The sequence below is a fragment of the Chelonia mydas genome, chromosome 9 (assembly GCF_015237465.2).
Source record: "Chelonia mydas isolate rCheMyd1 chromosome 9, rCheMyd1.pri.v2, whole genome shotgun sequence".
In the NCBI taxonomy this organism is placed as follows: Eukaryota; Metazoa; Chordata; order Testudines; family Cheloniidae; genus Chelonia; species Chelonia mydas.
Genome location: NC_057855.1, coordinates 48906478 through 49192778, shown reverse-complemented (window position 1 = coordinate 49192778; position 286301 = coordinate 48906478). Strand labels below are relative to the sequence as shown.

Sequence of the window (286301 nt, the reverse complement as noted above, 5' to 3'; positions counted from 1 at the left end):
AAATTTCAGCCACAAAGCCTAACCAAGAAACCCAAAGACAATGCTGCCACACAGCACCTCTGCAGACCAGGAAGTATCCAGTCTCAATCTTAAATAATACATTTATTTTAACCTTTAAGGTGAGTGTCCTCAGTTCCCAGAGCAGGCAGAGAGTCCTGACACCGTAATCAGGTGTGCAGCTGACCGGGCTCACGAGAGCAGCGCAGCACAGACAGAACTAGTGGGGACTGAGGCTGGTAGTACACAATTTATTCCTCAATTTAGAGTTCTCTGCTGGGGAAACTGTGCTCTGGAAAGCAGACACCTTCACTTTACAAAGCATCGCAGTCTTGACCAGTAGCCCCTACTACTTACAGGGCTCAACAGCCCTGCATCGCAGCCACTGATTCTGGAAAATGCGCTTTATTCCCAAACTGCAGGCTCACTCCTATGCCACAATCCTGACTTCCACCCCCTTCTCCTGACGATGCACTCCAGTCAATACACCATAATCCTGACCTGCAGCCCCTTCTCCTCGATAGGCACCTGTGACAGGTTTATCTGGCCTGTATGGCTCCCTAGAGAAGGCCCTGTGGTCCTACAACATCCCACCCCAGAACAGGAGCAATGAAGGTGGGTCCTCCAAGCCTGCCTAGAGAGGCCTCATAGAAGCAGCCAATCAGAGACCAGCAGGCTCAGATTAAAGGAGCCGCAGGGTGGTAGCCACAGGTCAGTTCCTGGCTGGGACCAGAGGTGGCAGGTTTGTATAATTTTGGTGGTGCCCAGAACGGGTCCAAATCCCATCTCCCCCCACCTCTCTCTCTGCCTAAGGCTCTGGGAGGGAGTTTGGGTGCAGGAGGGGTGTGGACTCTGGGAGGGAGTTTGGGTGCAGGAGGAGGTTTGGGATGCAGGCTGTGGGCTGGGGCATGGGGTTGGGGTGCAGGAGAGGGTGAGGGGTGCACGCTCTGGGAGAGAGTTTGGGTGCGGCAGGGGGTTCAGGCTCTGGGAGGGAGTTTGGGTGTGGGAAGGGGTTTGGAGTGTGGGCTCTGGGCTGGGGCAGGAGGTTTGGGTGAGGGAGGGGTAAGAAGTTGGGCTCTGGGAAGGATCTGGGGTGTGGGCTCTGGGCTGGGGCAGAGGGTTGGGATGTGGGAGAGGGTGAGGGGTGCGGTGCTTATGTTGGGGGGCTCCTGAAAGCAACCTGCACACCCCTCTAGCAGCAGCTTCTAGGCAGGGGGTCTCTGCATGCTGCTGCCCTCAGGCACCATCCCACAGCTCCCATTGACTGTAATTCCCAGCCAACAGGAGCTGCGTAGTTGGTGCTTGGGGCGGGGGCAGCACGGAAACACTCCCCCCCCCAGGGCCGCAGGGATATGCCGGCGCTTCCAGGAGTGGCATGGAACGAGCGCAGGCAGGACACTGCCTTAGCCCCGCTTTGCTGCCGGGGTGGCGGCAGCAGTCGGGGACCTCTGGGCCCTTTGAAATCACATGGAGGCGGCAGGCAGGGCCGAGAGACGCTCCGGGGGAGGCACACGGGGGCAGCAGGCGGGGCTGGGGGAATGACCCTGCCCTGACTATTGGTGGAGCTGGGGTCCCGGACCCTGAATATTCCTGGAGTACAGGCACCACGGGCCCATATAACTCGCCGCCCCTGGCTGGAACCAGCAGGACATAGTAGGGCGGAGCACCTGGCTGGGATCAGAGAGGTAAGGTGGGACAAGGCAGCCCAGCACCTGCCTGGGACCAAAGGGATGGGGCAAGGCAGGGCAGGGCAGTGCCTGGCTGGGACCAGAGGGGCAGGGGGCTCCTCTGTGGCCATAGGAGCTTGAAGGGCAGCCAGGGTTTGATCCTGGCTGCACTTGCTTAAGCTAGGAGAGAGAGGCCCTGAGAATTTCAACCAAGAGCTAAGCGGGGACGCTAAAGAGGCCAGGTGGGATGAGGCCCAGGGAAGCAGCAGCAACGAATTGCAGGGAGCTGTGTGTGGCTGCTGGCTCCCAGAGCAGTGGGGGGCCATGCTCCTCTCCACCCTCCACCCTGCATCCGGCGAAGTGGTGTCAACCCTGAGATGGGGACAAGGCTCGTTTGGCAGCCCAAACAAAGGGCTGAGTTTAAAGGGCCCAGAGCCGGGGCTGAAGAACCAGGTGAGGGCAGACAGACAGTTTTGCTGGACGATTGCTACCCCAGAAGGGTTCATTTTGATTGTGTGACCCGGCCAGAGGCTGAGGCACTTAAGACCTGCCAGGTGAGGTTGACAACCTACAGGGGGCTCTGGGAGCAGGAAAAGGACTGCAGTACTGCACACAGCAGCAAGAGGTGCTCAAGAGGTGAGTGCCCACAACACAATTCCACAATCCTGACCCACAGCTCCCCTGCTCCTGATGATGCACCACCATCCAGACCTGCAGCCCCCCTACTCCTGATGATGCACCACCATCCAGACCTGCACCCCCAACTCCCAGCAATGTACCACAATCCAGACCTGCACCCCCAATGTAGACGATGCAGCACAGACCTGACCCACAGCCCCCTGCTCCTGAGGTTGCACCACAATCCTGACCCCAAGCCCCCTACTGATGGTGAAGCACTAGGATCCCAATCCCCTGCCCCTGTACGCCTCAAAATGCACCCAATGGTCCCAGCCCATAGACCCTGCTACTCCTGACAATACACCACAGTCCCCCTACTCCCAAGATGCAGCACAATCCAGATTTTCAGCCCCCAATGCAGATGATGCCTGACAATCCTGAGCCATAGCCCCTCTGCTTCTAACAAAGAACCTCAATCCTGACCCAAGGAGCTCCTCCTCATGATGATGCACCACAATACTGACCCACAGCCTCCCCCTACTCTTCTGAGAACAGAAGACAAGAAGACTTGCAGCCAGAAAGAACAGAAGGGGGAAGTCAGAGACTCGCACCAATGCCAGGAAGAGGCAGGTCCCTGTGGCTGGGGATTCCCCACTCAGAAGAACAGACAAACTTATTACCAGAGCTGATCCAGAGCACAGAAGGGTGTGCTGTCTGCCGGGAGCTAAGATACGGGATGTGGACATGAGGCTGAAGAGGATCTTAATGGGAACAAAAAGAATCCACTGCTTGTCACATGGGAACAAAGGATATTGCTGGATTCTCATTGGGATGCATCAAGGAATATATGCCACGCCGGGGAAAAAGCTTAAAGAACTGGAAGCTCGTGTGATCTTCAGCAGGATTCTACCTGTCACTAAAGGAGAAGAATGAAGATGAGATAAGATTATGATGATGAACAGATGGGTCAGGTAGTGGTGCTATGGGATGTTTGACCACTGAGAGGCAGTCCCGGGCAGAGGACTGTCCTCATGGGATGGACTCCCCCTGAGTAGGGAAGGAAATAGACTTCTTGGATGGAGGTGGGCACAACTGATTAAAAGAGCTTTAAACTAGGAACTCAGGGGACATGGTTGGGAGATGCGCACATAATTTCCCCCCTGAGTCTAAGATTGAATGGGAGGAAAATCGAGTAAGAAAGGATACAGCAATGGAGAAAGGAACAGCAGTGGGTAGCAGAATGGACAAAAAGAGGAAAGACAGTGCCAACACCACTGACAGTAACAGGCAGGTAGGCGATACTGGCAGTAGAATGACTGTACACAATCAGGCGAGGAATGTGGGCCAAGCCCAGCAGCAACAACTATGATGTTTGTACTCCAATGCAAGAAGCCTGGGTAACAAAATGGAGGAACTAGAATGATGGGTGCAGGAGGTGAAACCAGATATTAGAAGGATAACAGAAATATGGTGGAATAGTAGTCATGACTGGAGTACAGGTATTGCAGGGTATGTGCTACTCAGGAAAGACTGAAATAAACGTGAAGGTGGTGGTGTAGCATTGTATGTTAATGATGAGGTAGACTGCAAAGAAATAAGTGATGAAAGACCCCAGAGTCTTTTGGGGTCAAAATCACTTTGGGGAAGAAAGGTAACAGAGGCTCCACTGGAATAGTGCTTGGGGTCTGCTACAGACCTCCAAGATCCAATTTGGATATGCATAGAGACTTATTTATTTCTTTAGAATATTACAGATTATTAGAAATTGTGTGATTATGGGAGACTTTAACTTCCCAGATATAGATTGGAGGACAAGTGGCTGCTAATACTAGTAGACCCAGATATTCCTGGATGTGATAGCTGACAGATTTCTTCATCAGCTAGTCACTGACCCAACAAGGGTGATGCCCTTTTAAATTTGGTATTGGTGAGTAGTGAGGACTTCATGGAAGAAGTGGTTGTAGAGGGCAACCTTGGTTTGAGTGATCAGGAGCTAATTTAGTTTAAATTAAATGGGAAGTTAGTGTCCTTGATTTCAAAAGGGCAAGCTTTGAAAAAATAAGGACATTAGTTAGGGAAGTGGTCTGGATTGAAGAACTCAAGGTTGTGAATATGGAGGAGGCTTGGAATTACTTTAAGTCAAAGTTGCAGAAGCTATCTGAAGCCTGCATCCCAAGCAAGGGGAAAAATTCGTAGAGAAGGGTTGCAGACCAAGCTGGATTCACAAACATCTCCGGTGATTAAGAGAAAGCAGAAAGCCAACAGGGAATGAAAGATGGGATGGATCAGCAAGGAAAGCTACCTTTTACATAGGTGCTGACTCGTGGGTGCTCCCCTGATGGGGAAAAAATGGTGGGTGCTGAGCACCCACTGGCAGCCCCCCATCAGCTCCCCCCTCCCTCCCAGCGCCTCCTGCCCACTGGCGGGCCCCACAGATCAGCTCCTCCCCATCCCTCCCAGCCCGCTGCGATCAGCTGTTTCGTGGCGTTCAGGAGGCTCGGGGCGGGGAGGAGTGAGGATACGACTAGCTCAGGGGAGGAGGCGGAACGGAGAGGGAAGAGGCAGGGCAGGGGTGGGGCCTTGAGGGAAGGGGTGGAGTGGGGAGGGGCCTAGGGCAGAGCCGGGGATCGAGCTCTTCGGAAAGTCAGCGCCTGTGACCTCTTGGAGATCAGAAAGTGGGATAAAGTAAGAACAGCCAAAAGCCAAGCAGAGCTGGACCTTGCAAAGGAAATTAAAACCAAAGGTTCTTTAGCCATATAAATTAAAAAAAAAAAAAAGGAAAGAAGAAGTGGGACCACTAACCACGGAGGATGGGGTGGAGATTAAAGATAAGCAAATACTTTGCCTCAGTTTTTAATGAGGAGCTTAATTGGTAGAACAGCTTAATAGAACCAAATTGGAGGGCCCGGATAATCTCCATCCAAGAATACTTGAATATTAAATTGCAAGACCAATAAGAAGGATTTTTAATGAATCCATAAACTCAAGAGTCGTAACGTATGAATATAGTATAGAATATATAAAATATAGTACCTATATTTAAGAAAAGAAAAAAGTTATCCAGGAAACTACAAGCCCGTTAGTCTGACCTTCATTGTATGCAAGGTCTTAGAACAAATTTTGAAAGAGAGAGTAATTAAAGACTTGGAGATGAACAGTAACTGGGATAAAATACAACATGGTTTTACAAAAGATAGATTGGACCAAACCATCCTGATCTCCTTCTTTGAGAAGAGAACTGGTTTTCTAGACAAAGGAAATGCGGTAGATCTCATCTACCTGGATTTCAGTAAGGCATTTGATACAGTTCCACATGGGAAATGATTAGTTAAATTGGAGACGATGAGGAATTAATACAAGAATTGAAAGGTGGGTAAGAAACTGGTTAAAAGGGAGACTACAATGCTCCATACTGAAAAGTGAACTGTCAGGCTGGAGGGAGGTTACTAGTGAAGCTTCTCAAGGATCCGTCTTGGGACCAATCTTATTTAACATTTTCATTACTGACCTTGGCACAAAAGTGGGAGTGTGCTAATAAAATTTGCAGATAACACAAAGTTGTGATTCAGAGTAGCATCTGTGTTAGTCTGTATTCGCAAAAAGAAAAGGAGGACTTGTGGCACCTTAGAGACTAACAAATTTATTTGAGCATAAGCTTTCGTGAGCTACAGCTCACTTCATCGGATGCATTCAGTGGGGGGAAAAAAAAAGTTGGGAGGTATTGCCAATACAGAGGAGGACCAGAATATCATACAAGAAGAGCTGTATCAGCTTGTAAACTGGAGTACCAGAAATGGGATGAAATTTAATAGTGTAAAGTGCAAGCTCGTGCACTCAGGGATTAACAACAAGAGTTGCTGCTATAAACTGGGGCCGTATCAGTTGGAAGCAACAGAGGAGGAGAAAGACCTGGGTCTATTGGTCGATCACAGGATGACTATGAGCTACCATTCTGATGCAGCTATGAAAAAAGACTAATGCAGTCCTAGGATGCATCAGGCGAGGTGTTTCCAGTAGAGACAGGGAAGTGTTATTGCTGTTATACAAGGCACTGGTGAGACCTCTTCTGGAATACTGTGTGCAGTTCTGGTCTTCCTATGCTTAAGAAACATGAATTCAAATTGGAATAGGTGCAGAGAAGGGCTGCTAGGATGATCCGAGGAATGGAAAACCTACCTTACGAGAGGAGACTCAAAGAGCTTGGCTTGTTAGCCTAACAAAACAAAAGCTATGGGGAGATATGATTGCTCTGTATAAATACATCAGAGGGACAAACACCGGTAGGGAGAGGAATTGTTTAAGGTAAGGGCTAACATTGGCACAAATGGATATAAACTGGCCAGCAACAAGTTTAGGTTTGAAATTACACAAAATTTTTCGACCATCAAAGGAGTGAAGTTCTGGAATAGCCTCCCAAAGGGAGCAGTGGGGACAAAAAACTTTGTTTCAAGACTGAGCTTCATAAGTTTATGGGTGATGGTATGGTGCGACTGCCTGCAATGACATATGTCCCATCTGTACTTTTATTAGCAACTATCTCCAACAGCCGGTGATGGGACACTAGATGGGGAGAGCTCTGAATTACTACAAAGAATTCTTTCCCAGGTGTCTGGCTGATAGGATCTTTCCCAGGTTTCTCGCTATATTTAGGATCTGGAAGAAATTTTCCTCTGGGTCAGATTAGCAGAGACTCTAGGGGTGGTGGGGGGCGGGGGTGTTTGCCTTTCTCTGCAGCATGGGACACGGGTCACTTGCAGGTTTAAACTAGAGTAAATGGTGGATTCTCTGTAACTTGGAGTCTTTAAACCAGGAGCTGAGGACGTCAGTAACTCAGCCAGAGGTTAGGGTCTATTACAGGAGTGGGGTGGGTGTGGTTCCATGGCCTGCGACGTGCAGGAGATTAGACTAGGTGGTCACGATGGTCCCTTCTGACCTTAATGTTTCTGAGACTACTATGGCCTGGTCTACACTAAAGTTAGGTTGAAGGAAGCCACCTTACGTCAACCTGTTAATGTATGTGTCTACACTATCGGGTTCTTTACGCTGATCTAAGTCACCTCTAATGTCAACTTCTGTAGTCCACCTCTGTGAGGGGCATAGCACTTAATTTGATTTTCATGGGTCAACTGCAAGGTAGTGCAGATGCAGCCCTGTGTAATTTGACTTAGTTGGCCTCCAGGTGGTGTCCCACAATGCTCATCTGTGACCGCTCTAGAGATCATTCTCAACTCTGTTGCACTGCAGCCAGCTACACAGCACTGCAACCAGCTACACAGCCTGCTAAAGCCCCAGGAATTTTTGATTTCCCATTTCCTGTTTGATCAGCATTGGGAGAATGCCAGCTTGAGCACAGGTTTCAGAGTAATGCCAGCTTGAGCACAGCTGATCATGGAGACTACACGCCCCACACGCGCTCCAGCCTGGTCTGCACAGGAGGTGGTGGATCTCATCGCTGTGTGGGGAGAAGAGTGTGCAGGCAGAGCTCCGATCCAGCAGAAGAAATGCTGACATCTATGCAAAGATCATTCGTGGAATAGGGGAGAAGGGCTACACAAAGGACACTCAGCAGTGCTGTGTGAAAATAAAATAACTTCGCCAAACATACCAGAAGGCAAGGGAGGCAAACAGTCCTTCTCATGCTGAACCCCACACATGCCGGTTCTACAGTGAGCTGCATGCGATTCTCAGGGGTGATCATACCAGCACCCCCCCAAGCAACATGGACACCTCACAGGTGTGTGAGTCTAGGGACAAGAAGGAGGATGATATGGTGGATGAGGAAGAGGTGGAGGAGGAGAATGGGAGATAGGTGGATCCATTCTCCCCAAGAGCCAGGAAATATTTTTAACTCTGGAGCCCTGTGGGTCGCAGGACAACACAGTGGCCAACCATGATACCGGGGAAGGCACCTCTGGTGAGTATACAGTTACAATCAAAGTCCAGTTGAACTTTAGCGGGCACACACATTCGGTGGTATTGCATGTTTACTGTGAAGAAAAAGCGAGGTGCTGTGGTTCTCTGTTTAGAAGAGGCGGCTCCAGCTACAGAGAGGGTGGCTCCTGGAAAAGACTGTTTAGGTGGATTGGGGTAGCCCGGGAATCCCGCATGGAGATCTCTAGGAAACTTTCATGGAGGTACTCTGCAATCCTTTGCAGGTTTCTGGGCAGGGCAGTCTTATTTCTTCCACAATGGTAGGACACTTTCCCACACAATTCCTGAATTAATTCGGCTGGCATCATTGCGGTACACAGCATAGCAGCATAAGGACCAGGTCTATACCCATCTTCTTCCTTTCTGCCTCTGTTGCCCTCAGGAGACTGATATCACATAGGGTCGCCTAGAGGAAATGGGGGAAGTTCTCATTAAAAGTGCTCTTACAAGAAAAAAAAGGGCATGTAGACAGTGCCGAACCACAACATTTTGGCACCTGAGGCGGGCACCTCAAATTATTCCCCCATGCCCCCTCGCTTGGGCCCAAACTTTGAAAGGTCTCAATTCTGCCTTCTTCCTGTTCTACTCCTCTTATGGTACTGCTCTGCTACCAACCCCAATAAAGGAGAACTAACAACTTAAAATGCCTTGTTCAAAAATTTTAAGTAACACAACTTTCAAATGCCTGAACATCAAATGTAACTTTTCTTGTCTGCATAGTAAACACTGGCATTTTTATCAGTTTGAATAATCAAAGTGGTGCTTTCCGTGCCTTTTTGGTTGCAAAGATTTGAACTGCTTCCTGAAAGTCCACAGTCTGGGCCAGCTCATGCTCTATTGAGACGGTTGCAAGGCCAACCAACCTCTTCTGTGTCGTGTTTTTATTAACTTCAGCTTGGAGAAGCTGCGTTCTCCACTGGCAACTGTTACAGGAAGTGTCAGAAGTATGTGCAGTGCAACAAAAGCAGTTGGAAAGAGGGTGGTCATCTTGTTTGTGCACATATATTCCAGAACAGCCTTTGGAGTTGATCCTGCTGAAATGTATCTTGAAAAGGCTTTCAGTTCATCACCTAAATCACTCGCATCAATATCGCGCATGGCATCATGTGTCAACACTGTCTCTAGTGCCTTGCATTGCTGGTGTAGGTCTTCTTCAGGTATAGTGAGGAATTTTGGAATATCATACAACATCCCAAATACACTGCTGTGTTCCTTGAGCTGCATGAAACGTTCTTCAACTGACTGTATTGCACAATCTAGCACCTGGTTAAAGAATTCAACTTTGAATTGTTGTTTGGGGTCTCTTACGGGATTATCCCATGCCTCGTAATCAAAATGTCTTCTTCTTCGGTGACTCTTGTATTCTTGAATGGGTGGAAAAATAGCTTCAGTGTGAAGTTCCTCTGCCAACTTCTGTGCACTCTTCAGAACGTTTTGAAATCCCTCATCTGACCGGTAAGACTGTAGGTATGACTTTGCTTTGTCCAGTTGTTCCATTGCTCCAGATATATCAAGGTCAACACCTTGGAGTCTCTTGCTTACAACATTTATTTCAAACAGTGTGTCATGCCACAACACTAAGCCACACAGAAATTTGAAGTTATGAATGTTTCTGGTGATTCCATTTCCCTCTGCCACTGTTCTCCCACGAACCATTCCTGTCATAGCACTATCCTCCATAATGGCAACTATGGCATCATCTATCTTCCCGATTTGGTGTGTGTTAGGCTTTATTGCCTCCACTCGAGTTTCCCATCGTGTGGCACTCAGTGGTTTCAGTGTCAGAGAGGATGTTCCCAGATGTTGTTCAAAATTTGCCATTGATGAGCTGATGCAGAGAAAAATACATAGATGCTTTGAATTACATAAAAAAATTCAGCAGCCTCACTAGAAGCTGATGCTGCATCACTGACCACCAAGTTCAATGAATGAGAACTGCATGGGACAAAAAAAGCTAGAGGGTTTAACTCTCGGATCTGTGTCTGCACTCCTCTGTTCTTTTCTCTCCTTTTGGCACTATTATCGTAGCCCTGACCTCTCACGTCAGCTATCGCAATTCCCGTATCTTCCAGCTTTTTAAGAAGCACATTTGTCATACCAGCTCCTGTAGTATCATCTATGTCAATAAATTCTAGAAAATGCTCTCTGACAGTCACCACTGCAGGGATATTTTCACTAGGTTCTGTTGTTGTTACAAAACGCACCATGTTCCATATGGCTGATGTCAGGTGTGCAATCCAGAATAACAGAGTAATATCTTGCTGACTTCAGATCTGCCACAATCTTCTGTCTGACTTTTGTTGCCAGTAACTGTATGATCTCATTTTGAATTGTTTTTCCAAGGTAGTGGTGTGTGTACATTTCTTGGGTGGTGACTCTTCTTAGATGCTCCTGGAGTACAGCATCAAACTCAGCCATCAGCTCCACAATTTTAAGGAAGTTTCCATTGTTTGGCACATACAGCTGATCTGAAGTGCCACACAGTGCTAGGTTTTGGGAAGCAAGCATTTTCACAATGGCAATGAGCCTTTTCAGAACATTTTGCCAGTAAAGAGACTTTGATGCAATCTTCTCTTGATGCTGATCATCTATGGTGGCCTTTAACCTTAGTCTCATCTCAAGCTCTTTCCACCTATGGAATGCTCTCTGGTGATTTGCTGCCTTCTCATGGCATGCCAGTTTTCTAGCCAGATTTTTCCAGTCCTTTGTTCCTGTAGAACCCAATGTGGCTGGAACATTAGACTGGAAGAGTTTGCAACAAAAACAGTATGCAGCAGTCTGGGTTTTTGAGTACATAAGCCATGGCCTCTCCACTTTGTCACCATTGGGGATTTCACGCCAGTAATGTGTTAGATGGAAATTTCTATTTTCATTGTCTTTGGGGAACATGAAGTTTTTCACTTGCTGTGGCCCATGCAGTACAAGGAAATCCCTCAGGCTACTGCTGAAGTGGGTCCACAGTCCTGGATCATCTAGACTTAAGGAACTAAACTCAGCAGCACCTGTTTCTTGCGCCTCCACCACACTCTTCTCTGATCTACACTTTTCTTCAGGAATGTGCATGGTTACATCCATTTGAGATGGAGACAGGGATGCTGCAGTAGCTGCCAGGTCACCTGCACTCTGACTAACTGGAAGATCAAGCATCTCCTCACCACTCACATCCTCACTGGGGCCGGAACATATGAACATTTGTGAACATCTGTGTCTGTGTATCTCAGAAAGACTCCTTCCTGTTTAGATAGAAAAGCTTCCTTTGCTTTCTTTCTTTTTCTGAATGCTGCTGCAGAGGGGTGTTTTCTTCTTTCAGTGATGACTGCTGTTCTGTGCCAGCTATAGTGGGTCTCAGCACCCAGTTGAAGGGGACAAATAAGCAGGCTGGTAGCAGGGCCTGAATGAGGGAAGATATCAGTTGACTGCCTGTTCTCCTCACATGGGTTCAGGGAAGCAGCAGGAAACAGGAAGCTCCCTGAGAAGCTGGTGTTAATCAGTCCAGGCTCCTGGGGGTGCTAGAGAGGTACATAAAGGCACCTCCTCCTCTCTCTCCCTGCAGCTCCTGCTGCTTTCTGTTATTCCCTCTCACCTTTTCTCCTGCCTGCCTGTTATGTCTCTTGTGCCCTCTTTCCTCCAGCACAGCACTCCACCATCTCTGTGCATCTAGAGCAGAGAGAATACATATGCACCAGCAGCAGACACAATTTTCTACACTCTGGGTCCAAGTGGCGCCCCCCCCCCCCCACAGTCTTGCACCTGAGGCGGCTGCCTCAGTTCACCTCATGGTAGACCCACCCACCCCTCACATTCCAGATCGACAAATCACACAGCCGTTAATGTGCCTTTACTGTGCTCGGCATAGGTCGGCAAGTAGTTTGAAGTGGCTGATAGGGGACTGGGGACCCACATGGGAGATTCCGCAATTTGGGAGTGAAAACGTTCCCCCCCCCACCACCACCACCCCCAGCCCTGTTCATAAACAGCTTCCTGTGGTACTATGGGGAAGGGCCATTGTTCAACTAGCTACCTCTGCTCCCGACATGAGCCTGCCATAAACTTCATTAAAAGTCCAGTCACCCATGACCCGGGGGGCCTACTCACCATGGCTGGAGCAGCAAAATGGCACAGTGAACAGTTACGGATTCTGATTATGTTATGGCTTGCACCTAGTGCAATAAGGGTTTTTTTTATGAAAACAGCCTTGCTATGGAAACATTTTATTCATGTACAATGGCTCCTTTATTTTTTCCCATGACTGACAGCTGGAAATGTCTCTTTTGCATGTCATCAACACCTGAAAGCAGACTTTTGCTGCTTAGAAGGAGGAGAAAGAGAACACGAGAGGACATGTTCACTGAGATAATGAACGCCTCCGGGACAGCTGACACAGAGCTGAGAGCGTGGTGGATTTCACTGTCTGAGAAGTTAGACATGGATATGGAGAGTAGGAAAGCTTCCAGTGAGCAAGAGTGTGTGGCACAGGATGAGATGCTTCGGATTATGAGGGACCAAGCAGACATGTTGAGGTGTCTGGTTGAACGGCAGGAACAGAAGCAGGAGGGTAGAGTCCCTCTGCAGACCCTGGTGGACAGCCAGCCAGCATCGCCTGGTGCAGAATCACCCTCCCCAAAGTGTTCCATGAGGCATGAGCAAAAAGTCCATTATCCCTTTCACTTAACGCAGGGGGCGGGTACAAGGAACAGAAGGTGCCCATTTACAGACCGTTGATGTTGACTAGAATGCGGTGCTATGTTACACAGCTGAAAATGTTTCTCCCGTTCCAACTTTACAAGCCCTTTTCCCCAAGGTTCCCTTTTTTTTTCTGTTCTCCCTCTTTACTTATGTTTGTTAAATAAAGTAAATGGATTAGAGAAATAAATGTTCTTTATTGAGTAGAAGCAGTGGGCTTGGGTGTGGGGGTTGGTTTTACAGGGACAGTGATACAAGGCTGGTGAAGGTTTGGGAAAGAACACTGCAGACAAGTAGCTCACATTACTGAGACTCATTACTGAAACGGCTTTTCAAAGCCTCGCGGATAAGCAGCCGCCCCTTGCTGTGCTCTTCTTATTGCCCTGGTGTCTGGCTGCTCAAAAATGGCAGCCATTTTTGATCTGTCTCAACTGCCCACCTCTGCAGAAAAATTTCCCCCCTTTTTTCACAGATATTGTGGAGCACACAACAGGCAGCTATAACCATGGGGATGTTCTCTTCACTAACTTGTTAGTAAACTTCTCCAGCGCCCTTTTAAATGACTAAAGGCACACTCAACCACAGTTCTGCACTTGCTGAGCCTATAATTGAACTGTTCCTAACTACTGTCCAGACGGCAGGTGTATGGCTTCATGAGCCATGGGAGCAAGGGGTAGGCTGGGTTTCTCAGGTTAACTATAGGCATCTCAATGTCATCAATGTTCATTTTGTGGTCTGGAAAGAAAGTGCCAGATTGCATCTTTTTGAACAGACCCGAGTTCCTGAAAAATGTGCGCATCATGAACCTTTCCCAACCATCCTACGCTGGTGTAAGTGAAATGCCCCCTGTGGTCCACCAGCACTTCCAACACCATTGAGAAGTACCCCTTTTGGTTTATGTACTCTTTGGCAAGATGATCTGGTGCCAAGATGGGGAGATGCATGCCATCTATCACTCCACCGCAATTAGGAAACCCCCTCTTGGCAAAACCATCCATTATGTCCTGCACATTTCCCAGACTCACTACCCTTCATAGCAGAAGTCAATTAATGGCCCTGCGCACTTGGAGCACAGCAGCTCCCACAGTTGATTTACCTACTGTAAATTGATTCCCTACTGACCGGTAACTGACTGGTGTTGCAAGCTTCCAAATAACGATCGCCACTTGCTTCTCCACTGTCAGAGCAGCTCTTATTTTGTGTTGCTGAATTACTGGGCAGGGGAAAGCTCTGCACAAAGTTCCTGGAAGGTGGCCTTCCGCATTCAAAAGCTCTGCAGCCGCTGCTCATCATCCCATACCTGCAAAACGCTGCAGTTCCACCAGTCAGTGCTTGTTTCATGGGACCAGAAACGGCACTCAGCACAGTGCAGCTGCTCTGTGACTGCCAGCACCAATTGTGAATTGTTTTTTCCAATGGCTTGCAGCAGGGCTGCTTGCAGGACATCACTATGCGCCGCGTGGCGGACCCTACTTCGGATCTGGAAATACTACAGGGGAAGGTGCGAGGTGTCTGAGATGCTCACAGCAAGAGTGCACAACTGAGCAGGCTCCATGCTTCTCGGGTTATGGCATACGTGTGGCAGTTTTAAGGTGCGAAAACCACTGGGTTGTTTGCCATTGAGCACAGTGCATCATGGGATGCCAACACAATGTTCCCATTCTCCTCTGCAACAATGTTTTAGTCTCATGAGGCATTGCACAAACTTCCCAAAACACACTGCGGCAAGTTGCACTTTGGTATAGCTACCCATGATGCACTGCTTTGTGCATTGATGCAGGCACTGCTAGTGAGGAGGCACTCCATCGAGACAATGAGCATGGTGAGGCCATGCACAATCGACGTAATTAATTCGGAGGCTCAAGGACGAATTAGATAAAGTCGACTTAATTTTATAGTGTAGACAAGCTGCCCCCTATGATAAAGCACAATCCTGACCTGCAGCCCCCAGCACCTGCAATCCTGAGGTTCAGACCCCTGCTCCTGAGAATGCACAACTGTCCTGACCCACAGCCTGCTACTCCTCACCATGCCCCAAAATCCTGACCAGCAGCCTGCAATTCCTACTGATCATCACATTCTCACCTGCAGCCCTAATCTCGACAATGCACCAAAATCCCAACGTCGGAGCCCCTACTCCTCATGATACACCACAGTCACAACCCTGAGCCCTTACTCCTCATGATACACCACAATCACAACCCTGAGCCCTTACTCCTCATGGAACAGCACAATCGCCACCATCACCCCTACTCCTCGCAGTACAGCACAATCGCCACCCTCAGCCTCTGCTACTCACGATGCACCACAGTCTCCACCCTCAGCCACTATCCCTAATGACACACCACAATTGCTACCCTCAGCCCCTACTTCTCATGACACACCACAATTGCCACCCTCAGTCCCTACTCCTGGCGATTTACCACAATTGCCACCCTCAGTCCCTACTCCTGGCGATTTACCACAATTGCCACCCTCAGCCCCTACTCTTCACAATGCGCTACAATTGCCATCTGCACCTCATACTCCTTGCAGTACCCAACAATCGCTACCCTCAGCCCCTACTCCTGGCAAATCACAAAAATTGCCACCATGAGCCCCTGCTTCTCATGATGCAACATAATCACCACCCTCAGCCCCTACTCCTCACAATGCACTACAATTGCCACCCACACCCCATACTCCTTGCAGTACACAACAATCAGCCCTTATTCCTGCTGACGCACCACAATTGCCATCCTCAGCCCATAATCCTCACAATACACCACAGCCACCACCCTCAGCCCCTACTCCTCACAACACACCACAGTTGAAACCCTCAGCCCCTACACCTCGTGACGCACCACAGTTGCCACCCTCAGCCTCTACTCCTGGTGATACAATACAATCACCAACCTCAGCCCCTACTTCTCACGACACACCACAGTCACCACACTCAGCCCCTACTCCTGGCGATGCACCACAATCACCACCACCAGCCCCTACTCCTGGCGACAAACCACAATCGTCACCCTCAGCCCCTACTCCTCGCGGTGTATCACAGTCGCCACCCTTAGCCCCTACTCCTGGCGATGCACCCAACCTGCCAGCCTCTGCCATGCACACCTTGTACAGGGGGGTTGCTGGGTTGCTACCAGCAGGACAGGCTTTGTTACCAGATACAGACTGGCCACAGAGTAACTGTCTCAGACACACGGGCGTTGTGGGAGGGGATGGAGATGGGGGGGAAGTTCCCCCACACACACACTGCAAGCCTCGGGCAGGCATGGAATTTGCCCCTCCCACACGTGGCCCCATTGGCCTGACTGGACCTGTCCTCCTACCCCAGATATAGAAGTCAAACTCCACCTATGCCCAGATGGGTTCGCTGGAACAATTTTTGTTGTGGGGATGCTGAGAGCTATTGAGCCAAACTGTAAACCCTGTATATCATGGAAACCTCTTCAAACCAGGGGGTGCTGGTGCACCCCCAGCACACCTAGTTCCATCACCGATGTGGGTTCAGTATAAGAACCTGTAATGCTCTGCCAGGGACAGCTGAAGTTCGCTTAAATAAGAAGTGATACACACTGCCATCTAGTGGCTGAAGAGTATAATACAGTGTAGCGTTCTGTTACACCCCCGCTCCTGAGGATGCTTCACAGTTGCGACCCTCAGCCCCCCACCTCTGAGGTTGCACCCCCACAGTTCTAACCTTCAGCCTCCGCAACTCCTAAGGCACAATCCCAGCCTGTAGCCCCCTACTTCTGACAAAGCACCACACTCCTGATTATACATTACATTCCTGACCCACAGCCTGGCCTATTCTTAACTACCACACCACAACCCTGACCCGCAGTCCTCTATACCTGACAACGCACCACAATCCTGAACCGCAGCCTCCTACTCCTGATGATACACCCCCAGTCCCAACCCACAGCCCCCTCAGCTCTGAATGATGCACCACACTCCCAACCCACAGCCCCCATTCTTAACGATGCACCGCAGTCTTGCCCTGCATCCTCCCTGCTCCTGACGATGCAGCAGCATCCAAACCCACAGCCCCCTTCTCTTGATGAAGCACCACAATGCTGACCTGCAGAGCCCCTACTTCTCACAAAGCACCACACTCCCACCCCTCAGCCCCCTCGTCTCTGAACGATGCACCACACTCCCAACTCGAGGCCCCCTACCCCTGACTACACACTACAGACCTGACCCCACAGCCCTGCCTATTCCTACCAATGTCCCACAACTCTGACCCTCTGCCCCCTCCGCCTGATGATGCACCAGAATTGTGACTCACAGAGCCTCTACTTCTTCGAGTGTTTGCTCATATCGATTCCCATTAGGTGTGTGCGTGCCATGTCGGAGTTTTTCCCATGGTGGCACCTGTTGGGCTGGCTGTGGAGCCCCCTGGAGTGGCACCTCCATGACGCTCAATATATGACTGCTGACCCGGCACCTCCTCAGTTCCTTCTTACCGCCCATTGGAACTGCGGTGGCTTCCAGGGCTTTCACAAGTGGTCCCCTAGTTCTTCCATACTCATTCTATATAGTTTAGAGTCTCGTAGTCTGAATCGTTTAGCTATAGTTACTTAGTTATTAGGAGCGGCGTGGGGGAGGGGGGGTTCCCCACTCCAACTTTCCTACTTCCCCTTGGGACTCAGGTTATGCCTTGATCCCAAGGATTCACACCGTGCCTATCCTGCCACAAGCCCATGCCAACAGGTGACCCCCCAAGACTCTTGCCTCAAGTGTTGGGGGGAGGCGCACCAGACCGACCAGTGCAAGATTTGCAGAGGGTTTTGCCCCAGAACTAAAAGGGGGCAGGACTTTTGTTTAAAACAGCTCCTTATGCACGTGGCTCTGATACCCCAGCCAGCCTCATCACGGCAGCATCCAGCGCTGAGTTCCTCTGTGCAGAGCGCTCTGGCCTCCATAAGAGAAGTGGTGCCAAGGAAGGACTCTGAGCTCAGAGACCCTCGGCACTGGTGCTCCCCGGCACCAAAGCCGGCGGAGACAGCATGGCACCCGTCCCAGTCCCCTGTGCCACAGAAGCAGCACTGGAAGCAGGACAGGGCCAACCCCCTACACCAAGGTCTATCGCCCTGGAAGCCCCCACTGGGGGAAATGCCACAGGGGAGCTCCTGGTGCTGAAGACTCGGGAGCTGACACTGTCAACTTCAGGCCGTGGGGGAACCAAGCCCGGTGCTCTTAGACTCTCCGAGCCAGGTGGTGGAGGATGTGGAGTTGCCGTTCACCCCAGACACCTTTGAGGCCGAGAGGGACCTAATAGCCGTGACAGCGCCACAGTCCCCAGACGCTCGAGAGAAGCCTCCAGCGCCACAGCACGGACTTCGGACTTGAGGCAAGCCCGCAATGTTGATGCGCCCATCTGCATCGCCAGAGCACTGGTCCCTGGCACTGACAAGAAGACCCACTCAGAGTCCCGGTACCACTCAGAATCACGACACTGGATTGATTCGCAGCAGCAGTCCCGGTCTCGGCACCGTTCCCCGTTGGGACACCACTCTCCGCTGAGGCACCGGTCCCTGACATAGCGGAGGTCCTGCTCCTGGCACCACTTGTCACGGCACCACTCAATGTCTCGATGCCAGTCCACTCCATGGCACCGCTCCAGATCGTGGCATCGCTCCCCAGCCTTGCAGCACCTCTCCTCTGCCCAGCTCTGCTCGGCACTGCCCTGGCCTTCATCTTAGGGCCTGGATGCAGAGTCCCGATATTCCAGACAAAGCTGGCACAGGTCAGGCCACAGGTGGCCAGACGTGAGTGCAGGGCATTCACCTGTGCAGTGGCAGGGACCAGCACAGTGGCCGTTCTGGACCCTTTGGGCTTACAAACAGGCCCAGGGCCCCCATCCAAGGGCTCCCAATCAGTGGTGTCCGAGCCACAGGCACTGGCAACATCAGCCAGTTGCCCCGTCCCTAGCGGTGCTGAGGTGACACCAGCCACCATACCTCCCCCAGAGCCAACCCCCATCCCTGCCATGGACACAGGGGTAGTTGGTCCAGAACTGGAGGCGGGGCAGGAGATCCCAGGGGACCAGGAGGGACATCAGGACCCTGTACCCCCATCGGCATCCTCATCATTCTCCACGGATGAGGCGGTCATAGGAATTGTCAACTCAGGGCCACCTCCCATAGACAACCACATTCATCAGGACCTGCTGCACGGGGTGGTGTGAAACAAAGGTCTGCAGGCCGAGGAGGTGGTAGAGCTGGAGGACCCTATGGTTGACATCTTGACACCAGAAGGCCCATCAAGGGTGGCTCTACCCTCATTAAAACCATCCAGGCCAACACAAAGACCCTATGGCAGACCCCGGTCTCCATACCTCCCACAGCGAAGAGCGTGGAGAGGAAGTATTTCATCCTACCTCAGGGGTACGAATACCTCTACACCCACCCACGGCCCTGCTCATTGGTGGTGGCTGCGGTGAATGAACGGCAGAGGAAGCAGGGTCCTACCCCCAAGACAAAAGGAGTCCAAGTGGTTGGACCTTTTCGGGCACAAGGTCTACTTGACCGGGGGTTTGCAACTCAGGATTGCCAACCAGCAAGCAATCCTGAGCAGGTACAGCTTCAACTCCTGGAACTCCATGTTAAAATTCAGGGAGATGGTACCCGCAGAGTCCAGGGAGGAGTTTGGGGCTATAGTTGAGGAGGGCAAGGCAGTGGCACGGACCCCCTTACAGGCCTCACTGTATGCTGCAGACTCAGCAGTGCAAACCTTGTCCTCAGGCATCACTATGAGAAGAAGCTCATGGCTTCTGGCATCCGTGCTTCCCCTGGAGGTGCAGCAAACACTACAGGACCTGCCCTTTGACAGTGCAGGCCTTTTCGTGGAGAAAATGGACTCCAGGCTGCACATGTTCAAAGACTGCCAGGCTACTATGAAGTCATTGGGCATGCACACTCCAGCAACCCAATGGAAATATTTTAGGCCCCAGCCGCAACAGCACTCCTATCCTCCTCGGCCGAGGCAGGATTTTTACATAAAACTGGGCAGGAATGGCAGGCACAAGCCACCCCATCCACCACCTGGGCAGGGCCAGGGCCCAACCAAACCATCATTGGGCTCAAAGCAGGCCTTTTAAAGGTGCACCCGAGGACGGTGTACCAGCCACAGCACCGGATCCTTCCCCATGTTTTCTCAAACATCTGTCCCACTTTTACCATGCTTCATCCCAAATAACATTGGACCGCTGGGTTCTCCACACAGTAGAAGTGGAATATTCCCTCCAGTTCTGCTCTACCCCTCCCTCCCACCCCCTTTCCCCATTCGTCTTCAGGGACCCTTCTCACAAGCAACTCCTTATCCAGGAGGTGCGGGCACACCTCGCCATAGGGCAGTGGAGGAGGTTCCTTGGGAGCTAAGGGGCAAGGGATTCTATTCCCGTTATTTCCTAATCCCCAAGGCCAGGAGGGGGGGGGGCGAGTCTCAGACCCATTCTAGACCTGCAAGGCCTTAACAGATTCATTAAAAAGTTGAAGTTCCACATGATCTCCCTGTGCTCTATTATCCCTTCTCTGGATCCGGGAGACTGCTAAGCCGCCTTCAACCTCAAGGATGCGTACTTCCACATATCCATATGTCCTGGTCACAGGCAGTTCCTCAGGTTTGTGGTCAACCACAACCATTACCAATTCCCGGTCCTCCCCTTCGGCCTGTCGACAGCCCTCTGGGTATTCACCAAGTTTATATCGGTTGTCGTGGCCTTCCTCTGTCGAAGGCAAGTGCAGGTATACCCCTACCTCGACGACTGGCTTCTTCAGGGGCACTCCAAGGATCAGGTAGATGCACAGATCCACTTCATGAGATCCACCTTTGACTGGCTGGGCCTTCTTCTCAATGAGAGCAAGTTGACCCTGGTACCAACTCAAAGGATACAGTTCATCAGGGCTGTGATAAATGAAAGCGGGGAGTAGCTCCCTTTTTTGGACCCAGCCAGCCAGTTAGCTATAAAATCCCTCTCAATACCTGTTCTCTACTTGCTTTACCTGTAAAGGGTTAAAAAGTATCACAAGGGCACAAGGAAGACTGGCAATCCTCAGAGACAGTTGGTAGTTCCAACTAAGTATAGGAAAAAGCTCTTGAGCTTAGCCCGTGATCACTCTAGTGGCCATCCTGGGGTGAATTGGACCACAGACCATTTGGGAAAGTCATTCCACTGAGAGGGAATGGGCAAGGATGTTTCTATCTATGTCCAGTCTTGTAAGGTGTGCCACAGGGTGGGAAAGCCCCAAGACCAGATCAAGGCCCCAGTTCCCGTAATTGAGGTTCCATTTCAGCATGTGGCTGTGGATATTCTGGGTCCTTTCCCTAAGAAACCCAGAGAAAAGCTGTACATACTGACCTTCATGGATTTTGCCACACAATGGTCGAAAGCAGTAGCTCTAAGCAACACCAGGGCTAAAAGCGTGAGCCAGGCTTGGCAGACATTTTTGCCAGGGTAGGTTGGCCCTCCCACATCCTTACAGATTATGGAATTAACTTCCTGGCAGGGACCATGGAACGTCTTTGGGAAGCTCAAGGGGTGAACCACTTGGTTTGCCACCCTTTACCACCATCAAATGAATGGCCTAGTGGAGAAGTTTAATGAGACTTTGGGGGCCATGATACGTAATTTTGTGAATGAACACTCCAATGATTGGGACCTAGTTGCTCTTTGCCTACAGGGCTGTACCACATCCCAGTTTGGGGTTTTCACCCTTTGAACTCATTTATAGCCACAAAGTTAAGGGGCCATTACAGTTGGTGAAGCAGCAATGGTAGGGGGGTTACATCGTCTCCAGGAACTAACATTTTGGACTTTGTAACCAACCTGTAAAACACCCTCAAAGACTCTCTAGTCCTTGCTCGAGAAAACCTACAGGTTGCTCAGCAAGAGCAAAAGGCCTGGTACGGTAAACATGCCAGAGAGCGTTCCTTCAGAGTAGGTGACCAAGTCATGGTCCTGAAGGGGCTCCAGGCAAATAAGATGGAAGCATTGTGGGTGGGGCCATTTATGGTCCGAGAGTGCCTGGGAGATGTTAGCGTTCCCTCATAGCGTTCCCAGAGCCTACCCTAAAACCTAAAGTGTGCCATGTTAATTCTCTAAAGCCCTTTTATTTCTGAGAAATCAAGGTTCTCCTGTTTACATCCCAGGAGAGAGACAATGCTGAGTGGCCTAAAGACAATACTATGAAGGAAAAAGGAAGCAATGGTGACATGGAAGAGGTGAGCCTTTCCATAACCCTTGGGTGTAAGCAGCGACAGCAAATCCAGGAGCTCTGCACCACCTTCCTGCCAATGTTTTCAGCCACCCCAGGATGGACAGAACAGGCCTACCGCTCCATTAACACAGGTGATGCTTGCCCAGTTAGAGCCCAAACCTACCAAATGGCTCCTCAAGCCAAAACCACAATAGAAAGGGAGATCAAGGACATGTTACAGAAGGGTGTAATCCGCCCCTCTGAAAGTTCATGGGCCTCTCCAATAGTTCTGGTTCCCAAAACCAATGGGAAAATCTGCTTTTGCATGACTACCATAAGCTAAATGCTTTAACTCTCCCAGAAAACTATCCAATGCCACACACAGATGAGCTATTGGAAAAACTGGGACGTGCCCAGTTCATCTCCACCTTAGACTTAACTAAGGGGTACTGGCAAGTGCCGCTAGATGACCCAGCCAAGGAAAGGTCAGTCTTCATCACCCATGTAGGTCTGTATGAATTCAATGTGCTCCCTTTCAGCCTGTGAAATGCACCCACCACCTTCCCAGAGACTGGTAGATAACCTTCTGGCTGGATTTGGGGAATTTACAGTCACCTACCTTGATAATGTGGCCATATTCTCAGATTCACGGGCAGAACACCTGGAACACCTCCAAGCTGTCTTCCTGCGCATAAGGGAGGCAGGTTTAACCATTAATGCCAAAAAATGTCAAATAGGCCTGAACAGCGTAACGTACCTTGGACACCAGGTGGGTCAAGGAACTATCAATCCCCTACAGGCTAAAGTAAATGCTATCCAAAATTGGCCTGTCCCTAAGTCAAAGAAGCAGGTCCAATCCTTCTTGGGCTTGGTCAGGTATTACTGACAATTTGTACCACACTACAGCCAAATTGCTACCCCACTGACAGACCTGACCAGGAAAAAACAGCCAAATACAGTTCAGTGGACTAAGAAGTGTCAAAAAGCCTTTAATCAGTTTAAGGCAGCCCCTACGTCTGACCCTATACTAAGAGCCCTGGACTTCGACCAACCTTTCGTTGTAACCACAAATGGATCTGAGCGTGGTGTAGGAGCAGTTTTAATGCAGGAAGGACCAGATCAACAATTCCATCCTGTTGTGTTTCTCAGAAAAAAACTTTCTGAGTGGAAAAGCCACTGGTCAGTCTCAAAAAAAGAATGTTACGCTATTGTGTATGCTCTGGAGAAGCTACACCCATACATTTGGGGACGGTGTTTCCACCTGCAGACTGACCATGCTGCACTCAAGTGGCTTCCACCCTCAGACTGACCATGCTGCACTGAAGTCAAAAATACAGTTTAGTTCTTCATGTAATTAGTAGTAAAATGAAAGGTGCATGTATCTTATTAACTCTGTTTCCTAAACCTCCAGAAAGAAATCCTAGCTGGTGTGGACCTGACCTGAACCAGGCTGGCCAGTACCAGCTGTGATTTGGGGGGCATGTGATAAATCAAGGGGAGGTGTAGCTCCCTTTTATGGACCCAGGCAGCCAGTTAGCTATAAAATCCCTGTCAGAAGCTGTTCTCTACTTGCTTTACCTGTACAGGGTTAAAAAGTATCACTGCGATGCATAGATAAAAGGAAGTGAGTGGGCACCTGGCCAAAAGAGCCAATGGGACGGCTAGAACTTTTTAAAATTGAAACAAGACTCCCCTTTTGTCTGTCTGTGTTGTTCTCCCAGAGAGCAGAGGCAGGGCTGGAACTATGCTGTAAAAACTTGCCTCCAGTATAGAAAATCATCAAATCATACCTAGAAACTACTCATTTGAAACCCCAGTTATGTAAGTAGATCAGGAAATGTCTAGGAAAACGCGATTAGGTTTATCTCTTTTATTTCTTTATGGCTTGTGGACTCCCCTGTGCTAACCCCAGGTGCTTTTGTTTTGCTTGTCACCTTTAAGCTGGACCTCAAGAGAGCTACCATGATGATTAATTCTTTACAGTAAATCCTCATTTAAAATTGTCCCGGTTAACGTTGTTTTGTTGTTACGTTGCTGATCAATTAGAGAACATGCTCATTTAAAGTTGTGCAATGCTCCCTTATAACATCATTTGGCAGCCGCCTGCTTTGTCCACTGCTTGCAGGAAGAGCAGCCCATTGGAGCTAGCTGGTGGGGGCTTGGAACCAGGGTGGACTGGCAGCCCACCATCCGCTCCCCGCTTCCCTAAGTTCGCTGTGCAGCAGCCGCCCAGGAGGCTACCAATTGCCAGCAGTTCAGCTGTCCCTCCCCACACTGCCATGTGCTGCTCCTGCCCTCTGCCTTGGAGCTGCTCCCCAAGCCTCCTGCTTGCTGGGGGTGGGGAGAAAGAGGGGGACTAATGTCAGGGTGTCCCCCTCCCCCCGCTCCTGCACCCCGTTTACCTCATCTCCACAGAGCAGGGGGACACACGACAGGGCTCAGGATGGAGGGAGCTTCCTGGCAGCAGTTGCTGTCTCAACTTGCTGATTACCTTAATAAGGCAGTGTACTTAAGAGTGGGGTCAGCGTACTTAAAGGGGAAATGCGCATCTCTCTCTCTCTCTCACACACACACACACACACACACACACACACACACACACACACACACGGTGTGTGTCTCTGTCTGCCATGCTGTCTCCCCTCCCTCCGCTCCTGCTGCCTTGTAGAGCATGAGGCTACATTAGCAACAATAAGTTAACCCTTGAGGGCTCAGCCAATTGCTAGTTCATCATTCAGCAGTAAGGCATTCCCTGGGAAATATCCCACCCTCCTCCACCCTCTGACTTCACCACCTCAACCAAGCTTCACAATCATCATCGCTGTGTACAGTATTAAATTGTTTGTTTCAAACTTATTGTGTGTGTGTGTGTGTGTATATATATATATATATATAGTCTTTTGTCTGGCAAAAAAAAAAAATTTCCCTGGAACCTAACCCCTCTATTTACATTAATTCTTATGGGGAAATTGGATTCGCTTAACATCGTTTTGCTTAAAGTCGCATTTTTCCGGAACATAACTACGTTAAGTGAGGAGTTACTGTAATTGTTTTTTTCCAAATCTAGAAAAAAGCCTAAGTTCCACATGTATTTTCTTTCTTTTGTTATTAATAAAATTTACCATTTTTAAGAACAGGATTGGATTTTTGTGTTCTAAGAGGTTTGTGCTTATGTTGTTTAATTAGCTGGTGGCAACAGCTGATTTCCTTTGTTTTCTTTCTCAACTCTTCCCCGGAGGGGGGATGAAAGAGCTTGAGGGTACCCCACAGGAAGGAATTCCAAAGTGCGCCTTCCTGGGTTCTCAAAGGGGTTTTTTTGCACTTGGGTGGTAGCAGCATCTACCCATCCAAGGTCAGAGAGAAGCTGTAACTTCGGGAGTTTAATACAAGCCTGGAGTGGTCAGTATTAATTTTTAAAATCCTTGTGGGCCCCCACCTTCTGCACTCAAAGTGCCAGAGTGGGGAATCAGTCTTGACAGGGGCAGTGCTGGACTCGGGTTGAGCCAGTGCATTCTTACCGGAGGCCCACTTCCAGGTAATGTCAGACATCATACATGGCCTCAGACAGGACCCCACCACCACAGCATGGACTGCCTGAGGCTTCTCGGTCATATGGCGTCTTGCACATATGTGGTTCAGCACTCCAGGATGCGCTTCAGACTTCTCCAGGCTTGGCTCACGTCAGCCTATCACCCATGGTGCAACAGCCTGAACCTAGTGGTCACCCTTCTGTTGCAGATCCTCCAGTCCCTTGGCTGGTGGCTCAACCTGCAAGATGTGTGCAAGGGAGTCCCCTTCCACAGGCCCCAGCCCTCCCTGTCCCTGGTAACAGACGCATCAGCGCTGGGGTGGGTGCACACCTGGGGGATGTTCAGACACACAGCATTTGGTCCCAGGACGAGCTCTCGCTCCACATCAACATCAAGGAGCTGTATAGCCCACTCCATTCACCTGGAGGCAACGTACCTCCCAGAATCACAGAACTAGGTGGCAGATCACCTCAACAGTTCCTTCTGCAACCACAAATGATCCATCCAGCCGGACATCATTCTCACCATCTTCCAGAGGTGGGGAACTTCCCACGTCAACCTCTTCGCCACTCAGGACAACAGGAAATGCCCATGATTTTGCTCCTTTTGGAACCACAGCCGGGGCTCCCTCACAGATGCACTTCTCCTCCCCTGCTTGGATCATCTGCTGTACGCGTTTCCGCCATTTCCGCTTGTGCACAAGGTCCTGCTCAAAATCCGCAGGGACAAGGTGACGGTCATAATGTGACACTGGTGTGGCCCCCCCAGCATTTGTACACCACGCTCCTGGAACTTTCGGTGGATGCCCCGATCACATTGCTGCTACTTCCGGACCTGATCATCCAGGACCACAGTTGCCTCCGTCACCCAGACCTGCAGTCTCTCCACCTCACGGCCTGGAAGCTTCATGGTTAAACCTCACAGAGCTCATGTGCTTGGAGTTGGTTAGGGAAGTCCTGCTTGGTAGCAGGAAGCACTCCACTAGGGCCACCTATCTGGCAAAGTGGAAGCGGTTTGCAATCTGGTGCTCCCAGGGCCATACTCCACCACTGCAGGCCCCCATTCCTCTCATCCTGGAGTATCTGTTACACCTTAAGCAGCAGGGTCTGGCAGCTTCTTCCATCAAGGTGCATCTGGCATCTATCTCTGCATTCCATCCAGGAGTGGCCAGGCTCTCCATTTTGCCTCCACTCCTGACAATGCACCCCACTCCTACTTGTGAGGGTGACCCACCGTCCCGACTCGCAGCCCCTTTTTGCTGAGGATGTTCCACATACCTGATAACATCATCTACCCCAAGGCCTTTATCGACATAAAGACACTCTCCAGTAATCACACTGCTAACATATGGATTTGTACCAGAAAAGCTTTTTAAACATCTCCCCCAGCCCATTTTGTGGATACCAATTTTCATTACAATTTCCCTAGCCATGTGTATTTTACAACCATTTGAATATTAAAATTAGGTCAGGGGGAGGGGCTGTATCTGAGAAATCCCTTCACCAGATGACCCAGACTTGCCCCACTATCTCTCCCCCTGGCCCTGGTGAGGTACAGCAACTTGCCAACCAATCTACAGATGTGCATGGATTTTAGAGCATTTTGAAATAGTGGGTCTCAAAGAGAAAGGGGTCCTCTCCAGGGAACGCCCACCAAGTCCCTCTGCAGAAAGCCATCACCATCTGTCATGGATGGTTATAAACTGTTCAGGAAGGACAGGCAGGGCAGAAAAGGTGATGGAGTAGCATTGTATGTAAGGGAGCTGTATGACTGCTTAGAGCTCCGGTATGAAACTGCAGAAAAACCTGAGTGTCTCTGGATTAAGCTTAGAAGCGTGAGCAACAAGAGTGATGTAGAGGTGGGAGTCTGCTATAGACCACCGGACCAGGGGGATGAGGTGGATGAGGCTTTCTTCCGGCAACTCGCAGAAGCTACTAGATCGCACGCCCTGGTTCTCATGGGTGACTTTAATTTTCCTGATATTTGCTGGGAGAGCAATACAGTGGTGCATAGACAATCCAGGAAGTTTTTGGAAAGCGTAGGGGACAATTTCCTGGTGCAAGTGCTAGACGAGCCAACTAGGGGGGGAGCTTTTCTTGACCTGCTGCTCACAAACAGGGAAGAATTAGTGGGGGAAGCAAAAGTGGACGGGAATCTGGGAGGCAGTGACCATGAGTTGATTGAGTTCAGGATCCTGATGCAGGGAAGAAAGGTAAGCAGCAGGATACGGACCCTGGACTTTAGGAAAGCAGACTTCAACTCCCTCAGGGAGCGGATGGGTAGGATCCCCTGGGGGACTAACATGAAGGGGAAAGGAGTCCAGGAGAGCTGGCTGTATTTCAAGGAATCCCTGTTGAGGTTACAGGGACAAACCATCCCAATGAGTCGAAAGAATAGTAAATATGGCAGGCGACCAGCTTGGCTTAACGGTGAAATCCTAGCGGATCTTAAACATAAAAAAGAAGCTTACAAGAAGTGGAAGGTTGGACATATGACCAGAGAAGAGTATAAAAATATTGCTCGGGCATGTAGGAATGAAATCAGGAGGGCCAAATCGCACCTGGAGCTGCAGCTAGCAAGAGATGTCAAGAGTAACAAGAAGGGTTTCTTCAGGTATGTTGGCAACAAGAAGAAAGCCAAGGAAAGTGTGGGCTCCCTACTGAATGAGGGAGGCAACCTAGTGACAGAGGATGTGGAAAAAGCTAATGTACTCAATGCTTTTTTTGCCTCTGTCTTCACTAACAAGGACAGCTCCCAGACTGCTGCGCTGGGCATCACAACATGGGGAGTAGATGGCCAGCCCTCTGTGGAGAAAGAGGTGGTTAGGGACTATTTAGAAAAGCTGAACGTGCACAAGTCCATGGGGCCGGAGGAGTTGCATCCGAGAGTGCTAAAGGAATTGGCGGATGTGATTGCAGAGCCATTGGCCATTATCTTTGAAAACTCATGGCGAACGGGGGAAGTCCCAGATGACTGGAAAAAGGCTAATGTAGTGCCCATCTTTAAAAAAGGGAAGAAGGAGGATCCTGGGAACTACAGGCCAGTCAGCCTCACCTCAGTCCCCGGAAAAATCATGGAGCAGGTCCTCAAGGAATCAATCCTGAAGCACTTACATGAGAGGAAAGTGATCAGGAACAGTCAGCATGGATTCACCAAGGGTAGGTCATGCCTGACTAATCTAATAGCCTTCTATGATGAGATTACTGATTCTGTGGATGAAGGGAAAGCAGTGGACGTATTGTTTCTTGACTTTAGCAAAGCTTTTGACATGGTCTCCCACAGTATTCTTTTCAGCAAGTTAAAGAAGTATGGGCTGGATGAATGCACTATAAGGTGGGTAGAAAGTTGGCTAGATTGTCGGGCTCAACGGATAGTGATCAATGGCTCCATGTCTAGTTGGCAGCCGGTGTCAAGTGGAGTGCCCCAGGGGTCGGTCCTGGGGCCGGTTTTGTTCAATATCTTCATAAATGATCTGGAGGATGGTGTGGATTGCACTCTCAGCAAATTTGCAGATGATACTAAACTGGGAGGAGTGGTGGATACGCCGGAGGGCAGGGATAGGATACAGAGGGACCTAGACAAATTGGAGGATTGGGCCAAAAGAAACCTGATGCGGTTCAATAAGGATAAGGGCAGGGTCCTGCACTTAGGACCGAAGAACCCAATGCACAGCTACAGACTAGGGACCGAATGGCTAGGCAGCAGTTCTGCAGAAAAGGACCTAGGGGTTACAGTGGACGAGAAGCTGGATATGAGTCAGCAGTGTGCCCTTGTTGCCAAGAAGGCCAATGGCATTTTGGGATGTATAAGTAGGGGCATAGTGAGCAGATCAAGGGACGTGATTGTTCCCCTCTATTCGACATTGGTGAGGCCTCATCTGGAGTACTGTGTCCAGTTTTGGGCCCCACACTACAAGAAGGACGTGGATAAATTGGAGAGAGTCCAGCGAAGAGCAACAAAAATGATTAGGGGTCTGGAACACATGACTTATGAGGAGAGGCTGAGGGAACTGGGATTGTTTAGTCTGCAGAACAGAAGAATGAGGGGGGATTTGATAGCTGCTTTCAACTACCTGAGAGGTGGTTCCAGAGAGGATGGTTCTAGACTATTCTCAGTGGTAGAAGAGGACAGGACAAGGAGTAATGGTCTCAAGTTGCAGTGGGGGAGGTTTAGGTTGGATATTAGGAAAAACTTTTTCACTAAGAGGGTGGTGAAACACTGGAATGCGTTACCTAGGGAGGTGGTAGAATCTCCTTCCTTGGACGTTTTTAAGGTCAGGCTTGACAAAGCCTTGGCTGGGATGATTTGATTGGGGATTGGTCCTGCTTTGAGCAGGGGGTTGGACTAGATGACCTCCTGAGGTCCCTTCCAACCCTGATATTCTATGATTCTATGATTCTATGATCTTGCACACAGGAGATAGTCTCAGAAACCTTCCTATGGCTCAGATTTGATGGGTGAAACATGTTGCTACTTAGTAACTCTGAGGGCAGGTGTGCCTCTATGCGCTTGTATCCACCCTGGAGCAGCGTCCTTCCGTGCAGGCCCAAATCACTCTTTGGAGTGTCGCCCAGACTGTATTACAGGAATCTCTTGCTCAGGTGACCCCAGATTTGGCCCACTAACCCCACCCTGGAGCCCAAGAGGCATAACGATTGGCAAGGGAAGCTGAATTTGTGGTGGATTTTAGAGTATTTACGGATAAAAGGTTAACTTGTCGCAACCTTACCTGGAGTGGAGCGATGGTCCTGAGTGTGTATTTATTTGCTGCTTATTGTAATAAACTCTATATTTCAGCTACTTCATGGTCTGACTTTGTTCAAAAATACCCAGTGTGACAGGATCCCTGGATGCAGCCTGGGACTGTGGGACTGCTGTGCCCCCTTAAGCCTCCAGCCTGGGCTGTCTCTCACAATGCTTTGCTAGTGACAAGCAGCAAGCCCCTCCAGGCTCTGTGATCACTCAGCACAACAGCATGTGGAGCCCCACATCTAGCTAGATTGCATGAATGCTCCCAGAGCCATTCATGAATCACACAGAGAAAGGCACCAGCCAAATCCACCCAGCTCCCAGCCTTGCACCTCAGGAACATACTGTCTTGCACTGCTCAAGCAGTGCAAATTTATTAATTGGTTCACCACACATCGATGGAAAGTGGATATACACCAGCCTTTGTAAACCTGAGCAGATTTACCAAACACTTCGGACAAACTCACTGTTAAAGATAGACAGTTAAACGAATGTATTGACTACAAAAGATAGATATTAAGTGACAGGCAAAAAGTCAGAGTTAGTTACCAAAATAAAATAAAATAAAATATAAGCAAGCAGTCTAAACTCTCAACCCTATTAGACCGGGCAACATCTAGATTAAACAGTTTTTCTCATCCCACTGGATATTGCAGTTCATAGTACACAGGTTTCACCTTGAAACCTGGGCCAGTCTCCTACGTTGGAGTCTTCAGTCTTCTGAGTGTCCTTGTTGCTTGCAGGGTAGGTGGGGGAAGGAGAAAAGGCGAAGCATGGGGCCACTGTGTTCTCTTTTATACTCTTAGTCCATGTGCTTGGAGAACACAGGTCCAGGCATGTCTGGTGGCGTTGCTGAGTTCCCCAGGCAAGGTTGAGCAATTCCCCTGGTGTGGCCTTATGCAGGTGAGTCACTGAATTCTATAAGTCTATAATATATAACTAAACTATTGCTGTAAGTAAAGTAAATAAGGTTTTTAAAATGTTTAAGAAGCTTCATTTAAAATTAAATTAAAATGCAGATCTTAATCAGTTTAGTGTGATCCTTGCCCTTGCTTTTCCTTGCTGAGTTTTCCAATGTCTGGCACATATTTGGATACTTTAAGCTGCACACAGGCTTCTGAGTGATCAGTTGTTAACCGGCTCTGAGAGGGACAGAGGACAGATTTCAAGTGTGAAAATACCTATTCACACAGGTATGTGGATCCAAATGCTGAAAGCATTGAAAACGCAATTTTCTTCAAACAGTTAAATTTCACTGGCAGAGACGTCCAGCAGGTCAGAATAGAGGCCCCATGATCTCTCTTGGTAGATTCAAGTGCTCTCCACAGATCTCCAAACTTTGATGCCCACAATTCTGAGCTTTTTAACTGAATGAGCTGCATTTCGAAATCTCCAACACCCATCCACTGGAATACAGACAAATCCAAGTCACTTTCATTGAACTTTTCAGGTTTAATTAGAAAAGAAAGCATTGGGCCAAATCACTGGAAATCTTGAAATCTGTCAGAAAATTCCGATTCCAGTTCTTGCATGCACATTCTAATCTCAACATCAAACACAGTGCGCTGTTCCATATGGCATGATAGTGATGTAAGCAGCAAATCAGGACTTAAAAATATCCCAGTACAGTGGCGCTGGAACAATTTTTAAGGTGGGGGTGCTGAGTTGCGCCCCTCTTGCCCCTGTTTGCACCCCTCACTGCCCCAGGCTGGGGCCAGTGGGCCACAGCTGGGGGCGGCTGCAGAGCCCCGGGCTGGTGGCTGGGACTGCAGGCCGGCAGCAGAGCCCCCCAGACCGGTGGCCAGGACCCAGGGCTGTCAGCAGGCTGAGCGGGACCGGCGGACGGAACTCTGACTGGCAAGGGGCTGGCAGCCAGTACCCCAGGCCAGCTACAGAGCCCCCAGGACCAGTGGCCAGGACCCAGGCAGCGTGAGTGCCACTGAAAATCAGCTTGCATGCCACCTTTGGCATGCATGCCATAGGTGCCTACCCCTGATTTAGTCTATATTCTAGTGGTCCCCAAACTTTTTATGCCATGCCCCCCCCTTACCCATAATGTAATCTGTCTGCACACACCCCTGGGGGCTGGGAGCAGGGCCAGGAGCCAGGGACTGAGGCTGGGAGCTAAAGTGGAGCTGGGGGTAGAGCAGGGCTGGATGGCGCTCATTCCCTCCCTGCCCCTATGGTGTCCTGCTGCACACCCCTCCCCCAATGTTCCTCCATTTCCCCGAAGGGCGGGGGCACCCCACAGTTTGGGGCCACTGCTATATTCAGACAGAATATTCTTGTGTGCAAAAAAGGCTACATTTGGCAAATATCTTTGGATTCTAATAAGTATAACTAACTTGCTGTGGGGTGTACTAGTGAGTCAAGGCAGTATTGCCTCTCAGTTTAGGGCCATGCCAAGAAACAACATGTCCTGGGTTATATAGGAAGGATCATGTTGTACCTTTGGTTCCCTTACACACTGAAAACCTTGGTGATTCTGCTGTTGTGGGAGGTATCTCTAAAGGAAAAGTGGGAAGTTCACTGGCTGAGCTTGAATTCCTGGAGGAGACAGTTTCCATCAGCTGTTTGGAAGCTCAGTTCCCCACAGCCCTGACAAGACCTGTCATGCTTCATTCAGTGCCAAAGGTGCTCAGTGAAAGGGGAAACATTATTAATGAGTGCCATGGATCCAGGGGGCCACTTTCAGCTGCTGCAGCATCCAAGCAGAATAGTTGGCTTGGACTGTGGAAGATCGAGCTTACTACCACCGCTGCTGAATGGTAGCATGGCCCAAAGTGCACTGAATGCAAAGAACAAGAGACTGAAGATAGACAAATTCTTCCTGCTTTGCGTCATCGTGGTTCAACCCCATCTATTTCTGCTATGTGCGTGGTAGCACACAACAGTCACTGCTATTCCTACACCATTCAGTGCATAACCACCTTCACCAAGCGCTGACTCTGAGATGGGGGAAGTCACCACATTACTAGGGAAATATTAGATTTTTTTTTAATCGCTCAGCAGCACAGTTTACAAGCTGGGAAGTGGGAGATGGCTCTGAATCATCAGCTGACTCCCATGTAGCAGATCTTGGCTCATCGAGCACATTAGAATGTGATATTCCATTCCAAGAAGAAATGTCTTCTCCAGCATTGCTGTGCCTGTTAGTTCAGCCTCCTGTGATGTCAGCCCAGCACTCCTCCCAGAAAGCCTGTCATAAGAGGAAAGGCAGGCCCAGCCATTAAAATAAATCAGTCAATCTCATGCTCCATTTTTATATAGCGCATAGGAGAAGAAAGAAATGTTACCAGATTTGTCCGTTATTTTGGGGTACTTTCATTTATTAGGGTTACCCTTTGGGGGGGGAGGGGTTCTGTAATTCTATCAATGTACTGCTTGTGTCACTTGTGTTCTTATACGGAGCTCTTCTTCTCCCTGCTGCAAGTTCCATCCCAATGGAGCTATCCTGCAGGACCTAGGTTCCCCAGTTCTTGGTTCTTCCAGCCCCAGAATCAGGCGAACCCACACACACATTAACAGAGCCCGTCTGAGAGGACCGTGTTAATCGGCACTGCCAAGCTGACCCCTTATATGTCCCTGCACTCAGTAGGCATGATCGAGCAGCACTTCCATCCTGTCACCCTCATATGTCCCAGGTTCAGCATGTCTCTATCCCCACTTTTTTACAATTGTCCTGGTAGTAACCCTTTTGATGAGCAAACCCCTCAGGATTTTTGGGCACTGCAGGGATCTTTAGCTTAGGTATGAGAAGTGGTGCTGCAGAGCGAATGGGGAAGCTAAAAATCACCCACGAGGGGAGAGAGAGAGAGAGAGAGAGAGAGAGAGAGGCAACCAGCTTAACCATAAAAGTTATTTATTGCTAGGTAATAACCATACAAGAGGAGCCAAACAAACAAAACAGTGATAAAATTAAATCTAACTTAAATTTGATTATAAAAGTCTGGTTTAGAAAACTATAACTGATCACACAAGTCAGGGTCAGAAGGCTATTCCTAGAGAGAGAGCTGGGTTCTCACCACTCCTTGAAGCTTGAATTGATCGAGGTTCCGAGGTGGTGGTGGTAGCTGAGGGTCCGAGCGCTGGAGACAGGCAGAGCCATCAGCATGATCAGTCAGGAGAAGTTGAAGTCCCAAAGGAACTGTTGCAGATTTTGGATCCAGACATCAGAACACTTACTTGAGGTTGGGGTTTTTGTAGGGAAAGAACAATGGTCCAAGGGAGAACACTAGATTTGTTTGTGGGTAAACTGATGGCTCAAGGAAGTATACCAAAGTTGTTTTGTTCAGGCTAGACAATGGGAGCTGATCATTCCTGGCTATGGGCGGTGTTCCTTCCAGGGAGCTCGCAATGTAACTAGGCAGCTTCCGTATTTTGAATACCAATAAAGGATTTATTGCTAGAATTGGTCTGATAACTACTGAGTTGAGTGTGTGCACGTGTGGGTTCATTAACATCTGGAACAGAGATTCCCCATCATGCAGTTCTTCCCTGCTTTTCTGGTCCCAGAGTTCAGTGTGGTTCTTGCCTTGGAATCTCTGCGCTCCATTCTGTATGCTAATGGAGATGCCTCCCTTTCCCATCTTTGATGCAAATGAGGCTAGGGGAGTTTCCTTAATCCTGTCACTCTTGTCCGGAGGGGTTTAGGTGTGTCTTCCACTACCTTTTCATTGCTTTTTGTAAGTCTTTGTTCTGATTGGCTCTGGTTCAAGCAAAAGCTGGGGGGGGGGAGGTCTTTCGTGAGTCAGAGAGGCTGGGTACTGTGCCCTGGTTCCCCAAGAACACAGAGTTAGAATCATAGAATATCAGGGTTGGAAGGGACCTCAGGAGGTCATCTAGTCCAACCCCCTGCTCAAAGCAGGACCAGTCCCCAATCAAATCATCCCAGCCAGGGCTTTGTCAAGCCTGACCTTAAAAACTTCCAAGGAAGGAGATTCTACTTGTTGATAGGTAACAAGTCCTCACGTTGATGGGGTGCTTGCGATGAGTGGGTATCCCCCTCACATCCTTACTCCCTGGTACCAGGTCTGATCTTCAATCCATTGCAGCCGCCACATCAGTCGCTGGATCCCAAAAGAACCAGACCAATTGCTAGTATATTTTTGAAACCAATGATCACCACAGTGGAGTGAAGCATGATATTCAAAAGACCTGTTGCACTGGGGCTCCACCCAAACAAAGTCTCCCACCAGGAGTGATGGCCTGTGTTTTTAACTGTAGCTGCTAGCCTAGAGATCTCCTGGTTGTGGTGCTGAATCTCGAGTCTGCCACTCTCCCACAAAGTTTGGAGCTTCTGCAGCTCAGTTTGTAAGGAGAGATGAGTTAATAATCCCTTAATGGCAGTGAGACCCATTCCCAGTGAAATGGGGGAAACCTCCTTGTAGAGCTCAGAATAGGCTTTCAAATGTTGCACAGTCCATATAGGCACAGTAAACTTACTAACAATAGTGGTTACATTATAGAAACACTGATTAACATAAGGCACCATGGGTTGAATCCAATGTCCATTAATCAATATAATATTACATCTCATTCTTACACACACACATGCTTTACCAACATAGACAATAACAGATCCCTCTTCGTGGATAACATCGAAGGAACAGTGAGACTTATTCCCAGGTTGTGGGAAGAAGCATTCATCATGTTCCTCCAATGCTTGGTCTTCACAGATATAGCCCAAACTTTCTTTTCTCCTACACCCCTTTACATTTAGTGTGTTCCACACATTATCTCTCTGCCAGGCCCAAGTGTTAGGATCTCTGGAGTACATTACTGAGTTATCATTAATCTGTAATCCCAGTGGGACTACTGGGTGGATTACTCTAATTTCTTTGCCTGCCACAGTTATCAGGAATAGCTTCAAGCTTCACTGGTGTTGATTGTACGAAGCGTTAACTAGTTTCCACCAGTCCAGAGGACTAATTCTTCCTCCATTACATGGGGCTGAATCAAGTTGATTGCCTCCATGGGAATTTGTCCTGCTATGGCTTCCCGAATCATTCCCATGATTACATTCTGGGTGAGAGTCTGAGTTTGTTCACACATTGAGGTCAATGAGACATTATTCTGGAGGGACTCTACACCAGACATCATTAACTCTTCATCTTTTTCTATGAGTCTTTCCCACCCAGGAAATACCTTACTTATTAACTGCTGTTCTTTCAAAGATGCTGTCAATGGGTTTCCCATCTTTCCTATATTTTTGGTGGCATGTGATAGTTTATTAGCCAGAACTTCTATGTTTGTGGCATCAGCTAAAGAGATTTCTGTTCCTGCAGGTGCAATCCAATCACTTAATTCCCTTTCTACTCTATTTACATGGTTGGCCCTTTGCCACATTCTTACCCATTCATCCCAACTTTATGGCTAGTTCCAATCAAGGGAGCACATACAGGTGCAATGTGAAAGATATTCATGCCTTCTAAGTAGATTTGAACCTCCTTTAGAGAAGTCTGAGGTTGAAGAACCAAATGTTTTTGTTGATCCAATTTCAACACATGGGGTCCTGAAATTGGGGCTCTTAAACGTCGGAGGGGAGTGAGGTTTGTGATCGGAGGGTCAAAATTTAAAACTGTTTTTTGTTGTTGGTCCAATTCCATTCTGTACAATCCGGGCTCATGGAATCCCTCTACAATGGTAATGTGCCCACAGAATTTAAACCAAATTGTTGGCATGAGCTTGTCACAATGTGTACCCTTTAATGGAACTACCCAGTCTGGGGGACCTTGCTGAATCAGAACATGTCCAGCTAAAGTCCAGTTCAGGGGTTCCCAGTTTACGAGGAACTGTGTGATATTTTTGCCTGCTGGTGTGATCAGAGACAGCTGCAGTTCGTCTCCGGGTAACGGAGGCATCTGGGTTCTGACGACAATGATGACATGTAGGGGCATGGTTGCTCCCCAAACAGCGGAGGAAACCAGGACTATCCTGCACCGTCCACCACCTGGGAGGCTGTCACTGGTTGCGTCTGATGGTGTACGTCCTTTTTGAGACCACAACGGCTTACAGAAGAATGGTACAGAGTCTGGTGTGGTCTTAGTTTCTTAACAAAATGTGAGTGACTTTCTGGTGGCACTCTGCATGAAACTGGCAATGCTTTCCCAGGGGCAACCCGCGGAGTTGCCAACAGTGTAGAACTGGTAGCGACACTGCAGGGCCAGGGGTTGCTCCCATTCCCGTAGAATTCATGCATATGGCACAGCAATTTTACTTCCTGGGCTCCAGCTGGCAAAAACCTCCAGAGGTTCAGAGGGATCACAGGTACAGCATAGAGCCTGGAGAGCATCAGACTCCAGGCACTTATGAACAGCAGGGTGCTGGTGCAATGGTGGGATGTCATGGCTCATGTTCGGGACCTGTTAGGGGGCAGAGAAGAACAAACTCCCACACTTCCCCCACATATACTGGGAGAATCTGGGACCAATATTGCAGGGTGAACATGAAGCAGTGACCTACATGAGGGTGGCCATAATAAGTCGAGGACTTCTCTGGCCTTTTCCTGCCTCAACATCGGGGTAGGCACTGACAAGCCCACACAATGTGTATTTTCCAACAGCCCCAAACCATTCCTTCTTGCTAGCCAAAAAGGGTGGTTGGCAGAATGCAGAAGATAGTTATAATATTCCTTGAGGGGCAGGTGGTTTACCCTTCCACTCTTTGAGCTGTGAGGAATGAAACCATTTCCACAGGGTTTCTCATTTTTCCCATTCAGGATTTCTACCTGATAAACACTGGGGCTGGCCCGATTCACAGTAAAGCAGCGGCCATCCCAGGTGTGTGTCAAAGAGTGCTCCTTCGCTGAAAACTTTCTGAACATTACTGGTTGGCCTAATTCCCATATCAAAGGCGGTTTTCCCCAGCCTAGTTTTTTGTCCATGTTTTACTGTACTATGCCTAGCTGTGCTGCCACTTCCTTGTGTAAAACAGCTATCGCCTCTACTAAGGTATGTACCCATTCATCTGTTACCACCTTCCCTTCCAAAGCACTAGGCAGTTCCACTCCCAGCCACCAACTTTCATTTGCCTTCCAGTCATAACTTCAAAGGGAGTGTTCCCATGTATCGCCTTAGAGCTTCTTCGAGCCATTAAGATGATTGGTAGTTTTTCATCCCAACCCTCCCCTGAGCTCCTTACTTTTTTTTTTCAAAGCTTCCTTTAGTATGCGATTGGTTCATTCAACTTGTCCAGAGGAGTCAGGGTGCCCAGCTATGTGGAAACATTGCTTAATGCCTAAAGCCTTACATAGCTCTTGCATAACATCCCCCACAAAATGGGATCCCAAATCTGAACCAATTACTCTGGGAATTCCCATTCTTGAGGAAATTGTTAAAGATCTGCTTATCAGTGACCGAGGCAGTGTTGGTTTTAGTAGGGGTGGCTTCCACCCATTTGGAGAAGGGATCTACTATTACCAGGCAGTATTTATTCCCTCTACTGGTGGTGGGTGTGACTTTGCACTCCATAATGTTTTATGGAAATATGCTTATGAGTGTAAATATGATGTAACTGGAATATGCTTTATGCAAAAGGTCTCTTGTAAGGTATCATTACAAAGCTTATAATCTACTGAGTGTGTTCATCCTATTTGTATGTATGTATCATTCTTGTATCTGAAGTTAGAAATATAAAGTATAACTCTGAGGTCCTATTGTAATTATGCAAACTGTGGGCCATTGATGGTGGTTTAGAATCTTGATGGTTCCCATCGGACAATTGGTTGTAAATGGCTTTGTTTACTTGCAAGCCTTTCTGTGTTCGTGTAAGCCAGCCCAGGAAGAATGGTGAAATCCACCTTAAACCTGGTGCTTTTCCATTTAGAAGGAGGGGTGGGGATCCAGAGAAACAAAAGATTCCCGCCTTGTGCCAAAGCTATAAAAGGGGGTGGAAGAGAACAAAGACAGCTGCCAGTCATGAGAAAACCCCTAGTTACCACCTGAGCTGGAACTAACAAGGATTGTACCAGGGGAAAGGATTGAGCCCAGAGTAGGAAGGAGTCTAGTCTGTGAAGGAAGCTTACTTGAGCATCTCTGAAGGTGATGTTTTACCTGTAAACAGCTTCTTAATGTATTAAGTTTAGAGTTGCATGTTTTTGCTTTATTTTGCTTAGTAACTTACTTTGTTCTGTCTGTTATTACTTGAAACCACTTAAATCCTACTTTTTATACTTAATAACATCACTTTTGTTTATTAATTAACCCAGAGTAAGTGATTAATACCTGGGGGAGCAAACAGCTGTGAATATCTCTATCAGTGTTATAGAGGGCGGACAATTTATGAGTTTACCCTGTACAAGCTTTATACAGAGTAAAACGGATTTATTTGGGGTTTGGATCCCATTGGGAACTGGATGTCTGGGTGCTGGAGATAGGTGACCTGCTGAGCAGTTTTTGTGTAAGCAGTGTCAGGATGAGCTCCACCCTGACATCTGGTGGTGAGGTGTGGCAAGTTGTGGAAAAAAAACTTCAGGGGCCGATCTCATTTGCATAGGCACACCCACCCCGCCTAGACTGAGGCCATAGCTGCCCAAATGGTCACTTCGGCTGCTGTGGGATCCCCAGTGTCTCTGTTATTGGGGCAGGAAGAATAAATTGTTATTACCCTGATTATGGGAACTGTGCTTGGAACTGTACTTGGCCTTTTGCTATGATGGAGGGACTCACCATCAACTAAGTAGCACTCGCTAGGCAAGGGTCATGGGTTCCAAAACTGTGTGAATTGAGAGAGACTTGAGACAGGTATTAGTACCTGGTGGTGTGGGCCCCTTTGTGAGGGCCTGAAGAACCAATTGCACCTCTGTCTCTCTCCACTGTGGAATGTCAGAGCTAATTTTGGGTCTATTAAGAGTCTTGCTACAGGTACTGTGCTGCATTCACTTTGGCCTTATGGTGCACCAGCACTAAGGCTCCCACTACTATGAGCTGAAATCACTGAGAGCTGAAATCGCTGAGCACTGTGTCAAGTAGTGGGAAGCCGGAAGATCTAGAGTGCAGTGGTGCTGTTCGTGAGACGGCGAGCTGAGCAGAGCTGTTCGTGAGACGGCGAGCTGTGCAGAGCGGAGCCGTTCGTGAGACAGCGAGCTGAGCAGAGCTGTTTGTGAGACAGCGAGCTGAGCAGAGCCGGTCGTGGTGGAGCGGAGCCATTCGTGAGACAGCAGCGTGTTCGTGAGACGGCGAGCTGTGCAGAGTGGAGCCGGTCGTGGTGGAGCGGAGCCGTCCGTGAGACAGCGGTGTGTTCGTGAGACGGCGAGCTGAGCAGAGCTGTTCGTGAGACGGCGAGCTGTGCAGAGCTGTTCGTGAGACAGCGAGCTGTGCAGAGCAGAGCCGGTCGTGGTGGAGCAGAGCCGTTTGTGAGACAGCGGTGTGTTCGTGAGACGGCGAGCTGAGCAGAGCTGTTCGTGAGACGGCGAGCTGTGCAGAGCGGAGCCGGTCGTGGTGGAGCAGAGCTGTTCGTGAGACAGCGTAGCAGAGCAGAGCCCTGTGGGGCAGTCAGCTTCAGGACACGTAAGGTGCCCCTTACCCCTTTCCCCCACACACAGGCACATTTTAGCCAGACTGGGGAGTAACACTATGCAGATGAACTTTTGAACTCTGGGGCTGGACTTTTTGGACTTTGGGTGATTTGTGGATTGCCGGACTCAAGAGACGTTTGGGTGCTGGGACTCAAGAACCCGAGGGAAAGGGGCATGCCCCAATTTGCTTGGGGTGGTTTTTTTTGCTCACGGGTTGTGTTATGAATCCTGTTGGTGGTGTTTCCCCAACATAATGCCACATTGTTTCTCTCTGTTATTAAAAGGCTTTTTGCTACACTCAGACTATGTGCTTGCGAGAGGGGAAGTATTGCCTCTTGGAGGCGCCCAGCAGGGGTGGTATATATTTGTCCCAGGTCACTGGGTGGGGGCTCGAGCCAGTTTGCATTGTGTTATTGGAATGGATCCCCTAGATATTGAACCCAGCCCTTGTTGCTGCCAACTCTGATGGGCAGAAGGGTTACATTTGGTTAAAGTCTGCAGCTTTGGGGGCGTGGACCAGACCTGGGTTTGTGTTTGCAGCAGGCTAGTATGTCTGGCTCAACAACTCAGTGTTCTGGAGTCCCAAGCTGGCAGGGAAAATGGGCTCAGAGGTAGCTTCAGCATGTCATGTGACAGTCCCAAGGGGGTCTCTGTGACCGAACCCGTCACATGGGTAAAGGGCCTATGTAATCTATCTGAATCTGGGACCAGGGACCCTCTATTCTTTGGTGCCCCAATGCATTTTTTTTAACCTGTAGATCAGCATTAACCATGGCACATGGCAGACAATTATCACACCACCAATCCATATCCGCTTTCATGCCTGGCCACAACGCTGTATATTTAACCCTATTTAAAGTATCTTGTTTTCCTCTATGCCCTTGCTCATGCACAAACTGAATCAGGTCCCCCCATACCTGGGTGGGGACTATCCAATGCCTTTGTTACCCACACAAAATTCTCTGTTACTCACACATTCTATGGCAGTGGTGGGCAACCTGCAGCCCACGGGCCAAACGCAGCCTGTCTGGGTAATCCACTGGCAGGCTGTAAGACAGTTTGTTTACATTGACCGTCCCGCAGCTCCCATTGGCCAGGAATGGTGAACCGTGGCCACCGGGAGCTGTGGGCAGCCGTGCTTGCAGACAGTCAATGTAAACAAATTGTCTCGCGGCCCTGCCAGTGGATTACCCTGATGGGCTGCATGTTGCCTGTGGGCCTCAGGTTGCCTACCACTGCTCTAGGGGTACCCACCTTTACCCAGTTCATAGGGCTCCGGGTGAAAGGCACCTAACTTTACCCCTCCGTGAGCTCCAAGCTCTACACCTCTGTGGGCTCCAGGATCTACTCCTGTGTGGGCTGTGGGCAAACCCCCTTTCCCTGTGGACTCAGGGCTTAATCTTTTGTGGGTTTATGGGGTCTCCAACCAGTGAAAGAGCCCTACACAGCAATACCCCACTCAATCTCCACCTATCAACCATCACCAAAACAGAATGCACACGCCATACCTACAACATTCACCACTCCCAACAAAACAGATGAACCCTTCCTGATGGCCAGCCAGGATCAGGTCCATCTGGGGGACTCCAGACTCCACACGGTGCCACCAGCAGAGTGCTGAGGTCTGGCAGCTCTGATCCTGGGGCTGTTTCCTGGAGTTGGTTCCCTTAGAGCACCGCCTTTCCCAGGGACATTTCCCCTTCTTCATTATTTATCTCTGTAACCTGTTGATTTTCTCCTGTCTCAAGCGAGCAGCCGAGGGTGGTTTTTTTTCAGCCATCTCTACTTCCCTTATCTCACTAATGATCCCTACCAAAAGCCTTTTCACTCAGTCACAGTATTGCTCTAAAATCTTTACTTTTAAGGCACAACTCTTTAACTCCTTATTGCACAGGCCTACAGTTATTGTAAGCACGATTCTTAACTTAAAAATTTATAGGACATTACCAACTATTCTATGAGAGCAGGATCTCACTAAAGGAACTTAGTCTGAAAAAGGAAGAGACAGTTTGCGCAGATCCGTGCCTCAGTTTCCCCACTCTGCAGCAACTACTCATCAAGTAACACGTGATTAAGGTCACATGCTGCCTGCATTCTCCACCAATATGTTACCAGATTTTCACGTTACTTTGGGGTATGCTCATTTATTAGGGTTACTCTTCAGGGGGGAGGGTTCTGTAATTCTATCAATGTACTGCTTTTGTCACTTGTGTTCTCACATGGAGCTCTATTTCTCCCTTCTGCCAGTTCCCTCCCAATGGAGCTATCCTGCAGGTTCCCCAGGGTTGGGTTCTTCCAGCCCCAGAAACAGACAACCACACACAAACACACATTAACAGAGCCCATCTGAGAGGACCGGGTTAATCAGCACTCCCAAGCTGACCCCCTTATATGTCCCTGGACCCAGTAGGCATGATCGAGCAGCACTTCCAAGCTGTCCCCTTCATATGTCATGATATTCAGCACGTCCCTATCCCCACTTTCACGTTACAATTGTTCTGGTAGTAACCCATTTGACGAGCAAACCCCACAGGACTTTTGGGTGCTGCAGGGATCTTAAGCTTAGGTAAGAGGAGCATTGCTGCAGAGAGAATGGGGAAGCCAAAAAGCACCCAAGGAGGGCAGGGGAAGAGAGAAAGAGAAAGAGTGTGAGAGAAAGAGTGAGAGAGAGAGAGGGAGGGGCAACCAGCTTAACCATAAAAGATATTTATAGCCAGGTAATAACCATACAAGGGGAGCCAAACAAACAAAACAGTTATAATATTAAATCTAACTTAAATTTGATTATAAAAGTCTGGTTTAGAAAACTATAACTGATCACACAAGTCAGGGCCAGAAGGCTATTCCTAGAGAGAGAGCTGGGTTCTCACCACTCCGTGAAGCTTGAATCAATCGAGGTTCCCAGGTGGTGGTGGTAGCTGAGGGTCCGGAGCGCTGGAGACAGGCAGAGCCACCAGCATGATCATTCAGGAGCAGATGAAGTCCCAATGGAACTGATGTGGATTTTGGATGCAGGCATCAGAGCACTTACTTAAGCATGAGTAGGGGGTTTTGCAGGGAAAGAACAATGGTTCAAGGGAGAACACTAGATTTGTTTGTGGGTAAACTGATGGCTCAAGGAAGTATACCAAAGTTGTTTTGTTCAGGCTAGACAATGGGAGCTGATCATTCCTGGCTATGGGCGGTGTTCCTTCGAGGGAGCTTGCAATGTAACTAGGCAGCTTCCGTATTTTGAATACCAATAAAGGATTTATTGCTAGAATTGGTCTGATAACTACTGAGCTGAGTGTGTGCAGGCATGGGTTCATTAACATCTGGAGCAGAGATTCCCCATCATGCAGTTCTTCCCTGCTTTTCTGGTCCCAGAGTTCAGTGTGGTTCTTGCCTTGGAATCTCTGCTCTCCATTCTGTATACTTATTGCCTCCCTTTCCCATCTTTGATACAAATGAGGCTAGGGGAGTTTCCTTAATCCTGTCACTCTTGTCCAGAGGGGTTTAGGTGTGTCTTCCACTGCCTTTTCATTGCTTTTTGTAAGTCTTTCTTCTGATTGGCTTTGGTTCAAGGAGAGGCTGGGGGTGGGAGTCTTTCGTGAGTCAGAGAGGTTGGGTACTGCACCCTGGTTTCCCAAGAACACAGAGCTGATAGGTAACAGAAAAGAGGGGATAACAGAAGCTGAACAACCAGCAATTCCAAATGAAAAGGACTGAACCTAGAAGTGGTGAACAGCAAGTTCAGAGACTTACTATTAAGAACATAAGAATGGCCATATTGAGTCAGACTAAAGGTCCATCAAGCCCAGTATCCTGTCCTCTGACAGTGGCCAATGCCAGGTCCCCCAAAGGGAATGAACAGACAGATCATCGTCAAGTGATCCATGCCCTGTCACCCAATCCCAGCTTCTGGCAAACAGAGGCTAGGGACACCATCCCTGCCCACCCTGGCCAATATCTTCCATGAATCTATCTAGCTCCCTTTTGAACCCCGTTATAGTATTGACCTTGACAACACCCTCTGGCAAGGAGTTCCAGAGATTGACAGTGTGTTGCGTGAAAAAATACTTTCTTGTGTTTGTTTTAAACCTGCTACCTATTAATTTCATTTGGTGGCCCCTTGTTCTTGTATTATGAGAAGGAGTAAATAACACTTCCTTATTTACTTTCCCTATACCACTCATGATTTTATAGACCTCTATCATATCCCCCCTTAGTCATCTCTTTTCCAAGCTGAAAAGTACCAGTCTTATTAATCTCTCCTCATACGGAAGCTGTTCTATACCCCTAATCATTTTTGTTGCCCTTTTCTGAACCTTTTCCAATTCCAATATATCTTTTTTGAGATGGAGCAACCACATCTGCACACAGTATTCAAGGTGTGGGTGTACCATGGATTTATATAGAGGCAATATGATATTTTCTGTCTTATTATCTACCCCTTTCTTGATGATTCCCAACATTCTGTTTGCTTTTTTGACTGCCGCTGCACATTGAGTGGATGATTTCAGAGCACTATCCACAATGACTCCAAGATCTCTCTCTTGAGTGGTAACAGCTAATTTAGACCCCATAATTGTATATGTATAGTTAGGATTATGTTTTCCAATGTGCATTACTTTGCATTTATCAACATTAAATTTCATCTGCCATTTCGTTACCCAGTCACCCAGTTTTGTGAGATCCTTTTGTAGCTCTTCGCAGTCTGCCTGGGATTTAACTATCTTGAGTAGTTTTGTATCATCTGCAAATTTTGCCACCTCAGTGTTTACCCCTTTTTCCAGATTGTTTACGAATATGTTAAATAGGACTGGGCCCAGTACAGATCCCTGGGGGACACCACTATTTACCTCTATCCATTCTGAAAACTGACCATTTATTCCTACCCTTTGTTTCCTATCTTTTAACCAGTTACCAATCCATGAGAGAACCTTCCCTCTTAGCCCATGACTGCTTATTTTGCTTAAGAGCCTTTGGTGAGGGACTTTGTCAAAGGCTTTCTGAAAATCTAAATACACTATATCCACTGGATCTCCTTTGTTCACATGCTTGTTGACCCCCTCAAAGAATTCTAGGAGATTGGTGAGGCATGATTTCCCTTTACAAAAACCATGTTGACTATTTCCCAACAAATTATGTTCATCTATGTGTCTGACAATTTTGTCCTTTACAATAGTTTCAACCAATTTGCCCGGTACTAAAGTGAGGCTTACTGGCCTGTAATTGCCAGGGTCTCCTCTGGAGCCCTTTTTAAAAATTGGCATCACATTAGCTATCCTCCAGTCATTTTGGTACAGAAGCTGATTTAAACGATAGGTTACAGATGACAGTTAGTAGTCCTGCAGTTTCACATTTGAGTTTCTTCAGAACTCTTGGGTGAATCCTATCAAGGTCCTGGAGACTTATTACTGTTTAGTTTATCAATTTGTTCCAAAACCTCCTCTAATGACACCTCAATTTGGGACAGTTCTTCAGACCTGCCACCCAAAAAGAATGGCTCAGGTCTGGGAATCTCCCTCACATCCTCAACAGTGAAAACCAATGCAAAGAATTCATTTAGTTTCTCCACAATGGCCTTATCATCTTTCACTGCTCCTTTAGCATCTCCATCATCCAGGGACCCCACTGGCTGTTTAGCGGCTTCCTGCTTCTGATGTATTTAAAAAAATGTTGCTATTGCTTTTGGAGTCTTTGGCTAGTGTGACAAAGTTCCTGCTCTATCTTGGTGGGTCTTGAGCTTATTGGCGGATTTGCTCGCCTCGGAGCTTCACGGCAGCCCTCAGCTTGGCCGTTTCTCTGAACTCACAGTCCAGGTCGACTCCTCCTGTGTCTGACCAGGAGTTGGGAGGATCTGGGGGGAACCCGGGCCCGCCCTCTACTCCGGGTTCCAGCCCAGGGCCTTGTGGAATGCAGCTGTCTAGAGTGCCTCCTGGAACAGCTGTGCGACGCTACAACTCCCTGGGCTACTTGCCCATGGCCTCCTCCCAACACCTTCTTTATCCTCACCACAGGACCTTCCTACTGGTGTCTGATAATGCTTGTACTCCTCAGTCCGCAGTCTTACTCTCAGCTCCTAGTGCCTCTTGCTCCCAGCTCCTCACACGCACACCACAAACTGAAGTGAGCTCCTTTTTAAAACCCAGGTGCCCTGATTAGCCTGCCTTAATTGATTTTAGCAGCTTCTTGATTGGCTGCAGGTGTTCTAATCAGCCTGTCTTAATTGTCTCCAGAAGGTTCCTGATTGTTCTGGAACCTTCCCTGTTACCTTACAAAAAAGGGACCTACTTAGCCTGATCCCCTGCTGCTGCCCTCTGGCCTGGGCTTTCCTTGCTTTTTGCCCCTGCTTTCGGCTTCCCCCCCGACCAGGCCAGACGCTTTCCCCCCTTTCTTTTCTTTTTGTTGCTTTTTTTTTCTTTCTCTGCTGTTGCTAGAGTGCTGGCCGGCTGCCGGCTGGCTGCTAGCCCTCCCGCCGCCCGCCCTCGGACGCTGCTGCCGCTCCAGCTGAAACACACACCCCCCAAAAGAGGGGGGGCCTGCTGGCCCACTTCCCCAGAGGGGAGGAGTGGAAGGACCCAGCCCCCAGACCCAGCCGCTTGCTGTTTGTCTGCGGACCCATCTCCAGTCGAGAGGACTCTTATCACTTGCTCCGGCATTTCTGGAATGCAAAAAAGGAAACCCGGAACAGACAGAGAAAAAGCCGTCCACCAGAGGAACAGCACCCAGGGAACCTACAAATCGCCGTGGAGGGGGCCTAAGACTGAGTAACTTTCGAACTGTGCTCTCGTGTGGGGGGAGGCCTTGACTGTGTCTTAACTGTGTTTGTAGGGACACAGGGGGTGTGGCACGGAGCTGCCCTCCGATCCATCTGTGTCCTCCCAACCGCCACACTATGATCTTCACCCCCCTCACTCCACCATCTTTCCTGGCTGTCCAACATCTGCCTCTGGACTCAGCTGCTCGCCCTGATTCCATTGCATGGGCCAGAAGCCAACCAAACAGGACTCTTTGGACAAGCGTACAGTGGTTCATGTGCCCCCCCCCCCCCGAATTGTCCACCGCACAGCTTGTCCCTTTCTACCTGACCCCAACTCCTGTTAATCACCTGCCACCGCCCCCGCTGGGGCATCGGCAATGGAGGGCACCGGGGTGACCTCCTCCGCTGCCATGCCCATCGCCTCCCCAGACTCTAGGGAAGCCGCCCCAGCCGGCGGAAAAGGCCAGGGCAAGAAGAAGGGGAAGGGCCCCGCTAAGACCACCGGGCCCTCCATGGCAGGGGCCACCCCCACTGTTGCAGCCCCCCCACCAACCACGGCGTCCTCCCCCGCTGCCCCCTCCCTCCCTCAGCCCCCAGGACGTATGCCCGAGCGGCAGCAGCCCCCCCGCCTGCCGCCTCGTCATCTCTCCCGCCCACCGCCTCCGCCACCATCAATAGCGGCCGGGGCCCCTTCCCCACCATGACAAGGAAGCACGGTGTCCGATGTCTCCTGGTGCCCGCCTCGACCCACATGGAGACCTACGTGCGGATGTTGGCGAGGGTGGTGGGGCCCTCAGCCATTGTGGCGGCCTCCAAAATGTACGGGAAGGTCGTTTTCTTCTTAGCATTGGAGGCTGCCGCCCAGGAAGCGGTGGAGAGGGGCCTGGCGGTGGGGGGGGTGTTTGTCCCCCTAGAACCGCTAGAGGACCTGGGCGTCTGCCTGGTCCTGGTCCTTGGTGTCCGCCTGGTCCTGTCCCTCCTTTTCTCCCCAATGCTGCCCTGCTACCCGCCCTTTCCACCCTGGAGAAACCTGTTTCTGTTATCAGCCCTCTCCCGTTGGGCTGCAAGGACCCCACCCTCTGTCACATTTTTTCCTTCCGCCGGCAAGTGCAACTTTTACTGCCGTTGGCGGCGTGTGATGGATTGGCGCTTGAAGGGTCCTTCCTAGTCCCCCACCAGGGGGCCCGTTACCGGGTGTACTTTTCCACGGGGGAAGCCTGGTGCTACCTCTGCTGGGCGTCGGGGCATGTCCGGAGGGACTGCCCCTTAGCCCAGCAAGGAGGGGCACCTGGGATCCCCGAGACCCGGCAGGACTTCGGCCCCGTCATTGCCGACACCCCTGGCGGCCCGGTACCCGAACTCACCCCCCTCCTCTTCGGACCACCACTACTCCCGCTCAGGCCCAAGGGGCACCTCCCCTACAACACCCAGAAGAGTGGGAGAGCCCCACCCTCGCTGCTGACAATCTAGCAGGGCCTATGGAGGAGGGTGTGGCAGAGATACCACCAGGCATGGGAGAGAGCCTGCCCCAGGGAGAATCTTCCCTCCCTTTTGCTGCCCCACCGTTCCCCGCCCAAGTCCCTGAGCCATCGCCTCTACCCCCTGACACGGCCCCTGCTAACCAGCCCCCAGATGATGCCATGGAGGGCTGGGCCCTAGTCCAGGGAAAGCGAGGCAAGCAGAAGGCTCGAGCTCCGCCTCATCTACCCAAGGCGGAGGCCCCCCGGAAGACCAGGAAGGGGAAGCGGGATGCCGCGGCCTACTGGCGGATCCACGTCTTCCGTGAACAATTACTCACCTACGGGATGGGTCATGGACTGCTGCGTGGCCCGCTGGGAGATGCAAGCGTCCCTGCCAGTGAGGACCCCCCCGGGCCTCCCCCTGACACCTCTCACCATCGCAACGTTGAACACCCGGGGCTGTAGGATGGCTCTCCGCAGGTCCCAGGTGCTCTCCTTCCTTCGGGAGAGAGGGTACTCTGTGGTTTTCCTGCAGGAGACCCATACGGACTCGACCGCCGAAGACAGTTGGCAGCTGGAGTGGGGGGACAGAGTCTACTTTAGCCATGCCATGGTTCGGCAGGCTGGAGTGGCGACCCTGTTCTCCCCCGACCTGCGGCCCGAGGTGCTAGGGGTCGCCGAGGCCGTGCCGGGTCACCTGCTGCATCTCTGGGTCCGTATGGAGGGGCTTGTGGTTAACCTCGTTAACGTCTATGCCCCGACATCGGGACCAGAGCTGCTGCAATTCTAACAGCGGGCATCCGCCTTCCTCAGCACCTTAGATTCTCACGAGTGCCTGGTCCTGGGAGGGGACTTTAATACCACCCGCGAGGAACAGGACCGCTCGGGGGCCGAGCTGAGCCTGGCCGCCACGGACACCCTCCGGGAGATAGTCGAACATCACTCCCTAGTGGACATCTGGCATGACCACCACACGGATGACACTTCCACGTTCACCTTTGTCCGGGTGGAAGCCCATCGGTCGCGCCATTTCCGGTTGGACCGCATTTATTTATCACGCTTCCATCTCTCATGAGCCCACTCCTCCAGCATTTGGCTGGCCCCATTTTCTGACCATCATCTAGCCACCGTGACAGCCTCCCTCTGTGCGGAGAGGCCGGGGCCGGCTTACTGGCATTTTAACAACAACCTGTTGGAGGATGAGGGCTTTGTGACTTCCTTCCGGGAATTCTGGCTGGCCTGGCGAGGGCAGTGGCGTGCCTTTCCCTCGGCGCGGCAATGGTGGGACCTGGGGAAGACGCGCGCCAGGCTTTTCTGCCGCGACTACACCCGGGGCACCAGCCTACGGAGAAATGCGACGATAGAGCAGTTGGAACGGGAGGTCTTAGAGTTGGAGAGGCATCTGGCCGCCAGCATCTGCGGAGCGTGCCGGGAGAAGCAGGAGGAGTTCCGGGCCCTCGAGGACCATCAGGCCCGGGGCGCCTTTGTTTGATCCCGCATCCACCTCCTTCGGGAGATGGATCATGGCTCCCGCTTCTTCTATGCCCGGGAGAAAATGAGGGGGGCCAAGAAACACATCACCTGCCTCCTGGCAGAAGACGGCACCCCCCCCCCCACGGAAACAGTGGAGATGTGCGGGAGGGCCCGAGCCTTCTATGCTAGTCTTTTCTCCCCGGATCTGACCGACCCTGGCGCTTGTAGAGTGCTCTCGGAGGAGCTCCCTACGGTCAGTGCGAGCGACCGAGACCGGCTAGAGTTGCCTCTCACTCTGGCCGAGTTCTCGGAAGCCCTCCCTCGTATGCCCACTAATAAGTCTCCAGGCATGGACGGCTGACCGTGGAGTTCTACCGCTTGTTTTGGGACGTCCTCGGCCCAGACCTAGTCACCGTCTGGGCCGAGTCTCTGCAGAGCGGGGTCCTCCCTCTTTCGTGCAGGCGAGCTGTGCTCGCCTTACTGCCGAAGAAGGGGGACCTCTGTGATTTACGAAATTGGCGTCCCATCTCGCTCCTCAGCATGGATTACAAAATCATAGTGAAAGCAATCTCGCTGCGGCTAGGGTCTGTGCTGGCGGATGTGATCCACCCAGACCAGACCTACACCGTCCCGGACCGCAGTATCTTTGATAACCTATTTCTGGTTCAGGACCTTTTGGAACTCGGGCGTAGAGACAGTCTGTCGTTCGCCCTCCTGTTCCTAGATCAGGAGAAGGCGTTCGATAGGGTGGACCACGGGTACCTCCTGAACACTATGCGAGCGTTTGGCTTCGGACCCCAGTTTGTGGGTTTTCTCCGGGTGCTGTACACCTCCGCAGAGTGTCTGTTTAAGCTCAACTGGACCCTGACCGAACCGGTCAGCTTCGGGTGAGGAGTACGGCAGGGGCGCCCCCTCTCGAGCCAGCTGTACGCTCTGGCGATGGAGCCCTTCCTCTGCCTCCTCCGCAGGAGGTTGACAGGGTTGGTGCTGCGGGAGCCGGAGCTGCGGCTGGTCCTGTTGGCGTACGCTGATGACGTGCTCCTCGTGGTCCAGGACTCGGGGGACTTGGCGCGGGTGGAGGCTTGCGAGGCCATCTATTCGGCAGCCTCCTCTGCCCGGGTCAACTGGGTCAAGAGCTCTGGCTTGGCGGTAGGAGACTGGCGGTAGGCGAGCTCCCTCCCACCCACACTTCCGACCATCCGGTGGAGTGCAGGTCCGCTGCTCTACCTCAGCGTTTACCTTTCTGCCACGCATCCCTCTCCGCCGGAGAACTGGGAAAATTTAGAGGGTGGGGTGATAGAGCGGCTCCGGAAATGGACGGGACTACTCTGATGTCTCTCCCTCCGAGGGAGAGCGCTGGTGCTTAATCAACTAGTCCTGTCCAAGCTCTGGTACCGGCTCAACACCCTGGTCCCGGCCCCGGGTTTCCTGGCCAACCTCTGGACATCAGTTCTGGGGTTCTTTTGGTCAGGAACGCACTGGGCCCCTGTAGGGGTTCTTCATCTACCCCTGAAGGAAGGAGGGCAGGGCCTGAAGTGTCTGCACACTCAGGTCTGCGTCTTCCGCCTCCAGGCCCTACAGAGGCTCCTTTATAGTGCAGGCAGTTCAGCGTGGAGCATACTGGCGCACACCATCCTGCACCGCATCCGAGAGCTCTGGTATGACCGGCAGCTCTTTTATCTCTGTCCGGGAGGTCTTCTGCGACACCTCTCTGGGCTGCCGGTCTTCTACCAGGACCTCCTCCGGACTTGGAAACGATTTTTAACGAGCAGGTCTGTGGCGGCCACCGAGGGGGCAGATCTGCTCACGGAGCCCCTGCTACACAACCCCCAGCTCCGTGTGCAGGTGGCGGAGTCCCGCTCGGTGCGCCAGAGCTTGGTCCTGGCAGAAGTCACGAGAGTTGGAGACCTCCTGGACTACGACCGGGGAGACTGGCTGGATCCCCTGATGCTCGCTCGGCGCATGGGGCTCTCCAGACCTTGTACCCCCCGGGCGCGTACTTCAGGAGGTGAAGGACGCTTTGCCACCCGCTGCTAGAGCTTACCTCGATCGGGTCCTGCTCGAGGGCACGTCCCGCCCACCCTCTACCCCAGGCCCTCCGGCCTTTTAATTGGACCCCTGCCCTGTAGACCCAATCGGCCCCCTCACCCCTTTACGGTGAGCCGGCTGCATGAACTGCAGCCGGTATGCTTCCAAACCTCGCCAAGGAAACATCTATACACGCTCGTGCTCCACACCCTTACCCTAGTGTCCCGCCCCGACACAAAGTGGCGAGACCTTCTGCCAGCTTTGGAGGGTGAGCAGCCCCGGTGGGCCAGCCTATATTCCACCTTGGTTCCAAGGCCCATCGGGGACATCAGTTGATGGCTCCTTCATGGAGCTGTGAGCACGGGCACGTACTTGGCGCGGTTCAACCCCATCCCAGATACCTGTCCCTTTTGTGGTGTGAAGGAAACCCTGGCGCACGTATATTTGGAGTGTGCCAGGCTGCAGCCCCTGTTCCGGCTCCTCACAAATCTTTTATTATGTTTTTGGTTGCATTTTTCCCCTCACCTTTTTATTTATGCACTCCCCATCTGTGGCCTCACAAAGTCGCGGGATCTCCTAGTTAACCTCATCCTGGCCCTGGCTAAAACGGCCATCTATAAAACCAGAGAGGAGGTTGGCCAATGGAGTTTCCTGTGACTGTGGGGCCATTTTCCGATCCTTGGTCCGTTCACGTATCTGGGCGGAGTTTCTCTGGGCGGCGTCCACCGACTCCCTTGATGCTTTTGAGGAGCGGTGGGTGCTGTCTGAGGCTCTCTGCTCGGTGTCCCCGGCTGGCTCCCTTTGTTTTGACCCTTTGACTGGGGGAAAGAGTAAGGGACCCCAGCCCCAGCCATTGCTGCTGCAGACACCACCACCTTAGAGGGGTCCTTTCACACGTGGGTGCACGTGCCCCCCCCAGGTTGTCCACCCCACAGCCTGCCCCTTTTGTTGGGTGCTTTCAGAGGAGGGAATTGTTGGTGACACTTGGGCGTGGTGCCAGGTAACTCGAGGGGGTGGCAGACGAGAGTCGATGAAGCCCCCTCGCTCTGGACCACCAGGTAACTCAGAAGGGTGGAAAACCATGAGAGTCGAGGAAGCCCCCCGCTCTGGGCCCAGGCAAGCTTGAACACTTCCCTCCCCTGAAGCTAATGAGAAAACAATTGTGATTGGTTGCCGTGTTACACATTGCATATGCTGTTGTTTTGTTTTGTAAGTGTGTTATGCAAATAAAAAAAACCACCTTTTTTGCTTCAAAAAAAAAATTACTCTCTTATAGCCATCTGGCCCGGCCCTGTCACACTAGCTGTTCTTCCAATTCTTTTTTGGCCTTTCTAATTATATTTTTACACTTCATTTGCCAGAGTTTATGCTCTTTTCTATTTTCCTCATTAGGATTTATCTTCCGCTTTTTAAAGGATGCCTTTTTGCCTCTCATTGCTTCTTTTACTTTGTTGTTTAACCACGGTGGCTCTTTTTTGGTTCTCTTACTATGTTTTTTGAATTGGGGTATACATTTAAGTTGAGCCTCTATTATGGTGTCTTTAAAAAGCTTCCACGCAGCTTGCAGGGATTTTACTTTTGGTACTGTACCTTTTAATTTCTGTTTCACTAACCTCCTCATTTTTGTGTAATTCCTCTTTCTGAAATTAAATGCTACAGTGCTGGGCCGCTGTGGAGTTTTCCCCGCCACAGGGATGTTAAATTTAATTATATTATGGTCACTATTACCAAGTGGTCCAGCTATATTCACCACTAGAATCTGATCCTATGCTCCAGTTAGGACTAAATCAAGAATTGCCTCTCCTCTTGTGGGTTCCAGGACCAGCTTCTCCAAGAAGCAGTCATTTAAGGTGTCAAGAAACTTTAACTCAGCATCCCTTCCTGAGGCGAAATGTACCCAGTCAATATGGCGATAGTTGAAATCCCCCATTATTATTATTGAGTTTTTTATTTTAATAGCCTCTCTAATCTCCCTGAGAAGTTCAGAGTCACTAACAATAGCCTGGTCAGGTGGTCTGTAATATAGCCCTACTGCTATAGCCTTATTTTTCAAGCATGGAATTACTATCCATAGAGATTCTATAGTACAATTTAGTTCATTTAAGATTTTTGCTTCATTTGATTCAACACTTTCTTTCACATATAGTGCCACTCCCCCACTAGCACGACCCGTTCTGTCCTTCTGAAATATTTTGTACCCTGGTATTACTGTGTCCCATTGCTCATTCCACCAGGTTTCTGTGATGCCTATTATATCAATATCCTCATTTAATACTAGGCACTCTAGTTCACCCATCTTATTATTTAGGCTTCTAGCATTGGTATATAAGTATTTTAAAAACTTGTCATTTTTTGGCTGTCCCCTGTTGCATGACGTAATTGAATGGGACTTTTTTCATTTGACTGTTTCTCATCAAATCCTCCCTGGATTATATCATTCTCCATCCTCTCCTCCTTATTAGGACATAGGGAATCTCCATTTATAGATCCTCCCCTAAGGGATGTCCGAACTACATGCTCCTCCGCACCTGTCGGCTTTCCCCCAACCCTTAGTTTAAAAACTGTTCTACGACCTTTTTAATTTTAAGCACCAGCAATCTGGTTCCGTTTTGGTTTAGGTGGAGCTCATCCTTCCTATATAGGCTCCCCCTCTCCCAAAAGCTTCCCCAATTCCTAATAAATCTAAACCCCTCCTCCCTACCCCATCATCTCATCCACGCATTGAGACCCTGCAGTTCTGCCTGTCTAACTGGCCCTGCACGTGGAACTGGAAGCATTTCAGAGAATGCTACCATGGAGGTCCAAGACTTCAATCTCTTACCTAGCAGCCTAAATTTGGCCTCCAGGTCCTCTCTCCTATCCTTCCCCATGTCATTGGTACCTACATGTACCACAACAACCGTCTCCTCCCCAGCACTACACATAGGCCTATCTAGATGTCTCGAGAGATCCGCAACCTTTGCGCCAAGCAGGCAAGTCACCATGCGGTTCTCCTGATCATCGCAAACCCAGCTATCTATGTTTCTAATGAACAAATTGCCCATTACTAATACCTATCTCTTCCTTAGCACATAGGTACAGGACCTCATACAAATGCCATGGAGGAGATCATTGCAGTGGTGTTGTAGCCATGTTGGTCCCAGGATATAGAAAGATAAGGTGGTGAGGTAATAACTTTTATTGGACCAACTTCTGGTGGGGAGAGAGACAAGCTCTTGAAGTTACACAGAGCTCTTCTTCAGGTCTGGGAAAGGTACTCAGTGTGTCATAGCTAAATACAAGCTGGAAGAGATTGTTTAGCATAAGGAGTTCACAAGTTGTAAGAGACTATTCGTGGAGAAGTAGCCTGTTAACACCTCTCCAGTCATAGGACAAAATAGGGGGGTTAGTGGGTTAAAGATTCTTGTAATGAGCTGTAAATCCAGTGTCTTCATTGAGTCCCTGATCTTTAATATCTAGCAAAGTTATGCATTTAAGCTTTCAGGCTCCTCTTTTGGAAGTGTTGTGCAGGTTTCCTTTGAGGATGAGGACTGGCAGGTCAGATATGAAGTGATCACTTTGTGAGACGTGATCGCCCGCAGATGATGGGTGTTTTTGTCTTTTATCATTTTCCTGTGCAAGTTTATTTGAGAGCGAAGTGATTGTCTGGTTACACACAGAGTTGTTATTGGGGCATTTAGTGCACTGGATGGGGTACACCACTTGTTGTGATAGGCATGCATAGGACCCATGGATCTTGAAACGGGTGTTGTGTGGGGTATTAATCATTGTAGCAGTGGAGATATGTCTGCACGTTTTGCATCTGGGACCTTTGAGTTGGTGTGTCCTGGTCTGTGGGGAGCTTGTATCTGATGATGAGGTTGGGGGTTGTTTGAAGGCCTGAGAGGAGATTCAGGAAAGATTTATTTCAGGATGGGATCCACATCAAGTATGGGTTGTAATTGTTTGATGATACCCCATATGGGTTCCAGTGTGTGGTGGCAGGTCACAGTTAAGAGCTGCACCGCCAGAGGGTGGGTTTTTTCCCCCTGTATTGAAGCAGGTTCTCTTGGGGTATTTGGGTGGCCCATTCCATAATGTGATCTACTTCTGTGGTGGAGTGTACTTGTTTGGTGCAGGTGGTTTTAAGTGTGTTAAGTTGTATATCCCAGACTTTCTCCTCAGACCATATTCTGTGGTTTCTGAGTACCTGGCTGTAGATAACAGATTTCTTGGTGTGTTTGGAGTGGTTGCTGGATCTGTGAAGCTAAGTGTGGTGATCCATGGGTTCCTTGTGTATAGTTGTCGGTAGGGTTCCATTGTTGAAGCTGATCATATTGTCCAGGAAGATGACACTGGTATGGAAGTGTTCTAGAGAGAGTTTAATGGATAGGTGTTGGTTGTTGAAGTTGTAATGGAAATCTATGAGGAGTTTGTCATCTGTCCAGAGGATGAAAATATCATCAATGTATCTCACCATTGGTTCCATGGTGTACTTGTCCAGAAATTCTCCCTCAAGGTGGTTCAGGAACAGGCTGGTATTTGGGGAGCCATCCTAGTTCCCATGGTTTGGACAAACTGTCACTGAATATAAAGTTGTGACAGGTGAGGATGAAATGGATGAGTCTGGAGATGCTTGCGGTGGATAACCAAGTGTTGTGTACTGCCTTGTAGATAATTGAGGTAGGCAGCGATGCCATCATGGTGAGGGATGTTGGTGTACAGGGAGGTGACTTCCATGGTGGCAAGGATGGTATTCTAGGGCAGGTTGTTCAGTTGCAGAGTTTCTGGAGGAAGTCAGTTGTGTCCTGGGGGAAGCTGGCTCTCTGTGTTGTGAGTGGTTTGAAGATGGTTTCTATGAGTCCCGACATTCCTTCAGTAAACCTGCCGTGGCCAGATATGATGGGTCAGCCTGAGTTCCCTTGTTTGTAGATCTTGGGAAGCATGTAGAAGGTCCCTGGGGTGGGTTTGTGGGGGATGCGGTTGTAGACTTTCTCTTGGAGTTGTTAGGGGAAGGATTTGATGATATCCTTAAATTCCTGAATAAACAGCCCAAACTTGCTGTTTTGTTTGCTTTCTTTCAGTTCACTTTTAGACAGAGACTTTAGCAGCAGCACGCTCCACAGAACATAGCTATCCTCCCCACAGCACACTGCCCACAAACACACACAGCTGAAAACATTTCAAGGTAGAAACTGGCATGACTGGCTTGTGTTTGGATCAAAGCCTTGCATGTGACTTCTTTGTGGCAGACAATTACAGCAGTCTAACAAAGCCCGAGGATTATGAACTCACTCACATCTGTTGCTTAATTTGATTGTGCCCATTTTCCTGAACAGTGAATGGCTGGCAATGAGAGTGGGGACAGTCCACAAGGCCAGCAGCACCCATTGTAGTAAATCCATGAAAGCTCATGAGACTCTTTCCTGAATCCAGCTAAGGAAAAAGCCTTCAATTCAAAACCTCATTCAAGCTATTCAAACCGAATGGGTTTCTCTCTCCTGCCCGATGGACCATAGTCTGCATGAGAGAGCCAGTCACTGAATACACCATGTACAGCAACACTGGGAGGGACTGTGCTTTCATCTGTCCATGCTCAAAGCAACATCTCTTTCAGAATATAGCACCAGACCCATAGCTCACTGAAGTCGATGGGAATCTTTCTATTGACTCCAATGGAGTCTGGATCAGGCCCCAAAAGTAGGAGCAAATACACCAAATGAATACAAATCCAGACCTGCTCAAACATTTGTCCTTTAAGAAGACGCAGATTCCATATAAGTTAATTTTTTTACCCTGGGTTCCAGGTCAGATCACTGCCAACTTTTAGGTGGGGGCTCATTAATCTGGCAGATAAATGCATAGCAAGATCCAGTGTTTGGAAGCTGAAGCAAGTCAAATTCAGGCTGGAAATGAGGTGCAGTATTGAACTATTGAAACAAGTTACCTAGAAAGGGGGTGGATTCCCCATCACTTGACTTATTTAAATCAGGACGGAACATCCTTCTACGAGAGATCTTGTAGCTCAACAAGAAGGCCTGGCCTTGATGCAGGAACTATGTGGGTACGTTCTCGGCCCTGTGTTATACAGGAGGTTAGACTCAAATGATCATCATGGGACCTTCTGGCCTTCACCACCATGTATCTGATAGTTCAAATCCTACAGAAATGTCAAAACGAGCAAACGTGTGTTACTGTTTTGCAGACACTGAAATGGGAAGGGGTGATGGTTCTTGGGGTGATCTGGGTCAGTCACCTCGTTACCCCTTGCCTCCAGCAAGAGGGACTCTCTCTGGTGGTGGCTAGATGTAGGCTCCTTGGCGGTCCAGCCACTCAAGCACTCTCCTTTGGGCTATGCCAGCCCTGTCTTCACATTGCAGATTAACAATAGTTGCATCACCTGAGTCCCTTTGAATTGTTCCCCTGGGATATCCAGCCCCTAACAGTGGCTACTCACAGAAATAGCACATCCTCTCCCCCCAAAGGTGCAGCATACCCCAATATACCTGTTTTACCTTAAATCACCACTCCTGTACAAGACACAGCATTTGTGAGCACTTATAATACAACAAAGGTAGGTTTATTTAAGCGGGAATAAAGTTGTAACTAGAAGTGAGAGAAAGTGATGGAAACAAAAGGTTACAACATAAAACAAAATGAAAAAATGTGACCCTGGATCTACATGTCTCAATAGTTCCCTTTCCTAGCTAATAACATAGGCTTCTTCCCACCCCCCAAAGTTCAGTCTGTTGCAGAGCTGCCTGGTTTCAGAAGAACCAGGATCAAAACATTCATGAAACCCCCTGCTCCTCAAGGGGTTTCTCAGTGAATGGATCCAGAGTGCCTCTCCCTACATTCTGTTATATTGAAAAAGCCTTTTGTCTTTAGTCTTGGCCAGGGCACTCTGCTGTAATGGTCTGGTTCACCTCCCAATGATTAAGACTGTTTGCACTTGGTTTTCCATTGACTGTTCTGAGATGGGGCAAGGGTAGACAATAGAATCGTGCATCACCTCACTGGCTGACTACAGAGTGGTGATGACTCCCTCTTGCTTGAAGGGGTCATCACCTAGACACACTACTCCTGTGACAAATTTCTACTCCAAGTCCATACAGCAGACTTACATTATAAATACAGTATTCCATAAACATTACCCGTACACACATCTCACAATGATTATGGGTCTTGACAAGTTACAAGCTTTCTGTAGATACCAACACATTCCTCTTTACGGATAAATCTCCTGAAAGACATTTTTGGTGTCGTGAGCTTATCAGGTCCAAGGTGAGAGCTATTTGCAAAAAACAGAAGACCCTTTGCCAAGGAGCCTCTGTGTCACAACAGATGCTTAGCAAAATAAATCATTGGCATGAAATAAAATCCTTTCCAGGTTCTTCAAAGAAACCTATTTGGTCATCTGCTGTGGATTTGACAGGTATGTACGGTGGCTGCCCATTCTCCTTAGTCTACTCTGACAGCCTGGGTCTCTTCTCTGGAGGCCAGCAACTAAAAAAAGACTGAAATCAAAATAGACAGAAAAATCACATTTCTTCAGACAGGTTATTATCAAATGTTTAGCTAAAATTATGACTGGAACTGTTCAGAAATTAATCAAAAATTTCTTCACTTTCCTTCCTTGCTCAATGCCAATGGCTCCTTAGTGGAAAATAATAATTTACACCTTAGACCGGACAGGATTTTACATCTATTTAAAATGAGAGTTGGGCTCAGCGAACTTTGGTGGCTGGAAGAGAGCATGCTGAGAGCCCCCTGTGAGAAAGGCGGGGACTGGCAAACCTCAATAGATTGAGGAGGGAGTGATAAAATAAAGAGCCTTTGCCCATTACAAACTTTTATACATTTAGATTTAAACTCTTTGGGATGGGTACTGTCTTACTGTTGTCTATACAGGCCTAGCACAATGGGGCCTTGATGTCAACAGGGGCCTCTCGATGTTATAATAGTGGCAGTAGAAGAAGAAGAAATCAAGAGCACCAAGTGATGCACGAATAATTTGTGCCAAGTCATCAGACCAGACCTTCTCCAAGGAGGGAGAGCGAAGATCTATGCACCCACTGCCGAGCACTACAACCAAAGCAAGGGCACTGTGAAAGCGATGGGAAATTGCTGCGATCATCCCAGGTGTTTTAAATGGCATCTAAATGCCAGCTGTGGGGAGAGATCCGGAAAACGAAGCTTGTTGTGTCCAACGGAGGAGATCCAACCCTACCTCGAATAGCCCGGCTGCCTGCCCCGGTCCCTCCGCCAGTGAGCCAGGTGCTCTCCCAGCTCCGCAGGGGCCCGGCCCCACACCGGAGTCGCCAGCACCTCCGAGGGGCGCAGGGCGGCCGTTGCGCTCTCACAGCCCTGGGCCCCCGGCGCCTCCAGCGCTCACCGCGCCCAGAGCTGGGCGGGAAGGGGCTTTCCTGAAACCCGCCCCGCCCGTGGCTAGCCCCGAGGGGACTCCCCACGGCCCAGCCCGCGGGGCCCGGAGCTAGTCCCGCACAGTGCCCCCGGGCTCCCCCTCTCCCCAGCTCCTGGGCGCGGAGCAGCTGCTACCCCGCGGAAGCTGGGCTCGGCCAGCGGGCGCTGCGCTCCCGGGCACCACGCGAGCCCAGCCCGACCCGCACATGGTGCCCGCCCAGGCGGCGGGGAGGGCGCTGGATCCCGGCGCCGGTCGGGGAGAGCCCCGCTGCGCCCCCGGCGGGCTCGCGGCTGCGGGAGGAGCCGGCGCGGCTGCCCTCTGCGCGGAGTCCCCGGGGAGGGCGGGGGGAGGCGGCACACGCGGGCTGGGCTCGGCTCGGCTCCGCCCGCTGCCCGGCTGCGGGGCGCTGTTGCAGGCTCCGGCGGGCGGGCGGGTGGCGCAGCGCGGTGCCCGGGTCTGTGCCGGCGGCGGGCAGGAGGGGCCGCGGGCTCCCCGCGAAGAGGCGGATGATGAACAAGCTCTACATCGGGAACCTGAGCCCCGCCGCCACCGCCGACGAGCTCCGGCAGCTCTTCGGGGACAGGAAGCTGCCCCTGGCCGGCCAGGTCCTGCTCAAGTCCGGCTACGCCTTCGTGGATTACCCGGACCAGAACTGGGCCATCCGGGCCATCGAGACCCTCTCGGGTAAGCGCCCGGGCGCACCGAGGCCAGGGGACCCGCGGCGCCCCGCTCCCCCGCGCCTCGCTGGGGAGCGCCCCCGAGCCCTGCCCGGACCCTCCCAGCCCTGCCCCGGGGCACCCCCTCTCCCCGGGGAGCCCCGGCGCGCCCCTCTCCCGCTCGCCCCCCGGCTCCAGCGCCCCCTCCCCAGGGACCCTCCCCGCCCCTCCCGGGATCCCTCTCTGGCCCCCCTCCGCGACCCCCGGGGGTCCGCCGCAGGAATCCACTCGGTGCCCCCCGCCCTGCTGGCCCCCAGCCCCTCGGGGGTCCTCTCCCTCGCCCCGCCCGCGGCACCCGGGTTCCCCCCTCGCCCCGGCCCTGCGGGACGAGCCGCTCCCGCCCCGCTCCCTCGCTTCCCTCCAGCCGGGCTATTTTTCCCTGATTTTTTTCTCCGATTTTATTGAGAGGAGCCGGGGCTCGGGGTCCGCCGCCCGGCCGCCCCCTCACCACCCTCCCGGCCTCGGGCACCTTTTTACGAGGTGCCCTGCCCCAACTCGCCGGGGGCGCGGAGCAAAGAGCGGCCGAGAGGCAGCTGGGGGGCCCCGAGCGAACTGCAGCCCAGCCAGGGAGTAGGAGCCACACGGCAGCGCCAGGCCAACGCAGCCCCAAACACAGGGGGCCCTCTGGCAGCCCCGGCGGGCCCCTCCGGCCGAGCTGGCGCCCAGTGCAGGGTAGGGGAAAAGGAGAGGCAGGAGGAGAGCAGGAGAGGAGGCCCGTGGGGCTGGGCTGCCGGGAGATTGCCATGGTGTTCCGCGAGCAAGCGAGCGCAGCCCCGCGAAGTCCTGCTAGCTCTGGTTAGCGGAGTGGGCGGCAGGAGCCCTGGGAGTGGAAGCATGGCTGCCCCAGTCCTTCATTTTGAGGGCTACGGACTCCAGCCTCTCCATTTGGTGCTGCTTGGGAAAATGACTGTGCTGTTGTCCCGGGCGGGGACCCCGGGCGCCCTCCCGCCCCCGGGCAGCACCCCGTGTCCCCCCCGCCCCCTCCCCCAGCAGGCTGGCCCCCTGCCCCAGGGTTCTCCACGCAGTTCGGGCTGCAGGGCAGTCGCCGACTTTTGGGTAGATTTCCTGCCCTAGCTCCCAGACCGTGCTTCGGACGATGCTGAGTCTCTGTTGTTGTTGTGTTTTAAAGGTAAAGTGGAGCTGCATGGCAAAGTCATGGAGGTCGATTACTCGGTCCCTAAAAAGCTAAGGTAAATCCCTGTCCGTGTGTTCTCTGTCTCGAGTCCGTGTGAGGGGTGGCGAGTCCCAGGACGGCTCTGGCTCCTTGGCAGCGGGGTTGTTTGCAAGGGTGCTGAAAGTAGTTGCGATAGTTGCATTTTTACTTTCATTATGGCTAGCTGCGTGCCCTAGTCATTGATTTACTTTTTGAAGTCTGATGGGCTTTCCTCTCTCCATGCGGGTTGGGATGGAAAGCATTTCTTCCCAGTGCAGTAACTTGTTTACCAAATGCAAAAAGTTTCCCCCCCCCCCCCCCTTTTAAAAGATCACAATGGTAACAAAGGCTTTGTGGAAGACTTCCTGTGGCAAGTAAGTAGTAAATATTTACTGTGTCAGCTGAAATTCCCTAGCTAAAATTACAATTCGTTAGTTTTTGCTTTTCTTGCCTCTAAAGTGCTTTCTGCTGAGGGTAACAAAATGTCCTTTGGATAAGTTAGTCAATATCTCGCAAGGCTTTGGAGCAACATCTTGATTTGTTTTGAGAGTTAAAGAAGTTAAAAACCCTTTTTGGCGTGGCAGCTGCTTATGAGCCAAAGTTCTGAAATGTTTGTAACCAAAACGCACTAGTGTGGGACGTGTGTAAACAGAACTTTCTGGGGATGGCATAGAATCTGATGCATGTCATTTAGATGCTGCAGAGTGGTCTGTTTGTGCGTGGGCAGATGGGGTCTCTTCTGTTACTGACTTACTATTTGCATTTTCCTTGAATTAGTTTTTATTCTGATTGCGCCGCATGACACTTCTTCGCTTGGTCACTGTTGTTCCCCCAGGACGCAGCATATTCAAAAAAATCTTTGTGGTCATTTCGGTTATAAGTGTGAAGCCCTTGATCCAGATAAATCCGATGTACTGTCTAATTTGTTATAATGCCAGGTAAACAACTTGTAGTATTTTACTAGGGCAGCTGTTTAACACAAACTTTCATAAATGTACAAGTCTGCAGCAGTCTCTTTCTAAATTTCTAACATAGTGGCGGGCATTTTTTTTTTACCTTGAGAAATATAATTGCAAGCACTGACACAAATCTGCAGTGGTATAGAAAGGCAGTAGTGATTTTTCTGAGAGGCCTGCCTTCTTCCTTTAGCTGTTGCAGGGATGGTACAGTTGAACTGTTATTATAAGGGGAAAAGGTGTTTTAGAGAGTTTGTTATATACAGTGCTGCTTCTCGTGTTGATATTCAAAATGCAAAACCTTTTGAGCAGTGGAGGATTTGCAGTATTATCTGGTGTATTTTATTTTTAAAAGTTCCACAAGACGTGAACTTCACAATGCTCAGAGAGCGTGGGGCAGGGCATCTTTTAATGTGCAGCTTGTTGGTTCTGTTCCTGCTCTGAGTCCCCTCCCCCAGCAGTGGGTAAAGGGAAAGCTTTAAAGCAAATTTCACGTTGAAAATGGTTTGGTTGCCTAACGGAGAACACAGTAGGCTGCAAAATGCAGCTTGCATTAAATGCCAGCTTTGTAAAGAGGTCTTAGCAAAAGAAAAATAATTCAGGCTTTTGTTTCTGCAAGCTGAAGTTTCTCCTTCCTTGTTCTCTTTTAGAATAATAAACACGAAATATATTTGTGTTGTTGATTTGAAGTGTCTTTGAATCTTTTAACCAGGTGTGTAAAATGTGTAATTTAAAAAAAAAAAAAGTTTAGAATTTATTCTATAGCTCAGCAGTCAGAGTGTTCTTTGAACATGTACTCCTGTGAAATGTCTGAAGTGGAACTCAGTGGAACCGCAGGCTCACTATACAAATTGTATGCAAAGGCTCTTCTTGAATGTGTTAATTTGCTGATGCTGCTTCTTTAGCTTCATGCTGGGTATTTTTTTCATGCTGGGTGTGATTGATTGTCAAGTATTATTTTTAAAACACAGTACATGGAAAATTAACTGAGGCAGCTTGGTGAAGTTTGGTGAGAAATGGCTAATGTCTGGCACGGGGTATGATATTGTTGGTTGTTGCTAATGCACACATGTGAAAGATGTGACAATGTTCTGGTTTCCTATGCAATGAGCATGCAGAGTTTTACCTGGAAATAAAAAAGAATAACTCTCTAATATTTCAAAGCAGTTAAATCTTTGCAGTAACTTTTTCTTAGTGTTCTTGCACTCTTAGGACTTCTTTAAGAATGATCGAGCTAGAACCCAGTTAGTTAGAAGGGCAGTTCTCTGGGGACGTATTAGCTTCCAGGTCTGTTACATAAAGCAAAAAGATGTGAACAGTGAATTCCTCTTTACCTGCAGTAAAAGCTTGGGGATCTCTGGGGGAAAAAAATTGAGCCGTCGAGAGTATCTAATATTTCTTTTGCCTTTTTCTGCTATCTGTACAGCTGTCCCTGAGGGTTCTATTTCAGTTTGGTTACTTGGTTTCCTCAGATTGCTGAGCTCCAATGTTTGGATTTGATCATGTCATTTTTTGATCTCTGAAAAAGCTGTGGCTTTGTTTTAGACATACAGTTAATATAAAGGTGTCTTTGGCCTAATATTAGTTAGCTTGGACATTTAATCCTGTTTTTTTATAACATGGTTTTATCATGGAATAAAGGCTTACACAGGCTTACATTTAGTTTTTCTTTGTAGAAAACCCACAAACTATTCTAATGCTTGTAAGAATTAGAATTTGTGCAGTGAGGCAAAACTTCCATTGAAGTCAATGGCACCAATATTTGGGGACCCTTAACCTGCACGCACAGGACACTGCCCAACACCCCTTGCTCTGGCAAAATTGCCAGTGACTTTGTAGGGAGTTTTGTCTGAGTTAGCTGTGTAGGATCTGAAAACTTTCCATGTTACACACAAGCTGTTACTGTCCTACAGTTCTGATGCTGTGTGAATGTAAAAACTATGGAATAAAACTGCAGAGAACTTCCCCTAAACGCTAGCTTTGTCCCAGGTTAATTATATATATTATTTTTAAATCTTTTGATCCAAGTTTGTTTTGTGTTTTATGGTTTTGTTTGGTACTTTTTGTGTTGTGATATGTTTGGACTGAAAGTGTAGCATTGTAGTGTTTGTATTTAATGAAGAGGGAAAACCTCTGTTATGCCTGTTATTGAAATGTATCTGAAATCTCTCTTGATGTGTAAATAGTAAGTTCTGTTCTCGCTGCTGAGTTTAGTTAAAATTTCCTTGAACCTTTTCAGGAATTAGATTTCAAAAACACAAACAAAAATAACCCCCATTCTCATCTGTATGTCTTTATGTAGCTAAGAAATAGTGTAAAATAGTCAGAAGTAGCACTGCAAACTCCACTTTCTATACACCTCCTCATGGTAATGTAGAAGGGCTGGAGGTAGTGAAAAATAGCATGAAGTAGTGAATTTGTCTTTCATGAGTTAAAAATCCGTAATTGTGTTCTCTCTAATGCAAGTGATTTTTGTCTCCTATAAGAATGTTAAAGAAAACAGTATCTCAATTGTTTTTTGTTTGTATGTACTACATTGTGTATAGACAAACTAATTTAAAAAAAAACCGCTTTTTGTCCTGTAAACTTTAAATTCTCTGGTAACAGGGAATGCTTCATTTGCTTAAAATCATATTGTTTCAAGAATTTGCTGAATGAGAAGCTTAGTGTTTAAAAAAAAAAAAAAAGTCCTGTAATTATGCTTTTTATGCAAACATGAAATACATTGAAAACTTTGATTCTTAACTGCAGATCCTGAATACATAGTTAATAATAATAAACATTAGAAAACTGTGAATTGTGAAATACGGACAAAACAAAAATCTGTTCATGTTAACTTTCATGTAATGTGTATTTGGCAGAAATAAAACAGATTAGTTTTAATAAGTCAATTGAATGTTTGCAGTGTTTTAAATTTCCAATTCCTTTATTTGAAAAATCGTCTTTTGTGTTTTCAATGCTATTTTTAAAAATCAAAATGTATAACATTAATATAATCTAGAACAATGCACTGGGTGAGCTAATTAGAGAAGTCTTCAAATCTAATTTAGTAGAACATTTAAAGAATATTTTACTATTCTACTTTATGGCAAAACTTCAGTAGTATATTACTTTTCTGATTTACTTTAACAAATACAAATGTCTAATATATGCAGACCTAGATGTTTGCAATTGAATCAAAGCAATGCAATTTTTTTTTTTAAAAGACCCTGTTTCTAATAATCTGGAAACCTGCTGCACTTTTATGAAACTTTTCTTCATTTAAAATCCTTCTTTGCCCATGGCATGTCCTGATCCTCTTTTAGTGTTTTCTGTGAATATGGAGCAGTTGTTCAAGAGATAGGGGCAAGGAACATCTGCCAGAATTACACTTGTGGATCTAATCTTAGAATGACTAGGGGAACAGTGATCTTTCTCAGTTTTCAAAAGGAAATCCTAGATCTTAGCTACTTTTAAAATATCAAATTAGAAAATTCAAGGCTGAAAGCTAGTGTGTCTCTGTAGTGCTGGAATCCCCCATTAAACAGTTTCCTTTTCCTCTTAAAAAGAGGAGCAGCATTAATAGGGTGTACAGATGAATTCTGAAATGGAAAACTGTGCAAATGGTTTAAATATATCTAGGTATTTGCTTTAGTTGTTGAAATAATTTATCAAAACACAGAGGTTTTTACAAAGAAAAATGTTCATTTTAGGGGTAGATTTTATTTTTGAAACCAAACTATTTGATGTTTAAGTGTGAATCACCATTCCAGTCTGAAACTGAATGTTCACAACTGTCCCAAGTAGTTAGAGACTCTGGTCTGAGCTTTGTATGTAATTTTCATGATTCATTTTGGTGGTAGTTGTTTGAAATAAAGCAATATATATTTTTTACCAAAAAAAAAAAAAAAAAGAAGAAGAAGGGCAGAGTGTTGGGATGGCAGTGGTTGCTAAATGTTTTAGTACACCGGACCCTCGCTAGAACGCGGGGTTCAGGATCCATTCACAGTATCACGGGCCATGTTACCATGGATCCTAATTTAAATATTTAAATTTGGGATCCATCGCCGCGCGAATCTGCGCTCTAGCAATGCACGCTCTAGCGACGGTCCGCTGTACTTCCATATCAAGGGGGAGGTTCACATGGCACAAAGTGTGGACTGCCAGAGGGCTAATATCATGACCATCCGGGGGTTGTTTTGTTTGTCCCTGACATGCGTAATTGTGACAGAAATTATTTACATGTAAAATGATCCTGTTTAGTGCTTTAGCTAAGGAACCTCACCCTTGATCAAGAGAAGTCTGACACTTTTACATCTTTTAGTTTCTCCCGCTTGCCGCCTCCTTGCACGTATACACACACAAGTAATTCTATGTGGGATGCAATGAAAGAAACATGACTTTGCTGATCCGGGAATGTTTGACTTTTTCCAAAGCCTATTCATGTCACATTTTTCAAATATTACTAAAAGATTGAAATGTCAGCTGCCCTTCTGGATTTCTAGAAAGGGGCAAGATGGTTCTGAGTCATTTAGTGTTTAAAAAATGTACCCGCGAATTTTACAAAATGGAATCAAAGGATTCACATAGACGCTGAGAGGATCTTCTGGCTGCTGTGTGAACTGAGTCTCAAACCAATGTGCGGTCTGTCTCCAGAGCACAGCTAACTGTATATGGAGTATCATTTATATCTTCTTAAACAGCCATGATTTAGTCACAGGTAGACCTGAGTTAACTGGTTTATTGAAGAATGATGACATTGAATGCATTTTAAAAATAATACTTACCTCCCCTATAGCAGTGTAGGGAATTGTAATTAGTTGGCATTTGAACTGTGTTTTGAATATGTGAATTGCTACATGTGCCGAGTATTCTTAGTTTAGCAAAACAGAATGACACTTAGCGGAACCCAGCACTGAAAATATTCATTGTCCCCCCAAGCTCACTGTCATTAAAACACTTTTTAAAAAGCTCTTTTACTTTATAATTCCACTGGTTGCTTTTGCAAACTTATAATTTGCATTTGGTGGCATGTATGTGTTCTATTTTGGGCAGCCAAATTGCAATGTTCTTTCAGCATTATTTTTAAGGTTTTCTTTTTCCTCTTCTGATCGTGAACTTCATTCTGGTTTTCCACATATTGTACCAGTGAGAGGGAATAGTTGCAATTTTTGTGTACAATGCTGTGGGAGAGAACTGCAGAGCCTATTACATGGGATTCCCAACTGGAGGAAAAAAGCTTGAGTGTTTGCTCCATTATCTTGCTTCAGACCTGGCTTGTAGTAAATGCCATTTCATCAGGCAGAATAGTCCATTTTAAACTAGTGAAATGTACTTTTTCAAGAGATTTTCTTCATTTCAAATTGTGCTTTACATGATACTTATCAGTGTCATACTCTAATATGCTGGGGTTTGTTTCTTGATGACAAGATGTTCTCTTTTTTTATAAGCATTCCACATGCTGCTGAAGAAGGCTAAATGTCTAGAATGGAATTAAGTTACAAGCCTCCATGTCACTGTGTATAGGCAGCTATTCTCCTTCTACTCTGTGTGTGTGTGTAACTTCTCTGAGTGTCAGGTACACATGTTTATGGAGAGGAGATTACATCTCTGTGTAAACCATACCAATCTTTATATTTATCAGCTTGCTGGAAAACCCATGAACACCTATCTGCACAGACAGAATATTGTAAATACACCACCTGAATCTGTAGTTTAGAGTTCTCTCGCTGCTTGTTTAAAGCAAAAAGTAAACTCTTGAAGAATCTCTCAGAAATAAATCTTTACAAATATTGTAGCTCATCTGTTGTGTATATGTGTTCCTCCTGTCTTCCTATCACTAGCATGTGGAAGGTTATGTCTTGATAGGGCTCTGATTTGTGCGAATGGCTGTATTATCCTGTCATGATCAGGAAAGGTGTCTACTGGGAATAGGAGTAGAGTAGTACAATTCCTAAAGCGCAACACATGGTTTTTTCCAAATGCCTTGCTTGGGGGTGTCTGGGGCTGAAGGGTCTGTGAAGTGTGACGGGGGAGATTTCAGCAAAGTAAATTGTCTGTGGTGGCAACAGAGAGACAAGGTGGGTGAGAACATGTATTTTATTGGATCAGCTTCTGTTGGGGAAAGAGACCAGTTTACCCAGAGCTCTTCTTCAGGTCAGTGAAAGATACTGATAGTGGTGACATGTTTTCACATGTCACTTCTCCATTAGCCTGTTTTTTTCCCCCATTTTCCTCTTTGTGTTGCTGTTGAGGTGTGAGAATTGGAAGTAAAATTGAGAGAACAAGCCATTTATATTGTACTCCCATCCATCTCCTCATCCCTTTTCCTTCAGATAGCATAAGAAGATCACTTATTTTTATAAAGTCAGTAGTGAATAGTTTATTCAAGAAGCTGTGGTTAATGCCAATCCTAAATTAAGAAGAGCAGCTGGATGAAGTTCATTAAGTCACTTAAGCACAGGGTTGCTAGAAATTTCATACATCATATTGATCTAATCTGGATGCAAAATACAGATTAGAGAGCTACAAGGAAACGTCCACCCAGGCCACCTTAGTTCCTATCTCCGATATCTAGTTTAAATGATCCCAAACCAGCTGTCAGTGTACAAAGTGACCTGCTTTGGTTGGTCGCATGCAGTGATGCTGTGGTACTATCGCTCTGAAATGGCAAGCTTTTCCATAGGTGGGGGGGAGGAGGGGTAAAGCACCTATATTTAGTAATGGTTAAAAACTAACATTACAGAGAACCTTTGCCCAAGCCAGCAAAAGCTGGCATCTGTAATTTGGAGGAACTTGATTCCTTCCTTGAAGGAATCTCTCTGATATGTTATAGCTATGTGCACTGATGCAATTCATTTGATATAGATTGATCTCTATTTCATATACTTCCGCAGCTGTACAATAGGGATAACAATACTATTTTCTCTCTCTCCCCTCCCCAGTCTGTCCTGTTTGTTCAGCCTGAGAGCTGTTTAGGGAGGGACTCTCTCTTATTTTGTATGTGTACAGCACCAAGCACAGTGCTTGGCACTACTGTCAGACAATCGGAATACCTAGTCCCAGTGGCTGTAAGCCTGATGTTTGGGGGGTGTATTGCTGGAGAGGGATACAGCCAGCGACATCCTTTTGGGGAGACGTGCCGCTTGCTGCAGTGAAGTCTGCAGACATGCAAGGTTTGCTCAGATGAGAAATGCCCAAGTACGACGCAAATGTTTTCATTCCACATTGAGGGAACTGTTGCATGCAGCTGGCATACCCGTTTCCCCACCCAAATTCTCAGGGGCCAGCGAGGCAATGACAGCAGCAGTTTAATGCTGAAGTGGATGGCCAGGATTGAGGACACAGCTGGTCTCCCACAGAGATGCTTGTCACTGCTGTCCGATTCTCTAGGTCCGGGTTACGGTGTGGAGACGGTGGCAGGGTGACCAGCAGGTAGCTAGCAGGCTGCTAGAGGAACCTCTGCTATGGTTTTTACAAGGTGGCACGCAGCCGGGCTCTCTGCTGCCGGCTGCGCCTGTAGGGCAGGTTGCGGAGGCTGCTCACTGCCCTGGTCAGAGGAGAAGTGTTATGGGAATCCTTGCTTGATGAGCTCCTGCTCTGATTAGAGTGGAAGCTGTTTAGCCTGGAATGACTTGTGCCCTTGCAATGCCTCTTCTCCAGATCCACAGCACACTTGGCACCTGTCCTCCTCTCCTTCTTCCTTCGCCTCTCCTGCCTCGGGATGCCTGCTCTGGCTCCAGCAAATTAACCCCCACTCACAGTGTCAGTATCCCATTCTCCTGCTGCCTCCTCGCTCCCACACTGGCCCCTGGGGGCCTCTCCTGTGCCTTCTACGGCCAGGCTGCTCACACGCCTTCCAGCCTCTCTGTCTGCACAAGCCTTTCGCTCCTGTCTGTCTTCTTCCCCCTCCCTCCCCCAGCCTCAGATCTCTCTGCCTCCATCCCAGTAATCTGCCCTTAACCTGGGCAAGGTCAGCTCCCACCCTCCAGATTTTGCTGGTTCTTCCTGCCTCTCCCTGGCTTTCTTATTGGCCTCCGAGGCCTGGCTTCAGCCACTCATTGCCCTGCTTGCTCTTTAGACCTGGCTTTACCAGCTGCTGCTCTGAGTTCCCTCTTCCTGGCCTCATCTTTCTTCTCTTTGCTCTGCTCTTTCCCCCTTCTCCCGGGACTGCCATGGCAGGGATAGTCTGTGTGCTCAGCCCTTGTGAGCACCAGCCCTCTCCTCCTTCCTCCGGTCGCCACTGGGAACTCCTCCCTAACTGCCCTGCTCCCACTGCCCTCCAGTCCTGGCATGGCTGCCTCCTGTACCCCCACTCGAGCGTGCTGAAGAAAACATAGGGTCCTCGCTCACGTCCTCTTCTGTCAGCTTGTTCCCCTTTTTTAGAACAACCACCCCCCTTGAGCCAGCTCTGTCACCCCCAGCAAGTCCTGCATGCCCAGCCCCAACCCCTTCTGCTCTCCCTGCCCCTCTGCTTTGTTCATAACCTCACCAGCATCTGTGGAGAGAAGTAGCTCGCACCAGATCCAGTCACTTCCTGCCACCCTTCTCCACCCTCTCCTCCTTCATTCTGCTTCCTGACACTGAGGTTTCTCTCTGACCCCCGGACCCTATCTCCTCCACCTGCAGGCTCTTCTTGCTCCCCCGTTCACTACTTCCCCCTTCTCTTCCAACTACCTTCCTTCCACATTCCTGGATGTGCTCCTGTGCCTTAAACACTGACGCTTGTTTCCACCTCCCTCTCCAAACATCATCCCATTTCCCTCCTCCCCTCTTGTCCCCAAATGGGCCATCTATAGCCCCAGCCTTGACCTTCTCCCCTCTCATTTCCTTTTGGGCCTCTCTGCCCTGTTACTCTTCCCAAATGACTTGCCAGTGGGTGAGTCAGGTTCTGGCCACGTGCCCTGCTTGGGGGAGCCATCATGCTAGCTCTGTGCCACCTGGGGTTTCCCCCTATACAGGAGCAGTTCCCAGCTGGCCAGAAGCACAGGGTTCCTGTCCCCTGTGTGCCGGCAGAGCCACTCTAACGGGCTATAGTGGAGCAGAGACTGGGGCCCCTTGTGCCTGCAGCTCCCTCCCATCTCCGTGGCACCAGGTGAGCCCCCTGCATTCAGAATCCCCCTTAGAACTCACTCCTCTGACGTCAGTAATTGCCTACCACGGTAAGGCACTGCCATACCCCTCGTCGTCTGAGACTGGCTCCTTTGAGGGATAGAGCCCTCGCCTGCCGGCCTTCCTGGGCATGGTGTCTCCACGTGGTTTTTCCTGGTTCTCTTTGGCTGGCCCCCAGATGGGTGTGTGGGGGTGAGGGAGGACAGGGAGTGGAGGAAGCACGTTTCCCCCCAAGATATTGGTGCCAGGGGTCAGCAAGCAGAGAGGCCACCCCAGACTGTGGGCACCGCTGTAGCTCAGCCACCTGAAAGTGTCAGGGAGGGTTGAGGTGGCTTTGCACCCGTTAGCACAGCTGGGAGTGGGGGAGATCATGCAGTGCATGATGCCATAAAACACTTCCCCCTAGGAATTCCAGGGGAAACACGGCCTCCTGTATCACTGCCTACTCAGGGCTATGCCTTAATGGCACAAGCCAGCTCCTAGATTGCAAGCTCCCTGGGGCAGGAACTAAATCTTGTTTGTGAGCCTGTGTCTATAGTCTCCAGAGCAGTGGCCCTTTATTGTGTAACATGAGGAATCCTGCAAGGTACTTGTCGATTAATATCTATTCGTCAGCCCTTAATTATGGAATCCTGAATTCCCAGCTGTACATTCTATGAGTGTAATTTTATGAATGGACTTATCTTGAGAATGAAATAGTGCAATGTGGCCTTTGTGCCATTGTAAGCTACTGAATGAATGTGTGTTGGGGGGGGGCAGGGAGGAGCTGGCATTGTTATGCAAACAGCGGAGTTCAAAAATTCTGTTTCCTCAAAGGCTTGACATTAGCAAGGCCTGTGAAAGTCAGGCAAAGAACAAACTCAGCCGGATGGTTTGATGTGGATATGATCAAGAAAATACATATTACCAAATTAACCTCTCGCCCCACCCCCCAAAAAAAGAAAGAAAAGAGAAAACAGTTTGAGAAGGGAAATTGGCATCCTGAATCCTAAGTGAATGACAAGGACGTCCGGGTTACTCCAGAGCTATTCTTACACTGAAATACTTGACACACAATTTTGGCAGGAATCTCACGTGAGCAGAGAATATTGAATTCCTGATGACACTAGAAGATACATTCCCTGTTTTCCAAGTGGAATGTACAAAGAGGGACTCTAACCACGTGCTTCCTGAAAGTGCAGACTTCTCTGTGTATTGACATGTAGCAGATTACTGAAGGAGTCCTGCTTCTGTCTCTGGACTCTTCAGTGTCCGTGGGACTGACCACTACAGTGCTTTTACATCCAAGCAGCTCAAAGTACAGCACATAATTGGTGTTGCAGCGTGTAGTGTTTTCTGATACCACTGAAAATCTTAAATCTGGTGTAAGATACAGGGAAGATGCCTAAGTGAAAACAGAGTATATACTTTAGTATATATTCACCATTAATGAACTATTAAAGAGTAAATCAGAAACACCATTATTCACATGTGCAGCAATCTCAAAATTTTGTAACAATGGGAGTTGTCACAAGTCAGTTACAAAGTCCAAATCAGTTTTTATATATCTATATGCGCACACACGTGGTGCTTTAAAAGCACCAGTTTCACAAAGCTGAAAACAATTATGATCCAAATCAGCTGGGAGGAAGAATTTAATCAGAAAAATGTGTATGATAAGTGGGAATTGTTTAAGAACACTTATTAGATGCCCCAAAAGCCACAAGCAAGGAAGAAGGTCATATTGGTTTAAAAATGACCTGGTTTAGAGGGGAAGTGAAGGCAGCTGTACAAAACTCTGTGTGTATGTGTATGTGTGCATATATACAAATGGAAGAAAGGGGAAGTTGACAGTAATAAGTGTAAATCAGAAGCTAGGAATTGTAGAAATTTGATAAGGGAACCAAAGGGAGACAAGGAGAAAGCCATGGCCAACAGTGTTAAGAACAATAAGGAGATTTTAAAGTATATTCAGAACAAAAAGAATCCTGACGATGGTACTGGTCTGTTACTAGATGGAAATGATAGAATTATCAATAATAATGCAGAAAAGGCAGAAGTGTTCAATAAATATTTCTGTTCTGTATCTGGAGAAAAAACAGATGATGGAATCTCATCATATGATAGTGATAACACTTTCTATTCCACTAGTCTCTTTGGAGGATGTTAAACATCAGCTACTAAAATTAGACATTTTTAAATAAGCAGGTCCAAAAACACTTGCATCCAAGAGTTTTAAAAGAGCTGCCTGAGGAGCTTGCTGGATCATTAATGTTGATTTTCAATAAGTCTTGGAACTTCCAGAAGACTGGAAGAAAGCTTATGTTGTGTCAATATTTTAAAAGGGTTAATATGATCACCCATGGAATTATAGGCCTATTAGTTTGGCATTAATCCCGGGCAAGATAAAGGATGTGATTAATAAAGCATTAAAGGAGGATAATATAACTGTCAGTGTGAGTTTATGGCAATAGATCCAGTCAAACTCACTTGATATCTTTTTTGATGAAATTACAAGTTTGTTGATAAAGGTAATCGTGTTGATGAATAGACTTCTGTAATATGTTTGACTAGTATTGCATTACATTTTGATTAAAAAAACTGGAAAGATATCAAATTCGCATGGCCCACATTAAATGGATTAAAAGCAGGCTGATGACTCTCAAAAATGTAACTGTAAACTGTAAATTGCATTGAACAGGTGTGTTTCCAGTGGGGTCCTGCAAGGATCAGTTCTTGGTCCTATGCTCTTTTTGCATTTTTATTAAAAACTGGTAAGAAAACATAAAATCATCACTGATGAAGTTTGCAGACAACACACCAATTGGGGGAGTGGTAAATAATGAAGAGGGCAGGTCACTGGTACAGAGCAATCTGAATTGCTTGGCAAACTGGGCACAGGCAAACAATGTGCATTTTAATAGGGCTAAATGTAAATGTATACATCTAGGAACAAAGCATGTAGGCCATACTTACAGGATGGGGGACTCTATCCTGGGAAGCAGTGACTCTGAAAAAGATTTGGGGTTGTGATAGATATTCAGCTGAACATGAGCTCCCAGTGCGATGCTGTGGCCAAAAGGGCTAATGCGATCCTGGGATGCATAAACAGGGGAATCTCGAGTAGGAGTAGAGAGGTTATTTTATCTCTGTATTTGGCACTGGTGCGACCACTGCAGGAATCCTATGTCCAGGTCTGGTGTCTACAATTCAAGAAGGATTTTGATAAATTGGAGAGGGTCAGAGAAGAGCCACAAGCATGATTAAAGGATCAGAAGATGATTAAAGGATTAGAAGATATCTATAGTGATAGACTCAAGGAGCTTAGTCTATTTAGTTTAACAAAGAGCATGTTAAGGGTTGACTTGATCACAGTCAACAAGTACCTATCTGTGGAACAAATATTTACTAATGGGCTCTTCAGTCTAGCAGAGAAAGGTCTAACACAATCCAGTGGCTGGAAGTTGAAGCGAGACAAATTCAGACTGGAAATAAGATGCAAATTTTTAAGAGTGCGAGTAATTAACCATTGGAACAATTTACCAAAGGTCGTGGTGGATTCTCCATCGCTGACAACTTTGAAATGAAGAGTGGCTGGCTGTTTTTTCTAAAAGCTCTGCTCTAAGAATGATTCTGGGGAAGTTCTCTAGCCTGTGTTACACAGGAGATCAGACTAGATGATCACAGTGGTCCCTTCTGGCCTTGGAGTCTAGGGGAGTTTGAGTGGGAGTTTGTCTTGTAGTGTTTGTTTTTTGCTGTGGGTGGTGGCGTTTTGGTGTGGTTTGTGTTTCCCAGATTAACAGGATTTAGGTGGGAAGGCAATGACAGATACAGAGGTAGCAGTGGGAGTGACCCATGTAGCGGAAGACACAATGAAGATGACTGGATGTGGAAGCTGTGGTATGTACATGATCCTGGAGGGGGCACCTGGTAAGAGTTTTGTCTGTATGAAGTGCCGCCTGATAGAGCTGATGGAGGAAAAGATCCGAGGTTTGGAGATGCAGGTGGAAAATCTGGTAGAGTTTAGGAAGGGGTTTGAGCAGATTATGGAGCAAAGACATGAGGTATCTGAAGGGAAAAGCTCAGACTTGCAGATGGAAGCAGGACTGGGGAATTCTGAGGGGAGACTGGGTGAGGAAGTGGTCAGTGGAAGCCTGTGACTAAAAGAACCAGGCAGAGGAAAAGACAGGCTAGTGAAGGAGAAATAGAGCTTAAGAATAGGTATGCAGAGTTGGAAAAAGAAGGGGCTCAGCAGATAGTCACTGAAGGTGGAAGGGCAAGGAAGAAGAGAAGAGCAGCTAGTCCTATAAGAAAAGGGGAAAAGTTAATGGAGATTACACCAAATATGAGCCCCAGGAGGATACAGGATGGGTTAAAGAGGATTACAAGGGAGAATAGGAATGGAAAGAACTTGCAGCCAGAGGGAACAAGGGATAGACTGGAGAATAGCACCGTCACTAGGAAAAGATAGGTCTATGTGATTGGGGACTCTTTACTGAGAAGAATAGATAGACCTGTAACCAGAGCTGATCCAGAGAATAGAAGGGTATGCTGTCTTCCAGGTGCTAAGATACGGGATGTAGACCTGAGGTTGAAAAGGATTCTAAAGGGAGTGGGAAAGAATCCCCTAATTATCCTTCATGTGGGAACAAATGATATGGCTAGATTCTCGCAGGAAAGTATTAAGGGAGACTATGCTAGGCTGGGGAAGATGCTTAAGGAAATTGAGGCTCAGGTGATCTTTAGTGGGATTCTGCCTGTTCCTAAAGAAAGGCAACAAAGGTGTGACAAGATTATGACTATCAACAGATGGCTTAGGCAGTGGTTCTATAAGGAAGGCTTTGGGATGTATGGCCGCTGGTAGGCATTCATGGACAGAGGACAGTTCTCTCGGGATGGACTTCATCTGAGTAGGGAAGGAAATAGACTTCTAGGATGGAGGCTGGCACAACTGATTAAGAGAGCTTTAAACTAAGAATTAGGGGGAGATGGTTGGGAGATGTCCAGGTAATCTCCATGCCAGAATTTAGCATTGAGAGGAAAGAAAATGGAGTAAGAGTGGATACAGCCCTGAGTAGGAGGAAGGGCAGTGTAGATACAAGTCTAATAGGTTATACTGGTAGTAAAATGACCGTGCCTAATCGGGTACAGAATGTGAGTGGGGCCAAACAGCAAAAATTAAGATGTTTGTACACTAATGCAAGGAGCCTAGGTAACAAAATGGAGGAACTAGAGCTACTGGTGCAGGAAGTGAAACCAGATATTATAGGGATAACAGAAACATGGTGGAATAGTAGTCATGACTGGACTACAGGTATTGAAGCGTATGTGCTGTTTAGGAAAGACCGAAATAAAGGTAAAGGTGGTGGAGTAGCATTGTATATCAATGATGAGATAGAATGTAAAGAAATAAGAAGCGATGAAATGGATATGACTGAGTCCATCTGGGCAAAAATTAAATTGGGGAAGAAAACTATTAGAGCCTCTCCTGGGATAGTGCTTGGGGTGTGCTATAGACCGCCGGGATCTAATTTGGATATGGATAGAGCCCTTTTTAATGTTTTTAATAAAGTAAATACTAATGGAAACTGTGTGATCATGGGAGACTTTAACTTCCCAGATATAGACTGGAGGACAGAGTGCTAGTAATAATAGTAGGGCTCAGATTTTCCTAGATGCGCTAGCTGATGGATTCCTTCAGCAAGTAGTTGCTGAACCGACTAGAGGGGATGCCATTTTAGATTTGGTTTTGGTGAGTAGTGAGGACCTCATAGAAGAAATGGTTGTAGGGGATAATCTTGGCTCAAGTGATCATGAGCTAATTCAGTTCAAACTGAACGGAAGGAGTAATAAAAATAAATCTGCAGCTAGGGTTTTTGATTTCAAAAGGGCTGACTTTCAAAAATTAAGGAAATTAGTTAGGGAAGTGGATTGGACTGAAGAATTTATGGATGTAAAGGTAGAGGAGGCCTGGGATTATTTTAAATCAAAGCTGCAGAAGCTATCGGAAGCCTGCATCCCAAGTAAGGGGAAAAAATTCATAGGCAGGAGTTGTAGACCAAGCTGGATGAGCAAGCATCTCAGAGAGGTGATTAAGAAAAAGCAGAAAGCATATAGGGAGTGGAAGAAGGGAGGGATCAGCAAGGAAAGCTACCTTATTGAGGTCAGAACATGTAGAGATAAAGTGAGACAGGCTAAAAGTCAAGTAGAGTTGGACCTTGCAAAGGGAATTAAAACCAATAATAAAAGGTTCTATAGTCATATAAATAAGAAGAAAACAAAGAAAGAAGTGGGACCGCTAAACATTGAGAATGGAGTGGAGGTCAAGGATAATCTAGGCATGGCCCAATATCTAAACAAATACTTTGCCTCAGTCTTTGATAAGACTAAAGAGGATCTTAGGGATAATGGTAGCATGACAAATGGGAATGAGGATATGGAGGTAGACATTACCATATTTGAGGTAGAAGCGAAACTCAAACAGCTTAATGGGACTAAATCAGGGGGCCCAGATAATCATCCAAGAATATTAAAGGAATTGGCACAAGAAATTGCAAGCCCATTAGCAAGAATTTTTAATGAATCTGTAAAATCAGGGGTTGTACCGTATGATTGGAGAATTGCTAACATAGTTCCTATTTTTAAGAAAGGGAAAAAAAGTGATCCGGGTAGTTATAGGCCTGTTAGTTTGACATTTGTAGTATGCAAGGTCTTGGAAAAAATTTTGAAGGAGAAGGTAGTTAAGGACATTGAAGTCAGTGGTAAATGGGACAAAATACAACATGGTTTTACAAAAGGTTGATCGTGCCAAACCAATCTGATCTCCTTCTTTGAGAAAGTAACAGATTTTTTAGACAAAGGAAACGCAGTGGATCTAATTTACCTAGATTTTAGTAAGGCATTTGATACCGTGCCACATGGGGAATTATTAGTTAAATTGGATAAGATGGGCATCAATAGGAAAATTGAAAGGTGGATAAGGAATTGGTTAAAGGGGAGACTACAACGGGTCCTACTGAAAGGTGAACTGTCAGGCTGGAGGGAGGTTACCAGTGGAGTTCCTCAAGGATCGGTTGTGGGACCAATCTTATTTAATCTTTTTATTACTGATCTTGGCACAAAAAGTGGGAACGTGCTAATAAATTTTGTGGATGATACAAAGCTGGGCGGTATTGCCAATTTAGAGAAGGACAGGGATACCCTACAGGAGGATCTGGATAACCTTGTAAACTGGAGTAATAGTAATAGGATGAAATTTAATAGTGAGAAGTGTAAGGTCATGCATTTAGGGATTAATAACAAGAATTTTAGTTATAACCTAGGGACGCATCAAGTAGAAGTAATGGAGGAGGAAAAGGACCTTGGAGTATTGGTTGATCATAGGATGACTATGAGCCGCCAATTTGATATGGCTGTGAAAAAAGCTAATGTCGTCTTAGGATGCATCAGGAGAGGTATTTCCAGTAGGGATAAGGAGGTTTTAGTACTGTTATACAAGGCACTGGTGAGACCTCACCTGGAATACTGTGTGCAGTTCTGGTCTCCCATGTTTAAGAAGGATGAATTCAAACGGGAACAGGTACAGAGAAGGGCTACTAGGATGATCCGAGGAATGGAAAACTTGTCTTATGAAAGGAGACTCAAGGAGCTTGGCTTGTTTAGCCTAACTAAAAGAAGGTTGAGAGGAGATATGATTGCTCTCTATAAATATATCAGAAGGATAAATACCAGAGAGGGAGAAGAATTATTTAAGCTCAGTACCAATGTGGACACAAGAACAAATGGATATAAACTGGCCACTAGGATATTTAGACTAGAAATTAGACAAAGGTTTTTAACCCTCAGAGGATTGAAGTTTTGGAATAGCCTTCCAAGGGAAGCAGTGGGGGCAAAAGATCTATCTGGCTTTAAGATTAAACTCGATAAGTTTATGGAGGAGATGGTATGATGGGATAACATGATTTTGGTAATTAAATATTCATGGTAAATAGGCCCAATGGCCTGTGATGGGCTATTAGATGGGGTGAGATCCCAGTTACCCAGGAAAGAATTTTCTGTAGTATCTGGCTGATGAATCTTGCCCATATGCTCAGGGTTTAGCTGATCACCATATTTGGGGTCAGGAAGGAATTTTCCTCCAGGGCAGATTGGAAGAGGCCCTGGAGGTTTTTCACCTTCCTCTGTAGCATGGGGCACGGGTCACTTGCCGGAGGATTCTCTGCTCCTTGAAGTCTTTAAACTACGATTTGAGGACTTCAGTAGCACAGATATAGGTGTGAGGGTTTTTTTTTGTAGGAATGGTGGGTGAAATTCTGTGGCCTGCGTTGTGCAGGAGGTCAGACTAGAGGATCATAATGGTCCCTTCTGACCTAAATATCTATGAATCTATGAATCTATTTCTTACATCAGGGCTGTAGCTGAAGAGTGCTGTGCAATGTACTCCTTCCTTTCTGGATTATGGAGCCGTAAGAATAAGACTAGTAGAATTGACAGACGCTTTCTGTGAGGCACATGACCACCGTTCTTACTGTGATGTTTCTTTGTTAAATTTATCTGATAGAAAAACAGCTTTTCTGATAAATGTGTATCGGGGTCTCTCTGGGTCCAATCTGCCCTTCCTGGCTGCTCTTCATATTCCTTGATTGCAAACTGCAGTGGGCGTCTAGAGTGTGAAGGGAATCAGTACCGAGCACATCTGTGTACGTGCATTATATTTATCCGTAGCTCAGTTTGAGACTTCCACTGCTATATTTCAGCCTAATTTTTATAGTCAAATTAATACCTCTAAATAAAGGTTTATGAAAGAAATGTTACAAAATTCTTCCTGATAGTTGCACTTGAATGAAAGGAAGGTGTAGCAGGAGAGATGCCATGATAGCATCTAGTCCTAATTTTAATAAATTCTGTATGTAAATAGCCTTATTTTCATACTGTTTTAAAAATCCATACAAATCTTTAAAAAAACCAACCTCACATGTTAGATGAAATCAATAAGATGGTTGGTGAGTACAGACATTTAGGTGACTCTATTGTTTGTACCTGTTTGCGGTTCCTGGATGTTCTGATAGCATTTGTGGTTTTTCCACAGAGAAGTGGCTTGTTTCTGTTCCAGAGTACATCGAACTGCCTTTGCACTGGCCAGCTTGTGGTTACTTCATTTGTTTTTATTGTCTACAGATCTAGCCAGTTATCATATGTCAGATGCATGGAGATTATCTCTTGCTTGTTTTATATTTTTGTTTGCCCAATAACCAAAGATCGCTCCCTTCCCTCTAATGAAGATTAAGACTTTACACACAAAATTCCTCTACCTGCTGCCAGAGTTGTTTTGCCATCCAGTTCTGCTCTGTTGTGGAAAATGTATGTATCTATCTTTTTTTTTTTTTTTTTTAATCACAGATTTTCCATGAAAGGTGCCACCTACTGTCCTGTACTGGTGGCCAGATTCCTTTTACGGTCAAATACAATGTGAAAGGGTCCATTGGGTTCAGCATTCTACCACTGAAAAAGAAGACCAAGCCTTGACTTTGCAGCAGTTCTCTGAGAGAGAGAGTGTGAGTGTGAGTGTGTGTGTGTGCGTGTGCGCGCGCACAGTTTTAAGATGACAGAAAATTTATCTGATCTCACCTAAATTAGCCCTGGGAGCGCAGCAGAAAGAGAATGCGGCTTTCATTCCTTCAACTATTTCAGCTCCATTGTTGATTTGATTGCTCAAAACGTTAGGCCTTGTCTTTACTTCAAAGGTGTACTTCTACCAGCAAACCCTCCCAGCGTAGATGATGATCTACTAGCAATAAATGCTTTGTCTGGTGTGAGTTATTCCGATTCCCTGAGCATATCAGCTATACCAGCACAGGAGTGTGTTGCTGGCATAGCTGTGTCTACACTAGGGCTTTTGCCGGCACAGCCAGGTCAGCAAACAGTCACACTCCTAACCAACATAAGCAAAATGTTGCCAGCAAACCTTTGATATGTAGACTGGGCCTGAGACAGTTTGGCACAGCCTCTCTCTCCCCCCTGAAGCAGAATTGTCCTGTTGATCGCACAGAAAAGTGAGGGAGCAGCAGGGATTGAGCAAGGGAGGCTAATGGAGAGAAGAGGCCAGGAGGGTCGCTGAGCAGGTCTGGGGAAGGAAAATGCCCCAGAGTGCAGTTTAACACAAAACACCCTAGGAACTTTCAATCCCAAGTAATAACCTTGAGCTGTCAGTACATGACATGCACTAGGTTGCAACAGGGCAAGATATTGCATTGCAGAATAAGTAAGGGCAAGTGTCATCCCCTAGGCCTGCCCCACACCCTGTTCCAGGGGACGGAAGTAAAAGCACTGAGTGAGTATGTCTGCCCTGCAATTAGACACCTGTGGCTGGCCCATGTCAGCTGACTTGGGCTTGGGCTAAGGAGCTGCTTAATTGCAGTGTGGAAGTTCAGGCTCAGGCCAGAGCCCCTGCTCTGGGACCCTCCCACCTTGCAGGGTAGCATTGCCAGTGTAAGCAGAGCCTCAGAGGAGTTGTAGATTCACTGGTCTGAGCTTAACCCCTCCTCTGCCTGGCCTCTGTGTCAGCAGGACCTCGCCCAAGAGCAGGGCTGCCAGATGAATGGAGAGCAAACGGGGGGCTCCTGCCTATGCCCCTGAGTGCCTGGGTACAGCATCTGATCTGCTGTGGGTACTCCTGGGGCTGCGGTCAGCTGTGGGCCCTGCATACACAAGGGGCAGAGGCTCATACTGCCCGCAAGAGCCCCACCCTGCTCAGATCCTCTCTGGAGCCCCCACGGGATAGGGCTGAGGATTAACCTCTGCCAAGGGCCTGTCGGCGAGGCAGCATTCCTCCTGTGTTTCCATTAGGGAAGAGTCTGCATCTCCTGTTCCCCAATGGGGCCACTGGCATTGGCTTTAGTCTGTTCCTGATAGAACCCCAGAGCTTCGGCCTGGTCCTGTAGCTTCGCATGTCCCCCAGAGTGTCCCCTGGGGCCCTGAGCGGGGATCACCTAACTCGAAGCTACCATGCCGGCCTCATGTTGGTAAACTGCCGTGTTTGGCTGCTTGGAATAAGGTCAGCTGCCATGTGCTTCTCTGCACTGTCCTCTGCTGGATAGACCTGCCACCTGCCTCTTGGCGTAGGCCCTCAGCCTCCATGAGCTGCCCAGTGATCTCCTTTGCTCGTAGTCCTGGCCTACATTTGTGGAGATGAAGATCTTGCTCTCTGTTCCATGGTGTCACCTGTTTGGATTAGCGGGTGACTGTGCAATGTGTTATTTGTAGTCCAAGTGATCTCCCTGGGCACTGCCTAGGAAATATGTTGCTGTCATTCTATGAATGGGGGTGGGAGTCTGGGCGGTGCTCTGAGTAGGGATGGGTGTACAGGTCGTGTATCTGGACCATCCTCTGAATGGCTGCAGGTGTACAGTGTCACGGTTTCAGCAGATATCTCGTTTGATCTAATTAACAACAAAGAACCGAACCACACAAAGACCAAATCAGAAAAGAATTCAGAGAAGCTATGAAATCTTTCCATGCTGAAGCCAGCATGGTGGAACTCTAATACAGAGGCCACAGACTAAGCCTAGAACAGTAAAAAGAGGCTGATACATACTTGACGGGAGGTAAACCTAATTTCCTAGAATGTTGTTAGGAAATTTGCATTAGTTGGCTCAAAGTTTCATAATAGGCTGGGAGCTGAAAAAGCCAATAATCTGTTAAAAGTGTATCAGGAGCTAAAGGCAGATACAGAAAAATGGCAGGGGCCCTACCTGATTAGCGGACAGGAAACTCCAAGGCACTATAGCGGGTCAGTCACTCTGCCCCGGCTCAGAAGGGGTTAAAAGGTGCGTAGAAAGGGGGAAAACAATTTGCCCTTTCACAATTGCCAGTTGCCCTTTCACAGAGATCCAATGTAGGGTGTACAGATGGAGGGTCCAAGAAATTCAGGTGACTCCACAGTAGCTGTGCACTGCAGGGGCTCCTGGGGGCTATTTCAGAAACTCACAACTGGCAGTCTGCAGGACATGGAGCCAAAGATGCTCTGTGAGATCACCCTGGGGCTGGGGCAGCTGGGGAGAACCACAATATCCTGTGATTCTGGAATGGAGGCAGGGTGCGATGGGGCAGAAGCAAAGAGGGATAAGGGAAGGCAGCGAAATAAAAAGAGGTTGGAAATAAAAGTAAGGAAGAAACTTGGAGATGGAAGGAGAGAAAGTGAATGAATAGAATAAATGGAAAAATGTTGAACCCCACAATTTCTGTTCCTACACTGTTAGTGTTCCTACACTGAGGTTGGCTAACTATTGCAGTGCTAATTGCAACGTATATTTAAGTATTTTTCCGTAAACTGTAGCCTCCTGCTGTATGCCTGCAGTTACTGGTTTTATTCTGCTACAAAACAGGTCAGATGTAATGCGACTGTTGGTTTATCATTATGGTTATTCTTTGATTTTGCATTTGGCTTTCTCTGAATACTAAAATTAGACAGCTGATGCACTCCTAGCTGGGGGCTCTATGTAACGTTCGCTGTTGGCATGGCTTGGAGAAAGACTGGGCGGAGAGGGAAAGAGGAGAAGAAGAGACGAGGAATATAAGTTCCTTTTCTGCTCCACAATCCTCACTGTCGCACTCTGGAAATCACAGGAATTCTACATTTTGAGGAGCTGGCCTCGGACTTTGCCCTTAACTTTTAACCCCGCCAGCATTAGGCTGATCGCCAGGAGCACGTATCTCCTGCGTCCAGCTGCTGACGGGGTCCCCAGCAAGAGAGGCATCTGGCCCACAATGGACATCTTATGTCCAACACTTAAAGGCAAATGATCCCTCTGAGAGTTTCTGCAGAGCCCGTTGTATCACTGCAGGGCCTTCATGCTGCACAGAGAGATGAGATCTGCATAGCCAGGGCCCTGGACATTAGACAGTCATAGTTTGGGGGGCCAGGAAGGGCATTATGATAGACTTGCTTGACCCCTGCACACCGAGTTTGTCCAAGCAAAGGTTAAGGGGAGTAACTCTGTCAACAGCCTTAAGGGACCCAGGAGCCCAAACCCCATTTTCAGAAGTGATGTAGGGATTTAGACTCTTAAGGATGCAGATGGGTGCCTTGGAGGATTGACAACAGCACTGAAGCAGGTCAGGTGCCCAACTCCCAGTGGGGAGATCCACCCCACTCTGTTCCCGATGGGAGTTAGGCACCTAACCTGCTTCGGTGCTTTTGTCAAACTCCCATCGGGAACAGAGTGGGGTGGATCTCCCCACTGGGCGTTGGGCACCTGACCTGCTTCGGTGCTGTTGTCAATCCTACGTGATGTCCTTGTAACTCTGGCCTGTTAAAGCCCGAGTCCAGTTGCCTTTCAGTGGGACATGGGCTGCTCAGGGCTGTCTCCCTTCTGAAAATGGGACTTAAGCTACAGGCTGGTCTGCACTGGAAATATACATCTGCGTGGTAGACAGCACGGGGCGACGGAAGAGTCTTTCCATCAACTTAGCTACTGCCTCTCGGGGAGATGGATGGGCTGACTACAGCAACAGGAGAATGCCTATCGCTGGCGTAGGTGTCTCCGCTGAAGTTGCAGCATCTGAAGTGTGGACATAGCCAACATCTACAGTGCACACCTCTTGCGGCAGCATGTTTAAAGTGTGTCCCTACATGCCACAGTGAAAAGCAGGCTGAGTCCACACTGCGGTGTGTAGCTACACGTGTCAGTGCAAGGCTCTGGCAGGGGAGAGCTGGGCCTTTCCCTGCTGTCTGGCCTCTGCCAGAGCTTTCTGTACTGCTGAAGCCTTTCCCTGTGACGTTCCGTTGCCAAGAATAGCACTGCTTGGGCCCTGTAGGGTGCACCTGGTACCTACCCACAGGGTTCAGGCCTCGCTGTCCACACTGCTGTCTGTACCAGTACAAGAGGGCGTGATGTGTATGTGCTCTGCACACCAGGTAGACGTACGCTGAAGCATTTTTGAGCATTTTACCCAAGTTCACTTACTTGCTCTCAGGACCTACATGGGGGAGTGATTTCTGTTAGCAGAGAGCTCCTCACTCTAGCAGAGAAAGATCCCATGGCTGGAAGCTGAAGCTAGACACATTCAGACCAGAAATACGGTGCAAATTTTTAACACTGAGGGGAATTAACCATTGGAACAACTGACCGAGGGATGTGGTGGATTCTCTGTCACACCCGGTCTTGATGTAAAGACTTCGGGTCTTTCTAGAAGAACTGCGCTGGTTCACTCACAAGTCCTGGGTGTGATACAGAAGTTCCTGGGGGAGGTTTTCTGGCCTGGGCTATGCAGGAGGTGTCAGGCAAGATGATCCAATGCTCCCTTCTGGCCTGGGGAATCCATGGCTTCATGGAACAAGCATGGAAGGTTGCAGGCATTGTGTAGATTTCGAGGAAGGACTTTTAAAGGCTGGGATGAAACCCAGCATATTTTAGTGGAGGAAAGTGGAACCATGTCTAGCTGAAATGCAGTGTTTGTCGATGAGCAGCCTTTGTTCTCGGCTAGCCTGTGGCACATGCCTGCAAACATCATCATGGGGATTTGGGGGAGTGGAAATCATAACATGCATCCCAATGCTCCTTCCCAGACAGGTTCTGGTTTCAGTGGCCTAGCGCCATCCTTCAGACACCAACGAACCGCTGGGATCGACTTGCATTCTGCTGGGTTTTCTTAGTCTCTTCCTAGGAACTGATCCTTCTGGAGCCGGCTTGTTCTTTCAGTCACGGTAGCCCTCCACAAGCACCCTGGGCCAGGGTGTGATCCAACCTGCCTGTGGAGTGGCACTGCAGCACTAGCTGTGTTTCCCCTTGCTGCGTGTACCCCTCGGCCCTGACGGCTGGCACTGGGTACCAACGGCTTTTGGACTTGCCTCCTCTGCTCAGAGCAGAGCAAGAGCCCTTTGTGCTTGGGGGTGGGGAGGATGGGCACCGGTATTTGTGATTTGTGTTACTGGAGCGCCAACAAGTCCTAGTCACAGATCAGGACCATGGACAAAGGCAGAACAAAGAGATGGTCCCTGCCCCAGAGATCTTCCAGTCTAAGCCCCCTGCTAGCATTCATGCCTCTGCATGGAGTGCTTCCCCCTGCACTGGGGGGCGCACTGGGCCGGGGGACGTGCGGTGCTCTGGGAAGGGTGCACACGATGCTCCCATCAGCGCAGCTCTGTTCACAGGGACTCAGTCTCCACTGTGGGTTCCCCCCCAGGTTAGGGCTCCCCGTGTAGGGCGGGCTGTGGCCTTCCTCTTTCACACACAGGTGCACTGGGCCAGCCCTGCTGTGACCCCTGAGTGCAGGTAGATGCATGGGTAGGGCAGCGTTGGGGGCTGGGGTGGGGAAGCGGCCAGGTGCAGACAGTTGCAACTGAGTGTGTGCGACACTACCTAACCTGGAGTTAGAGGAGGGATGGGCAAACTTTTTGGCCCAAGGGCCACATCTGGGTGGGGAAATTGCATGCAGGGCCATGAATGTAGGGCTGGGGCAGGGGGTTGGGGTGTGGGAGGGAGTGTGGGATGTGTGAGGGTGTGCAGTGTGCAAGAAGGGGCTCAGGGCGGAGGGGTGGAGCAGGGGGTTGGAGTTTGAGGTGCAGGAGGGATTTGGGGTGTGACAAGGGTTTGGAGTGCTGGAGGGGTTCAGGTTGTGAGCTCCACCCTGGCGCCGCTTACCTGGAGCGGCTCCGGGGTGGCAGCAGCACGCAGCAGGGCTAAGGTGGGCTCCCTGCCTACCCTCGTCCTGCGCTGCTCCTGGAAGCAGCCGGCACCATGTCTCTGCGGCCTCTGCAGGGGGGAGGGAGGAGCAGAGGGCTCCATGCGCTGCCCTTGCCTGCGGGTGCCTCCCCCGAAGCTCCCATGGGCCAGGAATGGAGAACCGTGGCCAACGGGAGCTGCAGCGGGTGGTGCCTGCAGGCAAGGGCAGTGCGCAGAGCCCTCTCCCCCCCCTCCTCCAGGGGCCGCAGGGACCTGGTGCTGGCCGCCTCCCGGAGCGGTGTGGTCTGCGACGCCACGGGGGTGGCAATCCCGCGGGCTGGATCCAAATCCCTGATGGGTTGGATCTGGCCCGTGGGCCGTAGTTTGCCCACCCCTGAGTTAGTCATACACTTTGAGGCCAGAAGGGACCACAAGATCTGATCTGCTTGTGGGTACCAATGTTGACGGAGCGCGAGCCAGGATGCTGCTGCCCATGACCAGGCAGGAGGCACCATAAATGTTCAACTATTGGGTTTCTCCATCAAAAACAACGGGAGACTGGTGGCACCTTAAAGAAACCTGAAGGCTGTGCTGCGGTGGCTCGCGTGCTGCCCCAGTTCCTCGCACCCCCACACCCCTGGGCTCGAGGAGGGGGCTTGCACTGAGAGAGAGAGAGCCCGAAGTGCTGAGCGCAGGATCCAGGCCGACGAGATTGTCTTTTCCCTCTGCCTGCCACCCGCAATGGGCTTCTGTGTCCCAGCCCCTGTGCACAGCTTCCAGCACAAGCATGGGCCTCCGCGCCGTTCATGTCATCAGAGCAAGTGCGTGGCCCGATGATGTGCAGCTCCGGGTACACAGCTCTGGGGCCTGGGTGGGTCTTAGCCGGGTTATTTCATTGGGTACGTGGATGCTGCCCTTTCCGTTATTGCTGCCAGGTTGTCGCTCACACTGACCGCTCCCCTGGCACGCAGCCTGTTCCAGTGACAGTAGCAGACCGGTAATGCTCATTCCCACCTCGTTCCTTCCCTTCTGAGTGACGCAGGAACCCTGAGGCCCAGGCAGCGGTGGGAGCTGCCAGCTGTTGCCGCTGTGCCAGTAGAGGCAGTGTGTGTGCCAGCTGCATGCCAGGCACGGGATCAGGGCTTCACCCGAAACTCTACTCCAACCAAGGGGTGGGGGCAGGGAAAGGTTGGAGCGAATTGGAAAGAGACAGTGTCACTTGTTTCTGTTTAGCCATTGACTGACGTTTTCCCTTCTTCATCAGCTTTGGGCACGCGCGCGCGCTCTCTCTCTCCCCTCTGAGACTCTGTGACATCCGCTTGCAAACTAATCCTGGCCCATCACTCCTCATTCCTTTATTGATTATTGACTGATCATTTACTGCAGTAACCCTGGCGGTTTGATTACTCTGTGCCCACAGCTGGAGACTTGGAAAGTCATTGCTGGGAATGGAAGAAAATCACCATGTTCTTATTGAGGGCTATCAAGAGCGCAGTACACCCTGGAAATACTCCACCATTCCTACTCCCCAATCACACCCCTGTGCTGAGAAGCAGCTGTAATGAATGGATTTGGCTGTGGGTAGCTCTGGCCCTTTTTCTTGGCAGCTGCAGAACTGAAAGCAAGGCTGCACACTGGGAGCCTCCTCTTGTGTCTCTTAGGGCAGGAAGTTTAGTATAATAAGTTACCTTGCAATGCAGGAGGGCCACAGGCCACCCTGGTCACACGGTCTCAGCAGACAGCCAAGCCCCGCTTCCCAGGCAAGGGGAGGCTATTGTGACCACCCCAAGAGTCACCAGGGAGAGCCTGGGGTGCTGATCAGGGATGGTCAAAACTCACCATTTCTATTTGGCCAGAAATTTTTACATTTAAAAATTTCTTTTCATTTGGAACTGGAATGAAATCCCTGTTGCTGCCTCAAAGCAGAACTCACCCCCCCCCACCCCACCCCCCCGCAATTTTGTTTAGCAAATTGCATTCTGAAAAAATTGCAAAATGTTTATTTAGAAAATTATTTTCTCCACTTTTATATGATTTTATCATGTTTGCATTATTTTATGCTGTCAGTACTAATAGTGCATAATATGACGTGACATGTTCTCCTACAACATCATACAGTAAAAGTATTCTGTTTTGTTTTGTTTTTTTAAATCATTAAGGGCAGTGCTACTTAATACCAATGAAGACATCTTATTTTCTAGATCAAACTGTCTCCTGTTTGCATGGCAATGAAACAGTTTGGCACTTTGATGTTTTGAACACACACAAAAAAGAAGACCATGTACTAATTAGAGAAGCAGCTGTTTTCAGTATCTTTGTGTTAGTCTGGAAGCATTTTCCAAGGATATTCTAGAAAATAAGATACTTCACTCTAAGTACTAAAATTAAATAAAATAACAGGCAATTAAATGATTATTCAAATTAATTAAACCAAATACAATTCCTTTTTAAAATGAAAACATAAAATCACTTTTGAATAAAATATCATATGGAGATGAAATGTTTAAATTTTTTCCAAAATGAAAAAAATGTTTCTTCCAATGTTTAGTTCCATAGGAAGTTTCATCAATATCTACAGCCCATCACACAAAAATGTTACTTCCCTGAAATTGCATTTTGCAACAGAACCTAGCCAGCTCTGGTGCTGACCCACTGCAGATGGCCATGGGTTCATCATTTCCCTTCCGTGTAGTGCCTTCTGACATTGGCATTCAGACCCTGAATACCCCCTCTCAAGGCCTGCTGAGAGAGCAGGCAGAGCTAGAAGTGGTGGCGTTATACCAAGAAAGGTGATGGGCAGCTGCATCCCTATCCTATGTACCCCAGGGTCGGGAAGAGCAGCTCGGGCCACATGCAGCCTAGTGCCTTGGGCGTTGGCTTCCACTGTCCCCAGTGATCTGACTGCATCAAGGAGCTCAATTGCTGCTTCTGTTTGGCTGGAAGGAAGGGTGGCCAGCATATACTCATCAGCTTTAGCAGGATCTGTGACTACCTATCGAACGCATGCTTGATGGCAGCCATTAACCTTTCCAGCACCACAGCCCCAAGCTGCTGTTTCACATAGTCTGCAGACTGACAACAAGGACGGGGCAAAATTCACTAAAACCCGTTCTTTGATCTTTCATTGTGAGTGAGGGGTTGCAAAGGGGAAAGACAGTGGATTCAACCCCTTCCCACCCACGCTGACTGCTTCGACCTGCCGTCTTAGCACTTTAAGTACTTCCTCTTTGGGTCCGATCCAGCTCTCCTTGGCAATGGCAAAATTCCTGGTGACTTCAAGTCAGAGGAGTCAGGATCAGACCTGGTAAACTCAAATCTGTTGTCTTCCTCCAGCTTCCACACCCTTTCTGTCCAAATATTGTAAATTACACTGGGGATTTCAGTTACCAATCGCTTGTGAATTTAATAATAGACAGAGGTCACTAGTCTGGACTGAGCCGGGGATTGGTGGGCCAAGTGAGCCTAGTATGCAACCAACCCCAGGATAAGTTAAGATGATAACGATTGTATGGCAACGATGCGACACCCTGGACAAGCCCGGGTTGGAATAGAAACTGTTTCCTTCAGTGACGTTACTCCTGTTATACGCCAGTGAAGGGAGAGCAGGTGCAAGTTTCCTCTTCCACCTGCACGCTGCCGAAGAGCTACAATGAACACCCCCCCCCCCCCCAGGTAAAATGCCCTGTGCAGAGCTATTACAGGTTTGTGGGTGTCAGCTGTTCCCCTGAGCATCACTGCAGTTCACCACGTGCCAGGTTAATATCTCTGCTCCCTTTTGTCTCCTCTTTCTGTGTTAATCTTTCTACTCTTTTCATCCTCTCCTTGTTCTTCCTTTCTTTAGGTTCAGTGCAGCAGCTGCAGAGAAAAAGAAAGTGTCCATTGCAAAGAGATATTTACCAGTGACATCTGCTGCATGAAATTAACAAGGATGGTACAACCTGTGCCTCTCTACATGCCTGTGTGCATGTGCGTGTGTGTTGGGGGCGTGGATAGTTTGTTTTTGCAGGCTCTGTAGGTACTGGATGAATTGTTTCCACTGCTGACGTATGCTTTGATGGCCAGATTTTCAAACTGGCTGAGCACTTCCATCTCCCGCTAACGTCCATAGGAGCTGGAGGTTATCAACTCTGTTGAAAAACCAAGTTACTGGTGTTTCGATCTCACTGACTCAAGCTATTTAGCTGTCTTGTGCCCATGACCTTGCTTGTCTTTTGGGTTTTCCCTCCTGAGCTTTGTGGAGAGCCGCGGGAGGAACTGGGCTCTGTGTCAGAAGCTGACCCACTGTTGAGCGGCACTGTCAGAGATGACGCTTGGCACAAAGAAAGCAGGGGACCCTTTTCTGAAGATGGAGTGAGATGGGTTGTATTTATACTCCCTAAAGGTCAGGAAGGACAATGATTTCCTTGCAATGAAGTTGTCATGACGGTAACTGCAGAGCAATCAGCTCCTGGCGGCCTGAAAATAGCCACATGGCTGCTAGTTCAGGGACCACATAAGCCTTTGCAATTCTGTCTAATGCAGCTTTCTTCAGCAAGGCCAGAGCATTGGATGGGCTGGGTAAATTCAGCCTCACTCCCCCTGCAAAGTTGGGAGGGGCTGTAACCCCATTGTACCAAGTGCCCAATTTCCATGAATTCCCAAGTGGCCAAAGCAGCTTTGAAAGCCCCACAGGTCACCGAGGGAGGCTGGGAGAGCAGGGGATTGAGCCCAGCACCTGATCTACAAGTCCACTCTCCATGGTAGGACAGCTGGGGTTGAGTCAAGTCTATTGTGCTGAGGAGGGTCTGATGCCATGGTCTGAGCACCATCCACACCAGCTGCTGAAGCTCTGTGGAGGGCAGTTTTCAGATCTCTCTCGATCTCTCTCTCTGCTCACCTGCCCCCAAGCACATTTCCACTCCAGGCACTCTTAGTGCCTACTTCAAGCTCCGTATCATCCACCTGAGCTGATGCCTGGAGGAACTGCCTTGGGCAGGGCACCCCCCTGCCGGAGCCGGGCTAGCACCCAGACACCAGCCATCCAGTGTCGCGAGTTAGGGGGATCAGATAGTCCAAAACGTGTGAAACTGAATCTTTCCCATGAAAACTTTAGCCGTCCTTAGCAAAGGCTGAGCTCCAGACTATGCCCTGTTCATCGTGGGAGCGGTGTGAGTGATCCTGCAATCCACTGACGTAGGCATGAGAGAACTGGCAGCTGGGGCCTTGCCTGGAGCCAGCTGCCTTGCTCTTGGGGTCTGGGGCCAAGCTGCCAGCCAGGCCTGTGAGCAGGAGGGAGCGCTGTGCCCTCTGAGGAGCGGGTGGCTATTTGCTGCTTTCTAGCTTCTGTCCTTTGCCTGCTGCTTTCCTAGTTCTGCCGCTTTCCTACAGTCACCAGGGAATGGCCTAATGCGGAGCTGCAAAGCACATCAGGGCTGCTTGAACCCAGACCCGGTGTGACAACTCCCCAGAGCACAACTGCAGGGTATGTGAGAGAGAGGTACAGAATGGGATCAGGATGGGGGTGGGGGCGGTGGTCAGCCAGCTGAACGGTTCTTTAAGGCAGGTTGAGTTTTCACCCTCCAAGGCTGCTGCCCTGGCTGGTACAGGTGATCAATCAGCTGTGTTCCAGCACACCAGCTTCTGAGGAGGACCGTACACCTAGCAAAGAACTAGTCAGGATCTGTGGCTGAGGTTTCCAATGCTGCCTAAGGGGTTTGGAGACACAATTCTCTTAAGTGTCCTGGGAACCAGGTATCCAAATCTCTTAAGCTGAGATGTCTGAAGCTGCCAATTTGGGGGAAATCCAAGAAACCAGCCTAGATGGAGGGAACAAGCAGAACAAGATCCCTGAGCTGGGACAGATGCTGCAGTGAGTTGTCCATAGTGCAAGCGATGAAAGAGCATTTCCCCTTTGTATTGCACCGCTAACTGATAAATCTAGGCACACACTGTCTTGGATTTTGCTTGTGGTTCAGCGTGCTCACCACTCACATACAAGCCTTCTTGCAGTAGAAGGTCCAGCATGTTGATCTTGTTGACCTTCATTACGTTTTTGAACTAATCACCCACCCGTTACTGACTGGCTGGTTCTGGTTGTTTTTCAGAGAAAAGCCCCAACAAGCTAACAAATGAATGGGAGTTCTGTGTCTGTCTCTGCAGGTGTTTGAGCACGTCCCAAAGCATTACCGTGGTTGCTCCTGGCCCTTCAAATGGGTTTGGGAGATGTTCATGTTACCCCATGAAATATGCCATTTTCCTGCAACAGTCTGCCCCACTGTTCCATGGCACAGACCCACCCATCCCTGGGAGACGGGAGACTCATCTGGAGGACCGGGAAAGCAAGGGACGTGGTGTCTGATGGGAAATGGGCACACATGATTATGTGTCTGCTGGGATCCCATTCACCTGTCCTTCCGGGCTGATGGGAACCAGGCTAGCTGGGTCCACTGACTTGTGAGCCTCTTTGCCCCCAAGCAAAATCTGGTTTTGTACCAGTAATGATCAGACTTCCAGCCCTGGCGCTGTTTCTGTCACCTGATTGGAATGTTGTTTCGTGTTCCCTCTTCTGCATCTCCTCCAGCAGCAGGACCAGGGGCCTCTCTTGGTTGTCTCTGCCTGTAGAAAACAATGGGATATTTTACAGTGCCTGAGGCAGGGCTCAGCTGAGCTATTGGATTTGGTTGGTTGGGAGGCTCTGATTGTAGCCAGCTGGGGCTTCACTTCTGTGCCGTCAGGTGTACTCTGCCATCAGCCCTCCCTGCTGCTGTGCTTTCTGTGTGGGGGTTCGCCAGCTCAAAGCAGGGCCCTTTGGCTCAGCTGTTACCCCAGGACACATCCTGACGGCGCTACTCAAAAAGGAAGAATTCATCCCACGAGTGCCTTATTACATGTTGCCTCCCATCGGCCTCCGGCCGGAATGCAAGTGGGCCCATGTAGAAAGAGCAAGGGTCGGTAGAGCCACTTGGGGCCTGTGCTCCCAGCCCAGGAGGGAGGACGCTGGTGAGCCCTGCTCACACAGATGAGGTGCGCTACAGCCCAAATCTGGATTCTGCAGCTCAGAACCCTGAACAAATGCGTGTTTCGTCTGGGCTCTGAAAGAGATGTAACGAGACACTGCTCATTGGTGTGTCTGTCCGGGGGACAGCAGGAAGTATTAGATGCTAGCAGCCAATGCTTGGGAGATTCCAGAGCATATCTATGCGAATAAGGATCCAGCTCTGAGATGCTGTTCCAGGCAGAACATTTGGAGCTTTGCCAGTCTCTTAATTTGAACACAAACGGCAGGATCTTTGAGTGACCTCTTGTGCTGCGTTTGCAGCTGCTCGCCAGGGACAGGTCAGTTTAAAACACTGACTCCGCTTTGATTTCAGTGCGAGCTCTGAAAACCAGGACACCTATTTCAGTGCCCAGTAGTAGGGATTTAGAGGGCAAACTTTCAGTGCGCACATTTGAAAGTATCAGCTCTGTTGTAATCCAGGCACGCTCTGTTAGTGGGTTTTCACCTCCGAAGGAAGAGGATAATTTTAACTAGCCAGCCTGCAGAATTATGAAGGTATCATGCAGCAATATTGTATCAATATTAGACTTACCTAGGGTGAGCGCTGTTCAACAGCAGCTCCTAGAGCGCAGATAAGTGAGTGCGTCTTGGGCCAAGGAGATGGAAGGTGTCATCATAACTAGGGCCCTACCAGATGCATGGTCCATTCTGGTCAAATTTTTTTTTAGCCATCGGATTTGAAAATTAGTCAATTTCACGTTTTCGGATGTTTACATCTGAAATTTCAGGGTGTTGTAATGGTGGAGATCCCGACCCAAAACGGGGTTGTGGGGGGGATAGCAACCCTGTTGTAGGGGGGTCACGGGATTTCCACCCTTACTTCGGGGCTGCTGTGGGTCCCATCTCCCAGGTAGTGGTGGGTCTGATCTCCCCCATGCTGCTGGGAGCGCCCCAGCCTGGGGCTCCTAGTTGCTAGTCCTGACAGGCCTGGGGAGGGACAGGACTTGCTCTTCCCCCGCACAGCCACTTTAAGGGGGAGATCAAACCCACCTCCACCTCTGGCAACCTCTTGCGGCTGCCCATCCCAGAATCTTCCTGCAGCCGGGAGAGGTACCTGGAGGTGGGTCTGATCTCCCTCTGAGAGCGGCTGTGCAGGGGAAGAGCAAGCCCTGTCCCGCCCCAGCCTGGAGGGGACTAGCAGCTGAAGCCGTGGGCACGGTAGGAGTCCCGGGCTGGGGTGCCCCCAGTCCTGACTCTCCTCTCCAATAGCTAGATTTCCCGGCAGAGGTCTGATTTCATGGTCTCTGACGTGTTTTTCATGGCCATTAATTTGTTGGGGCCCTAATCATAACATATATTTCCAACAGCAGCTGCATACATCAAACCAGATCAAAGGCGTAGGGCAGACCCTCAGCTGATGTGGATTGTTGCTGGCATTACTGGCCCTGTAACTGCTCACACCAGGTGAGGATCAGACCCTTTGACCTGCTCAGATTTTCAGAGCTGAAGCATGTTTACCCCATGTCACTTCTTCGCTGGAGGACAGTCTCGAAGTTCTGCCGTTCTAGGGTTTGTATCTGTCTGCGATCTATAGCTCACAATGTGCAGCTGGGATTTTTGTCAGCCCCTCTAAGCTCAACAGCATTTGACCTGGTGAGTACATGAATGTGAAGCCTTGAAACGAGCACGTCTGGTGACCACAGGGACTGGCTTCTTACATGTATATGCCGCACCCAGCATGATGGATCCAGATCCTGACGGGTCTAGGCACTACTGCAGTGTGTGTGTATGTGTGTGTGTAATTGTTGTATTTATTACTGGGGTTAGTGTAGAGACCAGGCCCCTTTCGCGCTAGGTGCTGTGCAGACCCAGGACAAGGTGACAGTCCCTCTCCCACAGAGCCTGCGATCATGCGGTTTCTGTGTCCTAGACTGTAACTATCCCTGTAGTTTTCTAGAGCCCCTGCACTGTGCATGCTGATAAATTACCCCAGTAATAAGGATTGTAGGCTCTGACCTGCATACTGTATAAGATGCTCATGTGTCAGTGACCCCACAGAGCAGGGGCCCTTTGCCTGAGGTACCGGGGTTGCAGTGTGGCCAGCTCTCACGATGTCCTCTCTAGCAGTGTGATTCAGCCAGGCTGGAGCCAGTCTCACAATGATTGAGAAGCTCCAGCCCTCTTGCCAATTTCAACCTTGTGCTGATGGGGCAAGGGACAGATGTGGAGCTCAGAGTGAATTGTGGGCCTGGGAGAGGAACAGCTGCGGGGCTGGGGGAAAGGGCAGATGGGCAGGGTCAGCACTGATGTGAGGGCAGGGGGTGTGTAGTTATTGGGCTGGGGGGCAGATGTGGTCTGGGGGGTGGGACACAGAATTAATGAGTTAGAATGTCAGGGTTTGGGGAGAAGCTGGATGCTGCGCGCCATGGGCGGGGGCGCACACACACACGCGTTTGTCAAAGTCCCCAAAAAAACATTAAATCTTTGGCCCCAAAATCATGATGTTTTGTTTGTTTGTTTTTAATCTTGTGATTTTGGGGGATCTGACTCGTGATGTTTGATGTGGTGGGAGAGCAGGAGAGGGGCGGCGTGGATAAAGAATGCCTGGTCCCCAGAGTGGGGGTGAAGCATGATCCTCACTCCATAACCTCAGCCTAGCTCCGTGCTTTTCATAGATAGGTGTTTTTTCCCCAATTTTTAACCCAGGTGAAAAACAACTGCAAGGAAGGCAGTTAGACATCTGCCTGGGTGCTACTGAGGGCACAATAATAGCGAGTGAAGTGTGTAGATACACAATGTCTGTATGCTCCTTCTGGGAAGTTGGCTTGTAGAGTTTTACCATGTCATGTTGCTTTTGGAAAGCATTTTACTTTCTCTAAATATAATCCAGATAGCCACCTCTATTGTCAATGAAACCACCCGCTTGGAGAAAAAACTCATGACCTTGAGCTCCCCAAACAAACCCCTGGTGGCTTGTGCTAAAAAGTTGCTCATGCCCTCTTGCCTTGAGTAGGGAATGTGTATTTAAGGTAATTAAGCCAACTTGGAGAGCATCCAAGAATAGAGATCTCCCTGCCTAACCTGGCCTCACTCTGCCCTCTACAAGTGCCACTCACTCAAGTGCCATCGTCTGCATTTCCAGGAAATGGGATGACAAAACTGCCCATTACAGAGGTCAGGCGAAGGTAGGGGTGTATGTTCTTAGATTCTGCCAGAGGAGATGCCCTAGGCAGCTCTGTGCTGCCTGCCGTTGCATCCCGTCCACAGTGCCCAGGTGGAATTTAAAAATCCACCAGTTGGAAATTGCTCTTAGTGCAGAGGGGAGTCTCCAGGCCCGGCACACCATGGACCAGCCCTCCCCAGGTTGGCCTGATTGGTGGGGAGGGCCCTGTGCCAGGTGCCATGCTGTCAGGGTGAATTTCAGCCCTGCTGAGTATTCAGGTACCACAGGTGAGCCCGTGAGCTTTCTATGCCAACAGGGAGAGGAGAAGACAGCCCCCAAGCCAGGACGTTGCCAGGCCAAATTCAGCTCTGCTCCGTCTAGCCCAGCCTGCTGCCCCACTGCTGCAGAGGAAGGCCCAAGGAGCCCCCCAGTGGCTGAGGATGGAATGACCTGCTGGGGGGTGGCTCCCTGACAGCGTGATAGAGGGTGCCCTAATGCACACAGGTTTATATCCCTCATTTCTGTCGACGTTTGGAGCCAGGGCACTGAAGCGTCCCAGCTCCAGGAACACCCTCCATCCAACGCTCTGCGAGAGTGGCAAACAGGCTCTCCGTGCCCCAAACGTGGCTGTGGGTGATGATTTGCCTCTGCTCCGGCATGGTTGTTGCGTGAGGTGCTGAGCTAAAACTATTGGTAGCATTCCCCCCATTGCTGTGGTAGCTGGGTTGAGAACCGGATTGTAAGATGCAATCGGATCAGAGCAATAACAACAACATATCGACATGGTGGAGATGATCACAATGGGGCACGAGAAACCTGTACAGCAGCGGAGAAGAAGCTTCCCTCTGTTGTTGTAATTGCTAACCTTCCTGGAAGTGAAACAGGGGCTACCTCTAGGGACATCTCTTAGGGGAAACAAAGGTCACAAAGGGAGATGCATTAGGTGGTGTCAGCCTAGGTCTTGGCAGGTGTTTGTCCCTTTAGGCCAGTGTCTGAATAAGTTCTCCCCTGCCCTCTAGTGAGAAACTGGGGGGAAAGGCTTCAGGAGCAGACTGTATTTGCATAGACACACCTACTGTGCCTAGTTGATCAGCTGACAGATCTGCCTTGCCAAAGCATTCAATTTTGGCTGTTTGGGTTAAAATTCACTTTAGTCTTGGAATGCACAGGTAATAAAACATTGTTATCTTTATTGTATGTATAAAGGGCAGCAGAACTGCACTTAATATGGCCTAATTGAGGGGGTCACCCTAAATGTAACCACACTTGCAAAGCAGGGAGTAGCAAAACTCAAGTGAAAGAGTGCGTACTGATGGGTGTTTTTATTTGGGGGGTGTGGAGTTTTGTTTAATGAATCTTAGATTCCATTTGATCATCTTCAGAGTAATCAGACTCTGTTGAGAGTCTTGTTTCTACTCAGTGATCAGTATTGCTGAACTCATTCATGCGCAGGTCTAGGGGTCAGAACCAGAGTCATCCAGGTGGAGTAAACGCTGCTCCCTTCTTGTCTGAGCATCATCAAGGATGGCAGCAGTACAGCTCTGGAGGGATGCCCTTTGGGGGCTTTGCAGCAGTATTTTAAGTCCTCCATGAGACACGTTGTAGGTCCTACGTACACAACATTGATTTGATTTTTCTGGTGACAAGGTGATAGGTTTTAAAACAGCAAGCCTGGGTATTTAGGGTAATGTATAGCCTCTGATATTGCAGACTGTTTTCTGCCTGAAATGAAATGCAGGTGTGAAATGTGGGTGGCTATCTGCCTCTGCAGTTGCAGCTATAACTGAGCCTCGCTTCTGGACTGCAGTCACAAATCAGGCAGTTTTCTGTCTAGAGAGGTAATTTTGTGGGTACATAGGGGCTTGCAGTGTTGTGCTTGCACGTTAAAAACCTCTCCTGACCATGGGGAGATGCGAGAAATGACACTGCATGATTAGTTTCCAGCGACGACATTCTATCAGTATTTAGAAAGGGGCATAAAAATCTCCACCTTCTTAGGTCTGAGTTTGCCCCCTGGTTTTATCAGGCCCATGTCACAGTGGCTTGGTGAGCCCATGCTTTCTCCTGGAGGCAGCTCTCTGTGGGTCCAGAATCTGTGTTTGGGGTTTTGGGGTTTTTTTTGTTTTTTGTTTTTTTTAAATTAGCCTCTCACCTTCATGGTTATGAATAAATCTTCAAAATGTGAACCAGTGTGTCACTGACGCCCGAGTCTGCGGACAGCTAGAAAGAAAAGCCCAGAGAGTTACAAAATGTCCCATTTATCTTGTTGATGTGTTCACTCAGAAGCCTAATGATGATGACTTAAATGTCAACACTGTTAACTATTTCACTGCTGATCAAGGCACATCCTAAACATGGCACATTTTGATACCTATCTTACTAATAACGCTGTAGAGCGTGAGAAGTGGAAGAGCTTTTAACATCCAGCTTGCGTGTTTTCCCTGCAATGGTGCTTGCCTTTCTCCCAGCAGGAAGTCACTTTCACTTTCTCTTGGAGTTGGTTTCGCTCTCAGGTGCTCAGTGCTGCAGTGATTGGGGTTTTAGACACAGGGGTGGGACGGTTTGTTGGTTTAGAGTGACTGCTTTCACTGGAGTTAAGCCAAAACGTGGTGGCAGTCTCTCTACCAAGCTGCCTGTTTATCACAAGCTGGTTTTTGTGTCCATTATCAGTTATCACTGTCCCTTGAGCTGCATTTGATCAGCAGCAGTGTCCTGGCCAGCTGAGTGGGGCAAGGTGTGTATAACACAGCTTGCTCTAGGGTGCCCAGGCCAATGCTGGTGCTCCAGCATGTTCACACTCCATAGTAAGTGCTGCCTCTCCTCACTGCCCAGGGATGAGGGAGCTGCACCAGCCACGTCTCGGCATTTCCCCCGGGATTGGGGAGCAATATCAGCCTCCTCTTTGGTTTCCTGCCGTAAGCTGGGGTGGGGGTGAAGAAGCCCCTCAGTGGACGTTGGCACAAAACTTCTTCCTACAGTCCTGCAGTCAGCTTCTGTTCTGTTGCATGGGTGCAAATCCGGAGCCACTCCCATGACCAGGCTCCAAGGCCCTGCTCGGTGTATAAGCAGGGAAGCCCCTGATGGCATCGGCAGCCATTTTGCTGAACAGGGGCTTGTGGGTTCATCTCGCCACGCCAGGTTTCAGTGCATCTGCATTCACTGCGAGCGGCTTCCCGCCCTGTCCCTTTAACTGGGTGTGAAGCCAGTCGTCGTGGTGCTTTCAGAACGGAGCTCGAAGGGAATGGAAGAGACAAAAACGCTTCCGAAGCCAGTACGGTTCCGACATTCGGAGCGCTGCGTGAGCCATTGTAGCCGTGACTTTGCCAGCAAGTATTAGATAGAGGCTGGTCTGCAAACAGAGCAGTGGGGAGCTCACAGCCACACGCAGCCCAGAATTGACTTGACTTATGTATTTGACCAGTGTAGCCCAGGGTTAATTGTTTAGGAGAATGTTTCATCATCTGTGTGCACCCCTTTCACTACCCTGGCCCAGTTACCAGTGTAAAGGTGCTTTGTATCAGGATAGCTGCTCCTGGACAGGACAGGGGAATAAGCTATACTGGGATAATTGCAGCCACATGAGGGGTTGAACTGTTTGGTAGAAAATCACACCCCAGGGAATTTGGGACAAATGCTGTCCCGGAGTCATCCAGACCGGGACTTGAACTCTGCATTTCAGGACTGTCCTGCCCAGTTTAGGACGGGTGGTCACCCTACCCTGCACATCCCCGCCACTCTGGATGCACCAGCCACCCCCTGCATGGGACACAAGCACTGTCATGGCTGTGCTACTTCTAGGGTGACCATATGTCCTGATTTTATGGAGACAGTCCCGATATTCGGGGCTTTGTGTTATATAGGCACCTATTGCCCCCCGTCCTGATTTTTCACACTTGCGATCTGGTCACCCTAGCTACTGCTCCATGGCAGGGGGAGGCCGCTTCTGCTGCTACCTGTGAGGCGCTGCCAGCTCCCAGCCACTTTTCTCACGCTGTGCCTGGCCTAGGGTCCCACATCAGAAGCTCCTAGCTGACATGCAGAGCCAGTCCACGCTGGGATGTTCAGTACAGGGACAGAGTGACCACCGGAGCCTTGCTCCCCTGCAGACACCTCCCCTCCTCTGCGTACAACCTGGCTGCTGCCCTAGCGGTCCTAGCAGGACATGAAATGTAGAAGCAGCTCATCTCCCCTCAGCACTGACCCACCCGGAGCCCTGCTCCCAAGTTCCAGCAGGCAGGGATTGGGACATCTGGAACAAGGCAGACTGACTGTGTACGCCCTGCTGATGGCCGCCCTTAACTGCCAGTGAGGGGGGAAGCTGGGAGAAGACACATCTTGGCTGGCGTGGGGCACACACCCATGTCACGGGAGCAAACCACCAGCAGACAGCACAGGCTGGGGGCAGTCAGAGCCAGGCTGTGAAGGACACTGGCTTGTGTGGCCCTGTGCCCCACCCCTGGCCGATTTGCTCAGGCTCTGCTGGCCTCTCCCCTTGGTGACCTGGTTTTGTTTGTGAGCGTTTCTGGCTGATGGTTTCCTGCCCTAGGGGAGGGAATGAAGGTTGGTTGACTCATTTCCTGCACTGTCCTCGACATTGCTGCTGACTGGTGGTTGCATCTCAGCTTGGCTGTGCTTCCCACCCACTAGGCCTGGAGCGGAGGTCACCCCTTGCTCTATGCTGTCGAGCTCCCAGGCAGAGCTTCTGTTTTGCAGCAGCCTTTCCATCAAGTCCACAGGGAGATGAGGGGGCTTTTCTTCACAGGCCAGGTCAGCTGGGCAGTCACGGCTTAAGCCCTGCTGTGCTGCCCCAGGAACGGCCGCCAGCCAGTCCAAGTGGACCCTCTACCCCTCGGCCCTGGAGGGGCCAGCCCCAGGCTGTGGAAAGTCATTCTATTTGTTCGCAGTGAGTCCCATTTCCCTGCTCCCCTTCTGCTCCATCCTGCTGGGGAAGGAGGAACCCCCAGCTCCTTTACAATGGGCCTTCAGTCAGGTGGCCAGAACCAAACCTGTTAGTGGCTGGGGACAGGGTCCTAGTCCTGGCATAGTTCCCCTGAGTTGCTGTGCTCCCACCCAGCGTGGCTGGCACAGTGCGCTCGGGTCCTAGCCTGTGTCCCCGTCTTCTCGACCAGCCCCAGGCAGTGAGTGTCCTTGCAGAGATGGGATTCCCCAGCCAGCTGGGTGCTGGGCTACTGGGACTTGTGGAGAGAACCTGCCCCGTTGGCACTCCCAGGCTGACACCTCCTTGCGGTGACCCCAGGGTTACCTTCCTGCCACCAGCAGGAGTTGGGAAGCAGTTTCCCTGGGATTGATGGCTCCTGTCTGCTGTGGTGCTGAGCCAGGCCCGGTGCTGCTCTGGGTGCTGAGCCAGGCCTGGTGTTGCCAGCCACCCAGCGCTGAAGTCTCTTCCTCACTGAACCGTGAGTGGCCAGTGGCTCTTTTGCTCCCACTCGATCAGGACCCTGGAGATGAGGTTGCCTCCAGAACTGTCCTGGCTCTGTGCGTTTCCCAACCTGGGGCGCAGAGCCGGTCTGCACGGCTTCACCAGGAGGGAGCTGTTCCATTAGCAGTGTCAGGCTGGCTGATGTGAGCTCAATCCTGTTGCTAGGCTCAGATGCTCTGGGGAACATCAGCCCCTCCAAATGGGGTTAAGGTTGAATTGGCTTCCTGGGTACTTTGAGGGGCTCTGAGTGAATAGGCACCCGTGTGTTCCCTGAAGTCATGGGACCTTCCTGGCTTCTCACAGAGTCATAGATTCCCAGACCATGAACATCTAATCTGACCCCTTGCACAACACAGGCCCTAGGACTGCCCTGAATTAAAGCCTGTTAGAACTTCAGCCGAGCTTTTAGCTAAACATTGTCCATGATGGAGGAGCCCCCAAGACCCTGGGTAAAATCTTCCAGTGGTTAATTACCTTCCCTGTTAAAAACGTGTTACCATGTGGTGGGTTTGGCACATTTCGTGTCAGGCGTAGTTGCTGAGCTGCGGGAATCCTAATCCCTGCAAGCAAGGGTTAATCGGTAGAGTGCATTTGAGTGATACAATTCTATAAATAAACTGAAATATGAAACACCCCTGAAGATCTAAGCTGCTGTTTATTTCTTGTCTTTGAAACACCATGGGCTGAGAAATTTCAGGTGAACATCTGAAAAATTAGTCTTAAAAAAATCCAAGTCCAAACTCCGTAGCTGTTCGTTTTTCTCTCTTGCTTCCTCTCAATATAAAAACGACTGGATTGTTTTTAAATTGCCCAACCCCCAGTTTCCGCTTTCAGCCCCAGCTGAGGTTGACATCCCAGGCAGTGCAGACCAGTGGTGGACTAGGACTAGGAGAAGCGGGTCCATTCAGGAGCGTTGTTTCCAGCCAGGAGCTCACCTGTGCTTTCCATCAGCCTTTTTTCACCAGCATGTCCATGCAGAAGCGTCTCTTGCCGTACTGGGTGCTGCCGGCCATGGCCATGACTTTTGAGCTGAGATTAGGAAGGTGGTGGTTCCCAGTGGGCATGAGCATAAATCCAAAAGCCATTGCTTAACGTCTTCAACTTCTGTTTTTGGTGGAATTTCTTTATATCAGGCCTGGTTTGCAATTTAGGAATGTCTGGCCAAATGGCTCTGGCATGTTGCACGATCCTGGTGCTGGGACAAGGAAGGGCCTGTTACACGCTTTCTTGTGCTGATTCTGGCCGATCTTTTGCAGGTAAAATACACTTGTGATTAGTAAAGAGAAGGGTGGTATTTAGCCTGTGGATTCCTGCCAGGAGCTGAATGAGGTCTGGCCTAGATCAGTGTAACTGTGTCACGCTAGGATGTGAAAAATCCACACCGTTAGAGACAGTTACACCGACCTTACCCCCCGCATAGACAGCACTATGTCAACAGGAGAGCTGTTCCTGTTGACGTAGCTACTGCCTCTCGCAGAGGTGGATTAACCACGCTGATGGGAGAGCTCTCTCTGGTCAGCTTAAAGCATCTCCATTAAAGCGCTACAGCCAATGCAGCATTTTAAATGTAGACTTGCCCTAAGTGTTAGAGCTCACACCTGTCCCACCCAGCCTCTGGAGGCAGCTGCTCTGGGGAGACACCGCTCTTCTGGCTTGAACCACAGCTGGCTGCACAGAGTGCTGGACGATGCCGGAGAATGTTTCAGGAGGGCGTGGGAAGGCAGCACCCCTATAGCGAGGGGCCGTGAATACACCCTGTGGTTGTGGATGGGGAGTTCAATACTCAGCTGCTAAAATGTGCGAATTGCAGTTGATTTAAAATGAGACCAGTGCTGGCCTCGCTGATTTCCCAGCCTGCATCTCCTGCTGGAATCAAAGAAGCAGCTCTGAGATCCTCCTTGGAAAGTGGTATTGATGTGCCAGGGGTGATACATGACAAGTTGGTGCTTGTACCAGATTCCCAAGTGTCCCCAGTGTGTTCACCTGGGACCAAAGTGTCTGCAACCACCCAAGAAATGTGTGCATCCAGTACTCACACACACACTGCTCCAGGGAAAATACACATGCACCATAGAGGTTTGCCCACAGGTCCGCACTCTCCTGCGCTGATGTTGTGGAGCATGTGCCCTCTTGTGGCCAAATGGAGAGATGTCAGGATGCTGGTGATGGAGACGCAAACTGCTGGAGCTCACACACCTGGGTTCCTCTTGTCTCTAGAAACCTTCCCTAGAAAGAGGTAATATTGCTGGCACTTATAACAGATCATTCACTGTGTGTAAATAGGCCTTTCTCACACTGCACTGACTGCCTGGGCCGGGTTGCTTTGGGCTTTCTCCCATTCTCCGGTCTCTTTTCCCTTGTCTTGCTCCCAATCCAGTTGGCAGTACAGCTCCCATTGACCCCAGCGGGGCAGAACCAGCCCCAACTTTTTGCTCTCCACCCCCCTCACTTGTTCCTCTCTTCTGTATGTTCCATGTTGGTTCCCCCCGTTGCCTTCTCTTCCCCGCCACCCCTGTTATTTCAGCAGTCCTTCCTCATTCTTGTCTGGCTTCCATTCCTCTTTTGTGTTGACTTTCAGAGGCAGGTTCTGCTCTCACTTTACCTGCCTCTGCCTCCCATTGAGATCAGTGGGCAAGAGCAGACCTTGGCCCCAGGTGTACCCCTCTGTCTCTGGAGTTAGCTGTGGCATTTGTCCTTCAGTCTGTTTCTCTATTTTTGTTACTCTTGGTTTGTCCCCTGGGATCAGGTGATTGTGGATTTCTGCTCCAGGGAAGCCCCTGCATTTTTCTCTCCAATGTTTCCGTTTCTCTAGCACATTGCTGTCCTTTCCCAGTTGCGTGCATGTCACGCAGGCGGCTCATGTCTCCCGATACTGGAGGGGTACAATCAAAGGGGAAGACACATGACCGCCCCATGTGTCTCCTCTGCCCAGTGACGCCTGCATCCAGCCTGGGGCCACCGCGCTCTCCCTGCCCCACGTTACCTGCAGGGGGGGGGCTCTGTCCTTCTCCCATTGCACCTCCACCCCAGCATGTTCGTCTGCTCTCCCTGGCGCCTGGGCAGGGAGCCACTTCTCCCAGGACTGGCCACTCAGGGTGGCTGCTCTGTGCAGCCAGCAGCTGCCTGAGAGAGCCCGGCTGGGGAGGCAACGGCAGCAGGTCACCCCCGACACGGGCCAGTTGCTGGGGACAGGGGCCAAGTGAGCCGGAAACGTGCCGGGGGGGTGAGGGGACTCCGACTCACTCGACCCTGGTCCCTGAGACTGGGGAGCGACCTGCTGCCACCGCCGCCACCCCAACTAGGCTCTCTCAGGCAGCCATCGCACTGCACAGAGCAGTGACCCGGGGCGCCTGGCATGAAAAGTGGCTGGTCCTGCCCCTTCTGCTTCCCGCCTGGGCCCAGCTGCCAGGGACAGGGGCCAAGCGTGCAGGGGGGCAGGTGCAGCGGGAGAAGGACAGAGCCCCTCTCCCTCCTCCCACGGCAGGCCAAGCAGAAATCCGGGGGGAGGGGGCACACTTGGCCCTGCATGCCCCCCTTACGCGTCACCTATGCACAGTCCCCAGCCTCTTTCCTGACTGATACCACAGTTTGAATTTGTCAAGACTCTGCCTGTCCTTTAGCTCAGCGCAGCTACGCTGTCACCGCCACAGTGGCCAAGCTACTATGTTGACACTTTCTAGGATGATGGAAGGGGTTTTTCTGTTCATTGTAGTTAATCCATCTCTCCTAACTGCACCTACGCTAGAGGTTAGGTTGACCTAACTACGGTTCTCAGGGTGTGAAATTTTTCACAGCCCTGAGTGAGATAGCTACATCAGCCTAACTTTTAAGCGTAGACCAGGCCTCAGAGTGGCAGAAGCAGACAGGTTTAATTTCCAGTTGCTTGACTATAGTGCTATGCGAACTGGAGAGGGCTGCTCTGACTAACCATTTTCTATGGTGTCTGTTTTTATACTAATCACAACTTTCTATGGCGGAAGTGTTTTTGTTCAGACTTAGCATGTTTTACTTGCAGGAGGTTTTGGATCAGAGATTGTTGTTCTTTAAAGGAGTTATAGGAATGAATCCTCAGTTGTGCTGAGAGAATTTTTGATAGAAATTTAATGGACGCAAACTTCAACAGGGCTTCAATACAGCTCTCCTCTGTTGCCAAATCCGAACGGCATCTGCCGTGCTACGCATTCGTTGCTTAGCCTGTATGGAGAGGTCTAATAGAATTTCCTTGAGAAAAATAAACCTTCCTGAGTATGACGAGGAAAAAAATTGAGCTAGGTTGGTGAATTGGGCAGAGCTTGCAAGTTCATTCTCTCTCACGCACATGCATGCTTGCAGGCATAGACAAGTCCTGAACTTGCACTGGGACAACTTCTCTGACCTATTCAAGTCTGTCATTTTGTGACATCTCGATGGGTTCGCCATCCCAATGGCAAACTTGTTTATGTCAGTCGGAAGCTGCATAATGAGTAGCACGTTACTCGGTGAGTGGTCCCACCGAAGAGAGTGTAAGACACTACCGGGTGTGCGTAACGGGGGCAGTCTGTGTGAACTCGGACCTCTGCCACCGGTTTGCTGGAAATTGATGGAGAATTCCTGTACCTTCCAGCTGTGCATTTTCAGGTTGGGCTTGGGAGGAAACTTGGAGACAACTGTAGCTATGAGCTACCCTTTGCTACTCACTCTGAGCAGTACCTTACATTGTGAGTAGACTGGGCCACATGCAGATTAAGATTCGGCTGGCCGTGAGTAAAGGTGGCAGAGTTTAGCTCTTCATGAAGAGCAGGAGTTCAGACACAGCCTGTAATCTCTGTAGCTACAGTTTTGCAGGCTTTATAATCTCTGCAGGAGTCCTTGTGGGCCTTCCAGCTTTGCAGAGCATGCAAAGGGGGACACATCTTTATGGGGGACATATATACATGGGGAAAGCCTGTCGGACCTTGGGCAAATGGTCTAAAGTTCACCAAAGGCGGACAGAGAATTCATGTGGGCTGGTTTTGGAAGTGAACGGCTCTCAGAATAAGGGCCCTGGCTTTCAGAACTAGCCCTGTGTGTTCAATCTAGCAAAAGGCTCCTGAAGGAAACTGATGGGAAGTTTGTAGGCCAGGGTTCTTCCCAGCGGTGAAAGTTGCCCAACTCTTTTGGTCACCTCTCCAGAGCGAGCAGCTTTGTTTTCTAAGCCTCATCTCTCCGGAGCCACCTCTGATTCCCCCCAAAGGCCATCCGACATTCTCCTCAGCTCGCAGTTCACGTGCAAAAGTTGAGAGGTTCAAGGGGCTTTTCCAAGAGTTTGGTAGGGGGAAGAATTTACCCTGTTCCCAAGGGGTGGGAAGGCCTGACCTCGAGCTGTGCCATCCCTCCACGCCAGAGCATCGCTCAAGCTGCCACTATAAGCTCTTTCCGCTCTGGTTTCTTTTCCTTGCCCTTCCCCTCCTTGTGTTGCCGCCTGAGACCACGTGGCTGGTTCCTCTGAGGGATTTCAGCAGATTAAGAGCCCAGTTCTGATTGTTATAACCAGCATCTCCAGGCTCGTCTCAGGCCGTGTCCTTTGGAGCCCGCAGAGTGATGCTGGCAGGCCAGCGCCAGAACTCAGCACCCCACCAGGCCGCATCTGTGTACACGCTGGGACTGCAGCCCCTGCCCTCTTTTGGCAGCAGCGCTGAGAAGAGTGTGGGGCAGGAGAGATGGCTTCATGTGGGGTGGCCTGCTCCCCTTGCCCCTGTGTGTGTGAAGGCAGAGATGGAGACGCTCATGAGTGATCTGGGCAGATCTAGTCGGCTATTGCTCCCATGGGGAATGGTCTAGCCGGCTTGGGGTAATTCTTAGTAAAATAAAATACTGGCTCTGAACAACGTGGCCTGCCAAGGGCTCTGGTGCTGGGAGGGGGCTGGGGGAACCAGAGACCAGACCTGCTGCTCCATCTGTAACGCTCTCAGGATTCTCATGGTCAAGGTTAGGTAGAAACTTGTCACCTTGGTAACTCAATTCCAGAGACTCCGCTGCTCTCGGGAACACGCTCCCGTCTTACCGCTCAAGTTCCTGGCACATTCTCTGTTCCTCTAGCTGTCTCCTAATGTTCCCCACGCTGGTTTTTGTGATGCCGCCATTGAGGGAGGGAGGGGTGGGACGAAGGGACCTAGATGAAGGTTGCCAGAAGGGCAGATGAAGAGGAGGGAGCCTGTGAGTCCAGTGTGGGTCGGATCAGTAACAAGGAAAAGACTCTCCTGGCAGAGTTAGTGGAATAGGCAGAAGGCTCATGCCAGTCTAGAATGCAGGAAAAGGGCTGTCTGTGTCCCCGGGAACAGCGACCTGCCCCCCAGTAACTCATTGGCTTCACCCATGACTAGCTAGCCAGAGAGAGATGGGGTGGAAAGTCCCACCAGCGAGGGCCAGAGACAATGCCCCAGTAAGAGGCTCAGCCCAACCCCCATATCACTAGCTGCTGGGCACTAGGAGACCCTGGGATTTCTGCCAGGGCACTGTCCAGGGAGCCTTCCCATCTGCCTCTGGCTAGGAGACATCAGGGAACTTCCCTGCTCCTGGCCCTGTCTGTCTCTCAGCCCCCCTTTGCTGCGCTGTGCGTCATGCACATTGGCATCCGTGCTGTGGGAGAGGAGGGGCACAAAGCAGGTGCGCATCTCAGGGTGGGGTCACTTCACAAGTCACTCCTGGCCAGTTCCCTGGGTAGACGACCTGCACTATGCCCCGTGCACAGCACCCAGAGACAGGGGTCTGATGTGCAGAATGGCTGCCCCCATTCTCCTATCCCTGCGCCCTCTGGCTGGAATCCAGAGAAAGGGACGCTGGCCCGGATCCTCAAAGCCTACATCAGTGGAATGCCTTGGAGTACGGACTGCAGGATCTGGCCCTCTTTAATAACCAGTGTTTGGATTCTTCTGGTGCCAGGCTGGTTTTACTCAATGCAGGTACAAACTCAATGGAGAGGGGAAATCCTGCTGTCCAGGAAACTCCGTGGGAATGCAGGAAGAGTGCAGCCTTGGGATTCCCAGCTCCTCAGATACCAGCCCAACTGCTCTCATTTCTATGACTGAACCATTCCTAAGCAGACTGGTACCAGCTGCCAGGTTTCAGCCAGTGCCTGTAGCATGCAGAGAACTGACAGCTGATGTTGCACTGTGGAGTGCAATCCAATTGACTGCATGTGGATTCATTTTAGGCTAAGCATGTACTTAATTTGCCTGGTAGCTTCATGCATAGAGAGGTCCCGACAGTTCCAGCTCAAAGATGAGCGAGGAATGACCATCCCGTGGTTGTACATTGCAAATAGAGCCCCACTGGATGGCATCTAAGGCGGGACGCTGCCTGGAAAGCTGAAGTTAGGGTTTCATTTAAACAGCCCAGATGGGATGTTTCAGGTCTTACGAATAATTACTATGCATGCTGGAGCTGCTGGGTTTCTTCTTGCACTCTTGGGCCCATGGTTCTAAACTGGCCTTTCCCATCCTTTTGTAAGCCTGATCTTGTAACCTGTTGGTCCCTTATCCCTCTCACTCCTTTCCCTGTGCTCCTTACTGACAATAACCTGTGGGAAAGGTCTGGCCCCCCTTTAATGCCACACCATGGGTAGAGGGTGCTAGGCAGGTACTGCTGCCTCACCTCAGGAGTCCGAAGGTAATTTTCCTTGACTTGGAGAGTGGTGTGTGGTGGATAATCCTGCACAGCTTAATGCTCAGTGAATGGAGTGATATTAATTAGAACGTTGAGCGTATATGCAAAGCAGCATTGACACTCTAGCGGAGGTCTGAGCTAACCAGTGCAGGCTGGGTAGTGGTATGAGCAGGTCTGGGTGGGTAGGCATTCAGCTCCTTTGCAACGGTGTCAAACCTGGCTCCCCAGAGTTGACACTAAACTCTTCCAGCGCAGAATAGCTGCAGTTATTCCTCTGCCTGCGCATCTCACCCACCTCAGGCTCCTGGGGGCACTGCAGCCTTTGGGCGCTAATGCGGCTCATCTCACATTGTGAGAGCATGTCAGGACACTAGTAAGTCAAAGTGGGTGGAGCCCCGACAAGCCCAGGAATTGTGCCTGTGAAGGCAAAAGGGCAAATGAATTTCAGTCCGTGGAGCATTGTGCTCCAGCCACTTCGCTGGACAGTTCTGTCAGTGTGAACGAACGGATTCCCCGGAACCAAGGATTTCTAGACCAATCAGCCTGTTCTCTGCTCTTCTCTGCATTGCCAGTGTGGTCCAGGAGACATTGACCAGCAGTACCAGGGCCAGTCCAGAAGCACCGCTAGCCCCTGGCTTCAGGGAAATGTGCTTATGGGGAATCCTTGGCAGGTTGGAACCGCTAGCTGCTCCCCTCTGACTGCGCTGGCTGCAGGAGTGAGCGGAACTGTTCTAGGGCTCGAGATGGGAGAAGAAATCCTGAAAGCACCTGGGAGCAGATGGAAGGGACCCTGGGACCTTGGTTTTAAGGGCAGGGGATGTGAACATACGACTTGCCAGACTGGATCTGACATACCTTCTGAAGTAGGGAGGGGGATGCTAATGAACTCGTGAATGAACTCGTAATGAACTGGCTCCTTGTTCTGAGCTGAAGCTCTGATGAACTAGTGACCACAAAGATGTCCCCAGGGGGATGGGAGGGGCTGGTGCCTGGTGAGCTGTTAGCAGGGGTGCAGGTTGTTGTATTGTTTTGGATACCTCTTCTCTGTAAGGTGTTTTACCTGAAGAATAGAGTGGGCTGGCTTAGAAAGAGCTGGGTGGTAACATACCTGGAGAAATCATGGTTACAAGTCTCTGAGGAGAAAGCAAGCATGGCTGTCTGTGCTGGGGATAACACTTTGAAGGTAGGCAACTTTGCAGCCTGGGAATACCCCAGTCAGAAGGGAGAGAGGCACTGGACTCCACCCAGGAAAGGCAATAGCTCAGGAGCTGGAAGTCTGAGATTGGGTGCCCTTAGTGGACCTCTGAGGGGAAATGCAGGTCCCTGAACTGGGATACCCCCCAGGAGCAGATGTGGGGCAGTCAGTGCCAATTGCGTCTCTCAGATGTGAGGTCTGTGTGGTGCTGCTGCTCAGGAGTACCGTGCCTCTCCCAAACTCCTGCTGGTAAAACTATTATAGCACCTCCCAAGGCCGAGTCTTTTCCGTGCCTGGTATCTGTTCTGCAGTAGAGCGGGTCTGATCACATGTGGCACCTCTGCTTAGCGGTGGATCTCTTGGTCGTCCTTGTGCCTTGGGAAGGGGAGTGAGGGATAAATACCGCTCTCCAAGCCCCAGGCGTGAGTCCCCCAGCCAGGGGAGGTGTGCAAAGCAGCCAGTTTTCCTTGCAGCACAACTGATTTCCCACCTCTGAGCAACGCTTTGGGGGTTGGGAAAATAGTTGAGGGGAGAACAGAAAATGCTTCTCCCTTCCCCCACAGCCCACTAACCGGCAGGAGGTGTGCATTTCCATTGGCTTGGCTGGCAGGGGCGTTGGAATCACTTCCAAGGCAGTTTTCCAGCTCCCTGTTGTGTGCCCTGGGATGGCGGGGCACTGGCAAAGCCAGGCCATGTTTCCTTAGCGTGCTGCGCTCTCCATGCTCTGACTGAACAGTTGCTGCCCCCCACTGCTGGAGGAGGCCAGAGGAGTTGCCCTAAGTGCCCTGCTCCTGGAGGAGGTGTAGGCGATGCTGGTTCTCTCAGCTAGCAGCAGGAACCAGCAGCCTTGCTGCAGAGACCAGAGGTGCTTTCAGAAGCTGCGGTGATGCTAGTTCCCCTTTCAGAGCAGGGGAGATGAGTACCTGGAGAGGGCTTCCTGGTGGCCAGTGGTGTGGTGGCACTATGCCTAAAGCAGGCACTTCTGGGGCACTGCGCCAGATTGACAGAGGGAGTTAGGCACCTAACCTGTTTAGGCGCTTATGTAAATCCCATTAGGCACCGAAATCCCTTCTTAAATCTGGCCCGTTGCACCTAGCACAGGCGGCTTAGGGCCCCCCAGACTCCATAGGATTGCAGGAACCGAGAGGGGGAAGTGTCCTCTGCCCCCGTCTGGGTGCAGCTCTGCTGGCCAATGGAGTAGTGGGGATGGGCCATGGCTGCGTGCTCTCTGGGACAGCTGGCATTGCTGGAGGCGCTCACCTGGCGCGCTACCATCTTGCTCGGCCTCTGCACTGACGCGCAGCGGAGAGGAGAGCTCTGCTTACCCCGGCACACCCGTGCAGGGCTGGGCGCAGTCAGGCCGTAGCAAACACCTACTAAGTATCCAGGGCACGGCAGATACACTTTATAAAATGCAAACACCACCAGGCTTCCTACTGCCACCGGCTGAGATCATCTGCTTTTCATTCCATCCTGCAATGCCCCTGAGTGATCCCAGGCACCTGTGTCATCCCGGCTTCTCTCCCACGACGACGTTTCCAGGCAGTGTGTTGTCCTAATGTCATGATGCACCCAATGAGCTTGTTCCGGAGGGCTGATTAGTAATGATGGTGTCACTGCATGTCTGTCATCAGCACTGGCCTTTCATGGCTGGAATCTGAACTTCGATGACAGTGGGGCTCTCACCCAGGACAGAAAGCCCAGGGAGAGGTGCTGGTAGAGACACCCTGAAATTCATGGCTGGCTCTGACATCTTGGGGTTTCCTATCTGCCCTCTTCCATCGCCATGGTATATGAATAGTGTGTCTAGGAAGTCAGATTTGCAGTGTTGTCTACAGTGGACTTCAGTGAACACTGCTCTGTGCCTGTTGCAAGTGCAGCAGCTTGTCCTGCCTGGGGGTCTGGAGGGGTCATCCTTCCCTGGTTTGGTTGTTGCACAGAGGTGAACCCTGCAGCGTTTTTTGAAACTGGTTCAGCTCCGATCCAGTCACGGTTCCTCCAACAGGCCGTGCAGAGGTCGGGTCCCCTCAGTGGAGAATGCCTTACCTCTGTTGTGTGAGAGCTGCACCCGAGGCACTGCCGTGGCGTTGTCTCCGGCTACATCGTCGGTGGAGGTGGGGTTTACAGCAGGATAACCAATGTGCATGAGCAGTCCCACCGTGGTGGCAAGGCACTGGTAGGTTTTACCAAGAGGTCAACGCTATACCTCCTGCCCACCAGGATATGACCTCGCCTAGCCACATCGCAGTAAACAGTCCCATGTCTGGTCTCTGCCGGGGTCTCACAGTGGGCTTGCTAACGCCCATGGCAGTCTGGACAACGTTTGCTCACCCCCACCCCCCCATTCTTTCTGGGTACAGCTGCACGGGAGCTGGTGACGTAATTCCCAGGTCAGGTGGATGTGCCCACCACAGTGTGCTAAAAACAGCGGCATGGCTTGGTCGCCCCGAGAGTATGATCCTGTGTGAATCCCTGTGTATGTGGGGCGGCCAGCCCCTCCTGCCGTCCACACTGCTGGATCAGCGCTAACATGGGTATGTCTGCCTGAGCTGCGAATTATACCTCCAGGTCCAGTGTAGACACACCCTCTGCTAAGTGCCTGATGACTGCCCTGCGCTGGCTGGCATTAAATTAGCCAGTCCCCTTTCCTTCAACTGCAGCCTGTCTCCTCTAACAATGTGGTGTTCCCAAATCACGCCTGCCGGTGGCTCCAGGAGGTAGAGGCCTCTGCCTCCTCGGCCCTGGGTGCAGCCGCAGCACCGTGGGCCGGATTTGCTCTCACTGCAGTTGTGTCTAAGGAAATGCTGCCATGGTTTTCCTGGCCCAGCGTTCTTACTGCCTCCTGGGTGTCCTCCCCTTTGCTGTGCCCCACATTGTTGGTTCCAATGCAAAAGACTCTCACGTGGCTCCAAAGGAAGGGGCAAATTGTTGGTAAAATTTTGACTCCTCCAGGGAGCAACCTACTCACCAAACCCCAGAGCACAGGTGCGTGTGTAAATGCAGGTACATGCCTGTGTTTCCTTGCCAGCCTTCCATCGGCTTTCCTGGGTTTCGGGAGAACGCAGGAGACTGAAACAGACAAGGCTCCTGCTCTCAGACAACTGTCTGGGAGCACTGGAGCTCTCTTTTTACTCCTTCACAACACCCAGGCAGCGTTTTACCCTGCCACTGGGTTTGCTTTGTGCTCTGTAAAATGGAATCGTACCTGTCCCCTTAGCACACGGGGGTTACTGCTGCGCAGCTGGGGGAGGGGCAGGGTTGGGATTTTTTCCTCCCTGTTAATTGTGAGACAAGTGAGTAAGTGAGGGGAATCATGGGGGTGGCGCATTTCACAGGGTACATCCTGGCTGGAGAGTTAGTGAGGGGAATTGGCCTCCGGCTCTGAGCACCTGGTTGTAAGCCCAGTGCTGTCCTCACTTGTGCTGCGTTTCCCCCAGGTGTGTTGCTAGAGTTTCAGGGGGCATATCCCACAGTTCTTTGTGTTCCATTAAGTTGAGTCACTCTAAGTCTTTCCCAGTGCATTGTGGGAGAACGTGTCTGCCCTTCTGGGCATGCAGCAGGGATTGTGGGAAGGTGCTGTTGGACTGGCAGCATGCTGGTGATTTAGCCTGAGTTTGACAGCAAAGCGGGTTGGTTACCAGCCTGAGTGAACCCAGCACCCAGGTTCTAGCCAATATCCCAGCCGGGGCAGCTAGCACCACTAAACTCGGGTCAGAGGGTTCTGCGTGTGGATGGGAGTGGGGTTAGGAGCAACATCTGGGTAAGAGCCAGCTGACTCTGCAGGGAGACATCCACACAGGGGCTGATGGACAGACATGCCGGAGTTCCCAGGCTAACAGGCTGCTCAGCCTGGCCTGCAAAGGCCCAGGGTGGTTGTACTCGGCAGCTGGGGCTACAGAGAGCAGAGAGGTAGGGCCGGGCTGGCCCTGTTTGAACTTGAGCCAGTTGATGACCAGCATGACTCTAGATGCTAGTCTGGACACAGGGCCCCCAAGTCTCATCTAGACACACCCTTCATGGGACAAAGAGGCCCACCCTCGGTGCTTGTTCCCAGAGCATGGGAACCCCAGATCCCATCCGCACACGAAAGGAGACTGCAGGAAGGAGCCTTGGGGGAGCTGCAGGCAACAATCTGCAGTGTGGACCTACCCATCCTGGCTGGCGAAAGCCAGCAACGGGAGCCGTGTCTGCTATCGATGGAGATCTCTACCCTCCCCCTTAGACTGCCCTCTTGCAAGCCCTCGTGCCGGGGAATGAGACCCGGGAGGGTGTGGTGAAACGGCTCAGGTAGCAGCACTAATTTCCTTGTCCCCTGTCCGTCTGGGTCTGAGACAGTCGATGGTTTCCGTCTGGCAGTAGGAAGCAATCAGTGCTTTGCGCTCTGAGATCTCCCAGCTGCCTGCAGTAGCAGTGAGCAGCAGGGAGCAGCCAGGGCGGACAGGGCTGCTGTTTGGTGGCTCTATTTCTCCCTGGCCTTGGGGTCAGTGGTCCAGCACCCCACAGGGTCTCTCTGGAGGATCCCCCAGGGCTCCATGCCATGAGGTTGCCATGCTGGCAGTGCGCAGGGAACAGTCACCTTGGCTTCTCTCTCTGCTGTCCCTGTGCCTCACCAGTGGGAGGCGTGGGTGAGTAGGCCGTTCCATAGCTGTAGGCAGTTCTGTCCAAACAAGGCGGAGCTGGGAGCGTCTGGAGGAGTTGACCTGGGCTGCCTATCCAGGAGCAGGTGTCTAAGAGATTCCCAATTTGGGGGCTGGGTCCACTGCAGACTCTGCATTCCCAGAAAGCAGCGATGGCCGAGCACCACTAAACTCGGGTCAGAGGATTCTGCGTGTGGAGGTTGATGGAGGTTGTGCACTTTCCCCCGAGAGAGTCCCTGGCCCGCTCAGTGACTGTGATACCTCCAGGCTGCACTGCTGCCATGCTTGGGACCACATAGCCAGCGGTTCAGAAAGCAACAGCTCGCTTGGCTAGCTCAGCACCCTGTGCTCCGCGGCCTGTCCTGCCTCCCCCTCTCTTCCCACACTTCATAGAATCATAGAAGGTTAGGGTTGGAAGTGACTTCAGGAGGTCATCTAGTCCAACCCATTGCTCAAAGCAGGACCAATCCCAACTAAATCATCCCAGCCAGGGCTTTGTCAAGCCGGGTCTTAAAAACCTCTAAGGATGGAGATTCCACCACCTCCCTAGGTAACCCATTCCAGTGCTTCACCACCCTCCTAGTGAAAGAGTGTTTCCTAATATCCAACCTAGACCTCCCCCACTGCAACTTGAGACCATTGCTTCTTGTTCTGTCATCTGCCACCATTGAGAACAGCCGAGCTCCATCCTCTTTGGAATCCCCCTTCAGGTAGTTGAAGGCTGCTGTCAAATCCCCCCTCACTCTTCTCTTCTGTAGACTAAATAAGCCCAGTTCCCTCAGCCTCTCCTCATAAGTCATGTGCCCCAGCCCCCTGATCATTTTCGTTGCCCTCCACTGGACTCTTTCCAATTTGTCCACATCCTTTCTGTAGTGGGGGGCCCAAAACTGGATGCAATACTCCAGATGTGGCCTCACCAGTACCGAATAGAGGGGAATAATCACTTCCCTCGATCTGCTGGCAATGCTCCTACTAATGCAGTTCAATATGCCGTTAGCCTTCTTGGCAACAAGGGCACACTGTTGACTCATATCCAGTTTCTCATTCACTGTAATCCCCAGGTCCTTTTCTGCAGAACTTCCACTTAGCCAGTTGGTCCCCAGCCTGCATGGGATTCTTCTGTCCAAAGTGCAGGACTCTGCACTTGTCCTTGTTGAACCTCATCAGATTTCTTTTGGCCCAATCCTCCAATTTGTCTAGGTCACTCTGAACCCTATCCCTACCCTCCAGCCTATCTACCTCTCTCCCCAGCTTAGTGTCATCCACGAACTTGCTGAGGGTGCAAGCCATCCCATCATCCAGATTATTAATGAAGATGTTGAACAAAACCAGCCCCAAGACCGACCCCTGGGGCGCTCTGCTTATTACCGGCTGCCAACTAGACATCAAGCCATTGATCTCTACCCGTTGAGCCTGAAGATCTAGCCAGCTTTCTATCCACCTTATAGTAGTCCATTCATCCAATCGATACTTTTTTAACTTGCTGGCAAGAATACTGTGGAGACACTTGGCTTTGAGCTGCCACGCCCTGTGTGGCCTTGTACCTCCGTACCCCAGGGTTCTCAGGGGCTCCCTTTGCTGGTCCCCATGCCTCTTAGACCTCATACCGCAGGGCAAGGCTCAGCCCTTCGCTCCAGGTGTGGTTGGAAGTCTGGGGTTGTTTTTCTTAGCTACGTTAAGGGTAGGCCCCAGCGCCGTGGTTCATGTGGCTGCAGCCAAAGATTCTCCAGGATGGGAACTTACTAGAAATACATATTGATGTGAAAAGCAGTATCATGCACCGACCCGACCCGACCTAGCAGGAGCTGAGCCTTCAGAATAGGAATGAGTGCAAATACCCCATTTCAAAGCAGGTCATATCAGACGCCTAAATTACTGGACTGTCCCTTCAAATTGTCCTAGCCGCGTGCAAGATGGGAAAACAGGATGTGTGAGTGAAAGGATTCTCATCACTGCACGGCCTGGGACTGCCTGGCGGGGCAGGGAGTCCGGCTGCAGGGGCCGGGGTGGTGGGGAGGAACGGCTGCAGGGCTGGGGGGGTATGGCTGCAATTGCCTGGGCCTGCTGGGGATGGAGGTTAGGACTGTATCAGAGCATCATGGAATATTCCCTTGTGGTCACACCAGGGCCATGCCTCTTCCAGCTGTGTCTGGGGCCTCTGGCGAGAATGGGTGGATGTATCTGCCACTGGACCCGTGCTGGGTGACCAGGTGTCCAGTTTTCGAACGGAACTCCTGGTCAGAAAGGGACCCTGTGGTTGGCGGTGCTGTGAAGCTAAGGCAGGCTCCCTACCTGTCCTGACTCCGCGCTGCACCCCGGAAGCAGCCTGCAGATCCAGCTCCTAGGCAGGGGTGTCTCTGGGACTCAGCGCGCTGCCCCTGCCCCGAGCACCAGTTCTGCGCTCCCATTGGCTGGAGGCAGTTTGCTCTACTGGGTATTCTGGCTCATCTGTAGAGCTGTCTGGGAAGCCCTGTGCAGCAGCAGCAAAGGGAGTGACTCCTCTGAGAGGCAGGTTGGGGCCCAGCCGCTGTGGCCAGAGGGCAGTGAGCAGGGCCAGAGTGGGTGTGGAGTGATTCTTTTCCCCCGAACGCTTCAGCAGCGTTTCCTAAAGGTCTCCCCCCCAGGCACGAGGTACCGCGCACCCCGGACCGGGATAGCTACTTGGCTGGGCAGCCCAGGAGCTGGAGTGGTATCTGTGCTAATCTGTGCTGGTTTCTTTACAGGAGCAGGAAGATTCAGATCCGGAACATCCCCCCTCACCTACAGTGGGAGGTAAGTAGGTTCCCTCTTCCTACAAAGTCCCCCTGTCGTTGCATCTGAACAAATGTTGGAGGCTGGGCAGGAGCTGCAAGCATAGTCTGACCTTTGTCCTGTGGCATCTTCCCAGGGTCTTGAGGAGGGAAGCAGAAAGCAGCCTTTGCAGAAGGCTGTTCCGGTGACACTGTGTTTCCTAGCCCGAGGTGCACGGTGTGGGTGTGGCTTGGCTATAGCTCAAGATGGCCCATCTCCTCAAGGTGGTGACAGCATTGCAGTCCCGGGAGAGGAGCTGCCCTGTGGAAATAATCCACCTGCTGCTTCTGCCTGGTACCAGGTGCCAGGCTGGGGAGTGGCTCATGTTGGGGAGCACCCTGGGTTCCTTGCCATCACCTTGCTAAAGCCAGACTCCACATGGAGCTGACATGATGGGCTTTGGGGAAGCACCTCCAGCATCTTCCGGGGTTTCTTTGGAGGTGGCGTTTCCCCTCTGTTCCTGCCTTGGCGATGGTTGCTGGGGTGACCCAGAAGGTCTGGAAGCGGCCGAGTCAAATTCTGATGCCAGCAATAGCTGCCATAGGGGCAGTGTGCTCGAGAGACTCAACTGCAGGTTCATTTGGGCTTCAGTGTATATTGACACTAGGAAAAGGACGTCTTTCCCCACTCAGAAGGCCAGGCCCAGCCATTGTCAGCACTTCCTCCGAGAAAGTGGTTTGATCCATCCAGCCCAGCAGCCGGGCGTGCTGAACCTCAGGCGACAAGGGCTGAGGAGACACAGTCCGCAGCCAGTCACTTGTCTTGTGTAAAAACAATGAGGAGTCCAGTGGCAACTTAAAGACTAACAGATTTATTTGGGCATAAGCTTTTGTGGGTAAAAAACCCACTTCTTCAGATTCATGGATACAGACTAACATGGCTACCCCTCTGATACTTGTCTTGTGTCGGTAGAGCTGGAGCTCTGCTCTGCTCCCCAGGACAGCCAGATGCACAGGGGAGGGTCCCTATCGCTAAGTCTTTAACCCTGGGAGCCCTTCCAGACTGACTCACCCTGCATTGCTTGATGCTTTCTCTTTCAGGTGCTAGATGGACTTTTAGCTCAGTATGGGACTGTAGAGAATGTGGAACAAGGTAAGAAATGGGTAGGTGGCATCGTCCGTTACCCCCCCCCCCCCCCCCCCGGCTTAGGAGGACACGCAGGGTGGGGCTGGGATGGTGGCACACCGCCTTGCAGGACACGGGCCTGCTCAGTGTCGCAGCCGTGAGCCCCGTTATCTGGGATTCTGGCTGTCATGCAGACCAGAGCTGACTGGCCAGCAGCCCTTTGACTCGGGAACAGTGCAGGTCACAGTAAAGAGGCCATTAGAATCCAGAAGCCATCTAGTCAGCACCTGGAGTGCCAAGGGATCCCCCAAACCTATCCTCACCCGGCCAGCCCCTCTTTCCATGCATCCACATTGCCAGGCACGGGGCTGCCAACACAGGGCAGGCCCCAGGCCCGCCTGAGACCAGGCAGTGGTTCGGCTTTTGCTGATAACGCTTGGGCTCATCTGATAAAGCCATGTCCACTGGTTGCTTGGGGCCTGATCCTGCCATCAGCACTAGCTGCTGTTGAGTAGGAGTGCCTCATTTCTCTGGCAGTCCTGCTGGGTCTGTTTGCGGAATAAAGTCCTACTCCCCCCTGCATGAGGCTGCCGGAATCTGGTCCTGGGGGCACAACAAAGTCCTGCACTCATCAGAGCTGCGCCCCATTGAGCTCAAGCAAGTGACGGAGATTTGCAAAGCGTTCTCCAAGGCAGTAGATACGCGTGTGCGCACAAGCATACATGATCTTGCAAGACTGCACCACAGGGATGCAGGGCTTAGCAGCTACCCAGAGCATGTCCCAAAAGCCCCGTTAGCATACTAAAAGGGTGCCTTAGCTTTCTCCTAGGCCGTTCCCGGGGCAGTTGCACACGGTGGACAGGAGCAGTATTTTTATGGCTGATTTTTAATGAGACTTTTCTGTACGCTGTACTCAGAGTACAAGGTGTTTACCAGAGCTTTCCTGGAGCCCCTCTCTGTGTCATCAGTGATGCATCGGGTGTGAGCTCTTGGCAGCACCTGAGAGATCTGTGCAGGAGAAATCCCCCAGGCTCCCTGTTGAGATGAGTCTAGAACAGGATCAGATTCATGCCACAGGATAAATGGCCCGATTAAGTCAGTGGGATTTTTGCCTGAGAGAGGATTTCAGGACTGGGCATTCTGGCTGAGTATCTCAAACCACTCAAGGGCATCTAGGTCCCCTGGGCAGCTTTGGGAATCAGCCTCTGAGTATAAACCACCCTTTAAAGCAGGGATGGGCAAATTAGGGCCCGCGAGCCTTTTTAAGCCGGCCCACGAGCTCCCGCTGGGGAGCAGGGTCTTGTGCTTGCCCTGCTCCATGCTCCAGCCAGGGTGTAAGGTCAGGGGCTGCACCACACAGCTCCCGGAAGCTGCAACGTGGCCCCGCTCCAGCCGGGGCACAGGGTCGGGGGCCGCACCCCGTGGCTCCCGGAAGCCGCAACGTGGCCCTGCTCCGGCCCCTACACGCTCCCAATGGCCCCCTTGGGCACTCCAATGGGAGCTGCACAGGCGGTGCTTGCGGATGGGGCAGCATGCAGAGCCGCATCTCCGCATAGGAGCCAGAGCGGGGACATGCCGCTGCTTCCAGCAGCCACTTGAGGTAAGCGCTGCTTGGAGCCTGCACCCCTGAGCCTTTCCCCACAACCCAACCCTCTGCCCCAGCCCTGATTCCCCCTCCCACTCTTCAAACCGCTCGATCCCAGCCTCCTGCCCCCCAAACCTCTCATCTCCAGCCCCACCCCAGAGCCTGCACCCCTGCCCCAACCCAGAACCCCCTCCCGCACCCTGAACTCCTCATTTCTGGCCACACCCCAGAGCCCGCGCCCCCAACCCGAGCCGCAACCCCAATTTTGTGAGCATTCATGGCCAGCCAAACCATTTCTATTCCCAGATGTGGCCCTCGAGACAAAAAGTTTGCCCACCCCTGCCACCAGGGGGTGCTGTAACTGCATAACAGTAACAGTGCTTGGCCTTTGTCTATTGCCTTTTCTCTGAGATACATTGAGCCTCTGTTAGCCATTGCAATAGTTCTGCGAATTAGGGAAGTGTGATGCTCAGGCGGAGAAACCCAGGCACGGATCATCTAAGTGACTTGCCTAAGATCCCACAGCAGATCAGTGGCCTAGGCTGGATTAGAACCCAAGACTCCCATCTCTCCAGCCGTTGCAGGGTGCTGCTCCCACGAGGCTGTGAAACCGTAGGGTAAAGGGTGATGGCAGTGACTAGGCTAGCACAGACTGACCTTCCTGACTGATCCCGCCCGGACAGGGGAGAGGGCTGGGGAAAGCCCTGGGATGTTTCATGAGGTGTGGGGGCAGAGGGGCAGGTCCCAGACAGCACAGGACATGAAGGGAAGGGGCACAGGCAGCCACACAGCAGAGAAGCTTGGCCAAGCACCCTCCCCAGCGCCCCAGCAGGTCCATGCCAGGCAGCGCCCAGGAGAGGCCCTTCCTAGCTCCCAGCAACTGCTGTTGATTCAGATAAGAGCTTCGCTTCTCTCCCAAAGGGTAGAGATGGCCCTCTAGCATCACTGCACTCCGCTAGGAATCCCAGGCTGAGCCCCCGCACTCCCAAGAATGTGAATCTTCCCCTGGGTGCATGAGAGAGAGCCTTAAGCAGCCATTCACCAGTTGCTCAGAGCCAGCATGGGGGGCACTTGGGCTCCTGGTAATGCCACCGGACACCAACCAGGGGCATCTTGTTTTTCTGTTGTTCTCTGGGCCACTTCACTTAGCTATGCTCAGCTCTTCTCAGCTGTGTCACGCAGCACAGAGCCAGCACCTGCCAGCCTGGACAGCAGTGATCAAAGAGCTGGACTGCCTGGCTCACCCATGGTAGGAAATAAAAAAGGTCCCTTTAGCAATTTAGTGTCTATACAAAACGTCCTGGCCATGGGGCGAAGCTGGGCTAGAGAGATGTCTCCAAGAACTCCTGGAGAGAGGCAGTCCCTTCTGTTAGCCTGCAGCAGTAGGCAGAGCCCTGCATTAACCATGCATGGATGCTCATCCTCCCCTGGACGCAGGTGTTCTTCAGCCCCATCAAAGAGCAGAAGTATTTACTAGTGTAACGGGCTGAGGACATTAAATCATTGGTGCGGCACCTAGAGATGATGGTTAAAAACTGCTGACCAGGTCACAAAGAAAATGAGTTTGGAGCTCTCATCACAGTTAACAGTGGGCACTCATTCACCTCTGCCCACAGCCAGACAGAGCGACACGCACCCCAGTGTGACCTGGCTGGTACGCAGGCCAGGCCCACACCCAGCTACTCCTGAACTTAGTATCCACAGATCAGCCAGTGAGCAAAGATTAGCCAAGCCCACCATCATAGGCATCCGGCCCAGGGGAATAGCATCCCTCCCAGCCTCTCACTGTAAAGAGCAATCAAGCCCACCCCTGGCCAGGAACAGGTGACAGGCTTAGCAACTGTCACCCAGGAAAAGGTGATGAGGACCTTCTCCATCCACAAGCTAACGCCAGCGTGTGTTGCTTTTCCCTTAGTCAACACAGACACAGAAACGGCCGTTGTCAACGTAACGTATGCAACAAAAGAAGAAGCAAAAGTGTAAGTGACTCTTGCTCTCTTTCATCCTTCCTTTCACCCTCTCTCTTTCTTCATCCCTCCAAGCAGTGAGTCAGCTGCCTTTCCTTGCATGCCCCTTTCTCGCTCCATCTCACTGGGGTGGGGCTCATTTATTTCCCTGTAACGAATAGTAGGTTTGCCTGCGACTCACCTAGTGTTCTGACATGCCAGCGGTGAGCTGCCCCTCGCCTCGGGGGAGGGGCAAGACTTAGGTCTTGAAGGTCCTGTTTGGGATGTGCCCCGCGAGGAGGGTGTCGCTGATCCCGTTGTGGTTACTGATCTTGCTCTCAGGAAGATTTTCCTTGAAATTCAGCCTCATTTTTCCCAAATTATTTCTCCTAGATGTTCAGATTTGCATTTTTCCAGATTCTGTTCATGCTGTTCCCGCTCTGTCAATTCGTCCTGTCTCGTTAGGCCTCCTGATTTTATTTTTCTTTTCTCATAATTTTGTATAAACTGAGTTTGCTCCTTCCTCTAGATCATTAATGAAGCTGTCGGCTAAAACCCAGTTTTCTTTAGGACCCTTTCACTAGTTTTCATTACTGCTGACAGTCCAAGGTGATTTGAATGAATCGGAGAGGGTGATTTTTGTTGGGCCCCGTATCAGATGCTTTATAAATCAGCCGTATGGCAGTGTGCAGATCTTTTCACGCACGCTAGCAGGATACACATGGTCAGTTAATGTGCAGCAGGCTGGCATGCTGTTCATTCACGCCCTGGCTGGCCACACACTAAGTCTCCGTGTGGACAAGCCCTGAGTCCATCCCAGGGCTCCTGGTGCAGAACAGCTGGCACTGCCCCTTGCTCAGCAAGGGGGTTGTCAGTCGCAAGGTGGGGGTCATCCAGGGGTGAAATCCTGGCCCCGCCAAAACTGACAAAACATGACAAAACTCCCTTTGGCTTCTGTAGGGCCAGAACTTTGGCCAAATATACAGCAAACTAAGCCACCTGATTGGCTCAATTTGGAAGGGAGCCCGGCAGGAGGTGCTGGCAGTGTTTCGAAATGTCCCTCCATATCTAGGAGCTCTGGGGGTCACTGAAATCAATGGGCTCCCTCCCCCCCCCCAGGAAAGTACTGCTCAGCATGCAGAATCTGGCCCTAACTGGTTCCCTCCTGTGCTATGCTGCATGGGGCACTGTGCCCACCCAGTGGCTGCATGCCTGGTTGCTTGGTGGCCAGTCCCTCGGCACTGGCGTTGTTTTTCACTTGCCCTGGGCGAATGGTTCAGCTGGCCCCATCCGGGAGCCACCCTGCTGGTGAGATCACATTGCCTTATAATTTCAGTCACACACAAGTGGTCACTGCAGGCCAGGGCCTGATTCAGTCCCCTCCCCACCACTCCATGAAACCCACAGGATGATCTGTGGCATTGTGATCTGCTCATTGTGGGAAAGGGAGCAGGGCTGGACCCTTAATGAGCTGAGACTCCGAAGCCATCACATGCTGGAGATCCCAGAAACTCACTGTGTCCTGAAGAACAAGGACTTTCTGGAAGGGTCAGACATCTCCCATCCGGCTTGCACTCCCCCTGAGCAGGCTGCTCTGTTGCAGCTCGCGCTGGTCTGTTACCTAGCGTTCCCGGAGCGAATCATTCAGCTCCTCCCTGGTAGCGAGCTCTCGGTGCACAGTGGGGGCAATAAATAGCTCCCAACTCCATTCCCATTGGCATCGCTGTGGACAAGCCCCCAGCACCTCCTATTGCTCTGCAAATGCAACGCGGTTCTGTTTGCTTGTCTGCTTTCAACAAGCATCCCCCTGTGCTTCCCGGCATTGGCATTGCACCTGAGCAGTTGCTTCAGCCTCGCTATTGTAAGAGGACCGGAAAAAACCCCCTCTCCCCCACCCCGGGTTTTCTCTGGCACGAAAGAGTGAGCTGTTTCTGGGTCAGAGTTCAGTAACCGACTGGGAAACCCCCCGTCCATTTGCCCTGGACCTGGGGGAATTGCCAGCATTATTGTCAGTGGGTCAGAGTGGGCTAGAGAGTTCTTTGGCCCAGAGATCCATGTCCCCATCAGCTAGTCTGAGACACCCTCACCCCCGGAGCTCTCCTACTTCTGTGCCGCTGGTCACAGAACCTGCCCCAGCTCCAGGAGCAGGAACTGCAGGCAGCCCACAAAGAGCTGGGTGGGGACTGGATTTTCAGAGGGGCTCAGCATTGGTCTCGCTCTGCCTCACTGCAGTCAGCGGGGTGGGGGCTGGCCCCAGAGAGCGGTCTGAGTGGAGCACCCCATAAAATCCCACCTGTCCCTTGAACCGGGGTCCGGTTTGGGATGTGGACTGTTCTCTACAGTGCCTTATGGCGTACATGCGAAGTGGAGCTTGGGCACCTTTCCAGCCCCATGGCTCCTGGCCCTGCCTGTGCTGGTTAGGGAGAGCAGCCCCTGTCCTGGACGCTGTCCCACAGGCTATGCCCCCTCTGTGCAGAGGGCCAGGAATGCAGAGCCGATCAGCTCCTCTGGCCGGGCTGGCTTTAGTATGTAAAAGGAAGATTAAACCCAGTGCCCTCCATGTATGCTGATGGCTGTTGTGCTCAGGGTGGCTCCAGCCACTGGCGACACTTGATTTGCTGCTAGGCTCCCAGTGTCCCGTCTCCGCAGTCCGGCAGAGCTCCACGGGGAAGGTGCATGCTGGCAGAGCACAGCTAGCTAGATGGTGGGCTTAGGAAAGCGCAGTTGCCAGGTGGCTGTTGCCTGGGGAGTCTCCAGAGGTGTTTGGGGGTTACAAAGCTGGAGTGGAAGGCGTGCCTGTAGCCGCGGAGAGGGAGAATTGGGCCAGGATTCCTACTTGTGTGAGTTCCGTCTGGCCTGCCTGTCTCCTGCCAGGCTGGGATGGAGCTGGAGTGGGCCCTTGCTGAGGAGTGGAGAAGGGGAGGCTGCATCTCTACTCCGGGGTGGGACTCAGGCAGCCCTGGCAGGGACTGGGAGAGAGCTACTGAGTCAATGTCACACTAATGCCTCTGCGGTGCAGCTCCATCAGCTGTGCTGGGATCACACCAGCCATCAGTTAGCCAACGGTGCAGTAGGCTCATCCCCCCGCAGTGTTCCAGGGGCTCAGAGCGCCACAGGGGCGGGGGACGTGCCCTCAAGGTGCACAGAGCAGGGGTGGGATAGAGCGCTGTGCAGAGGACATGCCCTCGAGGGGCACAGAGCCCTGCCAAGTGGCAGTGGGTTACACACACCCCTTTGGACACATTGTGATTGTGTTAGGCATTTGGATGTCTCTGACAGGGGCGAAGACCCAGGCTTGGGGAGCCATGAGATCTCTGCTCTAGGGATGCCCATGCTCCTAGGAGGGACCTCGGACCATGTCCAGACAGCGTGGACACTTACCCAGTCCATAGGGACAGGGACAGTCTCCTGCACCCGGTCGGGTCGGTGGCTCGCCTCCTGGCAAAGGTGCCTCAGGCCTGGCACCCACAGCTGGTGCAAGGCCTAACCAGCGGCTTCTTTTCTCTGCCTTTCAGAGCAATTGAGAAGCTCAGCGGCCACCAGTTTGAGAACTATTCCTTCAAGATTTCCTACATCCCGGATGAAGAGGTGAGCTCCCCTCCGCCCCCTCAGCGGTCCCGCCGGGGGGGCCGTGCCTCCAGGGAGCGGGGCCCCTCCCCGGGGGGCTCCTCACAGCCCAAACAGCTCGATTTCCCACTGCGGATCCTGGTCCCCACGCAGTTTGTTGGTGCGATCATAGGAAAGGAGGGCTTGACCATAAAGAACCTCACTAAGCAAACCCAGTCCAAGTAAGTACCGCGAACGGTCGTGTTTCCTTCCCCAGGACTCCGCGGTGGCCTGTAGCTGCCCAGATCAGATTAGGCGCACTAGAGCGCTCTCGCCTGTATGCCAGGAATGTGTCGTTGCCCGTGCCATTAATGCAATGCTGTCTTGCCTCAGTCTGATGTCCAGGAGGGGTTAGTAGATGGTAGCAATCAGGGCAGCAGGGCGCGCACAGCACAGCAGTGCTGGCCATCACGCCATTATAGTATGTTGGCCAGAACGGTCCAACCCAGGAGCCTGAAATTAGGCACAGGAATAAGTGGCCCAGTTCTCGGAGCTGGTGCCTCATGCATTCACCCTGCTGCTAGGGGAGGGGCCGTGCCTCTCTGCTACGCTGTCCATTCCCATGCTCCCTCTGGGGCAGGCCGGCTCGGTACCACAGGCAGTGCTAGCCAGTGGCTAAACACCCTAGTTTGAATTAAATTGGCGTCTGGTCACAAGATCGTCTCCTGCCTGGAGTCACAGTTCCCAAACCATTCACACTGGGCCATGAGAGGGGGAGTCTCTTCTCGGATGAGGTCAGTAACAGGACCCCCTACTTCTGATCAGAGCGTGTGTTGTATCTGAAAAGATAGTAACGGCCAGACACCTGAGCGCTGCCGGCAGCTGGAACCAGAAGCCGGCTCTTCCCAGGCTGTGCGCATTCAAAGACCACGCCCTGCTGCTGCAGTGCGATGCTGGCACACATCACAGCACAAGAGCAGGGCCCAAAGGCATAGACAGGCCAAGAGTCAGGTCATCTCAGTCCAGTGCTCTAGCAAGGAACACACAAATCAGGAAGAAAATCCGAGTGGCATGAGGCTGATCCCAGGACTCGTGAGCAAGGCCCTCATGAGCAGTGCCTTTAGGGTGCTTTATAAAATCCCTGATGTGAGAAGTAGAGGCTTCAGAGGAGAGCTCTGTGTCAGGGGTACGTTACCTGGAAATAGGAGAATTGCTAGTAGATTGCTGCACCCATGTTGTGCATCCGACTTTAACCCTTTCCCCCTGCTCTAATCTTGTGTTGTTTAAAGAAGGAGTCTGCTGCTGGTGAGGGTTTTCAGATCTGCCTCCCTAACGCTGAACATGTATGTAACATTCTGATTTTCTTCACAGTTTTCCCTCTCCAGTTTGTTATTGCCCCAAGCTATTTGTGTTTAACACAAAGTTCATCAGTCAGCATCTGCCGCCTGTCCCTGTACACGAAGACATAGCAGGACACAGGAATTATCATCCCAGAACTGATCCACAATCCATTTAGTTCCTCTAGGTGTCCTACTTCTGACAGCAGCATCAGAGGAAAATGTGCAAATCCTGACAATACACCTACTTGGGCAAACCAATGTCTTGACCCCAGCTGGTATTCAGCTCACTCTGAAACACACTGAGGATTGCTAACCTTTGTAGCTTCATCCTGGCAGTCATAAGAGAAGATGCTGCGACCAGATCCATCACGATACTCAGCATAAATGTGAAATACAATTATCTGGGTAACCTGTGGGACTCACTGCTGATGGGTATCATTACATTATTGATCTTCTCAAGAGCCAGAACAGGATTAGACTTGTTTTGAGGGAGACTAATGTCCTGGGTTATACAGAGTAACTGAACGCCTTGTAGCGTCTGTCATAAATTGTGATCAGCCCTGTGTGGGTGGAGAGGGTGCGTGGCACTTTCCCCATCCCGCCCCCTGAGCAGGACTCAGCCGCAGCTCTCCTGCCCCCCCGAGTGCAGCGCAAGAGCTGCTCCAGGCTAGTGTTCTCAACAGCAGCAGCCACACCAGAGAGGACAGCATGAGGACCAGTCTATAGCCATGCACTGGCCAGCAGAGCAGAGCCAACATGGGGGTGGGGAGCGGGGGCAATGCATGCTGCACCCTGGCTAGCAGCCCAGATGCTTCCCAGGCTCCCTCTGCAGCACAGCCCTCCCTGGTCCATTCCTGGAGCCCCGAAATGCAGGCTGTGGAGTGAAGCCCCAGTCCAGTCTGCTGGTGTGAGCTGATCTCCGGCCAGGGTCCAAGAGAACAAGAGTTGCACATATGGCCAGGTGCATTAGGGGGATATCTGGTCTCCTTCGAAAGCATCCAGTACAAGCTGCTGTTGGGGAAGGATAGCTGGGCTAAATGGACCCCGGTCTGTTCCTGTCATGTCACAATCAGCTGTGGGAAGGTGAAAGCCCTAATTAAGATACAGCTATCTTCAAGAGTACCAAAACTGATTGGAAAGTGCAGGCCAAATCCCTCTCTTGGTGTAATTGTTTTCTTGTGTGATGCTGCCGAAGTGTGACTATTCCTCTGTAATATACAAGACCTTTCCTAACAAAGAGACCAGCATGCACACAGCGCAGGGTCATCCTCTCCAGCTGGGACGGACACACGCGCACACGTGCAGAGAAATGCACTCACTTTACTCTTCTGGTTTTTAACATGCCACTTGTGCTGTGCAGCGGCTGTGACGTCTCTCCCTGCCCTCAGGCCCATAGTGCCGCAGCAGAGCTCCATTGCCCTGCCATGTTCTGGTGGATCCCGAAGAAGCTGAGGAGAAGAATGTGTAGCAGTACTGGCAGCTCCTGGAACCGGGGAAACTCTGCCCTGCGTCTGAGGGACCGGCTCTTTTCTGATCTGTGTTGGCTCAGCTCCCCCCACCCACTCATTCTCCTTGATTTTCACTTGCAAATGAACCCCAAATCGTACAGCCAAACAAAGTCAAAATCTGAGTTGAACCTGGTTTAATGCCAGCATTGTTTGAAACCCCATGTTTAGTAGAAGTCAGTCTGGGTTCATGCAAATCTGGGCCGTCAGTCATTCAAAACTTAGACCTGGATTCCTGCAAAAAGTTTAACAGACCTTGAAACAAACCTGTCCTGAATGGTGAGTGTATCTAGTGAGTTTTCCACGATTCTGCAGCCACTTGCTGAATTTTGGTCCCTTCAGGAGAAGTTGGTTCAGAGCTGGTTTCAGCAGCGTGAGCGTGACTCCTGGTTCAGGGGTACTGTCTGTAGACAGCAGTGTAGATGCACTTTCTTTGATGCTTCACTGAAGTGCCTTGTTATGACGTCAGTCTGATCTCAGGGGTTTCTCTGTGCTGATTCTCTTGGTGCAGGGTAGACATCCATCGGAAGGAGAATGCCGGTGCTGCTGAGAAGCCAATCACCATCCACGCCAGCCCCGAAGGGTGCTCCGAAGCGTGCCGCATGATCCTCGATATCATGCAGAAAGAAGCTGATGAGACTAAATCGTAAGTGTTCCGCGCAGAGCACTCCGCAGGAGGAGGATTCCTGCAGCCGTACGCACCAGGCAGGGGGAGACAGTGATGGAGAGTAACGAGCTGATTTGAAGAATAAATCCCCAGAGGTCCAGAGAAAATGTGGTAGTTGCCCATGTAAAAGAATGGGGATTTGGTTTAATATGTTCGTGTGTTTAAAAGGCTTAGTCAGCACAACTAATTGATGTACAGTTTTGGTTACTAGAACACGCCTGGTCTGACAGTAAAGGAAACCAGCCCACCTGTAAAGCCTCAGGCTTTAAGTAATGCCTTAGGACCCATGCTTTCAATGCTTTGCTTTTTCTCCCCCCTTCTCCCTGCTGGAATGGGAGTCCATTTCCTGTGTTCTGGAGATTTGAGTCGATATTTCCTTTTTTCCAAACAGCCATTTGAAACAAATATTAGCAATTCAGCTTGTTTCATTGAAAAAATTTAAAAGTCGCCTAAAGTTTGAACCAAATGAAAAATTGTTTTTGTTTAGTTTGAATTTTTTCATGGGAAAATACCAACCCATTTTCGACCAGCCCCAGTTGCAATCAGTTTTTCTTGAACAGGGTTATTTTGATTCCCCTCCTGCCCCAAACGGTTAGCTGCAGGAGGAGCTATTTGTCTGGATTTTCTGTAAGTGCAGAGAGGACTCATTTCAGATTCTTTACATGACAAGGACTCTACAAACGTATGGGTTTTGCAATGAAAAAAAGTCTATGTGATGTTTTTGTCCTACTTTTCTTTTCTTTTTGTGTGTGTTCCTGGCCAGGAGAACTCCACGGTTTGGAGCAAACTGGTGATAGGAGAACAGGAAAAAGGAACTTACAAAAACCACCAAAACGCCTTTTGTTTCTTTTAGCGCCGAAGAAGTTCCCTTGAAAATCTTAGCACACAACAGTCTAGTTGGGAGACTGATTGGCAAAGAAGGACGAAACCTGAAGAAAATTGAGCAAGACACAGGGACCAAGATCACCATCTCTCCGTAAGTTGTGATATCCTGGCAGAGGAGAACGACCCACCTCCAGCCCAGAGAGCTACTGCATGGCCCAAAACCGGGCTCCTTGCTCTCTGGCTGTGGGAGGTGAGCGTCAGGGGAGCTGCTGAGGCCAGCCCTCAGGGTACGTGCTGTGAACGTGACCATGTGGAGCCAGCGTAGGACTCCTCCAAAGGTGCACAGACACAGGCAGGGGTGCTCCACCCAGCCCGGCACTGGTGAAGGCATGGGTGCCAGTAAAGCGAGCCGTGTTCGGAAGGTCTGGAATGGAAACAGGACATTCAGGCTATGCTCCCCTGCACAATGGCCCGTGGAAGTGGCTGGCTGGTGGGGGATAATCTGCAGCCCTGGGTTTTCCTGGCTGCTCCAAGGAGAAGGTTCCCTGCTCTGAGCTGGAGGGCGATGGCGGCTTGCTTTTCTGTTGCCTTGATGACAGCAAGTTCACCTGTCCGTAACTGCTTAGTTTACAGGATTTAACCATTTATAACCCTGAACGGACCATCACGGTGAAGGGCAACATCGAGGCCTGCTCCAATGCCGAAGTGGAGATCATGAAGAAGTTGCGAGAGGCCTATGAGAATGACATTGTCGCTGTCAACGTAAGCGCCCCCTTCCTGCTGCTCCCATTCTCCCAGTAGAGACCTCAAAGTGTCAGGGCCGGAGCCAGAGTTAGCCCAGTGGGAGCAGGCGAAGTTGGCTCTGGGGTGTTTGCAGGTCGTTCTGCCCGTCATGGGGGCTGATGCGGAATGGGACCCACTGGATCGAGCTCTCTGGGCGGACGTGTAGGAGTCATTGGGCACTTGGGCACATGTGGTCGTCCCCCCGTCCCCGCCCCGGCGTTTGTTCCGTGTTTCCCACCTCTCTCTGTTTTGCATTTCTAGCAACAAGCCAACTTGATCCCAGGGCTGAACCTCAGCGCACTGGGGATCTTCTCCACTGGGCTGTCCATGCTGCCCTCTGCAGCGGGGGCCCGCGGAGCTGCGGCTGCCTCCTACAACCCCTTTGCGGTGAGTACCTGGCAGGCCACGCCTGTGTGTGTGTGTGCATGTGTGTGCGCGCACACGCGGGGTGTGTCCCCCTAGCTCAGTGGGGTTAGGAGGAAACACTCTCATGCTAACCCTCTACTGAGGACAGACGTGGCTTTGGCAGGAGGTGTCCCGTATACACTCTTGTATAAGAGCACTGCTTTTTCTTGATGGTTTTGGGGGGATTTGTTTATACCCCAGCACCAGGGAGATCCTGCGTCTTGCTGGAGTATGAGCTCTTCAGGCGCCTGCACCTTTCCTCAGCCTGTGGAGATTTGGTGCTCCCATCAGGATGGGGCCTCACGTGCTATTTTTGGGGCTGGGTATGCAGAAAGGAGAAGCAGCGCCCCAGCACTGTATAGACTTGTGTATAATCACTCCCAGTTAGGCCTAGGTCAGTACTTTTGTAAGTATTTTTTTCCTTTAAGGGCTTGCTGTGGTTTTAAATCTCTGCACTGCGCCAGCAGGAGCAATGCACCTTGTGCTTCCTCACTTCAGGGGTGCAGAGCATGCTCCCCTACCCAGCTGGCCTATTGACTGGGGCTGGGGTCTGCACACCTGCATGTCTGCGGGTGACAAGCTTGTAGAACAGCACGTATTGTTGGTGGGTGATCCCAGGCTCTGCACACACCCCTGCAAACCCTGGAATAAGCACACTTTGCGTTCACATCAAACACTTCTACATAATGCCCAGACCTGGTGTCCATACTCAGCAGCTGCTTAGGCAGAAGTCAGTGGGAATTACAAACTGTAACAAGGCCAGGATTTGGGCTATGGAACAGTTAAAGGAGGTAGTGATGAGCCAAATCCAGCACCCTCTGGATTCCCTCATCTCTACCCATCTCACTGTTGACTGAGACCTGGCCAGCTAGTGATTCTCAGCTCCGTGTGAAGCCAGGTTCTGGGGCCAGCTTGCTTTCCTAGTGCCTGAGTGAGCAAGGTTCCTGGGTGAAAGCTCATCCCAGACAGAGATGGTGCAGCTGGGTAGGAGCAGAGCAGGTTTACTGGCTGAGTGCATGGGCAGGAGCAGTAGCCATGAGAGAGCTTGATTTTTAGTAAGGCTTTGACACAGTCCCACATAACGTTCCTTTAAGCCAACTGGGGAAATGGGGTCTAGATGGAATTCCTATAAAGGTGGGTGCACAACTGGTTGAAAGACCTACTCAAAGAGTAGTTATTAATGGTGTGCTGTCAGACTGGGAGGGCGTATTTAGTGAGACGCGTACGGCTCAGTCCTGGGTCTAGTGCTATTCAATATTTTCATTAATGACTTGGATAATGAAGTGGAGAGAGTGCTTATAAAATTTGGGGGTGACACCACGGAGGGAGGGGCTGCCAGCACTTTGGAGGACAGGATTAGAATTCAAAACGACTTTGCCAAATTGGAGAATTGGTCTGAATTCAAACAGATGGAATTCAATAAAGACAAGTACAGAGTATGACACTTAGGAGGGAAAAATCAAACGCACAAGTACAAAATGGGGACTAACTGGCTAGATGTCAGTGCTGCTGAAAAGGATCTGGGGTTCTAGTCAACAGTGTGATGCAGCTGCGAAAGAAGCTACTATCAATCTGAGGTGTATGGACAGGCATCTCCTATGTAAAACAGAGGACGAGATAATACTGCTCTTCTCGGCACTGGTGAGGCCCCAGCTGCAGTAGCGTATCCAATTCTGGACGCTACGCTTCAGGAAAGACATGGACAAATTGGAGAAAGTCTGGAGGGGAGCAACAAAAATGATCAAAGATTTAGAAAACCTGACCTATGAGGAAAGGTTAAAAACACTGGGCATATTTAGTCTTGAGAAAAGAAGACTGAGGGGGGACCTGATAGTCTTCAAATACGTTAAGGGCTGTTATAAAGCGATCAGTTGATCTCCATGTCCACTGAAGGTAGGACAAGAAGTTCATCTGCAGCAATGGAGATTTAGGTTAGATATGAAGAAAAACTTTCTGCCTATAAGGGTAGTTGAGCTCCGGAACAGGCTTCCAAGGGAGGTTGTGGAATTCCCATCACTGGAGGTGTTTAAGAACCGGTTGCACAAACATCTGTCAGGGATGATCTAGGTTTACTTGGTCCCGTCTCAGCGCAGGGGGCTGGAATTAATGACCTCTCGAGGTCCCTTCCAGCCCTGCATTTCGGTGGTTCTATGAAGAAGATTGTGAATCTTTCCTCCTCTTTGTGAGGGGTCTTCACAGTCTTTGTCGGTGTGTGTCCATCGCTGCTCCGGAACTCCCACTGGGCATGCTACCCGTGGGGGTGGGGGGGGGGGGGGTCCTTTATCTGGGATGGCCTGTTAGGGGCAGGCTTCAGCTGTGACTTTGGCTCTTCCATGCTCTCCTGGTGTAACACACTCTACAGCTGACGGTCAGTCAGAAGCTTCATGTGCTGCTGCCAGCTCGCAAGTGGGTTGGGCTGACAGACACAGGACTTCTGCACTCTTCACTCTGCACTGCCTCCCAACCCATTTCTGGTGCAACTCCAAGTGCGCTGTCCTCTGTAAAAGCCTGAATTACTTGGGGTGGGTTACCTCAGACACAGCCTGCCTGGCCATGCCCATCCTAGCTCTGGCTAAGCAGGGATCTGAGTACCCCAATAGAGCCCATGCAGGGTGATTCTCAGAAAGCAGGGTGAGACTCTTTGAAGGGGCAGCGAGAGAGACCTGGGAAAGGCTCCTGCAGGCATGCAGAGGAGCCCTTGGCTTGGAAGTGGATGAAATGTCATAAAACAGACATAGCTAGTGTGAGTAATGCTGAGTAATAGTTTCATCCTGGAGGAGGGCTGTGCGTTTGTCGGGTGTCAGACAACTTTGATGTCAGTTCATGGGAACTGTATTTATTACTTGATCGTTTCAAAACGAGTGGGATCATTTTTTAACCAGCCATGCTGGCGTTGCCCCATTAACGGTGCAGCAGTGCCTTTCAGAGGTGGGATTGTGACGACACGCACCGCCGCTGCACTCTCTGGAGGCACGAGGCAAAACCAACCCAATTGGACCAGTTTTCAAAACCAGCCCCTGGCTGTGCCACTGCTGGGACTGCCTGGGCCCAGGCAGACAGGTGCCAGCCACGCCTTGGAGTGGACACTTCACTCTCTGCGCCTGTGTCTCCAGAGTTGGGACAACTACCTTGGCATCCATTTGTGAAAGTGGATAGAGAGCCCAGAGCCATATATGATATGTGACTGTGTTCTGAGCTGTGTTCTTCCTAGTCTGCCTGCACAATAGGTGGACAGAGATGCATAGATAGCACATGTTGAGAGGACAAAGCCCTGGCTGGGATGATTTGATTGGGGATTGGTCCTGCTTTGAGCAGGGGGTTGGACTAGATGACCTCCTGAGGTCCCTTCCAACCCTGATATTCTATGATTCTATGATTGTACAATCAGCTTGATTTGCTGATATGGAGTGATTATTTCATACCTTCTTGATTTTTGGATAGCACCACAGGAAATCACAGAGCTGGCTTTTAACTCCTGCAGATAAACCCCTGATTGACAGCGTATCTAACACTCCATGTCACCATTTCAGTTCAGCTGCTGTAACTATTTGGAGCTGAGAACAAGTCTATTTACTTCTTTAGTTTTTCTAAAAACTGTAGTAGCCAAGTGATCGGAGCGGGATGGTGAGTTTTACACCATTCAGAGTTGAAATATTTAGGTGATGGTGCAGAAAAGACACAAAATGTTGACTGCAAAAACAGCGTGTGTGTATATCTGTTCATGCTTTTCTGCGTGGTGTATTTGTGAGTGTGTGTTTTCCTCATGAACACTGCATGTCGATGTTCACATGTTCTTAGGTCTGGTGCATTACTTTGGGAACGTGCACATGGTATAAGGGAGGAGCGTACATTCCCAGCAAACTCCTGTGACCCCCCCAAAACCCCAGCAAGGCTACTTGGCAGTTTATTTTTAGAGGAAAAATTAAATAATTTATTATGCCAAATATAAAAAGTGCTCCAGGCCAAGTGTTGGCTCCCTGCCCTCTCCTTGTCAGCCTAACCACGAGTGGAGAGGTCTCACACTAAGCTACTTCCTTCCCTTCTGTTTCTTGGGCAAAGGGGGAGGAAGGGTAGATAGCCCTGTTCCCATTCTGATACCTATAGGTTACACGACCTATAGATGTATATGCACAAACAGGTGGGGAATGGAGTGAAATTAGAGACAGGGCATAGTATTGAAAGAATGTACCACTCAGGAGAGCTCTCCTGGGAAGCAGAGGGTGCATGTGTGTGCATGGGTGATGTGTGCGGGGGGGGGGGGGGGGCATGGGGAGATGCAGACTTGTATGTTAGTGCTATGCATGTGCATTCCTATCTGAGGGGTACAGTTCTGCCTCCATCCGCCCAGAGAAATGGGCCCATTGCCCTACAAGCAGCTAGCGTCGTTAGTCACTATGCATTTTGAGTCTGTCACTTGTGTCACTCTGTACAGTCATAGCAGACGTGAAAGAGCTACAAACGCCTGGCTGTATCCCGCAGATCTCCTGCGATGAGCGAGGTGACAGCTGCTCATGATCAGCCCCCCGAAGATCTGATGCACGCTGTTTTAGAAAAAGGGCTAAAACATGCAAAATTCACCCTGCTGCCCAACGAACTGGGCTCTATTTGTTTTTTTTTTATCAAAACCTTTGTAAGGTGATTTGCAAACATCTATTGTATAAAGTTCAGTCAACCGAAAGGGAGAGGGTCCTCTGTGGAAATCCTATTGCAAATTAAGGCCAAATAATACATCCATGTGCACTTTGATATCAAATATGCCTGCTTGGAGATGCCTGGGTGACTGAAAAGTTGAAGGGAATTAATGCACATGGAATCAAGGTTTAGATGTTTCACTTGGTGGCTTTAAATCCTTTCTAATAAGCCAGGACATGGAGAAGCCATTTTTGTTTGCAGTCTTTGCTCCTGGAGGACCAGGCGCTCCTGGTGTTCCGGCAGAGACTTCTTGCACTAGCCAGTGGTACGGCAGGCAGCACAGACACCTGTGTCAGTCGCACACAGTAATATCAGGTGACGCTGTCTGAGGCTGCTGCAGATCAGCCAAGGCCCCACCGAGCTGTGCAATGTTTCTGTTGAGGGTATTGCAAAAATGGACTTAATGAAATATATAATGCGAGGATGTCTCAGCAGAGCTGTGCGGGTCTCCCACAAAAGCACTGTTCGGTGGGGCATACACGTCTTGTGTTCATCAGTACATGCACACATCAAGTCATCTGTTTCTTGTGCCTCCAAACTATTCAAGCTCTAACGGCTTCCCCCGGGAAGGTGAATGCACTGAGAATGGCTATGGGCTTTGTTCGGATACTGTTTGTCTGTTGAATGTTTGGAGACAGACCCTTGGTGGACAGCAGGCCCCTCTGCTATTTTTGTTCTGTGTATGTGTTTATGGGTGTGAGTGCGGAGGATGTGTGGAGGCCAGCCATGTGGCCTGGTGGGTAGGACAGTGGCTTGGAAATCAGGAGACCTGGTTCTGGTCCTGGCTCTGCCACTCACCTGCTTGGTGACCGTAGGCAAGTCGCTTCACCTCTGTACCTCAGTTTCCCCTCTGTAGAGCATGTTTTGTGGCTTGCAGTAGTGCCTCATGGTCCCAGGCCCTTTGTACCTGGCACTGGATGGACAGTCCCTCTCCGGAAAAGGCTGCAGCCTACACAGACCAGACCGGGTAGGGGCAGGGGTGAAACATACCAGCTGAGGGACCAGACTGACCGCCCATGAGTGCACGCCCAACACCCAGCCCGCACAGGAGGCCCACGCGGAGCTGAGGGCTGGGCCTGAGGCCCAGGGGAGCTGAGTGTGACAGGAACAGACAGGATAGGAGCCAGTGCTGAGCACAGCATGGTTGCCTTGCTGCCTTCACACGCAAAGCTCTGTAATCCCAGCCAGCCTGCTACACCCCAGCTCTGCTGCATCAATTGGAGATTCACACTCAGAACTTGTCTACACTACAAAATTAAGTCGACCTATGTTAGTTCAATTTACAGCCCCCACAGTGATTACTGCTGTTTTTCATATCCATGCTACCCTGCTGTTGGTGGTGCATGTCCTCACCGGGCAGGCTTCCACCAACTTAAGAGGGGTAGCATGGGGGCTCAGAGCCTGAGCTCACAGCTCCACACGGAGCTCCTTGCCGAGACCCAGCTTCCCCCCACCCGCGGCTCTCAGCTCCCCACCAGGAGTCCAGCAGCTGCCCAGGATCCAAGCGTGGAGCTCCGTGCCTGGAGCCCAGGTGTCTGCCTGGCTCCCAGCAGGGAGTGGGGAGCCAGGAGCCCCAGGGGTCAGCTGGGCTCCCAGTGGGGAGCTCTGCGCCCAGAGCGTGGGTGGCTGCCAGGCAGCTAGCGGGTAACTAGGAGCCCGGGCCAGGTTCCAGCTGGTTAGCTCTGCGGGGAGCTGAGAGCCCGGGTGGTAGCAGGTTCACAGCTGGAGCCCCCACGCACCCTGGGGCGACAGCCCCAGGTGTGAGCCCAGCACGGGGTTTGCAACAGGGAACCTACCAGCCTTTCTTGTCAGTTTCACAGCTTCCTTGTGGACCTGTGACATTGACAAACAACAGCTGATGTAAGTAAGGCAACATCTACAGAGACACTGCGTCGCCCTAACTACACCACATAAACCCTACGCCCCTCGTGGAGGTGGAGTTATCATGTCGGTGTAGTAGGGCACTTACTTCGGCGGGAGCAAGGCTGTGGTGTAGACACTGACTAGGTTGATGTAAGGCAGCTGTAATGTAGCGCAGGCCTTAGTTTCTCACACACCTTAACCCTGATCCCTTCTCTGGTTCCACTGCCTTTCCTCATGTCACCCAAGGTGTAACTGTGCCTAGGGTAAGACCTACCTGCATGACTCTCTTCCTCCTAGGAGGGATTGCTACAGGTGTTGGAGATCACGCTGTTTTCACCCTGTCCTAATTGCAGTCATGCCCAACTTCCTCCTCTCTGCAGGACCGGGTGGCTAGTGCAGCCTGCTCCCTCCTCAGGGCCATCTGTCAAAGTCTAAGGTTCCTCCTGCCTTTTGCTGCCTCCTTTGGACCAGTTGGTGACACGTTTTATTACAGTCCTGATCCCATCAGCAGCCAGGCCATCACTCCACCTCATGGCTCAGCTGTGCACTCCAGGTCAGCTGCAAGGTCTGAGCTTGAGCTGTCCTATGCCACTGAGCTGAGTGGGAGCAGGGTCAGGCCCTTGTCAGTTACCCCCACGTACATCCCTCGTTCAGAAAGTGCTGTCATGATATGTTCATGGGGCAGCACCTTGCAGACTCTGGGTGCCAGCCCCTGCACAACCCTGGCTGTTCTCTCTCCTTGTCTCTTGTCTCGTTCTCCACTTCGCCACAAGGCTCCAGCCTTGGGACCCCTCCTGTGATGCCTGGCTCTCCCCAGGGGGACGCTGTCATATGCCAGGTGTGGGTGACTCGTGTATTTCCGTGGAAATATTGTGCTAGCAGGAAAGCGAGAGAGCTCCCTGTAGAGCAATGTCCAGAGATTCTAGCGTCACTGGGGAGCACCCTCCCCAGCGTACCACTGGGTGAGCCACTGAGGCTAAAAAGCTGCAGAAACCAGACACAGCCGTGCTCTGAATGGGGGTCATCCAGGAGGTTGTCAGGATAAGCTCCAGATTTGCATGGGCCTTCATCAGTTTCAGTGGAGCTGGGCTCATTTACATCAGCGCTGGAGTTGTGATTTGCCTGCAGGAGGGGGCCAACATTTCTCCTGGGGCCTCAGCAGGGTTTTTGGTTGTTCCTCAGGCCTGGTTCTCGGTCTGTCTCGGGACCCCCGTGTTAGAAAGTACGGCAGGCGCAATGGCAGGGGACGCAGGGAAGCCGGTGTATGTGCACACTGAGGTGCTGGGGGTAGATCCCCAGCAGCCAGCCCCCAGATGTAGCACAGGCGTGGTGTGTACGGACCGTGCTGTCTGGGAACCCGCACTGACTGTGTTTTCTTTCCTGCCATAGAGCCCCTCGGCATACCTCTCGGGTCTGTATGGAGCCTCCCCCATTGGCGCCTTCCCACAGCAGCACTCTGTAAGTGCCCGCTCTGCCCGTGCTGGCACCGCTCGCCCTGCTTGGCCCCCGCGTTCCTCTCTTGGCTGTGATTCTGTCCGGTGCTGCTCTGCCATTGCAGTGAGCGTGCCAGGTCAGTGCCCTCCTGGCAGCCGGCGGCAGTGATGTGGTCACTGGAAATGAGGCTGTGGAATCCAGACGCCCGCAGGGAAACGTTGAGTCCTTTTCCGAGTCCGTTCCCACTTTCCTCAGCAAAAGCCAGCACATCGGCGCCCACGCAGGGCTCCCCCCGCAGCACGGCATGGCCTGGGCAACTCTTCTGTGTCTCCGCAGGCCTTGGTGCCAGAGCTGTTCCAGTCCCCGGCACCCAGAGGCTTGGCAGCACACTCTCACTGCACATGACGTGACAAAGCCGAGCCCCCAGGATTTAAACCCAACCGCCAGGAGGAAGCAGCAGGGGCTGTGGTTTTCCTTTAGCCCCCGAGAATTCCCCTCTGTCCCACTCCCACCAGGTGGCCCATGGTGCATTTACTGTCTCCCCATGTGTGCTCAGCGAGGAAGGGGGATGATGAACTGAGCCTTTTAAAGGGCAGGTCAAGGACACTTGGCAGCACCTTCCCTGTACCGGGGTGCAGAGTGGTGGGGGCCTTTCCCCTGCAAGGGGCACACCGGTACGGCTGCTGTGAGGGAGGGATGGCTGATGCAGCGTGGCGCAAGGTGCTCCTGATGAGCATGCAGAGAGCCACAAGGAGAGCAGTGGGTCCCTTGTGTTGCTGCTCTGCATGTGTGGGCAGCAAGGCAATTCCAGCCCAGCTCCTCCACAGGAGGCTCATGGGTGGGGAGCCCTGGCGGCCCCTCCCCCCCACCCCACTGTGCAGCCCTGGGGTCCCCTCCGGAGCAGGGTCTGTAGTGCTGGCCTCCCCGAGAGTCGGCCCCAGCAGGAGCATGGCTTTGTGCTTACGCTCCTGGGCTTTGTCCCTGAGAGTGGTTCATCGCCAGACTCTCTCTGACCCTGAGCCCCTTCCCCCAGTGCTAGCCCGGTCCCGGGATGAGTACGGAGCTAGCAGTTTGGAGATCTGGTTGGCCAGGGCTGGAACTCAGACTGGGGGCTGAAGCCACCTCTGCCTGCGTATCAGGTTGCAGGACAAAGCCTCAGGAGGAAGCACCATCTGCCTCAAGCCGAGAGATCCCCGGGAAGAGCCTCAGCCATAGGCTAAGGCAGCGTGTGTTCTCCTCATGGGAACCACTGGCCTAGGGCTCCGTGCTCCGTGAAGGCCTTGCAGCCTTTACAGACAAGAGCCAGAGATGAGTGACTCCCCGAAAACGCCCTGCTGCCACCACACCTGCCATTGCCTCACGATTTACCCTGGTTGGACTGTCAGCCTAGAGACGCCACTGCCCCTTCATCTACTGCCCTGGCACAGTGCCAGCCTCTCCACACAGCGCCCTGAACACCTCAACCCCACCTGCTAGCACTGGCCCTTTCGCTGCTTGGCTCCAGGCTGGGACACTGAGCCACACGCCTCGCAGTGAGAGGCGGACAGAATCCCACCCACTCCGTTTATGTAGGCCCCTAATGCTACCAGCCTGGGCTGGAATCAGGCATGGCCCTGAGAGAGCAGGCTAGGTACCTCCATCTCCTGAGCCAGCTGATGCCTGGGGAGGTTGTAAAGCTGTCACATTTGCACATGGCTCCGAGCAGGCATTTACACATGGCTGTGGCCACAGGTTGTTTCTCCATTCCACCGCTGCACATGGGAGCTGCTACAGCAGCTTTCCTGGGCAGCTTGTTGCTGCTGCCGTCTTCGTGCCTGTGCCCTTTTCGGGGGGCAGAACCCCAGGCTGGGAGCTGCCCCAGGTGAGGTGTTAGATAATGGACACACCCCTCTGGGCCAGGCTGTTCACCTGAGGGAGAAGTTGTGGGTGTTTGTGCCCATTGGGGGCAGAGCCACATGCAGATCCTGGGAGGAAAGGAGTGTGACCTGGGGTCCTGTGCTGAGCCCTGGCGGAGGCGGTAAAAGAGCAAGAGCCAGCATTTCCCCAGAGCGGAGCCTGACGCTTTGCTCCTACAGCCCCACTCGGCCCTCTGAAAAAGGGCCAGTGTCCATTGCTGCTGGGTTTGGAATGGGCCTTGGAATGAATGGTGGGTGCAGCCCCTTGGATGAGGAGACCGGGACTGGCACCTACTCGGTGCCTTCCTGTAGCACCCACCAATGGCTGCTCTGCATGCCGGTTCTGTGCCAGTACAACTGCGTCTGTATTAGGTGTCCTGGCGCTTTCACTAGACCGGTATAAACTCGCAGCCCTACCCAAAATAGCTAAACCAGAATCAAAACTGTGTGTAGAGCAACCTCAAATAGTACTTGCTTTTACCAGGAGCCTCTGAGCTCCCAGAAATGGCCTTTAAATCTTCTGTAAGCCCTACCTGGGGGCCTTCTTTTCCCTCTCCCTTTCACCACACTGGCAGTGTTTAGTGAGAATTATGGTCTTTTAGCCAGTCAGAGGCACACACAGTGGCACATGCTCTTCTTTCTAGCGCTCAGGGGAGGAGGCTTTGAGAAACGCTCAGCGGTGGGTTGGATTGTTGAACCTTTTAAACGTGACACAATTGGATTGTTGGTTTTACCAAATCAAAACATTGCACGAAGCAGCCGAGATGAGAAATGCAGGTGGTAAAAGCCAAGAAGCCACCAGGAGAGAATGTTCACAGGCCCAGGGTGGCCGCGTAGTACTAGATGGATCTCAAGGATCCTAGGGAAGTTTGGATTAAGAACTGGCAGGTCTGTTAGGTGTGCTCCAGATTCTGTGCTGAACATGGTGTGTCAGCACTAACTAGGGACTTCCGAAAAGGGGCCAGTTGCCTGGCCTTGGTGGATGTGGAGTGGCACCCGAATAAGGTCATAAAACCATTGGCTGGTAGGAGCAGCAGCAATGTGGAGGCCACATTGCTATGTGTGCATAGGAACCACAGCCAAAGCTGGGGGTGTGGCTTCTGCTTCAGAGAAGTGACTTTTGCTTTTTGAAACATAGAAATTGCCAGCTCTGGAGATCAACGCCCTTCATCACCCGGGCAGGGGTTGCTGTGGTTGTGGTAGGCTAAGATTTCCCTCACCACCATGCCAAAATCACAGGAGTCGGTAACACTGCCTTTCCCCAGCCCTTCCTCCAGCCTGTCCTTCTCTGAGTGCCGGGGTGCACATGTACTTGAGGACCCTGCATCTTTGAGGGTCTTCTAAGCCAGAACGGCAGAGGGGGCGCTGGTAAAGCCTGCTGAGCAAGGTGGTGTGTCCCCCTCCAGACCCAGCTGGCGAGCAGCAGGAGAGCAGGTCTGTGGAGCGTGCATCCGTGCTCACCTGCTGTGTGTGAGTGTGGCCCCCCGGCTGCCTTGGGAATGAGTGTGGTGTGACATGGAGTTGGGGGGGGGGGGGCAGGTCCCCACGGTCTCTGTATTCATGTCGCTTGGGTCAGCTAGTCTGAGAAGGCAGGTGTCTCACGGGGCTTTCAGAAGGGGGAAGGGCCGCGCGTCCGGAGATGCACATTTCCATGACCAGTCGTAGCAGCACCGCAGCATTTCCTGCACGACCGTGTCCGGGAGTCGGCCTAGGTTTCTAGCCATCGCACTGCGTTCTGGAGCCATTCGCATTGCTCGGAGGTGTGCTCAGGGCAGTCAGCCTCAGCCTCCCAAACAGGCCCTGCTTCGGTCAGCCTATCTGAAAAGTAAGGAAGGGGGTTCGTTTAAGCGATGCTCAGAATATGCTTGGCTGCCATCAGCTAGTTCTGCCGTCAGGCTCAGCAGAGCTTCAGATGATTTCTTAGGGAAATTGCTCTCCTAGACCTACCACCAGCACTTCCTGTCACATTCTCCCGTGGGGCCCGAGCCAGCAGCTGGGCTGAGTAGACCCATTGTGACTGGTGCGATTGCCTGGGTACAAGCTGCAAGAGCAGGCCTGACGGTAGTAAGGGAAGATTCTTTTTTATGCAGGCTCTTGACCTGTGTATCACTTTGTGTCTGAGCCACATTATCTGGGTGACTTCTGTCTGCCGCTGTGGTTATGACCTGGGCCTGCTCCAGTTGCAGTTCTCAGGGAGAGTTGGAAGAGGAGTGGGCTGGGCCCTCTGTCTCCCCCAGATCTCGCCTCGCTGACTGTGTATCAGCCTGAGAGGCTGTGTGGAGACCCGCTCTTAGGAGACTGTGCTGTGTGCGCCTACGTGGCAAGCGGTGGACCTGTCGTGTAAGCGTTACAGCCCCTGTCGCCTTGGAAAGGGCTCGGAGCCCTTTGCCAACGCTCACTGAGCAAGCTTCGCTCGCCGCGCAAGACGGATAGGGATCTTCAGTTGAAGTCTCCGGTCTGTTCTATGTAGGCCCTCACACTGGGCCCTTCCAGGCCAGGAATCTCATTTCTCTGGGCTGTGGGGGTCAGAGCACACAGAAGCTGTCCACATACGTGTGCGTGAAGATTTCGTTTGCGTCGCAGTTGCTTCCGTGCTTCTCTCTCCTTCCCTGTCTCTCGCTGCACTGTGCCACACGCAGATCGCATTCCTTGCATGCTGCCCTGTGTGCCCGCTTGTTTACGCATCATCTGAAAACTCAAATGCCCATTCAGATATTTAGATGCCTTCCTGGGGTGTGACATTTCAAATATCTAGGTCTTCATAAGCAGTGAAATGCATAATAATAAGAGAAACCTGCCCACCCCCGTCGTAAGAGAAGAGCATGATTTCATGGGCATTTTAGAAATGCTCAGCTTTGCAGATTTCATTTCTCCCGCAGGGGGCAAATCAGCTGTACCCCGATTGCATGTGTCTGAGAGCCACAAAATGGTGCCCTGCCCTGCCTGCCGAGCGGCTGCGAAAGCAGCAGGCAGGCCGGGTTCCATCTGAGATCTCTATATTTGTCTCTCTCTCCTCTCAGTTGCCGGCACAGGAGGTTGTGAATTTATTCATCCCGACGCAGGCAGTGGGTGCCATCATTGGGAAGAAAGGCCAACACATTAAACAGCTGGCGAGATTCGCTGGCGCCTCTATCAAGGTAAGCAAAGAGCCTTGCTGGCTGCCTTCATCCCCACCGTTGTCCTCCTCTCGGGTGTCTGTCAGCCAACTGCCCAGCCGACACGGAGAAAAGAATCGGTACCTTGAGACACCAGGGCTCAGAACCCCAGCTGCACCTAACCAGGCTCTGGTGCCAAATGCTTCTTTTCTTCATCTCTGTCCCCCTGTGGACTCTGATCTCTCCCCTCACGCATCATGTCTGTTGATGGCGACATCCTCTCATGAGCCAGCGAGGGGATGTCACTCCAGAGCGTCTGCCATCCCCAAATCTGTCAGCTTCTGTGAGCTACAGGGGGTGCTGCTGAAACCTGTACAGCTCTTCCGGTGTGGAGAATACCGCAGCAATGGTGATTAGGTGACTCCTCAGAGGGAGGCATTGTACCAATGCTGCTGGCCTCCAGGTGGGTGAATGGGATGGTCCCCACCACACCGCTAGGGAAATGGAGGGGCAGAAATGCAGTATTCAAACCTGACCGCTTCAAAATGAGACATTTGTCGGAATGGCTCCATTTTCAGCCGGTCCGCACTGAAAGTGACGGGAGCGGCAGGTGCTGAGCCGCTCTGACAGGCAGGTGCCTCAATATGGACCTACCCGCCTAATTTGATTCCCCCCTGTTTGAAATTGTTGGCCATAAGTTTGAAGTGATTTGAGTAAGGCGGTGGTGGCGAGGCTAGAATCTCCTGCCTCCCAGTCCTACTCTAACCACTAGACTACTAACCCACACCAGAGGTGACACACACCTGCTACCAGTGATGCCTGTCTCTTCGGTGCGGCTTCCTTCCCCATCGACCCAGTCCTTGTTTTACTGGAGCTACTTGGGGAGAAATCCGAGTTCAATCTGACCAGTGTCGGGGTGCTAAGGAGCTTTGGAGAAAAGCATGCCAGTGTGAAACCCTCAGAGCTGCGTCCTGTGTGCAGAGTGTGTTTCTGGTTGAACAAGAAGGCTGCAAACACAAATACTTCTTTAATGGAATAGCCCCCATGTGCTTTCTAGTGCACAATTATCAAACCATCAGGGAAGCTGATTGGACGGGGATATTTAACGCTGGACACAGACCAAGACCTCTCACAGGTCAAGTCCCCCTAAGATCCTTTAGAAAAAGTATGGTCACTTGGTAGATAAAATAGTTTGCTGTGGTTGAATCACTGTAACAAGAGACAGGGAGTCCCCTTTCCTGGTACGAAGGACTCACTCCACTCTCTCACCAGGAACAGTTTATTTTTGCCAATCACAAGGCAGCAGCAGAAGGATAGGGTACAACCCAGTACATTTTTCATGGTGAAAGTGCACCTGTGGAAGAGCTGGTAGGACACTCCCACAAATAAAACGGGGGGCAGCACAGCACCCTTACTCCCTACATTTGGAGGACATCTCTCCATCTCTTTTTTTTCTTAGTTTTTCTTATCTCAGAAAAGATATATTGGAATTGAAAAAGGTAGAAAAAAGGGCAACAAAAATTATTAGGGGTATGGAATGGCTTCCGTATGAGGAGCGATTAATAAGAATGGGACTTTTCAGCTTGGAAAAGAGACGACTAAGGGGGGATATGATAGAGGTCAAAAATCATGACTGATGTGGAGAAAGTAAATAAGGAAGTGTTATTTACTCCTTCTCATAACACACAAACTAGAGGTCACCAAACAAAATGAATAGGCAGCAGGTTTAAAACAAACAAGAAGTATTTCTTCACACAAAGCACAGTCAGCCTGTGGAACTCCTTGCCAGAGGATGTTGTGAAGGCCAAGAGGATGACAGAGTTAAAAAAAAGAACTAGGTAAGTTCATGAGGATAGGTCCATCAGTGGCTATTAGCCAGGATGGGCAGGGATGATGTCCCTAGCCTCTGTTTGCCAGAAGCTGGGAATGGGCGACAGGGGATGGATCACTTCATGGTTACCTGCTCTGTTCATTCCCTCTGGGGCACCGGGCATAGGCCACTGTCAGTAGACAGGATACCGGGCTAGATGGCCTTTGGTCTGACCCAGTATGGCCGTTCTTATGTTCTTAGTTACTTCTCATCCACTTCCCATGCTCCCACTGAACCCGATGTTGGGGGAGTGACCTGTGGAGCGCCCCCATCCGTGCTCTCAGAGCAGTGTTCTCTGCCCACTATGCAGTGCTGCTTGGGGTGGCATGGAATACACATGGCAGCTATCTAGAAGGTGCTGAGCACCAGTTTACTACCTGAGGGTCTGTCTTCACTGCACAGTTAATCCAGGTGTGATTCAGGTTTTAGCCCAAACCTCCCTACCACACAGAATACCCTCTGACCTGGGTCTGGAGGTGCTTTAAGCCCTGACTGTCTGACCCAGGGGGTAGGTAGAGCCCAGTCTCCACTTGAGCTCAGGCTGGAACCTTCCCTTTGAAGTGAGGACAGGCTAAATCACTCAAGTGCTGATAGGCCTCCAGTCCCTTCCCACAATCCCACCTCTCTACTCCTCTCCCCCCTCCCCCCCAAAAAAAAGGAACAGAAAAGTTTGTCTGCATTCAACTCAACTGCCTGAGAATGAATCCGAGGGTCTCAGCACAGAGACCCATGGGGTGTGCCTCCAGACACACTGGAGTCAGAGCGCCCCTGCTCCCTGGAGGGACTGTTAGTGACAGGACACCAGCAGAACAGGGAGTGCGGGCAGCTGGGCTGGACGCAAGGCGGCTGCATGGACAGAGCCGTGCGCAGGGTTTAATAAAGTTCCACTTGTTCAGCTTACCCGCCTCCAGCCTCACTCTTTGCAAATGAAACGCATTGGCAGCACCGAGGCGGTGAGTTCTCTGCAGGACAGCAGCTGGCGGCGTGAGCCGTGGCACTCGGTCTGACACACCCCAGCCTTGGATTGTGCAGGCGCAAACCTAGCCCAGCAATGGACCCGGGGGGAGGAGGAGGAGCTGAGCTTTGTAGAGACCTGGCCATGTAGGAGGACGACAACAGGAAAGTGAAATTGCTACTTTACCATACTAAGGAACAGAGCAGAGCAGTCGGCACCACTCTGAAGCTCACCATGGCCTCAAGCCTCACAGCAGTGACCTATTGCTTCCCAAAGCAGAACAAAAGTGCAGAGTGACTAGAGACCGATCCTAAGGGAAGGGGATGGACCCCTATGCTACAGCCTTACGCTCCCTGGCTTTCACATGCAATTCTGGGGACTTGTCAGACTCCCTGATTCAGGACAGGATGCTCTGCAGCACTTCGGATCCCGCCTGCAGGAGCAGCTACTCTGGGAAGGTGATCTCAGACTAGACAGATGCTTAGATATGGGACATGCAGCGAAAATTTCAAGAGAAAGGATGACAGCCCTAGCAGGCACAACAGCCCCAGAAGTACGTGCACTGAGAAAACAGCAACGACGAGAAGGTGGCCAGGGCTCCATGAGATGAATTTACCTAGGGAGACAGCAACAGTAGGTAGAGATGGGCCCTGTACTAGGATAGCATTGCAAGGAACAAGACCAGCTGAACCAGTGTGGGCAAAGCAGACAAAGATACCCAGAGATTCAGTCAGACTTGTGCAAGATGGGCATATCGGGCTCAGGCTGTTGGGACAGGAAAGCAGGAGGAGACAGTACCAACCTTCGTTCATGCAGCAGTGTTAACAAGGAAACACCCTGTGTAATTTAAGCTGGAGAGCGGGGTCTCCTCAAATGTGATTCCTCGGGGTGAATTGGACTCTCACACCCATTACAAAGAGCAGGTGCAATCTAATAACATAATAATAATGAGAGCACAATGCAGCCCATACTAAAAAATGTCACCTCATAGAAACTAGCCTGGAAAAAAACAACCGGTGCCAGCTGAAGTTTGTGTTGGCCGATGGTAAGCACCACAGACCCATCTTGGGGCATACAGCCGTACAAGCCCTGGATGTGACCGAGGGCAGCATCAGAATTTCACAGCTGCAGAGCAAGAAGATTCATAGATACTAAAGTCAGAAGGGACCATTATGATCATCTAGTCTGACCTCCTGCACAACGCAGGCCACAGAATTTCACCCACCTACTCCTGCGAAAAACCTCTCACCTATGTCTGAGCTACTGAAGTCCTCAAATCGTGGTTTAAAGACTTCAAGGAGCAGAGAATCCTCCAGCAAGTGACCCGTGCCCTATACTACAGAGGAAGACAAAAAACCTCCAGGGCCTCTTCCAATCTGCCCTGGAGGAAAATTCCTTCCCGACCCCAAATATGGCGATCAGCTAAACCCTGAGCATATGGGCAAGATTCACCTGCCAAATACTACAGAAAATTCTTTCCTGGGTAACTCAGATCCCACCGCATCTAACATCCCATCACAGGCCATTAGGCCTATTTACCATGAATATTTAATTACCAAAATCATGTTATCCCATCATACCATCTCCTCCATAAACTTATCGAGTTTAATCTTAAAGCCAGATAGATCTTTTGCCCCCACTGCTTCCCTTGGAAGGCTATTCCAAAACTTCACTCTTCCGATGGTTAGAAACCTTCGTCTAATTTCAAGTCTAAACTTCCTGGTGGCCAGTTTATATCCATTTGTTCTTGTGTCCACATTGGTACTGAGCTTAATTAATTCCTCTCCCTCTCTGGTATTTATCCCTCTGATATATTTATAGAGAGCAATCATATCTCCCCTCAACCTTCTTTTAGTTAGGCTAAACAAGCCAAGCTCCTTGAGTCTCCTTTCATAAGACAAGTTTTCCATTCCTCGGATCATCCTAGTAGCCCTTCTCTGTACCTGTTCCAGTTTGAATTCATCCTTCTTAAACATGGGAGACCAGAACTGCACACAGTATTCCAGGTGAGGTCTCACCAGTGCCTTGTACTAAAACCTCCTTATCCCTACTGGAAATACCTCTCCTGATGCATCCCAAGGCCGCATTAGCTTTTTTCACGGCCATATCGCATTGGCAGCTCATAGTCCTCCTATGATCAACCAATACTCCAAGGTCCTTCTCCTCCTCTGTTACTTCTAATTGATGCGTCCCCAGCTTATAACTAAAATTCTTGTTATTAATCCGTAAATGCATAACCTTACACTTCTCACTATTAAATTTCATCCTATTACTATTACTCCAGTTTACAAGGTTATCCAGATCCTCCTGTATGATATCCTGGTCCTTCTCTAAATTGGCAGTACCTCCCAGCTTTGTATCATCCGCAAACTGTTAGCACACTCCCACTTTTTGTGCCGAGGTCAGTAATAAAAAGATTAAATAAAATTGGTCCCAAAACTGATCCCTGAGGCGTCCCATGGTCGATGGAGGCAATGGCAAAAGCATATGGGGATGTTTTCCAAGGCAACAGGGGCCTAGCAGGAAAGCTGTGCCTGGAAATAGACCCCACAATGAAACCTGTGCACTTACCACAAAGGACAGCTCTGGTAGCACTGTGTAATCCAGGGCACAAGGAACTCAATAGTCTGCAGAGTGGGGGTATCATAGCACACGCAGAGGCCAGTATAGCCTCAGTAAGTGGCGTGGAGGTGTATAGAAGCCAGTTACACATCTGCATAGACCCAAAGGCACTGAACCAGAGGCTGAAAAGATGACCCTATCCACTGACCACCATTGATGCCATCTTGCAAGAACTCTCCAAAGGTGAATCTTTATGGTGTCTGATGTAAGGAATCGGTTTTGGCAAATAAGCTGGCTGACAACCTTTGCAACATCATTTGGTCACTACAGGTGGCTGTGCTAGGGTGACCAGATGTCCTGATTTTATAGGGACAGTCCCAATATTTGGGGCTTTTTCTCATATAGGCTCCTATTACCACCACCACCACCCTCTATCCCGATTTTTCACACTCGCTGTGTGGTCACTCTGGGCTGTGCGTGCTGATGGACATAAGCCCAGCACCAGATGTGTTCCAAAGAAGATTCACCCAAGTGCTGGAAGGACTGCCTGGGGTGAAAATAATTGCAGATATCCTCCTTGTAGGTGAAGAGAGCAACGATACAGAAGCTGAACAAGACAATGACAGAAAACAACAGACTTTTCTACAATGATGCTGGGGCAAAAACATAAAACTCAACTCGGGGGGGAAAAAAGCAACTCAAACAGCATGAGGTGCTGGACACTGGACACCAGCTCACAGCAAGGGGACTGAAAGCAGATCCCGACAAGCTCCAGGGGTGTGAAAGGGGTACAGCGGTTTGTAGGAATGGCAAAATGTTCTGTCCAAGGTCTGTCCACACCTGGCTGCAGTAGCGGAACCCATACAGCAGCTCCTGAGGCTGGATCTTGAGTGAGGCTGGGCAAGTCCCCAGCAGCAAGCATTGGACGCACTGAAACAAATTATAATGGATGCCCCCACCCTGAAGTACTACCAGGCAGGAGAGCTGTCTCCCAAAGAGGCTGCAGAAAAAGACATCCAACCACGGAGGCCAGAAGACAAAAACCAACTTCTGGTAGGAGCAGAACCATATTTTCAAATGAAAGATGAACTGAGAGTGTAGGTCGGAGACCTATTTTGAGGACAGAAAACTGTCGTCCTTGCCACAGTAAGAAAGGATGTCAGGCAATTGACAGCTGCCTGAGCCTAGCTTGAGAGTGTATTTACTGGCTGTGAATGGATACACAACTCTGCCCATGGATAGAAGGGAGGGATAACTCAGTGGTTTGAGCATTGGCCTGCTAAACCCAGGGTTGTGAGTTCAATCCTTGAGGGGGCCATTTAGGGATCTGGGGCAAAAATGGGGGATTGGTCCTGCTTTGAGCAGGGGGTTGGACTAGATGACTTCCTGAGGTCCCTTCCAACCCTGTGATTCTATGACACTTGCCTGTCATGTGATAGCCGCCAGCAGAAGGAGACACTCTTACCACGTGAGCTGCCCGCCCACCCGTGGGAAAAGGTGTGAGCAGACATATTTACCTTCAAGGAAAAGCAGTGCTATTCATATTTTGGGAGATTGATTCTCTGCCTGATACAAGAAGCAAGTCAGTTATGGGCAGGCTGAAGGCCCACTCTGCAAGTTATGTCCTTGCAGGCACTGTGTTCAGCAACAACAAACCCCAGCTTGCCTCAGAAGAATTCCAGGAGTTTGCATGCTACGGGGAGTTTGACCAGCCCGTTTCTTCCCCAGCATACCCCCAGATAATAGAAAGATGGAATCAGCCATGAAAACAGCTAAGAGACTGTTACACAAGGCTGTTTCCTTTTCCTCCTCCTCCTCCTCTTCTTCTTTGTTAGTGTTTTTGGCACACAGGGGAGCCAAACAGTCCATACCAAGGAAATAGTGGGGTGAAGGACCAAAACCCTCTACCAGTAAGGGGAGATCTGTTGCAGCCAGAAGAAGGGAGATGCTGTGAAGGAGATGGCCAAGAAGCAGAGAAAGGAGGTACTAGAAAGAAGAGGTGTGGGGTGCAGTGGCGCACAGATCACACAAGGTGACTGCACAGGAGGGACAAATGACCAGAAGGACGAGGAGACACTTGGGAGCCAGCAGACACAGAACCTAGAGAGAGCCCGGAGGGACAGAACCATGCAGAGGCCAACCTTTCAGGGACAGAGGAGACTCCAGAGACAGTTTGCTGGGCTTGGAGGGAGGTGATAGGAAGATGGAGCTAGGTCGCTCCTGGTGCAGTCGCCTGCTGAGGAGACCAAAGTGTGTCCCAGAGCCTGTGACCAGTTGAGTCTGGGTAAAGACAAGCCCAGCTCTGCTCTGGCCGAGGGACCTGGGGTGGGAGCTGAGTGTCAGGCTGTCACAGTGTCTATAAAACTGGGAAGATGGACCATGACCAGTGGGACTGGAGTCATTGGGCCCATGCTTCCTGGAGGGACTGTCACTGAGGGGACACTAGCAGGCCAGGCAGTGCATGGAGCTGGGCTGGACGCAATGCAGCCACGTGGACAGAGCAGTGCTTAGGATTTAATACAGTTCCATTTGTTCAGCTTACCTGCCTCCAGCATCACTCCTGGCTGCTGCGGGGAATACAGGAGGAGGGAGACAGAGTGCTGGGGGCAGGGCTTTGCCGTGGGGCTGCCCACATCCGGGCTGGGCTCACTCAGGTGCTCAGACCCAGGTGCCAATCACCAGGCTGACCTGTGCAGTGAAGACAGCCATGACCTGCCACTCTTCATTCATTGCCCTAGGAGAAATGAACTCTCCCTCTTGTGGGCTGAGCCAGAGTATACTGAATACAGACACCGTCAGCAGCTCCCATTCCACTGTAACCAGGGACACAGCTCCTCCCCTTGAGACCGGGGGAGCCCATAGCGAGGGGCAGGCTGAGCCCCCAGCTGCTGAGCCATGTCTGCTCACATGGCTTTTGACATGCAAAGACCGAATACCTCCCCACAACAGTGCCCCCTCCCCACACAGCCCAGCCCCTCAGGGGAATGTGGCTGGGTCCCGGGAAGGCAGCTTGCCATAGGGAGCAGCTGATACTCATGGGCAGTGACTCAGTGATGCAGACAGACACACAACCACTTCAGGGCTGGGTTCCAGGCCACCGCAGCATGGGTCATCCAGCGTGTCATTCCTGAGTCAGGGTGAACTTAACGCCCATCTCCAGGCATGAATCAGTGGTTAACTCTTCCCATGTGGAGGCAGTGTGAGTGTCATGGCAAATGCTGCTGGACTCTTGTGTTGAGCTTGTCTCGAGACAGAGGGCCTGTCTGATCCCATTTCCACAGAACAGACCCCACAGTGCCACTCCCCTGAAGTCGGTGGGGGCTAAATAAAGGCATGCTGCCCGCTAGCATCTGCTATCACACCTTGTAACTGACCCCCTCAAGCCTCCAGGTGCCTCTGCCACCATGGGCACTGTGACCGCACACTTCCCTGTTTGTGCTGGACTTGGCACAGGCTGGGCCCAGTCCAGTGCAGCCAATTGCATGTTCAGAGCTGCGTTATTTTTTCAGCAACGTGCAGGCAGAGATCTAGCGAGCTGTGCAAGTCTGCAAGCCCTTCTGCACGGCATCCAAATGCTCAGCTCTCGGCAGAGTTTGTCAGGCCATCTGGGCCTTTCAGCACAACAGAAATGTTTGCAAGCAACATCCCCTTTTGCTGAAAACCCTCAGAAATTCAAAGGGAAATGCCGATGAAAAGGAGAGGGAATTCATTTTTGTCTAAACTTTTCCTGGGGAAAATCCTTGTATCCCAACCAGCTCCAGTTCTGAACTACTCTAGTGTGAAATCAGGCTCTTTGTAGACAGAGCAAATTCCACTCTATATCCATTAAAGAACATGAAATACCCTAAACACGCTGACACCTGCAAGAGATCTGGCTGAGCCCCACACAACACACTGAGTCCGAGTGCTCCGATGCGGGGGCCTGGGGAGAGAGCTCCAGGCTCATGTTGCTGCTAATCACTTGCCTCTCTGTGGCTCGTAGATCGCACCAGCAGAGGGTCCAGATGCCAGCGAAAGGATGGTCATCATCACCGGGCCCCCGGAAGCCCAGTTTAAGGTGAGTGGGGAGTGGGCAGGGTGGAACAAAGCAGGGGCTCTGTGACACCGTACAGATTCGAACCCCCCAATGCTCGGCCCTGGAGAAGCCAGAGCAAACACATGCTTTAAAGGGTAGCTCTGAGAACTCTGGGTTAGCGGGGGAGGGGAGAGAGCGGTCTGATGGGCCCGATCCTGTGCGAAGGGAGCTGAGGCTCAGCAGAAGCATCTCTTTCCCCCTCTGCCAGCAGGAGGGCCGTGCTGCTTGGGGGCCCTGCTGCTGCGGGCCCTCAGGCCTATCCGAGGGGATGTCTGTGCCCCAGAGGAGTGTGGGGAGGGCTGGCAAGGAGCCACAGGCACAATGCCTTGCCTGGCTTTGCTAATGAGGTAGCCTGCTCTGTCCCATCCATGAAGGCTCCATGCGTGAAGAGAGCTAACTGCCCAGCTGTGCTCCCAGCCTGGGGTGAAGGCCCCCTGCCTGCAGATGGCCACCCAGAAGGTGGGGCTGCACGACCCTTTTATAGCCAGGAAAGGGCGCTGCCGCCCAGCAGGCAGCCAAAGCTCAGCATGATAAGGACAGATTGGCAGAGCTCAGCTCCCGTTCAGCCTGCAGTCTCAGGCTCCCCCTGCAATTCCAGAGCAGCTGGGCGTCACTGCAAAAGCAATCAGCCCTCAGATAGTTAACAGTGTTCATGGGTGTCGTGTCATCATTATGCTTCCGTGTCAACACCTCCTTGAAAGGAACAGGGGCAGAGCACACCTCAGAGCCATGTCCTCTGCACTCACAAGGGCTATGGAGCTACGTGGCTAGTAACATTTGCATTCTGACAGAAGGCAGTGGGGCTGTGAGCCGGGGGCAGCACAGCCTCGATCACTCCGCTTCCACTCTGCACTTACCGGAAGGAGACTGCCCACAGTCCTGTCTCGGGATCCCAGAGTCCTCCTCTGGCCCTCACGATTCCCTCTGGGCCCGTGGTACAGAAATGGCCACGTAGAATTTCAGGAGCGCAGGGCCCTGGAGCGCGAAGTGCCACCGGGACTCACGGTCGGGGCCCCGGCGCACAAGGTGCCACACAGACAAGGCAGCCCCAGGGAGTGGTGTTATTCCCACTGTGCAGGCAAGGAGCTGAAAGGCCAGATGTCCCAGCGTACTCAGTACCCAGGATAGGGGCCTATCCAGAATCACTGGATGCTAAGAGCATTTGAAAATCTGGCCACTTCAGCAAGGTGCCTAACTGGGAGCTGCTGCGTGCAAGGCATCTCTGAACCCTGGCCTTGGCCCCTAAGGGGTCTGATGGAGCAGAGACGTCACCTTGCCTCCCAGTCCAGTGGTTTAGCCCATAGACCACTCTTCTCCCTTGCTGCGGCCCAGTCCAGTTCTCCCTTCCGTGCCCCATGTGCACAGAAATACAGAGCTTGAGCCTGGAATTCATCATGGGATCTTCTTCCTCCCCAGGCCCAGGGCCGGATATTTGGCAAACTGAAGGAAGAAAACTTCTTTAACCCCAAAGAAGAAGTGAAGCTTGAAGCCCACATTAAGGTGCCTTCCTCTGCAGCTGGACGTGTGATAGGCAAAGGTGGCAAAACGGTACGTCAGCCAGCAGCACGGCAGTCTGCCACAGCCAGACCCAGGGGAGTGGGGAGCTGCGGAGCTGAAATTCCTTTGGCTTTGTTTGCCGATGGTTCTGTAGCTCTTATAGCCGCCCAGCATGGAGAGAAAACCACATGGGACAGGACCCCCCTGCGCACACACCTAGCAAAGCAGCTGGGGTCACTTCAGGGCCTTCAGTAATAGAATCATAGACTTTAAGGTCAGAAGGGACCATTATGATCATCTAGTCTGACCTCCTGCACAATGCAGGCCACAGACTCTCATCCACCCACTCCTGTAACAAACCTCTAGCCTATATCTGAGCTATTGAAGTTCAGCTATACAAACAGCTCTGATCCTGCAGCAGACACGGCCCACGGTCCTGTGCTGTTGAGTCTTTCCCAGTGAACTGCACCAACAGCCTGGCAGGAAAGTCTCTGCTGGGTTCAACTGGCATCACCCACTCTGGCACCAGTCCTGCTGATGCCTGAGCCAAAACTGTGTCTCACTGAGTCCTTCCCTATACTTATTGGCCAGCTGGAGGCACTGCAGAACCATTAGTTACCCATCCTTCAGCCACTTTGGGGGATGTCCTGACTCCTTAAGGGGAGGCTATTGGAATTGCTGGGCACTGGCACAGCTGGATAAGCAGAGCTCAGCTCATACCACTGCAGATCTGAGAAGCCCAGGAAGGTACAAAGGTATGTGGGAAGAGGAGAGAAATCCCTCCAGTCGGCTGGTTGGACTCTGCCTATGGGTGACAGTCTAGAGTCGTCTCCAGTGAGCAAAGCCCCAGTAAACATGCTTTTCCTGGAGGTGCTAAGGAGGGAGACACCAAGAGAGCTCCCAGTTTGTCCTCGTGCAGCCCGTCCAGGATCCATAGAGTCCTGGATCCACTGACCACAGCCCTAGACCATCTTTTCCACACCCCGAGCAGCCTGCTGGAGCAGACACACAGAAGGAGCAGAACACCCCTGCTGGCTGTCCTGCTGCTGTCTGGGCTTTGAGGAAGACCCAGGAACAGCTTGGGGGTAGGTACAGTAGCTGGAGCGGTTAACAGTGCCCACAGACTGTTGTTAAAACTTCTCTTCCTGCAGGTGAACGAACTGCAGAACTTAACCAGTGCAGAAGTCATTGTCCCCCGTGACCAAACTCCTGATGAGAATGAGGAAGTTGTCGTTAAAATCATCGGGCATTTTTTTGCCAGTCAGGTACAGGGCATGAATATTTTTCATTTCCAAAGTCTTTTGTGGCAGAAGGGAAATCCGTCCGCCCCTTCACATCAGGGACAAAATCTGTATTATCTATACAAATCCTGCCGCCTTGGTTCCGATGCAAGGGGGTGAGGCCTGATGTCCCATAAATACAAAACCATTTCAGTACGTGCATTCGGGTGTGTTGTCCCTAGATTTAAAGTGTAGATACCACACATCAGAGACAGTTCATTTCCTGTACATGTAAGCAGGTCTATTAATGTGATATGGAAGCAGTTCATTTGTAAATGATTGTTACCATTCTAATATTGTTAACTTTCCCACATTGCACACATCGGCTCTCATCCTGTTCACACTGGAGTCAATAGGGACTTGGGCATTGATGTCAAGGCAAACTGGATCAGTCCCACTGTGGATATCAGGGTACACACATTTCACAATCTAACCCGTGAGCAAAGAGGTCAGAGTTGTAATCCCCTGAACCTTTCCGTTGCCTGACCATTAGTTTGTTTAAATTTGCCTCAGTCACATTGCATCGGGGTAGGATTTTGCATTTAATTCCCCTCCCTCTGCCCCCCCCCCCAAAAGTCTACCCCTCACACCATCCCCAGGTGATAGCTGGGGTCTTGCAGGTCCAACCGCTGACTGGAGCCATTCTGTCAGTGTTAGGCTGATACAGACCTGTGTCTGTATCTGTCTCCCTGGAAAGCTCAGGGCTACAGGTGGCTATTTCCCTGATCCTTCTAGAATGTTCCAGCCCCGTGGCTGGCGAGGGCCTGTCCCGTAGCACCACAGTGAGCGCGCCCGAGCTGATAAGGGTGGAACGTGCTAGTGTATGATTTTGTTGGTTATAAACTAGGGACTAAAACCGAGATTTTCAAACATAAGGGGCCTCATGAGCACCCACAAGCGCCTGCCGATGCCCAGTTTGTGAACTATTTGTGCTGCAAGAGCAAAAGGGGAGAGAATCTACCCGGTCATCGCAACGGGCAGCATCCAGCCTCTACTGACTGTCTCTATGCTAATGGCAGCCACTAGAGTCTTCCCTAAAGGCTAAATAGAAAGAGCATCCCCTGAGTCCTGCTCACCTGGCCATACATCACGGCACACCCTGGGATAGAAGAGTGGGGGTATTTATTACCCAGGGTTTCAGAACTCAGTGCAGTGCTGACTTAACTGCTTCTCTCTAGGTGGTGTCAGGAATTCATCAGTGGGGACACAGCTCCTCTGTCTGAAAAATGATTGGTACAAACAAAAGAACTTTTACCTAAAACTACTTTTTTATTAGCTCTTAAGCGCACACACGCGCACACACATACGCTGTAGTGTAGCAGCAGGGTTAGCGCATCCCAAACATCTGTATTTACTCAAAGTGTGGACTGGTTTTGAGGAATCGGCTACCAGCCTTTCGGGTGCCCTCCTTCCGCCCAGCTGCTGGGGAATTTAGGTGCCAGCTCCTTGCCCAAAGGAAAGCTTCCTCGGGCTGCTCCAAAGCGTATCCTTTTGCCTAATCTTTTATAGCTAACTTAAACAAAGCACATTACTCATAGTGACTCCTGGTGGGTCACCATAGTAACCCCTAATTTCAGCAAACTATTCATTATTTCTCATCATCAAAACATTTCTAGTATTTCCAGTCATAACAATAAAACGTACGTGTCAGGGGCAGTGAACCAAGGTCAATTCTCTAAACATGCCTCCCGTTCTCATGGTGCATTGACTCTCTGCCCCTTCCTCCTATTCTGATTAGCAAACCACAAACATGCAGCTGCACAGCCTTGCCCTTCAGGGCCTAAGATTATTCCTAGCTCTGGGGCATTTGGTTTTCAGCTAGTGGTGGCTGGACACACAAGATGGCTGACTGCAGTACTGTCAAGTTCTGGGGTTACAGACTGGAATTTCAAACTATGGGGTCACAGGGAGTCAGGATTTAGCAGCCATTTGGTGGCAGACATGCTAGGCCCAGTAGAACCCTGCTCGGCTGTAGGCGCTGCCGTGCCAGGCTTTATCACTGCAAGAGCCGTGACATACAGGGCATGGGTAGGCCGCATGAGGGGCAGGCAGCACAGTCACAGCGCGGAAGTGACGGCACGGCTGGCACGCAAGGGTTTGCTTCGTACAGCTGAGCCAGGGCACCGAGGGAGGGAAATTCAGCCCCAGCCAGCCCAGCACTGAGCGCATTTGAAAACCCCATGCCCTGGGCAGCATTGCAGGCCAAGGCGGTTTGCAAACTCGCTGTGCATACCCCAACACAACCCCAGGCCTGACTCTCTCCTGCCCCAAGAGACACAGGCCTCTCTGTACCAGGTGGGGGCGCTGCACTGGGCCACTGGGTCCCACCCTGCCTGGCCCATCTCTGCAGCTGTTTTTCTCTCTCTCGCTTTGCCCGCAGACTGCACAGCGCAAGATCAGGGAAATCGTACAGCAGGTGAAGCAGCAGGAGCAGAAACATGTTCAGGGAGCCCCTTCCCTACAGCGCAGCAAGTGAGGCTCCGACACGCCAGCCAACAACAACTGATTGAATGTAGCCCTTCCAACGCCTGCCAGAGCACCAGATCGGGGAGCCAACCAAAGACCCTCCTGAGGCATAAACGTCTGCCCACGGCTGGGCTGTGCAGAGGACTCACAGTGGGGAGGGGGAGGGTTCCAACCCACTCACACTGACGATGCCACACAGCAGGGGCTCTGCAGACTCTTCCAGGCCACAGCCTCCATGTTCCTCTATTTACTAGCGCGACGCTATCCCTTTAGTTGGACTAACATAGGCGGAGATGGGGCAAACATCCCACTGACAGCTCTTTAGGACCCACTCTTTGTGCATGTGTGCACACACTAGATGAGAAGATTTTTACAGTGCATGGGCTGCAGTGCATGAGGTGGTACTCGCAGCATTAATATATTTTAGAATTAATATATCAGTAACTAAACTAACCGATTTCTTTTCTTTTTTTTAAAAAAAGGTAATTGTTTTATTTTTTACTTGTTTTTTGAGGCTTTTTGTTTTACGAAAAAGCAGGCTTTTTAAGACATCTAAAGAAAGAAACGAGTCCACTTGGATATCTAATATACAATAGACTGAAGATACTGCCAGCAGCAAAATTAAAAGAGGGTAAAAAGTGGCAATTTCCGTAAAGGCTTTAGGAAGAGCAGCGTTTGGATTCTCTGTCTGTGCCAACACAAGGGATACCGTCTCTTAGAAGAGGAATCTCTCTATATATTTCTGTCCAGCTCACATACCAGTTTCTCTTTGCTTCACAGATTCCACACTGGTTTTTGCATCCTGTCCTATTCCCTCCCTCTCACTTTCTCTCTCTCTCTCTCTCTCTCTCTCCACCACCACATCAGCCGTGCTCTAAGTAACACACCACCGAAAATAAACACAAGAAACACCCAGCCACAACTTCCACTTTGGTTTTCACCCAACCCAACCACCATGGTACTTATATGAGCATTTTTGCAAAAAAAGAAAGAAAGAAAAACAAGAAACTTCAGCGCCCCCAGCCTCGCAGAAGCTTCAGCCCCTGTGGGGGGAGGATACTGCATCAGGATTGGAGGAAGGGGCTTCTTTCTTTCTTTTTATTTTTTAAATGGGGGGAGGGGAAGCAAAAATAACTTACAAGATGTTGTTGGCCCAGGGCATGGAAATTGCAATTTTTTTTTCTTTTTAAAGAAGAGGAAAAAAAAAAAAACTACCTCAGGTGTTTTCGTACCTCAGCACCTTGCCCTCGTGTTTCCCTTTTAGAGATTTTGTATGCCTTGTAAAACTGATAGTTGGAGCATTTTTTTATTTTTTTAATAAAAATGAGTTGGAAAAAAATCTAGACCAAGTCAGCTGCCCAGCTGGAGAAGGTGCCGGCCCGCGTGTGCAACGACAGCTCTGTATTATCTTTCTGCTAGCTGAGAGCCGATGGCCTTTCCTTTGGAGAAGCCTTGAAAATGTTCTTAGAAACAAACTTGACAAAAAGACAACCCGAGAGAGAAAGGATTGAAGAAGAAGAACTGAGTTTTGATAGGGCACACGCTATTAGAGTTTTCTACGCTAAAGGATGACCATGTACTGGTTTACGTGAACATACCATTGTACCAACAGACTGCAATGCCAGTTTCCTCTACTGCAAACAGTGTTCTGTGAAAAAAAGAAATATATCCAGCTAACAAGAGCCTCACCTTGGTATTTATTTTCATTTAATGTCACAGAATTGACTAGGGCTGTAAGGGCTGAGAAGCCTTGGCTGCAGCCTGGCTGAAGGGTGGGCAGTGGGTGGGCTATAAAAGGCCCTAGTCGTGCCCTAGAGCCACAGCCAGACCACCATTGGGTCCACTGGGAGCTGTGTAAAGCAGTGAATAGCCCTAAAAGAGGGGACATGGCAACATTACTCGGAGGACATATAAGAGTGGGAGAAATTGGCAGCTGTCCAAAGCAATTTGATCATCGGGGAGGCTTCAAATCAAGAGCAAAACTAGCAACAAGCAGTAAAGGCCATCGGGCCAATCCTTAGGGGATCATGCATGTGTGATTCAGGACAGCGGCATGGACATGAAGGTGTCCTTCAGCAGGCAGGTGCAAACACCAGGCCACTTGCACTAGACCAGCCATCTCCTTACTACGCTGCTGCGGCCAGGCTGGTTATGGGCACCTCTCCAAGGCTGTGCTGTGCCATTTCTCGCTCCACCTTCTGTCCCAGTCCCAGCTCCATTTAAATCCTGCCAGAATAGGCAATGGAGCAATGCCCCGGCACATACCTCGCTACAGATCGGATGTCTCAGGCTCATTCCCATGCCTTTGCTGCTATCCATGGGACCAGGAGATAATGGTCCATTTCCCAGGGGTAGCACGGACCCTAAGCCACCTCCCTACTTTCCGCTCTGCAGCTGGATCCCAGGGGCATCCTCTCTACCCTCCCCATCCCCACACTGTGGAGGCCCTGTGCTGCAGCCACCACTCTGGGGCTGACAGCTGGCTCAGACTCTTTGGAGGCTATTGGGGCCCCTGAGTTGGCTAGGTGAGATGCTGTTTAGTGATGTGAGGCAGTTTCTCCTCCTGACGGGCTGAGCATGCTGCTTTCAGGCCCAACCAATGCAGGGCCCAAGATCTAGGGCCCCAAACCTCTCGGCTGTGGCTCTCCTTGGGATGGCTATGGTGGAGCTGGGGTGTAAAGTCCAGCTTGGGCACCCATACTCTGTTCGAGGGAGGGCACCTAGAATAGCAGTGTAACCACAGCCGCATGAGCAGCAGGCCGGGTTAGCCACCACAACTCAAGTGCGCCCCCTCCCCATGCAGAACCCTGCGTAGGGCGTGGCTAGCCCTGCCTATGCCACAGCTGCGACACTGCTGGTGTGGGTATGTCTACCTGAGCTAGCTCCATACATCCCCAGCTCCAGTGCAGCCACAGTCTATGGAAAGACGCATGCGGCCAGAGCAATAGGTGGCATAGACACAGCAAGTACAAAGTACTTTACACTGGCTGGTAAGAAGCAGCCCCATTTTGTGGCTGGGGACGCTGTTGCAGAGATGGAGTGACTGGCTCAAGTCAGCAGTGGCTGATGTGGGAATAGAACGCAGGTTTCCTACTCGACTACTCCTCCCCAATGGCTGCCCAAGGAACAGGCTAGCACCAAAAAACATCAAGTAGGTGTAACCAAATACTGATTTCTAAAGCCAATGAGCTTAGTTCAATGGCTTTTTAAGACACTTCGCTCACGGTTTTGCTGGGTTTACAGTTACCAGCGCTAGTGCCGAGTGAAATGCTGCTGGGACAAAGCCGTGTTCAGTGTGCGTATAAGAGCAAGACAAACAGGTGAGGTGTTGCCCTGTGTCACGGTGCAGCTGTGAGCACTGGCTGCCCAAGGCCAAGCGCTAGCATCGCTCTTTAGCCATCACATTTGTGCCCCTACCCTGGTGCTTCCGTGCTGCTAGTCAGCACTGGGGCAGGTCATGCTGTGCAGACCATAGGGTGGGCGTGACAGGGAGGGCTGGCCTTAGGGAAAATAGCACCCCGGGTGAACTTGTATTTTGGTGCCCTCCTGGTCCCTGTGGGTGCACTCTCCACATTGCCCCTGGCCCCTGTGGGGTCCCTACCCCCCTTTTCCCCCGCCCCTTGCATTGTACCCCTGCACACCCCTCCTGTGTCCTAAGCCCTGCCCCCACCCCACATCCCCTAACCCCTCAGCCTCTCCCTGCCACCCATGTGGGGAAACTGACCTGGATGCAGGGAGCAGCTGGCATTGCTGCTCAATCCCCCCATCCCTACCACTGCTCTGCGCACCCCCTAAGGTGTGGGGAGGGGTGAACGAGGAGCAACGTCAGGGTTCCCTGCATCAAGGTCACTTTCCCTGGGCCCATAAGGGGAGGGCAGAGCACAGCAGCACATCCCAAGTGGGGAAAGTATTCTGGAGGCACAGGGCACTTGATGGTGCTCCTTGCAGCTCCTATGAGGGCATGGGGGGAACAGCAGTACCTGTGCGGCGCTGCTTGCCCCCTCCATTCCTCTGCCAGGAGGAAGCAGGGAGAGATCTGCCCCCAAGGTGCTTCCCTGCCAGCTGGGAGCAGTTTCTAACACTACACCAGCAGCGCGCACCTCTGCACTGCCACATGGCACCCCCCCACACACCCCCACCCCCGGGCAGTCATCCATGTGGCCCACCTCCTAAGGCCAGCCCAACCCACAGGCTAGTCCGCAGTCGGGCAGGTCAGACCCTGGGGTGGAGGGATGACACACTGAGCTGTGCTGTGCTAATGTAAGGCACGGTTTCAATTGAGACTTGGTGAATGTCGCTTAGGAACAGGTTTAATTAAGCCTCGCTTAACAAGAGCTAAGCATGACTATGCAGGGGCCTGCCCAGTTCAATTACACCAAAGCCAACTGGGGTGCAGATAGGGTTGCCAGGCATCCAGTTTTTCGATCAGACCACCAGGTCAAAAAGGGACACTGGTGGCTACTGTCAGCCCTGCTGCCCGGGCTACTAAAAGCCCACCCGTTGGTGCAGCGGCAGCAAGGCAGGCTGCCTGCCTGCCCTGGCGCTGTGCGGCTCCCAGAAGCAGCTCGCATGTCTGGCTCCTAGGTGCAGGGGTTCCACGTGCTGCCCCCGCCCGGAGCGCTGGCTCCTCAGCTCCCGCTGGCCAGGAATCACAGCCAATGGGAGCTGCAGGGGGCAGCGCCTACGAGCATGGGCAGCACACAGAGCCCCCTGCTCCCTCCACCTAGGAGCCAGACATGCTGGCCACTTCCGGGAGCTGCCGACGGTAAGCGCTGCCCAGCTGGAGCCCGCACCCTCGCCTGCTACCCAACGCCCTGCCCCAGCCCCCTCTGGCACCCAAACTCCCTCCCACACCCTGCACTCTGAACCCCCCCCCCCATCCCAGCCCTGAGCCCCCCCTCGTGCACCCCAAAACCCTCATCCCCACACCAGAGTCTGCACCCCCATCCCCTCCCGCACCCCAGCCCTGAGCCCCCTCCCACATGCCGAACTGCTTGGCTCCAGCCCTGAGCTGCTTCCTGCACCCCCAACCCTTCATCCCTGGCCCCAGAGCCCATGCCCCAACCCCCTGCTCTAGTTCTTAATCCCCTCCTGCATTCTGAACCCCTTGGCCCCAGCCCTGAGTCCCCTCCTGTACCCCAAACCCCTACCCCAACCCCCCCTGCTCCTGCCCTGAGCTCCCTCCTGCACCTCAAACCTCTCATCCCTGGCCCCACCCCAACTCCCTGCCCAGCCCAGAGCCCCCTCTGCACCCTGAACCCCTCATTTTTCTCCAAGTGCTTGCTCATGTCACTTCCATTCTAGGTGTGTGCATGCCCCCGTCCACTCAGAGATTTTTGCCTAGCAGACTCAGCTGTGGTGCCCTCTGCAGTGACGCGCTCATGCGGTGCTCCATTAGGCGCTGCTGGCCCTACACCCTCTCGCTTCCTTCTTACCACCATGACAGTTGGTCAGAGCACTTTGTCTTGCATCCCAAAAGTGTTAGCAGCTCTTAACAGTCCATCATTATTCCATTTGTATATAGTTCTTAGGTACTTAGTGAGCCAATTTAATTAAGGGCATGTCTACACTATGAAATTAGGTTGATTTTATAGAAGTCAATTTTTAGAAATCAATTTTATACAGTCGATTCTGTGTGTCCCCATTAAGCGCATTAAGTCGGTGGAGTGCATCCTCACTACCATGGCTAGCATCGACTTACAGAGCGGTGCCCTGTGGGTAGCTATGCCTCAGTTCCCACAACCTCTGCTGCCCATTGGAATTCTGAGTTTAAGCTCCCAATGCCTGATGGGGCAAAAACATTGTTGGGGGTGGTTTTGGGTACATGTTGTCAGGCCCCCCTCCCTCCGTGAAAGCAACGGCAGACAATCCTTTGACACCTTTTTTCCTGGGTTACCCCTGCAGACGCCATACTACAGCAAGCATGGAACCCGCTCAGCTCACTGTCACCGTACGTCTCCTGGGTGCTGCTGGCAAACACGGTACTGCAGTGCTACACAGCAGCATCTCCTTGCCTTTGCAACAGACAGTGCAGTAGGACTGATAGCCATTGTACGTCTCCTGGTAGACCTCGGTGAGATCAATCGGGGCGCCTGGACATTCTCCTCTTAGAGCACCGAATGGGAGTGACTCCAGGTCATTCTCTTCTTTCAGTTTCATCTCATGGAGATTCAGTCCTTCCTGGACTATCATGTGAACTGGAGGCTTCTGCCTCAGGCTGCTCTCCTAGCTCGCAGCACCACACGATTGCACCTACCCCAGCCTACCCCTTGCTCCCATGGCTCATGAAGCCTGGACAGTAGTAAGGAGCAGTTCAACTATAGGCTGAGCAAGTGCAGAATGGTGGTAGAATGTGCCTTTGGACGTTTAAAAGCTCACTGGTGCTGTTTGCTGACTAGGTCAGACCTCAGCGCAACCAACATTCCCATTGTTATTGCTGCTTGCTGTGTGCTCCATAATATCTGTGAGAGTAAGGGGGAGATATTTATGGCAGGGTGGGAGGTCGAGGCAAATCACCTGGTGTCCGATTTTGAGCAGCCAGACACCAGGGTGATTAGAAGAGCACAGTAAGGTATGCTGCACATCAGAGAGGCTTTGAAAACCAGTTTCATGACTGGCCAGGCTTCAGTGTGACAACTGTGTGTGTTTCTCCTTGATGCAAAACCGCCCCCTTTGTTGATTTTAATTCCCTGTAAGCCAGCCACCCTCCCCCTTTGAAATAAGGTAACTATTGTTTTGAAACCATGCATTCTTTCTCTATTAATTAAAAAAAAAAAAGAGAGAGAGAGAGAGATAATGGACAAGGTAGCCCATGTGGGGTGCAGGAGGAGGGAAGGACAAGGCCACATTGATTTTTAGTGTGGCTACAATAAGCAAACTGTTTGAATGACAGCCTTCTGTTGCTTGGTTGCATCCTCTGCAGTGGAGTGGCTGCGTGCCCAGAGCCTCCCCCGCCCCACGTTCTTGGGCATCTGGGTGAGGAGGATCTGGAACATGGCGAGGAGGGCAGGCGGTTATACAATGGATGCTGCGGGGGTCTGTGCTCTTGTTGGATTTCCTGCAGCTCCAGCAGACTATTCTTCATGTCCGTTTGCTCCCCCATTAGCCTCAGCATTGTGTCCTGCCTCCGCTCTTCACGCTTACTTAATTCTTTCCTGGCCTCTGCCACTGAATGCCTCCATGCATTAAGCTGTGCCCTATCAGTGCACGAGGACTGCATGAGCTCAGAAAACGTATCACAAGTGCGTTTTTTTCACCTTCTAATCTGCGACAACCTCAGGGACGGAGGTGATGGGTGAGCGTAGCAACATTCTACGCTTTACGATTCTGGGGTGACTGCATGGTCACCTGTGCTGCTGAGCTCGCCAGGCTGCCTAAACAGAGAATGAAATTCAGAAGTTCCCAGGGCTTTTCCTGTGTACCTGGCTAGTGCATCAGAGTTCAAAGTGCTGTCCAGAGTGGTCACAATGGCACTCTAGGATAGCTCCTGGAGGCCAATAGCGTTGATTTACATCCCCACTACTCCCAATTCGACCCAAGGAAGAGTACAGAATAGATTTTAAGAGTCCTTTAGGTCAACGGAACAGGGTTGTATGGACGTAGTCATTTTTATATCGACCTAACCCTGTAGCATAGACCAGGGCTAAGTGTTAGTTTAGTGGTTAGAGTCCTGGCTGGGGCTTTGCCCTGGAGCAGGGCTTCAAGCTGTGTTCCTTATGCAACAGGCCATTGCCTATCAGTGACCCCCACAGCAGCTGTTTGAAGAGCTTGAGACAATCCTATATAAAGGACAAGTGCAGATTTGCAAAAACTTTCATCCCAGAACCCAAAAGGAGAGGGACATGTACCTGACAGCCCTCCTGATGGAGGCTGCGCTGTGCCCAGTATCGAAGCCCTCTGCTCCTAGTGCCTCGGCATCAGTGCCGAGTGCCCTCACCAGTGCCCAAGAATCAACTGAAGAAAAGGGTTTCCTGGCACCATCCAAGGAGGAGAAGGGGGTGCTAAGCAAAGGACCTAGTTCAGGCCACCCGCCTGCCCCAGAGATAGAGGGGAATACTGCTACAAATAGACCCCCTACTCCAGCCAGGGATCTTCCTCTGACTCCTGGGGGGGGGTGGAGGATTCCAGCTCCTATGGGGACCTTCATCGCCCAAGCCAGTCCACGTGACCAAAAACCTGATAGGCCTGCCAGCACCACAAGGTCCAAGGGCAAGTCAGTCAGAGGACCTCCCCAAAGGGCAGGGGAATACCCTTGGTCTCCGGATAACAGGCGTTCTTCCCCCTCCCCACAGCCTAGGACACCGGTTCTGCAACCTTAGTCACTGGCTAGAAGGCCCAGGTCCCTGGCACTGCACTCTCCTTCCGCCAGGCATGGATTGCTGGAATCAAGGCATCGGACCCCACACTCCCGCTACCAGCCAGTCTCCCACCTAAGATCACCTTAGCACAGATCCCTATCACCCAGGCGGTCTCTTAGGCACCGGTGCCCAACGATACAGGACCACCCACCGTCACAGCACCGATCTCTGCGGGCCCAGTACTGCTTGAGGGACAGCTGGCAATCACTAGCCTGTAGACATCGGTCTCTGACAAGGCTTAGTTCCATGCACCCCAGTTCCATTTCCCCCATACCAGGGTCCCCCATTCTCCACCCACGCCCATCTCAGTCTAAACCCTCTCCCCACCATGCAAGTGGGCTCTGTGTGCCCCTCTGTCCCTCTCCCTTGCCCCCCTATACTAGGGTCCCCTGTCTCCCCTCCCCCGCTTTGTTTGTCTCAACCCCCTCTTGCCCCCCCCCCAAGCCCATTCTCTTCTTTCAGGCACCTGCTGGTGTTCTGGTCTCTGAAGCTGCACCCATTCCCAGCCTGTTTGGAAGTGAGCTGCTGCAGCATTCAAAACATACAGTGGTTGAGCCAGCCAGAGAATTGAGGTGTGTGTCTGACCAAAACCAGGGTAGCCGAGATTCACTCACACAGCCTGGTGGCTTCAAGACATAAGCAACTCCTGGACAGCTGTGTCTGCCACCAACCTGCATCCTAAATTCTGTACAGCCTGAAAGTACCCCAGTCAGAAGGGGGAAGAGAGGTGTATCTCCACCCAAGAGAGTTGAGAGCCAGAAACCCTAGTGGGTGCCCTTGCTGAACCACTGAGGGGCAATACATATACAGGTGTCCTCCCTGTGACTCGTGTTATAAATGGGAACTGGTTCACCTCTTTCCCATCACTCTTTGCCCTTGACATCTGGAAGTGCAGATAATGTACTGCTCTTCCCTTCATTTTTTCTGTAGCTGAGCAGAAAGGGGGCTCAGAAAAGAACACAGATGAGACAAAAAATAAACCAGCAGCCCAGGCTCCAACATAGAGAAGAACAACTCATGGCAAAGTCAAACTCTTCCAACAGCAGCAAGACACGCTCCTGCTCCCACATATCAGCCACCTCTGTCTCTGGAGATCCTCGGCCTTTCCTGGCCTGGTTTGAATCAAGGCTGACATTTCAGGTGGCAACAGCACTGAGCAGTTTTCGGGACATTGAATGAGATAACAGCATAGCTTCCCTCTGTCAGTCTTCACCATGTGCATGAGGCTGTGGCGACACCAGTGTCTGGGCTGATTAAAAGGATTAGGATTATATTGTTCAGAGAGGGAAGAAAATGGCAGCATCTAAGATTCATGGGAGGGGAGGTCACGGAGAACAATTACAAGCTAGAGACAGCAAGTAGGAACAGGCTTTTCACAGACCTCTGCAGCATAAGGCTCTGAGAGGTATCAACTCACTGCAGCGTCCCCACACAAATAGCTGCAGGCTGGAGATGAATACAGCCATACAATAGCGCAGAGGTGGGAACCGACCTATTCACCTCACTGGCTGTTCTTCTCACAAAGCTCATGGGTACAGGGAGAAATTTACTGGTACAGTTACACAGCTAGAACATCCCCTGGGCCAGAATTCTTTTGTCCAATGTAGCTTATCCCACACTCTGAGCCAGGAGTGTCCACACAAGAGTTGGAGCTGTGAAGTGCCACATGTAAGTAAGTCAACTCTAGCCCATCTCTGGTGGGGAATAGCAATTTTCAAGAAAATCTCACAGCACCTATGGGTTTTAGAGCCCTTTGAATATTAACACTGAGGGGAGCTTTATCTGCCGAATCATTGGACCACATAACCCCAAACTTGCACCCAGGGCTCAGCTGGAGATAGGATTTTATCAGAGGTCACAGAAATCATGAAGTTGAATAAAGCAATTAAGGGCTTGTCTACACTGCCCCATCTGGACTACGTGGGGTGTGATGTGTGGAACGCACCACTGTGTTGTGCTCCGACTTCTCCAGGTGGGCCCTGCTGGCATGCACTCAAATGTTCTTTATTGCACACTGATGTAGTCCTGTTTGAAGGAGGCTGTGGCAAGTGAGGAACTGAACCCAGCCTCCCAAGTCTCAGGTTAATACACTAACCACTGGGCCATTCTTCCTCTCATCCCTCATCTCTTCCTCCCTGCTTATAACATTCAACCCCTGCTGAATAATGTAAAGACCACTGCTGACACAGGGTATTCAGCCGCCTCAATTCTTATATTCTTCACCTTAAACTCTTCCAGACCTCTTAACGGAACATCACATTCATGTTTTAGTTTCCAGCTCACTTTCTTTCCTATGCGAAAATATTTTTAAAAAGATAAACTGAAAATTTACTCTGGTTCTCTTCCGGCAGGTTTTAGTTCAGAAAAGAACCCTTCCATAAGTTACAGCACACTTTCATTTTAATAAAGAAAAATAAATATTCATTTTCACATGGGACAATCTCCTGAAACAAATACTGAACCCCACTACAGGGGCTTCACTATGGATTTGTTACAAATCAAAACGTAAATGCCTTGCTCCTAGGGTCTTTACAAATCCAGTTTTAGGAATCAAGTGGAGTCTTCTATAGTCCAGAAGCAGAGCAAACCTCTCCTGGAACCAGTAGCTAAACACGTCGTCCCTGTGAAGGTGATTTCAGACAGTGACTGTTCTTCAGTTGCACAGGATACCTCCGTGCGCCAGCCAGAGTTTGCGCCACAGTTCCAATGGCTGCAGTGAAGCACTAGAAGTTGCCAGTCTTCAGCAACATGAACTGATGCAGTTTGTTTGGGATCTGCTCTTAACCCTCCACTCCAGTCCCTTAGGAGTCACAGCTCAGAGGCTGCAGAGATCTCTTTGCTTTGCAGTTAGGATGCATTAGCATATTCCAAACAAATGTAATTCTCTGGAGTGGACAAAACCACAGCTTTACAGCCTACTCCTATGAAAGGAAGCCGTTAGCCCACGTACCTTTTGAAATAAGGCATTCAAACAAATTAGTTAAGCTAAGAACTAATTGTTACTACGTGGTAGATCATAGTATCACTGAGTATCTCTCAGTCTGGGGTCACAGCAGCTGTTGATGAAGTATCTCCCATACCATCTTTTTGCGGAAATGAGGCATGTGGTGCTAAAAGAAAAAAGAACCCTCTATTAAACACTAAACCAGAGTAAAGGGTGTCAGAATAAGCATATTTGCCCACATTCTGTAGGCACTGACCAGAACAGTCAGAGTTCAACATTTGCCACAGTTCCCATGCAATGGTTATTTGATACCACAACTTTGCCCTACACTAAGGCACAGAAAATGCAATGCTCTGGCAAATGCTGACTTTAATGAAAAATGTGAATGTCATGACAGAATTTGCACGTCCTTTAAGAAAAGCCCAATGCAGCTGAAAACAGCCAGTATTTTAACCTGTGAAAAAGCTATTTGGAAAGGAGCCTTGAAGACGCCATCACTAAGGTCAAGCCTACTATTACAAACAGCTCCAGCCCCTTGGACCGGAGGACTGAGACATGATGCTTGGCAAATGGACATAAGCAAAGGCAGGGAACGCAGCTCACAGGGCTGGGAGGGCTCACTTGTCAGTACGACAGTAGCACTTGGAGGCACTAGCCAAGATCAGGGCCCATGGGGGTAGGTGTTGTGTAACTAGTGAGGGGTGAGCTTACAATTTAACTAGAGGAGTCAGGTTACAGGGAAAACATGCACAAAGACTGGATGCGCCACAGGTCAGTTTTGAGAGCTTTGCTCACCTGAGTGAAAGTGATTGGTTTGTCTCTGGAGATATAGTCTGCATATTTACAGGTAAACATCCCGCAGTCACTTCCATTCAGCTGCTGTGGAATTTCCTACAAGTGAGCAGTGGGAGAAGGTTGCATGTTAGTCCCTTCACCTTGCTTTAAAGATGCCTTTCTTCTTATGAGATATGCAATGCATTATCTTCAGTACTGTGTATCAGCATTTTAATGAGCCACTTGTATCCTCCACTCCAGGAAATAAGCTTTAACACCTCCTCCCAAACCACACAACTACAGCTGCACCATGTTCCATTTGCTAGTAGAGAACATCCCTGTCCTTCACCTGTCAAATCTTTAGAATGCACACTTTCCAGGTCCAGGATGTCTTTACCTACGTGTGTACAATGGGCCAGTGGGGCTTTTAACACTGCTTACTAGAAAGAATATAGATTCCCTCACTCCTGAGTTAGTGCTTTCTGCAAGTGATGGAGGGGAGGAGGGAATTCCCATTCTGTACAATGAGAACTACTAAAAGGACAAGTTTTGCCTTTGATGATACATGAACAGCTCTCATTGATCCTAGTGGAAGTTGCATGCAAGAGAATTTAGCTCTGACCTTTAATTCCCTCCCCACAAGGTACTGGCTAAAAATCAGAACTGTCAATGTCAGCTTGTTCTCCAGTGACCCAGGGCAAGACAACTCCAACTATCCAGGAAAGGACTAACGCGTGGGATCTATTACATGAATTACTACTGCCTGAGCACAAAGCAACAGGAGCTATTCACCTGCAGCTGGAGTTCACAGCTCCACAGGCATCCGAAGAGTTCCTCTTAACGGAATGTGACAAAGCCCCTGCAAAGCTCTGAGAACTGGGGAAGAGCAATTCCCGCTCACAACAGGCAGGGCATGTTCTATGTGAGGCTGTGGCCCCCTCCCCCCTCAGCACCTTCAATTTTTTGTTTCTTCTTCCAAACCCAATCTAGATGGTGACACAGTGAGGGGTGGAAGAACTCTACAGACAAAGCTATTTGGAGACCATGACAGAACAGACTTTGAGAAGACTCTAGGTTGAGCGTGGACAAGAGCAGTAATTTGAAACAATCTTTGTAGGAGGAAAGAGGAGTCTCTCAAACAGCACATAAAAAGCTACCTACCATAATTTTTTTTTTTTTTTTTTTTAATTTGCACTACTATCCTAACACTAATAATCACCAAAAGTTCAAAGCCAGATTCACAGCTGCAGTCCAAGAAATAGAATTAGTGCATGTACAAAAGATCAACCACTGTACATAGTTCCTGTACAGGAATCGTTGACATCTTTCACGCATCAGCATGCGCCTTAAAAGAATGAAGGTAAAGGCCATGTCTACACTTACAAGCTTACAGTGGCACCGCTCTACTGATACAGCTGTGCTGCAGTCAGAGTGCTCGTGTAGCTGCTTAATGCCGAAGGAAGAGAGCTCTCCCGGCGACGACATAAAACCAGCTCAACGAGAGGCGGGAGCTATGTCAGCAGGAGAGCATCTCCCACTGACAGCGCTGTGCACACTAGTACTTATGCCAGCAAAACTAATGTCACTCTAGGAAGGGTTCTTCCCCCCGCAACCCACACACCATTGAGCAATAAAAGTTTTGCTGACATAAGTGCTAGTCTCGACATGGCCTTTGTCCTAGTAAGGAATAATGGAGTTTGAGAGACACATTAGATATTTTTCTTGGACACAGCACCAGCTTGTTGGACCAAAGGAAGAAAGCTGGATGGATGTTCCAAGGACTCCAGTCCACTCCAGATTGCTAGCATTTTTTTCACATCTAAACAGAGTCAGGAAAGAAGCAGAGACAAGGCCAGTCAAGTAAAGAAGACACTGCTAAAGAGTCCATCACAACATTGTTTCCGGTATCCAGTTTGGGATGCTGTATAATGGGCATTAGAGAAAGCCCACAAACAGCCATTCAAAACTTAGAATTGTTTCTCTTGAAGGCTTTTATGGTTTTGGGCTACAGTACATGGATCAGACTCAAAACACTCTGTTCACATACATGTGATTTCATGCTGTAAAGTGTCCACTCTGAAGGATCAATATCTAGGTTCCTCTTCGTTTTGCTTTCTTCCTGAAGATATTGACTGTTTAACAAAAACAAAACAAAAAAGAGGTATCAGACTTTTCTAATCAAATGTCTTCATATTTTAGGCCAATAGTCTGTAAAGTTGCCTGACAAGGTCTTCACTAATTATGCACCAATGACCCGAAGTACCAGGAAGGAGGATTATAGGATATAATCCTACCTTGCTGAAGGTAAACCACATTTGTTTAAGAACTATTCACATTACTTAAGAGATTTTAGATCAGAAGTTAGAGACTTTACAGGTAATGCTGCAGCCATGGCACTGCCAGAAAAAGCGAGGCCCATGAGAGACTGGTAGTGATTCACAGTCACACGGACCCTTACCTCAGAAGTCAATCTCCAACAGAGGTGGGGAAGGGAAGAAGGGGAAGTACAGGGTGATTTATTGTAACATGAAACTTGAGTATTGGTGTAATAGAAGAGTCAGTGCCAGACAAACTACAGCATTCACTCAACATACTGAAAGGAGGATTATTATTTATATAAAAATTAACTCAAATGTCTCCAATAGAGCATACAAGAGAATTATGTGTGCAATGTAATTTGGTGGGTTACTTAAGAGCTGCAAAAAAACGGTAGAAGAGCTAGAAAGTAGAAGGATCTCTCACTGGTAATAGAGGATGTCAATATCCCCTAGGAAGGAGTTCAGGTCCTATGAAGTGTGTTGAGGTTAATGTTCTTAAAGAGGAATGGACTTTGTCTTTCTATTGGCATGAGAGCTTTAACGGGTCACTCAATGATGGTTCATTCATAAGACGTACTCAAATGTCTCTGGAAGGACAGAATATAATTAACAGCTGGATGATGTTACAATTTGCACATTACTGGCAGTGACTAGTTTGGGAAGAGATTCTTGTCCATTACGGGGTAAGTCTTTGCTATGTAAACCACATTTTCCAGTGAGTGATTGTGGAAAATCCTTCCAGTGTGTGTGAAATGCAGTAATATATTCACTAAGCATCTACTTACAGCAAAATCTCACAGATACTGTGGCCTCTTTGTCCCATCGAGTCAAAGTATTTGATGGTCTTTCTTCTGACATCTATTACCTGTTATTGAAAGACAGGCATTGGTGCAACAGCCATAGCCAAAGACTCCCTGCTGCCTACAGAGCAAGCCTTTTCTAGGTTTTTCCTTTCCCTTCCAACTCCAAAGATGGGCCAATTTGACTCACCACTAATCCCCAGTGTACCCTCAGATGAATGGGCACAAAGATGAGGTCTTGCTTGAAGAGATCCACACCTTTGGTCCATCTTTTTACTGCCTGGTAACTCCCAGAAATTAGTTTGGGGTAGAAGAAAGTACTGAAAGCATGAAGCACTGGAAATCCCTGCTGCTTATTTCTCTCCACCAGAAGATTCATGTAGAAATTAATTACCTATATAATAGAGAGTAGAGTTCAGAGAATGAAGGAGACACACTCATATTTGTCTGTTAAAGTTAAAGCTTTATCTGCTGGACTCTTCAGAATTTTCAGTCTAAAAGACCTCACTGACTTCAACTCAAGTTCTAAGACTCCTGTACTAACTTCCTTCCTTCGAGTCCTGTGTTAAAAAACACTTGTTATTTCACCCACTCCCCAAAGTCAAATCTGATCTTAAGTTACTGCTAACTCTTGAAAGCAGCATAATATAGGGATAGAGATATTTTCAGGAGTATTGTTCCCTCTTAAAGGCCCAGCTTTCAGAACCCTATGGATATTCCTGTAGGAACTGAGGTGTGGATCAGAAAATTAGGCCTGTCAGCAGCTAAATGTCAGAAAGTTGGGGGCACATTTTAATACATATGCATGCAGAACACAAAAAACAAACAAACATTCCTACTGGATTTTACCTCATCGTTGAGCCAGTGATGGTTCCTCAGCGTCTGGATATCCCCACGGGTGACCTTTAATTTAAAGGCGCTGCTCAAGATCTCATCCTCCTGGCCATGGCCTAATGCATTAGTGATTTCTCTTTCCATGTCCTGAAATGAGCAATTCACAATGTGACTAGCGAGAAAGTCCTGAATTAGAGTGTATGCTGAGCATGCCAACTGGTGCATCATACTAAGTTGAAAAAAGTATTTAAGTGAAATCCAGTAGAGGATTAAGCCTGCTAAAGGAGGAAGAGCTTGACCATACAGTGCCACCGGGGGGCCAAGAATACCAGTGTTAGTTTTAGAGCAGAGGATTGTTAGCTTTGGTAGCTTTTTCTGTTAAGTTTGTACATTAAGGTACTACACACAGATGCCTGCACTTCATGATATTTACTTGGATGGTTACATTTTGAAGCGCCATTTAAAATAGCTTAAGTCATTTTGATTTATCAGATTACCCCAGCTCAGAACCATGGATATGTTTACACTGGCTCTTGTTTGGAAGTTCAGTCATTTTCTTAAGGATTAAAAGGGATAATGGGAGTTTAAGAGGCTTGAGATAATTCAATAAACACTAAAACCAGTACTGCAAGTGTTTCACTGTCAATCAATGCAGTTAAGTCAGAATAAGAAATAGGTAGCATGCAGAAACAGAAAAACGCAAAACATGCACATCAGCAGACAACAGAGCACAGCGGAAGAAAGGACAATAAAAAGATAGTTTCAAAGAGAAAACCACCTGTCCCCCATGCAATATTGTAGCCCTTGTGATCACCAGAAGTCAGCCAACCACCACTTGGTTTAATTGGATTGGGGCTGATAGCAGGGCATTCTCAGCTCAAACTCATTTCTCACCTTTAGTTTACAAGAGTCTAGATTTGGTGACCTTTGGAGCCCAAACACAAGACTAACCTAATTCCCCCAGACATATCTGAGTGGGAATGAAAGGGAACGTTATAGTGGCTGTATTGGAGGCCATGTTGACAGTTAGGAAGTCTGTATATGATCTTACACACTGTTAGAACGGTCATGGATGCAGAGAGAAGTCTAAGTAATGTTTAGTTTCACTGCTGGTAGAAAAGGGATTTTGATCTGTGGACCAAAAATAAATAAATTCTATTTTTGATTGAGCTGAGCTAACAAGTAAGGAAAATGCCCTTGTCTCCTCTATTGTAGCATCTACCAAGGTATGCACAGAAAGTAAGTAATCAGGTAGTTTATAAAGGAACGAGCAAAAGCAGCCATTTGTTTTGCTAGCTCCCTGCAAATCAGATGTTAGTGGATTGGCAAGAATGGCCTGATTCCAAGTGATTAGAAGGTACAACTAGCAGACAAAATTCACTTAAGAAGGGGCACCTAGAATCCCTGATCCCTTTTGAACATGGTTAGTACATTAGCTAATGTCAGATGGGCTTTTCTGTAGGTTTTTTGTGCCCAAATGATTCCCTCCATTAGTTCACCTCTCCAAACCAGAAAGCCAAAAAAGGCATGGTACCTCTGTGAGCTCAGGAAGACGCTCTGTGCTTTTCTCTGGGCCTGGGCACTTCTGTTCTTTCACAACTGCAGTTGGCCTTCTGGCTACAGCAGAGCTCCTACTGCCCAGGCATAACCGAACTGACACCTCCTTTGACAGGTCAGCCTCCAGCCATCTCTGTGCACAAAAGGAAGCTCAATAGCATGTAACCAGGAAGTTATGATTTGTTGCAGTGCATAATGTGACAGTCTTGTTCAAATATCAAGTGAAAGCACTCAGCAAATACTCACGACCATCAGATTCCACCACACTGATCGAATTAAACACTCCGTCTAGCTCTCATTAGGAGTCAGGTGAGGTATTGCTAGGACTGAGCACACTTCCATTAAATGTGCCAATTTTCAAATGCTTTAGACCAGGGGTTCTCAAACTTCATTGCACCACAATCTCCTTCTGACAAGAAAAAGTACTATACAACCCCAGGAGGGGGAGGACTGGGGACTGACGCCTGAGCCTGCTTGATCCCTGCCACCCTGGGGCAGGGGGAGAAGCCAAAGCCCAAGGGCTTCAACCCCAGACAGGGGGCCTGCCATCTCAGCCCCACTGCCCAAGGCTGAAGCCCCAGACCGTGGGGCTCGGGCTTTGGCCCCAGGCACCAGCAAGTCTAAGCCAGCCCCGGCTACCACATTAAAACAGGATTGCGACCCACTTTGGGATCCTGATGCACAGTTTGAGAACTGCTGCTTTAGACTGAAGTTGTTAGGATTTAGCGCTAATAGCCCACTGCAGTTAAGTGGGTGAGAGGAAAGTGTTTCAGGCCATTTTCAGACTCAGGAAGACAATCACAGAAATGTATGAGTGGAAGGGACCTCAATAGGTCATTCTAGTCCAGTCCCCTCCTCTGAGGCAGGATTAAGTATCCATTTGACAGGTGTTTGTCTAACCTGTTCTTTAAAACCTCCAATGATGGATATTACATATCCTCCATAGGTACATTTGTTCTGGTGCTTAACTACCATTACCTTAAATTTTGGAAGTTTTTCCTAATGTCTAACAAATCTATCTTGCTGCAATTTAAGACCATTACTCTTGTCCTGTCCTCAGTGGATACGGAGGATCATTTATCACCCTCCTCTTTGTAACAACCTTCTACATACTTGAAGAATATGTCCCTGTTATGTCTGCTTTTCTGCAGACTAAACATATCCAATTTTTCCAATCTTTCCTTGTAGGTCATGTTTTCTAGACCTTTAATCATTTTTGTTGCTCTCCTCTGGAGTTTCCACATTTCTCAAAGTGTGGTGCCAGAACTGGACACAGTACTCCAACTGAGGCCTTATCAGTGCTGAGTACAGCAGAATTACTTATGTGTTGCTTACAACACTCCACCCAGTTATTCTGAGATACACTAGCAGTTTTTTTTTCTGCAAAAGTATTATGTAGTGGACTCTTAGTTTGTGATCCCCCATAACCCTCAAAGCCTTTTCTGCAGTACTTCCTCCTAGGAAGTCATTTTCCATTTTGTATTTGTGCAATTGATTATTCCTTCCTAAGCACAGTACTGTGCATTTGTCCTAATTCAATTTCATCCTATTTCAGACCATTTCTCTAGTTTGCCAAGATCATTCTGAATTCTAATCCTGTCCTTCAAAGCACTTCCAACCCCTCCCAACTTGGTATTGTCTGCAAATTATATAGAAGTGTACTCTCTCTGCCATTATCCAGATCATTTATGAAGATATTGAACAGAACTGGAAGCAGGATACATCCCTGCAAGACCCCAATCAATATGTCCTTCCAGCTTGACTGTGAGCCACTGGTAACTACTTGAGTACAGTTTTCCAACCAGTTGCGCACCCACCTTTAGAAGATTCATCTAGACTATATTTCTCTAGTTTGTTTATGAGACTATCAAAAGTCTACTAGGGTGGAGATCTATAGCATCAGTTTATGTTTGGGAGGTTCTTTGCCACTGTAAAGGGCTACAAAGGTGATTTAGTTTTTGTGTGGTTTTTTTTGTTTTAAAAAAACAAAGTCTGAGTATCCCACATAGGCTGGATATTGGACAATAAAGACAGTTTTGTATCCAAGCTTGGTACTTCTCTAAGTTTTAGACAGTGTAAGTTTTTCTGATATCCCATCTTAGCCTATTTAAAAAATAGATTTTAGACACACCCATCTTCCCACCCATGCAGCAAGCGAAATACAGGTGAACACAAACAACTGTATATAAAGCAGAGTGGGTGTTGTATTTCTAGTTTAGAAAAATGAAAATTAAAATGTAGTTTAAAATGCAGCAACCCTGAAAGAATCTTAGTAGTTAGAAAAAAGTTTACCTGGTTTACAAACTGGATATTTAACTGTGGCACCAAGCCAAATCTCAGAGACAAGAGTCGGGGGGGGGGGGGGGGGGGGGGGGGGGGGGGGGGGGGAGGAAGAACCCACGCAAGCAAAGCAAAATCTATTTAGAAAGGACTGATGATGCAATAGTGTACCCTAGTGTGATGTGGATAAACTCCAATAAATGCTGCATGTTTGAGGGTTTGCCCATCAGCTTCCAAGATGGACAGAAGAGAAATTGAGCAGATGCAGCATACTGACCACAGCCAAGAATCACAAGGGGTCTTCCACCATCACTATCTTCTGTAAGTCTCAGAAAGACCACACTACCACAAAAGCCATATGCCACTGGATTAAGCACATTGTTCAATGATATGCTCAAATATGGAAATGCACAGTTAGGGTTGAATGCACAGTTTAGTTATAGGATATCATATTTTTCAAAAGAGGAAAAAAGCTGGAGCTTCCAAACTTACCCTTTCATTTTTCTGCCCAAGTGTCATTTCAGGCTCTTGTGAGTTTTCCGCTGAAATCTGAGATCTTAGAGACAAAAACAGGCAGAGTTTCACAACTTATATTTACTTAGTAAGTTACCTTTGGGGTAAGGAGTCAGGGCTGTTTGGGGAGGGTTGGGAAATGCTCTCTGTGGGGTTAGAATCTGGCTAATGTGCAAAAAAAAAAAAAAAAACAAGAGTTTAACTTGACGCATTCTCTAGCATCAATACTTTGAGGGGATGCAGCTGAGGAAGAAGGGAAAGACGAAGGGAAGGAAATCTGGAAATACCCATCAAAAGTAGGGGACTGAGGCTAGTACCAAAGCATGGCTAAAATAAGGATACAAGATGCAGCTTAAAGTTAAGGTATAATGCACGACAATCATGAATTGAAAAGTCTTTTACAATATAAATGAAAAATTCCCCATGAAAAGAAAGCACTAGTTTACCTGAAGGGTATGCATCCAGATAGTTAGGCCAACCTAGTTACAAGTCTGAAAAAAATTTCACTCCCTGTATGAGAGTTAGGTCAATCTTAACCTCACTGTAGATCCAACTGGGTTGATGGAAGAATGCTTCTGTTGACCTAGCACTGTCTCTTGGAGAGGTGGATTACCTACATTGACAGAAGAGGTTTTTCTGTCAAAGTAGGAAGCATCTAACAGCACAGCGCTAAAGCAGCACAGCCACAGCATCAGACTTGTGCCACTGTAGTGCAGACATGGCCTTAAAGTGGGTGGATAGAATAAGTTTACTTGAGACTCTTATAAGATTGCAAGGGGAGCTGCTATCCCTACCAGAAGACGCTTACCCTTGAAAACCATACAGCATCCGAAGTGCAGCATGTTACTGTGCAAGGAATTATAGACGGACAGGTTTTACCTCTATCAATATAAATGCTCCAAAATGAAAAAGTTCTCGTGTTTCTTTTTGATCCAAGTCTCTTTTTTTTTTTTTTTTTTTTTTTTTCCCCTCAAAAGGGAACCATAGATAATAAGACTTGTACTGGATCCTAAACCCACTGTACATTAGAAGACAAATTCAATCTAGTGTGATAAGACCGTCAATATCCAGGTTAGGTACCCCAGATGTTTTATAGAAAGTACAGCTTTGTACTTTTATAGCACAAGGTGTACAAACAGAAGACTTCTATTTAAATAGCCACTCAGATTCATAGACTAAGGCCAGAAGGGACCATCTTGATCTAGTCTGACCTCCTGCATATTGCAGGCCACAGAACCTCACCCATCTACTCCTGAAATATGCTCATAGCCTCTTGCTGAATTACTGAAGTCCTCAAATCATGATTTAAAGACTGCAAGTTACAGAGAATCCACCATTTACTCAAGTTCAAACCAGCAGGTCAACCCTCACTCTAGAAGAAGGCACCTCGCCCCTCCCCAAGGTTTCTGCCAATCTGACCTGGAGAAAAATTCCTTTCTGACCTCAGATACGGCAATCAGTTAGACCCCAAGCATGTGGGTGAGACCCACCAATCAGACAGCTGGGCAAGAATTCTCTGTAGTAATTCAGAGCCATTCCCATCTAGTTTCTCATCCCTGGCCATTGAAGATATGTACTACTAGCAGTCGCAGATGGTCCACATGCCATTGTAGGCAGTCCCATCATACCATTCCCTGCATAAGCTTATCAAGCTCAGTCTTGAAACCAGTTGGGATTTCCCCCCCCACTACTCTCCTTTGAAGGCTGTTCCAGAACTTCACTCCTCTGATGGTCAAAAACTGGTCTCATTTCAAGCATAACCTTTTTTGGATAGTCAGTTTATATCCATTTGTTCCTGTACCGACATTGGCCCTTAACTTAAATAACTCCTCCCCTTCCCTGGTATTTATCCCTCTGATGTATTTTTAGAGAGCAATCATATCTCCACTCAGTTTTCTTTTGATTAGATTAAACAAGCCAAGCTCCTTATGTCTCCTCTAATAAGGTAAGTTCTGCATTCTTCTGATCCTCATAGCCCTTCTCTGCACCTGCTCCAGTTTGAATTAATCTTTTTTTAAACAAGGGAGACCAAAGTTGCACACAGTATTCCAGATGAGGTCTCAGTGTCTTGTATAATGGTAATAATACTTCCCTCTCTCTCTGCTGGAAATACCTTACCTTGTGAAATTGCAGAACTACTAACTGTGATACGTAATCAGTCACTTAAATCTCATTCTGCACCAAATGACTGGAGTCTAGCTATTATGATGCCAATTTTTTTTTAAACAGCTCCAGAGGCGATCCCTGGCAATTACCGGCTGGTAAGCCTAACTTCTGTACCAGGCAAATTCGTTGAAACTATAGTAAAACAGAATTATCAGACACGTAGATGAACACAATGCGTTGGGGAAGAGTCAATATGGCTTTGTAAAGGGAAATCATGCCTCACCAATCTACTAGAATTCTTTGAGGGGGTCAAACATATGGAAAAGAGTGATCCAGTGTATACAGTGAATTGGACTTTCAGAAGGCCTTTGACAAGGTCCCTCACCAAAGCTCTTAAGCAAAGTAAGCAGTCATAGGAAAAGGGGGAAGATCCTCTCATAGCCCTGGTCTACACTAGGACTTTAGGTCGAATTTAGCAGCGTTAAATCGATGTAAACCTGCACCCGTCCACACGATGAAGCCCTTTATTTCGACTTAAAGGGCTCTTAAAATCGATTTCCGTACTCCACCCCGACAAGTGGATTAGCGCTTAAATCGGCCTTGCCGGGTTGAATTTGGGGTACTGTGGACACAATTTGACGGTATTGGCCTCCGGGAGCTATCCCAGAGTGCTCCATTGTGACCGCTCTGGACAGCACTCTCAACTCAGATGCACTGGCCAGGTAGACAGGAAAAGAACTGCGAACTTTTGAATCTCATTTCCTGTTTGGCCAGCGTGGCAAGCTGCAGGTGACCATGATGGAGTCCCAGAATCGCAAAAGAGCTCCAGCATGGACTGAAGGGAGGTACGGGATCTGATCGCTGTATGGGGAGAGGAATCCGTGCTATCAGAACTCCGTTCCAGTTTTCAAAATGCCAAAACCTTTGTCAAAATCTCCCAGGGCATGAAGGACAGAGGCCATAACAGGGATCCGAAGCAGTGCCGCGTGAAACTTAAGGAGCTGAGGCAAGCCTACCAGAAAACCAGAGGGGCGAATGGCCGCTCCAGGTCAGAGCCCCAAACATGCCGCTTCTATGATGAGCTGCATGCCATTTTAGGGGGTTCAGCCACCACTACCCCAGCCGTGTTGTTTGACTCCTTCAATGGAGATGGAGGCAACATGGAAGCAGGTTTTGGGGACGAAGAAGATGATGATGAGGTTGTAGATAGCTCACAGCAAGCAAGCGGAGAACCGGTTTTCCCGACAGCCAGGAACTGTTTCTCACCCTGGACCTGGAGCCAGTACCCCCCGAACCCACCAAGGCTGCCTCCTGGACCTGGCAGGCGGAGAAGGGAGCTCCGGTGAGTGTACCTTTTAAAATACTATACATGGTTTAAAAGCAAGCATGTGAAAGGATTAATTTGCCCTGGCATTCGCGGCTCTCCTGGATGTACTCCCAAAGCCTTTGCAAAAGGTTTCTGGGGAGGGCAGCCTTATTCCATCCACCATGGTAGGACACTTTACCACTCCAGGCCAGTAACACGTACTCGGGAATCATTGTACAACAAAGCATTGCAGTGTATGTTTGCTGGCGTTCAAACAACATCCGTTCTTTATCTCTCTGTTATCCTCAGGAGAGTGAGATATCATTCATGGTCACCTGGTTGAAATAGGGTGCTTTTCTTCAGGGGACACTCAGAGGAGCCCGTTCCTGCTGGGCTGTTTGCCTGTGGCTGAACAGAAATGTTCCCCGCTGTTAGCCACGGGGAGGGAGGAGGGTTGAGGGGGTAGCCACGCGGTGGGGGGAGGCAAAACGCGACCTTGTAACAAAAGCACATGTGCTATGTATGTAAACAGCAAGGTTTACCCTGAAAGAGTGTAGCCACTGTTTTATAAAATGTGTCTTTTTAAATACTGCTGTCCCTTTTTTTTTCCTCCACCAGCTGCATGTGTATCAATGATCACAGGATCTTCTCCTTCCCAGAGGCTAGTGAAGATTAGAAAGAAAAAAAAAAAACGCACTCGTGATGAAATGTTCTCTGAGCTCATGCTGTCCTCCCACACTGACAGAGCACAGACGAATGCGTGGAGGCAAATAATGTCAGAGTGCAGGAAAGCACAAAATGACCAGGAGGAGAGGTGGCGGGCTGAAGCTCAAATGTGGCGGCAGCGTGATGAGAGGAGGCAGGATTCAATGCTGAGGCTGCTGGAGGATCAAACCAGTATGCTCCAGTGTATGGTTGAGCTGCAGCAAAGGCAGCTGGAGCACAGACTGCCACTACAGCCCCTCTGTAACCAACCGCCCTCCTCCCCAAGTTCCATAGCCTCCACACCCAGACGCCCAAGAACGCGGTGGGGGGGGCCTCCGGCCAACCAGCCACTCCGCCACAGAGGATTGCCCAAAAAAAAAAAAAAAAAAAAAAGAAGGCTGGCATTCAATAAATTTTAAAGTTGTAAACTTTTAAAGTGCTGTGTGGTATTTTCCTTCCCTCCTCCACCACCCCTCCTGGGCTACCTTGGTAGTCATCCCCCTATTTGTGTGATGAATGAATGTGAAGCAACAACGACTTTATTGCCTCTGCAAGCGGTGATCGAAGGGAAGAGGGGAGGGTGGTTAGCTTACAGGGAAGTAGAGTGAACCAAGGGGCGGGGCATTTCATCAAGGAGAAACAAAGAGAACTTTCACACCGTAGCCTGGCCAGTCATGAAACTGGTTTTCAAAGCTTCTCTGATGCGTACCGCGCCCTCTTGTGCTCTTCTAACCGCCCTGGTGTCTGGCTGCGTGTAACCAGCAGCCAGGCGATTTGCCTCAACCTCCCACCCCGCCATAAACGTCTCCCCCTTACTCTCTCAGATATTGTGGAGCACACAGCAAGCAGTAATAACAGTGGGAATATTGGTTTCGCTGAGATCTAAGCGAGTCAGTAAACTGCGCCAGCGCGCCTTTAAACGTCCAAATACACATTCTACCACCATTCTGCACTTGCTCAGCCTGTAGTTGAACGGCTCCTGACTACTGTCCAGGCTGCCTGTGTACGGCTTCATGAGCCATGGCATTAAGGGGTAGGCTGGGTCCCCAAGGATAACTATAGGCATTTCAACATCCCCAACAGTTATTTTCTGGTCTGGGAATAAAGTCCCTTCCTGCAGCTTTTGAAACAGTCCAGAGTTCCTGAAGATGCGAGCGTCATGTACTTTTCCCGGCCATCCCACGTTGATGTTGGTGAAACGTTCCTTGTGATCCACCAGAGCTTGCAGCACTATTGAAAAGTACCGCTTGCAGTTTATGTACTTGCCGGCTTGGTGCTCCGGTGCCAAGATAGGGATATGGGTTCCGTCTATGGCCCCACCACAGTTAGGGAATCCCATTGCAGCAAAGCCATCCACTATGACCTGCACATTTCCCAGGGTCACTACCTGGGATATATCAGCAGATCTTTGATTGCGTGGGCTACTTGCATCACAGCAGCCCCAACAGTAGATTTGCCCACTCCAAATTGATTCCCAACTGACCGGTAGCTGTCTGGCGTTGCAAGCTTCCACAGGACTATCGCCACTCGCTTCTCAACTGTGAGGGCTGCTCTCATCTTGGTATTCATGCGCTTCAGGGCAGGGGAAAGCAAGTCACAAAGTTTCATGAAAGTGCCCTTACGCATGCGAAAGTTTCGCAGCCACTGGGAATCGTCCCAGACCTGCAACACTATGCGGTCCCACCAGTCTGTGCTTGTTTCCCGAGCCCAGAATCAGCGTTCCACAGCATGAACCTGCCCCATTAGCACCATGATGCATGCATTGGCAGGGCCCATACTTTCAGAGAAATCTGTGTCCATGTCCTGATCACTCACGCGACCGCGCTGACGTCGCCTACTCGCCCGGTATTGCTCTGCCAGGTTCTGGTGCTGCATATACTGCTGGATAATGCGTGTGGTGTTTAATGTGCTCCTAATTGCCAAAGTGAGCTGAGCGGCCTCCATGCTTGCCTTGGTATGGTGTCCGCTCAGAAAAAAGGCGCGGAACGATTGTCTGCCGTTGCTTTGACAGAGGGAGGGGCGACTGACGACACGGCTTATAGGGTTGGCTTCAGGGAACTAAAATCAAAGGGGGTGGCTTTACATCAAGGAGTATTTCAGGCAGGACTTCACGGAGGGTTCCAATAAGAAATGGTGCACCTAAGTTATTGTTCTTATTGGAACAAGGAGGTTAGTCTGGCCTCTGATTGATACATGGCTAGATTTACCTCGCTGCACCTTCCCTATGAGTGACTGCAGTGTGACCCAGAGGAATGAGTCCCCTAGACAGGGGAGGTGGGGAAGCAAATGAGTACAAAACAAATCTGGTCTATTTCTTGTTTTGATACACTTCATCTATCTTTTACACCTTTGGCTGGCAGCAGACGGTGCAGAAGGACTGCATGCCATCCACATCTCATGGCTGCCTGGCAGAAGATGATGTAATAGGACTGCTAGCAATCCGTATCGCCTGCCTGCTCACCATAAGATGGTTCAATAGGACTGACTGCAGGACTAAAGAGAATGACTTGATCAAGTCACTCCAAATTTAGTCCCTGCGCCCATGTCTGTCCAGGCGCTCCCGGCCAACGCGGCCAGGAGCACCTCGGACATGACGATGACGGCTACCAGTCCTATTGCACCATCTGCTGCCACAAGGCAATGGGTTGCTGCTACTGTGTAGCAATGCAGTACCGCGTCTGCCAGCACCCAGGAGACATACGGTGACGGTTACCTGAGCGGGCTCCATACTTGCCGTGGTACGGCGTCTGCACAGGTAACTCAGGAAAAAAGGCGCGAAACGATTGTCTGCCCTTGCTTTCACGGAGGGAGGGAGGGAACGGGGGCCTGACTATATGTACCCAGAACCACCCGTGGCAATGTTTTAGCCCCATCAGGCATTGGGATCTCAACCCAGAATTCCAATGGGCAGCGAAGACTGCGAGAACTGTGGGATAGCTACCCACAGTGCAACACTCCGGAAGTCGACTTTAGCCTCGGTACTGTGGAAGCGCTCCGCCGAGTTAATTCACTTAATGCACTTAGAGCATTTTCTGTGGGGACACACACACTCGAATATATAAAACCGATTTCTAAAAAACCGACTTCTATAAATTCGACCTAATTTCGTAGTGTAGACATACCCTTAGATCGTTAACTGGATAAAAGACAGAAAACAAAGGGCAGGAATAAATGGTCAATTTTCAGAATGGAAAGTGAATAGTGGTGCCCCCCCAGTGATCTGTACTGGGACCAGTGCTGTTCAACATATTTATAAGTGATCTCGAAAAGGGGGTAAACAGCAAAGTGGCAAAAATTGTAGACAACTATCTGGACTTTATACAATATTACTCAAAAGCAGACTGCGAAGTATTACAAAAGGATCGCACAAAACTGGGTGAGTTGGAAACAAAATGGCAGGTGACATTCAAATGTCAATAAATGCCAATACACAACGGAAAATCCCAACTATATGTACAAAATGGTCTAACTTAGCTGTTACCACTCAAAAAGGCTCTTGGAGTCATTGTGGATAGTTCTCTAAAAACATCTGTTTAATGTGCAGTAGCAGTCAAAAAAGCTAACAATGTTAGGAACCATTAGAAAAAAAGATAGATAAAACAGAAAATATCAATGCCTTTATAAAAATCCATGGCACGCCCACATCTTGAATACTGCGTGCAGATCTGGCTGCCCCATCTCAGAGAGAGAGAAAAAAAAGATCTATATTAGAACTGGAAAAGATTCCGAAAAGGGCTACAAAAATGATTAGGGATATGGAACACCTTCCATATGAGGAGAGATGAAAAGTCCCAGTTTTTTAAACTTGGAAAGGTGATCACTAAGAGGGAATATGATGGAGGTCTATAAAATCTCAACTGGTATGAAGAAAGTGAATAAGGAAATGTTATTTACCCCTTTACATAACAAGAACTAGGGGGTCACCCAGTGAAATTAATAGGCAGCAGGTTTAAAACAAACTGAAGTACTTCTTTACACAACACAGAGTCAACCTGTGGAACCTGTTGCCAGTGAATGTTACAAAGGCCAAAACTGTAACAGGGTTGAAAAAGAACTAGATAAGTTCCTGGAGGATAGGTCCATCAACAACTATTAGCCAGGACTGTCAGGGATGCAACACCATGCTCTGAATGTTCCCAGCCTTTCTCTGCCAGGAGCTGGGAGTGGATGCGACAGAGTATGGATCACTCAAATGATTGCCTGTTCTATTCATTCCTTCTGACAGTGGCCAATGCCACATGCTTCAGAAGACAGGATACTGGGCTAGATGGACCACTGGTTTGATCCTGTATGGCGGTTATCTTCAGCCACAGGTGATAGGATGTTTTTGTCTTTTATAAAATTTCCTGCATGAGTTCATTCAAGAGCATAGTGATTTGTCTGCTTTCATCCACATTGTTATTGGGGCATTTAATGCATTAGATTAGGTATACCACATTATGATAGGCCTGTGTAGGATCCAAGGTATGCTGTGGGAGGTGTTCTTCATTGTAGCGGTGGAGATGTCCGCAGGTTTTGCATCTGTTGTTTCTGTCAAGGTCTGGTGTTACCCTGGTGGGTCGGGGTGTGTTGGTCTGTGGGGAGCTTGCTTCAGATTATGAGCCTGGAGAAGCTCGGGGGTTGTTTGAAGGCCAGAAGTGGGGATTCAGAAAAGATCTTTCAGGATGTGGTTCCCATTGAGTCTGGGTTGTATTTTGAGGATATCGCATACTCGTTCCAATGGGGGACAGTAGGTGACAACTAGGGATCTGCAGTCAGAGGAGGTTTTATATCTGTGTTGAAGCAGGTTCTCTCAGAATAAACTGGTGTCCAGTTCCATGATGCAATCTACTTCTCTGCTGGAGTGTCCTTGTTTGGTGAAGGCGGTTTTGACTGAGTTAAGGTGTATATTCCAGACTTTCTCCTCAGAGCATATTCTGTGGTACTTAAGTGTCTGGCTGTAGGTAACAGATTTCTGGCTGTGTTTGGGGTGGTTACTGGATCTACGAAGGTAGAGGTGGCGATCCATGCATATCGTGGTCTGTAAGGTTCCGTTGTTGAAGCTTATTGTGGTGTCCAAGAAGTTGCTATTAGTGTGGAATCACTCCAGAAAGAGTTTAAAGAGCAGGTGGTGGATGTTGAAGTTGTGGCGGAAGTCACACATGAAAATTATAAAAAAAGACAAAAATAACCGATCACCTGTGGGTGAACACTTTTCATAAAGTGATCACTCTATATCTGACCTAGCAGTCCTCATCCTCAAAGGAAGCCCACGCACAACACTTTCAAAAAACGAGCCTGAGAGCTTAAATTCATAATTCTGCTAGACACTAAAAATCATGGCCCGAACACTGGATTTACGGCTTATTATGACAACAACCTGTAACCTGCTAGCCCCAACCCTTTGTCCAATGACTGCAGAGGTGTTAACAGGCCACTCTACCTTATGCTAAGCAATCTGTTCGATCTTGCATTTAGCTGTAATGCAAGTACCACCTTTCCCAGAACTCCGTGTGTCTCGAATGCTTGTGTCTCTCACTAGCAGAAGTTGGTCCAATAAAAGATATTACCTCACCCACCTTGTCTTTCTAATACCATGCAATAGGATTTCTGTAGATCAGAGTGGGAACCAGTGAGAGTTTACGCTTCCTCCTCCCAAACAGCTATTTACATACGTCTCTAACCCTACTCATACAAGGGAAAAAAAAAGAGGAGAGACATTCCTTCCCTAGCACTAAAAGCCTTGACTGCTAGCTGGGCACTGCTTTCCTCACTTTCTAGAACTACAACTGTCCCTTACCCTGCTATCCAAATGTCCCGCCTTAAATTCCCCTCCCTCCAAGACTATGATGCAGTTGTGTGTCATCAGTATGATAGTGTGGCCCATCCTGCACAAGATGCCCATTACATGGCTATGTTCCATAATTTACTAAGTCCCTCCAAAGAGGTTTCTCCTCAGTATCTGCAGGTGATGCACATGAACTTTTATTTCCCCCCTCCCCCCCACAGATATTAACATAAAAATACCAGGAAGTTGGAAGGCAAACAACACAGGAAGCTGAACATGGATGAATGTAATTAGGAGAGATTTTGTACCTGCTCACATCACTTCTCCGAGACCAGAGCGGGCCCCAAGTTTCAGCACCTCTGATACCTGCATGGAAGGAGGAGGAGAAAGTATGAATTGAAAACAAAAATCAACTAATTAGGTTCAAAACTAGATTTGCCAGTTATACTGTAAATGACTTTCTGATTAGCCAATCACCAACATAAAGTTGCAGAGCTAACAGATAAGCTTGTTGAAGATCATACCCAGAGAAATGGAGGTTACTCACTGTAACTGAAGGTTTTTTGAGATGCGGAATGCAGATAGAGACCACATGTGGGTATGCATGCACCAGAGTCCAAAAATTCTTCAAACTGGTGTCTGTAGCTCCCCTCGTGCTCCCGACTGAGGGCATAAAAGGCAGTGTGGGTCAACACCTCTCCAGTTTCTCTTCTTACCGAAATCGAACCAGATCCATAGCTAAGAGGATGGAGGGTAGGTGGTAGAATACGGATAGAGACCACACATCTTAAAGAGCCTCCAGTTACAGTAAGTAACCTCCATTTCTTCTTAGAGTGCTGGTCCCTATGTATATTCCACACATGGGTGACTGGTAAACAGTGTTCAGACTAGAAAAGGGTGCAAGGAAGGTGGCAGCAGAGATGCCTGTAGAACTGCCATTCCTACAGCTGCATCTGCAGTTACTGCTTGGACTAGAGAGTAGCGTGTCATGAACATGTGGACAGAACTCTAAGTTGGTGCCCTGCAAGGGACCTGCAGCGGAACATCTGATAGGGACGCTGGGGAGGCAGCTTGTGCTCATGTGGAGGGAGCTGTAATGCCCCCCGAACAGAAATTTTTTTTTCCCCCCATATTTTGTACCATTCTAAGATGCATCTCAAAACCCACTTTAGAAATCCTCTGGGAGGATATGGCTTACCCACACGATCTCTCTGCTATGGCAATAAAGAGTCAGATTTTCTAATGGGTTTGGTTCTTTGCAGGTAGAATGCCAGAGCACACCTGATATCAAGGGAGTGAAGTCTCTTGTCTTCAGAATAAGCGAGGGGTTTCAAGAAAAATACAAGTAAACATTGTCTGATTTATGTGGAACTCAGAAACAATCTTGATATGGGAGGGCTGAAAAAGTCCTCACCAGGAGAGGGAGGTGAGAACTCTGGCAGGAACAGTCATTTGGAGTCGATGCAGTCCCAGTTTGGCTGCTAATCTAGTGGAGACAAGTTTGCAGACACAAGCAGAGTCTAGTGAATGGCATCACATAGGTACACGCACCCACATGACCTAACAGTGAGAGACATTGGTGCCCCATACTTCATGGATGATGTGGGAAATCAGGTTGCACATCACACAAAATCCATCTGCAGGGAGAAATGCTCTTGCAGAGACTAAGTTCAGCTGTACTCCTATAAATCTCATTGTCCTTGTGGGTGACAAAACGGACTTTTCTTCATTTATACAAAATGCCTAAGATAGCAAGAAGTTACTGAAGAGATCCAGCCACTGACATGACTTCCTGACAAGATCAGCCTACCAGGTATGGGAACACCATGTAGCCCTGGTGCCTCACCTGGGCTGCCACCTCAAAGAAAACTTTTCTGAATACTTTGAGTGCTGTAGTGAGTCCAATGGGGAGGATCCAAAACTGGTAGTGTTCCTCTCCCACCATGAAACACAGGAACTTCTTGTGGGATGGGTGAACATCCACATGTAAATATATGTCCTTCATGACGAGAGCCGCGAACCACATCCCTTGCAAAATAATCATCCTGAATTTCAGCTTTCTGATAAAGATGTTGAGTTGTTGAAAGTCCAGGATGAGTCTCCACCTTCCATCTTTTTGGAGAATTAGGAAATATGGGGAGTAGAACCCCGCTCTTAGTACTGAGGTGGGATGCACTCTGTCACCTCCTGATGAAGAATCAATTAGTGACTGATCCCAGGACGACGACTGGAAACAGGGTTTGTGAGAAAAGGAGGAAAGAAACTGTATGGAGTATCCCTGATGGATAATCTTCAGGACCCAACTGCCAGTACTAATCTTGTTCCATCAGGTTGAGGAGTTTCTCAAAGTGCTCCTTCCATCTCTCGACGATCTCCTCACTGGAGGTCAGCGTTTCACCACCCTTACTGAGTACAGCCTGGGCAACATCCCACCGACCCCTCCTAAGGCGACAATTTTAATTGGCCAACCCCCGCATAGTACAAGGGCCTTAAAGTTAAGTATTATGTCTTTCAACTTGTTAGACAAGCTGTTCTGTACAGAAAGACAGATAAACAGAAGTAACAGCTTTTATAGTAATAGCAAACAGAATTGTAACAACTTTCTGACATGGATGCTTCCATATTTTTACATGCATTTATATATGACATGATGGGACTATTAAAGGCTAATGTATTGCATATATACAAGTCTGGTGTAATTAGACTTAATACATGCAGAAAGGCACAATTAAGGTATCAGTCTCAACCTTTGCAACTTCACTATTGCAAACTTAACTCTCATTCATTTAAAAGACTCACTGAGTAGAATACGCCCAACTTGATGATGTCTATCCGCACTTACCATTCCTTGGTGTCACAAATGGAGGCACTCTCACTCCATATCTTTCTTCCACGTGGCCACCAGTCTTCATTGGCTCCTTGAGGCAACCTTGAGAACTTTGGTAGGGCAAGATTTAGAAAAAAAAAGTAGAAAAGTGTCAGAATTTCTTTCAAAGGAGCTCATACATATCCTATCTATCACCATCGTATGCAAATCCACTAAAGTAATGGATTTAGCTCCTACACAACCATGTGGTACCGAATGCTAGAAGTGATCACTGTTAAAGCAACAGAATTTGGTAAACCAGAATTGGCCTACTGATGCATTAATGGAAATATTCCTGCTCCAGCAATGCTTACACACACACACAAAGTAGAAAAGCAACTAGTCAATTGTGCAACTTTTACATCCCGATGCATAATTACCTTTCACTATGCCAAAATGAATGTCTACTTTTTTTTTTCTTTTTTGGGGTGGGGGGAGGGGGACATGTGCGCACAGAATTTGATTTTGTTAGACAGCAAATTCTACAGGCTATTTACATAGTACATGAAATAGTATCTCTTTTAAACAGGCTTAGTATTAATTTTATTGAGTAGCCATTCTGTTTCATTTTGTATGACAAGATGTTTTCGTTATGCCCTGCATAAACCTTGACTGGGTCTTTAACTCTTCTTTCTAAGGGCTGATCGACATTGGGAACTTAAATCAGCACAAATACATCTCTCGGAGCGTGAAAAAAAATCCACCCCCACCCCGAGAGAGATTGCTATGCTGACCTAACCCCAGTGTAGACAGTGGTAGGTCAACAGGGAGGTGACTTGCCTACACTGATGGGAGGACTTCTCCCAACAGTGTAGATAGAGTCTGTGCTGCAAGCACTGCGGATGTGCTGTTGTAGTGGTTTAAGTGTAGACATACCCTAAGCTAATGGTCTCATTTGGAAAAAAAAAAAAAAAAAGACGACTTCTGACCATCTTCAATGGCCTGCTCATTTGATGAAGTTAAAAAAGGTCCAGAGAACAAGAATTAAGTACTCCACTATATCATTTGAAATACTGTTTTCTGTATCATTTAAATACATCAGAAGTAATCAAACAATTATTTTCTTTTAATCTGCAGCTGTCTGTACAATATACATATTCATTTTTCCCGGCAGCGAAAGAAGGAAGTTTGGACTTGTTATTGTGATCTTAGAGTAGCCTGAGTTCTAGAGCATTAAGGTACTCCTTGATTTTTTACTAATCCAGTTAAAATTGTACCATGCCCTAGGGTGGATGCAGTTTGAGGATATAAAGTGTACTTAGACTGGTATAGCTTATTTCCCCTCTCATAAGGGAAAGCAGCTATACTTGTCTAAGCTCATTTATATCTTTATAAAACATGTCCACACTAGGAGATGTGCCACTTAAGCTGTACCACTTAACTATACTAGTATAGTTAAGTGGTACAGCTTGTGTTTAGACAAGCCCTTAGCTCCTAGACAGCCTCAGCATTCCAGAAAAGCAGGCACACAAAACCTGAGTTTCTGTTCAGAAAAGGAACCTCTTTATAAACCTCTCAAGGTCTTCATACAACACAGAGGCACAAACAAGTTTTCCTTCCTTTGCAGGTCACCTTCAAGAATTTCAGCTCTGTATGTATGCATGCATGATTGCCATGGTCTTTTGGCCTTACCACAGATTGACAATTTCCTATGAAGTCGGAAGAGATCACGTATTCATTAAACTATAGTTAGGCCTCAGAACAGGCTGTGTTAAGACAAAACATTAGCTCCTTCACAGCATATGTCTATTCCACATCAGCAGCATAAGAGTCATAAAAAGCATTCAGTGGAAGGGAAAATAAGTCCCCAAATCCAACTACACTGTCATATAGCACTTAATATAGGATTTCATTGTAGAAATTACATCACTGGAGGCACTTGTGCTCAGAAAGGGGCAGGAAGTTTCCTAGTGCAGATACAACATAGGAAGCAGAAAAGAGGTAGGAGGAGAAGAAAGACACCCACAGCAACTTGTGATTCTTCATCTTTTGTACACTTCTGCTAAATATTGGGGGGAGGGGGGGGTTGTGTTTTTTTTTTTTAAATAAAAGGCCACAGATAACTTTAGTATACACAACTGGATGCATTTCAAAAGGTTTAAAGGTCTGTTCCAAAGCATCTGTCCTGGATCATATCAACAGAGTTCTGTGGATCGCAACAAATTGATCCAATGTTGCCAACAACCACCACCAGAGTGCCCATTAAAAGAGTGACTTGATGTCCCTCCTTGCCTCTCAAGAGAAGTCACTATTACTAGTAAAAAGGCTGGAATATAACGTGAAATTACTTGCAATGGTTTACAGCTTTGGGAGTGGAGCAGTTTCTAGGATATTTTTCCTTTACTAGTTCCAATAGTAGTTTGTACTTTTCTCTCTCTTCTCTTTGTACACCCTAAGAGGGAAAATCAAGAAAAAGTGAAGTTTGTAATTAAATTTAATGCATACTACACAGTTGTTACAGTGTGTGAAGTTTATCTTTAGTCCTATTTAAGCAGGAATCACATGACCAAAGCTGCTAAGCTGAAAATGGGCTCATGCTCATTATAGCATGGAGTATAATTTTCATCCTTATCCAGGTTTTCAGCAGCTTTCTACTGTCTATCACATTCAGATGAAGGTAAGTCAATGATAAACAAATATCTACACCCTTATTACCATTTCCAGTTGTGGAACTGCCACGTTCACTAGAGTTGAGAGAAAGTGGAATCCACTTTTGGTGAGCTCCCACCCCACCAAAAACACCACTTTTCATAGAATATCAGGGTTGGAAGGGACCTCAGGAGGTCATCTAGTCCAACCCCCTGCTCAAAGCAGGACCAATCCCCAATTAAATCATCCCAGCCAGGGCTTTGTCAAGCCTGACCTTAAAAACTTCTAAGGAAGGAGATTCTACCACCTCCCTAGGTAACGCATTCCAGTGTTTCACCACCCTCCTAGTGAAAAAGTTTTTCCTAATATCCAACCTAAACCTCCCCCACTGCAACTTGAGACCATTACTCCTTGTCCTGTCATCTTCTACCACTGAGAATAGTCTAGAACCATCCTCTTTGGAACCACCTCTCAGGTAGTTGAAAGCAGCTATCAAATCCCCCCTCATTCTTCTTTTCTGCAGACTAAACAATCCCAGTTCCCTCAGCCTCTCCTCATAAGTCATGTGTTCCAGACCCCTAATCCCCTTCGCTGGACTCTCTCCAATTTTTCCACATCCTTCTTGTAGTGTGGGGCCCAAAACTGGACATAGTACTCCAGATGAGGCCTCACCAATGTCGAATAGAGGGGAACGTTCACGTCCCTCGACACTTTTCATAGTGTCTAATGCCAGAAGGGACCATCAGATCTAGTCTGATCTCCCATACATCACAGCCCATTAAGTTTTACCCAGTTACCCCTGCATTAAGCCCAATAACTTGTTTGGCAAAAGCATCTTCCAAAAAGGCATCCAGACTGGATCTGAAGACATTAAGAGATAGAGAATCCTCAACTTTCCATGGTAGTTTGTTCCCATAGTTAATCACCCTTACTTAAAATATTTCTGAATTAGTTCTAATTTGACTTTGGCTTCGTTTTCCAGCCATTGGTTCCTGTTATGCTTTTCTCCACTGAAGAACCTTTTAGTAGTTAGCGTTTTCCCCCATAAAGATACTTCTACTCTGAAATCACCTCTCTATCATGTTTTTTGATCATCCAAATAGATTGAGCTTTAAGTCTCACTGCAAGGCACTTTCTCAGCTCAAGACTATCATGCTGCTTCAAAAAACCAATTTTCACTGTATCCAATTTCACATCTTGCCACCTCAATACTCAGAGGTCTCCCCATTATATAAACTCAGAAATGACAACAAAAATGAGTGGACCCTATTTCAAAAGCTGACTGTATCTGGACTCACCTCTTCCACAGTACAGTGAGGCCTCCTCACCAGCTTGCCAGCATCTGAAGTGGTGGCTCCTGACATGTTCTCCTGACCAGGCAATCCCCGTGGCAAAGAGCCTTCTGGAATGGATTTGGTATGGTGTTTGCTACTCATCCTTGTGTTGCAGAGGTTTCTGTTAAAAGGAGCTATTACACTATTAACCACTAAAACCTAAACCTTCTTGAGTCAAATTACATCTCAGAACGTTTTTGAAAATACATGCACTGTGGAGGGCAGAGACTTAAGCTTCATAAAGATATATGGATGTTCTGAATGCCTTTCAGTCAGGTGGAAAAATCAGGTCAAACCACTACTTGATAGAGAGATCCAAGAAATCTCTCTTACGATGATTAAGATGTGCACACTGACTAAACAGACTGTTTACAACATACCATTTTAAGCTCAATTACATGCACACGCTGCAGGCTAAACCAGATGCTCCAGGAACTGTGAGCTCTGCCAGATCATGTTTTCTCCTTTGCCATGCCTCCCCCCTCCCCTCCCAAAATAGTGTTTCCTACTTCTTCAGATAGCCCTGTACCTTTAATTTTCTCATATGTTTCTTTCATTAAACCCTATTATAGCGTAGCTGAACATCAATTACCCAAAGCCATGTTCCAATATGCCACTGAGGTATTTTGGGGGATATAGTTACAAGTATGCCATACAGCTGACACCTCACAGAAGAGAGCTCTTTTCACATAATTGGTGGAGTCTCCACCCACACCCCACATTCACAATAGCCGCCTTAGGAATTTTCCTCTTTACCATTAAAGGTTTTCATGCTGATTGTAGCGGGGTGGTCACCGCGGTCCAGCCCTGAAGGGGTTAAAACAACCCTGGGAGAGGGCTGCCTGGAGGAGCCAATAGTAAAAGCAGCCCTGGAGAGGGCTGCGGCTGGGAAAAGCTAGGCTGATTGGGGGAAGCAGCCACAGCTGTGGCCACGCCCCAAGCAGGCCACAGCTGGCCTGATAAGAGGGCTGAGGGCCAGGAGCTGTAGGAGTCTCACTCTAGCCCTGGAGTGGGAAGGGCTAGCTGCCTGGAAACAAGGTACCTAGAGCAGAGCAGTGCTGGGGAATAGCGCTGGGGACTCCAGCCTGGCAAACACCAAGGCTGCAGGCCTTGAGGAAGGCCTATGAAAAGGTACTGGGGCTGGAGAGGGGCAGCCTGAGGACAGGCAAAGGCAGCAGGTTCTAACCCCTTCCCAATGATGAGTGGCCATGACAGACTGCAGTCTGCCCAGTGAGTGGGGGCTAGATGACTGGCAGTAGCCACTGAGACAAGGTGGGGATAGAGGGTTGGGGGTTCCCCTTGGAGAGGAGACCTAGAGTGTGGGGGCACTGCCAGGGGGCAGGACCCCAAGGTAAAGGGGCACCGGGGTCCAGGAGGGACACGGGGGCCAGCGGCAGGCGAGACACCGGCCAGGAGGAGGCGCTCCATACTCTGGAGAGCTAATTCCCAGACAACCAGCAGAAGGTGCCATGCCGGTGAGTCATCACCTTGCAATACTGATATTCTGCTCCCCTCTGCTTTCTGAGGAACATTTCGGTTTAAAAGCTAGGAGCGCTAAGCCAGCTCAGTTTAAACTTCCTATTGTAAACCATCTTAAAAGCAGCACAATTTCCTTTTTAGCACTAAATACCATGACCAGGATGCAGGTCATGCAGCTGAAAGAGTTGAGCACCACTAGCTGAGAGAAGCCCATCGTAATCAAAATCCTAAGCCAATTCAGAAAACTCTCAATCCATTTGAGCATAGATATCATCGGCTTCGGTACTGGCTTGGGGCCTACTCCCACAGTAAGAACAACTCACAGGGACACTATAGTGTAACAGGGGGATCAATACCATAGAACGAGCATCATCTTATATAGGAGTACAGCGAGGACACTATTCAATCTGGTTTTGGGGTGGGAGGCAAACAGCAGTATTACACAGTATCCTGGCCCATTTCCTTCCAATTATTGCCGTCTCTAACACCTTGGAGAAAACTGCATCAAGACTGTTCCAGGAGCGTCATCTAAACAGAACACCTCATGCAAAACCAGGGGACCCCCATCCTTTATTATATCTTGGATAATTTATATCAAGGAAGTGAGCTGTAGCTCACGAAAGCTTATGCTCAAATAAATTTGTTAGTCTCTAAGGTGCCACAAGTACTCCTTTTCTTTTTGTGAATACAGACTAACACAGCTGCTACTCTGAAACAAGTTTTTTGTAATTAAAACCTCTCTCAAACAAGATACTATTCCACACCCCTGCAAATTCTTCCTATCGCTATCCCTGCAAATTTCATACTCTTCTCCCAAAACTCCTACATTTTTGTTCCTTGAAAGCCTCCAATCTTTTGTCCCCAGACAACCCCCTTTTATTTGCCCCTTCAAAGTTCCCCATTCCTTTGTCCCCACAAGCTCAAGAACAGACACACTTCTGTTCCCCCTCTCTTCACACTTCCAGATCCCACTTCTCCACCCAATCACCCCAAACACATCCTCTGGCCTTCGCAAGGTTCCCCCATACATCTTTGCTCTGCCTCCCCAGCTCTTCCCCAGGCTCTGTCTCACCCTCCCTAGGTCTATTTTGTGTGTGCAATTTCCCTCCCACCCAAAGTTTTTGATGTGCATTTTTCCTCCTAAAGATGAACTCACTGCTGGCAAGCCAGCTTCACAGATTTCTTTACATACTTATTACCCAAATCTTTCCTTTTGGACTAGTTTCGTTACTACTTAGCGTTGAGATGTACAAATTTAAGAGTTTAATACACTGATGAGAAACAGTACTGCAGTTCAGCGGAGTGCCTGGTAATACTTTGCATTTGGAAAGAGCCAAGCACTACTATATATAAATGGATATTTTAAAAAAAGAAGGTATTAGGCAACAAATGTGGGCAGACACCTACATTCTGGAGGAGTGCAGAGGATGCTGATTTGGGGGGGGGTATAAGACAACCACAAGAATTTTACCTCAGGCAAGGCACAGTCCTGCAAGTAGTAGGTACAGTCTCTTTACTGGGACCAACTCTAGCGCCACAAGATATTTTCTTATCTATGAAAAAAGTACCAGCCATTAGTAGTTGCGAGAGGGGAGTGAATCTCAGAAGTTCATATTTATAAAACCCTCAAAAAAAAGGAATGCATTTTAGTTTAGATACGTTAAGCCAACATGTAAACTTACTTAAAAGATTTCAGGTATTACACTAGAGCACTGTTTGTCTTTTTCAGCCGCCACTTCAACAAAGGAAGTGACTTGTCTGAATAGAAACTGCTCCATTAGACTATTGCTTTTCTATTTCAAGTCCATCATATATTACATAATACTGTTTAGGAAGTTTTCCAGGAACACTTTACACTAATGGCACAGCCATCAGGAATGATGCACATCATAAGAGAAGGCTGTAACACTTAATTCTGAAATGGCTGCAACAAAAATATCTGGCAGTGGCAATGGAAGGAAGCAGGAACGAAAGCAAGAGTTCGTCATGTGGTGTTCTAGATTTTATAGAGGTATTCCTCTTACCAAATTCAGAATTATAAAGCACTTTAAAAGTCTTACACAAGAGGCATTATACAAGTGGAAAGTATTAATGCTGCTGTATACCACCTGCTGGGCATTTGAGTATATAGGGGAAAAGAGGAAGGAAGAAAAAGTGGTGGCTTCATGTCAATCTTACCCAGTTGTAGCATTTCTATTCCAGGTGCAGAGTCTGTCAGTCTGTCAGTCGAAGAATCAGAAGAATTTGAAAAAGTCTTAAAAAGAACAAGGAACCATTTAAATGTAATTTGGATGTGGATCAAAGCAACCTCACACCCTACTCACTTAAATTAGAGAGTTAAACCATGCTATTCATCCAGTGACCCAGACTGACTGGTTTGGATCTGGGCAGAACGTAGGTCTCTGCAGTTTCTACAAGGTGTCTTTTATTTAAGAAAACTAAAAACACTTTAGATCCTAGAAAGTCCACATGTGCACCTTTTAAAAACCCCACTTAAATGAATTCTGAGCACAAACTCCATTGACTTTACACTCATCCTCTGAGGAGCTACCACTGTGACGGTGCACCCCATAAGGCTTTATGAAAATATGCTTATGAATGTATATATGACGTTACTGGAATATATTTTATGCCACATATGCCATGTAACATATCTCTGTAAAGGTTATGATCTACTGAATTTATTCATCCTATTTGTATACGTGTGTCATTATTGTATTCCAAGTTATGAATATTGGCTGTATACTTGTTTGATTTTAAATAACCTTAGTAAGGCATTTGGTCAGCTTCTTTAGAAAGGAATTTGCAAGCTAAGTGCCTAATCAAGAAGCACTTAATGCACAATGGATCTTGGAAGGCTCCAATCCACATAAGAAGTCTTCCTGGAGACATTCAAGATAGCATGTGGGCGATGGCTGCTGCCTGTAAAAACAGTCATGCATGGACATGTGACTTGCCCATGTGACTCCAAAACTCCATTTTGTAGCTAGATTCTACACAGGGGGAGGGAGGGGTGTCCACAACAGAAAGTTTATTTAAGCCTGTGGGAGACCCCTCCATTTTGTCTTCAGCTGGCTCAAGAGAGCCTCTCCGCCCCAAGGATACCTGAAAGAAACTGGAACAAAGGTCAGTAACTACGGGGGGCGGTGAGTGACTGCCGGACCCAGACTAGAAGGAGACTAGTCTGTAAAAGGAAGCTTACTGGAATTCCTCCGAGGGTGAGGTTTTATCTGTATTCAGTTTTTTTAGATATAGACTTGCATGTTCTATTTTATTTTGCTTGGTAATTCACTTTGTTCTGTTACCACTTGGAACCACTTAAATCCTATTTTCTGTATTTAATAAAATCACTTTTTACTTGTTAACCCAGTGTATGTATTAATACCTGGGGGGGCAAACAGCTGTGCATCTCTCTATTAGTGTCAGAGAGAGTGAACAATTTATAAGCTTTATACAGGGTAAAATGGATTTATTTGGGGTTTGGACCCCATTGGGAGTTGGGCATCTGAGCGTTAAAGACAGGAACACTTCTTAAGCTGCTTTCAGTTTAAACCTACAGCTGTTCAGGTTCAGACCTGGGTCTGGATTTGCAGCAGGCCTGGCTCAAACCAGGCAGGCTGGCTGGGAGGGCAGGGAAAGCATGGGCAGAAGTAGTCTTGGCACATCAGTTGGCAGTTCCCAAGGGGGTTTCTGTAATCCAACCCGTCACAACCACATAATAAATAATCTTGAATAAGGTTTTCTGATCCTAGAAAGACTTTTTTAGAATTACAGCAGGTGAACAATCTAGAGCAGACTTCACATAAATTAAAGAACTGAGTTCTATCCTTGAATTCCTCTCAATCATCTCCAAGACAATGTCTTCCTAAAACCAGCAGCTTGTTCCTTGAAAACAAAACTGTTTGTATAAACTAGCAATTTACATGCTATTTAGAATCCAGACCAGAACATCCCAAATCTCTTTGGATTGCCCTACTGGCTCTCATAAAGCAGAAGACAATACACCAGATTATCCAACCTAGCAAATTGAAGAGTCTGGCTCACAGACATGCAAGTTAAGTAGAGGGGAGCTTTTGTACACTTTGCACCTAAATACCAGTTGCGTACACTAGATACAGGCATGCAAGTGTATCTAGTAGAGCCATTTATTCAGGAAATACTTATTCATATTAGTTACCAGGACAGGAGGCACGTGGGCTCTTCAAATACAACAAGCTTGAGAGCAAAATCACAACACAATTTGTAGGAGAATGTACCAGATAGTATAATATGTACATTTAAAATACTTTAAAGATGTCCAGGAGTAAAACAACAAGTGCTCTAATGGAGGATTCAAACTTGAACCAGGCAATACCTATGATCTTAAAAGTAACACACCACCACCCCTTATGACCTTTGACCAAACCCAACTCTAAACAGTCACCAAGGAGACTGGTCCCATTCATTTATTTTGTGTTGCATGTATTCAAACATTACGGTTACAAACAATCTTATGCCCAGAATCTCCACTAACCTCATCCATAGATTCTGCAGTTTGAGCTCCATTACAAACGGATGTCTTCAGGTACCTACTTGTCAGCTGGGATGGCAATTTAATTAGATTGGCAACTCCTTGTACAGTCTTCGTCAATTTAGAGATAACATAATCTTTAAAAAAAAACCCACAATAAAAAAAAACAGAAAGACCATAAAACGTTTGGTCTACATAAGGATTTTTTCCCTGTTTAAATGTAAGCACTCTCAGCTAGAGTATCATTGCATGCAATAGTTCACACTTCAGGTTATTCACAACATTATCAACCTTTTCAGGCTTTATTTACAGGTATCCTTGACTGGTTGGGAAAACAGTAATCCCTTAAACTATAGAAGACAAGCTTTTCAAAGACTATTTTTAATATTGAAAATACAAAAGCAACAAAAGCCAGCCTGATGGTAGTCCTCAAGGTTAGTTATTTTTGGCTCTGCATCCTCTAGTGGAACAGGGTGTTTTTTTTTAAAGTCAGAAATTAAGTTATACTCTGGAGGTCAGCATTTTTCTGAAAATAGGAGTATGATATTTAAGCGTAAAAGTTTCATCCAATGTATTGTTCAAAAATATTAGTTAAAATTGTTAGATACCAATTTGCTCTGTTTACGGAGACTTGTACACTGTTCAAAGTGAGGGGTAGTAGGGGTGGAACAAAAGACACCTCTTTTTTTATAATTTTGGTTTCCCCCGGAGCTTTCTCTAACCCTCAAAAATGCATTAAATTATGGTGATACCACTAAGTGACAGCCAGTATTCTCAGGGAGAACAGCAACGTCCTTTGTCAGGCAAAATAACTAAAGACAGATCTTACTTTTCCTTCAGTACTTGTGCTGTGAAGTAGACCGTAAGCAGAAAGGACTTCAGTGTCCACATCTCCATCTTTTCAGTCAAGAGATGGACCAAACTAGTCAGCAATCTCAAGTCATTTCAGATAGCAACAGTATCTGCTCTGTTTTAACTATCTAGCGGCAGCTGGTGCCTAAAAAGTGGTGGAGCTGCAGATTGCATGGGGGCTGGGGGTGCAGACTAAGTGAAAAATGGGTCAGTATTAAGGGCACCACAGGAAGTATTTTGGTGAGAGCTAATGGAGGTTAATGGGAAAGTGCAAGGCAAAAATAGGAGTGCCCTCTTCTTTCTCCCTATTCCTTCCCCTTTTCAGGAAGAAATGGAACACTTCATTGTCAAGGACAGAGTGTATCCATCCATGACAGCTTTGCTACACCCTCCTAGTCCCAATCTCTCCCCTTGTAATCTAGCTCTACTCTACCTTCTCCTCCTCCTCTCCAACTAATGTATAACGTTTTCCCCGGGAACTCAACCTAGCCTTTCCAGCTCCCAACTCAGAACCTTCCCAACCCCATCAGCTCCTTGCAACCAGCTCCAGAACACCCAAGCAACTATCCCCTAGAAAGAAAACCTGCTTCTCCTTGCTTAGGCTCTCAAAAGCTCAGAATCCCTTCCCAAATCCCGCTTAGGCTCAGACACCCCTCACCACATGCAGCTCAGAATTCTTTTCCACCCAGTTAAAAACAAATGCTATTTGTTTCAGAGTCAGGAAGTGAACAACAGAGGCAGCAAGGAGCATATGATTGGGATCTGAAATGTTCCAAAGAAGTGTTATGCCCTGCTCTAGCCTCCTCCCTGCGCTTCCTGAAGTTTGTGCGCTCAGGCCATAAGTCCAGTGGCACTTCGTGTACTGCAGCACCACAGACTTCTCTCCCCTCCACAGTGGCAGCGTGCAGTACAGCACCCTGCAGTAAATCAGCCACTTCCATATGTAACATGGGTGGGACTTGGCCACAAGAGGGGATCATCAGGAACTAATGGGGATAACTATACAACTAGAGTGCCTTTCTAGAAGAAGCAGATGAGAAGGAGGGGGGTTTGGAGAACGACGCAGGTTATTTCCATGTTCATAAATATATAAACAAAAGCTCTGGTCTCTTGGGTACATGAGAAAGATCTAGTGTCTTAAAAAAAAAAAAAAAAACGAACAACAACCACCACCAACCACCGCACATTACACAAGTAGTGAGAAGCGCTAATGCAATACCTAATCTTTGTCTTTTTGCTTGCCTCTGGTTAGGGTCCTCCACAGATGACTGAATGCTGAGGAAAGAACAGACCAAAAAGAGTTATTTTGTAGCAACAGACAAGTGTTCTAAATAAGTTCCCTCCCTTAGTCTCCAAAAACAACCCAAATTAGTTTACCTGCCCCCAGGGCATCTCTTTACAGCCAGCCCTCAAGACTGTACAGATTTCCATACAGGAATCTATTAAAGTCCCATAAGGCTGTAGCCACTGCAGAACTGACTAACACATAATCTGTGCACATACTAGGAAGGGTCCCAAGGAGTGCCCCATGAACTCACAGACATTACTTCATCTAGGCACCTTAAGTCACGTGCCCCATATGCATCCAGCAACATAAAGGCAAAAGCAGGCAGATGCTCACATTTAGGTAATGTAATTGTATGGAGTTCATTTAAGTTTGTTACTAGCTGCAGAGCACAATGCACATGTGGGTAAAGTTTGTCTCCTCCCTCAAAAAAAGGAAATAGTTGTGTCAGCCTTAATACAATTAGGGCTCAATAGAGATGACTATACACAGGATTAAGACCCTAAAAATCATTACATAATCTATATTAAAATGAGTTACAAATAGAATCTTGACTGGAATACAAGAAGAGAGATAGGAAAAAGCCACTACACTCGAATTCATAAACATTTAAGTTACACTTGTTGCTATGCCAGTGAAGTGACTGCACCAGTTTCCTAAAGTCAGTCTCAGATACATAAGATGCTCGGTTTCAAAATGACAAAACTGGTTCATTAAGAGCGTAACCTTTTGCAAGACTTCAAGAACGCAAAGTTAGATCTTAAAGTTTGTCCAATAGCTCCCTCCCTGGTTTTAGGGAAGCTGGACTTCATATTTCCCCTTTTCTGGGAAGTGAGTGATTTATTTCAAATGGTTTTAGTCCGCCTCAGGTCAAGTCTATACCAGGCATTCTCAGCCTTTTTCTTTGAGGCCCCCCCAACATGCTATAAAAACCTCCATGGCCCACCTGTGCCACAACTGTTTTCTGCATTTAAAACCAGAGCTGGCATTAAGGGGTAACAAGCAGGGATATTGCCTGGGGCCCCCAGTGAAGCTAAGTTGCTCAGGCTTCTGCTTCAGCCCCAGGCAGCGGGGCTCAGGGCCCCAGTCTTCAGCCCTGTGTGGCAGGGCTTAGGCTTTCTCCTCTGGGCCCCAGTGAGTCTAACACTGGTCCTGCTTGGCGGACCCCCTGAAACCTGCTTGTGGCCCTGCAGGGGGCCCCAGACTCCTGGTTGAGAACCACTGGTCTATACTACAACCTTTTGCCAGCTGGCTGTGTCTGTCATGGATGTGATAAGGTGTGATTTGTGATCAACATAGCTATGGTTGCAAAAGTCTTGTGCAAAGCTGTACTATTGCTGATCTAGCTTATCTCAGTCGCAGTGTGAGATCCTGATATCACTTCTTGTCTCATTAGTTCCATTCTGGGTAAAACATCTCTGGTCTGTTTCCTATTCCTTTCTTATGCAGTGTTAATTTGCTATGTGCTTTACAGATAAGTTCAAAGATAATACGGTGAGCCAGGAGTTAACAGTCAATAAACACGCAGTCAAGGATGCAACAAGAAGCGATGATTAAACCACATCATTCAATTGCCATCTTTAATCAATCCATTGTTTGAGAGAGAGAGTTTAATAAACTATTTCCAAGCCCTTATTTAGAAAGTTTGATAATATCTTTAATAATGCTTACTTTTTTCACTTTTTAATTCTCATTGTTCTACTGTTCCTCCTGTTTTAGTCTTCAATAGGGCTACTGATGCAAATACCAACACAGGGTTGAAAGACTCATGTCAAGGTTCCTTCCCCACTCTGAACTCTAGGGTAGAGATGTGGGGACCTGCATGAAAACCCCCTAAGCTTATTTTTACCAGCTTAGGTTAAAACTTCTCCAAGGTATAATCTATTTTACCTTTTGCCCTTGGACTTTATTGCTGCCACCACCAAGCGTCTAACAAATATATAACAGGGAAAGAGCCCGCTTGGAAACGTCCTTCCCCTCAAAATCCTCCAAAACCCTACACCCCTTTTCCTGGGGAAGGCTTGATAAAAATCCTCACCAATTTGCATAGGTGAACACAGACCCAAACCCTTGGATCTTAAGAACAATGAAAAAGCAATCCGGTTCTTAAAAGAAGAATTTTAATAGCAGAAAAAGTAAAAGAATCACCTCTGTATAATCAGGATGGTAAATACCTTACAGGGTAATCAGATTCAAAACAGAGAATCCCTCTAGGCAAAACCTTAAGTTACAAAAAGACACAAAAACAGGAATCTACATTCCATTCAGGACAGCTTATTTTCTCAGCCATTTAACCAAAACAGAATCTAACGCATATCTAGCTAGATTACTTACTAAGTTCTAAAACTCCATTCCTTTTCTGTTCCTGGCAAAAGCATCACACAGACAGACAGACCCTTTGTTTCTCCCCCCCTCCAGCTTTGAAAGCATCTTGTCTCCTCATTGGTCATTTTGGTCAGCTGCCAGCGAGGTTATCCTAGTTTCTTAACCCTTTACAGGTGAAAGGGTTTTTCCTCTGGCCAGGAGGGATTTTAAAGGTGTTTACCCTTCCCTTTATATTTATGACAACTCAACATTTGCAAACATAATATTTGCATTTGGTTTCTTTGCAGTGTTGTAGCCATGTTGGTCCCAGGATATGAGACCAGATAGGTGAGGTAATATCTTATTGGACCAACTTCTGTTGGTGGAAGGGACAAGCGTTTGAGCTTCACAGACTTGCTTTTCAGGTCTGGAGAAGGTAAACCAGGGTGTCTAAACCCAATACAAGTTGGGACAGATTATTAAGCATATAGGGTTCATACATGCTGTAGAAGACCACTTAAAGTGGGCAATAAGGGTTAACATGCAGCAAAGTGTATTACAACTTCTTGTAATGAGCCATAAGACCAGTTTCTCTGTTAATTCCATGGTTTTTAGTGTCTAACATGTACGAATTTAAGTTCCCAGACTTGTCTTTTGAAGGTGTTGTGCAGGTTTCCTTTGACTATGAGGACTGAGATGTCAGATATAGAGGAGTCAGTTTCTGAAAAGTGCTCACCCCTAGGTGATATAGTGTTTTTTGCCTTTTATTATTTTTCCGAGAATGTTCATTCGAGAGCACAGGAATTGTCTGGTTTCACCCACATTGTTGTTGGGGCATTTGATGCCTGGATGAGGTATGGATTGCAACTGTCTGATACCTTGTACAGGTTTCAAGTGTGGGGTGATTGGTGACGAGGATGTGCGGTCAGTGGGTTTCTTTTTCTGTATTAAAGCATATTCTCAGGGCATTTGGGTGTCCCTTTTCCATGATGCGATCTACTTCTCTGTTGGAGCATCCTCGTTCAGTGAAAGTAGTTTTAAGGACGGCTGGGATATACACCTCTCTTCAGAGAAGAATTCTGTAGTGCCTGGCTGTAGATAACAGATTTGTTGGTGTGCTGGGGGGAGGGGGGGAGGTTGCTGGATCTGTGAAGGTAATGGTGGTGATCCATGGGTTTCTTGTAACTAGTCTTTGTAGAGTTCCATTGTTGAAGCTCACCATAGTGTCCAGGAAGTTGATGCTGGTGTGGGACTGTTCTGGAGAGTTTGATGGATGGGTGGTGGTTGAAGTTATAGACGAAATCTATGAGTGAGTTTAGATCATCTGTTCAGAGAATGAAAATATCATTGATGTATCTCAGCGTATATCATTGGTTTCATGGTGCATTCTTCCAGAAATTCTTCGAGGTGGCCCATGAAGAGGCTGGGATATTGGGGGAACCATCTTAGTCCAAACCTTAGGAAAAGCCATGAGTACTAAGTATTCATTGTTAAATGCGAAGTTGTTGTGAGAGAATGAAATGGATGAGTCTAGTGAGGAGTTTAGGGTAGATTTCCAAGTGTTGTACATTATCCTGTAGGTATAAGAGACAGATAGCAATGCCATCATGGGGAAGGATGGTGGTGTACAGGGAGGTGACAAATAGTAGTCTGTGGGAGGCTGCTAATTTTGCAAAGTTTCTGGAAGGAGATGGTACTGTTTTCAAGGAAGATGAGATAAGCAATCTGAGGTGGTGAGTGGTTTCTGTAAATCCTGATATTCCTTCAGTAGGAGTGCCGTGGCCAAATACGATGGATCTGCCAGGGTTCCCTGGGGAGGCATGTAGAAGGTTCTGGTGAGTGGGTTTGCAGGGAATGATGTAGAGTTTTTCTTGGAGTTGCTTGGGGAAGGATTTGATGGTGTCTTTACATTCCAGTGTGAACTAGTTTCTTTAGCTTTCAACTGAAGTTTTAAATCACTGTTTGCGTACACTCTTAGAATTAGCCTCAGCATTTTAAAGTGAAAACTTCAGAATACAACGGCCAAGATTTTCAAGAGTGATTAGTAATCCTGGGTGCTGCAATTTTTTGACACCCTACTTGAGACACTCTGAAGGAGTCTGATTCTCAGAGGGTGGGCACTCAGCGCTTTCTGAAAATCAGACACCTCCCCCGCTTGAAGTAAGTATGTTAGAGTTCCAAAGCCACAAGAAAAGGGGAAGATAAGCTGAAGCCATACTTTGAACTTGGTCAGGTTGTTTGTCCTTATAATTTTTTATCCTTTATCATAAATGCTGCCATCATACTTGACAGGTTAATTTCAGAAGTTTAGGTCAAGTAAGGGGATCAAATCAAAAGTAGGCAAAGGAATCAACTGGGGAAAAAAAAAAAAAACACCCAAAAACACTTAATACACTGCTGTCCCCTCTTCACGTCTCCCAAGCTCCCACTAGGGATACTAATGCACCTCCACTACCTATTTTTCCTAGTTACTTCTAAGGACCTGTGACCGGATATGACGGCTCTGTAGCACGCCCTGCTATCCGAATGTGGCACCTCTCCAGTGTTTTCTGGCTCTCCCAGGGTTCAAGTGGCTCAGCCTCCAAGTGGTTCACTAAGTTCAATCCTTTTTATCCTTGTTATCTTTTTGGGCTAACAAATCCTGACAAAAAGCCCCAAACAGAAGGCGGTTCTGGCATTCAGGGTTTCTCTGAAACCTACCTTCCGGTCCCTCTTCCTCATACCTTCTGGGTTACCTTTCACCTCTGTTTCCTTAAAAAGGAGCCCCAGCCCTCCTCCTGGAGCGGAGTAGTTCAGGCAGTTTCTATCTCTTCTCATTAAGCCAGGAGCCCCAGCTCTCCTCCTTTGAGCTGGGGTGGAAGTTAGCCAGCTATAGGGCCTTAGCCAGCTTCTCCTTCAGCTGAACCCTTCCACCTCCCCAATTAGTCCTCAGGCTCAGAGGGTTCTGTGGGCCAGTCTTCTCCTGCTGGTGTCTGCCCTGCTATGAAGGAAGAGGCATTTATTCCTGGTCCTCTTCTCCCAGCTCATCCCCAACTGGCTGGGTGAGAAGGGAGCCTTGACTTGTCCTCTCTGCAAGGCTCCCAAGCCCTATGCCTTTAAAAACACAGTAACAGATTTCCTTCCAAGTACCTGGGCTTAACCACATTTTTCACAGCCTCAACCAATGTAATTAAGTCAACCTAACTTTGTAGCATAGACCAGGCCTGAAGAAAGTCAGAAATTCTCAAGAACAGACTCCGACTTTAAGGCCAGAAGAGACCATCATGAGTCTAGTCTGACTTCCTGCACATCATAGGCTGCAGAACCTCACCCACCCACTCTAGTAACTCAGCCAGAGATTATGGGTCTATTACCGAAGTCCTCAAATCTTGATTTAAAAAGTTTAAGTTAGAGAATCCACCATTTACTCAAGTTCAGCGGTTCTCAAACTGTGGGTTGGGACCCCAAAGTGAAGCCCGAGGCCAGAACCAAAGCCAAAGCTCGAGCCCCACACCACCCAAGGTCGAAGCCCAAGGGTTTCAGCCCTGGGTGGTGGGGCTCAGGTTACAGAAGCCCTTGGGTTTTGGCTTTGGCTTCCCAAACCTAGGGCGGTGGGGCTTGGGCTTTGGCCCTCCTGCCTGGGGCAGTGGGGGCTCGGGTAGGCTCAGGCTTCGGTCCTCCCTCCTGGGGTCATGTAGTAATTTGTGTTGTCAGAAGGGGGTCGCGGTGCAATGAAGTTTGAGAACCCCTGCTCTAGTTCAAGCCAGCAAGTGACTCGTGCCCCATGCTGCAGAGGAAGGTTAAAGAAACCCGGGGTCTCTGCCTAAAATGACAGATGGCCCAGCCATCTCTGCCTGCTCTTGGCAAATAACTTCAACAGCCAGAGATAGGATATTAGATGGGTAGGTCTCTGAGTTACTATAGAGAATTCTTTTCCAGGTGTCTGGCTGGTGGGTCTCACCTATATGCTCAGGGTCTGATTATCAATCTGAACTGGGCAAAAAGTCCTTCCTGACCCCATATATGGCAATCATACCATTCCCTCCAGTTTCGAAACCAGTTAGGTTTTGTGTCCCCAATGCCTCCGCTTGGAAGGCTGTTTCAGAACTTCACTCCTCTAACCATCAGAGGAGTAACAGTAGCCAGTGAGCAAAGACCATCAGGAACCCTGAGTTTACCTCCCCCTCCGTACCCCCCAAAAAAAGATACCTAGATATCACCTAACCTTTAATCACTGGCTTGGTGGAGGGAAGAGTAAGGGCCACATGTCAGGTAGCCTTTGAAACGCAAGCTAAAAAACTGGATCAGGATTTTAAACTTAGATGAACCAGATGTCGGAGCCAGCACTCCCAGTAAGCCAATGTTAGTGTCCCTCCTGCTTTGACAGGATAGTGCCCATCAATGTTCATCACTGTAACATGTATTCTACTTTCTTTAGTAACTGCACAAAAGAGCCAGGCTTTATATTCATGGAACAACCCTTACATATACGTACGTAAGATCAGGCCCTGTCCTTTTCATACCCTTTTTTCCAAATCAGTGTGGAGGGCAGTTGGTTGGGACATACAACTTAAGGCTGTAAAAAAAGTCAAATTTTCATTTGTTAATTGCAAAGAGATTAATACTGCACTCTGGATGTACAGTACAATAATGGTGAAGTGTTTCTCCCTCCCTCATTTAATCACCCTTGCCCAACCCTAATCCATAGTTTTTCACCCTTCTTCCATTGTAGCAGCACTGCCTATGCTATGAACACTACAGTCTGCTCCGATGTGCACATGTAACAGGTAAAACAGGAAGTGAAGCACTGATCAAGAACAAAAACCAGCTATAGAACTAAGGGGCTCCATGCAGGGTTTCTCTCCAGAGGAAAAGAAAAAGATAGACTTTTGGTAAAGCACCCTCCACTCCAGCAATCTGACATTTCCTGATTTTTGAATGCTTGACTTTGCAACCTAAACAGATTTCTTGTCACAGTTTACCAAAAGAGAGGGACTTTTTAAAAAAGCAACATAGAAAAACAAAATTATGTGCAGCTAATCCCTTCCTTACTTCCTCTTTCAAACCTCGGAGTTTAAACCCATCAGCACAGATTTCTGCCACTTAAGCCAGAGGACTAACTACACTGGCTGACAGCAGAAGAAAAAAAAAACAAAAAAAAAAACAACACTTTTCTGTGGACTGCCCCACTAGACAAGGACACATAACCAAGTCCTTTGACATTACATATGCATGAGCAGTCCTTGTTTCAGCATTACATATGCACAACTAGAACTATCTTACAAATATAGCCCACAACAAATATTTGTCACACAAACAGCTAGCAGCTTACAGTGGAATTTGTGGGAGGATAAGAAAAACAGTGGCTCCCAAACTAACAACCTGTGAACCCCTTTCACTAAAATGTCAAGTCTTGTGAACCCCCTCCTAAAAAAATGAATATTTCCAGGGATTTTCTCCTTTACCCGAGTGTAAGTTATAAAAGCATTGATCTTGGAAATATAAAATTTGTTTTTATGACATGCTTATTACATACTATTTATTAATCATCATTTCATAATGTAATAAAAATACTGTAAACAGCAACACTCTTCCAAGATCTCACTTTCATAGCTTGTATCACTTTGAATTAGCCTGTTAGAAGACAAGGCTCCTATGTTTCATCAAGGACTATCAGACGTGAAACAGCATAAAGGTATTTAAGAAGCCAACTCAAAGAGTTCCTCCTACACAAGTATTCAGGTCTTAAGCAGTCCAGGCAAACAACGCACATTACAACAACGCTTACACTTGTTCATAATTTTTAAAATACTAGCTGCCTATTTAATTTTAAAAACAGCAAAATATATTCACCTCCCTTTCCATTTCTTACAAGGAGTCTTGAAGTTTAAATCTCCTCAGTGTGATAGATATGCTTGCTTTGATCTGCTTAGCTCATGAAGTCCAGGGGCTCCGGGCTGCTGGCCCCATGCTATCCCTAGGGACAGCTCTTTCCGCCATTAGGGAATTTTTTCCTGAGAACCCCCTGTAACTTTTTGCGAACCCCAGTTTAGGAACCACTGTTCTAGAAACACAGTCTACGACTAGAAGACAACAATGGCTACTGAGGCAGCATTAGAAGTGACCCAAGGAGGAGAGGAGACTAAAAAGATGTAGAAGCTGAAGTATGTACATCATCCTTGAGTAGTTATCTGATAGAAGCTACTTATGTATGAAACATTACCTGATACAGCTCATGGAAGAGAAGATCCAAGGATTAGAAATGCAGCTGAGATGACGATAGAATTCAGACAGATTTCAAGGCATAATGCAGGAGAGGAGAGAGGAAGTGGCACAAAACAACTCAAGAGCTGCAGACACCTGCTGAACAAAGAGACCTGGAGGGCAAGCTGCCAGAAGAGAATGGTGATCCATGGAAGACCATGACCACTAGGACAAGGCAGAGGAAGAAACCAGCTAGTGGTAGTGAAATTGAGTTGGGTAACACCTTTGTTGCACTGGGGAACGACAGAGTGGCAAGGAAGAAAATGGAAGCTAGTCCCTGCAGGAGAGAACAAAATGATGGAAAGACGCGCTGATCCCTCTTAAGGGCAAATGAGGATGATGTACACTGGACTGGGAGAAAACATAGGACAGATTCATACTAACACCAGGAAGAGACAGCTGTGTGTGACTGATGACTCCATTCTCAGAAGAGAGCCTACTTGGAATGCAAAAAAAAGGGTTGCAAAGGAAGCGACAATCTGGAGATTAGAAAAGGTAGGAATAAAAGTCAAGGTGAATTAGCTCTTGGCAAGGAAATTAAAATAAGATTTTTTAATTGCATAAATAAAGAGAAGGAGGATGGATTAAGTTAGACTGTTATACAGTGTAGATGGCAAGGAGATTAAATAGGATCTAGCTATGGCCCAAAAATTAAATGAATATTTTGCGTCTGTTTTCCATAAGGATAATCTGGAACATGGGCTCAAGGCAGGACAGCTGATGGAAGTGAATGCACAAAAATGGAAATGACCACATCTGAGGTGGAAGAAAAACTTAAAGAGCTTAATGCACTCAAACAGAGGGGGGGGGGGGGGGAAGAGAGGGGAGGAGAACCAGACTATTTCCATCCTAGAACTCTGAAAGAACTGGCACATGAGATTGCTAGTCCAGTAGCAAAGATTTTTTTTTTTACCCCTTAAATCTATTTGGGGATAGCTATTTAGTTATATGGTACTAACGTCCTACCTATGTTTAAGAAAGGGGAGGAAATTACCCAAGCAATTAGACCTGTTTGTTCCTTGCATTCTACTGAGGTGAGACTAACTGTGAAAGAAAAAATAATTCAATTCATGGCAGTAAACAGTAAAGGGGTTGAAATACAACATGGGTTTACCAAAGTAGTGTGTAAATTAAGTTTGCTGATGAAACAAAGTCAGGAGGCATCGTCAAAACAGAGGAGGATTGGAATACTGTATAGGAAGATTTGGATGACCTTGAAGGCTAAAGTGACAGAAATGGGATGAAATTCAATAGTCCACAGTGCAAGATCATGCACTTAGGATCTAATAAAAAATTTCTACTACAAGCTGAGGGCTCATCAGTTGGAAACAGAGGAGAAAGACCTAGGTGTGTGGGTTGATCACAGGATGACTATGAGCCACCAAGTACCATGTGGCTGTGAAAAAGGCAAATGCAATCCTAGGATGCATCAGGTAAGGCATTTCCAGTAGAGATAGAGAAGTATTAATGCAATTGTATGAGGCAGTGGATAAGACCTCATTTGGAATACAGTGTACAATTCCAGTCACCCACATTCAGGAACAATGAATTCAAACTGAAGAAGATGCAGAGAAGAGCCTCTGCAAAGGGCTCACCTTATGAGAGGAGACTTGAAGATCCTGGCTTGTTTAACCTAACAAGAAGGCTGAATGGATCGGATTGCTCTCAAAAAATACAGAGGGGTAAACACCCAAGAGGGCAAAGACTATGGCACAAGAAGAAAAATCAGCAGAAACTGGCCATGAACTAATTCAGCCTGGAAATTAGAACGTTTCTAACCAACAGAAGAGTGAGGCTCTGGAACAGCCTCCCTGTACAAGTTGTAGGGGCAAACCAACTTACTTAGTCTTAAGAGAACTGGACAAATTTAGGAGTGTGATTGTATAACAGAGTTGCTTCTAATAGTAGGGGGCAGAGCTCAGCAGCCCTGGTGCTCACTTCTGGTTACATGTTCCTAAAAGCTCATGATTCAGGGCTTCAGCCAGCCAGTGTGGGCGTCCGGAAGGATTCCCCCCTGACACCACCTCCTCCTCCCCCCAACACAGAGTGTTTGGCCTCCTTCCTCTGAAGGAAGGATCAGGGATAGCCACAACTAAACATGAGACATTGGATGGGGCACTGACCATGTTATCTGAGGTGCTTGGATGGCTCTTTCGTGCTCCCATGCTCAGGGTCCAACTGATCTCCATATCTGGTGTTGGGAAGGAATTTTCCCCCAGGCTAGATTGGCAGTGAACATGGGGATTTTTAGTCTTCCTCTGCAGTGTATGGATGCAGGTCATTTGCCAGGATTATCGGTTTCTCTCTCTCAATCATTTCCCTGCCATTCCAAGTGCCTCAGGTGTTGGTGTGCATCAGTCCATCCTATTCTCTCCCTGGAACACAACAGTTTAGTCTCCCGAGAACTGTAATACTTTGGTCTAATTCTGGCTGTTGCATTTGGTGAATAGGTGCTGGTGGTCTGATATACAGGAGGTCAAACTAGATGATCTGATGGTCCCTTCTAGCCTTGAACTCAATGACTTTGACAGAGGGGCTAAGTAGCCTAGAGTTGGATCTTCCACAGTAGAGTTCTGGATTATATTCCCAGAGCGCGTAACCTGTGAGGCCATGCTTGCTCCACATATGAAGCCTTTGTAACTCTTAATACGTTTTAGTGGGGGGAGCAAGTTTAAGTTTCAGTGCAATTGGTCCCCTAAGCCAAACGGTATTTTGATGAGAATATTTCTGTTTTCAGCCTCTGGCACCAGAAGTGAATTCCCTGCTCTACGACATGCTTTAGCAATTATTCTGTTTTTGGATGCCAATAGAGCAATGACATTCTAAATTTGTCATGAAGGACTTTATTTTTTGCCTCTCAGTAACCATGCAGTGAGATTAATAGTCAAGGTATTATAAATGCTTCTCAAAACAGCAAGCAAACTGCCTTCTTACTGGCAATTTAATAAAACTTTGGAATTTGTCACATTTCTACATTTGGGATTAGGACTTCATCCACTAACTTCCTCAACTTTTGTAGAATCTTCTGGTGGAGCAAACTGGAAAAATATACAGCAGCTGCTTAGGCCATCTCTATGGGAGTGCATGCACCTGCTCTTCATTACCCACAGGGATGGAGGTTCTTCCCTCATGTAAGGAGGAAAAGTTGAAGCTTACTCCAAAAACTTCAGGGCCTTAACTACACGAAAAAGCTACAGTTTAAACTGTGATCTTTAACCTGATTTGGTTAGATTAGTGCAGACCTCTGTATGGGCATGTTTCATTTGGTTTAAAGTGGCTTTATTTCAATTTAACCTAAACCAATTCCTACACAACCTAAGATATATCAAAATAAGATTGATTTGAATAATGGATTGCCCCCTCAGCCTTTTGCACTGGTTTAAGTTTACATTACGTTAAACTAGTGCAATTTTCTCCCATAGACTAGGCCTCACTGTATAGGTGTTCAGCTGTCTGTTCAAGCTCCCTCTCCCTGATGTACAATCTCCACACTGATTTTCCTTTGATATGCAATGCCCTCTCCAGCACGAGGATTCTCTGCTCAGTCTAGGTCAGGATAACACCACATCCCGACAGAAAAGCCACTGATCCCTGTAATACCTTCATGGCCAATCTATTCTGCTGCTGCATTGAATACTAGAAACTAGTGAAGTCTGGAAGCACTACCAGGTGCTTGCCCTTTTGACAGCTGATAAGCAAACAATTCTAACCATCAGCCCTATACTGATGTCTGATAAGCTCATGCCACAGCTGGCTAGGCTCTTTTCTTGTTAAACACACTCTGGGACAGACAGACATAAAATGGTGAGCTCTTTAAGGTGCTTTGCACATCCTGCCGGAGATAAAGGGCATCTCAACTACTAATACTGAAAGCATGTTTTCTAATATGACCAATCATGGGACAAACTTTGGAAGAGGCCGCAGGTTATTTTCATCTTGACGCCATGACCACCATTGATAACCATCAGATTGCTAGTTTATCTAGGATATGTCAATCAATATCACTGGAACCCTGTGTGGATACAAAATTTGTATCCACATCCAATCCACAAAAATGGTCCGTGGATATCCACATCCACGGATATAAAGCAGATACCCACAAATTTGCTGGGCTCTAACAATCACATCTTCAGGCTTTAACACTTTTTGAAAACAGTATCCTTTGACCATATCAAGCAGTACTTCCAAATGTGTTAAGCCTGTAGAGCGTAAGAATTCAAATTCTGAACTTGTCAAAAGCCACATCTCTGCACAAGTCCTGTTGCTTACTTGATAAGCTGCTGAGGACACTAGAAAATGCTGGACTCAAGAATGCATGTGGATCCTTTTTCTTAACCAGCATACTAATCAGAGCTACAACTAGCACTACCAAATGTCTGAATATTCTGGGAAATGTCCTACTCACAATGGACCTAAATACGAATTACCATAGTACAATCTGAGAAAACTTGAGTCTTCCTAATCTGCAGAGCCTATGAAAGCCAAGTTCCTGAGTGAGTATAAACAGTGAACATTGAAACCAGTATTCCAGTTCCTGTTCATGCACCAGTTGGTTCTCTGAAGTCAAGTACAGTGTTAATATCACTTATTTCAAAGTAAATAGGAAAGTTAGGTTCTTGGAGTTACTTTTCTTAAGAACCTTCTCCATAGCTACTGTTTCTAACACAAATCAGATGCTTCTTCCATACTACTACTACTTTTGGAAGAAGGAACGTGACTCAGAACCCCCAGTGATAGGTGAAGTATAAAAGCTTAGTTCAAAATTGGAGGTGCTGTAACCTTGAGCCTGGACAGCCTTGTGAACTCAAAAGTCAGAAGTTTAAAATCCAGCACTGGGTTGTGGATATGCAGGATTTTCTTCTCCTATTACACACACCAGTCTTGTTACTTCCCCAGAGCAAAACTGAAAGTGACAGAATATTGCATTCTGATACTGAGGTAAATGCCAAAAGGACAAACTGAAGGAAATTCTGAGAAAAGCAGTAAGAGTTATTGGGGGTAGAGGGGGGCACTCATGGAGAGAAAAACATTTTTAATCTTTCCTCCTAAAGAAGTAATGTTGCAAAGGACTCCCAAGTAGACAGATATGATCAAACCTTTCAGACACCGGGAAACTTAACACAAAGGGAGGAAAATGAGCAGTACAAGGGGACAGAACTGCAATTAATAGGATGAAATTAAAAATCAAGTTCAGGCTGAATATCAGGAAAAAAAAAAAAAAAAAAAACTTTGTGACAGTGATATTTCAAACCCCCCACTGCCCCTTTGGAGATATTTTAAAAAAACAGAATAAAGCACTAGATAGTATCCTACGGACCACAGTTTTTTGCTTCAATGGTTCAATTTCTCATATTGCCCATCAGTCACCTTTTACAGAGTTATCCTCTGCAGGAACCTAAACACTATGCACATAAGGCTTTCTTCATGGTTCGCTGCAGGAGTGGGAGTAGAGCGAACAAGACTGTTAGTTTAAACAACTATGATTTTGACAGGTAAAGGTGATCAAGGAGCAAATATACACAAGATAAAAGACGACAACCAAAAATTCTTTGCAGGGGAGAAAAAAAAATTATGTAGTTCTCAGTAAACACTTTGAAGATAGCAGTCTAACACTTCTAGTTAAAGGGACACCATCAATTTCAAAGTCACAACTTTCAGATGATTTACCACCTAACATCCAAGATTACTATAACTGAAGTACAAAAAACCCAAAAAACTCTTTCACAGTTGTATCACTTGTGTTTTTGACAGTAATGTTGTTGGATCATATTAAAGAAGTTCTGTATTAAAATCACAAATGAGTTTGATTCCCCACAGTTTAAATTCCAGGGTATTACTAATTAATCTTGGTTTTCGGTACTGTTTCGCTCCCTCTGTGTGTGAAACTTGCAAGCTGCTAATTGTGTTAGTACATTCTAAGACAGAGTCTGTTCTCAAAACAATTCTTTGCAACAACTACTCCTCACACAGAGAGAGACTCAAAGCAATACTCTAACAACAGAAACAGCACCCAGAGACTCCCCGCCCTTCTGTTGTATTCATCTCGCTTTGTTAACAATTGTGATTAAAATAGAGATAGAGGATCTATGTGGATGGATGCTTGGTGTGGATAATAACTGAATGATCAGGGTGGTGCCAGCCTAAGAATCAAGTGTCCAGTGGCCGAAGAAGGCGTAAAGTGGAAATAACCAGAGGACCCCCGGAGGGCAGACTGGAATCCACCCAACAGCCTCAAGAACGGGAGAACCAAAGAACAAGATAACATCTGGCAGCACGGAGCCGTCAGGAATGTGCCATCTGCTGATTGATGAAGCAATTCCCATAGACTGGCATAGGAAAAAATTCCTATAAAAATGGATCTAGAAAGTGAGAACTTTGGGGTCTGATTCTGCAAACCAACTTCCAGGAGCATCAGATGAGCATCTGACCTGACAAGGCCCTGATCCCTCCTCATGTCCAGGCCACCTGGCCAGTGGCTTGGCATGAACAACTCTAAGGCTGGTAACTATGATAACAACCTTGCAGAACGTGCGTGTGTGTAATATTAAATTGAATGGAATGTTATAGCTATAACTGCTTACTATGATTCTTTCTGTATTCACAATAAATGTGGCATTTTGCCTTTTCCCCTTTAATAAGATCCTGCTGGTTTTTATTTTATTGGTATAATAGCGTGTCCAGTCAGTATCATTGTTTCCTCTATACAGTTAGTTCCTACTTTTATTTGTTGGGTCTCACACACAGCAATAAAGGATTGAAAACATTTTTCAAAATAAGAAAGAATAAAACCATAAGAGCAACAGGGGACTCCTGTTCAAGTTCTTAAATGTAGGAACACTGTACTCAGTTTAAGACTATTTAGATTTCGAGTTGAATATCCAGTTAATTGATTTAATTGCTAAACATTCCAAAATAACCTTGTGCCATAAAGTTTTTGAAACAAACATGAATCAAACCTTATAGAGCATATCTGGCCTACCACTTCTACTCAGAGTCATCTATCGGTCCATTAGGCTAGTTTTCTACAGGAAACAGCACCCAAAATTAGCTGACCTAGCTAAATCAAACATTATGATGCCTGAAGTGAGCAGAAGTCAGAACAAAATTTCAGTAAATCTCTGGTGGCTTTGATCTCTTAAAACATACTCTTTACAATGTATTCTCCAACTCTGGGAATTCACAAAATAATAGCTTTCACCTACAGAGCAACTAGACAATCTGACATACTCAATATGCTCGGCATATACCTACTGCCCCAAAATTCAAAAGCCATGGATGGTTGCCTTCATGAAAGACCGTCGGACAGTTCTCCCCATATCAATGACACTCAGTAAAATCAACTATTCAGGACCTTATTTACGTCATCATTAGGTCACCTATATTAGCTCAACATGAGGTAGTTCAAATGCCTGTTAGACAACATTTTCAAATACATTCCATGAATCAGTGCTCGTGGGAAGCAAATTACATGCAACCACAAAAAGTTGGGCGGTTTGCTGGTTTTGGTGAAGTCGATGGGAAGCGGCTGTGGGATGTCTGGGCAGGGCCACCCTTATGTTACAGCCCTAGAGAACCTGGAGTAAGTGCATCCCGAGCCCGGCAGAAGCAAGTGGCTTTGCTATTTCGATCAGCAGGGTCTGGGTTTGAGGCCGAAGGCGCATAGGCTCCAGACGCGGGGGTGCGAGGCTGCAGCGCGGCGCGCCAGGGCGCAACAAACCCGCTCCAGCACTGTCCCGTGGCGATGGGGAGCAGACGCGGCCGGGCGCAGGCGGCAGCTCCAGGGTACTGCAGCAGAAGAGGCTGGCGTCCGACTCTCGATACAACAGCAGCCTCCGCGTCCGTTCCCATGCCGACGGCTCAGGCTAGGGCTCGAGCACGGAACAGGCCCCAGCCGGACCAAGCCCCCAACCCCTCCCCCGCCAGGGTCCAGTACACGGCGTTGGGCGCGCGGGGCCCCGGCCGTTGGGCGGACGGGGGAGGGGAGGCTGCAGAACCGCCCGCCAAGCAGCAGGACTCACTGACCTGTGGTACCGTCTCTTCCGCGGGCTGGGGGGTGGCGTGTCCCGGCGGGGGGCGCTGGGGAAGCCCAGGGAGCGCAGCGCTTCCACCAGCCATTTGTACATAGGCCTCAGCCAATGGAGGCGGAATTGCGTCTAATCCACGCGACAGCGTGACGTCACGGACGGAGCCCGGCCCCCAGCAGGCGCGCGCTCCTAGCCAGCTGTCTGAATCTCCTCTACCAGCGCGAGGTCGCCCCGCCCCGGGCGCGTGGAGACCCGCCCAACAACGCACTCCACAGTGGCCTGGTCGGCTGTGATTGGGGGAGACAAGTGAGAGGCGGGGCAGAGCGTCGCCAGCCTCTGCTGTGGGAGCGCGCGCCTCAGGCCAAGGCCAGGGGCCCTGGCGAGCCGTGCTCAGCGCCCAGTACGTCACCGACCCCGGTGTCCAGCCACTGGCCGAGTCAGATCACCTCTCGCTCTTGCTGCCGCTCTCAGCCCTGCCACCCTCCGTCCACCACAAACACGCTCCTTCCTCTGCACAGGCCCCCCCACTGAACAGCTGTTGGATCAGATTAAAGAAGTCCTGTATTAAAATCACAAATGAGTTTGATTCCCCATAGTTTAAATTCCAGGGTATTACTAATTAAGAGGTCTCTTGGTTTTCGGTACTGTTTCGCTCCCTCTGTGCGTGAAACTTGCAAGCTGCTAATTGTGTTAGTACATTCTAAGACAGTCTGTTCTCAAAGCAATTCTTTGTAACAACTACGACTCACACAGAGAGAGAGACTCAAAGCAATACTCTGTAACAACAGAAACAGCACCCAGAGACGCCCCGCCCTTTTGTTGTATTCATCTTGCTTTGTTAACAATTGTGATTAAAATAGAGATAGAGGATCTATGTGGATGGATGCTTGGTGTGGATAATAACTGAATGATCAGGGAGGTGCGAGCCTAAGAATCCAGTGTCCAGCGGCTGAAGAAGGTGTTGGGGACACTGAGGCATGGCCACTAGGTAACTCGAGGGGATGGAAGACCACGAGTGTTGATGAAGCCCCCTCACACTAGGCCCAAGTGTCCTTGCCCCCCCGCCCCCGCCTGGAGGCACTCGCAGCAGTTATGCTGAGGATCTGCAACAATATGTTGCAGAGTCAGACTGCCTGAAACTAAGCAAGGCCAAACAGGGCAGATATGGAAGAACAATGCTGAATAAAGAAGCTTTATGTATGGTTTAAGAAATGATACAGAGCACAAGGGCACTAGCTGGGAACTGGATTGGCTGGCTATATGGATACTTAGAGCAGCTTGCTATTGGATAAGTATGCTGGGAAAAAGGATGTATAAAAGCCTGTGTAACTTCCTGCTCTGCATGCAGGATTTGAGATTCTATTCTCCCTCTACCTTTTTGCAGCTGCAAATAAACTTTTCTGCTTCTCCACCCTGTTGTGATTATTGGGTGTAGCACACCGGGTAGCAAACCAACTCCAGCTGTTGTTTAGCCTCTCGGCACTGGCTGCCAGCAACAAAGGCATCAAGTGGAAATAACCAGAGGACCCCCGGAGGGCAGACTGGAATCCACCCAACAGCCTCAAGAACGGGAGAACCAAAGAACAAGATAACATCTGGCAGCACAGAGCTGTCAGGAATGTGCCATCTGCTGATTGATTCAGCAACAGCATGATGAAGCAATTCCCATAGACTGGCATAGGAAAAAATTCCTATAAAAATGGACTCTAGAAAGTGAGAACTTTGGGGTCTGATTCTGCAAACCAACTTCCAGGAGCATCAGATGAGCATCTGACAATTCCCTGCTCCCTCCTCATGTCCAGGCCACCTGGCCAGTGGCTTGGCATGAGCAACTCTAAGGCTGGTAACTATGATAACAACCTTGCAGAACATACGTGTATGCGCGCGTGTGTGTGTGTGTGTGTGTGTGTGTGTGTATAAATATTAAATTGAATGGAATGTTATAGCTATAACTGCTTACTATGAGTCTTTCTGTATTCACAATAAATGTGGCATTTTGCCTTTTCTCCTTTAATAAGATCCTGCTGGTTTTTATTTTATTGGTATAACACAGCACCCCCACATCCCACCACAAACACACCCCTGCCTCCCCACTACTCCCCCCTGAACAGCACCCCCACACCCTTCCCCCCACAGTACCTCCCACCAACACCCCACCCTCACTTCCCCCACATGCACACCCTCCCCCCACCATGCACACACTTGTCTTCTCCACCAGCTCTCTTTGCTCCATCAATTTTAATGGCAAAGATTCATACCTAGTTTCAGATACCGGTCAGCTTAAACATTTTACTTTTTGGTCCTTGAACATTGCCTGTTGCTTGGGTTAGTTTCAAGAGTCCTTCTAGTGTATCTATTGTTATTTACAAAGCTCTCATCACGGTGGTTCCACACCTGAGCAGCATAAACGAGCATCATACCAAAGGGGAGTCAGTAAAGTCTTCAATTTTGTGACTGATTTAATGGGGTCTTAAGAAGGGTGAAAGAGTTAAATACTTCAAAAATGACCTGCAGAAGAGCTCTGTGTAAGCTCTTAAGCAGGTCTCTCGCCCCAACAGACATTGGTCCAATAAAAGATGTTATCTCACCCACCTCATTGCTTCAAAAATGAGCCTTTTAAAGTCAATCTCAAAAGCTACTTAAAATTTGACAATTTTCAGATAAATTTCTACTATTCAGTTAGGAATAACCCTATAAATCTCAAAGCGCGAGTTCTTTTCATTATACTTCTGTGGGGAGGGTCAAAGGTAAACATAAAATAGTCTTTTCTGAACATCTGGTTGCAATCTTACCTTTGGAGCAGCTGTTGCTTTTGTCATTTTTTCCCTGTAACTTAGAGAGGTGCTCAAGTAAGGGGCTTTTCTACTGCACAACTGGCATGATGAACAAGAGCTGCAGCAAGAGGTTCTGTGGAGCCCATGTGCATCATATGTCTACTTTGCAAAATGTAATGCCTCTAATCTAGCGGTACTCCACTACTGAGTAGCGCATACCAGTGATGTGTACAGTCATGTCTCCTGCTCATGGTTGAGCCATGGAACATACTAAACTAAAAGAGGTGATCCTTCAGCTTAATCTCATAAGTGCTTGCGACTTTTGGTGATCAGGGTCCCCCACTGGCAACCTGTGTTGGGTGCATTACAGAGAGGTGGCCTGTACAGCCTCTAATCATTTGAACTGACCTTCTCTATTCTGCTACATTCTTGCTAAGAGCTGGCCAGAACTTATTGTAATATTTCAGATGAGGTCATAACACTCATATAATAAAGGGTGTCATACTTCCGGTATTAGCCCTTTCTTAATTCATACTCTCTTTATAGCCGACTTCCCTCAAACTGGCCACAATGACTCCAGAGTTTGTTTGTTTTTTTAAAAACAGGGGAGAGCGCGAACGCAGTCCTCCACTACCACAAATTATGCAGTTGAGTTTCCCGCATTTGGGGAAATCGCAGGGGTCAGCACACCTGCAGTGCAATGGATGAGCCTCACCCTGGGAAAACCACCTTCATGATCATAGTATCTCCCCTGCCAGGTAAGTTGTTACAGCTCATTTAGAGCCCATTATAAGTTGTTAACATTGTACATAACAAAAATAAAATAGAGTACTGGCTGCACATGCACAGTTAAACTTCCCACAGCCATTGCACACAATGTGGCACAATAAGCATTGCTGTGGGAACCTTAATGTTTGAGTTTCATATTTATTTAAAGTCGCATCAGTAGTAGTAATACAGGTTTGCCACTCTACACACACACACACTGAGCAGTATATTCTCTTGTTTTCATAGCCGGGACATTCATTTTTCTTGGGATGTTTTGTCTTTGTGAGTAGGCATCACTTCCTCCAGCCCACCCCACGCAAGGCTGCAGGCACTTGAAATCTTAACCACTATCACCCCTTAGTTTCAAAGAACACCATGGTCTCGAACAGTCACCCAGAGCTGCTCAGTGTCATGTATTTGACAGCTCCGGCACTCCTGCCCCCATCTCAGGGGAATGGTGTTACATCTTAGCAGGGCCGTCCTTAGGCATGCAGCTGCGGAGGGCACCATGATATTTGGGGCACCAAACTGCCCCAAATGTCGTGGTGCCCTAGGCAGCTGCGTGCTGCATACGCGACAGCACCAGCCGCGCCGCCCCACGGGCTGCCCCCACTGCAAGGGGCAGGGCCATCCCTGGGGGGCGGACAACTCCCTCCGCCCCACCTCTTACCCTTCCCCCCTGCTCCGCCCCCGGCCCGCCCCCATTTCACCTCTTCCCCCAGCGACCCCGCACTCACCGCAAGCGCAGCAGCCTGCCCAAGCCTGCTGCACTCCGCCGGCTCCCAGCCGCGGTGCTCCGCTTCCCGCCGCCGGTGAGTGGGGGAAAGAATCGCCCCCTGCACTCACCGGCGGCGGGAAGCGGAGCGAGGCGGCCCCAGCCCGCTCCGCTTCCCTTGCCCCGGTCGCAGCCATGTCGCTTCGGTTGGGGAAAGGAGCGCCCCCGGCTCTCACCGGCGGCGGGAAGCGGAGCGCCGGGGCTGGTGGAGTAGAGGGGGCTGGGGCCGGGCTGCTCCGCTTCCCGCTACTGCCGGTGAGTGCGGGGTCGGGGGGGGGAAGAAATCCCTCCCCCCAAGCCCCCTCCCCCTAGGGACACGGCTGGGGCCAGGGAAGCGGAGCGGCTGCTCCCGGCCCCCCGCTAATCACCCGGGCCACTCTGGGCCTGGGGGGCCCGCAAAAGTGCCCCCCCAGCTCCTGCCTTCCAGACCCCGTGGGGGGGAGGGGGAAGCCTGGGGCCCCAAACAGCCCCCCCCGTAGGACCCCTGGGGCCCCACACAGCCGCCCCCCCCCCCCCCCCGTAAGATACCCAAATGGCTAGGGACGGCCCTGCATCTTAGAGGGTTACTTTCCAACACACACATCCTGTAGAAGTCGGAGAGCTATGAGTTCTAGTTCTTCTACTGACTGCTCTTAGCATTTGTGCACTCCAGTGCTTCTTAAGCAAGGTCTTGCTCCCTCTACCTTAAGTGAAACAGCTATCCTCCACTCATTAAATAGTGTAAGAACTTGCACAAGGTCAGTTCAGGAACAGAAATACATATTCCACAGTGACCGTTGCAGATCTCCAACATTCTGCCACACTCCCTTTCAGTGCAGTTGTACCAAACTGTGTTTGGTGGTGCTTCTCCAGACACTACAGCACACCCCCTTTGCAGGAAAAGAACCCAGTACTCCCGGTGCACAACATTCCAGTGCTATCTAAGAGAACTGAGAATCCCACTGGTAAAGTGCGTCCCTGCTACAGGCTGGTTCACACTGCAAACAAACTGTTTCCACCAATGTTGTAGCTGAGGTGGAAGAAAGTCTATGCATCAGAGCTGGAAAGCATAAGTTCAACCCCTGCTAGTGCCCCCATAGGAAAAAGTGATTATGGGGGAGCAGTAGCAACCCCTGTCTTAAGGGTGCCTGACACTTTGTATGAAAGTGGACAAGAACTGTTTTGCAGCAGCACTGAGAGGTCTGACAGGGAGAGATGCATTTTTCGGTCCTCATGAACATCGATTTAGATTTGGAACACTTCTACGCTGTTGAAGATCATAACTTCCCATCCACAGTTGACACACAACAGTTTTCTGCCACAATACTAAAACCCCTCAACATTGTCGGTCATCCTGTACGTATGCCACAAAGAGCTCACATTCCAGATGGGACACAGACAAAAGGGCCGATGATCCTGCTGCTTCCTCATTAAAATAGCTTTTAAACAGCCTTGGGGAACATGCAGCACACAGAGGCAGGAGCAGTAATCTTATTTTTACTGATTGGTGGTAAGCAAGTATCCTTTCCAAATGTTACAGCTCATATACCACTGAGCATTAACCAAGCAGGGAACAGAACCCAGGTCTTTGAATACAGCAAACCCAAATTTCCCCCAGTGAGCTACAGTGCCTCTCAGAAAAGACAGCCCATGTCTTTCTTCTTAGCTACACAGTCAGTAAAATGGGCTACTCATGCTTACATAACACACTGAAACAGTAAATTTATGCATCCTCCTCTAGTGGATGGTTTCACATAAGAACAGCCTCCTTCTCCCAGCCAGCATAGTTACCCTGGTAGTCCAAAGGACAGACATCTGTACTGACAGGTGAAGCGCCAAACCAGCATGATGGGTGTGGAGGGAGTTAGTGTTGCACATAGTGGAATTTATTTTTTTTTAACCTTTTCACTGTAAGAAGAGCCAAGAAGTTAAATTGAAAAGCTGCATTAAAAGAACATTAAGGTTGTAAAGTCAATCACTCAAGTTAGGAAATGCTCATCTAATGCTGCTAATGATCTATAGCGCTTTTCACCTGTAGAACACCAGTTTGAATCTAGCCCAGTTCAGGAGTAATTACAAAGTGTTCTCCTCAACTGACTGTTCAGTGGCCTTAGATGAAGTGAGTGTGCTAGGGCCAGGCAAGTTCCTGTCGCATAGACTCACCACCACTCTCCCATTAGCAGAGAGGCCAAGAACTTCATGAGCCATGAAGATGACAGGACTCCAGTTACCCATAGGGTAAGTCCTCTCCTATACCCTACCCAGGGGTAGCGGGATAAGGCACACTGGCAGGGGTCACAGGTGTTGGAAGCTTGCCCTACAGACAGAGGACTTCATCTACCAGGCCTGTCAAGGTAGCATGTCCTTTCATCACCGCTAGCACCACACTTTTTAAATGAGAAGTTTTTGCTTATACACAAATCAGTTCATTAAATAATTTCCATGGAGCATCACACCTCAGGAGAGGCTCAAAGTTTGGCCACTGAGTCACCACACCTTGATTCTGCTCTGCCTCAACCACATTATTTCCCACCTCTGCAGTTACTCACAGTACATGCCTCCAACTCACATCTACAGGATGCCTGCAGCCAAGGCTCCTCCTAAACAGCTGAACCTATTATAAAGCCTCCCCTCTCTCCCTCCCAGGAAAGAGCAGCCTTCACTTCCTTTAAGTCAGCTGCGTTAATGATCCAGCAGCAAGGCAGCTTTAATTCAATTAACCCCTTTTTAGGCAGCTTCCAACTAGCCCCTGCTCATGGGGAAGAGGGCGGTGTCAAGCAACACTGACAAACTCTGACAGGCTTTTGATCTCATTTTCTCAGTGTCTTTATTGCTTTTTCAGTTGCCTTGGTCAGGTTAAGCCCTTGAGAAGTGTGCATTGACCTTTGACTCTGACCAAGCCAACTGAAAATTCAGCAACTGAAGGACTGAAATAAGAGGCCAAAATCATCCAGAAAAAATACGGACAACTGTAATGAACACAAGGTAAAAACTCAGGAACAGACATTGCTCAGCATCTCTGGGCACAAAGATTCTTTCCCTCATGTAAAAGAATAAATGGACACAAATCAGACATCAAGAATTATAACATTCAAAAACCAATCCGAGAACACTTCAATCTCTTTGGTCACTTGATTACAGACCTAAAAGTGGCAATGCTTCAACAAAAAAACTTCAAAAACAGACTCCAACGAGAGAATGCTGAATTGGAATTAATTTGCAAACTGGATACAATTAACTTAAGCTTGAATAAAGACTGGGAGTAGATGGGTCATTACACAAAGTAAAACTATTTCCCCATGTTTATTCCAACCCCGCTGTTCCTCAGACATTCTTGTCAACTGCTGGAAGTGGCCCACCTTGATTATCACTACAAAAGGTGTCCCCCGCTCTCCTGCTGGTAATAGCTCACCTTAAGTGATCGGTCTTGTTACAGTGTGTATGGTAACACCCATTGTTTCATGTTCTTTGTGTATATAAAATCTCCCCACTGTATTTTCCACTGAATGCATCCGATTAAGTGAGCTGTAGCTCACAAAAGCTTATGCTCAAATAAATTTGTTAGTCTCTAAGGTGCCACAAGTCCTCCTTTTCTTTTTGCGGATACAGACTAACATGGCTGCTACTCTAAATCCCTCCTTTGAGAAGCATCTCCAGCTGGGACCATGGTGACAGGCAGACTGTGTAGATGGGAACTCCATGCTGTTTCCTTGCTAATATGTAGATTTTTCTAATATGTCCCTTTTCCTGCCAATGAATAGCCACTTAGCAGGTGATGGCCCATTTGAACTTGTTTAACCTGTCTGAGTTGTCAGCTTGCCCTTGTCTCTGAGGAAGTGGTTTGGCCACCCCCAGGACTTGGAACATGTTTTAGTAACACCATGCAGTGGAATCTCATAACTTTACATACAACGGTGCCAAACATATTTTACCAGGACAATAATCATCATCAAATTATGAGTTTTCAAATGATACCTCCCAAGGAAAACCTTGTACAAAGATTATTACAACATTGTGCAAAGGTTAAATGTAGGGGTACAGACTGTCACAATGCCTTTATGGGAATAGGATGTAGGTTTGTTGAAAGATGGGAGTTTAGGCTGACCATATTCATATTCATTATACGGTGATGATGTCCACAAATCCATTTAGCATAGCTTTTGTTATAAAGAATAAGTATTCTTATAGTAGGAGAATTTTGTGAGACAAGTTGTTCCAAAATTTGAGAATATAGGAAAAGAGGTAATGGCTTTCTGCTTCTTCCTAAATACTGGATTTGGCACAGAAAAATGCAAACATTTCATAGCTTGTGTATTAGAATGACTGTTGCCCATTATGTGACTAAAGAGCGACACTTCTGTAGGTTGTCACGTGCTTCTGCAAAGCAGAAAATCCCTTATCCATGACTGTACTGTTCCTGTGGCAGCACAGCTCACTTTGTGTCACTGTCATGACAGGCTGTATTGGCTAACTGGAATTCTTGCAATGAGATTGGATTGCTTTCTTCATCTGGAGTGCTGCTGCCCTGGCATAGGCACATGGAAAGGGATGCCCCTTCCGAAGCGTTGACCGCATTCATGTAAAAGAGGTGCAAAAGGGGTGCAGGGAGGAGTGTGGAAGGGGCCTCAGGGCAGGGGGTTGGGGTGCAGGAGGAGTCCGGGGTAAGGTAGGGGGCTCAGGGCAGAGGGTACGGGACGCAGGAGGGGTGCATCGGCGGTTGGGGTGCGGGGTGCAGGAGGGATTCGGAGTGCGGGCTCCAGCCTGGCGCTGCTTACCTGGAGCGGCTCCAGGGTAGCACTCTACCACGAATTTACGTATTATGGCCCCCAAAGTCCCATTAAACTTCTCTACTAGGCCATTTGTTTGATGGTGGTAAGGAGTAGCAACCGAGCGGTTTATCCCATGAGCTTCCCAAAGATGTTTTATGGTCCCTACCAGGAAGTTAGTTCCCGAATCCCTAAGGATGTTGGAGGGCCGGCCTACCCTGATGTCTGCCAATGCCTGGCTCACACTTTTAGCCCTGGTGTTGCTTAGAGCTACTGCTTTTGGCCACTGGGTGGCAAAATCCATGAAAGTCAGTCTGTACAGCTTTTCTCTGGGTTTCTTAGGGAAAGGACCCAGAATATCCACAGCTACACACTGAAATGGAACCTCAATTATGGGGATTGGCTGGAGAGGGGCCTTGACCTGGTCTTGGGGCTTTCCCACCCTCTGGCACACCTTACAAGACCAGACATTGGTAGAAATGTCCTTACCCATTCCCTCCCAGTGAAATGACTTCCCCAAACGGCCTTTGTTCCTGTTCACCCCAGCATGGCAACTAGGATGATTGCGGGCTAAGCTCAAGAGCTTTTTCCTATACTTAGTTGGAACTAGCAACCATCTCTGAGGATGCCAGTCCTCTTTGCGCCCACCAGAAAGGGCTTCCTTGTATAAAAGTCCTCCTTCTACAACAAACCTGGATCTATTGGAAGAGTTGAGAGGCGGTAGGTCGCTTCATGCCGCCGTCCAAGCTCCTTTGAGGCTTTTGTCCACTTCCTGCTCAGCCTGGAACTGCTCCCTTGGTGCTGGAGACGTTAGTTCCTCGCTGGGTTGTGGACTTGGTCTTGGTCCCACTGGAAGCGATGCAGGTGATGGAGTTGTCTCAGCTGACTGTGAACTGCTCTCCGCTGGTGCACTGGGGGGTATTTCAGGTTCCGGATGAGCTTCTTGCGCCAGTTTAGCTGCTGCTGCAGATGCAGGGTCAGTGGCGCCCTTTGGTGCTGACTCCCCTGACTCTAGTGCGGTTGCAAGCACGGGCTCTGGTGCTGACTGCTCCACCAGTTCCAATCCTTGGGCAGATTCTGGCTGGGTCCCAGGAACTGGATCTACAACTGCTGCCATAGACTTTGGTCTGGGGTTTGGTTTCACCACCTCTGGCTGGGTCCCTGTAGGAGGCTCAGGAATGGGGTTAGGTGTGGAGGCCTGTTTAGCCTGGCTGCAGGTGACCATCCCCACCCTTTCTGTTAGCCTTACATGGTTGGCTAAGTCTTCTCCCATCAGCATGGGAATGGGATAATCGTCATAGACTGCAAAAGTCCATATTCCTGACCAGCCTTTGTACTGGACAGGCAACTTGGCTGTAGGCAAGTTAAAAGAGTTGGCGTTAAAGGGTTTCACCGTCAATTAGGCCTCTGGGTCGATGACTTTGGGGTCCACCAGGGATTGGTGGATAGCTGACACCTGTGCTTCAGTGTCTCTCCACGCAGTAATCTTCCTTCCGCCCACACTCACAGTTTCCTTTTGCTTTGGGGGTATTTGAGAGGCACCTGGGCCTGAAGGTTCTCGGTGGGACTTCGGGGTGATGAGCTGCAGTCAGCTGGTGCTCTTGGGGCAGTTGGCCTTCACATGCCTCAGCTTATTACACTTGAAGCATTGCCCAGCTGACTGTGGGTTGGAGCGAGGTTGGTGGTTGGAGAGTTGGGTGGTGGGACGAGAGGGCATCTGGGGTTCCCTGGCTCTGTGGAGGGCTCCTCCTTGCGAGGTGGGGCCTTGGGCTGACTCCGATGGTGGGGTGTCATCTCAGATTGCCCCTTCTGGTATCCCCACCCAACTGCTACTAGCTTTCTTCTTCCCCACCACCTCCACCCATTTGGCTCCAATCTCCCTCACCTCGATTACACTTTTGGGCTTCCCATCTAGGATATACCTTTCTATTTCCTCAGGAACACCCACTAAGAACTGCTCCATTTGTATGAGGAGAGACACATCTTCCAGAGACTTAACCTTTGCTCCTGATATCCAGGCATCTCAATTTTTTACAGTGTGGTAGGCATGTCAGGAAAATGCCACATCTGGTTTCCACCTTAGGGCTCTGAACCACCGACAGGCATGCTCGGGTGTTAGCCCCATCCTAATTCTGGCCTTGTGTTTAAAAAGTTCATACTCATTCATGTGTTCTTTAGGCACTTCAGCTGCCACCTCTGCTAAGGGTCCACTGAGTTGTGGCTTCAGCTCCACCATATCCTGGTCTCTAGGGATGTTGTACCCAAGGCAGGCCCTTTCAAAATTTTCTAAGAAGACCTCTGTATCATCGCCAACCTTGTAGGTGGGGAATGTGGGGAATGTTTTTGAATGGAGAGCGGTACCTAGAGAAGGACTGTTAGGGCTACCTAATTGATCCAGCGTAGCCTTTTCCAGCTCTAAGCGCTTCAGCTCCAGTTCCAAGTGCTTCATGTCCAAGCGCTTCTCCTCCGCTTCTGCCTCCAAGCGCTTCACCTCGAGGAAAAAATTCCTTTCTCCCGCACTGAGAACTCGTCCTGGGTTAAGGACATCCCTCCATCCTGGCACCGGGATCTCAGTTGGAGGAGGGATGACCCTTCCCTCCTGGGAAGTCCCCATTCCCCCATCCCCTCCCTGCATTTCTGTCATGGAGCTGGATGTCTGGGCTTGATCTGTGTCTGTTTTCTCCTACTGTTCTTGTAAACTGCTGGAAATGGCCCACCTTGATTATCACAACAAAAGGTATCGTCCCCCCCACTCTCCTTCTGGTAATAGCTCACCTTAAGTGATCACTCTTGTTACAGTGTGTATGGTAACACCATTTGTTTCATGTTCTCTGTGTATATAAAATCTCCCCACTGTATTTTCCACTGAATGCATCCAATGAAGTGAGCTGTAGCTCACAAAAGCTTATGCTCAAATAAATTTGTTAGTCTCTAAGGTGCCACAAGTACTCCTGTTCTTTTTGCGGATACAGACTAACATGGCTGCTACTCTGAAACCTGTCTTCTCTGTGGTGTGCCGCTTTGGGAAGACTGATTTCTCGAGGGTTTCGGTGCCCGGCCACAACCTCGTGCACAGGGCTGCCCTACTCTAGCCTAGCTATTTTGTTGCCACAAAGCTACAAAAAAAATAAACTGCTTGTTGGACTTCCTGGCTTGGCAGTTTGAACCATTTGCGTGCCTGTTTTCCATCAGGCAGGCAGGCAGGCAGGAAGGAAAGAAAGAAACCCTTCCTGCCTTTGCAGGCTGCCAAAAGGAAAAATGTGTCCTTTTAAAATCCTGAGGTCCGTGCTTCTGGTTCAAAATGATCCCACCACACTGCCACGATGTCAAGGCTCATTCCCCACGCTGGCACTTCGAGTGCAAAAGGTGGGGGCCCGCAAGGATTCTAGAAATTAATACTGGCCACTCCAGGCTGGTACTAAACTCCCAAGGTTACAGCTTTTCTCTGACCTTGGATGGGTAGATGCTGCTGTGATGTTGCACTCCATATGATTTTATGAAAATATGCTAATGATTGTGAATATAATGTAACTGGAATATGCTTCATACAGAAGGTCTCTTGTAAGGTATCATTACAAATCTTATAATCTACTGAGTGTGTTCATCCTATTTGAATAAATGTATCATTCTTGTATCTGAAACTAGAAATATGAACTATAACTCATAATTGTAATTATGCAAAGTGTGGGTCATTAATGGTGGTTTGGAACCTTGATGGCCCCCATTAACCAGGACAACTGACTGTAGATGGCTCTATTAACTTGCAAGCCTTCCTGTGAGTTAGGCCAGGAAGAATGAAGACTTGGGGTCTCACAGGACATGTGACCATGTCACCTGGTACTGAAATCCATCTTAAACCTGGTGCTTTTCCATTTAGAAGGTGGGGTAGTGACTCAGAGAGACAAAAGATTCCCACCTTGTGCCAAAGCTATAAAAGGGGTGGAACAGAACAAAGGAGATTCCAGTTATGAGAAATCCCCTAGCTACCACCTGAGCTGGAATAAGGACTGTACCAGGGGAAAGGATTGGGCCAGACTAGGAAGGAGTCTAGTCTGTGAAAGAAACTTATTGGAACATCTCTGAGGGTGAGATTTCATCTGTAATCAGTTTCTTAATGTATTAGGCATAGACTTGAGTGTTTTGTTTTATTTTGCTTGGTAACTTACTTTGTTCTGTCTGTTATTACTTGAAACCACTTAAATCTGACCTTTTATACTTAATAAAATCACTCTTGCTTATTAATTAACCCAGAGTAAGTAATTAATACCTGGGGAAGCAAACAGCTGTGCATACCTCTCTATCAGTGTTATAGAGGGTGGACAATTTATGAGTTTACCCTGTATAAGCTTTATACAGAGTAAAACGGATTTATTTGGGGTTTGGATACCACTGGGAACTGGGTATCTGGGTGCTGGAGACAGCTGTTCTTAATCTGTTTTCAGTTAAGTCTGCAGCTTTGGGGATTTGGTTCAGACCTGGCTCTGTGTTTGCAGCAGGCTAGTATGTCTGGCTCAACAAGGCAGGGTTCTGAAGTCCCAAGCTGGCAGGGAAAATGGGCTCAGAGGTAGTCTCAGCGCTCTCAGGTGACAGTCCCAAGGTGGTCTCTGTGACCAAATCCGTCACAGCTGCCACCACCCAAGTGCAATCCCCCCTCCCTTTTGAGAAACCAGGAAGGAGCACTTGGGAATTCCTTCCTGTGAGGTACCCTCAAGTCCTTTCACCCCCTCTCCGGGGAAGAGCTGAGAAAGAAAACAAAGGAAATCAGCTGTTGCCACCAGCTAATTAAACAGCATATGCACAAACCTCTTAGGATCCAAAAACCCAATCCTGTTCTTAAAAAAGGTAAATTTTATTAAAAACAAAAAGAAAGAAAATATATCTGGAACTTAGGCTAGTGTTAGATTTAAAAACAGCAAATATAATAATTAAGCATCAAGAATGGTTTTCTTGAGGTCCAGCTTAAAGGTTACAAGCAAAACAAAAGTACCTGGGGTTAGCAGAGAGGACTCCACAAGCCATAAAGAAATAAAAGAGATAAACCTAATCATATCTTCCTAGACATTTCCTGATCTACCTACATATCTGGGGTTCAAATGAGTAGTTCTAGGTATGATCTGATAGTTTTCCATACCTGGCTCAAAGCTCTTACAGCATAGTCCCAGCCCTGTCTCTGCTCTGTCCCCTCTCTCCGGAGAACAACAACAGAAAAAGGGAAAGTTTTTTCCCAATTTTAAAAAGTTCTAGCCCTCCCATTGGCTCTTTTGGTCAGGTGCCCACTCCCTTCCTTTTACCTATGGGCTTTTTTAACCCTTTACAGGTAAAGGAAGTAGAGAACAGCTACTAACAGGGATTTTATAACTAACTGGCTGGCTCGGTGTCCATAAAAGGGAGCTACCCTCTCTTTCATTTATCAGAGCTGGGCTGCAGGAATCATAGGACTGTAGAGCTGGAAGGGACCATCTATGCTGAATTCAAATCCACTATTCCATTTGTCATTGTTTTGAATTCAAATTCTATCCTCCAAAGTGCTGGCAGCCCCTCCCAGCTTGGTATCCTCTGCAAATTTTATAAGCATGTTTTCCACTCCGTTATCAAAGTCATTAATGAAAATATTGACTAGTACCAGACCCAAGACTGACCCCTGCAGACAGGACTGCCAGATCCATGAGTGTTGCCTGCTGCAGGCTGCAACACAGACTGAATTCTGTAAGTGTCCTCCCTTGCTCAGAATTCTGTGCTTTGGGTCTCTCTCCTGGCTCCAAAGTGTGTGCACAGGAGGGTCAGCCCACTAGAAGGGACACAGCCTCACAGCAGGGGAGGCTGGTCTCAGGCTGCTAAGAGATAGGTGGGGATAAGCATGCTATAGGGCAGGGGTGGGCAAACTACAGCCCGCAGGATGGATCTGGCCTGTCAGGGCTTTGAGCAACTGGGCAACACAGTATGGGGAGGAGGTGAGCAGCCCTCAGTGGTGAAAGAACAGGTTAAGGACTATTTAGAAAAGCTGGACATGCACAAGTCCATGGGTCCAGATCTTTTGCATGCAAGGATGCTGAGGGAGTTATCTGATGTGATTGCAGAGCCATTGGCCATTATCTTTGAACATTTGTGGCAATCAGGGGAGGTCCCAGACGATTGGAATAAGGCAAATATAGTGCCCATATTTTAAAAAGAGAAGAAAGGGAACCTGGGGAACTACAGACCGGTCAGCCTCACTTCAGTCCCTAGCAAAATCATGGAGCAGGTCCTCAAGGAATCCATTTTGAAGCACTTGGAGGAGAGGAAGGTGATCAAGAACAGTCAACATGGAATCACCAAGGGCATGTCATGCCTGACCAACATGATTGCCTTCTATGATGAAATAACTGGCTCTGTGGATATGGCGAAAGCAGTGGACGTGATATATCTGGACTTTAGCAAAGCTTTTGATATGGTCTCCCACAGTATTCTTGCCATTAAGTTAAAGAATTATGGCTTGGATGAATGGACTATAAGGTGGATAGAAATCTGGCTAGATTGTTGGGCTCAACGGGTAGTGATCAATGGCTCAATGTCTAGTTGGCAGCCAGTATCAAGCGGAGTCCCCCAGGGTTCGGTCCTGGGGCCGGTTTTGTTCAACGTCTTTATTAATGATCTGGATAATGGGATGAATTGCACCTTCAGCAAGTTCACAGATGACACTAAGCTTGGGGGAGAGGTAGATACACTGGAGGGTAGGGATAAGGTCCAGAGTGACCTAGACAAATTGGAGGATTGGGCCAAAAGAAATCTGAAATCAACAAGGACAAGTGCAGAATTCTGCACTTAGCAAGGAAGAATCCCATGCACCGCTACAGGCTGGGGACCGACTGGCTAAGCAGCAGTTCTGCAGAAAAAGGACCTGGGGATTACAGTGGATGAGAAGCTGAATATGAGTCAGCAGCGTGCCCTTGCTACCAAAAGGCCAAAGGCATATTGGGCTGTATTAGTAGGAGCATTGCCAGCAGATCGAGGGAAATGACTATTCCCCTATATTCCGCACTGGTGAGGCCACACCTGGAGTACTGTGTCCAGTTTTGGTTCCCCCACTACAGAATGGATGTGGACAAATTGGAGAGAGTCCAGTGGAGGGCAACAAAAATGATTAGGGGGCTGGGGCACATGACTTATGAGGAACTGGGGTTATTTAGTCTGCGGAAGAAAAGAGTGAAGGGGGATTTGATAGCAGCCTTCAACTACCTGAAGGGGGGTTCCAAAGAGGATGGAGCTCGGCTGTTCTCAGTGGTGGTAGATGACAGAACAAGAAGCAGTGGTCTTGAGTTGCAGTGGGGGAGGTCTAGGTTGGATATTAGGAAACACTCTTTCACTAGGAGGGTGGTGAAGCACTGGAAAGGGTTACCTAGGGAGGTGGTGGAATCTCCATCCTTAAAGGTTTTTAAGGCCCAGCTTGACAAAGTCCTGGCTGGGATGACTTAGTTGGTGTTCGCAAAAAGAAAAGGAGTACTAGTGGCACCTTAGAGACTAACCAATTTATTTGAGCATAAGCTTTCGTGAGCTACAGCTCACTTCATCGGATGCATTCAGTGGAAAATACAGTGAGGAGATTTTGTATTTTCCACTGAATGCATCCGATGAAGTGAGCTGTAGCTCACAAAAGCTTATGCTCAAATAAATTGGTTAGTCTCTAAGGTGCCACTAGTACTCCTTTTCTTTTTGCGAATACAGACTAACACGGCTGCTACTCTGAAACCTGTCGTTAGTTGGTGTTGATGTTGGTCCTGCTTTGAGCAGGGGATTGGACTAGATGATCTTCTGAGGTCTCTTCCAACCCTAATATTCTATGGTTCTGGCCCACGGGATTGCCAGCCCCATGGCGCAGTGGGGCTAAGGCAGGCTTGCTGCCTGCCCTGGCCCCGCGCCGCTCCTGGAAGTGGCCGGCACCATGTCTCTGCTGCCTCTGGGAGAGGGGGAGCAGAGGGCTCCGCGCTCTGCCCTCGCCTGCAGGTACCTCCACTGAAGCTCCCATTGGCTGGGAATGGGGAACCGGGGCAAAGGCGAAGCAAACTGCTATTCAATACACATTACACAACCGCCCATGGCTTGGCTTAGTCATTCCCCAGATCAGAATAAATGAAAAGAAATAACCCTGTAAGATTAGAAACTTGCCTCACCCTTTAAAGTACAGGCCTGGATTTGAGAGTTTAAAGACTATTCCTTGTATATTAACTTCCTGCTTGTCACCACACCTACTGACACCACCTGAGTAGGCAGTTTAATGGTTATATGACAGCAAGCAAACACATGGTAAAGAAATTGTGGAAGCCCTGAATTGCTGGACTCGTCTCTCTGTTTGAATGAGGATGTTACATGGTAAATGACTTACCTATTCCACATGCCGAAGCTGTATTTCTTCTTCATCTATTTGATGTGCAGGGTGAGGGCAGGTAAGAAATTTAACCTTTGTTTTGATTTTCTCAGCAAATAAAACATACTTTTCAGACATCATAGTAGGATGAACATATTTAGCCTTTAGATTAGAAATGCTGATATTTAATTGTTTTGGTTTTGGAGTAAAATATACTGGTTAGATGCACAAGATTATTTTCAAGTGAGTATAGAGTTCAACATGTAAAAACAAAATGAGTAACTGTATCTTAGTGCCACTTTGTACAAACTTCTTGTGTAAGGACTATACATTAGCAATTACAATTGTTAATTGTGATTATCTTTTTGCAGCAATAACTCATATGATAAATAAGAAGGTTTTCAAAATCTATGAATTTTATAAGTGTATGATTTGGCATTTACTATTACAAACCAGTCAATTTCATTTGACAGTCCTCTCATCCAGCTCAAGAACAAGCCTTTATAATCATAAGCCAACTGCTCCCAGGGCCTCTTGTAAACAAACAGCCGAGGGTTGTTATTGGTCTGTAATATTGCACCTCTAAGCTCTGGGAGGAAAAACACCTGCATTTTGTGTTTTCAAAAAAATCTAAATATTCTTATTAATATCAATGGATATCTCAGCAATCTCAAGGTTTCCCAGAGATCTTGATGTCTTTCACATGTTGGGTTTGATAAATACATACTTATACAGCACCTTTCATCACTAGATCTCTCAAAGAACTTTACTTTATCCCTGTTTTTACAGAAGGGGAAACTGAGGTGCAGGGAGGGCAATGAGCTGTTCAAGATCAGCAGAAGAGCTGGTAATTGAAGCTAGGTCTCCTGAGTCCTAGTCTAGTGCCCAACCCACTAGGCAAAACTGCCTCTCACTAGCCCAGTACTGTATAATATAAAAATACCGACACTAACACGATATTATGACTTTAGGGTTTGTCTACACAAGTAATTTGTTTACGGCAAGCTGGGGTGTGAATCTGCCCACCACTAGCCTGCTGCAGACTAACTGTCCATGTGGACCCTGCTGACAGGCATTAACCGTTTGTTAATGTGCTTTGATCTACTTCCATTTCAAAGAAAGCTAGATCAATGTACAATAACAAACTGTTAATGTGTGTTGGAAGGTACCATCCACGGGGACAGTAAGTCCGTGGCAGGCTAGTCTGGGGTAGATACACACGCCAGCTTGCCGTGAACTAAATGTTTGTGCACATAAGCCCTTAAGGAAAGATAAAGGCACATCAGAAATTCCCTTTAGAAATGCAGACATTTCTTTGTGTGCCAGCAGTATTAAAACAAAACTATTGCACCTCTTGGCTGTACACGTGAAAAGAGACACCTGGGGAGGTTTAAAAAACTTAATTACCCTTCCTCAAAAATGTGGGCGTGGGCATGTTCAGTATGCAGGTGAGAGCACGCCTTATCTTTGTTTTTTCTCATTGTATTTAATAAAATTAAATCCTGATGCACTATGAACTACATTGGAGAAATGGTGTTGACGTTTCAGAGCCATGTCCAAAGCAAGTAGGTTAAGGGTTCACTGTGCTTGTCAGCATTTAGAGCAAAATAATTGACACTGACTAGCTCTCACATGTAGACATTCCTCACATAGTGAAGTCTCAGGTGTATAGCAACCTACCAAAGAAGGTCCTGAGAGTCTCACCAGCCTGTAGCATTAATCTGACTGTATTAATTGTGTTTGCACAATTCTAGTAGTCTCAGTGTAGTTATTACAAGGCTTTTCAAATATTTTCGGTGCTACTTATTAGCAAACATGGATCTGATCTTAAACAGATATCCTCTGCCACGGAATCTGATGAGTCTTAGATCTAGGTCTGGTGACTGTGGTGGCGCACAGCAAAGTGCTTGCCTGAGCAAGTCTGAGCGCTGGCTACAGGTCACGTAGGCACGAATAAAGTTAAGCAATCAGTGGTAGTGCTCTGCACTGAATGATAGGAACTCTCAGGCCCAGTTCCTGCCTGCTCCCATACAACTGTGATGATGATGTTTATAAGAAGAAATACAATTGTATGTATTTGTATTGGGGTAGCAGCTAGATACCCCAGGCACGACTGGCACCCTCTTGTGTTAGGCACTGCACTGAAAAGTATGCCTTTCCCCCAAAGAGCTTACAGTCTGCATTGCCCATGACAGCCCGTGTCGACAGCCTTGGGCTAGCAGGGTTCACGCTAGTGCTCTAACAATGGCAGTGTAGACAGCGCTCTGAAGTTACACCTTGGGCTGGAGCTCGGGCTCTGAGGCCTAGGGAAGGGGTGGCCTTCAAAGCCTGACCCACCGCCTGAGCTACACCTTCAAACCACTCTCTACACAGCATTTTTAGAGCGCTAGCGTGATCCCCTGCAACCCAAGTCTGCCAACCTGCGCTGGGAGGCTCGATGCCGCGGCTGGGCAGACATACCCTAAGGCACCAGACCTGCAAAGTTGCACACACATACTTCCTTTAACACAGGCGCAAGTCTTTGTACACTCAGCATCTGAGTACGTAATGCGTATCTTCCTTGGTAGACTATTCTGAGATTTATAGAAGAAAGGCACCTTAGAAAAGCTATTAATTAATTATTATTATTTAATTAAACTGGGTAAAAAAGACAAGATGGAGAGGAGATGGGTTAAGGCCAATACTCATCCTGGCAAAGAGGCACTTAGCTATGAATTCCCCTCTAGGCCGTACTCCAACTATAGGCAGACACAACTTGATAGCGGCATTGCAGCATTCTCCTTAGCAGCCTGATCCAAAGCCCACTGAGGGCAATGACTTTAATAGGTGTTAGACCACTGTGATAGACTGAGCTTTTCTCTGGGGTCACACCCAGGCTGTTTCAGACTCTCTTTCACTTTCAAAGTCCTCTCCCTGCTTGGGAACTTTACTCCAACCTTTCTGAGTTCACAGCTGTGGGGGTCTCCCACTGAAGGGGATGTTCAGTCACTGAATTTCTTTATAAAAGTCTGGTTTATACATGATGGTCTGGCACCCTAGGCTGCAGTGATCAGCTTGTCTTGGGTCTGAAAAGTCCTTGTGGGTGGGGGAGGCTTGTCAGGCTTGTTTCTTCTTAGCCACTCTGCAAGAGTCAGCTGCTTCTGAGGCGCAGCGGCTTTCTTCCTGGTTGCCACCCCTTCCTGTGACAAGCTCTCTTTTGAAACCTCCTCCCCAGGCTTTGCAGGTGTGACCGTTTGGTACTGGTTGAGCCCAGAGGAGTTCGTTAGCCTTCTCCTGATTGGGATGGAGGCATGCTCCATCACACACCCCACCCCTCAAGACGGAAAAGGGCTGCTGGTTCAGAATGTCCACCTCTCCAGGTTCCCTCTAAAAAAAAATCACCATTGATGTGGTCTTTCCCTGCATGCTGTTGCACTCTGATCCTGTACGGCTGGAGTGTGAGCTACCACTGCATTATACGAGGGTTCCAGTCCTTCAGGTATTCAACCAACTTAAAGGGGCATGATCAGTGACCAATGAGAAGGAACTCCCCAGCTGGTAGTACCTGAAAGACTCAATGGCTCACTTAATTGCCAGTGCCTCTTTCTGAATAACCAAATAGGTCCTCTTCCTGGGGAACAATTTTCTACTTAAATCCAGAACTGGGTGCTCCTTGCCTGCAAAGTCCTTGAAAGCACAGCGTCCAAACTCCATCCGAGCCTCCACATGGAATATAAATTCTCAGGAAAAGTTGGGTTTAAAAAGGATGGGTGCCTGACAAAGGCATGTCTTCAAGGTATTAAAAACCTTCTCACAGTCTGTATCCCATCAGATCATCCAGGGGTTAGCTCCCTCTATAAGGTCTGTTAGGGGAGCCACAATAAGAGTGAAGTTAAGGGTAAATTTCTGCTAATATCTGGCAAGGCCCAGGAAGTGCCTCAAGTGCCTTTTTGTTTTGGGGACTGGGCATGTTTTTATCGATTACTGGCTTCATGAGTCCGTCCCCTATGTCGTATCCTAGAAAGGTCCCCTCTATGATTGTTAGTATACTTCACTATAGGAAGCTGGTCTCACAGCCTAACCCAACAATCCTAATACTGCCTTCATATGTCGTAGGGGCTCTTCCCCCATGGAGCTATAGAAAATGATATAATCTATGTAGGCTGTGGCATATTGCTAGTGGGCTGAGAACTTTATTCATAAGCTGCTGAACGTTGGCCACAGGCCGATGCAGTTCAAATGGCATGGCCTTGAAATTACAGTGTCCAGAGGGGGTTGAAAAGGCAATAAGGGGGATAAAGGAATTTGTCAATATCCCTTCATGAGCTTGATTGTACTAAGTTATCCCACAGGTCCCAACTACTCCAGTGGCTTATCTCTCATGACATTGGATAAGCATGGAATTTCAAAATGCAGTTAACTTTACAGGAAACAATGCAAAAACTAATCAAACTGTCAGGTTGGGGGACCAGAATTATGGGGCTCCTCCACTCACTTTTGGACTATTCAACTACCCCCGTCACACTGTCTAAGGTGGCTCATGACTGTGAGTGACGACCACAGGGCAGACTGGCCAAAAAACGAAACAAAAAACAAAAAAAACAACAAACTGGTGGTGTGTTGTATCATTAGATTTCACCAAGCCTGTAACAAATGTGAACTCCTGGATCACTGTAACAATCTCTCCATGGAGTCACAGACAGTCGCCTTAGCCTGTCCAGGCTATCTTGTGACCCAGACAAACTGGACTTAGTGATAAACGGTCACTTACACCAAAAATCACCACATTCAGGTTGAGACCATTCATGAGACCAGTCACTTATTCCAAATCAGTTGGTACAATCCTACACCAAAGAGAACGCCTGTAGCTAATCCAGTAATAAACTATCTAAAGGTTTATTAACTAGGAAAAAGAAGTAAGTGAGTTATTTACAGGTTAAAGCAAACAAACACACACACCAATGAGTTACCATCTAAATCCTAAGGAGTCTGGTTGCACCTTAAAGACTAACAGATTTATTTGGGCATAAGCTTTCATGGGTAAAAAAACACTTCTGCCATGCATCTAGAGAAGTGGTTTTTTACCCACGAAAGCTTATGCCCAAATAAATCTGTTAGTCTTTAAGGTGCCACCGGACTCCTTGTTGTTTTTGTGGATACAGACTAACATGGCTACCCCTGATACTTGACATCTAAATCCTAGGAGTGACAGAGCTGTAGTGACCCGTCAATTCAAAGTGTCTTTCAGGGCAGACTCAGGACGCAGCCCCTGGGGAATCTCTGGCTTCAGTTTAGCATTTCTGGCCCTTTGGAGTTTAAATAGCCCAAAAGACACAGTTTCTTCTTGTTAGGGATTTTTATTCCCTTCCCCCAGAGTTTAATGGGGGGGGCGGCAGAATCAACAAAGTCTTTTGCACTCTGATGTGCCACGGTGGTTTGTCTGGTGTCTATGGCTCTTCTTTTGCTGGGCAGGAGATCACACCTCCTTTGGCAAACTAGTATTTCACACTTTGGAATGCTTCTCTCCTGACTGGCAGTTTACAGTAACAGAGCAAACACTTAAATATTATTTTATAACAAGGGATGTAGGTATTACAAGTGAGATTAATGCATGCAGCAATTTACAAGCATTTCATAGAGTCTAAACACAAACTATATTCTTATAAGACTAATACTTATTTTAAGCAAAACTAACATACAGGTGACCTGGTCTGGTCTCCAGCCACAAGGTTGTCTGTTCTTAGCTAATGCCTGCAGCTTTGGCATGAGTCAGATGCCAGCATCATGTCCCCATTTTTAAGATTGCCTGTACTTCTTCCCAGACTATGTCCCACATTTTCTGCAGTAGGTTAGGGTTCTCCCTAGCTTGTTCTCCAGATGTTGTTTCAAGGTAGCGTTTCACTAGCTGGGTTTTTCCAGATATTGAGGAGAACACATGAGTGAAGTTCTCAGTTTCTTGGGAGAGTTATGCTCTCTGACCAGGAAGGAGTCCCACACCTTCTACCACAGGTATCAACCCCTGGCAGATATGAACCTGAGGGCCTAATTCAGGTCTCACAGGGAAAGGAGTCATCAGCAAAGTTTCCCAAGTTTTCCAGGGCTTGATAAGACTCACATGGTAGATTCTGATCTCTTTTCTTCTACCTGGTAACCGGATTTCATAATTGACCAGTCTTGCTTGTCTAGCTACCTCAAAAGGATCCTGCCAACAGGTCATTAATTTAGACTTAGCTGACAGTAACAATAATAGGACTCAGTCTCCCAGCTGGGAAGTACTCATCCATGCCCCTCAGTTATAACCTTGTTCTTCTCTCTGTTGTGCCTTCTGTAGATTTTCACTAGCAAATAAACCCAGCTGCTTAAGATATTCCCTTAGGCGAATAATATACTGAGTCACATTGACGGCATTGCGTCCTGTTCCTCCCAGCCTTCATGTAGAAAATCTAACATGCCTTGAGGTGCATGGCCATACAATAGTTCAAAGGGGGAGAATCCCATAGAGGCCTGTGGGACCTCCCTTACAGGACTAAGAGTAGTGGAAGCAATTGGTCCCAGTGCTTGAGCCAGATTTGATTAAGCGCTTTAGCATTTCTTTTAGACTTTTGTTAAATCTCTCTGTGAGACCACCTGTCTGTGAATGGCACAGAGAAGTTCTCAAAGATTTGCTCTTCAAACAAGAGCACAGCTCTTGCATAGCCTGCGAAGTATAGCTGGTCCCTGGGTTGGTTAATATCTCATGAGGGCACTCCACAGATGAAAAAAGTTTCATAAATTCTGGTGCAATCGCGGTTGCCTTTGCTGTGTGAAGGGGAAGAGCCTCCAGAAAGCAGGTCACATAGTCAACAACTACCAACATGTACTGGTACCTGGAGGCACTCTTCTCTAGGAACCTGACTATGTCCATCCCTATTCTCTCAAAGGGTGTCTCCATCAGTGGCAAAAGAACTAGGGGAGCCTTTGGGGTACTGCTGCCGATGGACAGTTGGCAGGCTGGCAGGAGGAGCAGTATTTCCTCACTTCCTGATGGAGGCCAGGATAGAAGTTGGCCATTACCCACGACAGTGTCTTCTGCCACCCCTAATGCCCAGCACAAGGGATGTCATGTGCGAGCTGCATCACTGGTTGGCAGTATTTGTGTGGCACTGGTAGTTGTGTCCTCATCTCCCCAGACTGTTGGTCTTGCTCAATGCCATATAGGTACTCCTTCTTGAGCACAGAATGGGGGTAGTGCTCCAGGCACTGAGATTCCGTCACTTCTCCATTTACAGAGGTCAGTTGCTTGTGGGAGCAGCTGTATGTGGGGTCATCCCTCTGTGCCTGAACAAAGCTTCCTGCCTGCAGTAGGGGCCCTAGGTCCAGGGTGGATATCTTCCCCTTCTCCACCTCTGGCCTTGGTTGGGTTGCTCTCGAGGTATCCTCTCCCAGGTCTGCTGGGCCCTCAAGTCCTGCATCTTACATGCAATGGGATCAGTCCCAGTCCATAATCCTCTGGCTGGTGAGCTCATTCATGACTTGCTGAAAAAAAGGCCAGTCTCATCCCACTATTATTGAGTAGGCCTCTTCTCCAGCCAGAGCCCACAGTCAGTTGTAACCGGTGGCTGAGGTAGGCTTTTCCATCACCATGCATGGACTATGTGCAGATTGTCTCTCTTGGGGTGCCATCTTCCCCAGCCAGGGACGCAGGAACTACTGTCTGGCTGCACCCAAAGCTTAGGAGTCCTTACACTCTCTTCCCTTAAACCTAGACCAGCATTATCAATCTGTGGGGAGTTTTCTTATGGGTGCGCATCTCCACGGTCCAGCCCTGGGCACATTCACACTCAACAGGGGGCATTCTTCCCTTAGATGTCCCTGCTGCCCACATGAGTCGCAGGTCACTGGGCTGGCTTCGGAGGCATCTTTCTTTGTCAGAGGTGGATTTGGTTCTGGGATGGTGAGAGAGCCTCTATCTTAGGATCCTGTTTCAGTCAACTGGGGTATAAGACGCACATTCAGGTGAGGCCCCACCGTAAACCCACCTCATTGTGCTCCTGGGCCTCTCCATGATGAGAAGGTGGCCCGGCCTTCCTGGACCTAAATGTGGCCTCTTGTGAGCTGCAGTTAGAGGCTTAGTGTCTGTGTCCCGTGCCTCCCTTTGGTCAGTCGTATGGGCCGTTCAGGGTCTGGGAAATTCTGCATCTAGGGATCCTTTGACCACTAAGAAATTTTCCATCAGTGTCTGACAGAGACCCAAGGCTGCATCATCCATTCTCGACTTTTCGCTGGTAGTAGCCATATAAATTGTTGAGTTAGAATAAACTTGGCAACCTGGGCCCTAGACCACTGTTCAGAGCGAACCCACTGACCACAATGTTCCTTCAGGCATTGGGCTACTACACAAGGTCTAGTGCTTTGGGATACATTTCTGACCTACATCGCTGGTGATGCATCTCTTCATTAATAGTAAATAGTCTAGAATAACAACTCTCACTTGCTTGTTGTCCTTGGTCTGCTCTTGGTCCAATAGGCTGACTGTGCCTGCCCCCTCAAACATGACACCAACATCAAAGTCCAGTGCTCAAGGGGCCACTGAGTGGCTTGGGCTACCCTCCCAAAGGTTGTCACAAATGCCTCAGGGTCATCATTCGGTAACTAGGGTTGTGCCCACTCGCACCTCACTTGAATTTGGCTCACAATCTCTTCATCAGTAGATCCAGGCATGACAAAGGAAGCAATTAATATTGCTGTCGGACAGAAGTGCTGAAGTGTGCTCACTGGGTGGCATGACCTTGTACTGATATATAGAGAGCATGATTTATGAGGGCTCTGATATGTCCATCCTAGATGGGGAGGCGCTCAGGTGCCACAATGGTGATGGGCACAATGTACAGAATATATAAGAACATAAGAATGGCCATAAAGGGTCTGACCAATGGTCCATATGGCCCAGTATCCTGTCTTCTGACAGTGGCCAATGCCAGGGGCTTCAGAGGGTATGAACAGAACAGCTATATACATAGAGCTAGAGGAAGTGGAAAGATGATGGCCAGAAGCTTGAGAGTACTGTGATGTTGGCTCCAGGCCGAGGCTCTCATCCTGGTGCTGCAACTAAAGCTGAGTTCCCATGATGGCCCCAGCAGTACAGATGATGAGGGGGAAAGGAGGGAAATGAGTGACCTGAAGGGATGGAACTGGATGGAACTGGCGATGGGGTCTTGCTGATGGGGAAAAAGGCAGAGAAGTTTATTGTCTCTAATCTGATTAATAACAACCTGCCATCCCCTGTTTTCAGGTACAGAAGAACAATGTCCTGCATTTACAGGTCTCAGTATAAGCAGTGCTTTGACTGGCACAAACTTGAAAGTAAAACTAATGCTGTACACAAGACAAAACCAGAACTGTGCTGAAACACTCAGTTCTGCTGGCTCCAGGTATCTGAATGTGACCAAGAAAACTACCCTCATTGTGCATGGGTACAGACCCACAGGTTCTCCCCCAATCTGGATACAACAAGCAGTACACCTCTTGCTCTCTGTGGAAGACATGAACATAATCATTGTAGATTGGAACCGCGGGGCTACGACTCTGCTCTATCACAGGGCTTCTAGCAACACTAAGAAAGTTGCTGAATTCTTGAAGACACTTATAGACCAAATGTTGGTAAGTTAGATATTCATAATAATTGTGATGGTGTTAACGGAGTAAAGGAAGTATTGTAATACAGCAGGATCTTAGGGATAGCAAATTGTTCTTTAAAGAGATGCATTAATTACTGTAAACTCAAATATAAGCAGTGCCAAAATCTTTACTTTGGCTTTGCATGTTAGCATTTTACAGCTTTGTTCAGTTTAAACTTGGAGTACCAAGTTTTTTTAAAAGCCTCTAATCTGAGGTACATACATTTCAAGTGCCCCAGAAATCAGATTTGCAGGTGCACATTTGAACACACAAACTAGGCAGCTGGATGTCTAACAGGTGACTGGCATGCACCAGTTGGAGTTTGGGGGCACCTCCACACTGTTCTCTAAGCTCGAATTCCCAAAAGTTAGGTGCCTAAAGTTGGACAATTAAAAGTACAGATTTGGTCGCAGCCACTTCAAAAATGTGTCACTGAGACTATACTTGAGTTCAATCCAGGGATTAATGGTTTTAAATGTGAAGCTACCAACTTGAATGGCAGAGGAAATACGAATGAGATTATTGTAAGGACCGTATAACACTGAATTACATGCACTTAAGTGGTCTCTCCATGTAAAGAGGGGTGCTGAATGGTCTGTGCAGATCAGGATGTAAAGGTGTTCCACTAAGCTACACTCCCCCTGCAAATAGGAGATAGCCTCATACAGGTAAGGATGACACTGATGACTCATTCAAGCTTATGCACACGCAACAGGCTCCCTGTCCTCTCATTACCCACATAATGATTATCACCTTCTGACCTCGGAGCAATCTTTTTCTGATGAAACATCAGGGTTCCAACAGATAAAGTGAAAAAAAGTGAATGAAAATATGGTTTTATTTTGTTTAAGGTGTTAAATGTTATTTTACATTCTTATTTTGACCAAATATTATACGATTGTTTCAGTCTTATTGATTTCACTTGGCTGTTAACTGGTGACTGGGAACACTGGTGTGATTGAAGAACATGTGTTAAAAGTGTACAGGGCAGGACATTTTTATGGAGGACCAGACTAATGTGAGCACTTGTGACATATTGCACAGATTAGTTAACAGCTTCAGGGAGGTCATGGGCTGCAGCAACTTGCATTAGGATATTTGAATTAGCAAATACATTTCTGAAACCACATGCTGGCAATTTGGGGTTTATTATTAATTATTGGTATTGCCACAGCAGCCACACACACTAGACACTGTTCCGTGCATAAAGCTGTCCCAGGAAAACACAGTCACGGCCCGGAAATGTTTAGCTATCAGATTCACATCACCAAAGGGTGTTGAGCATGAGATACCTCAGCAGTACAACAACCTCAGTGGACAAAAGGAGGCTCATTTCAGTGGAATTTGCATTGGGCATTATGTCTCAAAAGACACCTCCATTTGGGGAAAAGAGAAGAACTGGCAGGTAAAATTAGGATGGGCTATTTACGTTATCCCTGGAACCAGCTGGATGGCCTTTTCCTGCTCTTGATGTTTCTTATGTGCTTAACATTTCTGTAACCTATGATCATGGACATTTTTAAATCACAGGCCGACGGAGCATCACTTGACTCTGTTTATATGATAGGAATTAGTCTTGGAGCACATATCTCTGGGTTTGTGGGACAGCTGTATAATGGCAAACTTGGGAGAATAACAGGTAAGCCTCTTTCTCAATCCCTGCTCCTGCCTTGGGCAAATCACTTCAGCTCTCTGCCTCCATTTACCCAAACACTGAATAATACTTTCTGTCCTGAGCTCCAGGAGTGCTGCATAGATTAGTTAGTTAGTGAGTGCCAGTCCTGTGTTCTGAACACATGGAACACTACATCACTGATAGGCCTTATGCAACAGTGTCAGGTGCAAAAACCCTACATGGAGATGTAGTTATTTCTACTAACTAACCCTCAGAACAGACATGGTGAGCCCTGTCAGCCACATGCCAGGAACATAAGCTGCCTTCCGGCCTCTCTGAGGAAGAAGGAACTCCGAGTAGGGACAGCAGGGTCTTGAGGGGGAGCCCTAGGAACCTATGCTAAGGAAGAGGCTCAGACTGAGGCTTATATTTTGTACTTCACTAGGAGGGAGGGAAAACCCTGCAACAGTGTGTGTGTTCTCAGATGCTAACCCAGTGTGTGAGTGTGCTGTATCCGGGGTGGAGTGGGGACTGCCCATTCACAGGGATATAGAGAATCATTTAAGTAGCACCACATTACAGTCATGCCATAATAATCATTTTGCATTTCAGGTCTTGACCCAGCAGGCCCCTTATTTAATGGGAAACCCCCTGAGGAAAGGTTAGATCCTACAGATGCCCAATTTGTTGATGTCATTCATTCTGATATTGATGGTAATATTTCATTTCTTCCTTCTCTGTGTTTCATTAGATGGAAACCCAGGAACTAAACTGGCCGCAGGAGTGAGAAGGCTACTGTGAAGCAATGCCTGGGCTCCTCTCTCATTGGCTGGAACACTGTGCCTGCAGGGGGCAGTGATCTAACTCAGATCACAGGGTTATGCCCAGGCTGTGTGGGGGTGGCAGGGTGGCTCCCATTCTGCACAGGTCAGAAAATGGGTCACTATTCACCCCAGAGCTATTTCTGCTGCGTTACTGGTTTAACAGGACGTATCTCAACAGCCAAACCCAGAGGACTCAGTGACATGGGTGGTGCAGAGCTGAGGGAACACTGGCAGTTCCTAGGTCTGCACAAGGTGCACGTGTGCTGCTATAGACCTGCATGGGATACAGCTTGCTTTGCTGGCCGGGGGAGAGGCGTTATGGCCCCTGAAGAGAGAGGGCAGAGTGGTCCTTATGTTCCACTAAGTGCAAGGATTTCAGCTGTGAGCTGGCAAAGGGACAGCACCCTCATGTGCAGTAGCACCTCGGAGCCAGCTCTGCCTGGCTGTGGGAGCGCTGCTGCTCGCAGTGGTCACAGATCACTAAGGAACTGGAGCCAGGAATTAAAATAGCAAAAGCTAATCACACCAACTTGAAAAGCTGAACCATTTCATTCCCCTGGACATAGTGTTAATAACATAAAATTCCATGGCTGCTTATAACCTGCCCTGTGGTCCTCAGCTGGGAGGCATTACACAGCTTTGCATAATGCTGCTTGCCTTTATTATTCTCCTTGGGCCAAGAATACTTTCATCAGGTGAGTCTGTATCCTTGGCATCATCCTGGATTCTGAACCTTTCTTCCCACACTGTCTCCCAATCACCCCATCACCATTTGGTAATTGCCCCCCGCAGTTCCTCCTCTGCTGAAACCCACACCCATACGTTTGACTTCTCTGACCTAGACTACTGTATCGCTCTCCTCCATGGCACTCAAGACCCACCTGCCAGACTCCAGCAGCATATTCTAATGGCTGTGTCTCCCCTTAACAAAGCAGCATCACACTGTTCTCGCACAGCTCCACTAGCTCCGTACTCATTTCAGGATCCTGTTCAGAATCCACCTCCTTGCATGAGATCAAGCCCTGGCCCATATCTGTGCATGGAGGGGACCATCCACTCATGGATCTTCTCCTCCTGCATGGAGGAGGGATGTCAGCAGTTTCTAGAAGGTGCTCTGTGAGTCCAAGATCTACCCTTGGATAAGGCAAGAAGACAGACCAGGGTCACCACTGTCTGGACCATCAATTTGCCTTCTTGAAGGCCTGGAAAACTCCTTCCCTAAGAAGGCCACAAAACCACAGAGATTTAATTTACCTTTTTTCCCTCCCATGGTTTCTCTGCAGGTGATGGGCCCAGATACACATCATGCACATGTCACACACATTGTCTTATTGTGGGCATTTAATGTCATTATCTAAAATATGGCAATGGGGTCATTGTCTTTTAGTTCAAAGATGCATAAATAGATTAAGGAAGCTAAATCTCTTGCACAGCTGAGACTGCCAATGCTAAAAGAATCCAGGTTATTTGTTCCTAATTCTTCATCTGAAATTCCTTTTCCCGGCACTTTAAGATTCTAAAAATGATATTTTCTTTGATTAGGACTAGGCTACAGAGAAGCTTTAGGACATATAGACTTCTATGCCAATGGAGGAACCGACCAGCCCGGCTGTCCACAAACAATATTTTCTGGTAATGAAATACGCTTTGCATTGGGAAAACTAGGACAAGATATTTTCAACAAATCACCCAAAGAAGTGTGGGGGAAACACTCACTGACAGTAAAAAAAATCCACAACCAACTTTTTGAAAAACAACCTAAAAGTCAGATCCCCAGCTGCTGTATATTGGGGGGTCGCTACACTGAAGTCCAGGCAGCCACGCTGATTTGCACCAGAGGAGGATCTGACCCATAACCTTTTGCTGTTTCATCCTGGATTTTCTGCTCTCTTCCAAGTGAGCGAATGAGATCAAATTTTGCTGTGGAGCAAATTTGCATGCATAAATTCAGTGAGCAAGTTTATCCCCCAGAACTTGTAGAAACATTTAGAAGATGTGGGATTTTTTATTTAAAAAAAAAAAAAAAAGCAAATTCAGTGTGAAAGCACAAGTGTTACCAGTAATGAGTCCCCAGAACCAGTGCAGAGAACAGTGTAAATGGAGAAGACAACACTGAGGCAATGATGCATGTCTTGGCAATGACAGACAGTGTGGCATTCAGGAGACCTGTGTTCTGTTCCTGCCACTGAGCTAGTATGTGACCGTGAGCAAGTCACTTCCCCTTTGTGTGCCTCTGGTTCCCTTCCCGCCCTTTGTCTAGTCTCTTCTATTGTATAAGCTCTTCAGAGAGGTACTGGCTCTTGCTGTGTTTAGTCAGGCACTAAAAAAATAGAAAACTTGTGTATTTTAAACAAAAATTTAAATTCTACAGAAAACACTGAAATTTGCAGCAAACCCCTACATTTGAGACCAATAGCAATGTTTTTGCAGTGTAAATTTCCACTTGCCCTGGTTAGGCATTGATATCACATCCATATAACCATGTGTCTAAACTGTCAGACAGCAATTTGAGGCTTTAGCACCTGGCAGTGAGGACATCTAGAGTCACCCATTGAAGAGAGGGAAAAAATGCAGCATGTGTGCTGGGGAAAGATGCCAAGCCCTGCACTATTATACATCGGGCAACAGCCTTACTAAGGAGTCATGGTCCATGGAAACATTTTTCAAAGGACTTTTATGGTGGGATGAAGCTTGTTTTGCTTCAGAGGTGCAGATTTCTTATGTTGCTTAGTGTAGCCATCATTGCCCTTTTCTGTAATGCTCTATGGCATTTTTCAAGGGTAGCACACACAGGAATTTAGCTTTGCCCTGGCTATTCTCACACATCCTGAGTCCTTCTCCTGCTGTTTGTAGGTCTTTAACAGAACTTCCTTACAGATCCTGTGAGGTCACCAGCATGCCAAATTGGAGAGGTGGGCATTTTGAGGCAGGTTTTAGTACACTGCTGTGCGTTTCAGCACAGTCCATGGAATCAGTTGCTTCTATAAGAGCTTTTATCAGGAATGACAAGAGCTTATGCAAAAGGAATGCACCACCTAAGTGACAACCCCAGCTAAGAACCGGGTGGCTAATTCATGAGGCGGAGTAGAATCCATAGTTGTGCATACCAGCAGTGGCTCTGCAGTGCTAACCATAGGCTAGTCTTCTTTTAGTCTGGAGACAGGTATGACTTGAAGGTACATATGAAGCAGACAGTGTATGGTGAGTATGAAGGTGCCATTTTACAGTGTTTTTAAACATACCCATACTTTTGGGCCTGGTCTCATGAAAGTCCATTGCGGTTAGATTACTTGAGGCACCGTTTAGATTCTAAGCCCCTGTTCATTGGTAGGAACAGGTATGTCCCGGCTGACAGCCCAGAAGCAGTGGGGGACAATCAGTGTCTCTGGCCCAAAAGCAGTGGGGGATAAGCTGTGTCCAGCCCAGAAGCAGTGTGGAGCACTTAGGGTATCCTTCCATCTGATTTATAGTGCGAGTTGCACAAGCTGCGCTGGCTCAGAGTTTCTTGCTTTACAGGATGTGCAGCTCTACATCAAGTTGCTGGACATGATTTAACGTGACCCTGTGAACATCTCTTGTGTTAAGAATGGACAGTGATACTGTCACAACAACAGGGTGCTTGCTGTTTTGCTGTTGCACTAACATTTTGCCTGCCGTACACAGATTTCTAATGAAATATCCCTTTTCTTTGTGTCAACAAGGATCACAGTATTTTAAATGTGACCATCAGAGGTCTGTTTTCCTGTTCCTGTCATCCTTGAAAGAGAGCTGCAACATCACTGCATACCCCTGTAATACATACAGAGATTACAGGAGCAGCAAGTGTGCCAGCTGTGAGGCTTTCCAGCCCATGCCATGCCCCGTCCTGGGTAAGGATGATGCAGGGTCCAATGTGGATAAAAGCTGTGTATTGGAGATGGTTTTTAACAATCCAAGGGACTCATACTGCTGCCTGTCACACTGTACCCTATGTTATGCCATGTAACCTGTAACAAACATTCTGGTACATGTTGCCAAAGGACTCATGGGACAGAGCTGTTTGCAGAGTCCCTTAACACATATAGTCTTTGCTTCCTTCTGCGGGTGGGTGGGTGAGATGACACCATTTCACATCTGGAAAGGTAGGTATAAATCCTAGCTTACGTTACAAGTGAAAATGGATTTGGTTGCTTCATTTAGCCTTTGTACATTCACATCACAGTTACTGCACAGATCAGCACTCACAGGAGACCGAACAGCCAAATCAAGAACTTGTAGATTTTTCTGGGGGGCAGAGCAGAATTCACATGCCTTTGGGGAGCTGAATGGGGAATAAGCACATGCTCCTGCTAAGTGCTGAGTGCTTCCAAGAGGTGTTCAGCATCTTAAACCCTTACTGACTTCAACAGGAGCTGCTGAATGCTCTCCACTTTTGAAAATCAGATCACTTGTTTTACTTGTCCAAATATACATTTAGGAGTGTAACTTTAGGCTCTCATGTTTGGAAACCTTGGCTCTAGAAAATATACCTGAGTTCCTGGAAATAAACTTCCAAAGTAAGGGAGATTATTGTTCTATTGAGCGACACTTTTCTTGACAAGAGACAGCAGATATTAAAAAAGGATGGCTCTTAAAATATGGGATGGACAGAAAACAGCCATATTTAGGCCTCATTCCTGTGAGCACTAACACATGGGCTTAGCTTACTCATATGAGTATACAGAGTATTAGGGATATTGTCTATGCTGTATTTTATCAGTAACTAATTGCAATATTCACCTTGTGGCTGAAAAGCAATTTGGTATAAATCAAGCACTAACTTGATTTCTTTTCAGTCATTTGGTCTTGTACAGTCACCTAATGCTGAATTTTCACACTGTGGTCTACAGGTTATTATGCTGACAAGTGGAAAAGCTATTTAATACTAAAGAATCCTCCCGTGACTAAAGTGTTTTTTGATACATCGGACGAAGAACCATTCTGCCGTGAGTGATTAACATTCCTTCAACTTTGCATTGAGGACTCTCTCTGTCAGCAACAGCACTTACATTGAATTCAGAACAGTCAGTTAGCTGTCATTGCATTTCACAGCCTGTAGCTGATGGATAAAATGCATTTCCATTTGCAATAATAGCACTCTGCTCCAAAAGGGCAGATACACTTGGCACAGTGACAAAACAATCTTTCCCTATCAGCTAAGTAGAGACACACAGGAGCAGACCAGTTTCCCTTTTAGAACTAGTAAATTTGGTGATATGTGAATAAAGCCTAGGAAAAAACAGTAATTGTCTTGGGGTCCAATCTTACTACCATTGAAGTCAATGGCATACCTCCCAGTGAGTTTAACTGTGTGTGAGATTGAACTGTTAACCCTTAAAGGTGACCTGCAAAGAAAAAACAATAGGTATTTATAAGCTTTATGATGGATGATGAAGCAGTGACAAGTGTTTGGGTTTTCTGTTTTTTTTTAACTTTATCTGCTTGGGTTTTTTTCCCCATGAGAAATTCAGGTTCTGTGTAGGCTGGAAGGTTCCATGGTGACTGGAGAGTAGGGAAATGGTGACATCACAAGAATCCAGGAAGTAGAACTGGAGCAAACTGGAGAAAGGAAGGGGTTTTTAATTAAACCATTTCAAACTCTGTTTGCTTTAACACTCGTGTAACTCAATTGTTGATTGCCACTGTGGCTAACAGAGGATTCAGCACTCCCAGCTCTTCAGAGTGCTAGAGTTCACAATAAACATTGGGGAGATCTCCAGCAAAGCCAGGGAGACCAGACTAGACATTTCTAAGGTAAATCCCTTTCAAGTCTTCTTAATCCATCATAAACAAATACAAATGAGCACAAGCCCATCTTTCCAAAACTCCTTTGCAGGTCACCCTTGAAGGCTCTCTGTAAAACGCAGTTTTGCTCTGACAGTGACTCTGTACAATGACACAATGGTGCCCCATGTTTATTGGCAAGTCAAATTATGTGAGTGTGCAGCATGTGGGAAGAGGACAAAAGGAGCTTCCACCCAGAGCTGACACAACCCAAACAAAGGCCAAGTGCAATTGGTGTTCTCTCCCCTGCTCCCGCCTCAAACCATGGGAAGGAAGGGGGCTGCAGAGGAGCAGGCTCCATCCCATAAGAATGTAGTAGGCACCCTCCCTCACTCTGCGAAGAAGCTCAAAGAGGCCGGGTGTGTTCCTCTGAGGCAGTGCAGCTCTTAAAGGGTCAATAGAACCCTCAGTGACTTCTGGAGCAAATATGCTCAGTGTAAGAATACCAAGATGTTTTGTCCAACTGCCAGTCCTGCCAGGGATTGGAGAGTCTTTCATTCTCCTGCCTCACCACTGGGAAAGGCTCTGCCAGCCAGACTCTGAGCTCAGCTAAATCAGCACAATTCTCATTGTCTTCAGAGTTGCTCTGCTGTGACTGGGGGCAGGAGGTGGTCTCGAAGCCGCTGCTTAGCTAACAGATGTGATCTGTGAGCTGGAAGAGAATCATGCTCACTGTCCTAGAGCTAGGGGGACTCTTAGTTTTAATGGGATTAAAAAGTAGCAAAAACCTATTTTAGTCCCTAAAACAAGCCAGTCGGACAGCAAACATGCACAAGGGCAAGTCTGCAGAGTGAAAAGGTGCCTTTATAGGGAGACACATTTCAGAGCAGAATCAGCTTTAAACAGATAAAAAAAATTCAAGTTTGTTTCCATAAAGAACAAGGAAAAAAACCTGGCAACCTCAAAAACAAGAGAGAGAAACTGTGGGGTACACAGGCAGGAACTGGGAAAAGACACCATGTAGAGATACAAAGGGGACTGACCTGGGCAGGAGGAAGCACACGCACAGGGCTGGACAGAAGGGATAGCGGGAGGAGAGAGACTGGAGCAAGCAGGAGCAAGGATAAATTAGTTGAGAAGAAGCTGGCACAAAGGAGAGAGGCTTCACTGGGCAGGAGTGATAGGACTGAGGAAAGGGTGTTCTGGGAAACAAAGAAAGAGTGAGGGGCTGAGAAGAAATCAAGGAGCAGAGAGAAAAGGACTGAGCAGAAGGGTGAAAAACCTGGAAATGGTAGGAAAGAAAAGGAAGGGAATAATTTAAGCAGGAAGGTGAAAGATCTGTCATCATCCTCATGGCAAATCCCAAAAGGATGTAGCCTCCTTGCAGACTGAGCATCAACTGGATCACTCTCTGACGAGGTCCTGAAGGCATTCTGACAGCAATAGACATAGACTGAACATCCAGCCGATCTCACTGCGCCACTGAAATTTTTGGTGACCACATGATCCCCAGCCATGTAAGCAGCATTCATTGGTAAACATGCTTCGTAATTCATTGGTCTTCCATCCTAATAATATGTCCATACCAAGGAAGCAATAAACCAAAACAGCACTGATAGAAGCATTTGCTGGGTTCAGCTATGAATATCCTCACTGCTGATCTATTCCTCCCATTTAATATGGAGCAGCTGACGAAGATGACAATAAATGAAAATGTAACCACCATTTCTCAGCCTTCCTCAGCGCCCATGTTTCACTGCCATACAATAGAGTGGGTATAACCATGGTCCTATAGATCTGCAGCTTCCTAGCAAGATTGATGTCCCAATGTCTTCACTGAGGCTGTTGAACGGCCCGAAACATGGCTCTCCCGCACAGTTTGTGATGCTTCCCAAGTATTTGACAGTCACCACCTGCTTGAAGTCCCATCCGAGCAGGTTAATATAGAGCTGGGTGTAATCTGGAGCTGGACGCTGCATGATGGTCAGGGAGTTGGTTTAATCCAGATTAATAGCCAGACCAATGCTCACTGCTTCTTGCCCAACCAGATCAGCCATCAGCTGCAGTGATTCACCACACTGAGCCAGCAATGTCATTGGCATATTCGAGATCTCAAAGCAGAACGGTGTTCAGCGCAACACCAAAAGGTACATCCTCACGTTTATCCATCAATCAGTACCAATACTGAACAACAATGGTGACAGGATGCAGCTTTGTTGAACTCCCATGGAGATAGGAACCATACCATGTATCTGCCATGGACTTGAACGCAGCTCTCCATTCCATTATAGAGTTCTTCTTTCAATGACTATCTTCCCAGGGATGCTGAGTCACGTCATCAGATCCCATAAGCTTACCTGATGCACTGAATCAGAGGCCTGACGGAAGTCTATAAAAACGGCTGCACACAGCTTATTAAATTCAGCCATCTCCTCCAAAAGCTGCCTTAAGGTAAAGATCTGGTTGACAGTGGAATGACCAGGTCTAGAGCAACACTGAGTATCCCAGCCTTTGCCACGAAGTGCATTAGTGATTCAAGACATTAACATGGAATTGAAGACTCCCTCTGGGGGACAGCATAATACCTCTGTAGTTGCTACATTCTGCCTTATTGCCCTTTTTGAACAGAGGCAGAATAACCACCTTCTTCAAATCATCAGGGATGATATTAGCGTGCCAGAGGGTCTGGAGGAGTCTATGCAGCATGGTATAACAATACTCCGACCTGTCTTCAACACCTCATGGGTGATGTTACAAACCCCTGGTGCCTTTCCAGACTACAGCTTTTGGACAATAGACAGTCAACCTGTGGGACTTGTTGCCAGGGGATGCTATGAGGGCCAAAACTGTAATGGGATTCAAAAAAGAATGAGATAAGTTCATTGATGACAGGTCCATCAATTCCTGTTAGCCAAGATGGTCAGGGATGCAATCCCATGCTCTGGGTGTCTCTAAGCCTCTAATTGCCATAAGATGGGAGTGAATGACAGGGGATGGATCACTTGATGATTGCCTATTCTGGTCATTCCCTCTGACGCATCTGGCGTTGGCCACTGTCGGAAGATAGGATACTGGGCTAGATGGAGCATTGTACTGACCCAGTATGGCCCTTCTTATGACTGTGATTCAGATCTCATCTTGGTTGAAGAAAAGTTCTTAACTGGATCTTCCTGGCCCTCTTCAAATGGAAAAGGGACTGCAGGCAGCAGTTAACTGAGGAACATATTGAAATGATCTCCCCATCGAAGCAACAGATCTTGCATAGTGGCTAATGCTGCCATCTTGATTCTTTACTGGACAAGCTGGTGCCACCTTCCCCCACAAACACTGCAAAGGTGAAAAGATGGTGTGGAGATCATGCCTGATGGCAGCCTGTTCTACACTCGCTGCCTGAGTCGATCACCGTGATTCCTTATTGTTCTTACAAAGTGACTTGATGATGTTCCAAAGCTGAACCCATTCAGCTTTTGCTTTCGCTCTTGACAAACATCTTTAAAGACTCAAATTGTAGTCTCGCTTTTTTCTTAGTTGCGACTGAAGTGAGTGAGCGTGTCCTCACTGATCCTTGGATGACATCTGAAGCGACGAGCCCCAGCACTGAGCTGGCAGCAGTTTGCACTGACAACTTGAAACAATACCATTCCTCATCAGGTGACAGGAAGTGAGACTTAAGTCTCTAATGCTTCAATGGCCTTATGCAGTTCAGAATGGATGACAGAACATAAGAACAGCCATACCGGATCAGACCAAAGGTCCACCTAGCCCAATATCCTGTCTTCTGACAGTGGCCAGTGCCAGGTGTTTTAGAGGGAATGAACAGAACAGGTAATCATCAAGTGATCCATCCTGTTGTCCATTCCCAGCTTCTGGAAAACAGAGGCTAGGTACACCATCCCTGCCCATCCTGGTTAATAGCCACTGATGGACCTATCCTCCAAGAATTTATCTAGTTCTTTTTTGATAGCTTGGTTGTAATAAGAGGTTTTAATTGAATTGGACTAATTTTGGCCCATTAACTGGCTGACATCAAAGTCAGAGGTGCACTTTTGCCAGCTAAAGCTGATGATCCAGTGTCAAGTCCGATGCCTCTGCAAACTCCTACATCCATGACTGCCAATGGTTGTTAACAAAGTCAAAATCAATAAGAGTCCTAGAGAAACCATCTGGGCTGTACCATGTCTGCTTGTGAATCTTGTGGTGATGGAAAAATGAGTCAGTGATCATGTCACTGGCAGCTGCAAATTCCAGCCATTGCTGCTCATTCCTGTTATTATTTATTATTTGGATTACTATAGCATTTAGGATCCCCAATCATGGACAAGGATGTCATTGTGCTTGGTGCTGTACAAATACTGAATACCCAACTTCCCAAGTGAATTTGCCCAGGAGTCATTATCCTCTTCTACCAGGACATTAAAGGTGCCCAGGATCATCTCTTCCTGGGGTTTCATTTAAGACTATCTGCGGTTGCTTGTAAAAAAAATCTGCAGCCACATCATTGGTGTTGGTGGAATCATACTCTATGTTGATGGGAAGATGCCCACAGTTGGTATGGAATCACATGCTGATAAATCGCTCAGTTAATCTCCTGCCAATCCTACAATGCCTGTCAGGCATTAGGTAAAAGTACAACAGCCACACTTTGCTGGCGCAACCCATCAAGTTCTCAGCTTTCTTTTCACAGCTTCCTGCCCAGGGCACTTCACATAAAGCACAGATCTCAATTCAGGGTTTTTAACTGCTGGTTGAAAAGGAGGATGTTAGCTGTTTCAAACAATGTTCAGATGTTCCATGCTCCAGTTTTACATTTGCCATCAACACACAGAATGCCAAGATGGCCCTTTTGCAAGGTTTCATTGGTCTTTTTTGTCTCAGCAGCAGAGAAACTCTTGGCCATTTTGGCTTCAAGGACAATTGACCAGGTTGTCCCAAGTAGTTGGATTCAGTATACATACTCTTGCGCTATGAATGTACCCACCCTAGAAGGTGGGGAAAAATCCTGAAGTGAATCAAAAAGAAAAGGGAGAGAAAAAGATATGAGAGCAGACAACAGATCGGTGGAAAATTTCATAAATTCCAATCCTGAAAGGGACCCTTGTGCTCATTTAGTCTGACCTCCTGTATAGCACAGGCCATAGACAGAACTGCCTCAAAATGTTTCCTAGAGCAAAGTGTAGAGCAGCTAGAGACAGCATGCTTGGCTAGGCAGTGCAACAGCAGAGGAGATGGGCTAGAAGGAAGAAAGTGGCTAGTTGAGAGAGTCCAAGTAGACAAGGTGGGCAGTTCAAGAGCAGTAAAGGAAGTTCTGGAGAACTAAGGAAATCTACATCATGCAGAGGGGAAAGAATCCCACATGAAAAGAGCCATGTGGAAGGGTCAAGTGAGAGCCTGCTAGGAGACAGTAAACAGAGTAGAGTGGCAGCAGAAAGGAAAAGGTCCACTGCAAGGAAATGCACAGTGAGAAATGGAGGAGAAGAGTGAGCATGTGAAGGGGCAAAGAAATGAAGCAAATGAGAAGGGGCTAGGAGATGACAAGCAAGAGGGAGACTGAAAATTGAGAGTGAAAAGAAGCAACACAACCAAGACATAAATGTCAGATAAATGAGAGGAAAATGTGTTCCATCTGCAGCTCAGCTTCCAGCCCAAAGCACTTTGTCAGGAAAGGAAAGAAGTTAAATCTAACTGTGCTCTCCCTCTGCCTTGCAGTTCATCATTACTTGGTGGATATTATTATCTGGAACAAAACTGTTAGAAGAGGCTCCCTCACAATTAAACTAACAGATCAAGCTGGGAACACAGCAGAATCCACAATCAATCAGTAAGTCCTACTGGGTTCAAGATCCAAAACTCTTGGCAATTAATTTAGGCCAATCAACCCCTGGTGCTGGCAGGAGGCAAGCACACAGGAGTTGGGGGTTGCTTGCACCTCATGGAATAAATCCCATGTAAGCAGGTGTAAATTAATCGAACTATGTGACTCCAGTGGAACTTTGCCTGTTTACACCAGTTGAGCATCTGGCCTTGAGAGTATAATCTCCAGAAACACTGCATTATTCTCAAGGGTGAAATGGTGATTCATGTGATTATGCAAATTTGTGAGACTAATCTAATCTTGCTACACCCAGACATTTTCTGCATGACCAGTTTTTCAGTGACTCTTCAATGACTTGTCAAGGAAGTTCTAGCTGCATATTCCTTCAGCTCTGAGTCATATGCGGCTTATGCTCGATTTACTTGCATATCTAAAACTCTCTAGTGTTTCATGGTATGTACTCCATGCATTTCTAAGCATTTAATAACCCGCCAGTCACCATGCATGAAGAAACAAAGACATATTCAGGTGAAATTGTAAATACTTTTCACATAAACACTAGGTTTCATCTTGCTGACCTTCTCATAGCTCCTAAATATGCTAATAAAGCACATCAAATTGAATGCTAGACTCTGAAAATGTTGCACATTTCCAATTACATCTCCATGTTTACATTTGTAATGGAATTTGCCACCATAATCCACTAGTGGTGGAATAACAAAGCAGCATCTAAATTTTTAAAAGACTTTTGATTAGGGCGAAGTTAGTTAAAATACTACATTATACATTACTTATTCAGGATCCATATCTTTAAATATCCATCCATATATAGAGAGACCTTCATGAAGTACGGTCACATGTGCATGTTTATTACTGTTGCACTGAAAGGTTGCTGGTGAGTATTTGCTTCAGGTTGGGGGGCTATCTGTAAGCAAGGACTGGCCTGTCTCTCAAGATCTGTGAGAGTGATGGGTCGTCCTTCAGGATAGGTTGTAGATCCTTGATGATGCATTGGAGAGGTTTTAGTTGGGGGCTGAAGGTGATGACTAGTGGCGTTCTGTTATTTTCTTTGTTGGGCCTGTCCTGTAGTAGGTGACTTCTACAGCCAAGCTCTACGATACAACCACATTTGCTCCAACCCCTCAGACAGAGACAAACACCTACAAGATCTCTATCAAGCATTCTTACAACTACAATACCCACCTGCGGAAGTGAAGAAACAGATTGATAGAGCCAGAAGAGTACCCAGAAGTCACCTACTACAAGACAGGCCCAACAAAGAAAATAACAGAATGCCACTAGCCATCACCTTCAGCCCCCAACTAAAACCTCTTCAACGCATCATCAAGGATCTACAACCTATCCTGAAGGACGACCCATCACTCTCACAGATCTTGGGAGACAGGCCAGTCCTTGCTTACAGACAGCCCCCCAACCTGAAGCAAATACTCACCAGCAACCACACACCACACAACAGAACCACTAACCCTGGAATCTAGCCTTGCAACAAAGCCCGTTGCCAACTGTGTCCACATATCTATTCAGGGGACACCATCATAGGGCTTAATCACATCAGCCACACTATCAGAGGCTTGTTCACCTGCACATCTACCAATGTGATATATGCCATCATGTGCCAGCAATGCCTCTCTGCCATGTACACTGGTCAAACTGGACAGTCTCTAAATAAAAGAATAAATGGACACAAATCAGACGTCAAGAATTATAACATTCAAAAACCAGTTGGAGAACACTTCAATCTCTTTGGTCACTCGATTACAGACCTAAAAGTGGCAATTCTTCAACAAAAAAAACTTCAAAACCAGACTCCAACGAGAGACTGCTGAATTGGAATTAATTTGCAAACTGGATACAATTAACTTAGGCTTGAATAGAGACTGGGAGTGGATGGGTCATTACACAAAGTGAAACTATTTCCCCATGTTTAATCCTCCCCCACCCCCCACCCCCGTTCCTCAGACATTCTTGTCAACTGCTGGAAATGGCCCACCTTGATTATCACTACAAAAGGTTTCCCCCCTGTCCCCTGCTCTCCTGCTGGTAATAGCTCACCTTAAGTGATCACTCTGGTTACAGTGTGTATGGTAACACTCATTGTTTCATGTTCTCTGTGTATATAAATCTCCCCACTGTATTTTCCTCTGAATGCATCTGATGAAGTGAGCTATAGCTCACGAAAGCTTATCCTCAAATAAATTTGTTAGTCTCTAAGATGCCACAAGTACTCCTTTACTTTTAACATAGAATTTTGTATTTAGCATATGTTATACAGTATACATGGCTGCCTAAATGAACATATAGGTCCATATAAAAGGCAGTGTTTGAACCATGACTGGATTTAATCTATGACTTTGAGTTCAGGTTGAAGGCAGAGTCAGAGCTCAGATTCCATTTTGGGGTCAGATTCAACGACACCAAAATCTTGTAAGCTGTTCTAACTAGATTTCAGTCTACGGTGTCGGAAATCAAATGATTTCCCAAGATATCCACCCTCTTGAATGATAAAAATCATACCCTTCTCATGAGATTTTTGCCCATCTCTGAACAAGACCAGAAAAGTAGATGCCTTGGGGGTTTGGTGGGGACTGGGTACCAAAATCATAAGAACAGGTTTGGATCTGGGAATCTGAATTGATAGCCCACTCTCAGAAAAATCAGCAGGAATTCAAGAGCCTGGCACTTCTCCATAACCTCCATTGTGAATATTACACGAAATCTTGTCAAAATGTGATTTGCTTTTTAGTGAGTATATTCTAAATTGTCTGCTTTCTGTTTAGTGAAGTTGCAACTTTTCAACAATACAACCAAACTAGCGTGCTAGCTGGATTTGACCAGGATTTTGAAAAAATTGCAAGAATTTCCTTGGCATTTTCCACAGGGTCTGTAATAGGCCCAAAGCACAAACTCAGGATTCTTCAAATGAGGTTAAGGTCAATTACAAATCCAGAAAGGTAAGTGGATGATTACTTACAATCTCCATACTTGCAAATTAGATGGTTTTAAATGTTTCATGTGGATTACCAGGCTGATTGAGGCCAGAAGAATTACATTTAGACCACACAGTCTAATTACCGTACATATATTTTGGGGTCAAATTCTGCCCTCAAATTTATACATACAATTCCCATTGTAGTCACTGAGAATTTTGTATCTATGCTTGAAGACAGAATTTGGTTTATTGTCTCTAAAATGTGTAATCTGGGATCTCAATGTACAGTTTTATTCAGGCAAAATTTGCATTGATTAAAAGGAGATTTAAATAAGGGCCTTGGAAAGAGGTACAGGCCCTTTCTGCAGTTACAAGGATGTTGGCGAAGGCTCAATACTATACTGAAAATAAATGTGATGCAAGTAAATACAAACGTTCAGCATATAGAGGCTGACGAGTTTTCTTGTCTTTGGGACAGTCTGTGTGAAATTTCTTGAGCAACAGGCCATGGATCATCTACTTGTGTTAAAAATAAGGTTTATTAACAATAGAGAGAAAATGGTAGCAAAATAAAAGGAATGAACTGCATATTTAGATTTCTCATAAATTCTGCTAGATCAGGCACTTTGGGCTTCGCTACAGAATAATAAAAGGAAAATTTATTCTGTTCCTAGTAAGCCAGGTCTCTTCTCTCCAACCCTCTCTTGCCAGAGACAGCCTGCGACACCTCTTCATTTCTGTGTCTCAGATCTCCTCACTCCCTGCTTTTCAAGTCCCAGGTCCATATCCAGTCCTTTGATATACCTGGTTTTCATGAGCCTCTCACCCCAGCTGTCACCTAGGAGATAGCCACTTTCTCCTTAGAAAAGACTTTTCCAGAGGATGAAGTCAATGCAGACGGGGGTCAGTCTGCTGCTATCACTTTCTTTTATCATTAAGAGAGGCAAGAGACTTTTCCAGTGCAGAATGTCACAAAAAATCTGGTTTAAATATTCCTGTGATCCACAGCATAGGGAGGAAGCAATCCCACCTCACCTACCAGCCCCTCTTTTCCGCCTAAGCATACTACAGACAACTCATTCTACACAAATCCCTAAAGTGCTATAAGAGGACATGCGAACAAAGAAAAGAGGGTAGCTTGTTTTTATATCAATGGCTTCTTTTGTTTATTTATTCTCTTTATGCAGGCCACATCTGTGCAGATATGACCTTGTACTGCTGGAAAACACTGAAATAATCTTCAAACCTATTCCATGTGAAAACATGCAAACTTGAGCCAAGAAAGACTCAGCTGTATGCCACGTTATACTGACAACAGCACACATTTCACATACTGTGGGGAAATGGCAGGGGGAAAAAAGGACTAATTTTCAAGTGTCTTCACATCTTGTCATCTGTGGATGTCAAACTATAGTGCAATTCCTCACGCTCTCCAGGTGTCCTGCTGCCTATGCAGTGACTCTCAAATCATTTATGGTGGTGGTATTAAAAAAAAAATGTTTTAGACTCACAATGCCTTCCATCCAAGGAGCTCAGAGTGCTTCCCAAACATAAGCTACTGAGGAACAGCAAGGATATTGCAGGAGACTACCGTTCTCGGCTTATAAACTAGCCATCTTCATTTTGATTAGGAAATGATTGGTTATAAAACAATTATTAGAAATTATTTATTTTTTTAAAAGATGTCTTTTGATGGTAAATAAAGCTTTGCCACAAGCCAATTGAGTGTAGTGGAGGTATCATTTTCAGACAGTACTTTGGGCTTTTTAACTTCTTACAATAGGTATGGTTATTTTATGATGAAACTACCATCAGAATAGGACTTTTCTTTCCACTGAAAGCAATGATTTGCTACATGTGCATACGCATACCTAATAAAAGTTAAAGCTAAATAACTGGTGTTATATGTAGTAATCGACACTTTCACTCTGATAGCAACAACTTAGAAGTGAAACATTCCTTTTTACATAAAGCAAGTTTTCAAGCTTGTGGTTTTGGTAGTTAGGACTTTAAACCACTTTGTGTAAAGAAAAAGTTTCTTTAAAACAGTGATATCAGGCAAGAAACCTTAGAATCACAAATTGAAACACCCTCATGCAGAAGGACAACCTTACTATAAACACATATGGTGAGCAATGTTTAGAGAGAGGCCAGAACCAAATTCTGTGGCTCATAACTTAGTCAAATCTCTGACCACAAGACCCTGTCAAATTTCAAACCCTAGCTCGAACCCTGAGAGACTCTTCAAAAAAAACAGATGGGAAATTTTATATTAGCAAATCTACCTGTTTTTCACGTGCCTCGTTCTCAGAAAACTTTAATAAATTTAATTTTTACTAAAGCTTTGCATAAAAATTCAGCCTGAGGCCAATACCCAGCTGTAGTGAGGAATGCTTTTAGAGCTCTGGCGCCTCCTACTGGCCCATCTGGAGATTAGCTTGCCACATGGTCTGACACTCCTTCCTGCAATTGCTCATCCTATTCATTTACTCCATAGCCTCACCCTTGCTCCCAGAGTTGCAGCACTTTCCTCTTAGAGGCTTAGCTCTCTGGCTAAGTCACACTGAAATTCCCCCTCTTCCACAGTATTATCAAAGGTTTCAGAGTAACAGCCGTGTTAGTCTGTATTCGTAAAAAGAAAAGGAGTACTTGTGGCACCTTAGAGACTAAAACTGTCCCTGGTAGTCTCCAGATAGGTTGCCCCTAGCATGCCCTTCCTGCAGTGACTTGTGGGGGAACTCAGGCCCACCATCTACACTGGGTTCCAGTCAAGGGACCCTCAACCCAGCAGCTCAGGTCTTTAGTCTCCCAACCCTTATTGCTCCTTCCCTAAATGGCTTCCTACACTGCCTATCACAGGCTCCCACTCTTCCCCCTTGTATCAGGGACTGTGACTGCAGACTCTCTCACTGCAGGCCCTTCTCCTTCTGTTGCCAGCCCTCTGGCTTTATAGAAGCCCCACTTGTTTCTGCCCAGGTGAGCTTCATTCCTAGCTAAGCCTCACTGGGTATGTCTGCATAGGAAAGAAAACCCACAGCTGCGCCAGCAGACTCAACCTTGCGGGGATCAGACTGCAGGGCTATTTCATTGCTGTGTAGACCTCTAGGCTCAGGCTGAAGCCGGGGCTCTAGGATCCTGTGCAGTGGAAGCCCCAAAGTCTACACAGCAATGAAACAGAACCCACAGCCCAGCCACAGGGTTTTCTTTCCTGTGTAAACATACCCATTGGATCATTTTTTCCCTCCAGGTGCATCGAATGGCTAATTAGCCTCTCTTGCCTTGTTAACCCTGCCAGGGCTAGTGTGGGATGAACACCCCATCATGGAAAATTTCAGCCTCTGTTTAATAAATATAAGCAATTGATAAAAGGGCGTTATAATGGAAAGTGCTAGACAACCTTGATATAGAGGTCACCGCCAATGTCTCCTATAATATAGTGCCACACACACATATCTATCTATCCTTTATATACTGGTTTTATTGGCATTTGGGTGGGAACGCTGCATGACTCATGCCAAGAAAACCTTCATACAGCACCACATCACCATGTACTTTGTGCAAGACACCTACTGTACAATACAACTATTTTAAATACTTTCTGAGAATTATTTTTTATATATTGCTACCTGTAAAGCCAGGCTTCCTTAGCAGTGTGAATCTAATTCTAAAGGCTTCCACGGGAGAGAAAAATCATAACTGATACAGTTGTAGACATCTAAAATGACATAAAATAGCTTTTCCATGTACAGAAATGTAATTTTAATGGCCACTATTCCAGGATCTTTTAGGGAGTGATGCAAGTGTGTGCACCACTGGGAAACTGGGACTAAAGCTCTCTCTACTAGCCCCAAAAAGTTGTTCAGCCTTAAATCTATAGTAAGTACAGGACTAAATATTGTTTATCCCCAGGGCAAAAATTCTACATATGTCAGGGGGAAAAAGGAAATGTTTCTCTGGCAGCTTCATGGGGTAGCAGTGTTGGGGGGTACAATGGCAGCACGGGCACATGCTTACAACAAATTATTATGGCCAACATAAAATGAGAATAAGAATCTTTCCTTTCTCTCACCCTTTGTCTGTCTGGCCTATTTAGGTTCAACACTCTCTGGTGCAGTGACTGTCTCCTACTCTGTCTGTGCTGGGGCCTCATCTCAGCTGGCGCTCTCTAGGGTCTACCATAATACAAATAATAATACAAAAAGTACTGAGAACTCATCTTTGCTACTGACTTCAATTTCAGTTGTGGGTGCTCAGTACTTTTTTATACTATTATTTGTGTTATGGTGGCCCCTAGAAACGTCCAACTGAAATCAGGCCCTAGCACAGACACAGAGTAGGAGACAGTCCCTGCACTCAACACAATTAACAAGGGGGAAGGAATGAAAGCCAAAATAGGGAAAGAACAGGTTAAAGACTATTTAGATAAATTAGCTGTATTCAAGTTGGCAGGGCCTGATTAAATTAATCCTATGGTACTTAAAACACTAGCTGAAGTAATCTTGGAACCATTAGCAATTACCTTTGAGAACTCCAGGAGGATGGGTGAGGGCCCAGAAGACTGGAGAAGAGTAAACATAGTACCTGTCTTTAAAACAGGGGAACAAAGAGGGTCCAGGGAATTATAGGTCAATTAGCCTAACTTTGATACCTTGAAAGATACTGGAACTAATTATTAAACAATTTGACAGCACCTGGAGAATAACAGGGTTATAGGCAGTGGTGAGCTGGAGCCGGTTCACACCGGTTCGCTAGAACCAGTTGTTAAATTTAGAAGCCCTTTTAGAAACAGTTGTTCCGCGAGGGACAACCGGTTCTAAAAGTGCATCTAAATTTAACCGGCCAAAAGTGGTGCCTTAGGTGCCGACTCCATGGGTGCTCCAGCCCTGGAGCACCCAAGGGGAAAATTTGGTGGGTGCAGAGCACCCACCAGCAGCTCCCCGCCCCACCCCCAGCTCACCTCCACTCCGCCTCCTCCCTGAACGCGCTGCCCCACTCTGCTTCTCCGCCCCCCACCCCCGGCTTCCCGCGAATCAGCTGTTTGCGTGAGAAGCCGGGGCGGGCTGAGAAGCAAGCGGCGGCTTCCGGCTCAGGCCCAGGGAGGCAGAGCGGAGGGGAGTTCAGGCGGGGGGGGGGGGGTGCGAGGGCTGCCCGCGCCGCAGCAGGTAACCCGGGGCGGGGGCGCGCAGGAGAACCGCTCCCCGCCCCAGCTCACCTCCGCCACCCTTGGCCTGAGCGGGAAGCCGTGGCCTGCTTCTCAGTCCTCCCAGGCTTCCCGCCGAACAGCTGATTCGCAGGAAGCCGGGGGGGGCCGAGAGGCAGAGCGGGGCAGTGCATTCAGGGGAGGAGGCGGAGCGGAGGTGAGCTGGGGCTGGGCGCGGAGTGGGGAGCTGCTGGGGGGTGCTCTGCACCCACCAATTTTCCCTGTGGGTGCTCCAGCCCCGGAGCACCCAGGGAGTCGGTGCCTAAGGTGTCACTTTTGATGTGCTCAGTGAGGGGGAGCGGCTGCTCCCCCCCAGCTACGCTCCCCCGCCCCTAGGAGCCAGAGGGACCTGCCGGATGCTTCCTGGGAGCTGCCCTAGGTAAGCACAGCCGGGACTTCCCACCTCGCCCCCCGGCAGGTGCCTCTGGTTCTTAGGGCTGGGGTGGGCACCCACTACGGTGGCCCACGAGACCCTCCTGCCCGGTTCTGGGGGCAGTCAGGGGACAGGGGTGGATGGGACAGGGGTCCGGGGGAGGGGGCGTCAAGGAACGCAGGGGGGCTGGATGGGCAACGACCCCCTCACGGGGTGAGGAGGGAACCTGTTGTTAAGATTTTGGCAGCTCATCACTGGTTATAGGGAATAGCCAGCATGGATTCATCGCAAAGAAACCAACCTCATTTCCTCCTTTGACAGAGTTCCTGGACTAGGGGATTGCAGGGAAGCAGCAGACGTGAGATATCTTGATTTTAATAACGCTTTTGACAAAGCCCCACCTGACATTCTCTTAAACAAACCGGGGCAATGGGGTTGAGATGAATTTGCTAAACGGTGGGTGGGTGCACGATGGGAAAGGCTGTGCCCACAGACTAGTAACCAGCAGTCCGTTGTCAAACCGGGAGGCCACATCTCCCGCGGCCCCACAGGCTCAGCCTTGGGCGGGTGCTATCCAACACGGCCATTAGTAACCCGGGTAATGGAGGTGAAAACACGCGACTGAGGCGAGCGGCGAGCACTGCGGAGGGCAGGCCCGGACCCCGGTCACCGCGCCAACCCGAGCAGGCTCTGTCTGAAGGCGGCAAGGCGGAGGTCCAGGGCAGCCCAGGGCAGGGCGGGACGCGCAGAGGGAAGAATCCCGCGCAAACCACCCCGGGGGGCTGCTGCCGAGCAGGCTCGGGGGCGCCAGGGCACAAACTCCCGATGAGCCAAGGCCGGAGGCAGCCGCAGCCCCAGCTCTACCCGTGGCGAGCGAGAGCACCAGAGGCCCGGGGCTGGGCCTCAGGCCGCACGGGAGCCGATCGCTCTCACGCGGGCGGGCGAGGCCGCAACAGGGCGGGTTGCAGGAGCCGCCGGCCCGTGTCACGTGGCTCCAGTCACGTGGCTCCGTGGGGCGAGCCGCCGGTGGGTCACGTGATCGGCGGCCGCGAACCGCCGGTACCCGGCGCTCTTGGCGCTGTAGCTCCCGCGCCGGGATGCGGTCGCTCTGCGGTTTCCTGGCGCTGCTCGGGGCCGCTTCCTGCGGCCTCTACCTGCTGTCGGCGCGGCTGCGCCCGGGGGGCCCGCTCGGGGCCGGCAGGTGGGTGACGGCCGGGCCCAGCCCCCTCTCCCCCAGCTCGGCTCCGGTCCTGCCCTCTCTGGCCCGGGGAAGCGGCTCCTCCCTGCTGCGGGAGCCGCCCACATCTCGCCCCCGTGCCTGACGGCGCCGCTCTCGCTGTGGGCCCGGGACCCCCGGGTCACCAGAGCTGGGCGCGAGCGCCCGGGGGCTCCCCAGGCTCGTGGTGCTGCCGCCAGCGCCCGGTGCCCGTGGTGTGGGGCACAGGGCCGGGCCTGCAGGCGGGGTGCTGGGGTCCGGGAGCATGTGGGCCAGGGTGGGACCAACAGGCCGGGCCATCTAGGGCTTTACTGCACCTGCAGCCCACCGTCTCAGCATCCCGGAGCCGCTTTCGAGAAAACCCTTCGACCCTCGCTTCGTCCGTCTGTCACCGCGCCGACAGAATTTGCAGGGTGGCGGCGCTGTGGGAAATGGGCTTTGCTGAGGGACTGCTGTGATGCCTTGGGTGTCCTGGAGGAAAGCCCAGAGGAGAATGACTGTTGTGATCTAATGCATGTGCACATTTTGCAATGGAAAATGGCAACTTTCAGGTGCATGCACTATTTCCCCATGTGAAAAGATTTTAAATGACTCGAGTTAGGAGGGTTTTCTCTGTCTGATTTTGACTGAGGGTAATGTTCAGGATGAACGGGTGAAATATTGGATTTTTGTTGGCCTGTTAATATAGGGTGGCAGCCTAAAAATATATCCCCACCATGTGATGATCTTTGCAGGGTGTGAAATCCATAGAAATATGGTGTTGCATGTTCTGAGCTATGTTTAGCCATAGTAAGTCAGTGTGAAATCAGATCTTTGAGAAGCTTTGAAACTAACAATGTTAGTGCCTGTCATCTTCGGCTTGACATACCCTCCTAGGATCCTTCATCTATCCTGACTGCTAGGAATTGGCAGATGTTTTGTGTTTTATTCCTTTGATTTATATTGTAGCAAGAAAGGTCCCTCTCCAAAGCTGTAGGTGTCCTTGATACTTCTTTAAAACAACAAATAGCAAAAAGGCAAGTGCTCCAGCAAATTCCATTATGCACCAGCAATAGCTGACTGATGGTATGTCTATGCTATGGGGTTATGCCGACAATGTCGGCATAACCCCGTAGCACAGATGCAACCTACACCTGCAGAAGAGGTTTTTCTGTCAGTGTAAGAGTGCCACATCCCTGATGATGATAGTATTCTTACATTAACATAGATGTGTTTGCACTGGGGGCTAGGGTGGTATAAGTATGGCATTCAAGGGTTTGATTTTTTTTTCACACCTGTTGTCCACTTAGCTATGTTGACCTTTTAAATGTGGACCAGGCCTAGCCCTTACAGCAGCACTATATAAAGAAAATACCCTGCTTCTGAAATAGCAGCCCTCAGGTAGTGTCCCCCATCCCAAAAGCCCCTGTAAAAGGAGAGGCTGTGTAATGTGCTCTGAACGGCAACACATTTGGGCCATATGACACCTAGGAAGAGTGAATTCTGACGTGGAGGACCCTCATAGAGAATACCCCGCTTCTGGCTCCTCAGAACCAAAGGGCCTTCTGCTTCTCTGCACTGTGACACTATGGTCCTGGGAGAGTGACTGCTCAAGTAGGCAGGTGCAAGGCCAGGTAACTCTTAGTTAAACTACCTTTTTTTTTTTTTTTTTTTTTTTTTTAACAGCAAGCACATAAAAGCCTAGACACATGCGGTCTATCTCTAGTTGGGATTCCTTTCGATTTTTAGCTCTGCCTAACAAAGGTTTGGCCAGCTTTGAGCCCTTTGTTGCCCCAAAACCAGGAATTACCACCCAGAAAACAAGTCAGAGCAAGCAATAGCCCACCCTACCCACAGGTACTAGCTCTCATTGCATCACTTAACTGTGGATTCTAATATACCGTTTGCTATGTGTTACCTGAGTTTGTTCTCTAGGCCCCTGTGATCTTTGGGGCAGAACCTCAGCTGGTGCAAATTATCATAGCTCCACTGAGGTCAATGGCGCAAGGACAATTAATATCAGCTGAGGATCTGACCCTGCTGAAGACCTGCTCATGACTTACTGCTTGGGGTGAAACCAGGTGACTTGTACTGACCAGTAACTCTTTCTAGCTGAATGTTATTTTGCCAATAAGGTGCAAAAAGGTCTCTGACGGTCAAGGGTAGAACGCTGTTGTGGAGCATGGCAAGTGAAAAACACATGCGTGCACACAGTGAAAACTCCTTTAATGATGAGATATGTGTAGAGATGTGGACTCCCCTCTCGAACTGAATGCCAGTGTGTGGCCCCTCGCACAGACTGACATATTCCAGACTGCTATCTGGCTCTGTAGAAAGGATATGGTGTTCTTTAAATGAACTGTATAGGCCAGCAGAGGGCTGGGCGTTCTTTTACTTTTTCAGAGAGAAGAGGGCTAACAGATGCTTAGAGGTAGGACAAAAGGCAGGAGACTTGAATGGGTCCCCTTGGTTTTTCTCTCTCTGAGTGAATTAACTCATTGACTCTGCGACGGGATTCAGGCCATGATATCTAAGAATGGGTATCTGTCTGTTAAGCTCATTTTATCTTTCTCTGTAACAGTTTCCCCAAGCTTGAATAAATCCTGATAGCTGTGCAGATTTTGTATGGTTGACAATTGTTTACGATACGTACTTTGATGGTGATAGTAGATGCACTCTCTCTTTAACTGCGTTGCATTTTATGGGTGTTTCAGACAACAATGGACAAGTGTCCCCTGCTGGTCTTCCCCAGTCAGGTCGGATGCTAGTCCAAAGAGTAGATTGTGGAACACAGTGATACCAACAGCCCTTGTCCAACCAGAGACAATTCAGTGTTTGAACTCTCCAGAAATCACTCTGCAGCCACAGAAGCAGGTGGTTCTGTCGGAATCTGCTTGGTGTGTTGGAGTTTTGTTGCTTACAGAGTAACAGCTGTTTCCTATTCGTTCATTCATCAGCATAAATCATCTGAGTGAGACTTAGTGGATACAGTGGTAGAAGCAAAGAAACTTTTGCACACCCACAGCATGAGATTTCAAGATATGTTATGAAGCAGTTTGTCCAATTCAGTGTGAGATTTCTGCCACTTGAGCTTTCTCCATCAGTTGCCAGAGGAGAGATGTAACCCATGATGACCTGTGAGGTGGAAACCAATAAGGAAGATGCACAGCACTTAACCAGTAGTGGAAGGTAAAAGATCTTCATACAGTCCTATTCAACCAGCAGAAGGGTATGAACAATATTCTTCTTCAAGAAATGACCAGGTCCAATTAATCCCTGAGGAAGGGCCATCAAAGTGCCTAGCCCCAACCTCAAATTGCAGGAGGCAACAGTCAGTCCCTGCCATGGGTAAAATCTCCAGTTGTCACACCTCCATACTCAGCCCAAACACCAGATCCAGAGGGCAGCCAGTGGTATGAGACGGGCCAGCAGCAACCTGGGATAGTCAGTGCCATGGTGGCCAAGAGATCCTGGCAGTGGTGTCTCCAGCACGTCCTCTGTGAGGAATGTCGGCTGCTTGCACGCAGCATGGTGATCTGTGCACTGGCTCCAGTCCCATCTAGTGATGTCCTGGATGCTGTTTTCAGTCCTGCTTCAGGGTAGGAGATGAATGCTCCAGGCTGGATGCAAACAGTACTGTTAATTTTCAGTTTGCTGAAGACCAGGTAGGGAAAATCTCTCTCTTTTTTTTCTGGCAGTTTCAGCTTGTTCTGTGCAGGCTGGATGGGTTCGCTGAGCAAAGGTCGGTCATGGGAATGTTTGTCAAGCTGAATGGGTGCACTGCGTAGATAAAGCAGGAGCTTGCTCTGCAATATAGCATTGCTGTTCACACTTAGAAAAGGCCTAGGTTTGTGTAAAGCCTGCTGGTGGATTTCCTAGGAACTCTATTTTTCAAATGAGAATGTCCTTGAGTCACTAGCAATGTTCCCTCTAATTTTTTATATCCATGTGCAGAATTAATTTTGTTATGTGAACCGAATATTGAGGTGATGTGTGGTGGAGGTGGGACCAAAGGGTTCGGAGAGTGGGAGAGGGCTCATGGCTGGGGCAGAGGGTTGGGGTGCGGGCTCTGGGGTGGGGACAGAGATGAAGGGTTTAGGGTGTGGGAGAGGGTTCGGCTAGGGCAGAGGGTTGGGCATGGGGTACCAGGGGGGTGAGGGCTCTGGCTGGGGATGCAGGCTCTAGGGTGGGGCTGGCAATGAGGGGTTTGGGATGCAGGAGGGGGCTCAGGGCTGGGGCAGATGGTGGGTGCAGGGGTGAGGGCTCTGGGTTGGAGCTGGGGAAGAGGGCTTCTGGGTGTGGGAGGGGGCTCAGGGCTGGGGCAGAGAATTGAGGTGCAGGGGTGAGGGCTCTGGATGGGGGTGTGGGCTCTGGGGTGGGGCCAGGGATGAGGGGTTTGGGGTGCAGGCTGCCCCGGGGAGAAAGGACTCCCCCAGCCCTCTCTCCACAACAGCCCTGGGGCTGGGGCCGGGGTGAGAGGCGCCTCTCCCTGCCGGCAGCCCTGCGTGCCCCAACTTGCTCCCCTACCTCTCACCTCTCCAGGCTGCGTGCCTACATGGATCTTTATAGCCTGCTGCATGGCCACGCAGCTTAGAGGGAACTTAAGTCACTAGACAGTTTGCCACAGACTTCCTCTGACCCGAAGTAACTTAACCTGCCTCAGTTTTCCCCATTTGTAAAATCAGGTGAAGATATTTGACCTTGGCTGTCCATTTGTTAATGTGTACAGAATGTCTGAGAGATGCTTGGAGTGTCAAGGGTTTATCATTTTAAGCTGGATCTCCCTCTTCCTTCTCAGGTCACTCAAGTTCCCATCAGACCTGGAGGAGCTGCGAGAGCTTGCAGAGTTTCTACAGTATTATAAGCAAGAGCACCAGAGCTATGTGCTGCTGCTGTTCTGTGCTGCCTACCTCTACAAGCAATCCTTTGCCATCCCCGGCTCCAGCTTTCTGGTACGCACCTGCTCAGCTCTCTAGCACTCTGTTCCTTTTCCCTCACCAGACTTTCCAAAGCTGGGATTTGCCGTAGGGTCTTAGCCCACTCACTGGGCTCTCTCGTTTATTGGGGTCACCATTTAACCCCCACTGTCCTGGCCTGTCATCTTGCTTCCAGGTGAACAGGACTCCTCTCTGGGAGTTTGAGAAATGCATTGCACACCCCTTGCCTGGGGACTAGACCTACTAGCCAGAGGCAGATAAAAAACACTATGGGGGCTGCACCATCAAGGTTTAGCGACAATGCTATGGGGTGAAGCTCATCCCTGTTCCTTTATATTCCCCCGGTTATACCTCCAAGGGTCAAAGCCTCGCACTGGAAGCTCATGCTCAGTTTAATGACTTCTAAGTCCTATTCAGAGTCACTGCTTTCAGGCTATGGTTCCACATGCCATGTGACTGACATTCTCTGTTTATAGATGTGACCTTATGTTTGGCCATATTAAAATGTGTAGTTTTGGATCGTGCCCAGTTTACCAAGTGATCCTGTTGTCTCTGTATGACACCCCACCCCCGCCTTCCTCGTTATTTAGGAAACAACCAGTTTTTCCATATATAATATCTACAGTGACTCTATGTTTATCTCTAAATTGTGGATAAAAATATTAATATTGAACAGCCTTGGGCTGAGGTCCAATCTCTGCAGGATTCCACCCAATGATTACACGTGGCGATCTGTTAGTAATCTACTTACTGTGCACCTGGTTGAGTTTGGATAGAGCTGCTTTTCAATCAGGCTGTTGTGCGGTGCTCAAGCACTTTACTCATGTCCATGTTTCTGGTTCACCCTGGTTCCTGCCACCTTGAATAGCTTTAAATAAGTTCTAAATATTCCTCTGCTATTACCATTCCATGTCAGCAGAGGTTGTAGTTGGCCTGGGCCTATTGTCTGATCACAAATGGGAAGGGCGAGGCGCCCATGAGACAACCTCTGCTAAGATGCTGGCTGCACTGTGGAAATGCTTTAGGTCACCTGAGCCAGGTACCTTTCAAGCCCTGAAACTAAGGGACTGAGGGAAGAACCGAGTGAGTCTTCTCCATAAGGCAGCTGAGCTGCCTGACTTAAGGACTGAGACTGCAGTGGTCAGTTCAGACACTGCTCTCCTGCACTGGTGAAGTTTCTAGAATGAGCCATGAGTTTTAACCATTTGTGTTATGGTGGCACTCGGAGGCCACAACTGAGCTAGGTGCTTCCCTGCCCCAGATGTGGCTGGCATCTTATGCGAAGGTGACAGAGCTCCTCTCTTTGGAACGGTTGATGCTGTCCCCAAACTCTCTGCCTTCTCTGGATGGGGGATCCTCTCTCTGGAGCTTTAGTACAGAAAGTCCACAACAGGCAGTGAAGCTGTGCCCCTGTGGGAGCAAAGGGGATGGCCGGGTCCCCATCAAGCTACCCATGTGGCCAGAGGAGGGTTGGGCTGGCTGTGATTGTGTACACATTGCTGAATGCTTTTGTCCAGTCTCTTATTCATAAAGTCTCACTCCCTGCTTTTGTTCTACCAGAACATCCTCGCTGGGGCTCTGTTTGGACCATGGATGGGGCTTTTGCTGTGCTCTGCTTTGACTTCCGTGGGTGCCACCTGCTGTTACCTGCTCTCCGGGGCCTTTGGAAAACAGTTTGTAGTCTACTGGTTTCCTGATAAAGTGGCCATGCTGCAAAGAAAGGTAAAGAGATCCTTGCTGCTAGTCCCTCTGCTCAGGGCATGGGGACAAACCCCCGGTGATGGGCTGACTGGAGCAGAGCTGAGCTGTGATTCTACAGCCCCGTCTTAGCTCAGGGCTTGCATTTGTGGTTCCTTAGTCCCCTGTGTCCTACCACCATGGCAGTTATTGTCCTTCTGGCTTTGGAATCAGTCCAGTGGACCCAAAATGTAAGCAACATGAGCTTTTCAGAGGGAGAACTAACCATATTAGCTATCCCTTGGATAATGGAGTAGGTACTCCTGCTCTGAGAGCAGGGGCATGGTAGTGCCCTCTAGCGTCAGCCCAGTTTGCTTTGAAAAGGAATTGGATGAGTGGCTCCAGGGGGTTCCGTGTTTGTGTGTCAGTCTCTCTCTGCTCCTCTCAAAGGTAAATGCACCCTGGATTCTGAGAGTTGAGCTGGGCTCTGCTTTCTCATGCATTGTCGCCAGCAGGCCAAATTGGGCCTTCAGAGATGCCTTAGCAACCTCTTTGAAGGCAGGTGTAACTAGCTGGAACTTGGTAAGTAACTTTGATGCCCAGGAAGATACTAGCTCGTTCAGCCATAACCCTGCTTGACCAGTACAGCTGACAAGAATAAAATGCAGTGGACACTTAGGAAGGGTGGGATACTCTGAGCTCTCAAGCAATAATGGCTGAATTCTGCAAACAGAAACTTGGCGTAGATTCAGTTCCTGTATTCACATTTAAAAATCAGCTCTGGCACAGAGACCGCCTGACTCGGTGCCCCGCCTGTTCGTGCCTGCTGTCCAGTCCACCTGCTGTCCCCTGCTAGGACTGTCCGGGAGCATATGGGGAGGCTGCTCTTGTCTTGCAATGTAAATTGGTACAAATCCTTAAAATGATCTAAGGCATTACAAGGGCTGGAAGCTGCTTTAAGCCAGCCCTCTTAGTCCTGTGTCTGTTAAACAGAGCAAAGGCTGTAGGTTGGCTGAAGATGTTTGCTGCACAAGAGCTTTAGAGTGGTTTTAACTGCAGAATAATATTGTGGAGAATGCAGCTTGGAGGCTGAGTGCTGGCCGGGGTGGGGGGTGAGAGACTGATGCTGTCTTGAACTGTGCCCCGAGGGGTCTGCACAGGAATGGCAGTGCCTCCTTAGCCTGCAGCCCCAAGAGTCAGCGGAGCATGGGGTAGTGGCTGGCCAAGCTGACAGGTCTCTATTGTGCTAAGGAAGTTGATGGGCTCCATGGGACAGGAGGGAGGGGCTTGCTGTGTCCTTCTTTGTCCTTTTTAACCCCTCCAAAGTCTGGCCACTAAGTGCATAGCCTCCCCTAGGCAGTATTGTGCTGTTAGAATTGATCGGTGCCCATGTACGGCACTGGGAACACTCCCAACAGCCGTGTTACTGAGGGCCCGAGCCTGAAAACACTGCTGTCAGGCAGAGCGTTTCCTAGTGGGAGTGGAGTCAGTCAGGTAAGCGTTGGCAGGAGCAAGCCCTGCGGGTGTGGAGAACGTCTGGCTGATCACATCCTAATGCTTTCTCCCAGTGCTGCTGCCTGGACACAGCAAAAGGTGCACTTACGCTGTTAAGGAGATGCTCAAGTACAGGGCTAAGGTTGCATGTTCACCCTTCCCTTCCACGCTGTCACTCGGCTGCCTTTTTAATTTTAAGGACTACCCATTATAGTGACCTTGGGAACCAATTTTCACTAGCAGAATGGTGCTGCCGGAAAGCAGGGTAAGTTGCAGGGAATGCAGCTGCCCTTTGTGTAAGTGTTTTTTTCGATCATGTCTGTCCGCCAGTGATTGCCGCCTTTTCCACTGGTCTTTCATGCCCCAGGTTTGCGCGCATGTTCACTGGGTGCAGCTGCTGCACAGACGAAGCTGATCCTGGTGCATGTGGGTACGGTGGTTCTAAGATACTCTGGCTTGCTTTTATTCTGGGCTGATGTTACATTGTGGCTTATTGAAATGAAGTCCTGACCTTCTGCTCGTGTCAGACTGGGTGTCTCAGCTCTGCAGTAGTTGGCCAGTAACAGGCAGTGGCAGCACTGACCTGGTTTCTCTTGTCCAATGGCAGGTGGAGGAGAACAGGAGCTGCTTATTTTTCTTCTTGTTGTTTCTGAGACTTTTCCCCATGACCCCAAACTGGTTTCTGAACCTGGCGTCTCCGATCCTGAACATCCCGGTTTCTCAGTTCTTCTTCTCCGTCCTTATCGGTAAGGGGCTGGGGCTGGGGGCACGCAGGTTCTGTGTTCAGGAGGGGATCAAACCCAACCTACTCTATGCTGTTATTAGAACCCAGCAAGCTTGAGAACGTACCATGCTACACTTGAGGAATTCCATCGTTAAGGGTCCCCCAGCAACAGTCACGTGGCTGTGTTAGTTTCCTGATTCGCTGCTGTCTGTGCCCTTACACTGTCACCTCTTCCCAGGGTGAAATGGCTGTGCCTTTAGAGAACTTAGCTGTCGTCGGGTGTCCCGATGCCCACTGGTTTTTAATGAGTGCTGGGAAATGGCATTGCAGCTCCACTGTCCAACACGAGTGATTTCTAATCTCCCCTGTTCGCACAAACCCACACAATGGCCCTGCAGAAGCTCACCCCTGGCCCCAGCCCCATGTGTGCTGCCCTCTCTCCAGGTGCTGTACAGCATATTTGATGCAGATTGCCCACTGCGCTGCTGCAGCCAGGTTGGCCACTTGGCTGTGTCAGGGGCTGGGAGCGGAGCATTCCCAGTGACAGGACCCCAGCTGTGTTAGATGAGGCTGGGCACAGCCTGTTCAGAAATCCTTCCCCAGGATGGAGGGGCAGAGAGGGGGCATTGCTTGTCCCTGTCTCCTGCTTCACAATGGTTAGTCCCCCTTAGTGCTAGCGAAGGAAAGTGACCCTTCCAGGGGCACTGAGCTGTACTCCCCCATGTGCAGCTCTCACTTTGTCAGCACACCTGGATGCAGAGAAGATGTGACCTTTGACCAGTGTCTTACACTGGACCCTGCATGCCATCTCCGAGCAGTACAGGTCTGTGGTGTCTAGCCGGAGCCATCCTGAAGACACACCAGGGCACTAGGGATGGTTGTCTAGTAACAGGCTTCTCCCTCTTCTCTTCCAGGTCTGATCCCCTATAACTTCATCTGTGTGCAGACGGGTGCCATCCTCTCACAGATCACCTCCCTGGATGCCATTTTCTCCTGGGGCACGTTGTTTAAGCTACTGGCCATAGCCATGGTGGCGTTGATACCAGGCACCCTGATTAAGAAATTCAGCTGGACACACCTGAAATTAGATGAAAAGGACCAGAGCGTTTCCCTGCTCAACGGCAGAAAGAGCTCATGATGGACCGGGCGCAGCAGCTGCTCAGAATACCGGATTGTGCATTTATGGGGATGGTGCAATCCTCAGCAACCAGATAGTGTTTTAACTTGCTGCCTGCACTGCCTCTTCTCTGCACAGGTCAAGGCAGAGGACAACTGCAGTTCTTAAATCTTTTTAAATCTAGGAGGAGACGTGATGGTCTCGTTTTAAATGGTGCTTGTATAAATGTGAATGTCTGGGTTGCTGGGGAGCTGCCAGTGGGCTTTGGAAAAATCTACGGGGCCATTTTCTGACCCTGGTGAAGTGCTGCCACATTTAGTGCCATACTGGAGCTCCTGGCCTCCACAGAGGTTTGCCAAGTGTGTCCGGTGCTCTTGGGCTCTCTGAAGTGCTGGTGACTGGCATTCTCATGGCAGTTGGTTTAAGATGGCTGTGGTGGAGGTAGAGCTTAGTGAGGACTGGGCTGGCTGTGATAAACGAGCCACTTGTGTGCCCACCTGCACAGCGAAAGCAGCTCTGCTTGCCCTGGCACACGGAGTTCAGGTCTGTTCAGACAAGGCCTCCTGCAAGGCTGCAGTGTGTCACTGCCTCCTTCCTCCCCAGTCTCCGTGTGCTGTGCAGTGGGGCTTTCACTGGAGCTGAGCTAATGCTACAGGCTCGAGGGTTAACAGGCCCCCTGCCAGGGTGATTGTGCCTGGGGGTACTGGGGAGCTTGTGCCTGGGGTACTTACCATGCTGGAGCCCAGACCAGACTTCCCCTTGCTTGGTTCACAAGGATCGTGGTTCCTGTTGTTTTGGATTCAGGAGAGCACAAGTGCCCTTGCTGCATCCACAGCTGGCCTGCTCCTTTCCTTCTGGCACAGGGTACTTCTCGGCACACCTCAGCCCCACCCCACCCAGATCCTTTCCTGTGATTGCTTGTTGCTCTACAGCTCACTTCAGTGGCTGCATGTTTCCCACCGTAGAATCCCCCCTCCCCACCGGTTGCTGTATTCTTCAGTGTCATTCTTTTAATGCTTCCAAAGGAATCAGAATAGCTGTACTTCCTCTCCCAGGGAAGACCATTGCATCCTCATCCCTTGTAGCCTGCCTCCAGCAGTGGCCAATAAATCCCCAGTATTTCAGCAGAAGATACAAAATCTCCTGCTGCTTCCATAATGCCCCTGGCCATGTGTGCAATTCTGTGCATGGAAAGAGACTGCCTGCTTGAGAAAATGGATACACAGCTCCAGAAGTAGCTTCGCTTGGTTATCCAGCCTGTCTGGTCCAGAGTCAGTGTTCCTGGGTTTACTGGAGTATAGTTTCTTAATGCAGGAAACCAGCACTAAACCTGGTTACTTCACAGCCAAGCCCTGAGCTTTTTACATGCCTGTTTCTGAACAGAGGAAATCCCAGGAGTAGTATCTCCAGGGAATCGGTCTCAGCATCACTTGTGCCATCCAAGTGTTTGGGGAAATAGCAAATCTTTCTGTCTGTATTTAGCTGTTCAGGAGCTGTGTCCTGCTGACAAGGTTTCATACTGAGCAATGGACTTCTCTGCAGCGAGGTTGTGTCTGTGCCTGTGGCAGATACCATGTGGGGTGCATTGTGAATCAGCTGCTCCTTAGACAAGAAGACTGAAGGAAACGCAGCCCAGAAATCCCTGGCTGCTGAAGCCCGGCTGAGTGGTGATTTGTCTCCTTGCCTGGTCTCACCAAGTGCCTTACCACCCAGGTGTCTGTGTTTACATGTAAATTACTGCATCTCAAATAAATGGTGGTGAAACTTTACCGAGCGAGTTTGTTAAATGAAGCGAATGTTGTGCTTGCAAAGGAGGCTGGCAGCAAGCAGCCCCTATACTTCCCCTCAGAGCTAAGGGATCCCTCTCACACCTGGGGAGGGTAGCTCAGTGTCCAAGCCCATTCCAGGAAGCCTCAGGCAAGAGGTTTAGCAAAGTGGCTGTCTGTAAGGCACTGGCCTGAGAACAAGTTCACTTTGCCCAGTGAGCCGGAAGTTGCTGCTAACCAGTCTTCACTGCCATTGGCTGGAAACTTGCTGGTAATGGCAACTGGCAATGAGAGGAGATCCGTATGGTCAAGGAAACATCTAGAGCATAAAGTTCACTTGTTTGTGGCCTTTGCTTAGCA

General features: G+C 48.7%; 4 protein-coding genes and 1 non-coding gene across 17 annotated transcripts; 3 read left to right on the top strand and 2 right to left on the bottom strand.

The window, feature by feature from the left end:
- Window positions 1-61377: 61377 nt before the first annotated feature.
- Window positions 61378-163411, top strand: IGF2BP2 (insulin like growth factor 2 mRNA binding protein 2). Of its 2 annotated transcripts, XM_037908587.2 has the most exons (16): window positions 61378-61682; window positions 62844-62904; window positions 120312-120360; window positions 121419-121470; window positions 124944-125007; window positions 128490-128762; window positions 131877-132011; window positions 132886-133008; window positions 133484-133619; window positions 133902-134027; window positions 141990-142058; window positions 146950-147066; window positions 156394-156468; window positions 157903-158034; window positions 159135-159248; window positions 161644-163411. In XM_037908587.2, exons 1-16 carry the CDS (start codon window positions 61505-61507, stop codon window positions 161737-161739), a joined length of 1800 nt encoding a protein of 599 aa, XP_037764515.1. In that variant the 5' UTR covers window positions 61378-61504; the 3' UTR covers window positions 161740-163411. The 2 variants fall into 2 exon arrangements, with proteins under 2 accessions (XP_037764515.1, XP_037764517.1); XM_037908589.2 differs by lacking the exon at window positions 141990-142058 and having other exon boundaries at window positions 61380-61682.
- A 9057-nt stretch (window positions 163412-172468) lies between these two features.
- Window positions 172469-230451, bottom strand: SENP2 (SUMO specific peptidase 2). Of its 8 annotated transcripts, none has more exons than XM_043522108.1 (18): window positions 230342-230451; window positions 213684-213764; window positions 206840-206895; window positions 204772-204905; window positions 202437-202512; window positions 201730-201811; window positions 198744-198900; window positions 197145-197248; window positions 194833-194927; window positions 192299-192356; window positions 182086-182149; window positions 179291-179446; window positions 177772-177903; window positions 177113-177316; window positions 176908-176987; window positions 175852-175936; window positions 173826-173921; window positions 172469-173196 (listed from the first exon to the last, which is right to left on the bottom strand). In XM_043522108.1, the coding sequence occupies exons 2-18, from the start codon at window positions 213707-213709 to the stop codon at window positions 173134-173136; spliced, it is 1668 nt and encodes a 555-aa protein (XP_043378043.1). In that variant the 5' UTR covers window positions 213710-213764; window positions 230342-230451; the 3' UTR covers window positions 172469-173133. The 8 variants fall into 8 exon arrangements, 7 of the variants coding, with proteins under 7 accessions (XP_043378043.1, XP_037764419.1, XP_043378044.1 ...); XM_037908491.2 differs by having other exon boundaries at window positions 230322-230369; XM_043522109.1 differs by having other exon boundaries at window positions 230114-230367.
- LOC114019707 lies at window positions 226853-227016 on the bottom strand. The gene has a single exon (XR_003564717.2). It is a non-coding gene; the product is annotated as a U1 spliceosomal RNA (small nuclear RNA).
- A 10455-nt stretch (window positions 230452-240906) lies between the features above and the next one.
- LIPH (lipase H) lies at window positions 240907-269201 on the top strand. Its single transcript, XM_007052639.4, has 10 exons — window positions 240907-240958; window positions 250130-250497; window positions 252046-252154; window positions 252743-252844; window positions 254497-254586; window positions 256656-256823; window positions 257823-257918; window positions 264403-264514; window positions 267307-267480; window positions 268646-269201. Exons 1-10 carry the CDS (start codon window positions 240907-240909, stop codon window positions 268731-268733), a joined length of 1359 nt encoding a protein of 452 aa, XP_007052701.3. The 3' UTR covers window positions 268734-269201.
- A 4766-nt stretch (window positions 269202-273967) lies between these two features.
- On the top strand, window positions 273968-285944 carry TMEM41A (transmembrane protein 41A). 5 transcript variants are annotated; one of them, XM_037908769.2, is made up of 6 exons: window positions 274087-274232; window positions 277184-277825; window positions 279025-279178; window positions 280724-280885; window positions 282942-283080; window positions 283973-285944. In XM_037908769.2, the coding sequence occupies exons 2-6, from the start codon at window positions 277680-277682 to the stop codon at window positions 284194-284196; spliced, it is 825 nt and encodes a 274-aa protein (XP_037764697.1). In that variant the 5' UTR covers window positions 274087-274232; window positions 277184-277679; the 3' UTR covers window positions 284197-285944. The 5 variants fall into 5 exon arrangements, with proteins under 5 accessions (XP_037764699.1, XP_037764701.1, XP_037764697.1 ...); XM_037908772.2 differs by having other exon boundaries at window positions 274113-274232; window positions 277331-277415; XM_037908771.2 differs by lacking the exon at window positions 277184-277825 and having other exon boundaries at window positions 273968-274232.
- The last annotated feature ends 357 nt before the right edge of the window (window positions 285945-286301 follow it).

Excerpts from the sequence above, each read along its gene's own strand:
- TMEM41A (XM_037908769.2), top strand. The coding sequence starts at position 277,680 with ATGGTGGCCAAGAGATCCTGGCAGTGGTGTCTCCAGCACGTCCTCTGT. Across the intron at positions 277,826-279,024 it reads GTTTTCAGTCCTGCTTCAGG|GTCACTCAAGTTCCCATCAG; the intron begins GTAGGAGATGAA and ends CTTCCTTCTCAG. Across the intron at positions 279,179-280,723 it reads TCCCCGGCTCCAGCTTTCTG|AACATCCTCGCTGGGGCTCT; the intron begins GTACGCACCTGC and ends TTGTTCTACCAG.
- IGF2BP2 (XM_037908587.2), top strand. The coding sequence starts at position 61,505 with ATGATGAACAAGCTCTACATCGGGAACCTGAGCCCCGCCGCCACCGCC. Across the intron at positions 120,361-121,418 it reads CCCCTCACCTACAGTGGGAG|GTGCTAGATGGACTTTTAGC; the intron begins GTAAGTAGGTTC and ends TTTCTCTTTCAG. Across the intron at positions 132,012-132,885 it reads GAAGCTGATGAGACTAAATC|CGCCGAAGAAGTTCCCTTGA; the intron begins GTAAGTGTTCCG and ends TGTTTCTTTTAG.
- SENP2 (XM_037908490.2), bottom strand. The coding sequence starts at position 223,575 with ATGTACAAATGGCTGGTGGAAGCGCTGCGCTCCCTGGGCTTCCCCAGC. Across the intron at positions 175,937-176,907 it reads AGTATCTGTGAGATTTTGCT|TCAATATCTTCAGGAAGAAA; the intron begins GTAAGTAGATGC and ends TTTGTTAAACAG. Across the intron at positions 173,197-173,825 it reads AACCAATCACTTTCACTCAG|CACCACATGCCTCATTTCCG; the intron begins GTGAGCAAAGCT and ends TTTTTCTTTTAG.
- LIPH (XM_007052639.4), top strand. The coding sequence starts at position 240,907 with ATGCCGAAGCTGTATTTCTTCTTCATCTATTTGATGTGCAGGGTGAGG. Across the intron at positions 252,845-254,496 it reads CATTCATTCTGATATTGATG|GACTAGGCTACAGAGAAGCT; the intron begins GTAATATTTCAT and ends TTCTTTGATTAG. Across the intron at positions 267,481-268,645 it reads TCAATTACAAATCCAGAAAG|GCCACATCTGTGCAGATATG; the intron begins GTAAGTGGATGA and ends CTCTTTATGCAG.